The sequence below is a fragment of the Pimephales promelas genome, chromosome 14 (assembly GCF_988280905.1).
Source record: "Pimephales promelas chromosome 14, fPimPro1.hap1.1, whole genome shotgun sequence".
NCBI classification, from domain to species: domain Eukaryota; kingdom Metazoa; phylum Chordata; class Actinopteri; order Cypriniformes; family Leuciscidae; genus Pimephales; species Pimephales promelas.
The window spans coordinates 16,959,310-17,197,383 of record NC_142782.1 but is presented as its reverse complement, the minus strand read 5'-3'; the positions used below and the strand labels follow the sequence as shown (position 1 = coordinate 17,197,383).

The 238,074-nt window shown below is 37.9% G+C and overlaps 12 protein-coding genes, 3 long non-coding RNA genes and 1 pseudogene across 25 annotated transcripts; 8 read left to right on the top strand and 8 right to left on the bottom strand.

Annotated features, from left to right (window-relative positions):
• Nucleotides 1-66,962: 66,962 nt before the first annotated feature.
• On the bottom strand, nucleotides 66,963-110,352 carry gapvd1 (GTPase activating protein and VPS9 domains 1). 6 transcript variants are annotated; one of them, XM_039681225.2, is made up of 29 exons: nucleotides 110,161-110,351; nucleotides 95,295-95,499; nucleotides 93,239-93,506; nucleotides 91,397-91,972; nucleotides 90,424-90,510; nucleotides 89,928-90,062; nucleotides 88,474-88,666; nucleotides 87,525-87,605; nucleotides 86,333-86,487; nucleotides 86,083-86,212; nucleotides 85,656-85,781; nucleotides 85,356-85,529; nucleotides 82,805-82,930; nucleotides 81,193-81,327; nucleotides 79,089-79,208; nucleotides 78,577-78,654; nucleotides 77,506-77,852; nucleotides 76,952-77,039; nucleotides 75,847-75,879; nucleotides 75,059-75,130; nucleotides 74,844-74,975; nucleotides 73,894-74,023; nucleotides 73,668-73,780; nucleotides 72,848-73,007; nucleotides 72,481-72,668; nucleotides 71,498-71,711; nucleotides 71,079-71,151; nucleotides 70,800-70,997; nucleotides 66,963-69,062 (listed from the first exon to the last, which is right to left on the bottom strand). In XM_039681225.2, the coding sequence occupies exons 2-29, from the start codon at nucleotides 95,480-95,482 to the stop codon at nucleotides 68,922-68,924; spliced, it is 4,461 nt and encodes a 1,486-aa protein (XP_039537159.2). In that variant the 5' UTR covers nucleotides 95,483-95,499; nucleotides 110,161-110,351; the 3' UTR covers nucleotides 66,963-68,921. The 6 variants fall into 6 exon arrangements, with proteins under 6 accessions (XP_039537159.2, XP_088975658.1, XP_088975657.1 ...); XM_089119532.1 differs by lacking the exon at nucleotides 78,577-78,654 and having other exon boundaries at nucleotides 110,161-110,352; XM_089119531.1 differs by lacking the exon at nucleotides 75,847-75,879.
• A 3,161-nt stretch (nucleotides 110,353-113,513) lies between these two features.
• Nucleotides 113,514-114,464, bottom strand: LOC148973707 (uncharacterized). Its single transcript, XM_089119186.1, has one exon. The coding sequence runs from the start codon at nucleotides 114,462-114,464 to the stop codon at nucleotides 113,514-113,516; it is 951 nt and encodes a 316-aa protein (XP_088975312.1).
• Nucleotides 114,465-115,909: 1,445 nt separating this feature from the next.
• On the top strand, nucleotides 115,910-122,850 carry hpdb (4-hydroxyphenylpyruvate dioxygenase b). The gene is made up of 14 exons (XM_039681272.2): nucleotides 115,910-115,990; nucleotides 116,092-116,118; nucleotides 117,684-117,746; nucleotides 118,192-118,296; nucleotides 118,416-118,458; nucleotides 118,550-118,632; nucleotides 118,907-118,996; nucleotides 119,464-119,567; nucleotides 119,690-119,767; nucleotides 121,280-121,442; nucleotides 121,523-121,594; nucleotides 121,743-121,865; nucleotides 122,057-122,173; nucleotides 122,355-122,850. Exons 1-14 carry the CDS (start codon nucleotides 115,988-115,990, stop codon nucleotides 122,463-122,465), a joined length of 1,182 nt encoding a protein of 393 aa, XP_039537206.2. The 5' UTR covers nucleotides 115,910-115,987; the 3' UTR covers nucleotides 122,466-122,850.
• A 636-nt stretch (nucleotides 122,851-123,486) lies between these two features.
• Nucleotides 123,487-138,182, bottom strand: setd1bb (SET domain containing 1B, histone lysine methyltransferase b). Its single transcript, XM_039681285.2, has 19 exons — nucleotides 137,987-138,182; nucleotides 137,725-137,867; nucleotides 137,462-137,560; nucleotides 136,706-136,970; nucleotides 136,432-136,553; nucleotides 133,518-134,861; nucleotides 132,818-133,384; nucleotides 132,576-132,707; nucleotides 131,882-131,969; nucleotides 131,495-131,676; nucleotides 131,281-131,368; nucleotides 130,264-130,677; nucleotides 129,648-129,866; nucleotides 127,315-128,499; nucleotides 127,023-127,171; nucleotides 126,269-126,394; nucleotides 125,049-125,168; nucleotides 124,762-124,899; nucleotides 123,487-124,599 (listed from the first exon to the last, which is right to left on the bottom strand). The coding sequence occupies exons 1-19, from the start codon at nucleotides 138,027-138,029 to the stop codon at nucleotides 124,426-124,428; spliced, it is 5,598 nt and encodes a 1,865-aa protein (XP_039537219.2). The 5' UTR covers nucleotides 138,030-138,182; the 3' UTR covers nucleotides 123,487-124,425.
• A 3,213-nt stretch (nucleotides 138,183-141,395) lies between these two features.
• On the top strand, nucleotides 141,396-144,834 carry LOC120489458 (major histocompatibility complex class I-related protein 1). 2 transcript variants are annotated; one of them, XM_089119529.1, is made up of 7 exons: nucleotides 141,396-141,635; nucleotides 142,242-142,379; nucleotides 142,658-142,936; nucleotides 143,127-143,417; nucleotides 143,571-143,690; nucleotides 143,830-143,874; nucleotides 143,974-144,834. In XM_089119529.1, the coding sequence occupies exons 1-7, from the start codon at nucleotides 141,587-141,589 to the stop codon at nucleotides 144,000-144,002; spliced, it is 951 nt and encodes a 316-aa protein (XP_088975655.1). In that variant the 5' UTR covers nucleotides 141,396-141,586; the 3' UTR covers nucleotides 144,003-144,834. The 2 variants fall into 2 exon arrangements, with proteins under 2 accessions (XP_088975655.1, XP_088975654.1); XM_089119528.1 differs by having other exon boundaries at nucleotides 142,242-142,496.
• Nucleotides 144,835-145,007: 173 nt separating this feature from the next.
• On the top strand, nucleotides 145,008-149,317 carry LOC120485494 (uncharacterized). Its single transcript, XM_039681309.2, has 3 exons — nucleotides 145,008-145,068; nucleotides 145,562-145,688; nucleotides 147,185-149,317. Exons 2-3 carry the CDS (start codon nucleotides 145,604-145,606, stop codon nucleotides 148,261-148,263), a joined length of 1,164 nt encoding a protein of 387 aa, XP_039537243.2. The 5' UTR covers nucleotides 145,008-145,068; nucleotides 145,562-145,603; the 3' UTR covers nucleotides 148,264-149,317.
• A 118-nt stretch (nucleotides 149,318-149,435) lies between these two features.
• On the top strand, nucleotides 149,436-153,663 carry LOC120485599 (uncharacterized). The gene is made up of 3 exons (XM_089119527.1): nucleotides 149,436-149,988; nucleotides 150,382-150,515; nucleotides 152,780-153,663. Exons 2-3 carry the CDS (start codon nucleotides 150,434-150,436, stop codon nucleotides 153,484-153,486), a joined length of 789 nt encoding a protein of 262 aa, XP_088975653.1. The 5' UTR covers nucleotides 149,436-149,988; nucleotides 150,382-150,433; the 3' UTR covers nucleotides 153,487-153,663.
• A 903-nt stretch (nucleotides 153,664-154,566) lies between these two features.
• Nucleotides 154,567-162,717, top strand: LOC120485510 (uncharacterized). Of its 3 annotated transcripts, none has more exons than XM_089119526.1 (5): nucleotides 154,567-154,641; nucleotides 155,066-155,171; nucleotides 156,325-156,344; nucleotides 156,428-156,502; nucleotides 156,685-157,397. In XM_089119526.1, the coding sequence occupies exons 2-5, from the start codon at nucleotides 155,087-155,089 to the stop codon at nucleotides 156,748-156,750; spliced, it is 246 nt and encodes an 81-aa protein (XP_088975652.1). In that variant the 5' UTR covers nucleotides 154,567-154,641; nucleotides 155,066-155,086; the 3' UTR covers nucleotides 156,751-157,397. The 3 variants fall into 3 exon arrangements, 2 of the variants coding, with proteins under 2 accessions (XP_088975652.1, XP_039537256.2); XR_016146494.1 differs by having other exon boundaries at nucleotides 154,612-154,641; nucleotides 156,285-156,344; XM_039681322.2 differs by lacking the exons at nucleotides 156,325-156,344; nucleotides 156,428-156,502; nucleotides 156,685-157,397 and adding an exon at nucleotides 158,783-162,717.
• A 4,856-nt stretch (nucleotides 162,718-167,573) lies between these two features.
• On the bottom strand, nucleotides 167,574-169,226 carry LOC148973706 (uncharacterized; annotated as a pseudogene).
• A 2,422-nt stretch (nucleotides 169,227-171,648) lies between these two features.
• Nucleotides 171,649-173,220, top strand: LOC120485559 (H-2 class II histocompatibility antigen, A-U alpha chain). The gene is given in 5 exon segments (XM_039681383.2): nucleotides 171,649-171,752; nucleotides 172,283-172,531; nucleotides 172,643-172,880; nucleotides 172,882-172,922; nucleotides 173,000-173,220. Coding segments are annotated over 5 exon segments (711 nt in total). The 5' UTR covers nucleotides 171,649-171,691; the 3' UTR covers nucleotides 173,122-173,220.
• Nucleotides 173,221-177,471: 4,251 nt separating this feature from the next.
• On the top strand, nucleotides 177,472-179,597 carry LOC120485533 (HLA class II histocompatibility antigen, DQ beta 1 chain). 2 transcript variants are annotated; one of them, XM_039681360.2, is made up of 5 exons: nucleotides 177,472-177,573; nucleotides 177,774-178,040; nucleotides 178,121-178,402; nucleotides 179,229-179,342; nucleotides 179,475-179,597. In XM_039681360.2, exons 1-5 carry the CDS (start codon nucleotides 177,516-177,518, stop codon nucleotides 179,525-179,527), a joined length of 774 nt encoding a protein of 257 aa, XP_039537294.2. In that variant the 5' UTR covers nucleotides 177,472-177,515; the 3' UTR covers nucleotides 179,528-179,597. The 2 variants fall into 2 exon arrangements, with proteins under 2 accessions (XP_039537294.2, XP_039537303.2); XM_039681369.2 differs by lacking the exon at nucleotides 177,774-178,040.
• A 3,642-nt stretch (nucleotides 179,598-183,239) lies between these two features.
• On the bottom strand, nucleotides 183,240-189,677 carry LOC120485813 (uncharacterized). The gene is made up of 4 exons (XR_016146493.1): nucleotides 189,606-189,677; nucleotides 188,970-189,041; nucleotides 183,902-183,943; nucleotides 183,240-183,804 (listed from the first exon to the last, which is right to left on the bottom strand). It is a non-coding gene; the product is annotated as an uncharacterized LOC120485813 (long non-coding RNA).
• A 5,935-nt stretch (nucleotides 189,678-195,612) lies between these two features.
• On the bottom strand, nucleotides 195,613-199,717 carry LOC120473591 (uncharacterized). Of its 2 annotated transcripts, XR_016146492.1 has the most exons (5): nucleotides 199,196-199,717; nucleotides 198,271-198,381; nucleotides 197,657-197,798; nucleotides 196,197-196,387; nucleotides 195,613-195,685 (listed from the first exon to the last, which is right to left on the bottom strand). It is a non-coding gene; the product is annotated as an uncharacterized LOC120473591 (long non-coding RNA). The 2 variants fall into 2 exon arrangements; XR_016146491.1 differs by having other exon boundaries at nucleotides 198,271-199,717.
• Nucleotides 199,718-202,544: 2,827 nt separating this feature from the next.
• Nucleotides 202,545-204,791, bottom strand: LOC120485545 (H-2 class II histocompatibility antigen, A-Q alpha chain). Its single transcript, XM_039681378.2, has 4 exons — nucleotides 204,426-204,791; nucleotides 203,572-203,832; nucleotides 203,198-203,479; nucleotides 202,545-203,120 (listed from the first exon to the last, which is right to left on the bottom strand). Exons 1-4 carry the CDS (start codon nucleotides 204,484-204,486, stop codon nucleotides 202,999-203,001), a joined length of 726 nt encoding a protein of 241 aa, XP_039537312.2. The 5' UTR covers nucleotides 204,487-204,791; the 3' UTR covers nucleotides 202,545-202,998.
• Nucleotides 204,792-205,367: 576 nt separating this feature from the next.
• Nucleotides 205,368-207,966, top strand: LOC120485522 (rano class II histocompatibility antigen, A beta chain). The gene is made up of 5 exons (XM_039681339.2): nucleotides 205,368-205,475; nucleotides 205,864-206,127; nucleotides 206,234-206,515; nucleotides 206,606-206,719; nucleotides 206,832-207,966. Exons 1-5 carry the CDS (start codon nucleotides 205,406-205,408, stop codon nucleotides 206,897-206,899), a joined length of 798 nt encoding a protein of 265 aa, XP_039537273.2. The 5' UTR covers nucleotides 205,368-205,405; the 3' UTR covers nucleotides 206,900-207,966.
• Nucleotides 207,967-217,570: 9,604 nt separating this feature from the next.
• On the bottom strand, nucleotides 217,571-236,947 carry LOC120485577 (uncharacterized). Its single transcript, XR_005623934.2, has 3 exons — nucleotides 236,881-236,947; nucleotides 223,281-223,438; nucleotides 217,571-217,785 (listed from the first exon to the last, which is right to left on the bottom strand). It is a non-coding gene; the product is annotated as an uncharacterized LOC120485577 (long non-coding RNA).
• Between the last annotated feature and the right edge of the window lie 1,127 nt (nucleotides 236,948-238,074).

Here is a 238,074-nt window from a genome sequence, read left to right as displayed (position 1 = left end):
GAATCTGGTCATTGTCTTCTGTTAATCACAATAACGCAAAGGAAAACACACAAATCTTTGTCTGAACAAATCTCATTAGTAAGTCACCTTGGATAAAAGTATTTGCTAAATTAATAAACATACATATTCCCTGTCTATGAAATAATAATAAAAGTTGTCTGCATGATTTCGACAGGATTATGACAGATTTAGCTATTGTTTGAAAATTGACTCGGATGACTTTCTATAAATGCATGTTCCTGTGGCCTGTTGCACAAACTGCTTAGACTAGTCTTAAAAGTCATTTTGTTTTTGTTTTTTCAAGACTGGTCCTAATTTTTTTAAAGTCAGTTACAAAAGGTAGATTGGAGAGTAAGATCGATTACCTCTTGTCACTGCTAATTGGTCAAACTAGTTAGTCTTAACATAAAGGCTAAGATCATGTAACTGGCCCGTGGTCTTGCTCTGAACAATTATTAATACAATTATTAGTATTAAGATGGAGTATATTATTGTAGTGTGATCTCAGTGTCTTGTTCTGTTTGTATGGTGTTACCATCTATATGTTTGATAAATTGGCTAAACTTTGTTCTCTGGAACTTAAAGGGTTAGTTCACCCAAAAATGAAAATTCTGTCAGTATTTACTCACCCTCATGTTGTTCCAAACCTCTATGTATTTATTTGTTCTGCTGAACACAAAGGAAGATATTTGTAAGAAGGTTTTAATCAAACAGATCTCAATCCCCATTGACTACCATGTATTTTTTCCTACTATGGAAGTCAATGGGGATTGAGATCTGTTTGATTAAAACATTCTTCCAAATATCTTCCTTTGTGTTCAGCAGAACAAATAAACACTTAGAGGTTTGGAACAACATGAGGGTGAGTAAATACTGACAGAATTTTCATTTTTGGGTGAACTAACCCTTTAATTTGCGTACGGGTACAAATAAAGCAACCAACCAACCAACAATTCATCTGTGCACATTTTCTTTGGATATCCTGTTTCAATCAAAAATACATTATAGAAGTAAAATAGGTTGACTTTAGGTTCACTTTGAAGCCCTAACTATATGACTTTTGGATCCAAACATCTATTTCCTAACATGTGCACTTACTTTTGGTAAACAAAACACTGGATCCCCAACAAACCGGTTTTAAAACTTGAACAAAAAATGAACAAAATTGAAATCAGTTACTAGATCATCAATCAAACCAAAAAAAAAAAAAAAGGATGATGTTTTGTTTTTTAACCACTAGTTATATAGTGTACCTTTAAGTTAACAAAAGTATTTAGTTTACTATATGTGACCCTACCATTTTTGTCCACTAAGTGCACTAAAGTTCCACTAAGTTTGCTGATGCCACACACTCAGTCCCCGCCTAAAACGAAGCTCGCGGTCAACAAAATGTTCTACCTCCCAGTGCCTAGGCCTTGACTGACAGCTGTCATGTCTTCGCCACACTCGAAATATTTGTCAGAAGCCATCTCCATGATGGACTTTATCTGAGAGACTTTCCCTGTGATGAGACACACACACACACACACACACACACACAAAATGAGACCTGAAGGGAAGATCAATGCAGCCATGTGCAACCCCTAAGGAACAACTATGAGTGAATGTGATATGATTTATTAATTACTGGAGATGAAATGAGATGCTTAGTTTTTAATTAATTTAATTTGTCTATGCTATGAATTTTAAGATAAAATTCAGAATGTTTAAAAAATAAAAATATGACTGATCTTTTTTTTTTAATGGGGGGGGGGGGACTCAAATATCAAAGCTATTTCTCTAGGAAAAAATAAAATCGCGCCTGCGTGTTCGTACCTCCTGTTCCTAACCTGTTTTCTCATGGTTGGGCCAAATTCACTGGGCGGGCAAGGCAGAGAAAGGGGAGTAACCTTTCCCCCGTGTGACGTTATATAGGGGAGATTCAAGATCAGCGCGTCTGACATGCAGACGGATGCAGAGAAGAGAAAAATAGCCAAAGCTCGGTTTACACCGATTGAAAATTCTAGACACGAGGGGACCAAATACAGTCTAGGGGAACTCATATTAATGTTAAAAAACCTCAGAAAATGAAAATTTCATTTCAGGGGACCAACTTAGTCCTCATGCACAGGTTTTGATGCCAAGATTAGCCACTAGTGTCCTCTGTTGCATGCTGGGAGTGGGGTAAGAGTGTCAGCGTTTCCCGCCTCTACTCCCTTTACAGCCCAATCTGCTGTCTGCGGCCTCTCCACCTCATCAATGCACCTGGTGTTATATTTGACATAGCACTGATTCATGGCCCTCTGCCCACAATCAGCCAGCATAAATTATTCTTATTTACTCTCACAGTGATTAAGATGCTGTCACATAATGTCACTCAAGCATATTTTTATAGATCAAATGAAAATTGGCATCAAGGAAAAGCAGGTCAAGTTCATCAATTAAATGAGGTGCTGTTTTTTTTTTTTTTTTTTACATTTGCTCACTTCTCTTCTCTCCCTCCCACTCTCTTTTTTTGCTTTCCCCACCCCCTCACTAAATGGACTTGTACACATAAAGTGCTCTGTGGGTGATTGATTTTAGTATTAATCTTACATAAAGCATAGCACACTTTTGCAGGAGTAATCACAATAGCTAATATTGACTCAGCACAATTGCTCAAACCAAATTTATCTTCAGATATTCAGACTCTGGAGTAGACAGTAGCAAAGATGCTGTAGAAAAAAAATAACATGTTCATGCTGTTCATATTTTATGCTTAAAGGGGTGGTTCACTAGCTGTTCTAAACCAGTATCATTTTTTTTTTTTGTAATAAATGTTCTGTATTTTCAGATGAATAAGAACTGGGCCTGACAAGCTGTAAAATTACACAAAACACATTTGGAGTATACACTCTCCAAAAGGATTATTAGGAACACCATACTAATACTGTGTTTGAGCCCCTTTCACATTCAGAACTGCCTTAATTCAATGTGGCATCGATTCAACAAGGTGCTGAAAGCATTCTTTAGAAATGTTGGCCCATATTGATAGGATAGCATCTTACAGTTGATGGAGATTTGTGGGATGCACATCCAGGGCACTAAGCACCCATCCCACCACATGCTCTAGTCTATTGGATTTAGATCTTGTAAATGTGGGGGGCATTTTAGTACAGTGAACTCATTATTGTGTTCAAGAAACCAATTTGAAATGATTTGAGCTTTGTGACATGATGCACCTGCTGGATGTGGCCATCAGAGGATGGGTACATGGTGGCCAGAAAGGGGTGGATATGGTCAGAAACAATGCTCAGGTAGGCTGTGGCATTTAAACGATGCCCAATTGGAACTAAGGGGCCTAAATTGTGCCAAGAAAACATCCCCCACACCATTACTCCACCACCAGCAGCCTGCACAGTGCTAACAAAGCATGATGGATCCATGTTCTCATTCTGTTTACGACAAATTCTGACTCTACTATCTGAATATCTCAACATAAATCGAGACTCATCAGACCAGGCAACATTTTTCCAGTCTTCAACTGTCCAATTTTGGTGAGCTCTTGCAAATTGTTTGGAGTTCAAAAGATTATTGACCTAGACCACATCCCTAAATGCATTGAAGCAACTGCCATGTGATTGGTTTATTAGATAATTGCATTAATGAGAAATTGAACATGTGTTCCTAATAATTCTTTAGGTGAGTCTATATAGCATAATGATAAAATAAGTAGTCATAATGAATCGTGTGTTATGTTTGGTAATGGGTCGTGGGGGTCGGTAAGATGTGGAAAGAAGTCTCTTATTCTCACAAAGGCTGCATTAAACGCAGCAAAAACAATAAAATAGTGAAATATTATTACAATTTAAAAGAACTGTGTTCTTTTTTAAGTAAGAAATGTAATTTATTCCTGTGATACAAAACTGAATGATCAGCATCATTACTCCAGCCTGCAGTGTCACATGATCCTTCAAAAATCATTCTGATATGCTGATTTGGTCCTCAAGAATTTTTTTTTTTATTATTCACCCTTTTCTTAAATCTTACATTCAAACTTCGCCCTCAGACAATACACACAAACTATCAAAAGCACAGACTACATAACTGTTTGTTACACACTGAAGGGATTCATTCAAAACATGTTACCAAATAACACAGTCTCATCCCAAAAAGTCATATAACTGACGTCTTGGGATGTCTTTTGACCATACGTCAATATCCACCTTTTTAGGGCCCCCTTAAACGTCGGTAGATGGCGATCCCGGGCCGTCATACAACTGACGCTTTACCTTTAACGTCAGTTAGGTGACGGGTTAGGTTTAGGGTTAGGTTTAGGTCTGGGGTAGAGTTAGGATCCCATAACCTCATCTACCGACGTTTAAGGGGGCCCTAAAAAGGCGAATATTGACGTATGGTCAAAAGACGTCCCAAAACGTCAGTTATATGACGTCTTGGGATGAGACCGGGTTGTACCAAACGCTTTACACTTGTTTTTCAGATCAACAATTTGGAACTTTTGTGAAATCACAGCACTGACTGAAAACACTTTGAGGAACGATCATGACAAAAGAAATACAAAACAGTATTGTAAAAAAATACCTCTTACGTAAGTGGATAAAGCAATAGTACATGCTGTTTTGGACAAAAACCTGGCCTTTGAAACGTCACACTGACAAAACATGTAAGTCTATGCACAGAAAAATATACTTACATTTTCAAAATGGAGCATCGGCATCAATGTTCTCATCATCTCGTTTCAGGTCTGGGTCAGGCCATGCAGTCATGTCTATTTCAGATACAGCATAAATAGAGGGGTGAAGATACAGTGAAATTCAACAATGAGAATTAAGAAAAGTTTATTTTCATTACACTTCTGTAAAGAGATCTTGCAATAGATGAAAAGCATTAGTGAACTAGCACAATATGAACTTATACAGTATACTGTCAATTACAGTACAGTAAAAAAAAAAAAAAAATCTGCATCCTCTGCCAAATCGCATTACGGTATACTGGTAATGACCGATTTGCCATACTAGAGCAGTTTCTAGTCTTGTTGTTTCTTGTGTTTCTCTCCCTCCCATAGGCAGTCATCTCTCAGTTCTGCAAAAATATGAAATGTAAGAAGTACTTGACTTCAAATGAGTTTGACAATTATGAGTTTGAGGGTGTACAACATGTGCTACAGTACTTACTGTACATAGAATAGTGAAAGTTCTCTCATCGAAAGTGCTGCTACTGTGTTCTGTATGTGTGAGTATAGAAACCTTGTGGATGAGCCGGTAGATCAACGTCCCTCATGGTCCTTCCTGCAAACAATGGAATAAATGTCCTTTGACATTTGACGTCCCCTTCATTTTTCTTTTCCTCTCCTCTTGCTCTTTGTCTTCCACCACTATAGGATTCACCCCCCAAAGCACACGATCACCTGTGGGCCTTTATAATATCATCCTGACATTCTAAGTGGTGTGTCATCAGTTTTGCTACTTAATGTATACACATGGATAAATGTGTGTTATTAGAGTGACACTTGAGGTAATTACACTTGTGTTTTCTGGATGAGAATGGTGAAATCTGTGAAATGAGGGCATTTTTGAGTTTTGTAGAAAATATTGAGAAAATTGGAACGTGTGTGAAAACAGCTAAAATGTGTTAAACGTTTTGAGAAACGTGTCGTGAAATGAACGAATGGTTTGGGAAATTGAGCCAACTGAACCAGTTATAGTGTGTTAGCAATCGAGAAAAACTGTAATGCATCATTGCAGAATAAAGTGCGTCTTCTTTAAAAAAAAATATGCACACATGAAACCCAGTATAAAATAATAATAGTATAACAGTACATACACGTTATATACAACAATATAAACACATTTCATTTTTTTAAAGGAAAACCCTATCATAGATATTTCAGGAGGTCAAGGCTTTTTGTAGAAGGATTGTTATTTGTTATAAAGACCCCCTGACAGGGCCAGAAATGAAAGCGTTAAAAATCTATGATCCTCAGAGCATGTGTCTGCAAGAAAAAGAATGAGGTTCACCCAATGTTTTAAAGATAAAAAAAAATGCAATGGAAGAGAATGAGGGAAAGAGAAGAAGTTGAATATATATTTCACATGATAAGAGAAAAGATGAAGCAGAAGGAAAAAAAGATTCTATTACTGTGGCGATGTTACGAAGCTGGAGACGAGATGAGATCCAAGTGCAGCTTTATTTAGAGTCATCAAACAGGCAGGGGTCAGGAAACAGCAAAACAGGGACATCAGAGAGTGAGCGCAGAGAGTCGTCAGGTAACAGGCAGAAGATCAGGGCAGGCAGCAAACAGGCAGAAGTCAGGAAACAAACCAGGATCAAAACCAGAGAAACCAGAAACAGGATATACGCTCAGAAATTACAGGCCGTGGCAATGTAATACTTCGCACTGGGTGAGTGTAAGAGTGTGGCTTAAATAGAGAGTCTGATGAGGTGCAGGTGTGTGTGTAATCAGTCACCGGGATGAGGCATTATGGGAAATGGAGTTCTGGAGAAGTGATCAGTTCTGATGTGGAGTGCCCTCTGGTGATTCTCTGGGGCACTCCAACTGGTGATCGTGACATAGCCCCACCCCAAAGAGCGGCTTCCAGACGCTCAAAACAAACAAAACTGTCCAGGTGGGCGGTGGAGCGAAGGCGGATCTGGGGGTGGGATGGAGGGCCAGGTCCGTGGAGCAGAAGAGGAGCAGGTGACCAGAGCGGAGCAGGCTGTGCAGGCGAAGGCCAGGGCGGAGCTGTCGGACCCTCGGGTGTCCAAGGCGAAGCAAACTGTGGGCATGGCCAGAGCAGAGCAGGCTGTGGACGTGGCCAGGGCGGAACTGTGGGACCCTCGGGTGTCCACGGCGGTGAAGACCCCTCGGGCGTCCACGGCGGTGAGGACCCCTCGGGCGGCCACGGCGGTGAGGACCCCTCGGGCGGCCACGGCGGTGAGGACCCCTCGGGCGGCCACGGCGGTGATGCCCTCTCAGGACCAGACACCGGCTCGGGACCAGACACCAGCTCAGGAACAGACACCGGCTCAGGAACAGACACTTGAACAGAAATGGTCACAAACACAGAAACAAAGACAGAAACAAACACTGGCTCAGGAACAGACACTGGGTCGGCCATCTTGTCCGGAGACACTGGGTCGGCCATCTTGTCCGGAGACACTGGGTCGGCCATCTTGTCCGGAGACACTGGGTCGGCCATCTTGTCCGGAGACACTGGGTCGGCCATCTTGTCCGGAGACACTGGCTTGGAGGCGGCCATCTTGTCCGGAGACACTGGCTTGGAGGCGGCCATCTTGTCCGGAGACACTGGCTTGGAGGCGGCCATCTTGTCCGGAGACACTGGCTTGGAGGCGGCCATCTTGTCCGGAGACACTGGCTTGGAGGCGGCCATCTTGTCCGGAGACACTGGCTTGGAGGTGGCCATCTTGTCCGGAGACACTGGCTTGGAGGTGGCCATCTTGTCCGGAGACACTGGCATGGAGGCAGCCATCTTGTCCGTAGACACTGGCTTGGAGGTGGCCATCTTGTCCGTAGACACTGGCTCGGAGGCGGCCATCTTGTGCGTAGACACTGGCTCGGAGGCGGCCATCTTGTCCGTAGACACTGGTTTGGAGACGTGAAGCGTCTCTGGCTCGGCAGAAGTGACGTGAACAGGCTCAGACTCGGCAGGGCTGACATGGAACTCAGGCTGGGCTGTCTCGGCAGGACGAGACTCTGGCTGGGCTATCTCGGCGGGACGAGACTCTGGCTGGGCTGTCTCAGCGGGACGAGACTCTGGCTGGGCTGTCTCGGCGGGACGAGACTCTGGCTGGGCTGTCTCGGCGGGACGAGACTCTGGCTGGGCTGTCTCAGCGGGACGAGACTCTGGCTGGGCTGTCTCGGCGGGACGAGACTCTGGCTGGGCTGTCTCGGCGGGACGAGACTCTGGCTGGGCTGTCTCGGCGGGACGAGACTCTGGCTGGGCGGAAGTGACGTGAAGCGTCTCTGGCTCGGCAGAAGTGACTTGAAGCGTCTCTGGCTCGGCAGAAGTGACGTGAAGCGTCTCTGGCTCGGCAGAAGTGACGTGAAGCGTCTCTGGCTCGGCAGAAGTGACTTGAAGTGTCTCTGGCTCGGCAGAAGTGACTTGAAGCGTCTCTGGCTCGGCAGAAGTGAAGTGACGCGTCTCTGGCTCGGCAGAAGTGACGTGAAGCGTCTCTGGCTCGGCAGAAGTGACGTGAAGCGTCTCTGGCTCGGCAGAAGTGACGTGAAGCGTCTCTGGCTCGGCAGAAGTGAAGTGACGCGTCTCTGGCTCGGCAGAAGTGAAGTGACGCGTCTCTGGCTCGGCAGAAGTGAAGTGAAGCGTCTCTGGCTCGGCAGAAGTGACGTGAAGCGTCTCTGGCTCGGCAGAAGTGACGTGAAGCGTCTCTGGCTCGGCAGAAGTGACGTGAAGCGTCTCTGGCTCGGCAGAAGTGACGTGAAGCTTCTCTAGCTCGGCAGAAGTGACGTGAAGCGTCTCTGGCTGCATGGTCTCAGGCTGGACGGTCTCTGGGAACGCCCCTTCGGCCTTATCCTCAAAGCCCACAGTAAATGATGAGCCGCTAATTCTCAGGGCGAATCCAATATACTGACATAAAGTCCATTGAGGGGTATTATCAGGCATGAGATAATTTATTATGTCCTTAAGTCCATATCGGAAAGCATCTTTTAAGACTGAATCATCCAAGTCCACCCCATGGCATAACTCACAAAATTCCTCAACATATTCCTCTATAGAACGATTACCTTGGCTGAGGCGGAAGAGACTAATAAGTGGGTCCATGGTGGATCTCGGTTCTCTCTCGGCTGCTGGATCTGAAGAGGCGAAGTATTCTGTTACGAAGCTGGAGACGAGATGAGATCCAAGTGCAGCTTTATTTAGAGTCATCAAACAGGCAGGGGTCAGGAAACAGCAAAACAGGGACATCAGAGAGTGAGCGCAGAGAGTCGTCAGGTAACAGGCAGAAGATCAGGGCAGGCAGCAAACAGGCAGAAGTCAGGAAACAAACCAGGATCAAAACCAGAGAAACCAGAAACAGGATATACGCTCAGAAATTACAGGCCGTGGCAATGTAATACTTCGCACTGGGTGAGTGTAAGAGTGTGGCTTAAATAGAGAGTCTGATGAGGTGCAGGTGTGTGTGTAATCAGTCACCGGGATGAGGCATTATGGGAAATGGAGTTCTGGAGAAGTGATCAGTTCTGATGTGGAGTGCCCTCTGGTGATTCTCTGGGGCACTCCAACTGGTGATCGTGACAGGCGACAGTTACAAACCTGCCCTTGTGTGGAGTAGCCTCTGCTGAAAAGATTGATGCAATGAGTTCTGACCTTGGCTTGGAGCTGAAACTGGTGATGTATGTATGAGCATCTCCTTGCTAAATGGACCCAGATTTGTTGCGCTAATATACATGGAAGCCCAGTACCAAACTCACTACAGTGATAAATCAGCAGCCATTTTAGGTGTCATCTCTGGTTTATATTCCTCTTCTGTTTCTATTGCTCGTCTAATCCATGTCACTAGCGTCATTTGAAACGAAACGCCATTATATTATTCTGTTGTCGCTGAATTAATCCCAAGCAATGTGAAGTTGTTGACAAAATCACGACTGTCTTGTGTTTATCTTTTCGTCAACTCATCATGAATTTTTGTACAAGAATATAGTTTCAAAAATTGTTTTATTAAATAATTCGGTCAATATAATTTTGGTCACAATATTGACAAAGTAAATAAATCCATGTGTTGCTCATTTCCATTCAGAGTAATCCAACTTTCTATCATTGAATTTATTTTATGTCGTAAAATACTGGCTAGTCCTGTACAGTAAAAAAGCAAGCAAACTGCAATGTAAAAGTAGTCAAATAGCTGGAACATTAAAGGGATACTTCAGGATTTACCATTAAGCTTTGTATTAGTAGAAAACCTGTAGTATTTTCAAATTACCATCCTTTCCACCCTCATATCCCCCTGAGATGAGAGATTTATGTTTTTTGGGGGTTTTTTTGTCTTGAAAAAAAAAATTGTCCAGAGGCTAAAGACTACAGCCAGTAGAAGGAGCTGTCCTGCATGTTTTCAACCCGCCCACAGAGGGTGGATCTCACTGAATGAACACATAGCGTCAGCCATCTTTTTTTGGAAGCTAAGCTAGCAGGCTCTTGTTCTGTTGAGAAAGCTGTGGAAATTAGTAGCTGAGTAGTACGGGTTACCATCCTCTTTTTCCCGGACATGTCCGGCCGTCGATATCCGGGATTCATTTCTTGATTTCTGCAGTTGCCATTCATTGTTTACATGCACACCTTTTGTTTCAATCTAACTGAATTCATTCCGATTAGTGAATCTGAATGTGAACGCTAAACAAGTAATCGGTTGATGTGCGTTTTAACATTGCTAAGAAAATTCCCGCTCCTCCATGAGAAAGGAGACCGGTGCGTCTCACAGGTGTCTCTCATCGGTAATCACGCCACTGGCCTCGCGTCGTCCTCCCGCGGCCCTCACTAGTCCTGCTCGCCACATTAAACACAATGAATGGCGACTGTAAAACGCAAAAGCCAAATACCCGTCATTTTGGGCGATCTCGAAATACATTTTCGGGCAGACTCATCACGGAGACTCGCTAGTAGCCTAGACTTGTTGTTTAACTACACTGCGCTCTTTATCGGTAGGCGTGGCCTCCTAGGGCAGCGAAGTAAGTGCATTCTGGGAGTTGTTGTCTTTCATCCACATAAGCAAAAAATACATTTTCTGGCTTTTCTCAGTCTAGAAAGCCCCAAATTCAAAAATAATTTCATGTTTCTTCTACATAAATGACCTATTTTAAATACACATTCATCTTTCTAGAGGTGAAGTATCCCTTTAAGCATTTATATTATAAATAATTTGCCACAATTAAACGTTATAATGCCATAGTATTATTATTATTACCACCAGTAATTTATTTCATCGTTTTATTTATATCTACAAGTAAAAATGTTACAATTCCAGCCTTCTTTTTTTTTTTATTTACAATTCCAGCCTTCCTAAGCAATGTTGCAAACCGTTCCTTTGCGCCACCTGGTGGTGATTTCAAAATAAGCGTCACATGTGACTGAGTTGTATTTAACGCTGTGGATTTGCGGCTGCAGTACACATGGTACTGTATGTTAACTTCACCAACAGTAGGCAAAATATAGTGTAAAATTTCAGTATATTTCATACTGACTTAACGGTGAACAACCGAAATTGAGGGCAAAAGTTTAAAAGCTTTTGAGTGTTGCAAACAGTGGCATAGACGTGAGAGACAGAGGTAAACAAGGTTAGTCCTACACGTTGATATATATGCTTGCTATTCTAATTCACCCAATTGAGTTGCAGGAGACTTATGGAGGTGGGTATGGAAGAAAGCGTGTGCTCTCTGCTTCTCTTCTACTTAGCCTTCCCGTCCTGTTCTATGCTTTTAAAAGGGCCAGCCACTTTTCCTCACAACCTTTCTTTTTTAAATTCCTCCACCGCTAGAGATGGGCGCAGCGGCACAGGGCTCTGTTTGATGACCTTTCAGTCTGTTTACATGTTTCTGTAGAGAAGGTAACCTTTTGCTCCCGGTGTTTTTCTGTAATGGAATGGTAGACTGGTGAAAAGATGAAAATGGAAAATGTATTGCCATACTTGAATTAGAATTTCAAAACATGTGGAAAACAGTATGATATATATATTCCTCACTATAATAAAGTGTCTTTCAGCTAGTGCAAAATATTGATCGGTTGTTGTAACTAATCAAACAGCGTGTCAAGTAAAATGTCTGATTTTAAAGGGGCTGTGTGTAGGTTTTTACTTTAAAGAATCAAGTCTTCATTTGTACATTTATGAGCCAATCATAATGTAATAGAAAGAATGACACCTTGACTGTCCACCACGGTTGCCTCTATCAGCCTGTAGGCGCAATTGTGTGTGGAGGAGCCGAGTCCGAATTGGCGTGAAATTCACAAAATGTGACGTCATGCGCGTTCTCGTCTACTTGGGCTTACATCCGTACGGCAGCCATTAGTAAGCAGCAGCAATCGCTAGTAGCGTTTCAGACGGAAAGAAGCGACCAGCCTCCAGTCAATCCAGACACTCACGGAAACTCCTCATACGTTTTTAAAAAAAGCCATCTAGCGCGGCCAACGAGCGTGCGACAGAGATGTATAGTAACGAAGTTGAAGTACTGTACTTAAGTAGAAGTACTTAAGTACTAAAATGCTGTATCTGTACTCTACTAGAGTATTGGGTTTTTTTCATACTTCAACTTTTACTTAAGTAGATATTTTCGATGAATTTAATACTTTTACTTCGATTTTTTTTAATGTTCTGCTAGTTACTCGTTACAATTATAAAAATTTTACAAAACATTCGTTGCAAGTTGGCTTTCATGCTGCCTAAATCACACACCAGTTTTATAGGGTAATGGTATTGATTGACACACACATTGACAACTAATGCAGGGGTTGTTCTGCAATGACATTTTTTTGGCGGCCGCCAAAGCAAATTTGTATTTGTAAATTTGTATATAGAAAGCCTCCCTCCGGAATGTTATTGGTTGCTATGGTTGCTGGGAGTTGCGATAGGAAAACTTTCTTTAATGTGCTATTTGTAAAAAGCAAGAGTTGAAGAAGAAGACACGCTACTACCTTCATCTATCGAGTCCACCCAGCCCAGTTCTTCAGACTCATTACCCCAGGAGAAGGTTAGGTGCTGGCGGCGGCCGCTTCATGCTCCCTCTCTTTCGGTCAGCCTGACGCGGGTTTATCCGTCGTTCTAACTGCGATATTATTATTTTAGCTTACTTTACTTTCGGGTGAACTGAATTGTGAATTGTACTATTAAATATATCAAACATTTTCAAATGAATCAGATTGTGTCCATAATGATAGCTGAGTTCAGAGTGCCTCATTATAACACTCGTTCAGAACAGAGCTCTTGATATTTGCAGTGATCCCTATACTTGCTCTGGCATTTGTAAGTGAATGACACTTCACACCCATTTTAAACTGTAGCTAATCATGAGTGATCCTCATAAAGGCCATAACTGGCTCATAGATGTACTCTATCTTTCTATTTCTCGCTCTTATTTATTACATTTTTTTCCTCATGAATCATTAGTATTATGTCCTTTAAAGTCAATATGTATTTAAGCCATTACTAATTTAGGATCAGCTGTACTTTAATAGTGTACACTCACAGTATACGGCTGGATGCATTGTACCTAATATCTGACAGTCATTTAACTTTAGAAGGACTTTCGCCTATAGTTGACATTTTATGTCTAAAAATAGTAACACGCAAACCAATAAATATTAAAAAGAAATTCTGCATTATACTTTTTCATACATTTTTATTTATTGCTTTTGTATTGGCAAATTTGTAAAAATTATGTTTATTTGTGTCTTTAGTCTTTAAGTCTGTCCATCTGAGAGTATGCAAAAAACAAGACACACACACACACACACACACACACACACATGCACACACAGATGCTGTGTTTTCATATTTTATGGGAACATTCCATAGACATAAATATTTTTATACTGTACAAACTGTATATTCTATTCCCTTACACAAACCCCATAGGGTTTACCAGGCCACACACACTCACACACACACACACACACACACAATTTCTTTATTTGTTTTCGACTTTTCGAATCGTTGGCTGTACCTGTACGGTGAGATTTTAAAATGTTTTATGCTTAACAAGATTGCATTCATAAAAAAAAAAAAACTGTAATGGCAGTGATATACCGAAATATTATTACCATTTAAAACAACTGTTTTCTATTTGAAAATATTTTAAAATGTAATTTATTCCTGTGATGGCAAAGTTGTATTTTCAGCATCTTTACTCCAGTCTTCAGTGTCACATGATCATTCAGAAATCATTCTAATATGTCTATTGAAACACTGTCATTAGCAATTTTTTTTTTTTTTTTGGGGGGGGGGGGGGATTGTCACATTTTGTTTGTGGAAAGAGTGATACATGTTTTTTTTTTTTCAATATTTATTTAAATAATAAATATTTTCACAAGAACAGCATTTATTTAAAATAGATTTTTTTGTGGTAACATGTTTTTTACGCTCACTTTTGATCAATTTAATGTATCCTTGCTGAATAAAACAATTAATTTCTTTAAACAAATAAAAATCTCACTGATTTTAAACTTTTGAACGATAGTGTATAAGAAAAATGAAGTCATACTGTATGTACAAGAAGCAACTGAACACATAGTGCCCTTCAAGTTGGCAAAGACAGCATTTGGAATTCATCCTATATTAAGAAAACACAATGATGATCCTTATCACTGAAATACTCATTCAATTCAGCTTGTTTTAATCAAATGTTTGCTTCATATATATCTTCTCTGACATGCGTGGCCCAAAATGTAACCGTCAAAGCCGTCACCTGAAAAAGATCAATCATTATGCTATTCAAGTCCGTAATGATGCATTTGGCTATTGTGAGTGTCCCTGTTATCTATGACACAGAGGTCAGGGAGGGCATCCCGACTCTAACAGCTCTCTACTGCAGCTGCCACATGTCGTATGAAATTGTGCATATCACCAAAATCATCCTCTCTCTCTCTCTCTCTCTCTCTCTCTCTCTCTCTCTCTCTCTCTCTCTTTGCCACTACTTGTATCCAGGCAGAGAGTCAGAATCATTTAATCAGCTCAAACAGTGTCCCATTCACTCTGTATTACCAATTCTGCCGCCAGATCTCTTATCAGTGCGATGTATGTACGGATGGAAGCGGCATCCTCACACGCTACAAATGAATGAATTATTGGACGTGGGGTATTGGGAAGCAATAGATACAGAAATTCGAGCCCTGTAATATGTTTGCTTTCTTAGCCTTATCATTTCAGACAAAAAAAAAAAAAAAAACGTTGCTTATCTGCCAACCCCGCTCACAACCGATTGAATGTAAAGCTGTTTCCTCGCACGGTCAAAAGCTTATTATTGCCTGATCTTTGTCTGGAGAGACTAAATAAAAATGTGTATATTTTTAAAGAATGTTAAAATGGATGTATACACACAATACCGTTCAAAAGTTTGGGGTCAGATTTAACTATTATTTTTTCAGAGAAAGGGGGTGTACAAATTTCCCTTTACGAGTACAACAGCTTGTCACTGGGCTAGTCCCCTTAAAAGAACATTTTTGTCCCTTTTTTTTTTACCACAAAAGGGTTCTTGGTAGTACCTTAAGCTTAAGGCATGTATTAATAAGCACATTTTAGGAGTAAAAAATGAACAAAGATGTCCGTGACAAGCTGTTGTACCTCTAAAGGTAAAATTTTAACACCTTTTTTTTCTCTGTGTGAATGGTAGAAATGAACACTGTTATTCATCAAGGATGCATAAATTTATCAAAAGTGACAGTAAAGACGTATTATGTTATTTCAAATTTTATTCTCATCTAAGAATCATGAAAAGAAGTAGCACAGTTTCCAAAAAAATATTACACAGCCCAACCGTTTTCAACTGTAATTATAATAAACGTTTCTTGAACATCAAATTAGCATATTAGAATGATTTCTAAAGGATCATGTGACACTGAAGACTGGAGTAATTGAATGAAAATTCAGCTTTCTATTATAGTGAATAAGTGAAATTTGTTTGCATATGTAGCACAAGAGCAGCACCTACTGAGCCGCTGAAGCCAGCATTGAAGGATGGGGGGATTTTGACGTGACGTCAGCAGGTAGAGATGTCCTGTTGGCCATTGTCATGCTCCTCAACCGAGAGAAAGAGAGAGAGAGAGAGAGAGAGAGAGAGAGAGAGAGAGAGAGAGAGAGAGAGAGAGAGAGAGAGAGAGATAACACAGGTGCATTACACATGCTACCTTGAACTGGAGACAATAAGGACTGAATCAACACTTTGTTATTTCACGTTTGTCTCTCTCCCAAAGCATCTGCACAGTGATGGTGTGACATTTCTGTTATAGGGCGTTTAATATAGAGCTTGTCCCTAAACAAAACCCCCGGGCCCTCGGGTCTGGCCAGTCTGATGAGCCAGGCCTATTTTAATCACCTGGAATTAAAGAACTGTGCTTTACATCAGCTTTACATTCTGACAGCACTCACTACAAGAGGATCACTCTGCAAAATCCCTCAAGTGAAATGATGAGAAGAGAGGAGATAAAAAATAATTTGTCACACTGTAAGACCATTTAAAGTTACAGGACTTAAAACATGTCTTTTTATCTTATACACTTATCAGCCTGAAATCTTGTGTCATTTTTTTTAAAATGATGTGTCATTTGAATGATAGAAAATCAAGGGATACATATTCACGTTTACTATTACAGTTCAAAAGTTTGGGGTCATTGATATTTTTTTTTAAATGAATTAATACTTTTAATCAGCAAGGACACATTAAATGAATCAAAGGTGACATTTAAATTATTACAAAATGTATATTTCAAATCAAACTATTCTTTTGATCTTTCTATTTATCAAAAAAAAAAAAAACTGAAAAAATGGTTACCACAAAATAATATTCAATGTTGATTTTTTTTTTTGCACCAAAACAGCGTATAAAAATGATTTCTGAAAGATCATGTGACACTAAAATTTTGCTTTGCCATCACAGGATTAAATCACATTTTAAAATTTGTGCAATTTTTAAAATGTAACATAAAAAAACAGTTGTTTTAAATGTTAATAATATTTCACAATATTATTATTGTACTATATGTTTGATCAAATAAATGCAGACTTGCTGAGCATAAGAGACTTAAGAAAAAAAATCTTACGGCCCCATTGAAATTAAAAATGCAACGCTTGCGGAAGCAGTAAAAGACTGTTGGTCTACCATTGTTTGAACAAACAGTAAGTATTGCCCCAAACTCGTTCAATTGGTCCAGCATGTGTTGGGATGCTCAAATAAACAAAGCAATATTTTATGTTACATATATGTATATAATTTATGCAAGTTTGAGTATTCTAGCACTGGAAAAATACACATCTCCTTTAACAGAAAACCAAAAGGAGAAAATCCTGAGTTTCAGTATGTTTAGTTCTCACAAAAACAGGTAACGTCCTATTTTCTGTCAACCTCTCCTTCTTCTTTTTTGTCTTTCATAATGCTATGCATTGCTCCCCTGCACCCCAGATATCCTCCAAGATCTCATTCCTTTGTTGCAGTGGGGCTGAACACTATGTTAACCTAGTAATTGGCATCGGGCCTTCCCCATTATACGGCCCTCTATCGAGCCGTTCTACATGACTAGGTAAAGAAGATGGCATGAAGATTAATGAGGGCAGGCGAATACAGGAGGGGCTACCTACCTCCCTCTCTCCCTCTCTCTCTCTCTCCTCAGTACTTTTTATAACGTGGAGATATCGGAAGTCAGGCACAAGCTGCCCGATTTCCCTACGTCCACCCCCTCCCCTCGTTTCCTCCCTCCTCCCTCCATCGCCTGCTTTAACCTGTGAACTCTGGACCCCGTCCTCTTCTGTTCCTGGCCGCCAGCGCGTCCCGGGCTTTGATTGATGTCAGTCCGGCAGTCACTCTTTTCTTCCTTTTGATTTGAAGGGAAGGAGAAGGGGACCAGGGTGGAAAGGGAAGGGGGGGGGGGGGGCGCTCACTCCAAAATAGATTTTCCAATGCAATTGGTGGCGGCTGCCAGCGCAGCAGAGTGGCAGGGGAGCCCTTTATGCCGTTTCATTTAAAAAAGCCAAAAGGTAGCTGACGTGTTCATTCAGTGTGTGTGCCACTCTTGCTTTTGATGGGGTCTGCCCCGCTGCTAGCAGCGGCGTATCGTTTGCTGCCTTTTATTTCATGTCTGGAGTCCGTGCAAAGAAACCATCAACCAGCGCTCATGATGGATATCTACCATTGTTTTTTTTGTTTTTTTTCTGTGTTCCCTATGGACGCGTTATTATTATTCGCAAATGTAAAGATGGCTTCCATATTCACAACAGGCTATGATGAGCACCGGTGTTATTGACAGACTCCGTAAATCACTTTAAGCGCTTCTTGCTCCAGTTTAGTAGACTTTTGCATCACAGACGTGAGAGGTGGAGAGTGCGAGGTGTTCTGGCAATCAGATAAATTAGCTGCAGCTATCATAAGATTGCAATAACACTGAGCACTGCCATAAAACTGAGTGCTGTCTGTGTGTGTGGATGCAGGTGTTTGACAGACAGCAGTTGAACATCGTGATTTATTTCGGCACCCCTGTCTTATTGATCCGCCGCGAGGGGTCCCAGAGTTCATATCTCAGGAGGGTCGCCCCGCATCTCTTAGTGGCTTATGCTACCCCAACATAGACGTATCAGAAAGGGTGATGGAGTTTATGGATTAAAATAGCAAGACCTGCATGATAACTGTGGAGGGCGATGCACCCTGAAACATGAGTGATGTTTTATGAAACAAAACTGACCTGTTTTCTTCTTCTAATGATCTGTATAGCACATCATCTCAGCGTCTGTTCCAACCGCTTTCACTGGGTTTTCAGTCATCTTAAGTGAAATTTCAAATCGCTGCAAATGGCAGAGGGAGCAAATGTACATTAATAAAACTGACTATTTGTTCACTGACGTTTTGCTCATTTACCTGCGGTGAGGTTTGTAAGCAGGTTCAAAGCACATGAGATGCCAAATAAATAATTAACTATAAAATGTATTTGTTGTTATTATTTAATTTATTTTCATATTAAACACCACAACATTATTGTGCAATTTAGGGGTTTCAAGTATAAGAATTTTATATGTTTTAATACTCACCAAGGCTGCATCTTTTTGATAAAAAAAAATATGATTACAATTTATAATAACTGTTTTCTATTTGAATACATTATGATATGTAATGTATTCCTGTGATGCAAAGCTGAATTTTCAGGATCATTACTTCACATGATCCTTCAGAAATCATTCTAATATGATGATTTGCAAGAGACATTTCTTATAATAAACAGTTTTTGTGGAAACTGTGATATTGTTTTCAGGATCCTTTGATTAATAGCAAGTTAAAAAGGACAGCATTTATTTGTAACAAAGTTTTTACTATCACTTCAATCAATTAAATACATCCTTGCTGGATAAAATAATTTATTTATTTAAAAAAAGAAAAGCTTACTTGAAGCCTTTATGTATAATGCATTATAACTGTATTGTTAATTATTATGTTATAATGCATTATGTATTTTCAGAAATAATTCGTAAATAATTATATGCGTTATAACATTTGCAGATTCCTCGTTACATCTGAAATTGATTGTTGAAAAAGGTGTGAGCAATTATTCATGAGACCATAAAGGCATAATTAATGTAAACTAATATCTTACTGATAGTAAACTTTTAAATGGTATTAAAACATGATATTTATTATGGAATTAATTATTTTTATTTGCATGGCTATATTATGTCACATACCTGAAACTCCTAATCAACTGAAGTGCTGTCTGTCTGTCGGTCTTGACAAATTTTGTCAAGTGAAGTGAACATCTTTCCTGCACAGTAGGGTGCAGTGAACACTGCATAGGCTCCCTGTGAATCAGAACACAGCTTTAGTTTTCATACTTTAATCAACAATACAAATGACATGTCTTAATTGTCTTGGCACACGAAGAAAAAAAAAATCCACAAATGTAGCTAAACCGACTCAATGTGTGAAGATAATCAATGAGAACAAGCAGCAATCTACAACACAACATCTTTTTGATTACCATCATGGAATAAAAACAATTATGCTTCATTCTTCCACTGGCATCTCATTCAAGTGTTTTTTGTGTAATTGAATACAAGGACCCAATTTCACTGGGTTTTAATCATAAATGAAAAACTCTGACACATAAGGGCAACCTATCATATGCCCACATATTGCCTCATCCCTTTTAACAAATATATTTCATAGCCCTATTAAAAGGGGTCTTCATCTGTCCTGTCAAAAGGCAGTCCAGCCGGGTTTTTTAGTTTAATTACACTACTCAATTAAAAAAAAAAGCACGAAAAAGAGAGCGAGAGCGAGAGCGAGAGCGAGAGAGAGAGAGAGAGAGAGAGAGAAAGAGAGAGACCCTCTTCAGTGGGTGCATTCTGATTCGCCTCTCCTTGGGTTTGAGTGGAGATGACATTTACAAGGCTCGCCTTTCAGGCAGACAATGGCGTGATTGATGAGGTGCAGACGCTATGAAGGAGGCCGATTGCCATGTGGAAGCAGTGCTTAGTGCACTTTGATTTATTTATCATCTGTTTCTAAAACAAGGCTGCCTGCCCCCTAAAACGCTAGGTGGGGACTAGAGAGGTGTAAGGCAGCCTTGGTGCTGGAATGTTTGTGTGTGTGTGTGTGTGTGAGAGAGAGAGGGAGAGAGAGAGAAATGTGGTGATTCACTGTATGAGGTGGGCATAGTTTGGTTTAGATATACATTTTTTTTTTCTGTCAGTCAGTGATGGATTAACATCAACCAAGGTGTCCAGCTCAATGGAATGATATCCTAATGAACAGAGTACAATTTTATTTACTGCTGTAAAAAACACAATTTGAAGTTTGCATGCATCCTATTTTAAACAATATTTGAAGAGTTCAGATGCAAAAGCCTCTAAGTGCCATTTTATCAAGCTCGTATATTTAAGTTATTAATTGACACTTAAATGACAATTAATAGGTAATCTTTATTGCCATTTAAGTGAAATAACTGAACTTAAATATACAAGCTTGATAAAAATGATCATTCTAGAAGAAAATTTCAAACGGCACTTAGAGGCTTTTGCATCTAAACTCTTCATTTTTTCTACATGCGCTTTTTCTTCTTATTGTTGTTGTTATGGTTATTTTAAATGCAGCTTTTTATGACATAATATTATATGAGGGACTATGGATTTTATATTTTCAAAAATTCAATTTTCAAACATGTTTAAAATAAAATGGCAAAATGAGCAAACAGCAATCAGAATCTAAAATATTCACATTCCTTCACACAATCATTCACAATTTAAAATGTATTTTTAAAAAGCATGTCAAAAAGTCCATGACCATTTTATGCATCAACTAACATAAGTAACACTTTCTTATTTTTAGTATTTAAGCATAGACAACGTTAAAGCAGAATAAGGGAAGAACAGCACTTTAATGAAGGCCTATTATTGCTGAGAAGGCCATCCCTCCTTTACACTGCTCTTGAGATGAATAATGATAATCCAGTAAAAAACGCAGGTCTTTGTCAGGACAATCATCGTGCTTTCTCAGGGCAGACAGAGACTCGTAAAAACAGGGTATTTTGAAAATGAATGGAAGCGTGTTAGCAGGAGTGCATCGTAGGAAAATAATGCGCAGTTTCCTTGATGGACAGCGCGTTTCAACCAGGGTTTATGTACACACTGCAGCCAATGAGGCTGAAAAAAGCAGCAAGAGGATGTGATGGATCTGTTATTGTCTTTTAGACCCCACATCTATCTGTAGTGGTCAGGGAATGTTTTAACTTATTACCCAGTGTGCACTGATAGAAGTCAGAAAACACCCATTCTCTTGATTACATGTAGATAGTCACTTTAAACCATGGCCGAGGAATATATCTGTCTGCCCGTCATCCATGTCTATTTAATTCACCACAAAAAATATCTATATTGTGTATAATGATAATTTCATGCCTTTTCACATAATTTTGCAACACTTTGAACAAAATCGAACGCTCAATTCATGATCAATTTACCCCGAAATGATTGATCAGAACACTTTTGCAATGCAGAGCCCTGCTAAATAATATCATTTTGAGTGTCCTTTCTCTCTAATAAATTTGAAAGTGTATTACTAAACATTTAAATGGCATTTTAAACATTTTAGCTGCTCCATCCCAAGCAGCATTTCCACAACAATGCAGTGTATTTATTTTCTTTGAGCCTTGTAAACGCTCTAAACGCTACCACTCATGATAACAATTTTCATTATATACTGAAATACTCCGGCTCTTTCATGTTACACTATTTTCAATTAAACTGTACTTGTAGCAATTTACCCAGCATCTTTTTTTTAGGACAGTGACCACATTTTGTGTGTGTGTGTGTGTGTGTGTGAAGGTGTTCAGAGGCAACGAGGAGATTTAAATAATTCATAATCTGTCTTGAGAAATTAGCTTGCCTTTTCAAATTTCCAAGGATGACATGCTACAGTTCATTACTTGTTTACAGCGACTACAGTATTGCCTCATCTCAATTAAAAATGACTTACTGATGTTCCTCATAAACCACACAGCCATGAAGTCCTGATCATTAAATAGAAACTAATTCTCACTGTACAGTGAACAACCTGAGAGACTAGCATGACAGCTAATTAAAATGTGTAAGACTTTAATAAACAGCAAAACAAATAATGCATTGTCTGCATTAGAAAGAAAAAAAAACAACTTTTAATTGCACAGAGGAATATCAGTCGACAGAATCAAACCATACGTCAACTGTCAAGTCTCGACAATGGCAAATCTGCAGGAATAATTCGATCTTGATGGGTAAAGTGTGCATACGGCGCTTTACAAACACCATAATGGCATCTACACAAAGCACTGGACCAGGATTTAAACCTGAAACGCACCAGGAAAATTAAACGATCCGAGTTACAGTACAGCTTTTAATGAAACGGGGGGTGGGGGTGGGGGTGGATTCGTTTTTTTCATTCACTTGCAACAAGACACGGGAGCCACGTCTCCGTAGCTTAGACGTTAAGAACAATGGGTGGTCGACTTTCATCAAAAAGACAAGCCTGGTAATGAATCCATACTCCCTTTAATGAGGATACACATAAAAAGGCTTGTCAGAGTTAATGAAAAACTACTCTCTACACGCTCCTGTATGACGGCAATGGAAGATAGTGGCCTTTGAATGGTCATCATCATCCATTTCAACAAGCCTATTTTTACCACTGCTCAGGACACTTGATCTTTTGTTGCTCATCACTGCATTAGTTAAATTGAAGCGTTCACGCGGGGAACACACACGGCTTTCGGTCTTATCTGTCCGCTTTTCAGAAAGGCAGAATAGAAAAGCGACTTGATTGGAACATATTGAGAAGGGAAGGTGCATTGAGACCCAGTGGAGCATGAGTGCCCCTTGCAGATACCTGCAAATGTCTAATCACAGCGCTCTGATGAACCTTGCCTCTGACAGGCCTCTTGCCTGCCCTCCGACGTGTAACGCGCCGCACTTCATGGGGGAATTGTACTGCGGAGGTCTAACTTCATGAGCGATGGAGCTTGACTGAGACAGTGTGACTGTAATGGAGTAGGACAACTGATGGGGATTTTCCTGGCTAAAAGTGTCCGTCAGTCCGAAATTCTGATGGCGGGATAGAGTGGCAACCCATGCATGCTCGCTTCCTGGTCAGTGAGCTGTAAGGGAGCTGGGGAACGAATGTTTGATTAACCCAGTAGGAAGGTGATGGCCACGGTAGAGAGGGAGACACGCTGCAATTTGTTGGCTAAGCGTTGTCTGCGTGGTTGCTCCTCCCCAGCTGATGTCTGAAAAGAAGAGGGGATGAAGAAGGGGTGTGGTGCGAGACAGATGCCTAACGACTCCCATGGGGGCCCCCGTTTCTGGCCCCTTATCTCATCCACGGTTTGTGCGGGTTGCCATAGAAATTGACATCTGAAGATAAAACTATGGGCCTCTTTGTGTTGGATCAACAGATATTAGTTGGATTTACTGGACTTGCCGATTGCGTGTTCAATCTTCAAAAGGAGATTTTACAGAAATCTGTTCCTGGAAAGTTGTCATCATACCTCGGTTTGTACTGCAAGTTATACATAGGGTATGTTAACATGACAATGATGTACTAAAAACGGAAACGTTTTTTCCTTGTTTCGTGAACAGACGAAAACGTTGTAAAAGCGATCCCCATTCACAAGGATCCACAAAAATGACTAAAAACACTGTATTTTGCATGCCAAGCGTGTAGTTGGCAATGTAACTTTGTAAATAAACACTAGACGCATATAGACTGAACGCGTAATACACGTGTGCATTATCAAACTTGTATTATTTAAGTTCAGTAATTTCACTTAAATAATAAATAACATAAATAACAATTAATAGGTAATTATCATTGCCATTTAAGTGAAATCACTGAACTTAAATATACAAGCTTGATAAATATGATCATTCTAGAAGAAAATTTCAAATGGCACTTCATTTGTTATTTTGTCCTATTCTTTGTAATTTACATATTTGACCTTATTTTTAATAACAATGATAAAATAATAAAATAAAGTGAAATAAGATTGACACACATGGTCTGTCATTCTTATTTCTATGTCTATTTTTTACCATATTGCCCACCCTTATACTGAACACGATTCAAAGATCCAAGTCAGAAATAATAAGATCTTCCCATCACTAGTAAATGGCAATATTGTGTCTAAAATGTAAGTAATTCAATACTAACAACTTGTTTATTGATCTTGTTGCATAAAATCAATAGCACAAATAATTGTGAAATATCAATGATATACAAAACTGTTGTCAGTTGCAAGGCTTCGTAACGATCTCAAACTTATCAGCTTTGCCCATGAATATGAACTGCCTAACATGACCTTCACTCCAAATGGATTTCCTAAAAGGCTACAAGCCATAGCTGAATTACTGCTGCTTTCACTCAGTCTAATATAATGATCATGATGTTGTAATGGTTACTACTCCACTGGCCCGCTATACAATGTGCATATAATCAAACAACATGCAATCCAACAGGTTGTGTTACCATAGCAGTGATCTATATAATGTTTGATTTTCTGCAGGATGAGGTACGCTTTGCATCGGAGAAATTATAGAACGTAAAAGCACAGGTTTTCTTGTCTTTCCCCCCCAAACCCCCCCCCCCCCTTATCTGTACAGACAGCTGTTTCTTCATCCTCCCTTCTCATCAAAACAGGAACATCTGGCAAAGCCACCTCCGCACAACAGTTAAACGTAAGGTTACCTTGGAGGCTGACAGCAGCTGAGCACAGATGAGAGAGAGAGAACAAAACAAAACACATTATTCTTTGTGTTAGAAAATAATTTGTGTGTTTACTTAACATACAGCATAGCTTCATTTAAATTCTCTTGCATTTCAGCAAACGAAATCTGATATAGGCTATAGTAGAAGTCTGTTAATGGCAGACACCTGAAAATACATCAACGACTGGCCAGGAACCTTAAAACTCATTATAGAGTGAGTTCACTAACAAGACACTAAGGTTAACTCATGCTAACAAAGGGTATCAGTATATTTAGGGCATGATACAGTTCACTGTTTAAGTCTTAAAATAGGTATGTGTAATGTTAATAGCCTGTAAACAAACTAATAACGGGACTGTGGCATGCATCCGATTGAACAGAAAGTTTATGGGTTAATTCTGCAGCCCCACAATAACAGTTGATTATGCTTTTCCTAATCAACAGAGTTGATGATGTGATATAAAGAGAGTGGATTATATTAAAACAAGCGGAATGATTTATTCTGCAGCAGGCGGAGAGATGCCCGGCCACTAAAGAGTTAACGAGAGTTCTCTCACAGCCCTTATGACAGAAAAAGATGTTTACTTGAAATGACGTCAAATGGGCAAATTCATGTAGCATTTGCAATGAACAATTACTTAAATAATTGGTCCCCGCACCAAAAGATTGATTGCATAAAAGCTGTTTTCGTTTGAAAATCCATTAGCGGGCACCATTTTTCCAGCACACTTTGACATCCTATGATTTTATTAATTTTTATCCCTAAAGATGCATGATTCTCTCGCTCTGGTCCTTTGCCCTTTGCAAAGAGCACAGTAAGAGCAGGGAAAGAAAGGGAGGGAGAGATGAACAGAGAGAGAAAGAGTACCACTTAGATGCCGTCATTGATTACGCCAACTATCAGGACCCTTGAATACATAAAGGTCTCCATTTGGGGATTGAGAAATCTCCATATGCTAGATTCCACTAGCTTGCAGGCCCTGCTGCTTGATTTACATTAGGATTCATTAATCTATTAACTGCTGAAGAAGCCGAGATTGTGATTGGATCTGAAAGCAAAGGTGTTTCAAGTGGCCCTTGTGGTTGAGGGAGAAAACCACAGACTGACAGAGACAGAAAGAAAGAGAGATGGAGGAAACGCGTGTTGCGATGCCACCTCGTACCTCTCCTCCCTCCTCATCATTCTTTGCTCTCTTCTCGTTCCTACTCATTGCAGACGCCGTGCATACATTAACATACTAATTAAACCTCAATTAGTAGTTGCGCTGACTGTTCTTTTTTTATCAGTGAGATGTAAAATATGGATTGGACATTAGCGACACCAGAGGCTAATTTATCAAATGCTTTTCAAAGGGTTTTTTTTTTAATTATTCAACAATTTCTGTACAGGGAATTTATGTTAACGATTGGTGTATCATAATGATGTTTAATTAACATGATGATGAAATGCCAAGGTTTTGGAACTTTGACCAGTCATTCTTCAAAGTACGTGAGTTTAAAGACAGTTTGAAGCTGAACCTGATCACGTGCACATACAGTACATGCATAAAGGCACTTAATGTGATTTAGTAAAGAAGGACTTACCTGAATTAGTATCATTGTTGGTCTTTGAACAGTATTCTTATCAACCACTAGGCTAATGGTCTGTTTACATTGAGATATCCCTGTTTGTCATCTTTGACCTCTGACTATAAAGGTGTTCCTATGTCGCTCTAAAGATGACAATATATGTCATCTTTAGAGCTGTATATATATATATATATATATATAGCATGGCTAATGTTGGTTTTACAGTTGACTGTTGTCAATAAAATGTTCTCTGTGTCCTTGCCAAAAAATATAGTGTTCTGGTAAACCCCTGTGTCAAACTGTCACAAATTACCTGAAAGTTAGCAACAGATAAATCATTTTTGCGGAGGAACTAGGAAGATAAAGTGGAAGATAAACGATTCTTTGCAATGCTAGCATTTGTTTTGCAGCATCATTTAGCATGTTTTACACACCTGTCTCTGCAGGCATTTGCTAAAAAAAGTTGTATCATGTAAACTTTGATTCACTGATGCATTTTATTTGCTTAATTTGCAGAGTTCATGGAGCATCTCGGCTTCGAATGACAATATAAGCATTATCAATAAATTAATTTCAGGGGAATTTGTAGTGGCATCCTTTCAACACCTAAAGCTCTTTAGGATTGTTGTCATTGTTTATAGGCCTACACAATTTGGCCCAAACTTTTGTGATTATTATTATTATTATTAAAGTCAAATTATTAAGCAAAATAAGACATTTTTAATATTGCAATATTTCACTGTAACATAAAAATAATTATTTTATTTTACAGTGCAACTGTAATGTTACAATACTAATATTTATGCCAGTCTTAATTTATTTTTCAAACGTAAAATAATCAAGCTTTTAATGCACGTCATATAAGCTTGCATAAAATTAATAAAATGATGTACAATATGCGCAATCCCACACCGAAATTCAAGTGCACGTCATATAAGCACAGATGAGAGAGGCATTTACATTCACCTAAAGGATTAAACACCTGTTTAATTTCTCATTTATGCAATTATCTAATCAACCAATCACATGTCAGTTGCTTCAGTGCATTTAGAGGTGTGGTCAAGACAATCTCCTGAACTCCAAACTGAATGTCAGAATGGGAAAGAAAGGTGATTTGAGCAATTTTGAATGTGGCACGGTTGTTGGTGCCAGACGGGCCGGTCTGAGTATTTCACAATCTGCTCAGTTACTGGGATTTTCACGCACAATGATTTCTAGGGTTTACAAAGAATGGTGTGAAAAGGGAAAAACATCCAGTATGCGGCAGTCCTGTGGGCAAAAATGCCTTGTTGATGCTAGAGGTCAGAGGGGAATGGGCCGACTGATTCAAGCTGATAGAAGAGCAACTTTGACTCAAATAACCACTCGTTACAACCGAGGTATGCAGCAAAGCATTTGTGAAGCCAAAACAAGCACAACATTGAGGCGGATGGGCTACAACAGCAGAAGACCCCACAGGGTACCACTCATCTCCACTACAAATAGGAACAAGAGGCTACAAGAGCTCACCAAAATTGGACAGTTGAAGACTGAAAAAAGCTTGCCTGGTCTGATGAGTCTCGATTTCTGTTGAGACATTCAGATGGCCGAGTCAGAATTTGGCGTACACAGAATGAGAACATGGATCCATCATGCCTTATTACCACTGTGCAGGCTGGTGGTGGTGGTGTAATGGTGTGGGGGATGTTTTCTTGGCACACTTTAGGCCCCTTAGTGCCAATTGGGCATTGTTTAAATGCCACGGTCTACGTGAGCATTGTTTCTGACCATGTCCATCCTTTATGGCCACCATTTACCCATCCACTGATGGCTACTTCCAGCAGGATAATGTACCATGTCACAAAGCTCGAATCATTTCAGATTGGTTTCTTGAACATGACAATGAGTTCACTTTAATAAAATGGCCCCCACAGTCACCAGATCTCAACCCAATAGAGCATCTTTGGGATGTGGTGGAACGGGAGCTTCATGCCCTGGATGTGCATCCCACAAATCTCCATCAACTGCAAGATGCTATCCAAACAATATGTACCAACATTTCTAAAGAATTCTAGTTCCTAATAATCCTTTACGTGAGTGTATACTGGATCATGAGCTGCTTGTGTGTAAAAGAACATAGTTCACTCTGAAACACACAAAAATGCAAATTTACTTGATACCACAGATAAACTGCTTTCCATTTAAAACAGAAAATCATCAACAAACATCAAACACCCATAGATTCTTGTATATGCCAAGTGAGATAATTTGTTGTAATTCACCTGACGCAACTGAAATCGAAACAATTTGGTGTTAACTGAAGCCAGCACTGTACATAAATTAATTTTGTTACTCTTAAAGGGATAGTTCACCCAAAAAATTACTTCTGCACAAAACACAAAAGAAGATATTTTGAAGAATATCAGTAACCAAACAGTTGACTTCCATAGTATTGTTTTCATACTATGGAAGTGAATGGGACCCATCAACTATTTGGTTACCCATTTTCTTCAAATAGCTTTTTTTTTTTGTTTTCAGCCAGCCCATTCTCACCCCCAAGGCGTCACTTAACTGACGCCTTGGGAAGCATTTGGACATGCTTCAATATCTGACGCTTTAGGCGCCCTTTAGCGTCAGTTAGATGACGCCCTAGGATCGCGTGTACCCTACCCCCACCCCACACCTAAACCTAACCGCGTCCTCTAACTGACGCTTTCCTTTACCGTCGTGTAAGTGACGCTAAAGGGCGCCTAAAACGTCAAATATTGAAGCATGGTCAAAGGTGACGCCTTGGGGTGAGAATGCGTTGTTTCAGCAGAAGAAAGACATTCATACACCGTTTCGTTTGAAACTTGAGGGTGAGTAAATGATGACTTCATTTTCATTGTTGGGTAAACTAGATAACAGATTGGGTAACAGATTTACTGAAGGCTGACCTCATTGCTTATGAAATTGTTGGAGTTTCCCTTTCAGACACAAAATTTATGAGAGGACAGTATTTAAATGAATCACACAAGGAGATTTACTAAGGTTTGCGCTAGTCAATTTACTGGTGTTTGCGCCATTATTTAACACCCCCCAAAAAACCATGTCAGATGTTAATTTGCACTGCTTTTGGTAGATTGCGATGATCAATTTAAAGTACATTATAAACAGAAGGTTTTATCGCAATATATGTCGGAAATGGTTTAATTTTGTGAGTTGTATTCATTGTATTTTGTTAATATTACCCAGTAGGTATTCTGATTACCATTGTTGGTATTTTCTTAGATGTATCCATGTGTTTATACTCTGTTTTATTTTACCTTGTAGGTAATTGATTACCATTGTTGGTATTATTATAATTGTTACCTGAGTTCATGATCATGGTGCGTATTTAGGATATGTTTTGTTTTGTTTTGGTATTGTTTTGCCTTTGATGAGGGAGAAAGGGTTTCCCTTCCTTCCCTTCTCATGTTTTCATATATGCACTTATATTCAGAATTGCTATCGAGTATTATGATATTGTGTAAGGAAGCAATTATTATTGTTTTGTTTTTCCTGTTTTTGGTAACCGGGGTGGGTTCAAATAAGTTTGACTTCTATCCACTCCGTTTCGAGCAATAGATTTAGGTTTTGTTTTTGTTAAAGTTTTGTAAATATTATGAATTTAAAGGCTTGTACAGATTAACCAAAATGCTGCGCATTGCCTTGTCATGTGTAACTGTATATTGCTCGAAATAAACAAATAAATAAATAAAATAAAATAAATAAATAAATCATTATGGAAATAATCCGGCTGTGTGCAGAAGTTTCCACTCCCATCTGGTCCTGAGAGTTTGGCTGTAAGACTCACATCAGTTAGTAAGTGGTGTCAGCGAGGAGCTTCTACGGTTTGACTTTCACAGGAAACTTTTGAGTTTCTCAGTGCCGCATCATCATTTGTCTTCACCTCGTGAAGATGTCACTTCAGAAGCATGAGTGAGAACATGTGTACTCGTACATAAACTATCCTGAGGATTACTTCTGCATGTCCCTCACTCCGATTAACTCAACCCCTTTTTTTAGACAGTTATTAAAACCAAAGCTGCCTGCTAGACGTCGCCTATTCCCTCAGAAGGCAGCTGACTCTTGCGAGTGCTCTCGCCATCTTGCGGCCCCCGTCTGTTGTGCTGAAGAGACGGGGGCCACAGCCATCTGTTCCCTATCCTCCTCCTTGTTTTCCTTCTCCTCAGCCCCCACACCAAAGCTCCTCTCATTCTCCTCCATCCATCCACCCCTCCTTCCCTTTCTTGCTCAAATTGTCTTTGCCTTCTCCTTGTAGGTCATGCAATATTCAAGCTCTCATATCTCAACCCTCATGACTAAATGCCTTTTCTCTCTCGGTCCAGTGTCTGAATGTCTGCGTCCGCCGACCAGAACAAATTGTAACATTGTTAATTGAAGAAGGGCTTTTATTTTGTTTCCAAGTTAAATTGTCCATTGACACTACATTCTGCACAACTATCATCCGGTCCCCAGCACTAAAACTCATACTGGCACCGAGGCATGTCACTGTTAATTATGCATTTAAAAAAACTACCGCTTCCGTTCAGTACACAATATGCAGACTCAATGTAGCCTACTGTTTAAAAGTTGTTGTTTTTTAAAGAAATTAATGTTTTTATTCAGCAAGGACGCATTAACTAGATCAAAAGTAGCAGTAAATACATTTATAATGTTACAACAGATTTTTATTTTAAATAAATGTGGTTGTTTTTAAAACTTGACATTCTTCAAAAAATCTTGTATCATGGTATAAGGATGTGACATTGAAGACTGGAGTAATTGCGGATGCTAAACTTCAGCTTTACCATAACAGGAATTAATTATTCCAGGATTTTAAAGCGGTGATGAACGGAGAAATCAAATTTTCCTTGAGCTAAGAGATCATCATCATGTTATAAGTATATCCTGTAAGTTTCAGAACTGAAAACGTCCTTGTTAGTCCAATAAAAGCTTTTATTGACACCAGCCTCAGCAAACGACTCGTTTTTCAAAGTGGGGAACTATGACGACAAAGAGGATAAAACACCACCCCCGCAGAAGAAGAAGATCAACGCGGCCAGTTTAGCCCCGCCCACCGATTTGCGCATTCACGCATATATAAATAACATAGCACATAAAATCCGAGTGTTTTTCAGCTAGGCTCAAAACTAGGTTACAAAATAGCCTATTACTCATTCATTTTCATGTTTTTGAATACAAAAACCAAGCGAACGTCATAAGTTGACCTCAGACAACAATATAATAAAATTTAAAAAGCCAGTTCATGACCCCTTTAAAATATATCCAAATATAAAAGAGTTATATTAAATTAACAACATTTTACAATTTCACAAGTTTTGTTGGTCAAATGAATGTAGACTTGGTAAGCATAAGAGACTTGTTTTATGCTTAGAATGCTTAAAAATCTTACCGACCCCAAACTTTTGAATCAATAATTTGATGTTTATCATCACTAGTAAATAACCAAATTCAGTGTGAACAGTTGGATTTAGCACTCTGAAAAGAAGAGGCTATCATATTTACTATATAGCTGCAGTGTGCCACACTGATATACTCACACTCTCTCTTTTTGTGAAATGCAGAAAGCAGCAGTGCGGCGTGAGCGCTGGTCTAGACATGTGAGTGAGCCCCTGTGCCTGTAGCCCCCCACAGCCGGGCTCCTCTCTCTGCCCGGGGGTCTGGGGAAGAATGACTGTGAAAGTAGGCCAGAGAACATAGTATCACTATGTGTCTGTGAATGAGGTGGAATCTGTGCTTTGTTTTACTACAGATCCTGACATCAATAGGTCTTTTTATTCAAATGCGGGTGGATTTCAGCAGTGGCGCGTTACACAGTCACTCATAATAAATATTTTTCAACTGTAGTCTTTTAAAAAGTGCAATGTAGTGTTGTCAAAAATATTATTATTTTCCGATAGCCTACATATTGACACTGAAATATCTGAAACACTTCCAATACTAATTTTCTTCAGAATAGATGCATGATACCAGCTTTGTTTTATCGCTCTCTGATCTCTTCGACAGCGTGTGACACACAAACCCGCCTCCCCTCACTTGTTTAATTTGCTTTGTTGGTGATATTTCCCAGAATATTGTTGACGTTACAACGCTTGAATTTCGGTGTGGGATTGCGCATATTGTACATCATTTTATTAATTTTATTCATCCATTCGTCAAGTCTTAAAGTGACAGCAGCATAATATACCAGCTCCCACATTATTTAATACTATATATAAAAAAAAAATATATATCTATATGGCAGTTTTTCCCCCATGGTATCAATGTTAAAAATGTTGGCCAGTGAAAATGCACAGTGGCTAGTGAGCAAAAAACATAATGTCAAGGCCTATTGTATAGTTTTATTAATGTGGCAATGTAAAGATTTTACCATGCCAATAAAGCTACTTGAATATTTAAATCTTGAGAGAGAGGGAGGTGGAGGGTAATAATTTCCAAGTAATATATATATATATATATATATATATATATATATAATGTATATATATATATATATAAAATGTATATATTTTTCATACACAATATGATATTCTAGTTTAATAAAAAAATATACAGCTGGCTTTAAATCTTAACAGGGTCCTTTTCAGGGGAAACATCTTTATTCATAGTTTATTTTGCCATTATATGTTAAAAACCCCCTGAGCTTTACGATCATTAATTTTTAGTCAGAGTACATATTTATTTCTTAATGCAAATTGCTATTCAAACACAGCACGCGTATTGTGTTTGAATTGGATAGATCACTGTACACTGATTAATTGCACCTCTGTGCTAGGTTGATTTTACGAATAACCAGGTGGATTAGAGAGGTCAGAAATGCCCTGGTATAAACATTACAATTTTATCTTGCTACACATATCTGACATTAGAAAAGACAGTGAGAATGCATACACTGGAGGCCAAAGTCTCGCACGTGCACGTGAATATAAATTACTCATGTAGCTTTGCACAAACCGAATCCGAAAAGTACGCTGGGACGCTATTAATAATGAAGACGACAGGGCTCCATTTATTAAAATAGTGAAAAGTCATGTTTTCTCTGATGTGGCCTATTTAGGAAGGAGCAGCACTGGGAATAACGTAGCCCGCCAAACACCAACTGTTCAGTCCCGGGCCCTGAGAGAGAACCGGTGAGGACGAGGCGCTACAAAGAGCCTCAGCACAATCCAGCACTCCAGAGGGATCTTAAATCTTGGGTGATGGGGAACAGTTTGAGCACAAGTTCCTTATATGCATCAGTTTATCTGGAATACTCGCTGAGCTTCTCTCTTTCTCTTTTAGTCTCTCTCTCTGTCATGCTTGGATCTTACATTTTATTATCCATGAAAATATTCAGTATATTTTTATGCCTTAAGCTATAAAGCGTAATGAAAGGGGAACACCCCACGGTGCATAAAATACGTGTACGTTTTTCTTTTTTTTTTTGCAGCCATACAGTAGACAGCTCTCTTACAAAAGGCCAAAGGCTTTGGATTTTATCTTTTGATTCCCACATTAACCTTCCATTAAAAATTATCTATGTTATCGTCACCTCAAATTTGAGCTCGTAAATTGCTGTTTTATGAGCCATCTTAAAAGGGAGAATTATCCTGATGTTATAGTTTAAGCAACATATGTTCCAATTTACTGACATCTACCAGATTTGACGCGACACCAGCCATCCATACACATCAGTGTCATTTGGTGGCACTAAATTGCCCTGCAATAAGTCGCCCCGTGGAATTTTTTGGTGATCAGGCAGCACATGGAGCTAGAAATTAATAGCCCGCAGCCTTTACAGGGGAGATGGGGCCAAATCAACTCCTCTCCAAAAAACTGCTCTCATTCTCACAGACTGGCCCGTATGGTGCACAGTTTCCTCGTGGCACTCTTTCTACAACAGTTAAAAGATTAAATGCTGAGACATTTTATCTGTTTTGAATAGCCACATTGAACATTTTTTTTTTTTGGGCTATCAAGCGTTTAATCAAATTAATTATGGTATGCCAGTTAATATAGAATTAATTGCAATTAATTGCATTGAGTCTATAAAATAGAACATTGAGGCAGATGGAAGCATTACAAAAAGTGGCTTTAGAATCTGTCTGAGACTCACTTAGGGAACATATACACACAGGAAGCATTTTTGCATTTCGTCTGTGATATTTGTTGATTGTTGGGATTGTACACTAAAAAATGCTGGGGGGGGGGGGGGGTTTAACCCAATTTCGGGTCAAATATGGACAAACCCAGCCATTGGGTTACATTTTTAAATGACATTTTTAACCCAATGTTTGAGTCTGTCCATATTTGACCCAAAATTGGGTTAAAACAACCCAGCATTTTTTAGAGTGTACCAGTATTATTAGTTGTTGCATCGTGTCTCATTGATGTTTTGGTTTTATTAGTGTCTCGCCACATTTTTAAGATTTAGCAAAAGAAATGTAAAACTGCTCTGTTTTGTTCTCTTGTTAAGTGTGATCTGGTTTAAATGGAGTTCATTTTATTGCATTGTGTTTTATATATTTAAATAATAATAATTACACTAAATGAGCAAATTAAATTAATAGCCCGAGATATTGTCTTCATTTGGTGCATTTCTTAACATTTTTTTTGCAGTGTAAAAACCAAACACACTACATTTCCATTTACTGATTCATTGGTAAAACTTAAAATAGCAAAGTGTTTTAATAGACTTCAGGGTCTCATCATTTCGGATGAGACAAGACCCATAAAGCAGCCATTTTGTACCCTTTCTTAATTGCGCATAAAATCAGTGTACTATAGTGATATTATAATGCATTGAATTAAAAATCTATTCCGGTTGGGCGACCTCACACTAAAAAGGTGATCGGGTCAAAGGTTAGGGTCATTCATATCCATTTCTCTGCTCTTATGCACAGCCCGGGACGGGTTCATGAGTATAGGAAAGAAATAGGCGCCAAGCGGAAATGAACCCTCACTGGACAGCTGAGGCAATAACCTGAATAGATGTCGTCTCCCAGTGCAATTAAACCCTCCCTGATTACACCTCTCTGGCTATCGATTGGAAACTTTCACTTAATAACCACTAGCATGGTCTCTTATGGTAACCCAAGGTCCAGCCTTCAAGAGCGGGTCTGCTCGAGATTTATGTCCAATGGCTTTAGTGACTCCTAAGGGAGTCTGTGTCATTTCTTTATTCCAATGTGTAGAGTGGGACTAACTCAGCTTTTAACACCATGTTATTAAGAGTCAGAGATCTGTAGACAACAGGATATTGTTTTGAGTACAAAGATATATTGGATTGGAGTTGAGAGTGTGGTGGTACATTATTAAGGATGGTACATTACTGTGTATCCCTTTTAATAATGCAACCCCACACCACAAACAGCAATATTGTTGACATGCATAACTGATAATGACATTTAAATGGCAGGATTGGGAATTCCCAGTCAGTTCTTTACTATATTAGCTATCCTATCAAGGCAAAAATTTGAAATAAAAAGTATTAAAGATCTTAAATTATCATGAGAAGACTTATGCACACTTATTACTTATTCAGTAATGCAGTAAATGAAACTTAAAAAGTGAGCATAGACAATGTCTCAAGTGGCCACAGACCACAAGGGTTAAGAAAAAAGAAAAAAGGATGGCATAATCAAAAATTCATGCCATTCATACCCGTGAGGCAATTTTATTCAAAATATTCACTTTACATTGAGTGTAAAAGCTTCTTGAGTCAGGTCCAAACAGCAAGACTGGCTTCAAAAGCAACATTACCTCCACGTAAGAAAATTCACCCTTCACAGCCCGCGTCTTCCCATCATACACCTGTTTGGCTGAGCGTGCCAGCTCGTATCCCTGGACCGCTCGCCGCTCACTCATGTGAGGAGAGCACAGGTTGTCCACACTACTGCCCTCGGGCACTGCAATGTGTTCACAGGCCCGGCTGGGGAAAAGCAGCGAGGGATGAGAGGGCTAGGAAGAAAGGATTAGAGAAACAATGCTATATGGCCTCTTTCTGGATGAGGACATTAAAGAGGTGAATCTAAATATTCCCTGCATGTAGGGGTCAAGGTATTTTAAAATGGCGTCTCTAAAGCATTACCCAGGCGTAATTAAATTTCTAAATGATGTTTGAATTACAATTGACGGAGGATGTGATTTCAAGTACTGATTCGGTCATGTGCTCTGGATGCGGATAGTTGCACTTAAACGGAAGTGTGGCGACAATTTTTTCTCTTTTGCATTGTACTGTGCAGCCAAGTGTTAGCGATTATCGAAAAAAGGACTTGGATATGAATCAGTTGTTGATTTGAGATGTGGGTTTTGCACTCAAATGTGGAAGCAGATGAACACATGGTTTAAGTCGAAGTAAATTTTGCTCATATTGTTGCCCCAATTTACGAGTTTGAAAGTCCGAGCCATGTCTGGAGATTTAAGTTAACAGATTTCCCAGAAAATCCAACCCGATCTTACGGCAATTTGTTTGCATTTTACGAGGTGGCTAATTTTTGCTGCAGCTAGGGTGCGTCTAGATTTCTAGGCTAACAACCTCACTCAATTTTTGCTAAATCGCACATATTTTTCGAGTTGCCCAATTCGTATGAATTCGTACGAATGACCTACCCCTGACCCCACAGCGCAGTCTCATCCCAATCCGTCATATAATTGACGTCTTGGGACGTCTTTTGACCATACGTCAACATCCGCCTTTTTAGGGTACCCTTAAACGTCGATTAGATGACTTTATCGGATCCTAATCCTACTCCAGACCTAAACCTACCCCGTCACCTAACTGACGTTAAAGGTAAAGTGTCAGTTGTATGATGGCCCGGGATCGTCAACTAACCGACGTTTAAGGGTACCCTAAAAAGGCGGATGTTGACGTATGGTCAAAAGACGTCCCAAGACGTCAGTTATATGATGACTTGGGATGAGACTGTGTTAGACCCCGCCCCTAAACCTGTCCATCACATGGGTTTAGACAAATTTTAGTGGTTTAGCGAGGTCGTACGAATTCATACGAATTAGCCACCTTTTAATCACATGTACAAATTTGTATGAATTGGTTAAGAGATAGCGTTGTAAATATCAGTGTATGATGCACTGACACACTGACTAATTTTTTAGTTTCAAATTATTCCATTCAATTGAAATATATCAAACATTTTATCTCTCAGCAACCATTTACAAAGTCGTTAACCGTATGTATGATGCCTAGTGTTTTAAAAGCTGTTCAAATTTTGAAGGGACAGTTCACCCAGAAGATAAGATCCTGTCATCATTTACTCACACTGACGTTGTTCCAAACCTGTATGAGTTTCTTTCTTCTGTTGAACACAAATGAAGATATTTTTTAAAGAATGCTAGTAGACAGTTGACAGCAGCCATTGACTTCCATAGTAAAATAATACTATGAAAGTAAATAGCTACCGTCAACTGTCTGATTTTCATGAAACATTTTTTGCTTTGCTTCAGCTATGATAAAGAGACACATCCGATGTTGCATTGTGTGTTTGTCTATTTTAGGGACAGTGACATTAAGAGAGGAGTGTGTTTGTTTGGGTTGATTTCAAATATAAGAGATTCAACAGAAATCGCTTACTGCACTTTTAATAGCGTAAGGAGACTGACACTATTACATCATTTGCAGTGCTTCATGGGATTGGGCAGGGATAAAGGTTTATTTTGCCACAATTTCCGTGTTTTGCTTCTCTAATTGGTGGAGACTTCTTTGCAGAATCATGTTTTTTTCACGGGAATCCCACTGTTAAACAGGATTTTTACGTCTTGAACCTGACTGTTGCACTTTGGGCTGAATTCAGGTTTAGGGCCTAGAGAATCATGGGATTCTTTCTCTTCATTGTGAAGTACACATATATATTGTGTAAACTGCTCTGGCATTCCTATCTGATACCACGCTCTATGCTTTATATAATGGTTAATCTTCATAAAACATCAATGACTTCCTGTATTCCACACACCCCAATGATTTCACCATTAAGATCTGCTTTTATGACAAATACAGTGAGGCAGATAGTAGCTCATATATATGGCACTGACAGACAGGAGTGAGTTTGAATGTTTTAAACTACTAACCCATAGACACATTAACATGATAAAATATGTAGACTCATGGAGAAAATGAATATGTTGAATTAAACCAGACTTGTTGAGGATGCTCATCCTTTTCTTTTTTTTGAACCATCCGAGGTGTTTTTTTGGGCAAGGCGGTCTAGCAGCGACTGCTGCATTTATCACAAGGATCTACAGTGAGTGGAAGACAATAGCTAATGAGAGCTTGCTCCCCGTTGGGCTGGAGCTCCAGACAATGCAACAACATCTGTGCTGGCGTGCTGAAGTGCCTCTTCCCCAGAGTCGCAGGACGAGGGGGGGAAGGCAGCAGCTTCACCTGTCCTGTGCTTGTAGACACCCCCAACCCCCACCATTGTCCATCCTTTTCCTTCTTCCCTTCATTCCTTCCCTCCGTCACCCTACCGATCCAGGAGCCAAGCTTCTTAAGGGGACTCCCAGGTCAAATCCATAAAGTATCTCCCACCAAGGTCACTGCTCATGCTCGAAACCCGAATCCCAGAAAAGAAACATTTAAAACGTCAGGAGTTTTGAGTTAGCACTGCGAGGAGAGAAGGATGGCCTACCCCAAGAGAGAGAGGGAGAGAATGTGAGAAAAATCGAGAGAAGAAAACCAGGTGTGGACTTCAGTTTTAAGTGATGTTTAATGAATGGGCCCCCAGGGTGGTTTAACACATGAGCGAGGCTCTACATTTCCGCCTTTCCCCTATGGAAATGCACTGGACATATATGATTCAGGGACTGAAGAGTGCTGGTTGTAAATATGTCAAGTTCTTTCACAGTTTGAAGATAACTCAGGAATCGCACTCAGACTGCAGCTTTGGTATGTGGATTCGATAGAATCCAAAAGACAAACTTTTTCAAAGCCCAAACTTTTACCTCAGTGGAAACATGAACGTGAGAGGTTTATTTAGGATGCCTAAAAGTTTTCCCTCATTTTTCCCCAAAGAAGAGGAAATATAAACGCTGACAATGGGATCAGGACTCTTGAATCACTTTATATCACGATTACTGTTCAAACATTTGGGGTCGGTTCATTTTTTAAGAAGGCTTTTGAACGTTTTAAGTCTCTTGTGCACACCAAGTCTGCATTATTTGATAAAAATACAGGGTAACACTTTATTTTGATAGTCAACTTTAGACATTCAACTAACTATAAGTAACTTTGCCGCTACATGTCAACTAACTATCATTAGAGTATTAGTAGACTGTCAGCTTAATATCTGCTAACACTTCATTTTGTTGGTCCCCCAACAGACATTCAACTGACTGTAAGTAACTTAGCAAATACAAATCAACTTGTTCTCCTAACCTGAACCCTAACACCTAACCCTAACCTAACAGTCTACTGACAGTCTACTACAGCCTACTAATACTCTAATGACACTTAGTTGACATGTAGTTGAAAAGTTACTTATAGTTAGTAGAATGTCTAAAGTGACTATCGAAATAAAGTGTAACCAAACACAGTAACAAAGTAATATTGTGAAATGTTGTTACTATTTAAAATAACTTTGTTTTAACTTAATAAATATTCAGAAATCATTCTAATGCTGATTTAGTGCTCAAGAAACATTTTTTTATCAGTTGTGCTGCTTTTTTTTATGAAAGTGTGATAATTCTTTCAGAATACTTGGCAATCTCCCAAATATTATTGTCTATTAATACTCAAAGAAAACAAGTGTTTTACCTGCATTGTGTTCTAGGGTTAAAGGAAATGTCCTTAAACTAAACAGAAAACGTAGACTAACACGTATTTCTCCCAAGACATTTGACCGATTTTTTTTTTCTTATGACGTACATTAATGCCTGTAAACATTCACAAACTTTACCTGCGCCACATCTCCCACCTTCAACTTCAAGAGGCGCAGGCAGGCTGTGACCCCTGTAAAGGACATAGAGGAAGTGGTTGGTAATTAAAATGCAATCTCCACCACTTCAACCCCCCAGAGCGGGGCACGCAGCAACAGCGGTGTCGCCCAGGAGCCCGGGGGCGTGAGGTGCCACCTGCCCAGCCGTGCCACCTGCGCCCATGTCCTCCCTTCATTAAAGTGTGTATTTATACCACTTCTCCTGGCCCCCCGCTCAGCAACCCCACCCCCCACGCGGGACTCTCGTCCGCTAAAGTGAGGCTTTATTAGAATTAATGTGCTGCCGCAGAGACGCATGGGCAGGCCTGGAGCCGGGGTGCCAGAGGAGAGGGTCCCCAGCCCTTGTACTGTCACTTTGAATAAAGGCGGTCGGGCAAGCTGAGCGTGGATGGGCACATGACAGCCATGTTTTCCACTGGGCAGAGGGGAAAGCAAAGTATTTTTTCTGTACAATCTGCTCGCATGCACATGACAAGCTGCCGCGTGCACGGAATAGATGAGCGGATCGAGGAAAGAATCGAGCAAGTTTCCAATTTGATTGGTCAGTAACAAGCCGATAAGTTGATATTTGGCTTCCAGGGTTTTTTTTATAAGCACTAATATTAACTTGGCATGCTCATTATGACTGTTGCTCGGTCTGCTTTCTAAATGCGGTGAAGTGTTGCAACTAGTTGCATTAAGTCCAACTACAAAATTCAGCATTCGTCAGTACTGTATACAGTATGTACTTAGGACTAATTGGAGATAGATGTGATAAATAATGCAATTACTGAAGAAGTTTCCACATTATAGTCCTGAAACGTATCCGACCGTGTGGTCAATAAGTTGAGTGCACCAGGGAAATGGAGAAGCTACGTAGGAGCTTGTTGTGTACACAAAACTGATTTACAGAAGTTTTAAATTTGATTGGTCAGTAACAAGCCGATATGTTGATATCTGGCTTCCTGGGAATCTCTTTAAGCACATTATAAACTTGACATGCTCATTATGACTGTTACTTGGTCTGCTTTCAAAATGAAAATCCGGTAACACTTTATTTTAAGGTGCTTGTAATAAGCATTAATTAACAGTTAATAAGACACTTATAAGACCTTATAAGATACATATAAGCATCAATTACTTCATATAAGTGTTAATTAAAGCACAATTAACACATTTATTATTGCTTATAAGACAATTATAAGCCCTTATAAGAAACTTGTTAACAAGCTATTTATACCTCATGAACCTTAATAAGATGTTTATTAACATTAATTAGACTTAATGAGTGTTAGTAATTTCATAAAAACACATTTATTATTGCTTATAAGATATTTATGAACACTTATTAGAAACTTGTTAAAAGTTTATGGACCACTTATCAATGTTAATAGGATGTTTAATAACAGTAATTAAATTTGATTTTCTTGTCAGTATATAATTGCACTAATCGTTAAATGGTTTTAAAAGCTTGTTCACTAAAACAAATACCTTTCCAAAAGATATTTGTTACCAATATCCTGTCATCGATTTCTCACTCCTGTTCCAAACCCATTAGACTCAATTAAGACTTTTATTCGCATATAAACATTGATCAGTGACCATACCATACATATTTGCTTAACATGCGACTTGCTTGGAAACCTCATTGGTTCTCACGCGTCAAGTAAGTGTGCTTGAACTTCCATTTACCAAATTTGAGAGCTTTGCGGATCAAAGTTTATATGTGAATATAAGCCTAAATTGAATATTTGCATCATAAGTGTTTGTCTCTCTTCACAAGACATTCATATGGATTTAACATGAAATAACATGAAGTTGACAGAATTTTAAAAAATCTTTTGGAGATTCAACCCTTTCAGTGTGACGTAAATTCAGTATTCAGTATGTACAGCATGTACTTGGGCCTAATTGGAGATGGTTTTGATACATAATGTAATTATTGAAGAAGTTTCCACATTATAGTCCTGAAACACATCTGTGTGGTCAATAAATTGAGCGTGCCGGGGCAATGGAGAAGCTACGTGTGAGCTTGTGATGCTTAAAAGGGCATTTCAGTCAAGTCATTATCATTCCACCACACCAATTAGACACAAATAACCTCCATACAACTCTATTCTGAGAAAGGGCAATCTGCGGAATGCTGTAGGCCTGCATCGCAGCCTAATCCACTTTTCATGTGCACACTCACTGCTTCACAACCGAGGCACTATTGACTTCATTAGTGTTAAAAATAGCTAGTATTTTATAGGCAGATGTAGATTTTAGCATTATTAGCCCGCTGTAATGTTCTCCTAAAGGGCACGTGAAGCAACCAATTAAACCAGAAACTATGAGAGAGAACAGACAGGGGAACTCTGAAAGATAATATTTACCCCTCACACCCTGCGCAGTCAGAATGCAACTGTATTTTATTTTCTGAGGAATGAATAGCTCGTGTTGGCCTTATCAAATGGAAAAATCAAAGAGGGTATATGGATTCCACGCTCACAAATAACACAATGCCCACTTCGCTGGGATTGCCTCAGATTGAATTGTGAGATTACGCGGTAAGTACCTGAGCGAGGACGCACATAATCTTTCCATTACCACACAGATGTCTCGCTATCATGGTCAATGTGTTTGATATATCTTTTATATTTAACTGTACGTACACATGTATTTGTGCACAAACCCAATGTGGGAGCAGTTTAACGAAGTAATCATGTTTCGTCAATTCATTTAAACATGAGAATTTCTTCAACTTCAGGCACTTTTATGCCCCAGAGGTTGATTCTTATTATAATCACGGGCCAGTTGCATAAATACAGCCATTATGCTAATATTTAAGTAGCCTACTAATTTGTGTTTTCAAAACAAGTCAGATGAACAAGCAGTAAGCAAAGGGATAACCATTCTTACTTTTTATTCTTAATTTTTTTTTTTCATCATTGAATTAATTTAAAAGATTTTATGCAACTTAACCAGTCCTGGGGAAAAGCTAGATGAATAACTAATACTTCTTAAGAAATTTATGAAATAGGCCTTGAGCTTTAGAAAGGCACAACACAAATTAAACATATTACTATTTTTTTATTGTATTATTATGTCGTCAACTTTTTTGTTATATCATATCCTTTATATGCAAAACATTCTCACCCCAAGGCGTCACCTTTGGCCATGCTTCAATATTTGACGTTTTAGGCGCCCTTTAGCGTCACTTACATGACGCGATCCTACGGCGTCATCTAACTGACGCTAAAGGAAAGCAGCAGTTAGAGGACGCGGTTAGGTTTAGGTATGGGGTGGGGTGGGGGTAGGGTACACGCGATCCTAGGGCGTCATCTAACTGACGCTAAAGGGCGCCTAAAGCGTCAGATATTGAAGCATGGTCAAATGCTTCCCAAGGCGTGAGTTAGGTGACGCCTTGGGAGTGAGAATGGGCTGTTACATGATACAACAAAAAAGTTGACGACATAATAACTCACTTAACTCACAATAAATCACTTAAATGGTTTCCTTTTTTTTACCAGGCCTAACTCACTTTTTATTGCCACTTTTAAACTCTTTTAAATGTATCTTAAATTTTTAAAATCCATCATAAAAATATGAAACATTGTAATAATCTAAACAAAAACAGAAATAGCCTAAATCATTTCATGATTTATTGTGAGAAAAGGATTCTAGTTTTTGTTTTAAAACTATGGCTGTCCCACAGTCCTTTGGAAAAATGGACTTGATGTGTGTTTACACCAGTTTGTTTGAGTACATTTTATGCACACATTAGTTAAGTACACTTCTTAGTAGTAAAAAAAAAATAGCAAAAATATTTAATCGAAATCATCTCAGAGGCTCTATTAATCATTATGATATACGTATATACAGTATATATATATATATATGTGTGCATCGTAATATGATGTTAAAGTGAAAATATTTAATAAACACGGACCACCATGTCAGTGGTTGGTGTGAGCTAAATGAAAAACGCAGCACCAGCGTGATGTACAGAGGGATCCAGACGCCCGCTTTCCTCCCCTGCTCTGCGGTCTCAGTGCTGTTACAGTGCTGTCACTTCTCATTGGCTGTGCCGGCTTCCATTGGGTGCCACCACCTCAACAGGGGCATCACTGCTGATAGAAAACACAGCGTGTGATTTGTGAACTCTCACCGTCTTTGTAATTTCATCAGGGTAATGGGATTATATTTCAAATCACCGCTCCTTTCTTCATTACACCTCTAAGCTCCTCTGACAGACCAAAAAACTTAAATAAAATGTGCGCGTCAGCCCCGCTTGACTTCGCCCGCCGCTCGCACTTGATTAGACAAACAGCGCGGAACACGAAGGGGGGAATAATGTGCTCATTTATTCATTTTCCCGACGAGTCACAATAGATTTTTAACGACCGATGTCTGACCTCCCTCAGGTCCCCCGTGCTTAGGAGGGTTAATAAAGCCCAACAGTCTGGAGCTGAGAGGAAGAGAGCGAGAGAGCGCAGAAGAACAGGAAAAGACCGAGCTCCCGCAACAATATAAAGACAGCCACGTCGCAGGGCCCAAAACAAACTGCCACTCCTTCCTCCATCTTGAGCACCACCCACCCTAGAGAGACGGAGTGAAGAAAGAGAGACAGAGCGATGGAGAGTTAGGCTGCTTTCCCACTTAGATTCCAATTCTACTGGTCTCTGAGGGACAATTAAGGCAGTGTGGTAGAAGTGGATTCTTTTCTGCGAGCTCTCTGGCGTGCATGTTAAAAGTTTTTCCCCTGGTATCACTGACACGGAGACTCTGAAGCGACAGGGTGGACGGGAGAGATGGGGGTGGAGGGGTGGGGAGAAAAACAAACTTGCATCTTAAAACTTCAGACGGTTACCAGCGAATGGCAATGAATGTTTCGCAAGACCGTAACTTGTTTGGTTTTTAGACTTCTGGAGGGAACTTGTGTGATGATGATGATGATGGCATTGTGACGGAGTGTGTATTTGAGAGCGACATTGCTTTTAAACAACACACTGTAAAAAAACAAAAATAAAAGCTTTTTCGCAGTTGTAAAAAAAGATTACTGGATCGTGTTTTACAAGAAACTACTGTTTAAAGGTAAAATATGTAGGAATTTTGTAACAAAATATCCAAAAATCACTTGCACAGTGTGATTTCCTGCAGTTGTGTACTTACAATATCCAAAAACTCTCCAAAGATTTTTAATTTCAGAGAAATTCCAATTTTAAATACGTGGCCGTCCTGGAAAAAAATGTCGCCTGTCAATGACGCAATATCTGCGCTCTCCTGGCTTTCCGTTCATACTGCCATAGCCTGGACGTAACCATGGCGACAGACGTGGACAACTGTGTAGTGTGTAACGTAGCGGCACGCAGTTCTTGTTTCTTTCAAACATAGACCGTGGCAAGCAGACTTTGGGACAAATAAGGAGAACTAAAAGGAGGATCAATATCAGCGTAGCATTTTTGAGATGCCGAGAGCTCCACGTCCGCAACTAACTTGGACTTGAGCTTCACGAGTCACGACTTGACAGCTTTATTAGACAGGTGAGCAAATGTACATAAAAATAAATCAATGTTATATAAAGTATGTTGATCTAGCTTACCGATAGTTTCGTATAGCAAATGAATTAACACGTAGTATAACATTATTACTTTCAACACACATCCGTTACCTCACAAGTTTAATTTGTCTAATAAACTGACCTGTGTGAGTAATCCAGCACTTGCGGGTAGTTCGGTAGAATTAAATGTCCTTTATATCCTTTATATCCGTGGGACTCGCGTGTTATACAGTATCTGTCTCTTTAGCAATCGCAACTACTGCTTCATACCGCTGCAATGTTAAATGCAGTGTTGTAGTCGAGACCACCTCACTCGAGTCAGAGTCGAAACCGAGACCAGAGAGAGTCGAGTCCGAGTCAAGACCGAGTCCATAGAGAGTCGAGTCCGAGACCAGAGACGGTCGAGTCCAAGTCGAGACCGAGACCAGTGAGGGTTGATTACCTAATTTACTTTTATTTACTTAGAGAAATCCTTTATTTTTACTGAATTTACTTGGAGTTTTAAAAATATGATCAGTTTAGGGTAAAAAGGCCACATAGTAGGTGGTGTTAAAAGTAATTTTATTACAATTTGTCATGCGCAGTTGTGCACTAGAAAATCACCAATCACTGGGCGTGTCAATCAATTTAAAGAAATATTTTATTAACATACATTAATAATCATGAAAAATATTTTGAATTGAACTCGAGTGGACTCGGGAATAAGTCCGAGTCCTAAAAAAAAATGTTCGAGTACGAGTCAATTCCGAGTCCAAATGCACACGAGTCCATGATAAGACCAAGACCATTAAAATATGGTCTCGAGACCGAGTCCGAGTCTCGAGTACTACAACACTGGTTAAATGTTAAAAAATGCTTGTCTGAAGTATAAAATCATTGGTTACCCATAAGCCAATCACATAACGCAATCTCCTCTCTCTCCAACTTAAACATCACCTCCATTCCAAATGTTTAACAAACACTCTTCTTGTTCGGGCTTCAGTTTGCAAATGCCGGGATTATTCTCCACAACAGAGCGAATTGCATCCCATATCTCCATATCCGCAGTCGTTTTCGATTTCCCTAACTTAAAATACAATCTTAAACTTGGCGCTTAGCATCTACAGTACGTCACGACTCTCAGTCCGCCCTGTTCGTTGATTGGCCAGCTGTTTTCAGGACGGAGGAAAACTGAGATCGCTATCTCAGACTGAGTACAGAAGCGAACTGAAATTGTCTGGAAGTACGAAGACTAGGACAGTACACAATGTTAGACACAACTGGAAATTCTCCAACCAAAATGAATATCAAAAACTTGCTCCACACAAAATTGTACAATTTGGCTTCCAGTTGGCACTGCTCACATACTTTATTGAACGGCACAAACACAGACCATCAGAATGATACAAACAGAGAAAGGTCTCAGTGTGGTTGGACTGTATAAGCTGTTGGAACAACACTCAGCCAATTTAGGTTTGGAAACCTGAAGTAACTGATGTATAATTACATTATTGTTTGTGTTTCACTTACTGTAGGTCTACTTTGACTCTCGCGCATGCTTCCTTCATCTGATAGGGTGCCCTACGATTATCAGGATCCCCTTGGGTGTTTAACGATCACATCATTTTCCATGATAATGTTAAAGACTTTAAAAATGGCTTGTGATGTTGACACACTGAACTTTAAAGGCCACTCAAGAAGCAAAGACCATTACTAAACTGGCATGAAGTGACACCGGGTGTCTATATAAAAGACAGACCAGAAATTTTATCCTGGCACTCTTGGCATTTGAATATATTAATGGGTTAATGCAGATGGCAATGTCCTCATAAATGTCCTGGCAAATGTCTGAATCCTGATCTTATCATGTCCCAGCCCTTCCATAATGGATCATAAAAATGAACATGCACAAAACGATTCACAAACATTTACTTGTGCATACTCTACAGCTTTTACATTTCTCAGACAGTTTTCCTTCTAAAGTGACTAACAGTAAAGTTAAATTGCTAGCACCATGATGAGCTAATGTTACTGCTATAATATGCTACACTTGAAATGACCTTTTGTTACACTTGTAGTGTAAAAGTACAAAAGAAACTGTCCTTGCAGAAAATATATATAAAAGGCAACTTAAGTGTACTTACTCTGAAGTAAGAGTAGGCTTTTGTAACACACTTAAGCATACTTTTATTCCAATTTATTTGTATACATAAATATAGTGGGATTTTCTGCATCTATGGTTTAAAATGAAACTATGTCCTAGGTTCCCTCAAGTTCCCAACTAGCTTCCCTCCAGTGAATCTTGGCCATTTCCATCACTGGTAATTACAAATAAATTTAAATACAGGCTTACAGTTTCAATAAAAATTACATAAGTATATTTTTGTTTACCATAAACGTTTGTCTGTACAAACTTTAACCATATTTCAAAGACAATAGAATTATGAAATTACATATTAAGATGTACTTAAAGGTGCTATATGTAACTTTTCTTTTAAAATGAATCTTTTTTTTATTTCCTGTGTGTGAAGGGGTTGTAATCACGCATTATAATGATCCACTTGTCGGGTTTTGCTATTACCCCTGATGGCCAGTATTCCTATTTCTATGTGAAGTCTCGGAATTTCTTTGCGAAATCCATAAATACAGTCTATGTGATGACACTGCAGCGAACGACGTGGAGTCGTTAACACCAAAAAAAAACGACCTGTCTCCAGCAAAACACACACAGAAATATAAAAAAACAAAACAAAAATGTATCTGCTGAAGCTCGTCAGGCCAAATGTGAATCGGATCGACTTAGGACGAAAACACGGATCAACATCGGCAGAGCGTTTTATGGAGAGACCTCTGCTATTTTTATTGTGATAAATTACAAGTTTTCAGATATGCTGAAATAATTGTAAACTAATGAGATAGCAAGGTAAACTACAACATAAGACATGAAATTAATACAAAAGACTGTTCCAGGATAAAAAAAAGTAGGTGCTTTAGGATGCAACTTTAATTTTATGTACTAGATCTACTGTCTAACGTCACTCATTTTCATATTGTTTATAATACACCAAACACGTCCAGTACAGTAATGTTAATGTTTTCATGCTAAAGTCTACTTTTTCACAAGGGTATGCAGGCTTACTTTACTTTACTTTTACAAAAAAAAAAAAAAAAAAAAAAAAAATGAATGATACCATAATCAGATCATCTTCTCAAATGGTAAATGCTAAAATAAGTTTCATTATCGCCATTCAGCCATCACATGTACATTTGAGTCGAAAATTCAATGTATTACAATGTCTTCTTTCAGATACAATTCATGACTTTAAAACAATGAGCGCTCGCCAGGCAGCCGAGCACGTTTAGAGTGGAAAATGAAAAATGTCCATTTGCTTTTCACCCCCCTCTCAACATCTATGCATCATTTTCATCTAATTGTTCCCTCTATTCTTGCAGCTCTTTGTCAGAGGCCACATGGGAGAGGGGAAAATTACAGACTACCTGATAATTAGCAAAGTTCACAGTAGAACTTGGATCTGTACAGAACTAGCGGCTCCACGCTAGAGCCGGCTTTCTCTTAGCAACTAATTAAGTCCGCCTCTGAGGGCTCCTACTGTGGTGGAGGTAGATGCTGCAACAGCAGAATCCAAAAAAAGAGGAGAGAGAGAGAGAGAGAGAGAGAGAGAGAGAGAGAGAGAGAGAGAGAGAGAGAGAGAGAGAGAGAGAGAGAGAGAGAGAGAGAGAGAGAGAGAGGGAGGGAGGGAGGGAGGAAGTAAGAAAAAATAGAGAAATAGTTAGACTTGCTTTTGTCTTGCTTTAAACAGTGGAATAAAACTGACTCTAATGCTCCTGGTGTTTTATTATTTGTTTCAGATGTAAATGGATTTCTTTCCCAAATGGAAGTATCAGTGGTGGTCACCATTACACACCACTCCAAACAGCAAGGCTTGTTCAGCTCATGACACACTTTAATTATTATAATGGCATTATCCATATCCGTCGATGTAACACAGAGAGAAGGAACAGCTGAGCGCAGTGGGCGTTAAGCGCAGGTTTTTAATCTCCTGCAGTTGAATTAAGCTTCTATCTAAAGAAGACTTTATTGGTGATGCTATCATCATCACTGCAACAGATTATTAAGCAGAATGCATCATCAAATGTCAACGCTCGTACACGTCGGGTGGCGAGATTATCTCCTCAGGGGCCTTATTGGATATAATTATGATTTTTGTGTTTGTTTGTTTTCATTTAGTTTGAAATTTTCTTGCCCTGCTGGGCAGAGCAGTGTTTGCGCTTAAGTGTCGCATGCAGCGTGTCACTTTCATCAGAGCATGCTTATACATACTTTGATGGCTCAGAAAAAAAAATATATATATATTCTAAAATGGTGTGAAGGTTTCACAGATTAAACAGAAATATTAGGGCTGTGCAAAAATTAATTGCGATTAATCGCATCCAAAATAAAAGTCTGTGTTTATATAATATATTTGTGTGTGCTGTATATAATTATTTTGTATATATATAAATACCTAATATAAATATAAATATTTTATATATGAATAACACATTTTCTGAAATATATACATGCATGTGTGTGTATTTATATATACAAAATAATTATATACAGCACACACAAATATATTATGTAAACACAGACTTTTATTTTGGATGCGATTAATCGCAATTATTTTTTGCACAGCCCTAATAAATATGCATTGTATAACGGAAGCCTTGAACCGCAATGGAAAAAAAAAAAAAATCAGTAAAAAAAAAAATCTAGCATTTCTAGATTAAAGTCAAAACATTTCGAGAGTACAAGAATACAGTCTTATTACAGTATACAGAATACAGTACGAGTATAAGATATGCTTGCCATTGTTTCAGATTGCCACGTGTGTGTGTGTTGTGTTTTGTTTCAACAAAAGAATAATCAACAGGTGCCAATCTACCAGCATTAGGCTACCATTATAGGACGTTATAAAATATACTGTGCCGGAAAAGACTTTAGCCTATAGGAAAACCAACCTGGAAAATACTTTTCAGACTGGATGGAGATATCCAGCTTTATGAATGAATAAATGAATGAATGAGGCATTTATATAACGATTTCATACAGTATGTCTACTAGGCCTACACTCAAAGCGCTTTACAATCATGTCAGAGAATCTCTCTGAGAATTAAATCTGAGGAAATCATGGGATCCGGCCAAATGATTGGATACAGAATGATGCACTTAAAAAGTATCTAGAACATATTTACGGTGAAGGAGACAGAACGGTTACTGTTCTTTTGTACTCAAAAAACACTGCAACATAAAGTTTGGACCAGAATGTGATAGCTACTCCGGTGGAGCCTATGTGCTCGTCAATGGTAATTTTTGTTGGTAGATTAGCATCGGTGTAGAGTTTTGTTGAAAGCCCAGATAAAAGTAAAAAGTTACTATTTTGTGTTGATCCATGGCAGTTCGACTTTATACACACACGCGCGCTCTGAGCCAGTGGACATACACCGTTATGAATGCACAAACTTCTATGGAAGACTGTATTATCTCGAAACGTTTCGACTTTAATCTCGAAACGTTTCGACTTTAATCTCGAAACGTTTCGATCGACTTTAATCTCGAAACGTTCCGACTTTAATCTTGAAACGTTTCGATCGACTTTAATCTCGAAACGTTCCGACTTTAATCTTGAAACGTTTCGATCGACTTTAATCTCGAAACGTTCCGACTTTAATCTTGAAACGTTTCGACTTTAATCTCGAAATGTTTCGATCGACTTTAATCCTGAAACAATTCGACTTTAATCTCGAAACGTTTCGACTTTAATCCTGAAACGTTTCAACTTTAATCCTGAAACGCTTCGACTTTAATCTCGAAACGCTAGATTTTTGTTTGTTTTTTTACGTTGCGGTTCAGGTCTTCCTTAGTATATTACTACTCTGTAATTGTATTCAAATTTTTACTTGGACAAACAGACAGACATAGAGACAGATAAACAGATATTATTCAATATACCAAAGTGCGCATAACATTTTTTGTATGGAAACATAGCTGACAGACAGACATAAAGGGGCTGTTTACACTACACCGTTTTCAACTATAAACATAAAACTTTTTATGAGTTTTGGCCTATCATTTACATGACAACAGTGTTTTGGGTGCCTGAAAATGCAAACTTTTGAAAATCTGTTTCAAAGTGCAAGTTTTTGAAAATGGTCTCCGTGCAAACAACAAAAACGCAAATCTCTGAAGACGATGACATCATCCACATGCGTATTACGTGTTCAACCCATAGTGCATCATCGCCATCTAATGGCCTGACAGCAAAATACAGAGTTTTTAGTCGTTTTCGCGGATCCTTGTGAATGGGGATCGTTCTGCCAATGGTGTCGTCTGTATCCGGAAAACTCAAAGGAAACACTTTTCTGTTTTAAGCATTTCATTTTCGTTTACACGTACCCATAGATAGATAGATAGCCTAGATAGATAGCCCAGACAGAAGAAATGAGATCTGTTGGCTTGATTTCTCCTTTTCGCATGTTATGAGAAGATTTACAAACAATAAATCTAAATTACAAATTTCTGGAAAGTCACTGCCATGAACCCATGAGGGCCAAAGAGGACAGCTGAAGCCAACCAGGAGTGATGTTTGGGCATTTGTGGCCATCCTGACAAGACTCTAGCGACACGGAGAAACTGTTTGTGATGCAATCCAAGAGAGACACGTCTAGCGAGCAGCAGACGAGGCTAAGGCAGAGGCAGTCATTATTTTCTGTGCAATTAGAGGAAACCTGAAGTCCTTGATAACGAGCGCAAAAAAAATGCCACATAATTAGAAATACACCACAAACACCATTATTGTCAGGAGAACACGGCCGTATAATGAAGCAATTATAAATGAGCGGCTGAGCTCCTGTCATTAATTTCAGCTTTTAAGGATGCGAGAAGATGAGCAGAGGCTAAATGTTTCAGAGAGAGTGAGCGCTGAGAGGGTGCTTAAGGTAGTCAATGCCGTCAAAACCACTTGAGGTTCCCCTCAACGGCCAGATAAAGCCTTAAGTGCCCTGTGGAAAGACTCCTCTGAGCCGGAGTGTGAGGCGAAGAGCTTTGAGCGTTAACTCCTGAGCCATTATGGCCGTCACAAGCAGAATGTTTATACATGCTCGTGCACACGTTCAAAAGCACAAAACGAGGAACTGACTTAGATGTAGAATTTCAGTCTTGAGCTAATCAACAATCAACCAAACCAACATCAACAGAGAGCCAGGAAGGGATTTCAATGCTCTAATGTGATGGTGAAAGGTATGTTTGCTTGGTATGTGGACTGTACATTGCTTATCGCATTAGCTTGTAAGCTAAAAGGCTACGAGAAAGCTTCATTACGAGGAAAGAGAAAAACTGCTCATCCACGAAAATAACTCAAACGTATTGATCTCGCTTTGAAATGCACACGCCGCTCTCCTTAAACCCCACCAATTAAAAAAGTGGGGGTGAATTTCATTAAAATGCCACACGCTAGTCTTGATCCACCACCGCAAGCCAACCAGTGCAAACAAGCGAACGTAGTGCTTTATTAATGAGAATTTTTCTTCTTTGATTGCCCTCCTGCATCAAGCCGATCGGCGATGAAATCTTAGACCATATGTATACAGTATATATAAACACGGAGCAGAATATGTGCAGTAAACATTAAAACGGCAGTCACTTCTTGTTCGCACACATGCACACACACGCACTGCGCATTGAACTCCGAAGATGTTGGCGTCATCCAGCACACTTAGAAATACAATCTTATTAATAGAAAGGCTGGTGCTACAGGCACACTACATCATTATTGTCTTGAGAATGCAGTGCTAGAGAAGGAGGCAATTAGGCTGAGGAAGCTGCGAGGTTGCCATTATTTTAGCATTTAATGACCAGGCGCTACGGCAGGGGCTTGATGCAGAAATGAGGGTCTCAGCTCTGAAATTATGCATTATCTGGCAGATCTTAGTGCACCCCCCTAAGACTCCCTCTCCTTCACCATGAATAAATTTACATGGGAATGCTTATTTCTCTAATTTAGGCAGTAAAATTAGACTATACAATACAAATCTACCCGTGGAAGACAAGCATCTACTCACTGTTTTGGTTTTTAATGACCCTGTTTCATGTCTTCCTGGGCTTTTTTCTAGTTATTGGGCGGGGGCTGGAACAGACTTGTGGAAATGAGAATTGTGTCTTTCTTCCATTAGTTTAGCTACGATTTTTGCAAAATGGAGGAATATTTTGAGCCTATGTGGGAGTTCACACATAGGCTTATTTGGGAACACCTTTGACAAGAACAGCAAATGCTGAAGGAACGGTTGTGTAATGAACTGGTCTCTTCAAAAAGCCATAGCCTAGAATAAAGTGTCAAGCTATTTAAGCATTGGATGAACACCCAATATACACACAACTAGCATGAAAAACTGGTTTCGAATAGGATTCCTGAACACTTACCCATTTGTCATTGGTCAGTCAAACAGATAGCCCCGCCCGAAACAAACACCATTGGTTGAGCCACTGTTGTCGTGCTGCTGGTCCAAAAGCTGAAACAAACAGAACAATTTTTAGGAGACACAATGATCAAATATCTACAAACAATGTTTGGTTTATACTATGACTGCATATAACTCTGGGGAAGGAGAAAGTATTTTAACATCGAAAAATTATACACTTCACCTTTGAAAAACAAACATTCTAAATGATAAATGGCGCAAATTCCTTTGCTGAACTTCATTCTAACTCCAAACAATGAACATGTGATTTATTGTTGATGAGCAATTGTAAAAATGACATTTTCCAGGTGAAAATGAACACAGAAAATAGATGCCCTGGTTTGTTTGTCATCATCAAGGATGATTGTGTTTATTAGAATTAAAATTAGGGACTGAGGTTAACTTAATGTGAAAAGACGAATATAATATAACAATATATAAAATATAAGTGTGCATGTGTTTCAGTGTTATTGTTGTTAACAAAACTATTACAAATCATTGTCGTTAATTGAAATAAATTAAAATCAAAATGTTAGTTTATCTTTAAGTTGAAGAACTATAGTTTAGCCTAAAACTAAAACAAAAATGAATTCAAATGAAATATAATTAAAAAACATAAAAATGACAATAGCGCATATCAAAATGAATAATACAAAAATATAAAACTAAAAGCTGAAAACATTAGTATATATAATTATTGTTTGGGCCCTTGGCATTAAAATGTTCATTAACTCTTTTCCTAAATTAACACAGTCTCATCCCAAGAAGTCATATAACTTTTGACCATACATCAATATCTGCCTTTTTAGGGCCCCCTTAAACGTCGGTAGATGACGATCCCGGGCCGTCATACAACTGACGCTTTACCTTTAACGTCAGTTAGGTGACGGGGTAGGTTTAGGGTTAGGTTTAGGTCTGGGGTAGGGTAAGGATCCGATAACGTCATCTACCGAAGTTTAAGGGGGCCCTAAAAAGGCGTATATTGACGTATGGTCAAAAGACGTCCCAAGACGTCAGTTATATGACGTCTTGGAATGAGACTGCGCTGCCTAAATAATGCCTTCTGCTTCATAAAAATAATACATTATGTGATGATACATTATTTGCCACCACCATATCACGAAAAACGATTTGTCGGACGTTCTCTACCATTATTTGTAACCCAGAAGCTTCGACATGGGCATAATCTGCACTGTCAGCTGGCGCTCTTCTCCAGGACAATCACGGCAGATTCCTGCATAAGAAGTTTCAGCCATCCGGTGAAGTCAAGACTGAGGAGATGCGTCTCTCACTGCTAAGAGATGTTCATCATTCTTGATCTGAGACTGTCAGGCCCCGGTGTTTTAGTGCCTCTTGCTATTAGGCAGAATTGACAGGCCAAGAAGGTAGCGAATAGGAGAAACGTGTGAAATTAAGGAGGGCATCGTGTGTGTGTACGTGTGATGGGAGGGAGCAAGTGAAGTGTGGCCGTCATTTAATCTGCAATTTATCAGTTTAGGCTGCACCTTGTTACAATGGAGCGAAATTGTTGCTGCCTTCAGGAGAGATGAGATGGCGTCTCGTCTCTTCGAATGCCCCCCCCACCCCACCCCCCTCTCTCTCATTCGTTCTTTCTCTGCATGCACCTCTTAATGTAATCTGACAGCAGGGGGCCGGATGGAGTGGGAGAGATATGGTGGAGAGGTATTTTTTATTGTTATTATTATTATTTCTGAAAACCCTCAATTAATATATAGCGTTGTCATCCCCTCCATGGGCGAACGGCCATAGCTGTGAGAGAGAGAGAGAGAGAGAGAGAGAGAGAGAGAGAGAGAGAGAGAGAGAGAGAGAGAGAGAGAGAGAGAGAGAGAGAGAGAGAGAGAGAGAGAGAGAGAGAGACGCCTGTGGAGGCTTCTGTGTCATATAGGGCTGAGGTCACACACTGAGGTTGGTTGCTTTGGGAACATACACGCACAAACATCTCTTCTATAACACTGAGCACATTCATTTCAGGGCAATCAATGCTTAATTGGCATTTTTCCCATTAGGCCTCTCTATTAATGTCTTTTTAAATCAGATTTGTATGAGTTGTGAGCTAGTTCATGTTAGATTTCCCATTTTAGAAGCCTAATCAAATTACCTCATTGGGCTTCTGTGGAATGGTATTTTTCTATATCCATGACAATATTCGATTTAAATGGCCTCCCTGCTAAACAGGTTGACAAGCATAGTGTATTAATCTTAGTGCAGTGTCTCCTGAAATGACATGTAATCTGCAATGCGCTTAGCCACGTTTACGCGTATGGACATTTGCGATTGAAGTGTCCATCATGACGTGGAAAAGAATCCTCTGTGTGATCCCACCCAGGATTTTGGTATAAAACGCTGCAAATGAGTGGACCCTGCCATTGAAGAACCATTTTTGGTTCACCAAAGAATCTTTCAGTCAAGTAGTTCACTTTTAAAAGAACTTTTGCTGATAATTTACATCCAAGATGTCCATGTTATTCTTTCTTCAGTCGAAAATAAATTAAGGTTTTTGATGAAAACATTCCAGGATTTTTCTCCATATACTGTAATGGACTTCTCAGTGAACCAAACAGTTCAAGGTCCAAAAGACAGTTTCAGTGCAAACTGCAAACTGTTTAAAGGGCTTTAAACGATTCCAGACAATGATAAGGGTCTTATCTAGCGTAACGATCGCTCATTAAAAAAAAAATAACAAAGTTTAAGTTTTATAAGCTCAAATGGTCGCCTTGTTCTCTTCTGTGATGCGCGTTCGTGACTCTCCTGTTCGAACTCGTTTATCAAAATGAATAAATCTTTTTTCGTGTCATTTGGTTCATTCAACGAGCGAAATGAACGTATTGACTCGGAAAAAGATTAGTTCGTTTTGATAAACGAGTTTGAACAGGAGAGTCACAAACGCGCATCACAGAAGAGAACAAGGCGACCATTTGAGCTTATAAAACTTAAACTTTGTTGTTTTTTTTTAAGTATCCCATGCAAGTAAGTACACACACATTAGGAGTAATGAGTAGTGAACACACCGACTGCCCCATTAACATATAAACATTGATCAGCGAACATGACAAGCAGAAACTAAACCGAACCAGCCATGATGCATGAGAACGTTGGTTCTTTCAGAAGCTCAAACGTGTTGTGTAAAACACAAGAACGAACCTCAGTGGTTCTTTTGGATGCTCAAAAGTGCAGCGTAACACATGAGAATGAACCTCATTGGTTCTTGCACGTAAAGCAAACACGATTGTGCTTCCGTTTACCACAACTGATGTTTGTGTTGTTGCATTTTTATCTGTGAATGAAAGCCTAAATTCAATCTGAGCGATCGTGTCTCTTCAGAAAATTTCAACTACCGTTGGATTCGTTTTTCTATCTCTTTCTGGACTTTTTAAAGTGTCAAAGTGGTAGTTGTGTTTCAATAGAGGGAGAGTATCTTCATTTGTTTGGCGAAGATGAACAAAAGTCTTACGGGTTTGGAACGACATGAGGATGGATAAATTATGACTTTCATTTTTGGGTGAACTAACCTTTAAGCACAGCTCATGCAGTTGTCATTTTCAAACAAGCTGCTATCTGTTGGTAAAAGCGGCAAATTCATGTGACCAACTGTGAGGCAATTGACTTTTTTGGGGAGAGAAACACCCAAAAACATGAATTCCTATTGGAGTGGCTCGCAAAATTTCGCTGAAAGGTAAATGTGACCACACCTTTATTGTTAAGAACATTATAAATCTAAAGAAACCTTTTCCACTATAAAAGAACCTTTTGTTGATATGGTTCCATGGTTGCTAAAGGTCATTCATGGATGCAGATGCCAAATGAAGATACATTTTCAAGAGTGTATATGTTAGCGTGGTTTAGTAGCAGCCATAAGACGAAGTGTCGAGAGTATCAATGGTCAGCGGGAAACTGGACAAAGTGTTGCGGTGCCGCTATCACACAGCACTTTTTCTACAAGAGCCTCTTTAATCCAGAGCAAGTTCACCTTTGTTAGCCTGCTGGGCTGACAAGCAGGGCAGGGAAGCCAGGACCAGCCCTGTTTAATGCCTGTGCCCTGTAAAACAGCATTGCGCAGCAGAAAAGTCAGGGCTGTGTTAAATACCTGCAGGGCATACTCCAGGCAACCAGGGGAGAAGAAGAGAGAAATGGATGGAGGAAAAAGAACTAGGCCATCTAAAAAAAGGAGAGATGGGGAAAAGGAACTCTCACCTGGCAGGATTTGATGACACACATAAGTTGCAGGATGGGATTCCAACTAAGTTTCAGAATAGCAGCTGTCTGGAACACATCAAGAAAACATTACATTGCTCATAGGTTTGTTACATAAAATATAACTGTTAGGAATAAGGCGACGTTATTTTGTGATGTTAGCATAGCTTTAATGACACCCAGAGATAAATAAATGGTAACTATAAATAACGGCAACATAATATAAATGTAAGGATGATAATCTCTTTTTTTATGACAGTATGTGCTGCTCATAACAGATATGCTGGTAAAACAGCTGTCCCATTATCATAAGAACAATGTTCAAACGTTTGGCGTCAGTACGATTTTTTTATATAAATTATTATTCGTATTAGTCAGAGGTTCAGGGTTCTAATCCACACTCGTATAAGTTTGTTAAATGGGTGTTGTTAGTAAAAGTTATTATGTTATACTAACTTATGCGTTAGTTCGTTTGCTATACGAAACTAGCAGTGAGCTAGATCAACATTAGAATAGATACTGACCATATTCTAACATTTCATCATGTTGAGCTAACGTTATATAGCATTGATTTGTTTAATTTGCTTACCTGTCTAATAAAGCTGTCAAGTCGTGACTCGTGAAGCTCAAGTCCAAGTTAGTCGCAAACGTGGAGCTCTCGGCATCTCCAAAACGCCACGCTGATATTGATCCTCATTTTAGTACTCCTTGTTTGTCCCAAGAACTGTGTGCCGCTAAACGTTACGCGCTACGCAGTTGTCCACGCCTGTCGCCATGGTTACGTCCGGTCTATGGTAGTATGAACAGAAACCGAGGGTAACGCGGATATTGCGTCATTGACAGGCAACATTTTTTTCCGTGACGGCCACTTTGGCCGTTTCTCAATAGGCTACGTGCACAAGCGTAGTCACGAACTTCCGCTATTGTCCAGAAGTCGGCATATAAGTTTACGGTCTACGACTGTTCATCCGCATCCGCTAATAAACAAACACGATAAGTGCTGCTGTTGTACGAAAAAAAAAAAGTTCTTAGTAGCATTCTTAACTGTGGCGTTCTTGATCACGTCACTCTGTAAAAGCTCTGGCTACTTCGGTTATCACTTTATGTACATTTTTGCCAACAATACAACGAAATGTGCTACAACTCTCTGTTCGTCAACAATGAAACGAAATTTGTTATAAAACACCACTGCCTCTTTTCATTTAAAAACAAAAATCTTAAACCATCAATAAACCACAGATTTAAGCTTTAAACAACTACATTCTCGCCTGAAATACTCTTAAAATTACATTTCATGACACGCGGTTTTCTCCTCTGCTATTGACGCTTGCTGGTTGGTGCGAGATGCATTCTGGGATACTTGGCTGTCTCAAGTCCGCACAAGTCACCTCTCGATGCATCCTCGGTAAACGGGGCCTCGGTAAAAAGGCCTTTTTTAAAATTGAAATTTCTCTGAAATACAAAATCTTTGGAGACTTTTGGGATATAAGTACAGAACTGCAGGAAATATTTTATTACAAAATTCCTACATATTGTACCTTTAACTAAAACCACACCATTAAACTAAAACAATCATGGGATTAACAACCATATTAACGATTTTGAGAAGATACATTTTTTCATTCAGTTTTAGAAGGCTACTTAAATGTTAAACAATGCTTTCACGTTAAACAATACAGTTGCTTCCCTTGAGAATATGACTCCGCTCTGAAGGTCTGTTCTGAGATCAGATCGCTTCAACCATGACAACAACTGTTTTACTTCCTCGAATGTGGATTAAACTCTTCTTTGATGAAGACGTGACTTGACATCCTCTGCTCACTGCATGTCGGGAGCCGAGACAGCTCACTTTTCCATCGGGCACGTCGCCAGACAGCCTGCCCTGGGTCAGGTCCTCAAAGGAGGGCCGCTGTGGCCGGAGACACATTTGCTTGTAACTTCTGTCACCTGTTGCTTGAGGGACGAGGCAGCATGACTGAAACCAGTCACATCAGTGCCTTGTCTCAGAAGAAACGACGAAGACTCTATCTGGTACCGGTGTAGTGACGAAAACTGCGTGACCGTCGATTCAGTTTCCGCGGGCACATCAGTGGCACAGCTCAGAGCTCATTTCTCATATTAACGCTGACAGAAAACAGCAAAGCAGGCGTCAAGCATACATACTTAGGCCAGATCGCTCTCACTCGGAGGGAGCCATTGGCTACAGATGATGCATGTCTGATTGATCGTGCTGGTGGTGGACTTTACCGACGTCTGAGATCAAATATATCAACATCTCGGCTATAGGCTAAGGTGAACACTCACATAAATTGATCTTAAAGGGAAAGTTTACCAAAAAAAGACAATTATGTTATCATTTACTTACCCTCATGTCATTCCAAACCTGTGGGTCCGAAACAACACTTTGACTTTCCAAAAAAAAAAAAAAAACATGATTATATTTCTTAAAATATGTCATTATTTGTATTCCAAAGAAGAAAGTCCTACATGTTTGGAATGACATATCATACATATTAGGCAACATAATATTTCTTGGCTTAAAAATTGACCGAATTAACTTGCACAGTCCTCGTGTTATTGTGAAATACTACTTAAAGTAAATAGTTTACCTTTATTTAAAAATTTACATACTTTTTTTTTTTTTGCAAACATCTAAACATTCTTAAATCAAGATACATCCAAGTAAAATTTCTTGAGATATGTAGTCTTGTTTTCTGAAACAATGATCAAAATTAAACAACAACATAATCTGCCAATGGTGGTCAAAAGAATAAACTTAATTTAAAGGGGGAAATTGCTGTTTTTCTTGTTTTAAGTGTAAAGTTAGTTAATTTTGATGCATTCTGATGCAATTCAGAATGTTTAGATATTTTTCCTAAAAAGAGACAAAAATACTTATTTACTAAATTACTTTCTTTTTCCCAATGACATCACTTAAGACATGCAGGCTTTTGGATAATAGGCTAATAAAAAACACTATTTAGGCCTTATTTCAACAAATTTGTATTCAGGTCTGGCTCGCCTGTTCAAATAAATTACTGATGTATAAAACAGTGGTTCTCAACCGTAGCAAACTTCCAGAGATGCCCCAGCAAATCTTTGAATGCTTTACATTTAGTTATAAAATTGGTACAGGGATATATTGGTTTAGCAATATTGGTACAAACCCTGAAACTACCCCTATATCTAACCTTAACCCATGTTACCTTTATTATGCATACTTTTACATGTAATTGCCAATGTACAACATTAAACTTACTTTGTATACTTTGTTTATTTATTTTCATTACAACACAGGTTCATATCACCTTATGCAGTACTTAAAATATTACATTGAGAACCACTGGGATAAAATCAAGTCCCACCCTACATCTTTTTCTCTGAGATCCTATTTCACTCTTAAATGGGCTACGTCGCATTACGTATAAATTGTGAACGGTAAGTTAACTTTAAATAGAATATTCTCTGCTACAACAACCAAACAGAACATAAAACACAATTCATACTTGGTTAAGTCAGTCCTTATGAGCTGAAACACCTAATATTCTTACAAGATCTTTAAAATGCCACATATTTTATGTTGATGTTATTAATCTTCCATAAGCCCTATCGTATAATAAGCTTATCTACTGCAGAAAGCTGCATAAACGACTCACATCCTCAGGTTTTTTAAAGCACAGTACAGTCCTGGTGTGCCGGTCATGCTTTTCACTAACTCAATTTAGTCAGCCAGCTTAACTCATTTCTAGTTGAACAACATGTTTGGAACTGAAGACCCTGTTTTTGGGGGGTTTGGATGCAGAACGTCCCGTGTTCATGCTGCAATCCCAGTGTGTTCAGGTTGAGCTGGGTTTCATTATTTACATCTCTGCAGATCCTCCCGAGCTCTAATCTTCACGTCTCGCAGGCTCCTCGGGGCTATTTCATTTAGCTTTAATATGTGCGTTTGACGTTTTGTTCATTTAGCTTCGCCCTTTAATTTAATTGACATGCTGCTGCCTTGTTTTGTTTGCTCTCGCCTGTGTGGGGATTTTTTCCCTCATCTTCTAATGCTTCTATAATGCTGAGGTTGTGTGAGAACTTAATGTCTGTGGACTGTGGACAGACAGTGAAAATTAATTTATGCATGCATGCTAATGGTAAAAATCAGTGAGTTGTTACATTGATACAATTGCATGTGGTACAGTGGGAATGCCTTACTTGTGCAATAAATGTACAAACAGTGCATTCAGCCTGAAATGTGTTGTGTAAATTGATTGACTGAATTATAACATGATGAGATTATGAGAATGCCATGCTGGTTAGTTAATAGGCTGATGATGGTAAACTCATTTCCAAAAGGCTTCAAGACAAAACAAGAGCATAGAAAGAGTTGTGAATTTCAGTTTAACAGTTCAGGAGAATACTTATAGAGTTAATTGTTATACTTGGCTATTTGAGCAACAGGGTCTTTTAAATAATCTTTTAGATCATGTGAAGCATTCAGTGGCCTAGTGCATAACGTTAAGTTTGATATTTCCCAAAAGTACAATTCGCCAACACAGTTCCTCCCATTGGTGTTTATAGCTTAACATGTACAATCTTGCAGACGTTATATTTGAATTTTTTTTAAGCTTTACTTTGTATAAATGAAAGGTTTTACAAAATGGTGCGTGTTTTAGCAACAGTATCCGATGAATGTTCTTTGTTTCGACGATATCCGAGGCGTTAGTCACAAATGGCGCGGCTGCCATCTGGCGGTCACTGAGGGATTAACACCCATCAACCCCATTCATGTCTGCGTTTACTTTCAATTGCAATTCACTTTGATAATTCAGAGCAACCCAGCGCATATTGGTGGGCTACACTGGTTAATTAAACTTTCATATTATTAGGTAGAAATATAATACATCTAAAACAAAACAATTCAAATGTATGATAGCCTAATTCTCAATTTCAATATTCACAAGCATAAATGACTTGAATACACTTCCTCAATTTCTTAAGCAGGCTAGGCAAAAATGTAGACCTTCATGAACGTCTACAAGGGTCATTACATTTGGTAATACTTCACAATAAGCTCTCATTTTTTAACAATAGATAATTAATTCACTAACATCTAACAATGAACAATATATTTACAGCGTTGATTAATCTCTGTTGATGTTAGTGAATAAAATGTTGATGTTTGTCAGTTCATAAAGCATTAATGTTAACAGATAGCTACAACTATTGAATGAACAACTTTTTAGTAAACGTTGAGATTAACATTTAGATTAATAAGTGCTGTCGAATATTCTTAGTTCATGTTATATGAACTAGTGTGTGTGTCTAATATATATATATATATATATATATATATATATATATATATATATATATATATATATATATATATATATATATATATATTCACACATACCAACGTTTCATTTGTTAATGTTAGTTATGAACTAAGAATAATAGTTCTTATATAGTACATACATACATACAGTATGTATATGTAGCATATCAGAAACTTATTTGTCACTACACAATATATAAATTAATGACATAAAGTGTATAATATACATAAGGTATTATATGCATATTATGTAATATGCATATTACATAATATACATTAACGTTGACTAAGGCACAATCCATTCTGCTGTTCTCGCTGCATGCGAATCACAACCCATGTGAATAAAGCAAGCCTAATATTTAAAAAAGAAAAGAAACTGAAGTGTGTGTGTGTGCGTGTGTGTGCGTGTGTAGTCAAGTGAGAGCCTCACTGGACTGATGATCTGTGATTTCAGTGCCATCTGGGCTTGGCCCTCAGGCTGTTTAGATCTTCATGCAACAATCTGACATCAATATGTAACACAGTTGCATCAGACAAAACCCATTCCCAAATCCAGCATGCACAATCAAATCAGCAAACCCCCTAGAACCTTTGTTTACAAACGGATAAATGACAATAACACGGCCACGGGATTGCCAAATGTGTTTGTGGGAGGGGGGAGGGATGACCTCGTGTTGTTTAATCAAAGTTTATTCATATCACTAGCCTGTTTCACCAATAAGGCCTCCAATCTCACACAGCGGGCTGCCCATATCCACCCGATCACACCTAAACAAAAGCTATCTCTTCTCCCGACCAAGCGAGTCATTTCGGGTTATTAATACAACTAATTACCCTTATTCTGGCCAAATTTGAATTTAAATGAACAATCGGAGATATCATCAAGAGAAGCAAAGCCACCCCGCTGCGTTCTTTTCCTCTGATGGAAAGATTACAATTAGAGCACTGGAGTGGTAAGGGCGGGAGAGAGAGAGAGAGAGAGAGAGAGCAATTGCGAAAGCCTATTACGGTGAAAAAAATCTCCAATTACAAATCCACTATACAGTTGTCAGTGGTAATTAAATGTGTGGCAAGTGCGGGGGCTTTGCTATTCGTGGCGGCCTTTGTTTCGTCATACTCTAGCCCAGTGACGTGCTCGATGTGAAGGTGACAGACATGAGGAGAGAATGCCACTTTTTAAAAGCAGTCCTTGATGGTTGAACTTTTCATAGACAAAGTTTTATTTGCGATTATCGATTGTGAAGAAAGTCTTTCTGTCGTTAGACCAGATCCTATTTTTAAATGGAAAATTGCAGTATTTATTATTAATGATTTACCTGTGTACGTCGTTTAAAAAACAAAAATCTCGCAAACTTTAATAAAATAAAAGTGCGTTCACGCCATATCATAAGTGGAATTATGAAATTCCGACCTGTAAAAAGTGTTCACGTCTTCATAAAACAATTACAACTTGTACTACCTGAGCACTGCAATTAATTTTGCTCTAAAAAGTTAATGTTGCCATAAAAAAAAAGCATTATTTCAATTATGCCACAACCATCCAATCAACTTCCAATCGAAAAAAAAAAATGAAGTCAAAACCTACACTCTAAAAAATGCTGGGTTTGGGTCAAATGTGGTCAAACCCAAAGGTTGGGTTAAAAATGTAATTTAAAATCAACCCAACTTCAACTTTCACATTCAACTGTAATTTTTTAAATGACATTTTAATCCCAACATTTAGGTTTGTCCATATTTGACCCAAATTTGGGTTAAAACAACTCAGCGTTGTTTAGAGTGTACATACTTTATAGTTCGAGAGGCTGTTTCACTCAGACATACGTCACAACAGGGAAGAAAATATTGCAATTTTAGTTTCATTCTGACTTTAAAACTAAAAAAAGCCAGAAGATACAGTAGTCATGCATCTCTATCAAGACATTTTGATGCAAAAACAGGCGTAGCATTTTCACGGAAAAAGTCTTTAATCGGTTTTTTTGTTTGTTTGTTTTTTAAGAATTATGTACAGGTTCATATTAAATCACATAACACACAGAATGCCTTCCCAACAGGAGCCCAAGTGAGTAAGCTCAAATGCAAGCCATTACCCATAATTCTCTTAGCATGCTCTTCAAAATAGTGGACCAACATGATACGGTAGGGATTATAAAGCTCTTAAATACAGATCGAGTACAAAGCCTTGCTCTCAGTCAACATACTGTGCTGATATTAAGCCAGTTCAGTTAAGTACAGTACACCAAAACCCTGTTTAAGTCGCTTCTGCTAAAAAGTGTGTTCAAAAGGAATGGTAGTGTATTTCAACTGTTCAATTAAAAACTGCCCTATTGGAAACCTCAAAGTCTCGTGGGTTAGTTCACTTTTTAGTTCTTCCGGTTACACCAAAAAAAAACAAAAAACCTTTCAACCTCAAGAAAAATAAACAAATAAATCAAGATTAAGTCCTCTTCAGATGTTTGCCACAGGTTACACAAACCCTAAGGTGCATATTTTTGTTAGGGCAGACTTTATACACAAAAAAAGGTCTTGGTAAAAGTACATGCCATGAAAATATAAAGTCTTTGACTCCTTTGGCAACTAATTTCACCAAGATCCATCAAATGCAACATTGCTGCTGTGAAGAAGAAAAAAAAAAAACAATAATACCCGATTCCACATTTCAGAAAATATTGAAAAGGCAAAAATGTATATCACGTTATAATTTAAAAACGAACAAGTAAAAACAAAGATAGTCTGTAATACCATTTATATAGAATTTGAATGATCTATTATATAGAATATAAATGTTATACAGATTATCATTGTTCCAAAGTGCACTGCAAATTAAGTCTTGTAGCTGATGCTCTTCGTATTACAGTTTGTGCAAGAGAGAGAGATAACGACGATATCGCGTTCATGCGCCATTCAAATCAGAAGGAAAACAAGTATATACAGGGCTCTAAACGCAACAAAAGCTAGAGGAAAAGAATGCATATTACAACAATTTTATTTATCCCTTTATATACACAGTTGGAGGTAGAACTAATTGTTCTAAGTGCATCTACTATATTTAGGACCAAACTCAACACCCAGAGTATGTTTTCAGATATTCACACATCTTTAGGAGCAACAATAAGAGACAGATTTGAAAATGGGGAAACTCAAGACAACCACAAAGAAAATGTTAGGGGTACAGATATTTCGCCCTAGTTCTATGCAAGTGCAAATGTTATTGGGAAGTTCTGATATGATAAAGAGAAATTTAGCTATAACTACATTCCTGTTTAAATAATATATTGTGCCGACATCAACAGCAAAAACTGTTATGAAGAACGTATGGGATTATGAAACGAGGTAGCCTGAATCGCATCGATGTGTTCTCCTCAGCAACATCAATATACTAGTCCGCAAACTTTGATGATGCCACAGTGTTAAAATGTTCTTTGTTCTATCAACACTCAATATACTGGCAGAAAAAAAAGTGTAAAAATGTTACTTTTAGGTGTAAAACAGCTTGTCACTGGGACAGTTCCCATAAGAGAGCTGGTTTGTACCTTATACACCCCTAGAAGGTGCATATTAGTAGTCATAAGTACCCCTAAGGAACTAGTATGAAGCTTTTAGGGGTAAATAAGGTCCCCTTTGAGGATACTCCCCAATAAAAAGCTCTTTTTGCCTTAAAGGTACATTTTCTTCTCTAAAAGTGTACCTCAAAATAGAGAAAAATAGTCCTGCTAACTCAAAGTTTTACTTGGGAACTGCATTATAAAAAGAACAATGACTTTAACCCTAGAAAAGTGAGAACTTCGAAAACAATACATGGACTTTAAACACAAGTAAAGGTCAATATGAAACTGAATAAAAGTATTTTCCGGGGACAACAGCAGTAACTATTGTCTGAGACCATTTGGTAAGACCTCACAGTCAGTTTTCCAACTATTCAACACAAATAACAATCCACAAAACCGATCATCCAATTGTGGGGTGTTTCTACTGTATATTATGGCATGTTGTACTTTCGACTGTAGGTTGGTTATTATTAGCATACTGATGTTTGGCCAGACTTGACTTTGACAGATCCAGCTTCCTCACTTCCAGGAAGATGCAAGAAACGAAAAGAACAAGTTACTGCAAATATTTGCAAGGCACTAATTTACAACTCTATCCGCTAATGTGAAAACACCCTATTTTAGCTGCTCTCAGTGAGTCTTAATTTCTCTTAAACTTGTTTCCTCAACCGAACCGTGTGCACCTGTCCCAACAGCTAATTCATGGAATATAATAAAACATTAAATACAGGAGTGAAGTAATAAATACATTTTATTTTATATAAATATGTGGGCCCTTTTGTCCAAATTGTCTGGGAAACGTAGTAAAGAATGAATGTACAATAATGACAACAACTGCTTACATTCATAGAACAAGCTGCCCTAGTAAAATAATGGCATGATTCATTTGATAAACTGTAACATCCATACACTGGCAGCATCTATAGTGATGCGTTATGATATGACTGTTAGCTATGAATGGGGTGAGATTGCACGGTTTATACGAGAAGGACAGAATCATGGATTGCCCTCTGAAGCGTCCCTATAAATAATCGTTGCCGGTGGTTCCTGGTCCCTTTTTCACTTGATAGGCATGTTTTAATAGCTAATTACTTGCTAAATCTTTTTAATATGAAATTTGATTCTAAGCCCCAACACCTCCCCGATACTACAGAAAAAAGACGTGGGTTATAAGCGAGATCAGTAGAGCGCGGCAACGTCGCCACAGGCCGCATTATTTGTTTTCATTCGCTTTTAAACTTGTTTTTGTCTCTATGTACAGCTACACAGACTGAGGCGATGCCTCGCTGCGATGAAGGGGAGAGTAGTCGTCCGCGCTGTCCTCTCTTTCGCTCTCTTTCTCCTTCCTACAGTCTGCCCATACAGGTGGCTGTTCTGCTTCACTTGCGATCGTCGATGGTTTTAATGAATTCCACGGCGGCAGTGAACTGCATCCACCAATAGCACTCCTCCCCGCTCAGCCTGCTGGCGTAGAAATTATTGATGTACTGAATGGTGGACAGAAGGCAGGGTGGGTTTGCCTGGAGGGGGGGAGAGAACGAGCGAGAGGGGGGAATTAACGCACGAGATAACATCTGACCACCCACATTGTGCATCCTTACACATTCAAGCACACTAACAAGTTTAGAAAATCTGGTGTGGGCGTGTGCGTCGCAAACACAAACAGGTATGGGGAGGGGAGAAGAAAAAAAAAAACTCACACACAATTAACAAAACTTAGACATCAGCAAGCAAACAAAATAACTCTAGCATAAGGATCAGTATGTTAGTTTTGCTTCTGAAGACTTTAGAGGTTTTAACTAGGGCTGGGAAACGATTAATCGCGATTAATCGCATCCAAAATTAAAAGTTTGTGTTTACATTATATATGTGTGTGTAGTGTGTATAATTATTTTGTATATATAAATACACACAAATGCATGTAAACATTTAAGAAATATTTGCATGTATATACTTTATATAGATTTATACAAAATTAATATTATACATAAATATAAATATTTGATATATTAACACATTTTTCTTAAATATATACATGCATATGTGTGTATTTATATACACAAAATAATTATACACACTACACACACATATATTATGTAAACACAAACTTTTATTTTGGATGCGATTAATCGCGATTAATCGTTTCCCAGCCCTAGTTTTAACCTTGAAGCAGACTAGTGTTCAAAAGTTTACGGTCAGAAAAGATGTGCCAAGAACAGAGGTAAATGCTGTTCTTTTAAACTTTCTATTCGTCAAAAAATCGTGAAAAATACAAGCACAATACAGCACAACTGTTTTCAACATTGATAATAATAAGGAATGTTGCTTGAGCAGAATATATTAAGAATGATTTCTGAGGGATCATGTGACTCCAAAGTCACTTGATCCCTGAAAATACAGCTTTGCCATTACAGGAATAAAATGGAATTTTAAAATGTATTTAAATAGAAAACAGTTATTTTCATTATATTTCATGTTAGGGTTATTTCATGTTCAATATTTCATATTACAGTTGTTAAACTATTTTTGATCAAATAAATGCATCTTTATTGAGTGTAACAGACTTTTAAAAAAAATTCAAAACCTAACCAACTTTTGAATCGTCTATCTAAAATGAACCTCACAAAGAATTAAAAAAATAAAAATGCTATAAAATTTTATTTGTAGCAGGGATGCAACATTTATTAATACAATATCGGTTAATGCTTAATATTGAGATTATTTTTTTATTATTATATTTTTTTCTCTATCATTTGTATCATATCATAATGGATATTTATTTGTGCACGCTCATTTCCCAGATTTTTACTTTTGCCATAATGTACGTAATGCTCTTAAAATGTTTGTCTTTAAAACCATAAATAATAATAATAATATATTAACACAATTAAACCATTTTAGCAAATCTAAAAATAACTAGTGTCCATTAAAATCTTTTGACGCTTAATTCACTTTAAGCATTTGAAACGTGCATTCGAGAGGACGAAGGAATGAACCCTGCTGTTTGTTGCTTGTATTTGGAAGGATGTGCCACTTTTCCATTACATCTTAAAAGCAGTTTAATGAAGTGAAGTCATATGTTGTGGATGTACTGTAATTGCTTTTAAATAGACATTTTTATCTAGCAAAGGATATTTTATTACGTAGAAGACAAAAAAGCCTTAGTGCCAACTATTAGAAATGTTACAAAATACACACAGCACACTTAATGCAATTAGCAGAATTATATCACTCTATAGTTTTGCCTCTTAACTCACCTTAATTAGGACAAAGACGAGCACGGGGACAAAGTCGTCCGCCCCGGGTACAGCGTCCTCATTGGCCAGGCTGAGCAGGTTCATAATGGTGGAGCACATGCGCAGGATACACTGCACCTTATCACGAGGGGTCTTGTAGGCATTGATGGTCCTGATCTCAGCCTGTGCTGAGGGCCATGGTGCCTCCTTCAGATACACCTGCACAGATTCAAACACATCCGATTGCAGTAATCTGTCTTCATTTCTAACTATATTCTGAGACAAAGAGCAAACGGTTACCTCTGGGATCTGCAGGGCTTTGTGATTGGCCGTCACCACTTTAGACAGACGCTGAATGTGCTCGTGGAAAAGCCTTGAATAAAAGGAGACATCCCATTAAAATACATTTAAAATGCTAAAATTGTGTCCTAAACTATGTTGAGCATAAGTCTTGTGCAAAGTAAATATGCTTCAACTGACAGTGATTTTGTTATAGTTTAATATGCAGCCATGAACAAGATTTTGGATTGATGATATTTCATTGTGCAAGGCTCTCCAGAGATAATATAAATTATGTGATTGACAAAATGTCGAACATGAGGATTAGTATAGAGGAGATCGTTTGATGCGTCACATCTAACTCGGACACAATGTATGAATCAACATGGAAAGGAATAAGGAACATTTTGATCGCATAGTGAATATTTCAGTTTCCTCACTCGTCTCTGTGGATGTCCCCATCTTGATTGGGGTAGAATGCCAGTTTGAAGATGCGGTTCATGACGCTGCGTTCGATGGCCATCTGGGCGTCCTGGAGCTGCTCCTCACTGGCATACTGCCAGATGGCGTCATGGGCCATGGCTCCATACAGGTAACGCAGGAAATCCTCCACGGCTGCTGTCTTATCGTCAGATGCTGTGCAGCCCTGAAATGCTGTGAAACAACAGAGAGTCAGAATTAAAAAAAAAAACAGAAGTCTCATCTATCATTTCACACAACCACTGAAATGCTAATAGTTTAATTAAATATATTTGAAAAATTTGTGTTGAATTACGACAATATTGTTGATTTTCGACCATCTGCAGCTATGCAGCTAATTTACTTTGCCTGTCTATATGAAATTATACCATTTTAATTACAAATACTTTTTAACAGAAATGAATACATCATAAAACATTACAAATAATACTATACGTAACAAAGAATCCTGAAAGAATTTAGCATGATTTACACAAAATCGGCATATTAGAATGATTCCTGAAGGATCATGTGACATTGAAGACTAGTGTAATGATGATGATGATGAGAATTCAGCTTTGCATCACAGGAATAAATTACATTTTAAAATGTTTTTAAATAGATGTCACAATATAACAGTTTAAAAATCTTAGACACCATTAATCCGCTAAACAGCAGAGATAGTAGTGTAATATGAGTCACTATACTCTGAAAAGGGCCAACCATGTATAAATTAATTTATAAAATTAGTAGCGGTAAAACAATGTATTGTAGTAGCTGTAAAAATGTATTTTTGTAACCAATGAACTGGCCCCGATGGATAGGTAATTAAAGTTTGAGATCTCAGCTGGGTCGAATATCCACCTTTTTTATGTGAATGATTTAAAATAAAGCACTAGATTTATCAGGATTTGGCAATCAACACAAAAAGTGAGTTCTCATATGCACAGAGATTCATATAAACCTTTGATGAAGTCAAGCATCTTAGACTCCATGTGTTCCAGGAGCAGACGGACACAGACAGTGGTAAAGTAGCGGTTGGCCACTTCTTTATCTCTCAACACTCTCTGCAGGAGTCGCTCCAGATGAGCCTGAGACGTCTGCAGGCCCTGCCGGCACCGCGTCAGATAGGCGATGTACGGAGCCCGCTTCCTGCAGCACAAAACCATCACAGCGTTCATTATGTTGTCATGCCCAAAAATCTGTGAGCACAATCTTTTATTAAATTGTGATTCATTGCTGCGTTTGAGAGAAGTGAGGAAAAGAGAGAGACAATGAGACAGAAAGTTAGTGAGACATTAAGAGATGGAGAGATAGAGAATAATGTGTACCTGTAGTCCTCTGCCATGGCAGTGAGCAGTTTTCTGCAGGTGCGGGGGTCGAGGTGGCTGACGCAGCGCGTAGTCTCCTGGATCTGAGCCATCTGGTTCTTATCCTGCAGGTTAATGGCCTCCGCCAGCTGCACCTTCAGAAAGCACACGATCTCGTTGTCTGAGGAGAGAGGGGAGACAGGGGCCAGACATAAATGCACAGCGTTTTGAACCTCAGAACCTGCGGAACAGTTACTTTCACCCCACGAGCAGACTTTATTTCAAAAGGTTTGTTTTAAATAGGACTGAAGACTACCATTATGATGATGACAATAATAATAATTAGTAGTAGTAGTAAGAGATAATTTAATATAGGGGGTGGTGATGGTGCAGTGGATAAGTCACATGCCTTTGTTGTGAGAGACCTGGGTTTGAATCCACTGTGAGCAAGACACTTAAGTTGCTCCAGAGGCGTGCAACTTCTGACATATAAAGCAATTGTAAGTCGCTTTGGATAAAAGCGTCAGCTAAATGAATAAAAGTAAATATATTTGCTATAGACCATTTTGCAAGATGTAAACACTGGTCCAGAAACACTTCCTGTTTCAGTTTGTAACTGTTTTCTTTATTTCACATGTAAAGAAAAAATCTTAAAGTTGTTTGTTTAACTTTTTGATTCACTTTTATATGTTCTGTTGGTTGTATTTTATCCCAGCTTTTATGTAGTATTAAAAAAATGAAACAGGAATTGCTTGTTTTGTTTACATTTTGCAAAATGGTCTATAAAAAGTATTATTATTAATAAGGATAAATAACAGAAGATAATATGGGTAATAGGAACCTTCAGGATCTGCATGGTCCGGGAGGCCGTTACGTGTTGTTGCAGGTGGAATGATGGGAAACACAACCGAATCTGCAGAGCATAGCGCCATGCGAAGCTTTTTCTTAATATCACTGCAGAGAAGAAACAGACATGGCAGGTTATCAGTCTGATTGTGTTAAATGTTCATTGCCATTTTGGTTTCTAACTGAGATTTAGACTGAGATAGAGAGTTTTTCTGAGTGACCTAAAGGAGAACGTCTTGTCCTGAGGTGGTGCTGTCTGACTGGCAGAGTCTGGAAGGTCATCGGCAGAGATGTTCTGCAGTACTTCATCTTTAGGAGAGTCATGCTCACTGTCTCCTTCTCTACAAGACTCTGTAACACACAGAGCAAAAGAGTTACAAAACAGCAGAAAACAAATTGTACCAGTGATAATTTATGTCTAACAGATGTGGGTAGAAAGCATAATAAATAGTGCTAGGTCTTTAACTACTTTAATTTGAGGATAATATAAATAGTTTCCCCAGTGGTAACACTTAATTTACAGTTTCCTTGTTACACGTGCTTACCCCGGTAATAACAGTAAATTATGCTTGATTACATGCAACTAACCCTAAACCCAACCCTATAGTAAGTATATGTTGTCAAATAATATTATTCAGTAATTAAATGTAGGACACCTTAAAAGAAAGTAAGCGGAATAGTTACCGGGGGAAAAATCTGCAAGTATTTCCTTTTCAAGACTACGATATAAGCTACTAACAAAAGGTAGCGAACTACATGAAGCTGTTAGGGACAAAAGTGTGACAGCAATAAACTAAAACAAAACTGATACAACAAGAAAAGATCTAATTTTCCCATTTTATATAAAATATGACAGATTAACTAGTCACTGATGAATTATTCTTGTAGTCGTATCTAAGTTTGTTGACATGCCAGCTTTATGGGCTATTTTATGGCAGGTTTAAATTAATTGGATAATGCTACAAATGAGAGGACAATGTGTTTGTGTGTTTGCTGTAAAAAGTAGTTTGTTATTGGACAGCATATGGTCTCTTTAAAACAACTGAACTGCAATCACACTGCTAAAAAATGTTAACTTAGAAGCATCACTAATTTTACTCAAGTTATTTACTCCTCAACCCTGAAGAAAGAGAGTGTATATTATGAATATGAATATTGTTATTTGGCAAACCTTGTCCAATATAGTTTCCAGAACCTGCTCCATCACTGTGGGCGGGACGTTTCTCCATGTACCTGATGTACTTGTCCATTATTGCCTCTGCTGACTGGGTCTTAGAGTTCTGTCTGAGCATTGAATGCTCATCTGAGATACACAAAAATGCACACACGTGATCAATGTGGACAATGGTTGAAGAGAATGTATGATGAAGTTAAGTGTGTGCAGACCTTGAGGGACCCTCTCTGCTCCTTGCTCGTCTTTTTCTGGCTTGTCCCGCTTTCGGAGCCCCGCAATCGGCACTGCAGAGATGAGCAGAAGCCGTTATTCTCACAAAACACAGGAGCGCTGCAGTTGTGTTACTATGAGAACGCGAAGCTCAAGACACGGACTCTCTCCAGTCCATTGTGGCAAAAGAATAAACATGCTTAGAATGCTTTTGCTCCACACATAAGCCACAATCAAAGGTTTAGTAATGGGGAACTAAAACAGGAAGCATGTCACTACAAAGTGCAAACACACAGATGTGGAGCTTTGTGCTGCAGAATGTCATGTGTATGCTTCATGTGAATTTAGGCTTTGTGCAAAATAGAGAAAAAAAGAGGTTACAATAGCAAAAAAAAACCTGTAGTTACCAATATTGGTATCTCGATACCAAGAACAAACAGCAATATGCTATTATGGTATTGCAATATGCTTTTTCGGTTAAAAAGTAGAATACTTTATATAATACATTTTTATTTTAGTTTTGACTTGTAACCAAGGTACTGATAGTTTTGGTTCCTACAGTAAATTACGCATATTTTTCAACTGCATATTTCAGCAAATGTCCTTTTATAGAGTTCAACCACTGCAAAATAAACCATGTTAAACCAAAATAGCTGCATGAATGAAAAGATGAAGCTCGATTGCGTCATGTCACAAACTGGAAAGGAGGAGTCTACGGGCTCTAGTGCAAATTGGGGCCGCTGTTGTACAGCACTAGATTGAGTGGGAGAGAGCTTGAAGAGTGGGTTACCTGGGAGTTCACCCTCTGCAGTCCAATAGAGCACTGTGTGAGGAACACAGACAGCAACAGACAGGGTTGGGGGTCACAAACACAAACTCTTCACCCAAGCCATGCTAAATGTTAATTGTTAATGAGCGTCAGAAAGTTAGATCGCTTCGTGCTGTGTCGATTTGGGAGTTTGACTGTTCAAAAGTTTGGGGTCAGTATTTTTTTTTTAGTAAACATGCATTAAATTGATCAAAGGTGACAGTAAAGAAATTCATAAAGATTTCTATTTTAAATAAATGCTGTTATTTTTAACTTTGCAATTTATCAAAGAATTGTTATATATATATATATATATATATGCACACAGAAATATACATACTATTAGTACATATACAGTACATACTAATAATAAGAAATGTTTTTTTGAGTTGCAAATCAGCATAATAAAATGATTTATGAAGGATTATGTGACACTTAAGACAGGAGTAATAATGCTAAAAATGTTACCATCACAAGAATAAATAAATTACATTGTAAAATATATGAACATAAAAAAAATATTTTAAATTGTAATGCTATTTCACAATATCAATGTTTTACTGTATTTTTAATCAAATAAATCCAGCCTTTGTGAGCATAAGATGAAGAAGCATAAGATATTTCTATAAAAAAAAAGAAAAAACTGAATGGTAGTGTACAGATAATTTGTCCAAACAAAAACCTATTTAGTGTTTAACTGTTAAATATCTGTAAGAAAAGGTCAGCCAATAATCACAAAGAGAAATTATTCTCCAAATAGAAATAGTGATCACATACAGAACTGGAATAACATGGATAGTGTTTTCCATGTTTAAAGAAGTCTTGTAGTTGTAGGGATGCACATTACAGCAGTGACAATGGCAGTATACTATCATCAGAAAATATTAGCGTTTTCAAAATTATTGCCATAAATCCAATTAAGCCAATAATAAAAGTAGATGTTATCATCACTTTTCCCCCACTCAAACGGAATACTTTTTTTTCCCTATGCAAGCAATTTATAATTTCAATTAAATTTTCAAGCCATTAATCCACAGGATAAAAGCAAGCATGTACAAAAAAAAAAAAAAAGATTTGCGATCCTCACCTTTAGGAATGGCAGGAACAAAGCGCTTCTTCCACCAGGGTCTGTTCCTATCAGACTTCTCATCATCACTGTCCTTTCTATCCTCAGACTGAATGCATACAAAAACAGTTATTTAAAGTAGTTGTTCACTCAAACATTTAAATTGTGTCAATTACTTGATCTCAAGTAACTCAAACCCTGAAAAAAAAGAAAATGAGTTTGACTGACAAAGTAAAGATAATTTTGAGTAGATAATGGTATATTTTTTTTAGGTCCAGAAATGAAAATTGTTACATAGAGGAAGATGGTGGAATATATATATATATATATATATATATATATATATATATATTTTTTTTTTTTTTTAACAAATACATAAAACAATTTATAAAATAATGCAGATGGTTGTCAGATAATTCACTCAAATTCATTTAATTAGTAAAAATCCAGAATTTTTATATACTGTAAACTACCATTTACAAGTTTGGGGTCAGAAATAAATACAAAGAAATTACTCAGCAAGTATGCATTAATTCATAGATTGCATTAATAAGGCATTAATTCATCTTGCTCACCTCTCCTTTGAGGGAATCCTTGCTGGGAGAAGAGGTGGGGCCTGTGGAGAAAGCCCCAGCCGTGTCTTTCTCCTCCATCATGGTCCTGCGGTTCAGTCCAGGATCGCTGTTGGGTCTCCGGCCAGCAGACACCACATCTGTGCTGCGGCTTCTCACCAGCCTTTCTGGGTAAGAGTGCCTCTGCTTGGGATGCTCCAGGTCACCCTGTGCCAGGTGGGGAGCAAAGAGCGGCGGGCGAGGCTCCTGGTGGCTCATAATACTGGCCTCTGGAATGGGCGGGTCAGGGGGAGGATGAGGGGGCCGGGGATAGTGCACCTTGGGCCGGACGATGGTGCCGGTGGTTGAACCTGCAAAGCCATTTGATCCAAAATCAGAGGGTCCTTGCATTTGGATTTAAATAATGTCAATGGCTAAATTCGATACCAGTGAGAAAAACTTTTTGAGCTGTGGTATTTGTGACTTAACTGCCAGCTCTTGACAAACAAAACTCGACGCCAGGGTCGTGACATGACTTCTGTTCAACTGGCATTTATAAAAAAGGTTAAATGCATACCGTCAGCAGTAGTGTGTGTGTGTGTATGCTAGAAAGCTTGAAAAAGCTGTCAGAGTCAGACAGACCTCAGGTGAAAGTAGGCCACCTGTTCCAAGGGTACAGCATCTCTGCTGTGTGCCTTCCAATGCCAGCCCTGTGCCACTATCTCAGTGGGGACGGGCTGCTGAGCCAAAACGCCTGCAGTGAGGTCTAGCAACCTGTCATCCCCTCACCTTGCCCCACACACACAGATTCTCACAATGTCTCTCCAACACATTTACACAACTTTCCATTGTGGATTTGTGGGCTTGGGCAGAAACAAATCAAGTTTAGCCCTTAAAAACCAATATAATATAACCCCTTATTCTACCAGAAAGGGACGTAATAGAGTGCAAATCTGGCAAGTGCTTCCTCTATTTCACAGTGCACATGCTGTTTAGTGGGCTCTTGTCATTAGGCACATTAATGGCACTCCTTTCTAGATCTTACATGTGTAAGTACTGCATTCAACAGCAGTGCATGCTGGGAAGTGACATTACCTTCTCCAGAGGAGAGGGGATCGAACATGGCCAGCAGTGAATCTGCATGAGAGGGTGCACAGGATAGACTGTGAGCTCCTAGAGAGGTGGAAGAATGGAGGAGTGGATAGAGGAAGAAGTAAATGAGTGACAAAGGATAGTCCCACACCAGACATCCCAAGAAACAAATTCAACAGCTGTGCAGGATGAAATTTAATAGTGATGAAAAACATATTTTATGTCTGAAGATAAAAAAAGTCTTGATATCTCACAAATCATACAATTATGAATTTTCAACTTAAAGACACAACCAAGTTATTGTGTATGTATGTTCCTCTGACTTTTATTTTCATTAAACATCTGATATGTCAGCATAACGCTTTTTGCCATCTGTTTTCCAGGGCACTTATGTGCACAGATAAACTGGTGTGCAACATAAGTTGACTGGGAAAATACAGATGCACTGATCTTAAAATTCTGTACAAAGCACAGTGTGTATGTGCCAAATCAGTAACTTGAGTGTGTGTTTGTACCATGAGCAGAGTCTTCTCCATCTGGACTGGTCACGGAGTCTTTGCCTCCAAAATCTGAGCTGCACTCCGAGCGTAGGTCTTCAATCTTATTGGGGATGTCCTCTGACGTGGCACTGATGCCTGCACAAACAATATGTAACAAATCAGCAAAACCTCAAACTATAAATCACAGAGGCAAACATATTACCTTCAGAGCTATAAAGTAGTTTGGTTTGTCAAAGAGGAAACTTTGGCATGACATTCCTCTTATACAAAGAACAAAATAATGATGAAAAAAGTATATATATTTTCTGCTGCCTTTGCAAAACAAGCCTAGAGTTTGACTATGTATATTTCTCTCAGGTATACAAAATAGTTCAGATAGTAAGCAAAAGTCTAGTACATAGGTGATTGAGTGGTGGCCAAGTTGAACAGCCAATCTCATTTCAAACTCCTCATGGAAGCAGGGAAACCACACCAATGCTCCCTTGAGCACACAAAGAGGGCAGGAGAATCCCCAGGGAGGTCAGAGTAGGTAGACGAGAGATGCAAACGGCAAGAATGAACGAAAGAGGAAGGGAAAGGCAATCCATCTGCAAAAGTCCTCAGGGAAAACTCCCCACAAGGAGTCGGTCGGGAGCTTGCCGTTGTGTTACCTGGCTCTTCGTCTTCATCACAATGTCACGGCAGAAGAGCCACTGAATAAAGTACTCTGCGAGCCAGGGACTCAAATTTAAATGTGACAAGTAAGCGGGATATTTAAACCTTTGGGTTTGTTGAATGCTGCAAGCTCATGCTTACTCAAATCTCTGATTCCAGACTGACTGTGAACGTTCATTTGAACACATTTAGACAATTGAGGCTCTGATATAACCTCACTTTGAACAAAATCAGGCTAAAACAAAGTTTGTTTTGGTTGTTTGAAACAGATTGCCAAAGAGAACTTTCCGGAAAAAGTTTGCTACAGCTGGTAAACACCTTCAAAGTCCCATTTGTCTGTGGCATTTATGCAATAGGTAGGTGTGACTCTGAAGCTCCGCCTTCTTTGACATGAAAATCTTCTCTGATTAAGTTCTGTTCAGACCGTCAAAGTCCCCGTCCACACTACTGCGTTTTCATTTAAAAACGGAGACCTTTCGCTACGTTTGCACCTCTTGTCCAGACTAAAACGGAAAAAACGAAGAACTAAAACGGAGAAGCTTAAAAACGATGCAGCTCCGTTTTGCATTTTGAATCTCCGAAGGGCGTTTTAGTGAAGACGGGACAAACCGGAGGACTTTAGAACCAACGACGCAGAGGCTCACGCTCGGCTCTATGATTGGGTGTCATCAGTCGTGAAGTGTCCTTCCCTGATTCGTCAGCCACCCATCACATGACCCGTCCCCGTAAGAAAACATACAAAAACAACCTCGTCGTCAGTCCATGAAAAGAAATCTCCGGTATTTGACATTTCTAATCTTTGCAGAGGTAGCTAACGTTACTTTCTTCTTCATCAAATCTGAGGAATAGTCAATCCGTTTCCTGTTTACACCGGCACGCGCATGCCCAGTATTGGTGAATGGTCACATGGTCGTTTTAATGTGGACGGAGATCAATTCTAACACGCAGATAAAATGCTGGTGTGGACGGAGAACGTATTTGTTTTAATTCTCCGTTTTTAAACGAAAACGCAGGAGTGTGGAGAGGGCCAAAGTGAGACGCAAGTAAAAACAAACACACTGTAAAGTTGCTTTATAGAAGAAATTTCAGTTCCAAGTAAATTTTCATGCTTATTATTGTTAAGGTGCTTGCTTTAAAGTAATCTATTGTATAAAGTGCTAAGTAAATAAATGCAATGTGACTACCGGAGAGCCGAATTAAATATCCGTATGCAAACAGATTCACGCCGCAATGATCAGATGCTTTCTTAACTGTTTATTTTGTTATTGAGAGGAAAGGATGCAGCACATATAAACATTTCCATCTAAGTGTCGCTCTCAGCAGCATGGACAGCTTTGGGATATTCACTTAAATGTATGTCACTGCAAAGGTTTTTCAAACTTCTTTTTACCCCTAAGCCAAGAACAAAACAAAAAAAACTTCACCGTGAGTATATCGGGGCCTTTAAGCTTCTGTCTATGTGTACCTGAAACAACGCTGAGTCCCGGGGTGCTGGGTCGGGAGCTGACCTCCCTGACCTCGGTGTCATCTGAAGTACTTCCCACACCGGAGCAGCTCTCCAGCTCCTGCAAGCGTTCCTCCTGCTTCAGATCTGCAGCTTCTGCAACACAGATTCATTAACTGTAGAAAACCGTGTATCCACACACACACACAAAGACACTCAGGGCATCCCCGTGGAGGGCTCTCATTTACGTTCTCATTTGTAATAATGCAGGTTTCAATTGGTCTTCGGAGTCTACTTTTCCACCGCCTCGAACTGAAGCAAACCCCAGAAAAGCAAAAAAACAATCACTCATTCTCTCTTTCCTACGTTTGTGATGCAAAACGGGCAGGGAGACAAGGCCACACACAGACTGCCGTATGCCTGATACTGGCACAGTGTTGTTTTACTTTCTTATTCACAACTGTATGATTCATAAGATAATTAGCCTTGTTTACAAGACCATTATTAGTGATGAAATGAAAAAAAAAAAAACACATTTCAGTAGTGGATACTAATACCATGTGAAAATTGTCAAAACCACAACGAAAACTAATATGCTACTGAACAAATTTGTTCAATTAAAAAGCTAAATATTAATTCAAATATTAAAAACAAACAAAAAATGTAACATAGCCTGTAGAATGTAATAAAAGTTTTAAACTAGGGATTTTTAACATCAGCAAGTCTATCAGGCTGCACTGACACTAAAAGGCCCAAAGCACACTTCCAATGCTTTGACACAAAACATCACCTTTAAGTATTTAGCATTTAGGTATTCAAAATGTAGTTTGAATTCCACAATAATATTTAAAATATTAGTAAGCTTTATTAATATATATAAAATCATAATTTACTGGGTACTTTTCAATTGGCTGTCCTGAACCCCAACCACTAAATTTCAACTTGTGATATTTTTTAATTAAATGTTTAATAAAAAAAATAAAAAAAAGGATATTTTTTAAGAAACGCAAAATGAAAAATATATATATTTTCTTTGTAAATAATGAAACTTTACGGGAGCATGTTCATGTCACTACCGAAATGGTTTTTTGGCTGTGACTGATTTTGACCACACCCCTACATTTTTGATTAGTAAACATTCCTGTGTACCATCGGTTTGAGGTAAATGTGTCCTGAAGTCTGAAAATCTGTGTTTAACTTTAAGGAACGTCACTAGCAAACACATTTTTTTCTACAATTAAGCAAACTTTTTTGGGTGTTAATCCATAAAATGTTTTTATGTGTGGTCAAATGTTCAGAATTGTGCTAGGTAACCATGTACTGACTAGCATCTTTGAGCTAGTCTCAAAAATATCTAAAATTGTCACTACTGAAAAAGTCATGACCGAAACATGTACACATTGTTTTGGTAGTGACAAAAGGGAACACACAATCCTTTATTTGGGGAAAATAAACCAAATTTTAGTACAGTAATGCAAATCATTAGTACTTTATTAATTAATTGCAGCTGTGGTACTAATAATAAAGACTCTCTTGAGTAAATGCGAAACTGATTAGTAACGCTCTGAGAGAGATCACCAGTACATGAGCAGCCTTACTCACTAAACTATTCTTGTATGCATTTAGTTCTCACCTGAGTCACTTGGCAGAACCTCCACGCTCCACGCCTCGCTCGTTGTCTCAGAGATGGTAGAACCATACGGGTCCAGAAGCACCGGCAAACACAGCAAGCTGCCCAAAGCGTTCTCCGCCGCTGCCCCTGAGAGGAGAACACATACACAGGGGCTTGGTTGAAAATACTGATTTCTTGACTTTAATCGATTCTCATTATGATGAACCGATATTGATTCTTAAATCACAGTATTTTCGTCAAACCTTAAATAAAAATTATTTTAAGCGTGCTTACCATCCAATAAATCACAATAAGATTTGTGCTTTGTTACTTTTGATATGAAAAAAGTCTCCGCTTTCAAATTCTGTCCATTTTATCATGAAATTCAAACAATTCTGTTTTGGCACTCTTTATTGTTGCGTGACAGATTGTTGTAGCACATCAGTTGAAGCGAAGCAGCAGCACCGAGCACACGCAACCTGATAATCTCTTCTGCTTTACTACTAGTTACAGCATAAAATAAACATAAACAAACATCAGAAGGTATGCTGAATGATACAATACAACTTACAGATAAGTAATATGTTGTATTATGTTATCACTTAATCAGTTTCTCAAGACTTCAATAAAACAGCTTTTAAACAATATTAACATTAGAGAGGAGCATTTTGCTAAACATGCACTAAATTACACATTAATTATATTTTTTATTAAACTGTTCTTCAATATTTAATGCATGTCTGAATAAATTTGTCATGAAAACAAGTTATGAGACAGCCAACGTTTGAATGTTTAGGCTAGATTTAAAAACTAATTCGAGTAGAAACATTATTATAGTTTTTACCAACTGACAGGGCTCCCTGTATAGTTTACAGCATTAGTAAAAATTGAAATGTACTGTACCTAAATTCTATCAAAATGAATCATTATCAAACTGAAATTAAATTGAATTACACGCATGCGAACTGGAATTGAATTGTGCCAGCCCTACACACACATTAGAAATACATGGGCATGAGGCATCTCTGATCTAAAGCAGCAAGTAGGCGGACTACGACAGGGATGACCAAAGGTTAATTGCAGCCTCCCTCGCACACAGACGCAGACGACACACACATGCGGCATCATCAGGGTTGTGACTTTGAGGTGTGGATCGAGCAGAGCATCACTCATAACCTCATTATTCTCTCAACCGGCATCCCACACAGCACCTCCTCTCTCCGAAACACTCCCAACAGGAGCTAACGCCTAACAAGGCAGAAGAATGGAGATGGAGAGCGGGAAAGGGGGGGAGTGAACAGCTAGCATGGCAGGGGGGGGGGGGGGGGGGTTTGATGGTCGGCCGGAAGCAGAGATCATGAGCGCTCCATATGAAGCTCTCTGCAGGTCACTTCTCCCCACATACATGCGCACACGAGGGCAGGTTTGGTGGGCCTGCTGGAGAGCTTTCCCCCGCTGGCCCTGTTTACAGTGAGTGAGGCAGGGGCTCTGGGCCGCCCGTCTTTCAGGTGCATGATTAAATGAGTGGCACCCGCAGTAGTGAAACAATTAGAATTTCTGCCTCATTATCATGGTAATCTTATCAGTGGGATAATGAGGTATTAATGGATATTTAATGTGTATCTCATAACCCAATCCCTCGGAGAAAACACATAAGGAAATCGCTGTAAATTCACTTAATGATGGAAAAGTCCCCCAACGCCATATTCCGAGGAATGAAAAATGGAGGATGCAAATGAGAAGGAACCAAGGTCAATAAGACTGCAGGGACTGTGTGAATGTCAGAGAGAGGGAGGCGAGAAAGAGAGAGAACATGGAAGACAAGGGAACAGAGAGAAAAGAAGGGGTGGAGGGAGTGAGTTGACTGAAAGACGAGAGAGATGGAATGTGATCGAATGAAATGAGAAGCGGTTGGTCTGCAAATCACGCTGTACATAACATGTTTGAGTCAAAACCCTTAACCCTAACCCTATAGCTGTATCTCAATGCAGAAAAGCATGAACTAAATAAACCTAGAAAATTAATTTTAGTCAACACTGAGAGGTGGAACAAATACATTACCCTTATTTATTTATATATATATATATATATATATATACACACATACATATATATATATACATACATATATACACACATAATATATATATATATATATTTATATACATACATATATACACACGCACATATATAGTACATATGTAATCATGCACATGATTTGTTACAAGAGCTACAATAGTAAAACCTCAAAAATAATTACAGTAACACAATCCATTGTAATTACTATGGCACTACTAAAGGAGACTAACAGACACTTTAAAGTTCACTCTATAGCTCCTTAATTGAGAAGTGCAAACATACAGCTAACCACAAGGTGGCAGTAATGGGTATGGTGGCTAATATGTTAAAAAGAAACTTATCTCACTGTAAGATGATAATTTGCACATGAATCCTAAACAAAATGTTAGGAAATCATTACTATTTATTGTTATATAAACTTAATAAGATCTATAAAGTGCATAACCTTATAACTGTAGCCATGAGTGTGAGATCTCCTGAAATAAACTCATACCTGCAATCTCCTGCAGACGGTCCTCATCCATGTTGGGATCGAAGTCACTGCCCAGGACGTCAGTACTCCAAGTCTCACTGACCGTCTCAGAAATGTCTCGATCATCTGTCAGGCCCATCATGTCCCGTATCTCAAACTTGCGCAGTTTATCGTCTAAATTATCCTGCGTAGTGGCTACATGACGGAAAACCCAGAGTAAAAATCAAGCTTTGCGACTTTAACCTAAAAGCTCTTGTGAATGCAATTTAGTTTGTTGCTACAGATTTTTGGGGGATAAAATACTTTAAAACACAAATTCACCCTGTTCATGTTCCAGTAGTTGTAAGGCCTCTGCACCATTACTACCAGATGGCCCGGGCCCTCCTTCTGACACAGACTCCACCTCCAAGTCCAAAGAAGAAACTGAATTGGAGCGGTTAGATGGGCCTACCGACAGAACACAATTATTAATTTTCACTAACATAGTTTTAATAGTTAATAGTTTTATCAAATTATTGCAACAAAATTTCTAAAAAAACAAAAAACTGTAGTAAATTAACAGGTCTATTAACTACAAAGGAATGTTTGGAAATCATAAAATGTCTATAAAACAAAATAAAAAATACTATATTTGTTTTTCACAAATTTCTCTTACAAAGACCATAGGAAAGAAAAGAAAATGCCAGGTGGATTATGGAACAGTTTATGTACAAGAGAACCATCTGCTGGTTGTCTGGTGAAAACACACCCTCAGAAATGCCCTCCAGGTTGTCACTGCAAAGTGAGAAGCGCAGCGTTTTGTCAGGCTTGCCGTGCAGTTTGTTGTCATCGACAGGGGCATCTCCTTGTCCACCATCTCCAAGATTCAGAGTCAGAACCTGCGTACATAGACACAGCAGTCACATACCAACATCACTATCTATATAATCACCAGTGCTTGTTAACTACAATACCATTTGACCATCATAGCATATGGAATAATGACTATAGCGTCAGACCTCGTTTTCTGACATCATCCCAGGTACAGTCTGCTGTGAGGATCCGAACGAGATGACCAGCACTTCCTCAGGCGTGACCTCCTGCAGAGACTCCTGGGAGCTAGCTTCAATCTCACCCTCCTGGGCCATGTTGGATCGGCTTCGGCTGCGAGAGCCTGCTGGGTGAAGAAGAAGGGGAATGGAGACAAACTGTTAGGGTTAGAGGAATGCAAGACAGCGAATGCTGTTAGCAGAAGCCTAAAAAACACAATGAAAGCCTGCATGTGCATTATCACTCACAAATGCTCAAAAACATCTTTAAATGGCAACAAGTACATATGCGAGTGAACAAACTGTGTGCCAATATAGTGATGCTACATACTGCTCGAAAAGTGGAATGTCACTCTTTTATGGATTATGAAACCTTTTTGGAGGGACCTTTTGTACAGAATCGGTCTTAAAATTTGAATTGAAACTGGATAAGGCAAAGCAAACAAATCAAATGAAGAAAACAGCTGGAATACAGTGGAAAAAGTTGCAGGTAGGCTACATTTTACAAAATGTATGACACTCATAAACAGTTTTGCTTGTCTGAGCAACTACATTTATATCGCTAGGGGCAAGTATTGCAGTCCAGATGTGTTACAGCAGAAGTGAATTGTATAGCAGGGACACACACAGGCTCTGTATAAACAGTTTGGCTTGTCTGAGCAACTACAACTACATTTATATCACTAGTGGGCAACTATTGCAGTCCAGATGTGTTACAGCAGAAGTGACTTGTATAGCAGGGACACACACTGCATACACGGGCTCTGTTTACACCTGGTATTTAGATGTGTTTTGGTTGATCGGATCACTTGTTTACACTTATTTTAATCTAACCACTTACCTCCTGATTTCTTCAATGGGAGGGTCTTTGGTCAGGTAAATGTATTTTTTTGTTTTTCAGATCTTTCGATCTAATGGACAAAATAAGCTTGCGCAATTTACATACAGAATGGGCATGCCCGGAGACGACGAAAAAACATACGGAGACCATCAGCTTTCCTTTCTGCTCTGATAGCCACAGACCGATCAACTAAAATCTTAATACCAGGTGTAAACAGGGCCATAGTGACCACTGTCAAAGCATGGGTGAAGCGATAAGAAGCTATGAGTGGACGGAGGTAATTGTACATGTCGTTCATGGCGGAGCGACAGTGTTACCCACCAAATGGGGTTACTAAGGGTATATGAGCGGACAGGGCAGTGGCAGAGGGCTCCCAACACGTTATGGCTGCCAACTGTTGTCCTGATGATCATTGGCAGCAAGGCAAGAAAAAAAGGTTGAAAAGACAGAAGGGGGAAATCAGAGAGTTGGTGGATAAGATAAACGGTGTAAAAGATCAGTTAATGAGTGTAAGAACAAACACTAGTTAACATAAGACCATCAACTATTGCCCATGTCTTGTGGGTTGTACAGAAGAGATATTAGCTCTGCTCCAGCATGTGCAATGTTCGTAAGTAACTGATTTGAATACGAGTTAGAATATTGCTACGGTAACAGTGCCGAAACAAAACAAAAAAAAATTCCAGATTTAATGAAATACATTTAAATTATTTAAAATCCAACTTTTCTCAGACCTCAATCAATATTTTTTTTTTCTCTGAGCTTATTTTGAGATTGCCTTCTCTGTGAAGAACGCATGGGATTATGACCCAAAAAATATTATTATTATTATAAAAAAACAAATAATTATTAATAATATTATTTGTTACAGAAACCCATTATATCATGTATCATTATATAAACTGCATTATTGATAATAACAATGTTTTTATTATACCATTTAATTTATAACCAAAACCAAGTGTGTATCTTCCAACAAACTGTCATATGAACAACCAGTTTCCGATTTTAGTTTCACATCTTTAAATACACAAAACTTGCTTTCAATATGAACATCACTGAAAGTAAATCATATTTACAGTATAGTTCAATTATCGACTCAAATGTTGATTCAGTGAAATAATTCAATTCTTTCTAAACAATTAATTAAAAGAACCAGCTAAGAAGAGTGAATCAGATTATAGTGGACTGCCTTTTCTGTAACCAGAGGGTTAGTCTCCAAAACATTTGCAGCAACCAATGTACAGTAAAGTTAATGTAGAAGGAATACCAATGGGAAGTCTGTTCTTCTTGTTGGCGGGTGTGGTAGCTGGAGAGAGCTGGGGCGTGTTAGAGGGCGTGAGCTCCAGGCTGTTGCTCTTTGTCGTGCGGGACTGAGGTACATTGGCTAGTAGGGTTTCCAGAGCCAGGTGCTCTTCTTCTCTGAGCTGATCACCAGCAGTGACACTACGCACAAAGTCCACCTGAAGACAGAAATCAAGTTTAAGACACTTTTTTGCTTTGCTACCAAACAATCACTGTAAATCATATCCTATCATTTATTTATGTCAAAATCCTGTGAAATAAGGCCTACAAATATGTACAGTGAGCTTTCTTTATGTCTTCAAGTAATTTTTTAACTCACTCTTAATCAGTGCTGGTAATTAATGCAGGTGGGCCTCATTATTCAGCGATCATCATTAGTGAATTTCAAACAGTGAGTCTAATGCAATAACAACATAGGAGCCGGGCTAATTGGCTCTGTAAATGACAGTGTGATGATGAACATCTTGCTGCTCATGCTGAGAAGAAAACCAGGGAAATGGAGGGTGATTGGCTCTTGGCAGGGTTGGGCAGGAAGAGTTTAGGCATTGTGACTGTAAAGGTATGAAGCATGACTGTTACAGCTGTATTGAAGTGGCGAGTTTGGGCCTGTCTACTTCACCTTCTTTTAAAACAACAGAACAATTCATATTTCATTGATTGAGTCTCTTGTAAAAGTAGAGTAAAAGTACTGAGATGTGTTTTGATTAGGGCTGTCAAATAAATTAAAACAAGTGATTTTGCATGTTAAATGATTTACATGACACCGATTACTTAAATTAACTGTACATTATTGCACATCAAAATTACATAAAAGAAAATTCAATGCTTTACTAATCTGCTACAATAATCTAATATCTTTGTAATTGACACTAAAAAAAGTGACTTTAGGAGGTCAATAAATTATTTGATTTATTTCCATATCATTATCATAAACTAGTCACAGTCCTACTGTCCACAGCAATCCTTAGTGTTAATGTTTGTGTGTGCTTATTAACATGCAGATCAGGAGAAATGCATTCATTTTAGTATCAAATTTAGTATCATTATAATTGTATCAAATTAAAATCCCCTGTCGTAATTTACTGAAGGTGGACTAGTTTGTGAATATGACAATGTTTAGGATTACATTACCTATGTCTGCTAACCTAAAAAGATTTATCTGAACACAGCTGTTGAAAAAATATTCTAAAACTTTTTTGAAGCAAAGAATTTTAGCCAAGAAAAGGATGTGAAACTGCATAAGTCTCATATAAGTCATAGTGCAACTTGTTACAAAACTGCAGACCATATTTCAGAGGGATATCATTTCATTGCAACCATGTGAACAGCCCATTTAGCTCATTTGTACTTTTGAAGATGAAATCATAACAGTCAGCTGACGTTAACTTCCTTCCACACGTCTCTTTCTTTATTACATACCAGAGCTAAAAGCTGATTTTGAGTCATGAAAACCACAGTCCGTGAGAGGCCCTCCAGTAAATTCATTGACGACATGGGTGGAGTCTCGACAGCTCTTCCACCAATGACGACATCCAAAAAGGCAGCAACACACGTCTGAAAAGACCAAAAAGCAAACTTCAATGAGTCAATCACAAAAAAAGACTTTGTTAATGAACCATTTATTGTTTTCTGATTATGTAGCACTACTCTGTGTAACATGCACAATGTATACTGTGTGTGTAGTACGTTAATCTTCTGTATGTGGAATACCCAGATGACTTTTGTTAAACAGTGACTTAACTTTAAAATAAAGGAATATAAAGGAATGGATTCATAGAATTTCCCTGGTGTTGGTTTCGACAACTGAAATTTATTTTGTCCCTATTATAATGTAAACTGGCTAATATGCAATACGCTAAATAGATGTAGTTTCAGAATCAGAGACAAGGAAGCTTTATAATGTTGGGATTCTTACCTTATCAAACTTTAATAAACTGCTTTTACGTCGAGGATCTCCATCATCTGCATCAGACATGGCTAATTGTTGTAATAACTGCCCCACCTAAATCATCAAATTAGATGTTATTGTTCCAAATACATTCATAACACTGACAGACATAAATAACACTAAATATCTGTGCTAGAACAAGCATTTTATTCTAGAAAAAAAGGTAATACAGTGTTTCTTGCACTGTCACTGAATCTACAGTCTCTACGAAAAAAAAAAAGTCAGTAAGATTTATTATGTTTTTGAAAGAAGTCTCTAATGCTCACCACAGCTGCATTTATTTAATCAAAAGTACAGTAATAACAGTAACATTGTAAAATATGATTATAATCTAAAATAACTGTTTTCAATTTAAAATTTTTAAAACATAATTAATTCCTGTGATGACAGCTGAATTTTCAGCATCATTACTCCAGTCTCTAGTGTCTAATATGCTGATTTGGTGCTCAAGAAACATTTCTTATTATTGTTGGAAACAGTTACACTCATTAAAGAGATTACAGTTGTTTTGTAATACCATGATGAAAGCAGTGTAAATCAAAATCAAATGATTCTTATAATTTGGTTATTTTAATTATTTTGTCAAAAAGACTCCCAACATCATCACTGATGCGAATCTGCCCGGGCAGATAATAGAATTAGCATCTGCCTCACTGAACTGCAAGTAATAACTTTCAGAAAATCTGAATTATCCATTATCCATTCACAAACAAATCATTTTTTTTCACAGTGGTGTCTAAATAAATAAAAACATGGTAGTGTGCTTTTATACCATAATATTATCTAAATACCACTCAAAATCAGTTGTTGTGAAAGTGGATATGCTTATCTGTATTACTGTTACACGGTCAGAATTTTAACTAACTAATGGCAGTCAAAGTAAATACATTAAAGTTGTTCTGTAATATACTTATAATGATGCGACACTCTTATCCTCTACCTGCATTAGGTTGAAACGAGCCACCTCATTGATGGGTGCATCTGAGATGATGCCGTACTGTTCAGGGTTGACAATGGCTGGACAGATGAAGCAGGTGAGCAGCAAGTCGGTGCACATCGTCCTCACCTCCCCGACCTCTAACCTCTCCACCCGTGCCAGTGTCTTATACATCTGAGACACAATCCAACGCAGACTCTGTGGGAAGCAGTAGGTGTTCTGCTTCAGGTAGCCGATAAAGGTATTGACCAGGGTCACAAGCTTGGCCTCATTGGCCTCCACCTCTGCCTGAACTTTTCTGCGGTACTCATCTGTGCCTTTCTCCCCAAATAGGCGCTCCTGCTGGATCGGGGTAAAGCGCTCTATCAGTTTGGATGGATCTGTCTCTAGATGGTCCTCGTCCTCCACCAGCAGTTGCATGATAGGCTCATGAAGGGTTGCAGTGAGAAAAAGCTTAGCAGAATACAGGCCCTCGGAGAAGAGTTTGAAGAGGATGCTGAAGGCACACGTGCCTCGTCGTAACAGGCGGCGAGGGTTGTCACTCTCCTTTAGTTCAAATTCCACCAAATAACGCAGCACCTGTAACAAACAAACAACATATAAATACAAATATATATATGTACATAAATACTGTACACACTAGTGTTGTCACGGTACCAAAATTTCAGTATTCGGTACCGATACCAGTTAAAATTCACGGTTCTCGGTACCAATTTCGGTACCAAAGCTTAGTTTAAATTTACATATATTTAAGTGTTTATCACGGTTACAAGTATGGAAACTGTACATTTGTATTATAAACACTTTAGAAAAAGATTAGATAAAATGACCTAAAATAAACAATAGTATACACTAACACATTTTTAAAGTTGTTTGTAAAGTTTTAATCCATTATTTATTTAATGCACAATGAATTAAGTGAACAAACATGAACAATCAGGTGTTTGTAATAAATAACATTTTCAAACATTAATTAATGTTGTAAAAATATATTGTTCACTCAATGTGTTGATAACTAAGTAATGTTTATGAATGGTATCTTTGTAGCATTACCATAAAACATGTTTTATTTGACTTGACTGTCCTTTTATTAATCTAAAACTGCATTCATATTTAATTTTAAAAAGGCTTTTTAAACCTGCTGAGTTATAAAGGCAAGAATACGCCTAGAACTGGCATTGACATTAAATGACAATACTAATACCATAGTACTCTGGTGTCGGGTAGATACTACTGTGCTCATGTACTCGTAAAACTACCCTGAAAGCACTTTAGAGGCCGTTCACATGTCGCGCGTGTTTTTTAATTATATTTTTGCGCGTGCTTATTCTTTCCAAAGCGCTTGCTCTCACGCGGCGTCTGTCGTTGCTATGCAACGCCAACGAGTTTTTATTAGGAGCGCGCTTGCCTCGCGCCTATATTTGAAATTGCGAATTTGCATGTAATCGGCCTCTTATGGCAACGTGACATTAGCCTAATCCAAAATATTTCCATATGTGGCTCTTTCCTCCTTTCGTTTCAACAAGTGGATTCAGAGAGAGAGAGCCATATCAGCGTTATGAAGAGGACGCAACTGTGCACGTTTCAGACATCGCGTCTAGAACAGAACTGGATTAACCTGGTACTCGGTACCTAGAAAAGCTGGTACCGTAACATTTTTTTTTTTAGTACCGACTTGGTACCGAAGTACCGAGTTTTTTGACAACACTAGTACACACACATACATACTATAATAAAAAGTAATGGCTAATGACTAGTAAAAATAAACAAATTGTATTAACTTGAACTAAAAAAACATGCTTTGGTACACCTGCAGATTTATATTACTAAATACATCCAATGTACCTGCAGTAGGTAGCTTTCATCCTCTTGCATGATGCAGTTGCCATAGAGTGAGGTGAAGACAGTGTGTATGACCCCCTGCGTGTGCTCATGATTGAGTCTCTCTCCTGCCACCAGACAGGATGCCACCAATCGTGGGTTCTCCCTCAACCGGCCCAAGAACTCCCCATAGATGCTCTCCTGAAAGCCGAGTGTCTTATAACCATCCACAAACTGTGTGTCCTCCAGAAACTTGGCATGTTGACAGCATTCCGCAGGAGAAGCCTCCACACTGGAAAGGAGAGAGACACACATTCAGACAAGTGGATTGCAGAAAACCACGTAATTAAATCTGATCACCCTGGAGATGCATTGGAATGAATGTGCAAATGCATTTCAGAAATATCTAGATACTATCTGCTGGTTGATTTACAAAATCCCCACTGAAAAGGGGCCAATCTGAACTACCTTGAATGTTGGACTTACTAGCCTTCAAGACTAGAGATTTAATAATTTGATAGTGTGCTGCAACTTACTATAGATGGTAGCACTGGGCAGTTATTTCTACTGGCCAGTGGTTACAATTTTTACTTCCCGTGTCAAAACTTTAACTGGCCCCACCACCAAAATAAATAAATAATTAAATTATAGTAGTTATTGTTTTCATTAAGTTTGAACCATGCAACATTAATAAATAAGGTTATAACACCAAATTGCATATGCCAGTGAAATTTTACATTCCAATTTGATACCACAGCAAAAACAACTAGCATAACAAATATAAATGTATAATATTTTTGAAGAAAAGCAAACGGTCGGTAATAAAATGAGAACAAATCAGATTATGAGCAATATCACAAATAAATACAATTAGGGCTGTCAAGCGATTAATCGCATCCAAAATAAAGGTTTGTGTTTACATAATACAGTATATGTGGGTGCACTGTGTATAATTTTGTGTCTATATAAATACACACTATGCTCCCTTGGTGTTTTTGATATGCTATAAGACAAACCATGTGCAAATTCACAAGCAGCAAGCAACATTGGTTAATAAATTAGCATACTCCTGGATCTGTGTACACTAAATGATAAAAGGGTGAACAGTTACATACGAGCTATTTAAAGACCTGAAGAAATGTATTGACTTCAGGGGGACTTAAAGACATAACTGACTGTTTATGAGGATACTCTCCAAGATGAACAGGTTTACTGATACTCTCCAAGATGAACATTTTGAATCTTGAATTTGTCTGTTCAAGTGCAAGACGACATGAAAGAGAACTCAATTCAGTATTCCCGCACTGACTGAGATGCGGCTTTCTAGGTGTGCGCACGCGCAACACTCCTCTCACAACTCTGCATAGAGTGCCTTCTTGCACTGACATATTTAAAATGGAAAGGCATAAAAATGTGCAAATGATAAACTTTCACGGCAATAGCAATTGACATGTCCATCAAGTGTCCCGAGCGACTTTCACACTAGCCCTGGGCCATTGAGCAGTCCTTATTGCCAGTCAGCATAAAAATAAACTAAACAACTAAAAATCAATAATTTCTTTTTTTAAATTCATCTGCTCAGCACCTTTTTTTTTTTTTTTTGAAGAGTCATCATTTACTCACCCTCATGATTTTCCAAACCAAAACTGTATCATCCATGTAACACAAAAGTAAAACTACTAGAGAATGTACAGGCCCCTCTCTTACATATAATGAAAGTGAATGGAAAACCAAGCTGTTTTATGTTTTATGAACATTCTTCATTTCATTTTTTCTGTTCCTCATAGGAATAAACTCATACAGGTTCATACAGGAACAACATTAGGGTGAGTACAAGATGACAAAACTTTTCCTAACTAAGTCTAAAATGAAGAAAGACATAAAAGAAAGTATGAGATGTCAGAACTTAACCAAGCCAGAACACTAATTTGGCTCTTTCCCCAGCCACCTACCACAGAGATAATCTGCAATGTGATCATAATGATTCTTCCAGTTCTGTTAAGCAGGTAATGAGTCATGAAAGAAAATCACAAGGAAAGTCGCCTGGTTTTACTGGTCTGGAGTGCACAGTGCAAGTCACCTGGTTAGGATGAGGCGGTCGAGGTTGATCCTTTGTTGTTTGGCAATCCAGGCTGCGCGGTAAAGCCTCTCTGCTGTCTTGAGCACTTCATTGTTGAGGCGCTGGATGAGCTGCTTCTCTGATGCCACGTACAGCCGTTCCTGCTTCAGGTGGTGGGCCAGAGTATGAATGTCTGGCTTCACCATCATTCAGCTCAGCCACGGCGCTGCAGATAGACAGAAATGTAAATTCAATACAAGAGATGGGCAAACTATGAGTAACAAATCTGAGCAGTATAAACCATGCTAGCAGACATATTTATATTACTCTTGAGTATTTTGTTAACTCAAGAATTACGTAATGCGAGGCTGCATTTGATCTGATGACAGATTTCTAATTCATGTACAGTAATAAATATAAAACAAAGAAAATAAAATGAGATACAGAACTTTATTTATGAACATTACTTCACAAAAAATAAGTTATGCATCAATGTACTTTTGGGACACATTTTTCTTCACACACAGATTTACCATGATAAAAAGAAATTACTCATACCATGAGTTTTTTGGTTTTACCACCCACCCCGATGGGAAACTGACATAAACTTGAGGAACTGTTTTCAAAGGAGTTCCGAGACAATACTGATCAAAACACAATAGACTTCAGTTGGAGCAGATGCCATAATTAATTAGACATGAATAATAATAAAAAAAGAGGCTGTGAGTGACAGAAGAACAGTCAGTCTAGTGCAGTTATTCTAGTCAGCTGAATTAAATTTGTCTGTTGTTCAAGACAAAATAAATCACGTTGATTAGAATAAATCTACTAGACATTTTGCATTGACCTGGATAAAAGTTTCCACAGACAGTTCTCTCAATATGTCATTATGTATTCAATTAAAATGTAACCTGACATGTCTAGTTTTCAGTAAACTGTGTTTAACAGTTTGCAGGTTTTTTTTGTAAACGAAAGTCAACCTTTAGTTTAGGGTCCAATTCTCACTATTACCTAGGTGCTTATTAGGACGCATATTACAAGGATTTAGGCTGTTTATTAGTACTTAGTATCACATAACCATTGTCTACATCCATTAATCCTACCCAAATACCTAAAACTTAACAACTACCTTACTAACTACTAATAAGCAGTTATTAGGAGTTTATTGAGGCAAAAAGTAATAGTTAATAGTGACTATTGGACTCTAATTTAAAGTGTGATGAAACATTTGGATAAGAGGTAGACTAGTATGTTAAAATGCATGTCTAATGCAAAAGTATGATGGATGGACAGGAAATTTTCATTCACATTACACAAAGGTATTTTGGCCAAGGATCTCGGGCCGAACAATGCCAAATATTGTGTGGATCTGTCACACACTAGGACTGGGTGATATGGACCAAAAAAAAAAAATCATATCTCATTCATATTTTGGCTGAATGGAGATGCACGGTCCATTTCCCTATATATATTTTTTTTACTTTTTCTATTTGGAGGATAAAATACAAGGCATGACTCATGACTGGATTACCGGTGTGCACTTTCCCCACAGCAACTCACTCCATGTCCTCCCCAATATTTCAAATACACTCGTATTTTCAAACTATTGTATAACGATATAAATAGTATTGCCTCGTCCTATATCATTTATAAAAAAAAAATTGATATATCGTACAGACTCGATATACTGTAGTGCCCAGCCCTACGTCATACCGGTCATTACAGTAAATCAGAATGGAATGAGAGGTTTAATTACTTTTGGGAAGTAAGCAGAAGTATTTATCCTTCAGCAAGCTTGGTTCCTTTGGAGTGTAGCGTCACTACAACATCTAACTCTAACTTGTTCCAACAAGGATTCAGTAATACACCCCCATTATAACAGCTGGACCTCACAGTCACGTCTAAATATTACACATACCTTATAGGACAAAAAGCACGTGAGACCTATTAAGAAAGTAAAATCAGATCACTAGAGAGAAAGTCAATAAACAGAGCTGCTGAATAGCACAAATCCAACTGTGCAAAACAAACAATCAGGCTTAAACAGGAAGACTGCTCTATTTCCTCTGCGACAGGAGAGAATAGAGCAATTTTCGTACAGGGAACTTGAGACTATAAACACGGGCTTACAGCATAAGAAAATTGCACAAATTTTATAAGGTCCAAAGGGCATGCTGAAGTAAAGCATTTTTTAATTACTTCACCTTTTTAACCCAGAGTCAGCACACAGCAATGGCAACTACGCACTTAGCTTTGATGCGTTTCATTTAACCCCATGAAACTGCCGTAAAAAGAAGCAAGGCATGTAATGCATCATTTCTGCTTATTAGTTTTGTGTGCAAAACTGATGCCATGCACAATCTCTGCCATAATCTTTGACCAAAATCATTCTATTGGTACACTAATGCAGCTAAGAGTATTAAGGACTTTACAATTAAATCCACTAATAATCCACTGTTAAATCATGCACTAACATAATGACTAACAACGCAAAGACCACATAAAATGCTGACCATATCCTTCACCATTTGTACCAGCCTGTTCAAACTGTTCAGAAAAAAACAAAGACGTGCCTTTTGCATGCAATTTGCTTTTGGTCACCAATGTATTTTAGGGCCCAGTTCAAACTACATTTCTAATGTTACTGAAATACAAAATCCATCACATATAAGTGAAAAATAATATCCAGTCAGTTACCCAGCAAATAAGCTCAAGATAATACAGCAGGACCAACCAATCATTTTTTATGGTTCAGTGTTCCAGAACCATAAAAAATAAATATGTAAATCAATCAGTGTTGTTAACTAAAACTATTAAAAATTGTTTCTGATAAATGGAAAATGACATAGAACTAGATAAGCAGAAATGTAGCCTTGGCAACTAACTGAAATAAGTACTAAAATATGACTACTACTTTTAATTCAATTTCAGTAAAGCTGAACAAAAAAGACTAAAGCACATAACAAAATTACTCAAATTTAAATGGTAAGACTTTACAATAAGGTCTCATTTGTTGACATAATGCATTAAATGACATTAACAAAGTCTAATAAATGCTGTAAAAAATATTTTGCGCATAGTAGCGTAGTAGTAGATTTTGAGATTACCAGACAAACCTGCAGGCAGTTTGTTTTATGAATGGCCAAAAATCATTATGTAAATCACATTAGTCGCCTTCGCTTTCTCACATGGAGGGACGTAGACAATAGGAAAGCACATGCAAATATTCAAACAAGAGAAAATGCAGAAAATTCGAATAATTTCATGGACCGTTCCTGAGGCACAAAGAGGTCTTTGTAAAGCAGTTAAACAGGAGAACGTGGGATGAAGAGCAGCCCCGAGATGCCCTCGATTGAGCCGGGCCCCTGCGCATCCGTATAGCAGCCCAAAAATACACAGAGCGGAATATCAGTACATCCGCAGAGGCCTCTTACCACTCACTCCTGATTCAGCTCAACCTCTTGTCATCCAGCCAAATAAAACACATCACTGCACTCACTGTGTTTTGTGGTTGAATGCAGAGGTATGTGAAGATTTAGCCTTGGGGGCAAAGGAAAAGGACTCCCATTCACTTACTTTCTATTTCTATTCTGAGAAAGTTTAAGGTAGCTGTAATGGATTTTGTGCTTTACTGTAAGTGTCAATAGGCTTATAAATAGCAAAGGTATGTGCTATGTTACACTGAGTAAGCATTAAATAAGCTTACCAAAGAAAAACTTTGAAACAAAGCAAACAACTAGGTCTACTTTTTCTAAAAATCTAAACTTAGCTTAGTTGGCCATATGGTAGCAAAATACTTTTATGTACATTACCAAATCAAAAGTTTTGGGTCGGTAAGATGTTTTTGTTTTTTTTAATAAATGAGACATTAAAGATATTTATAATACAATTTCAAATGAATGCTGCTCTTTTGAAAAAAAAAAATGTTTTGCAATATTACTTTTTTTGTTTTATTTTTCTGTTTTTGAAATTCTTTCAAAAACATTCTTACCGACAAACTTTTATATGAAAAGATATTTCTAAAAATGCTTTATAACAAAGATATTTTAGAATTTAGGCTAATCTCCAGTATACTACAGAAACATTGAGAGGGATGGACATTTTTCCATAAATAAATAAATAAATAAATAAATAAATAAGTAAATTAACCACAAATTGCTGCTGCTTATGCTTGGTTCAGATTACATAATTTTTTTTGTGTGTGTGTGTGTTACGATAGTCACTGTGTCAGATTACGTGATTTTGTCTCCTAAAATCTTGTCGTGTCGTGGACCAGACACATGTCAGACTACATGTTGCTTCCTGACCAGTCATCGCATGCCGTCTTTAACAGCGCGAGTGATGTCATCAAGAAGGCGAAACTAGTAGCGAGTGACTTCCCGGAAACGAACGTAAACAATCTATGGATGAAGCGTGAGTGTTGTATTGGCTGTCCTGTGTTCAGGAAAAATCCCACAATGGACACGTTCCTGTATTGCTCGAAGAGGACAGTACGGGCTGTCAATCCTCCAAAGAGAACTTGAGGTAAAATATTGTTTTCTTATATATTTTTACTTTTAGTTTTAAAGTTAGCATCATCGTCTCTCTATTGTTTCACCATTTTTGAAAGTTGTGTACAGAAAAGCTTCTGTGGTCATATTGGTCAACCTCATACGTACATGTGACGGAACCATCATGGACAACCATTAAAAAAAATAAATAAACATGCGAGGTTTTTTTCGTGATGTCGTGAAGCATCGCAGACGCGACGTAGGTTGTCGCCTACTTTGACACACTATACGAGATGATACGATCGAATCTTGCTTCCCGATGCCCGTAGTCGTTTACGAATCCCCACGACACACTACGTCAAATGGATTGTGCCAAAATCAGGCTAAAATTGTGTAATCTGAAGCAGGCATTAGATAGCAAGATGAAATAAATAATCTATTTTGAACTATGTTTTAAAGAGAGTAATGGTATCTCTTATTTATATTTCAACAGTTTGGAACAGTTTAGGGATAGATTAAAATGAAGTAAATAACCAAGCCTGGTGTTCTAATCCCATACGCACTTCTTTCTTTTATGGACCTCAGAGAAGAAGGTATGGATTGTATTTCTTTGTGTTATGTTTTTTTTTTTTTTTTTTTAATCTTGAATTCTCACAATTTGTGTGCTTTTTCTGGGCGAGACGGAGTGAATGCGCTAATTGAGTCTCATGGACACACGTCAAGAACCGTGAACTGAAGACCACCAACCAAGGTCAGGATTTTTGTTAAATAATATGTTGATGCATATCGTAAACCATTTTAAACCAGTAAAAAAAAAATGTAAGAATTATTTATTTAATTGTGCAAAAAGAAAAGAAAGTAAAGGTTTCCAAATATCTATCATCAAAATTGCCCCATTTTTCTGACACTAAACTTATTAGACAAAATATCTGCAGCCATGCAGAGGGAAAGTATACACTGACTGGACCACAGAGAAATAAAGAGAGGCATTTTAACAAGCATGCTGCTTTTCTTGCACTGTCAAATTTCTGGTACATGTAGTTGAAGCAGCCAAGAATATTTTCTAGACGCAGTCGCCCTATTTCGATGATCAAAAATATTAACAAAGCATCAATGGATCTATGAAAAATGTAAACGTTTCACATCATGTGAAACGTTTACACAAAAGGACACAGGCTGAGATGAATAAGCTTGTATGCAGCAGTGTTTCTACATCCCAGGGATGTTTGTCTGGTGGTAAGCATTAGGATAAAACACACTGCAATCCTCTGACTCAACGTCAGCAGCAATAAATTCACAAGCATCTCAAACCCAAAGATTAGTCTACTTACACTTTTTTCAGGTTTTGGACTGCAGCCGATGCTGTTTTTAGCAACACAGAGAAAGGCACACTTTCTAAAAGCATTGGGAACAGGAGGAAGGTCCTTTTTTCAGTTCCTCTGTTCTCAAGAGCAGCATTTGGATTAGATCTGACAGAATTTGATCAGGTAAAGCAGACTCAGTCACTCTGAGGAGGAATGGAGAGAGAGAGATGGATGTGCGCTTAGTGTATTCTTATGCAAGAGAACAAAATGTCAAAACGTATTCAAGAAAATAGCCCAGGGGGCTAAAGTAGGGATGTACAGATAACTTTTTTTAAAAGCCAAGTACATATACCAATAAATTATTTGGGGGTACTAACTGATATTTCAGTACAATCATATCAATCACACTCAAATGCAGTTACAGATCACTAGTACTCTTGTCATTGACCGTAAAACAGTATGTTACAGGATTCAACCCGTCGATCTTGGAAGAATTTTAAGTCGATTACAAAGAGTTTACAAAATTAGAGAAGAAAAGCCTGTTGTGTGTTTAGTAAATGGTGTCTAGGGGATGTGGAGGCGCGCACTGTTACAATCATGTCATTTTTGCCGCACGCACCTTTGGACTCATGCAGATGCGTCGAGTTTAAACAAGGCTTTACGCTTTAACCAGCTCAGCCACAGTAACAGCTCATATTTAGCCAGCTAAACTTTTACTTTTTACCCTCGCTGTATTATGGGTTTGCCATGTGGGGAGAAATGTGTTGGTTATGTTAGAGAAACAATGACAATGTTACACACTCTTGGCTAGGGATGAGCCTATTTCCAAAAAAGTGGAGTATCTCTTTAATGCGCAGCTTGTTAGTGCAGTGCTGCTGATCGGTAGTAAATGCTGCTCTTCTGAACGCCAGAGGCGTCTCACGCAGACACGCCAAATATGCCTGGCGGCAGAAGTAGATAACACACATCATTCCAGGAAATCCCTATCGGGGATAAAAACCCCCATCATCATTCATTATATAAACAGAAGACTGTTGTCATTTGTTGGACAAGAGGTTCATAAATGCTTATGTTTGCTTTCTCAAATACACGTAATAAGTGACTCAAACTCACAGTGCTTTTAGATGGAGCAGCATTTAGAGCCGTAAATCAAAGACAAGCTGTGCATAAATAAATAAAATAATAATCGCAGCCTTTGTGATTTTATAATCGCAATAAGCCAAATCAGTTTAAGTATGATTTCATGTAAATTGTGATTAATCGTGCAACCCTAAATTATTTAATATAATGTGGGAAGATACTCTGAGAATGTTCAAAAGAACAGCATTTATTTGTAATAGAAATATTTTTTTTTTTTTAAATTTAGATCACTTTTTATTATTAAAGGGGTCATGAACTGGCTTTTTAAAAAATTCTATATTGTTTTCTGAGGTCAACTTATGACATTCGCTTGGTTTTTACCAGCGCAGTCTCATCCCAAGACGTCATATAACATCTTTTGACCATACGTCAATATCCGCCTTTTTAGGGCCCCCTTAAACGTCGGTAGATGAAGTTATCAGATCCTAACTCTATTCCAGACCTAAACCTAACCCTAAACTTACCCCGTCACCTAACTGACGTTAAAGGTAAAGCGTCAGTTGTATGACGGCCCGGGATCGTCATCTACCGACATTTAAGGGGGCCCTAAAAAGGCGGATATTGACGTATGGTCAAAAGACGTCCCAAGACGTCAGTTATACGACTTCTTGGGATGAGACTGTGTTATTTTTACATTCAAAAACATCAAAATGAATAAGTAATAGGCTAATTTCTACCCTAGTTTTGAGCCTAGCTGAAAAACGCTCGCATTGAAGACCCGGAAGTAAACGCCCACTGCAATGAGCGGATAACAGTTTGTAAATTATAATGAGTTTCAACTTACTGGTCAGTGGACGTGGGGAAAATTGTTTTGAAAACTTCCAATGTTGTAAAATGGCAACCGGAATAATTCGCGCCCATACATGTTCGACCCAGAGTCCGTGTGTTGCACCATTCCTTTCGGATCCAAAATAGACGGCACAGCACCGTTCTTTACTCTTAATCGGTCTGCAAATCCAGTCTTGTTTACAAAACAATCCTCAGTAAAATGTAGGGAACAAACGGACAATGTTTTACCCTCATCAGCTGGAACATCATTAAAAATAAAGTTTATCCATGCAGTCCTATTGGAATCCAGAGGAAGCTTGTGTAGCAACTGTCTTCTTCCACAACCAGGCACTGCACAATATTTTGTAAACGGCATGTTTATTGCTCGGTAAATAGATCCGGTTTGTCATCACGAGGTAGGCATCTATGTTATTTGGCTATGCATTTAATGCGTGAATCGGTGGGCGGGGCTTAACCGGCTGTGTTGATGTCGACGTTGATCTTCTGCGCGGGTGGTGTTTAATCCTCTTTAACGTCATAGTTCCCCACTTTGAAAAACGATTCGTTTGCAGAGGTTGGTGTCAATAAAACCTTTTATTGGACTAACAAGGACGTTATCAGTTCTGAAACTTAAAGGATATTCTATGAATATGATGACGACCTCTTAGGAAAATTTTATTTCTCAGTTTATCACCCCTTTAATGTGTCCTTGCTGATTAAAATAATTAGTCAACAATTACTTTTTTGTATATAACATAATAAAATTATTACTTTTGAGTACCTGAGCACCAGAAACGAGTACACTGTAACAATCCAAAGTTGTAAATCAATGACACACACACACAAAAAAAAAAACTGTTAGGTTACATTACAAATAACATTACAGTATTGACATGATTAACACTGGTATTCAAAATGTAACTCTCAGGTTAGGTTGGTGCCTTAACAAGGATCCGTTTTTCATTTCTTCTTCCTCTTTGCATCTGGTTGAATCAGTGCTCTCAGTGCCCTTAAAGCACAGCATTAAGGAGCTCTGTGGGATATGAATCACAGGCTGGATGCAACATTACGCACTTTCAAATCTGTTTACTACAATGCACCAGACCAAACCACTCATGAGAAAAATTACCCACACATTCAGGATTCAGCAACGAATGCAGTCTGACTCTGCAATGGACAGTGTTGTGGATGGATGTAGTGACTGAGCAGATGAGAAATCCAGAGTGGAAGCATACAATTTTCAATTTCATGTCAATTATGAGCACCAAGAGACATCTAAGAAGTGGATGCAGCTAACGTGTCTAGCAGGGGATGTGATGTGGAGTGGGATACTCTTTCGGTGGCCAAGCACCCAAACCACATTTCCATTTACAACTACATAAATGTGCACGCAAAGAGATAACACTTGGTCAGTGGAGCTCTACTGAAAGCCTTTTTAAGGTGTTCAGATCTGCATTTTTCCCGCTTCTACTGGTATCTAACTGACCACTGAAAATCCCATTACCAAGCACAAAGTCTTTCTGAGAAATCTATTTCATTGCACCAGACTAGTGTACATGAGTGTGGGAGTACTGTGCGGAAATGTCTCCAATCCAGGATGCTTTTGCTCTGCTCAGAATGAGAAACTATATCTCTGTGGTTCAAAGAAATAGTGTACCAAGCAAGTTGAGTACCTTGGCAAGAATTCGGAGATAAAATAACAACCACATGCAGTTTAGCAGTCATCTTTGAGATTTCACAATTAAAAAAAAAAAAATCACCAAACATCAAGGATCTATGAAACACCTGTGCATTCCATTACATGGAAACAAAATTACACCTCAGAAAAATTGACTGTTGATGGAATAGCGAGCCAAACATAGCATGCCTGCCAATAACCAAGTGACCAATCAAAACAAACAGAAGTTCACACACAGATAACATAAGCCTCCTGAGAATTACAAATTCAAGTGGCTCTCAGAAACAGTCATCAAACTTCTTGCATTGAAGATAGAGAAGTTGTTGACAGATCTGAAAAATGTGGTCGTGTACAGAAAGAGGAGGCCAACAAATGATTCCTCAAAATTAAATAAATAGCCTAAAGCAAATATCCCACTCCCCTAAGACTGTTTAAATGTTTTTTGTTTCGTTTTTTCTGAAGTGGGCATTCATTAAATACATTTTACTATTTTTAATGTTTATTTTAGCATACAAGTGCCATATTAAATCCAGTAAAAGTAAATTACCATCAAGAAAACGTTAATAAATTACCATCAAGAAAAAAACAAAGTTGCACCAATTACTTGACAATCTGTTTTTTTTTTTTTTTTTTTTCTGAAAGGCTATATCAGTCATTTATTGGTTATCAGCCATTTAAAATAATTATTACATATCTGTATCGGACAGAATTTTCAATAGGTGCATCCTTATTTAAAGTCATCATAAAGATTAGTCGTCAAATGATCACATCCTCAATTCAAACACCCACACAATCTTACTCCAGTTATGTTGCTTCACTGCCATTCACAAATCCTCTCCCTTGGGATAGTGAAGTGTCTATATTGTATGCACACTTCAGAATTTACATACTTTGTTTTTCAGACATACTTCTTTAGTCACATCCTGTTTCATACAATATAATATGTTTTTTGCCTACAAATACTATGGAAGTATGCAATTTCAAATTCCCCATTCCAAATGCTTAAAAAAAATCCTATTTTTTAAAAAGACTATAATTTTGTCAGAACCTCTAATAAATTACATATGATTTTGTTTAGTTGTCTATTCAACCCTCTACACTGCAAGTAAATCACTCCCGTGACCAGATTTCACGCTAGATGACTAACAAATAATTAGCAAATGGCTCGTAAATTGTATGATTTCACTCACCAGTGGTTAGTTGAAGTTACAGGTAAAAAAAAAAATTCATAGCATGGTCTCTCAAGCACCCAACATAAATGAAATGAAGGGGCTTACAAACGGCAAGTAAAGAGATTTGACTCAAGATCAAAATGCAGGGCTCAACAATAAGGACTGCTGATGGACAAGAGTTGACGAAATTGTCACTTACTTACTGCATGACATACAGGTGCCGGTGCCATCAAACTGTAAGGGAAACTGTTTATTTCTGTAACCTAAAAATAGCCGCGTTTACATTACCCTTAAAATTGTGCAAACTGAAATTGTGAATTGAAAATACGCACAACGGAAACACGTCGATTTCACAAAAACTCTTGTTTATCGCATTGTAACATTCTTATCATTATCGTTAATATTTATTAGGCTACATATTTAGAAAGCAATTCGTCAATTGTCCTTCATAATACATGTTAGACCATAATAATACAGGGCTAAGATTATTACAAATAAACATAAGATTTTGACACATATCCAAGTGTTTGTGCGAATTGTACACTGTATGGCACGGAAGCGGGGGCATTTTCTTATCAACAGTGGAAACAACTTAAAATACTCTTATCATTTCTGGTCATACAAAAATATAACACATTATTTGCAACTGATTTTATTTGCGCAAACTCACAAAAGAAAACATTGTGCTTTTGTAAAATAAAACAAAACAATCAGGCGCGGTTTCATTATCTCTTTGAACTAAGCCCTATAAGCGCAAGACACATTTATAACCATTAACCTATAACTCAACTTTCTGTAGGCTGTGGTTCCAGATACAGATGTGGTTCATATAGCTCATGGCTCTTCTAATTCAGCACGGTGGGAAAAACAGTTCTAATTTGGCCTTAGAAAACCAGCGTAATCTAGGCTATATTTTTTTTTTTTTCATATTAATTTGTGAATCCTTTAAATGTTTAATACATGGGCCAAAAGTCAAACAAAAATCTGAAAATCGACACCATACAGTTTAAATTATAATTTTGATGTTCAACTTTGCTTTTTAAACCATTCATTTTTCATTTTGCAAAATTAAAAAAAGAAAAACAAATGGACACAAAAGTACGCTGAGCATTTGGACAGTATAAGTTCATAAAAAATAAACAATAATTACAGGAATACTGAATTCTAAACCTCAAAGAAATGCCACAATCACAATCACAAACACCTACGTGTCGTTCGCAGTATTTAGGGTATTTCCCTATCCCTGCCAATGACATTAATGCTAGGATAACACACACCACGTCTCCTTCCAGTAATAATAATAATGTCTAAGGCAGTGGCTGTGATATAGGCTATAATTATCTACCAACGTCCGTTGCAATGATTTTTGGAATGACTTATCGCGAGAGGAAAAAAAATAAGTTTTAGTCGCATAACATCGGTAAATGGAAACGGTGTCATTTCGCAATAGATTTTAATCAACATTTCGGAAAAAAAATTTTTTTTTTTTTTAAATGCAAAAGTTTTGCGCAAATCTGTAATGGAAACGCACCTAATAACAACAAAATGTGCATTTGTAAAATAATAAATACAATCAGGATGCACTTTTAGCCATCTTGGTCTCAGTCACATCAATAAACGAACTAAAACTCAATACTTGTCTCACAGATATGATAATAATATCTGTAGAAAGCTTGAAATATCTAGGATACTTTTAAATAAACCATTTCAAATGGAAAATATTCTCAGAATATGTAATAGGTGAAACGGGCATAGGCAGTTAGACGTGTCCACTACTACGGAGATGAGGAGTCAGCATTCATTGAATTAGCCAAGGCCTAATTTCTGCAGCCAAAAAGACAGAAAACACGATCAATAAATTATTAAAATGTTTAGACAGTCTCTTTCTGTATTTTCAAGACAAATTCATAATTATTAAGTTTGCCGATGCTAAAGTCGACGGTCGACTATTTGATTAAATGAACGACTACAAGTCGTATAGAAAAATCTTTAGACGAGGGTAGCCCTAGATTCTCAATTTATCCAAATCAAGCAGCTCTAAGTCATCATAAATAAAAAAATTATACGTTCTGGAAGCATTGCACCAAACTGAAATAAACAACTGAAAGAACTGAAATAAATCTCAGAAGCTGAATCACATCCTCCTAAATGTTTACAAGAACATGATTTTCATGAATTGTCAGTTTTCACATTTTTGCCAAATACCAATAGCAAGGCGCCAAGAAAAATATGCTCAGGGCCCCTCTAAAATTACTATAGGTGTCAGTGCTCTCTCTCTCTCTCTCTCTCTCTCTCTCTCTCTCTCTCTCTCTCTCTCTCTCACACACACACACACACACACACACACACACTATCTGGACTGGAGATTCACACTTCCTAACTCCTGACCCTGCTGAAAACACATCCTGCTTGACCTCAGCGTCACCTCAACAGTTTGTACATTCAGTCACATGACAGAAAACTGCAGTCAGTTAAAACCTCCCATTAACGCGGAGATGGTTCGTCAGGACATAGAACTTCAACATAAGGACATTTGGCAGAGGTAGGAGTAAATTGGCATCATGAAACATCCTTATTTTTTAAGCTTTCAAGAAAATAGTGAAAGAAGGTGTTGAGATAAGCCCCACTAAAATAGATAATGCATCAAATAAGCTCCAGTGTGCTACTCAAAGAGCACTGCTAACTAAATATCACAGCTTTGGCATGTGTTGAGGAGATACAATGTGAGAAGCTTCATACCCTCAATACGAGGCTACATAAGGACAGCCGAACAGTTGGGGGATGAACCAGATCAGAAAAGCAGTCCGTAATGTGCCAGCCACACAGCTGACTGATTAGAAAACGAGAGCATTTTAGGATTTGGCAGTTGTCTAAAAAATACAAGACCGGCAGCGCGTGTTTGAGCAAGAAAGCCGTATGGATCACGGTTTCCCTCGCCTGAAATTACCCAAAAACCAATTTAAATCTTTTTGGGACGATTTCCATAGCCAGTTAAAGTTGCAATGAAATGGACGTAGCAACAGATATTTTCTTCTGTACTGTGACTTATCACATCCAAGTGATAAGGATTATCAAAAAAGAAAGAAATATAGGGGGTGACTTGGTTCAATGCATCAAATGTTGAAGGGATTTTGACATTGGTATTGCACTCAAAATGAATGTGATCTTCCAGTCAATTGTGGAGGGACAAAATGAAAAGTGAAAAGGACTAAAGTGCTGCATAACACTAGAGAAAAGTCTGTAATTTTCACTAGAAGATCAAGTTATGGCAATTACATATTACAAAATTAAACATGCACGGATGAATTGTTCATAATAAGATATATAACATGAATTTAAAAAAAATGTGGGATGAAATCCATGACGGCATTTAGAAATATACAAACTGGGCAATGTCTGTATATAACAAACTTAATATAAACTTCTTGCTGAATGAACTGTTGTAAAAAGCAACATCAAACTCACATAGTGCTGCTGGTCTGAATAACAGTTAAATCACATCAGTTTCCACTCCTGTTCCAGCCAATTTCATTATTTTTTTTTTCTTTTTATTTTATCATTTGTTTTAAATTAAGGGTTATTTTTCTTACATTTTATCATTTTAATATGCTAACGCCAAATTTATGTGCTAACTAAACCTACCTTTAGGGGTTGTAGGTCACTTATAATATCTCCAGACAAATGACTGTTTGGAAATAAGTGGCCCAGTATGAAAACCCTTGAATTCAGAGGGTCCTAGATGTGCATGGCTGAGCATTTGTCATCCATCATCACAGAAAATAATTTTTCACAATAATATTTTGATCGCAATGGGAAATGTCTATAACGTCAGTCACATAAGAGCCATCTGTAAACACAGAGATATAACGTTAGCAGCGCGAGACCTAATAAAGTGAGTGACAACAGAACAAAAGCTGCAAATGCATGTGCGATTCACATTGAAAGGGAATTATTCAAACCACTTAGGGCATTACACTGTCAAATAAAACACTGCAGCTGGCATTAACACACCAGCATGACTGCCAATGAGAAGTGCATGACAAAAACAAAAGCTGCAAGAGTCTGTGAGTCAGCGACCAAAAGCAAAAGAATCATTATAGCGCTTCAATAACGTTAACGTTAAATGAAACACCTCGCTTAGAAATCTACATTCGGGTATTAATATGCCAAGATATCGAAATATGTTCCTGAAAGCTTAATTTGGCAAAAAACGGGGTTAAAAAACAAAAAGTGACAACATGACCGAGACAAGCAGGCCAACAAGCAGCTAACGCTCAGTTCGCTAAAGTGTCACATTAACCAGCTCGAGACAGCGTAACGTTACAACAGACTTACCGACTAATTTGACGGCTGGGTATGACGTTTTAAATTCAGAAGCGACTGGTACGGGTCGGTTTTACAGTTGAGTTCTCGTTACAGTCCCCCAAAGGTCCTAACTGCGAATGAAAGAGATAAAAAAAAGTCCTCCGTCGTAAGATTTTCTCCTCCCTTTAGCAACAGCCACAGCGCACAGCTGTCATCAAACGGGGACGCGCACCGTGCGCATGCGCAATTCAAACTTTCGCAGACCTGCAGCGTATGGAACTTTTTTATTGTGTGTTTTTTGTTTTGTATTTACAGTGGGTTTTCCATCTCTGTTATATTTTAAAATTAAAATATTTATACATTTAACTAATTTAGAGGGTTAAGGATTGGCTGAGACCTCGAGATTCAATGAGAACATTAAATTGACAAATGTATTTTGGATAATAAATTGTTTGATCAGCAGGTGTCGCTACCAGCATGTGATTATGGAACAATCGAAGATATGCACTCTTTTATGGTGTGTTGCGGAAAATGTGTATGTGGTTATATTTTTCTTTGTTGATGTTGCAATAATAACAATAATTGCTCTCACATTGCAGAGGGTATGTAGCAATTGCAATTGCACAGATATAAATCTGTGTATGTATAATAAGAAGAATTTGAATAGAAACTTTGTAATTGAAATGCATAATTTAAAATAAATTAATGCAACGAACACAGGAACTGCAAATATATATATGCAAATGCAAATACAAATACAATACAGATGAATAGCGTTAATTTCTTTATTTCTGACAATATGACAAAATACATCCAATCATGTGCATAGATAATGTAATTTAGGCTATATATGACACGTTCAAAGTGAATGTAAACAAATTAATAAAATCAAAATTATTATAAGCTTATGTGTTTGATACAACTTTGAAAATCATAAACAGCAAAATAACATTTTACCAATTTAAATCTTATTGTAATTTCTTTTCAGAACATTATGCCTTACTGTTCATTTGATTAATACAGTTTGACATAACTAAAATACATAGATTAGGATCCTGCAAGAGATATATTTATTTTGTTAGTTCAGTAACAAAAATCATTCTGTGCACTGTAAAAAGGACATATGATCAATAAGTTTTGACAAAATATATTTTTTTTTACTTTGCTTTAACTCGTCAAAATAACTACATATAAATACTAAATAACTTTTTTTATAAGTTATACAAGATTCAACTCGTGTTTTAAGTTTAACTGACTTAAAGGAGCTGTATGTAAAAAATGTATTTCAAATAATCATAAAATGACCCTGATATGTCACTCTAGACATTAAGAAATTATGTTCAGCCTACTTATCACTGACAACAGTAGTCCAGCCAGGATATTGTCATTTAAAAGGTGAAGTTGCAGCCCTCAACTGATGTTGATGTTGGTGATGTTGTGTTTTGGTCTGATGCTCCACCCTCCACCTATCTACCAATCACGAAGTCCGTAGTGTTGCCGCATCTTGGTTGCCAGCTCTGCTCTAGTCATAGACATACACTAGACGTCACCTTGGGGTTGCATGCATCAAAAACCGCTCTCATCTTGGAACAGGGGTCTTGTCATAGGAAGTAGCTAGGTAACGCTCCTATCTCTGCCTTTACTTCGAATTAATTGATGGTGGCGGACTTTTGTGCTGTGTATGATGTTCAAATTAATGAAAACTAGGAAGAATTTTTTTTTTTTTTAAATTACATTTTTTCATCTATGATAAATACATGCCTGACCGTTGGAACCAACCAAAAAAAAAATGATGATTTCATTATGATTTATGGTGATTTTATTTCCATTAGACCTTTGTCTACATTGACACTGATGCATTAAAGTGGAGGGGTTCATCTGTTCCAAGATGGCGGCTCTATTGACGCATTCGTTCTAATGAACTGCCGTAGCCAAGCGACATCTAGTGTATATATCTATGTGCTCTAGTTACCACAGCTGCAGCTACAAACATGTCGGATAAAAAAATGTTGGATCCTGCAGCCCACCTGACAACCTCGAATGGCCCCCCTATTCGAGGTTGTCAGGTAGGTTGCAGGATCCAACATTTTTTTATCCGTTCCAAGATGGACCATTCCAACCGTTCCAAGAAGGTTGCTGCCTTCAAACATCCAAGGTGATTGTACTTAAAAATGTAATGTAGAAACTTTTTTACAGTGATGAAATGTGATACATTACAGCCCACAGGTGATAAAATAAAAAGATTGAGAGAGTTTAATTTAATCCATTCCGCATCCTGAATATTTTGTCTTAATAATCAGCATTATACATATTCACTTCCTTTTTTCTTTGAGATTCATTTAGTAGGATTTTTATTGGTTGTCTTCAATAATTCCATGGACAAACAACACGGAATAGCACCAAAGAGAACATTGTGGTCCTCAGCTCTCTACCGCAGCTGTCAGAGGCAGACAGAGTTTACAGCTTTATTACTTGAGTAAAAGTACATATACGCCCCTTGCTAAATTTTACTCAAGTACAAGTACAAGTACTACAGTCAGATGTCTACTTAAGTAAAAGTACTGAAGTACTTGTTTTTAAAAGTACTTGAGTATTAAGAGTACAAGAGTAGATTTTCTAAACATTGCATTATTGCCACAGTACTTACATTTATGTACAGATACATGCTACATGGAGTTATGAAAAAAATGTTAAAGTTATACCTTGGAGAATGTAAAAGAAATTGAAAGCAAAATCGAGTCATTTTCATCTTTTTACTATGTTGCTTCATTTAACATTTAAGAAAATTTCATAAAATTCATAAAATTTAAACAGTCTGGCGAGGTGGAGCCACGGGTCGGCAAATTCACGGGATGGACCGGCTGCATCTCCATCCATTAGTTCGTCCATAGTTTGGTCTCTTATCTAAATCTGACCATGGAGTCGACTTTGGCGGAAAGCTGAAGGTGATTGCTGATAGGGTGTCCCAATCAGTGGCGCCTGCACAATCCAATCACGTTTGAGAGGGAAATAACAAATTTAGGGTTTCCAAGATTTTTCTTTTTTTTAAATGTATTTTATTTTTATTTTGTTGGCAAGCAGCATATGCCTTTTTTAAGTAGTAACGTGTACTCACAGTAATGGATAGAAATGTAGTGGAGTACAATATTTCCCTCTCAAATGTACTTTAGTAAAGTCATGTGTACTCCCCAAAAATGATACTCGAGTAAAGTACAGATCCCTCAAAATTGTACTTTACTCAACTACTCCGTTACTGTCCGGCTCCATTAAATGATCTTGTGATCTCTATCATTCATTCTGAAAGTACAGAATCATGCTGGTGTCTCCCCAGATGGCATTTTAATGACCTTCCAACAAACAATCACGATTGAGTCGCAGACCTCTCATGTTGGCTTACCAATGCGAGTCCTGCTCCGCAAAGCCTTCTTGCCTTTCTGTGCAGGAGGTAGAGCAGGAGGCAACGGCCCAGGAGGAGGATGAATTACCACCTCGTCTCTTCTCAGCAATGTTGGAGCGCTGTTGTTGGAGGCGGTCTCAGCACCCCAGCCCCCTGGTGGCTCTGAATTGGAGCGGGGGCCCAGGGAAAGAGGTAGGCAAGTTTTAGGTGTGATAGTGGTCATTGTGCGGTTGAGCACTCGTCTCCTAGATGTTCCCAGGGCAGGCATGCTGGGAGGTCTCTGTTTCTTGGTCTCCATGGGATCGACTGTGTGGTTTCTGCAAAGCGCATTGGGAGTTGTGCGAGCCAGCGCTTGTGTTCTCAGTAAGTTAGTAAGGCGGGTCTCCAGGCCGAACAGCGCCTGCTCCGTGTAGCTTTGCATGTCGCAGCGAAGCTGAGCGAGCTCCTCTCTCAGATCCCTCTTTAATGTCTCGACGTTCAACAATATCTCCTCCAACAAGACTACAGATAATTCTTCACCTCTCTCCTTCTTATTCTCCACAGTCATTTGCTCTTCTACGGTCTCTTTCTGGACCTCCTCAGATGAGCTGATCTCATCTGTTTGTGTAGGTTCATCATGTTCCTTCTTGCTCTTCTCCAGTTCCTTGATTTGGTTTACAACATCCATTATGCCCATGCGCTGACCATCCAAACCGGCCTGCGTCCTGATCTGACTCCTCACCAAAGAGAAGACTGTATGGATTCTAGCCTGCTTTTCTTTGTCTGTAACCCCCTCCGCTGCTTCACTCTTCTCCTCCATTTCTTTATGAACAGCAGGTTCATGCTCCTCAGCTTCAACCTGCATGTTTGTTTCCTCCTTCTCTCTGTCATCTCGGTTTCTCCTCTTTTGCAACCACTTCTGCACAATGGCTGGGTTTTCCGCTGTCTCCTCATTCATGATGCTCGGCTTTCTTTGATCTTTTCTTTACTTTTCTTCGTTCTTCATGCTTGTTTTACAATCTTTTTATAGCATGTCTCGTGATGTATTGTCTTTGTTGTTTCTTCGTTGTGCTCTGATCACTCTAATGACTTGTGCTGAGATCACATTGAGCTAAGAGAGACCAACGGTGCTGTATTTCCCCTGAGAAGAACTGTAAGTGTCCAATCCGCATCGGCTACAGACTGTCACTGTTCTCTCGAGAAACATACCTCATGTGCATCAACATCTTTCCCCTAAGCGCTCACATGTGCTAATTTGCGTTTCAGCCACTGCCAGTCTACAGTGCAAATACCTGCTCTCAGTAGGTTTGTACTTCTGAGAACACTTAAGAGGTTCACTTACATCAGAAGGATTCATAACAGCGTGATCACAAATCAGTAAAGAGTTTTTTTTTTTTCCCCGGGCCACACAAATGTTACTATTTCCAGACAGAAAACTGTTGTAAATACTTTACGAGAGCTCCTAATAAGATGCTGAATTTATAATTAATATTATTTTAATTATTTGTGTTTATGCTTTTATATAAAGCTAGGCTACTTATGAAAGTGTAAACGCAAATTTATGAGTTACATCACACCTGATCTGTCCTCAGCATCAACAGTGGCAGCTTAAACACTGTTAATGAAGTCCCCAGTCGGTTATAAGCATTTTGCTAAAGGGGGGAGTGGGGGCTGTTACACAAAACGTTTACCATCATGATGCATTAGAAGGGGAATGACAGAGAGGAGTTTGAATTTTTGGTGTCAGTATGACAATGCAGTTCTTTAAAATCATATGTTAATTGTTTCCATACTGAAATTTAACGAACCAAACTATAAATTAATTGTTTGAAACACTTTATAATAACTTAATAGTGATTTTTTTTTTTTTTGGGGGGGGGGGGGGGATGGAAATTAAAAGAAAGTTTAACCTAACTTTTACAATTCTACCTCAGAGAGAAAAACATGCATCAATCTTCTCCTGAACTAAATCGTTTCACAGCCATACTGAAAACTACATGGGCAACTCAATAGCCAATAGGGTTGAAGGACCGTGTTCCTCCTCTTTTGTAAGGAGACAAACAACAAAAAAACAAAAAACAAAAGCTCACTCAAACCCCGCAGCATTTCTTTTAAAACGGACAGAAATCCAAAGATCGATTATTCTACACTTGACTGGTTTTGTTTTAGAGTTAGATGTTTGTTTACATTTGGCTTGTTTCATAGACTGCACACCGCAGTTAGTTTTAAAGCCATGCTAATTATATGTGAAGCTAGTTTTATTATAAAGTATGTTATATTATATATAGTATAATAGTATATCAATATGTCTAATATAAAAGCTTATTTCAACAGCAGAGCATCATGCAGTGCCGCTCTCGTCCTCTGTGGGCGGAGTCTCACTCACACACAGTACAAAATAAATTCACATCTGCAGCATCTGCACTCACCAACTCATTTCTGCCACTGACCAAAGAAGGTGTCTGCAAGAACCACTAAAAGATGGTAAAACACTTGATTTTTAAGACATTCTAAGATTTTGATGCATTTGATTTGCTAACCAAACAATTCAAACAAGTCTAAATTCCTCATTTCTTTTTCTACAGACAACTTACACTGACAAAGGTGAAAAGGTATGATATCATTATAATATATGCATGCCTCTAAAAACATTATAGGCCTACTTTAAGAAATGTGTCCCCTTTCTCCTAATGTAGGCTACTGATATTTTGGTAACACTTTACAATAAGGTTCATTAGTTAACTTTAGTTAACTACATTAGTTAACATGTGAACAATACTTCTTCAGCATTTATTAATCTTAGTTAATATTAATTCCAACATTTACTAATACGTTATTAAAATCAAAGGTTGTATTAGTTAAGTAAGGGTTAATGCCCGACGAGGTGTCCATTGTCAGGTTTTAATGGACGACGGCGAGGCGTAAACCGGCCGACGCGCAGCGGAGGACGGTTGCCTCCGCCGAAGTCCATTAAAACCTGACAATGGACACCTCGGAGGGCATTAACCCGCTTATACCATGGTCACTTGCCAAATAAAACATTAGTTTATATTTTAATTAGGCTAAATCTAGTTTTTACAAATAATAACTTGCCTTGCCTGCCTGACTGTTTATTTAGCAACTGGAGATATAGTCCGCTTAGCTCGTATCCCTTCAGGTTCACAAATGCATTTTTTTTCATGAAACACAAAGGTAGGCATAGTTTTTTTTTTTTATTACACATAAAACAATTAATCAAACAACAATAAAAAACAATTAGCTCTGATCTCCAGCGATTTGCGCTTAACGTTATAGAGGGCAATAAATGAATCAGATCAAAGAGAGGGTCATTTGCCTCAGGCTCCTTAGGCTTGAAACGCTGTAACGTTCAGCCTTCTCCTGCCTTGGTTGTCTGGACAGCTGCGTAAAACTCCCGCAGGGTCTCATTCAGGGGTGCGTTTCCCGAAAGCATCGTTATCCAACTATGGTCGCAAGTTACGTCGTTACCAATAGAGTTCAATGGAGCAGAGCAGCAGCGGTGTAATTTTCTCCGTTTTATTTACATTTTTTCATTCTTCAGCAGCATACCAGTCGTCAAAGTTGCCATATTCTCCATAAATGTTAAAAGAAATAGCACGAAGTCGCTCATTGTTGTATTAGGCTATAATATCTAACGTTAGATGATAGAGCATGTGACTGCCTGTTGCTATGGTTACTCACAGCCGTTGTAGGCAGCGCATTTATTTATTCATTTCGAATGGTAAACAGGCAGTTTCACCAGAACTACTTTACTAGGTGTCCTCTATCACTTTTTAACGGACACCCTGCAGCCAATCAGAATCGAGTATTCACCCAGACCATGGTATCATTAGTTAATGGACTGTGAACTAACATGAACGCACAATGAACAGCTGGATTTGTATTAACTAACATTAACAAAGATTAATAAACACTGTAACTAATGCATTGCTCATCGTTAGTTCATGTTAGTTAATGCATTTACTAATGTTAACTAATGAACCTTATTGTAAAGTTTTACCGATATTTTAATGCCAACTGCATGCTGAACTTTGTTCTGAATCTGATTTTACTTGTAGGCTACTATCATTATCCCTTCATTTTCAGACTCTAGATTAATTCTGCTTATAGAATAGAAGGTTAGTACATAACAGTCGTTTCTGTTTTTATATGTCAACAGCACGAGCAGGGCAGGTTTGTCTGCTTCGACCACATCACTTTCTGGGTTGGAAATGCCAAACAGGTGATTCTTTAACACTTTAAGTGTGTGGATGTAGTTTGTTTGTGAATATTAGAGGAGGTGTCCAGTAGGGAGATGCTATTGGCTCTTTTCAGGGGTGGAGGCAACAAGCTTGCAGAGGCAGAAACCACCATCCTTCACTCACTAATTTCTTCCATATTGAGACTTTTTGGGCACGTTTTTGATTCCCCAGTAGATGGAGCCATTATCATACTACACATATTAACAAACACAAAAGATGGTTTCACTGGGAAAATTCAGCGAATAGTTTGTTTCGTGTGAATTTTCAAAATGTATGTAGCCTAAACAGATATAGACATAGATGAACAGTTTATTTTAAATTCAGATAGCTGATATCCCTTTATTACCCATATTATTTTAACTTTAGTTGCTGTGATGAATTTGTTCAGATCTCCCTATCTTGTCATTTTGTCTGTTTTCCTCTCAGGCAGCATCTTATTACTGCAATAAACTGGGGTTTGAGCCCTTGGCGTACCGTGGGCTGGAGACAGGCAGTCGTGATGTTGTGTCTCATGTGGTGAAACAAGGGAAGGTGAGAGTCAGCTTGTTCATTCCTTATGCATTGTGAAGCTTGGCCAGTTTGATCTGCTTTGGTCAGAATTTAAAAAGGCCACATAGAAGTGTTCTCTGATCATTGTTTTCTATACCCAGATTATTTATGTCTTCACCTCTGCCTTGAATCCTGGTAATAAAGGTAAGACTGATAAATGAGTGTTGTCATTTTTGGTAGCCTATTAGATTATCTTTAAACTCACATTCCGTAATCTGTCCTTTTCTTTGAACAGAGATAGGTGATCACCTGGTGAAACATGGAGATGGTGTTAAAGATGTAGCTTTCACTGTAGAGAACTGTGACTTCCTGGTAGAGGTAAATGCTCACTGTAAAAAATTGCTTTAACTCATCAAAATAAGTTAAGCAATTTTTTTTAAGTTTTTCAACAAATTTTTTAATTTGTGGTGAAATTATTTAAATATCCAATATTTAAATATTAAAACTTTAAGGCAGCAATTTCTTTTTCTTTTTTCTTTTTCTTTTTTTTTTTACAGTGCAGATGGTTTTCTCTCATGTTCTATCTGTTAAAAAAACACCTGGGCGTAATTTGCAGTAATCACCTATTGATTTATTATTTTTTTTCTTTCAGAAAGCAAGAGAACGAGGTGCCATTATCATTAAAGAGTCTCATGTTGTGGAGGATAAGTTTGGCACTGTGAAGCTGGCAGTACTTCAGACAGTATGTATAATCTCATGTGTTTATATATATGTTTAAAAAAATAATAATTGAGCAAGGATAAATTAAATTGGCCAAAAGTTATAGTACAGAAATTTATCATTTTACAAATGATTTTATATTTCAAAATAAATCCTATTCCTTTGAACTTTCTATTCATCCCCTAACTTTCTAATTATCAAAGAATCCTGAAAAAACGTCATGATTTCCACAGCAGCACTGCTGTTTTCAACATTGATAATAATAAAAAAAGAAAAATATTGAGCACTAAATCAGCATATTATATTAATGATTGCAAGAAACATTCTTTTTTTTACCGTATAATTGATTTAATAAATTCAGCCTTGTTGAACACACAAGACTTCTTTCAGAAACATTTTTTTTAAATCCTACCAACTGTAGTGTGTGTATGCATATATATTTAAATCTTTTTTCCCCCTCTTCCGCTCTGATTCCTCTTATTATTTTAGTATGGTGACACCACTCATACTCTTTTAGAGCGGACAGGATATAATGGGCTCTTCCTCCCAGGATTCCATGCTCCTCTGTTCTGTGACCCTTTCTTGGCAAAACTGTGAGTGTGTTTATGTGTCCTTGTCTTCTTTTTTTAAGAGGTCCATATCTCTGATCATTCATGGATGGATTGTTATATGAATGTCATTTTCTTTGTCTCTTAACGTGATTGTTCTTTCACAGGCCAAGCGGGAAGCTGGACTTCATTGACCATGTGGTTGGAAATCAGGCAGACAATGAGATGGTGCCAATAGTAGAGTGGTATGAAACTTTTCTAAACACATTGTTGAACTTATTTCAGCTGCGTAATTGTGAACAGACAAAACAGCATCAGACCTCTGTGGCAGAGTTGTCAATACTGAAAAGCACATGAGTCACGTGAGATACTCGCTTAGAACATTGCAAGTCTTTGGGGGGGAAACTCCCTATCCGTCCCATCCAGTCAGAATACAACGAGAGCCCTTCCCCAGTGATCAGCAGTGTGTCTCCATGGTGAGGATGGAGTAAAGACAGAAAGGAAAGATCAGAAGAGACTCAGAGAGAGCAGACAGAGACAGCAGATGGGGTGGTTGAATTTTAGTCTGTGGTAGTGGACGACTGAATATTATGCAAGAAAACACTTTAGTAAGTATGACTCAGCGAAATTTCTTTTTAAAGGACACCATCTGGAGACAGTTAGACACAGCGGGGAGGAGGGGAAAATTGTGTTGAGGGGTGGGGATAGAAGAATTATCCAACCAGACCCCATCATGTCCAGCACTTGTTAAAACACTGCACAACAATATATATATATATATATATATATATATATATATATATATATATATATATATATATATATATTATTGATTTCCAGTGAAAACTTTCTTAAATGAAGATAGATTTACTTGAGAAGCAAACTGACTTAAGATACTAAAAATAATTTATGCTTAAAAAAATTATAAAAAAATATCTATCAATGGGGAAAGAAAAAGACTACATTCAGAATGGAAAATTGCATCTTTTTTTTGCTTTTTTAACCACAAACTGTTTTTTTTTTTTTTTCAAAAAAACAAGACTTTATATTTTAAGTCATTTTCCATCTCAATTAAATATATTTTGATTTAAGATGTTTTTGTTGCTATTGATATTTGTAATGGAAAAACAAGACAAAAACACTAAGAAAATCTGGGAAGATGCAGTAGATTAATTATAAAACAAAATATTTGACAAATAAATATATATATATATATATATATATATATATATATATATATATATATATGAAGAGTTCAGATGCAAAAGCCTCTAAATGCCATTTGAAATTTTCTTCTTTAATGATGATTTTTATCAAACTTGCATATTTAAGTTCACTAATTTCACTTAAATAACAATTAATAGGTAATTATCATTGCCATTTAAGTGAAATCACTGAACTTAAATATACAAGCTTGATAAAAATGGTCATTCTAGAAGAAAATTTCAAATGGCACTTAGAGGCTTTTGCATCTGAACTCTTCATATATATATATATATATGTATTTTTTTTTTATTTTTTTTAATTTAAATGAAAATGCATTTGTTTCTAAAGAAAGAAAATGCATCCCAAAAATATCTGAAAGAGAAAAAGCAAAATAGAGGCTGAGGTTTATAAATAAATTAAAAAAAAATGACTACTCCAAAAGTATTTATAATCATTTGGCAGATCATAAGAGCTACATATTATTATTTTTTGCCCATGCTTTTCACATCAGGATCACTTTGTTAAACTGAACTGTATGCATTTGTATGAAGGTATCAGAGGAACCTGCTGTTCCACAGATTCTGGTCTGTAGACGACAAGCAGTTACAGACTGAATACAGTGCGCTGCGCTCCATAGTGGTGGCCAACTATGAAGAAACTGTGAAAATGCCTATCAATGAACCAGCCCTGGGAAAGCGCAAGTCCCAGATCCAGGCACGTATTACAGACATGACATCTACTGTAGTTCCATCTATCCATCCATCCATTCATTTGACTATATTTTCTCCTTTTAGGAGTATGTGGAGTACTATGGTGGCCCAGGGGTTCAACACATTGCCATGAACACCTCTGACATCATTACAGCAGTGAGTAAAAGCTTTCCATCCAAGGGTTTACAACATCGGCACAGATAAAATACATTTGTAGAGTGAAAAGGGTTGGAATTGTTCTTTGTGGAAGCTGAAAAAGTGTACTTTAGGTATGTATATTGCATTGACCAGGATATGTTTTCAGATCCGTAACCTAAAGGAACGTGGTATGGAGTTCATGTCAGTGCCGGACACTTACTACCAGCAGCTCAAGGAGAATCTGAAGCTTTCTAAAGTCAAAATTGTTGAGGACATGAGCATACTGGAGGTACAATACAATAATCAAATTGTTCATGAGCTTACTATCAGAAAAGCGAAACAATGCAGAGTTTAAATTTTAAATATGTTCTTTTGGTTTAAGGAAATGCAGCAAAGAGTTATTGGCCACCTGATTAAATTTAAATTGCTGGTCTAAAGCAGAATGTGAAAAAGCAAAATAATGTGGCATTGTTTATACAGGAACTTAAAATCTTGGTGGATTATGATGACAATGGCTACTTGCTCCAGATCTTCACTAAACCAGTACAGGACAGACCCACCGTGTTTCTAGAGGTCATCCAGAGACACAACCATCAAGTAAGACTGCTATTATAAATGTCACAATAGAGCAAATATTACAGAAATCGTTTTAGAACATACAGTATACATTCATATTTATATTTGCTATGAATTGATCAAATCTATTGTTAGGAAATGTCTCCTAAATGTGTTGATATATGGTAGTGCATTAATAACAGAAAATCCTCTACCTTTTCAGGGTTTTGGTGCTGGAAATTTCAAATCTTTGTTTGAGGCTATTGAAGCTGACCAGAAAGCCAGAGGAAACCTCACCATCCTTACACCCAATGGCACATCCGAGAAACTCTGAATAGGCTATTCATAATAAAAGCATGGTGGACGCACAGCACATGATATGCTTTGTCATATTTTTGATGGTTTTTAAGTATCGGCCATTATAATAAAGAGTTGTGTAAAGTCCATTTTCAGAGAGTAAAAGTCCTCCTCAGTATTTTTGTTCCAATCACCTGAATCTGCTAATAGATAATTATAATAATTATTCCACCCATGTACTCAGCCAGCTGATTTCACTAATTCAAACACATAGCAGGACTTTTACTTTCTGACCCCTGAACTTTCCACCTGACCTATGTACAATGCCACGTGTTTATTTACAATTGCAAACAGTCACTATGCATCACTTGACAAAATTACAGCTTGATTATAAAGGAAGCACAATAAAAAAATTTCTCTTGATTTTTCTTCTACTGTTTCATGTCTTATTTTTCGTCTCGAATTCTTAACTGACACTGCCTCTTTGGAAAACAAATACACTAGGCTAATAAAGTTTTGCCCAACATACTGTTGTTGAAATAATGCCGCTGCAAGGATGCAGTAATTTACGTAAAAAACAAACAAAAAAAAAAAACACAAAAAAAACTTGTAACATAAATAAAGTCAGTATATGACCAAAAATATATTTATTTGATAATAATGTCAAGTTTTCCTCTTCATTTTGATTGAAATCATCTGCTTTAAATGGACGTGTTAGCTCCGATGGAAAAGCGCTCGCTTAGCATAAGATGCGAGAGGTAGTGGGATCAATGCCCGCATTCTCCAATAACATTTTTCCTTGCGTCAAAAAACAGTCAAAGAATAAAAAAATATGATGTAAAGGTTTTACAAAGCTAAGCACTGATCAGCGGATAGCCTACTAACTCAGACACCCATTTGTGTAGCACAAAACAAAAACTAAAAATAGTGAAATTAGTTAAAAAAACATATAGGCCTAATTTTTAGGCATTTGTGTTTGCGTAGCACATAACAAAAAATAAAAATAGTGAAATTAGTTAAAAAAAACATATAGGCCTAATTTTTAAGCCTAAGTCTTTACACTTAGTCTATAAAGTGTGATAGTAGGCAGAAAATAAAAACATTTATTTGGAAAAATACACATTTTTAATTTATATTTCACAATAAAACTCATGAAAGCATAATTAACTTGAATCCAATTCAAACCTTCCAACAATAACCATGATGAAAACTAAATGTAACCAGTGATGGCCTGTTGCTCTGCACATTTTACAAATCTACACATGCAGAATATAAAATCTGAGTGTCTGGAGATAACATTAACTGCTTGTGTATTTTCATGTTAAACTGTCATTTGCTCCTGTAAGAAAATGTCTGACAGTCAGAAATATGTTGTCCTTGTGAATATTTAAAAATCTCTTTTCCTAAAAGACCAAGTTTAAAACAAATATAATAAAATGTATTTGAAATACATTTATTTTTATACTAAGTATACTACAAATACATTTACATATTTATGTACTTAATATAAATACCCTGCAATTGTAGTTTTAGTGTACTAAATTGGTATACTTTAAGTCTGCTAAATTGGAACAACTAATTTTGTACTTAATGCACTTAATATATCCAGAAAGAGTGCTGAGGTCCAACTAAAGATATACTTAAGTATATTTGATTGTATATTTGATACTTTAGGTACACTTTAAATATCTTGCATTTAAACTGATATCATACAGAGATCATACTATCACTAATAGTGATGTCAAAACACATTTTAGGCTTAATATTAAGAAATGTGCATTGTGCAAAAAAGAAGTAATCCAAATAAAGTTGAATTATAATATTTATATCATTAAGTCTAAAGCAATATGTAAGTTAATATATTAATGGATTTGTAGTATACTTAGTATGCAATAAATGTGTTTTAAATACAGAGGTTTGTTCTTAAAGTATAAATTCATGTACAGTCTGAAACTTGTTTACTGCTAATACTTTGAAATTGTGAGAATAGTCCTTGTCTAGTTGAGGGTTCCTCTACAGTTCTCTGCAGCACACAGGCAGGGGATCTTCTCATCTTCAATAGGGAATTTGTAATCATAAGTGATCTCCTCATTTACACCAATAGGATGCCGCGAGTAGATGACTATCTTCTTCTGAGCTTCTACAGAGATGACTTTGGCATAGCAGTTCGGCTATGGAATGAAAAATACATAAATGAAACCAGTAAGCACAAAACGTTAAAAATGGAAATGAATTAAATTCATGGCAATTACTAAACAACAAAAAGAAACAATTCTTAGGCATATTGACAATGTATTATGAATTAATGACTTTAAAAGTGTTTCTGGTCATACATTGCAACTGTGATTGATGAATCTTGCCATGTTGCCGCACTTGGTTGCATCAATTATTGTGTCCTGGTCTACCCGGAAAAGATAGCTGCTTCCAATACCCTCGTTTTCATAGCGCCGTTCACGCATGTCTGCTATCACCTACAGACAGGATTTGGGATATGATATAATATACAAATACATTTGTGGTCATCAATTAACAGCTTGAATAAAATGCCGTTACTGATGTTTATACTCAGAAATGACTGCTGAAATCTTCAACCATTTATTGTGTGTATTGTGTATCTCACCTGCCGAATGCTCTGGCCTACATATTCAATTATCATTTCATCTGCAGCAATAGGTTCCTCTGCAAACAGCCCCCAGTCATGAATACGACTCTTGCCAAAACGCAGCTTCTTCTTACGGAACTGTAAAGAGGGAAATACATTTGTGCTCCATGTGGACCATACTAAAAAAAATCCAAAACTGGTCTGTTGTGGACTCTTAAAGGAGAACTCCAGTCAATTTTAACACTGAGCTCATTTTTTTGATGAGCATACAGATTTTCAACACAGAGTTTTGTCGTTTTTGTCTGTACTGACAGCACTCCAAAGGTACAAAAAAATTAGCTCAATGTTAAAATTGACCGGAGTTCTCCTTCAAGGCCCATTCACACCAAGAATGAGTATAACCATTATTAATGTCCACAACAATTCACAATATCGTTCTGCACAGCAAAAAAAAAAAAAAAAAAAAAAAAAAATATATATATATATATATATATATATATATATATCTGTCTTTCTCTGTATTTTGCATTGTTTTCCACTACAAATATAAAAATTTACATGAGAAGCAAAAATTACATGAAAGTATCATTTTTGGTATAATTGTGGTGTGGACTACCATATCCACATTGAATTAGAACGATTATTAAAACTTTACACTTATTGTATATGGAAACTTATTTCTGCCACAGAATAAAAAATTTAAAAAAGGTATTTGTGAATTGTGATCTCTGAATTTTTCACTTTAGACAAAAAGTCACTTTTCCCCCTCAGAATTGGACTTTATAACTTTCAATTGCTAGAAAAGAAGTCGGAATTGCTAGTTATAAAGTCAGAATTGCGAGATATAGACATGTTTTGGTAGTTTATATCAAAATTCGGACTTTAAAATTTGCCGTTGTGAGTTTTTAATCACGCAATTCTGACATAACTCACAATTGCAAGTTCATATCTCACAATTCTGACTTTATTTCTTGCAATTCTGACTTTATAACTCGCAATTGTGAATTTATATCACCTAATTCAGAGTAAACATTCAGAATTGCAAGATGTAAACTTGCAATTTTGAGAAAAAGGTTGCATTTATCTTTAATTGTTTCATTTAGTGGTGGAAACAGGCTTCAATAATTGTTATAGTTATCACACCCTTGGTGTGAACAGATCTTTAATGTTTGTGTGTTTCTGGTGGCTCTAGCATCTTATATGCTGTGTTATGCTGTTGTTGGGACAGCTGGACTCACCTTGAGCTGATTGAATTTGAGAAGGTCACTATCACAGCTGAACGAGGACAACAGACGACGCTGTTCCGCTCGGAGTTCTGAACCTGATCTGGATGAAGGTGGAATCTGAGCTGGCACACTCTTTCCCTGTATAGATCAGAACATAACTCCAAATTACTCTCAATTACTTTAATTTTACACTGCACCCACTGGTGTGGATGCATGAAGGTTTTGACTAACTTTGCAAATTGCACAACAGACATGGTTATGTCTCTACAAGCTGGCCATGGTACAATAAAACAGCTTTTTCTAGGTGATTGGTTTATATATGGTTATATGGATATAACAGAGTTTTACTTTGAGGTTTTAAATGAAGACTCAATAATATCAAAGTTATATATCCCTCAAAGTAAAACCTTTTGTACTGAAACAAATTAATTAGTGCACCTTTAAATTACTACATGCAAAAGCACACAGAGAAACACATGAAGAAGAGAAATAACAGACAGGGATGAAATCTTTAAACACGTTTACAATTGAATAGCAACTGTCATAAATGTTAGCAGTCAAATAGATGTTATTTTGGTATTGTTTATTTGCTATTATAGTCTTTATTAATTTCAATTTTTTTTTCAGTTTAATTTTGTCATTTACTGTTAGTTTTTGTTTTCATAAAGCTTTAATTTATAGTTTTCCTCAAATATTTAATATTTTAAAAACTTTTAATTTAGAGTTTTAATTATTTTAGTTTTACTTAAAACGGTTTCCTCCTCACCTGAGTATCTACAACAAACTCATCACAGAGATATCGCAGCTTTTCCCTCTTGCTGATGAAGTAATATCCCTCACTACGTGCACAACCTGTCACATGATTCCTGATCCCATCCAGCCATCTTATTGGCCCGTCGTCAGGAGTGCTGGTTGGTGCAGCAGAGTCAAGGAACAAACAACAGAGAATTGGGAAAATAAATTTGACACAAAGTTGCATGCAATCCACTGGATACAAATCACATTATCCAGTATTTTAACCATGACTTGTTACATGTGTATTGTGCGTTTAAGGATATGAGGATGTGGGATCCATCGTGTTCTTCTCAACCAATCAGATTCTTTATCCTGCTCCACAAGCCTCTCATAGGTGGCCTTCAGGTGCCTTATCTCCTCCTCATTCACCCCTTTAGTCCACACAGCATGGATGATCAACTTCTCTCTTCTCTCAGAGCGTGGAGAGAAGATGAGGTGATGTCTGGATGTGGATTCTCTCCATTTTCTCCATAAACATGACGACTCCTGAACCCTTTGATTCTCATTTAGTTTACGTTTGTCTTCTAGCAAACGCTTCTGTCTGTGAGCTTCTGGTAGTGTTTGTTCTGTCCTGGTATCTGAGACACAATCCAAACACCCCAAAACCTGATTTGAAGAAGATTTTGTTGTCACATTATTCACTTGTAAGGACGAATGAGTATTTATATTTGGGAATTGTCTTCTCCTTTGTAATTCAATCATTCGTTTCCTCATTTTAAGCCGCGCTCGTCGCCTTTTCAAGCGTGCCGAGTCCAAAGACTCTGTTTGACGTGAGGGGATATGGCGGTTATGAGGTTCATGCCCATTATCTATACTAAAATTGTTAGTTTGCGCATCTGACTGTGCAAAACCAAAGTTATGATGATGGAGTCCACTAGCACGCAGCTCTCTCTGCTGAACGTTTCTCTCTCCGTGGTTTAGAACAGGTGGAGATGGAGACATGTCTCTCCCTGGAGTCCTCGGGATCATGCTGTCAGCACATGGAGACAGAATGGAGTTAGAGGGGCTTCCCATTCTTTGTAAAGCCTCTTGCAGTAATCCCGCTGGTGTTATTCCCTCAACATGTGAAGGACCATTGAAGCAGCTTGGTGTTTTTGGAGTTTCCTCATATGCTGGGTATAAGAAAGTGAGAGGAGGACAGTGGAAAAGGGGCGAGGAGGGACGTCGGATGCCTGTGGGAGAGGGAGGAGGTGGTAATGGTGTAGGAGGTCCTTGATGTAGAATATGACCCTCAGCCTCCTCCATTTCAAGACATCCACCAGGTGTGTGTGGCAACTCCAACTCCTCAATTGCAGGAGGAGAAAATCTACGCCCAAGCTCCATTTCAGGGTCAGTGTCGGACAAAGATCCAGTAGGTGTGATGGGTCTAAGGTTCTCAGAATCCTCCAGTGTTTCTGTAATGACTCTCTGGTCCTCTGAATCTGTAGAATATTGTGTCTCCAAATCATCTGAAAGCAAAAAAGATCCATAAATTCTGGAACTAACAACTACTTGATCTGGTGATTATTAATTTGATGAGTATGATATTCCAAATATACAAATCGTCGCTTTTGGGTGGAAATCTCAAATCTCCATATGAAGAGTTCAGATGCAAAAGCCTCTAAGTGCCATTTGAAATTTTGTTCTAGAATGACCATTTTTATCAAGCTTGTGTATTTAAGTTCAGTAATTTCACTTAAATGACAATTAATAGGTAATCTTCATTGCCATTTAAGTGAAATTACTGAACTTAAATATACAAGCTTGATAAAAATGATCATTTTAGAAGAAAATTTCAAATGGCACTTAAAGGCTTTTGCATCTGAACTCTTCATATTTTGTCCAACCCATACATCATTACTATTGGTCAACTTTTACATCTGTCTGTGTGTTATGCAAATATTTAACCAAAGAAAAGTATTAAAAAGATTTTTTGACTAATCCTCCTAACTCCATTAGATCCTCAAACAGTCAACCCTCATAACTCTACCCAGCCTCTAGTGCTGTCTCTGCTTTTTTGCAATGCAAGGGTAAAAAATGAACTGGTTCTTTGAATAAGTACAGCATTTTTACTCAGGAAACACTATATATTCTGTCTATAAAGGCTAATGTTTTATGCCTTTGAGGAGAGGAGAAGAGTGTCTTAGTCTAGCATTTGTCTTCGAGACATTGCCAATACTATCCTAAATAGCCTTAAAAAAGCACTTTGTCTTTAATAACATGAGGTTTAGCAAACATTAAACTTTATAAACTGTAAAACGTAATGCGATGCACTTACTTCCTCAGATGCAGATGTTCTAATGACAGACAAATTACGCATGTCTGAAATTTACTGATCAAACCCATCTTAACTTCATTTGAGCTTGATTTTGGTCAAATGTTTATAATACGTAGTATGACACATGCAAGTGTCAGACCATACATAAAGCCACAATATCAACTTTGACAATACAATACTGTGATTAATTATTTTTTAAAAACACAGTTTTTTAATTTCCTGAAAAATGCTTTCAGGTTTTGAAAAATGCTATTGAAAAATGTGTATTGTAAATAATTGAAATTGAAAAAGTGTTGGAAATGTGTGATGGATTGGTGATTTTTGGTCAGTGCACCTTACCTGACAGTCCTCTGTATGTAGGAGACGGTGGGCTTGGCAGCTCTGATTCCTGCTCTGAGAAGAATATCACTGGGTCTGGGAGCTTAAATTTGTTTGTTAAACAGTGTTTAACTGGGTCCTGTAAGGTGTATCTGAGAGGCTCAGATAGTTTCAGACCGTGCATGTACACTCTTACGCTCAGTTCCTCTTCTGGATCTTCTGCTCTCCTTGGATTCAAATCTGCAAGAGTAGAAATTACATTTCAAATGACATGAATTGCAAATTGCATCAACACTTATGATATAGACATTTCTTAAATTTTCTGCTACACCAACTGAGGTCAGAAAACTTCAGAAAACATACAGTAACTACAAGAAATTAAGAATTCTCAGAAACATTTAACATATGTAATGTAAACTTCAAATAATAAACCACTATTCTTAGAGTGGATATTTTTATTTCTAAATGTCCAGTTCAAACTATAATTAAGCTATGATCTAACCTATAATCTCTAAAAAAATAACAATATACAGATTAAAAAGGTATGTCTTTATTATGAATGATGGTTTTGTTTTCATTTTGGAAACATGGAGGTTGATGTGTGCTTTATGTGAAAACAGAAAATCAATAAACTAACCAAACAAGTCATGGTCCACAGCACTTTCAACTGAGTCTGGAGCAGAAGGGGTCACAGGGGGGCCGAGATCTTCCCAGTCTGTGAAAGGCGAGTAAAATGGATTGTGAATCATCTCTTGGTTTTCCTTATTATCCTCATCTAAAGAAATCTCTTCTGCTATTCTCCTGTCCTGATGTGGAGTTTCAAGAAAAGATCTTTCACCATCCAACTGATCTTCCTCCCCTGAGGAAAGACTGTCTGAGGAGTCAACGCTTCTGTCGTCTGAGGAGTCAAAGACAGATCTAGAGGAAGCTGAGGAGACAATAACAGATGGAGAAAAAGCTGACGAGTCGGAGACAGTTCTGGGAGAGACAAAGGAGTCGTATCCTTGGCTTTTAGAAGCAGACAAGTTTGAACTTGTATGGCTGATGGTATCTGGAGGATAAAAAGAAGACAATAAAAAAAAGTTGTCAAACAAGATTATTTTAAAATATTTGTTAAATTGTAAAATGTTTTATATTTTACTACTTTATTATATATTTTAATATGTAATTTATTTTAATATTTAATGCATAAATTATGTAAAATATGTCGTTTATTTATCCTGTGATGGCTAAGCTGAGTTTTCAGCATCATTACTCTACTCTTTAGTGTCACATGATCTTTCAGAAATCATTCTAATGTGCCGATTCGCGGCTCAAGAAACGTTTCTTATTATATTATACTGTTGAAAACAGTTGTGATGCTTAATATTTTTGTGGAATTAAGTTTTTTTATTATTATTCTTTGATGAAAGTTCAACAGATCAGCATTTATTTGAAATATAATTAAACATTGTAAAGATCTCTACTGTAAATGTTAATAATTTTTGCATCCTTGCTGAATAAAGAAATATTCATTTTTTATTTTATTTTTTAAGAATTTTTGTACCGTCTCAAACTTTTCAGCGGTAGTGTTTTATATTTGTATGTAAATTAAATATTAGTATTAATAATAAGTAATTATTTCATTAAATAATTAACAGATATAAATGAAAACCTGAATCTGAGCAATCTTCATCCTCTAATACACAGGCATCACTCTTCATATCTTTATGTAGTTCATCAGCTTTCATCTCATCACCGTCCTGAAAAACACAATAGACACCGAAACATGTCAATTAATGACAGGGGTCAAGCGAACACAATTTCTGCTCAAAAATCAAAATGTATTTTTATACGTGCAGCTGTATTTCAAATAAGTAAAACAATACCAGAGACACATCAACTTCCTCAGATTCTGGATTCTCCATCTTCTCAGAATTCTCGTCATCTTCTTCCTCCTCACTTTCTAACACCAGTGGCCTGGAATGCCTGCGTTTCACCATGGTCTCTTCACTGGCATTTTTGGTCATGTCCTCTCCAACATTATCTAGTGCTGTTTGCTGCTCTGGCTCTTTATGAAATAAATGTTGACCATATTATTATCAGTGTACAAGATCAACTTAAACTTTATACTGTGAGATATAAATGAACAATTGAAAGATATGTCACACTGAAGTAAAGTCAGTGAATTCATTTCCATAGTTAGATCTTTTTTCCACACTCAAAAAATCAAGTTTTTCTCTAACTCCATGTGAAAAAGCAAATGCCAAACTGACCTTCTTCCTCAGTTTGTTCAAGACCAGGAGAAGGACAGATCCTTTTAACATCAGAGGAGTCCTGATTTAATGGGTCCTTCCTTTTTAACTGAGCATAATAAAAAATAAATAAATAAATAAATAAATCAATGATTCTCAACCAGGCAGCCTAAACAACTTTCGAGTGGGCCCCAAAAAGACTTACAATTATATAATATAAGTCAAAGCAATCCCTAAAGACAACTAAAAATCTAATTTTAAATACTTATTTTAGTTCATTTATTTTCATAAACTCCCCCCAAAAAGTTTATTTTTAAACTTATGGCTTCTAGATTTGGAAAGGTTAGGTTAATTAATAAAATTGTATAACATGGTAATTGTAATGTATACATTTTTGTAGCCAATATTTTATTGGGTAGAAAGTAAAAATAATTTTACAAATTCCACATATCACTGAAAAATTCATGGGGCTATTGAATGTTTTTGTGGACAATGGGGCCATTGGTGTGAAAAATTGAGGACCACCTCTTCATTATTCATTAGTTACATTACCTCTTTTCCATTATAAACCATTTCATTATAGGTGTTGTTTTTTATCCGAAAATAATAGTGAAGTCAATACCAAAGTGTTTAGCATGCAATGCTCTACAGAAAACATACTAAATCAGTTCTTCTGTTTTCTTCTATGTATGCATATAAAGTACCATATTTGTACCTTAAATGATGGTAGTTTAATGGCACCATGCCGACTCGTTGTTTTCCCTGTGCCCAATACAGAGCCGCATTGCTCCATCACTTTAAGCTTGATGTCTTTATTTCCTCCAGATTTAACAGATGGGGCAGATACCTGGGGGCACACAACATGACATATATGAAAGTAATGTTGAAATGGTAATGGAAGAATAGATCGACTCTACACAGTTCATTACTACAGTTGAAAAAAGAAAGAAAATCCACCTTAGCCGCATGTTCTTTGTCATCCCACCACTGATCAAACGCTTTGAAGGACACAATCTCAATCATCCTGCGATGTATGTCTTTCTTTACGATAGCCCGCAGCTCTGCAGCAACAACAGCTAGAACTCCATCCACTGTGGCCTTTTGGGGCAATTCTTTCATAGGAACGTACCCCGGTGGGGGAACTGATGGGTCGAACCTGGGCATAGGGGGAGGAGGCCAAGGTGGTCTGAACCTTAACATGGTAGATGAACACCCAGCGGAAGGGTAAGGTGGGCGATGAGTCATGAAATTGAAAGGTGGAGGTAGGAGGGGGGGTGAGAATGAGGTTTGCACTTGTGTTATTCTAGTAGGGATAGGAAGAGGTATTGCACTACTCTGCCAGTTAGGTGATTTACAGACTTGCTTGATCTTTGGAGGAGGGTACAAAGAACAAGAAGATGGTGGTAAAAGGATTGGGTGTGGGGGCATTTGAGGAATTGGAGGGGGTAAAGAGCTCCTGTAAGTGCAGATCACAGGTATTCTAGATGGCTGATCTGAAGCATCTTCATCTTCTTTTAGGTTGACCTAGGGAAGAGATTTATATTGATGTAAATGCTAAGGGTTGTCTGCCATTCGTTTATATTTTAAATCAATTCCACAATTTGAACTAAGGCAGCAAACAAAAGTAGATGGCAGTCTAGTTCTATCAATCACTTACAGTAGTGCTAGTGGATATCTTGGACAAAGGCTTCTTGATTGATTGAAGTTCATGTTCATCTTTTGCCATATCACAGAGTGGAGTGAAACTCGCATCCTCCAGGCTTTCTTTTGGATCTGAGTATTTATTGAGATGGGAGCCAGTATTATTTGCACTAGATGATGTTTGGTCACAATTTAGGACAACATCTATGGAGCAAGAAGGAGAGTGGCTGGGATCGTGCTCTTCAGTAGCAGTTTCTGAGTCTGAATTATCTTGGTTGAAAAGGGGCAGAACTGGACTTCCAGCACTAAGAAGCATCTGGATGCGAGAGTCTAGGCTTTCAGGCTTTGATTCCGGAGCAGGAGATTCAGGAGAAGGACACTGCACTATTGGGTCTGAAAGACCCTCTGTGGTTTCAGAGGAAGGACACAGTTTTGGGGTATATGAGCGAGAAGATTGGGCTTGTGGTGGACAATAAGTTTGGTTCACCTCTTGAGTTTTGCAAGATACTTGGGAAGCAATTACATTGAAAATATTTTCAGAAGCATTCACATTTATCTGCATATCAGAATGAATGTGATGAACATTCACTCCAATAGCCTTTTGCGGCAATTTTTCTAAATTTGGAAGTGATGGTGGATCTTCAGCAACAGATCTGTGATTAACACTGAGGCCCTTGACTGAGCCAGTAAAGGTTTGGACTGTGAGCTTATCTGAATGTGATGGTGTGGTTGAACTTTCCTGAAATTTATTAAAAGACGCTTGATTGGCTAAAGGTACAGAGCGGTGGTGACCTCCTCTGTATACAGGTCTATGTATATAGTTATGTTGTGGCCTACGGTTGTATGCATTTTGGTACTTGCTCTCGAGAGGTCTGACCCTGTGTCCTCCACGAACGTGGTTACTAAGGTGATAGTTGCGTCCAGGAGTTCTTTGCCTGTTCGAGGAGCTACTGTTTTGCGACGGAGCTCCACCTAGCATCCAAAAGTTTTGCACAGCACCTTGAATAATGCTAGGTTTATTTGAGACTGGTTGAGTCAAATGAACAGGCTGTTGCTGTGAAATGTTTGGGATGGATTGTTGAATAAAAGGGACATTGAAAGCACTGGATGTCAGCGCAGACTCATTTGGGGTCCTTTCAAACTGAGATGGTGTGCCTGGTCTACTGTGGGTCATAGAAGGCGTGCAAGGGGTATCTTGGTATTGAGGGGTCTGCCAGAAGCTATTAGGTGTGTCCTGATGCATGCTGGAGTAGGCAGTATCCATGGATAAAGGTGTAGAACAATCCAGTGATGGAGAACCATTACATATTGAGGATAATGATGATAGTGTGAACGGCAGCTTCTTCAGAGGTTCACACTCCTGAAAAATTTAAAGAGATTTACAAGTGAACTAAAACAATTTCAGAAAAGTTTCAATATAAAAACCTGAATTTGCAGTGGTAAATGCACTTTCTGTATACTTTGTGAGAATGTCTTCTCTAACCATTGTATGTCTCTTCTGATGCAACAGAAAAGTTTTAAACCATAAATGTTATATAATAACAAAAAGTCATACCTCCACACAGCTATAGTAAATGTACTTAAGCCAGAGGGATTCAGTTCCAAGATATCAGGTCTCTAGATATATATATATATATATATATATATATGATGTATATATGTTGTGTATATATATATATATATATATATATATATATATATATATACACACCCAGGCCAGTGGCAATTCATTTTACAGTATTTGCACATGTGTGTAATTGCAGTGTAAGTACTAAGAAATGTACTAATATAAAGTGCTACCAAATTTCCACCTGGGCAAGCAGTAGTACTTTGTAAAAGAAATATATATATATATATATATATATATATATATATGGCTTCAGTTTGGCTCAACTGGAAAAAAAAAAAAAAAATATATATATATATATATATATATATATATATACTGTATATATATATATATATATATATATATATATATATTGTATATATATATATACGTGTATATATATATATATATATATATATATATATTTTTTTTTTTTTTCAGTTGAGACAAATTGGATATGAATTATCAAAGACAAGATCAGGTGTTGTATTAGTATTAGGCTATTATTATTTTACATTTAGATACCTATGTATGGCAGACCATATGACCGGAAAGGTACTTTGTGTGGTTTTTCTCTTGAAGTCTGGACCATTTTTATATTAAGCTTAAAATAAGTATATACTAAAAAAACAATGTACATAATAATGCTCAAAATGCTCTCATTATGAGCAGAAAAGAGAATGTTATCTAGTAATTCCAAAGTTTTATTTGTCTTTCCTTGCCATCTACAAATAATTTTCCCAATTCAAACATAGTTTATTATAAAATGGTCTTAGCATGCTAATTAATAGGCCTAATGCTAAATGTGGATTAAAAAAACATCTTGTCACAAACCTGGTTTAAACGGTCGGAGCCATATACTGTATGACAGATAAAAATAACTATATTTACTGCATTCTCAATTTCTAAAGCATTTTAGCGAAAGTATCAAAGAAAACTTATTGATAAAATAACCCAGAGAGAGAAGTAATGCACATGGAACGGAAAAGGCTTGAATGAAACACGTTTGGCTTTAGATACAAATATCAGACAAGTGTTTGTCTCCGTTGTTTTGGTGCGCTGCCTAGAGTTTTTTTCTCATGGTCTGATTAGAACCAAGCCGGGGTTCGGAACCGGACAGAGGTCTGCTATTTGAGGAATCCTGATTTAAGCAAACTATTCTACATCCCTTAAAGATATATATTTTTCCCCCTATTTCAGCAAATGTGAAAAGAGATTAAAACATTTTAAGGGTGCTGAAAGATGAGATATTCTATCACAGATTAATAGGGCCTGAGAAAGGGGGTGAAAAGTAAAGAAATGCCTATGGTCTTGTACTCACAGTGAAAGAGTCAGTGATGAAAGATGGTGACTGGAGTCCCCAGGCCTCTTCTCCAACAGGGAGAGTAAAAGGTGTGTATAAACCACTAACAAGCATCTGGACATATCGGTTCCTCTTCACACCTAAAACCAGTCAGTCAAGAAAGATCATGAATTATATAAAGCATGCAAATACAGTAAATGTGTCTGCATAGACATGTTTATGAAAACCTTTATTTGCAACTGATAAGATAGTAATAAAAAATTGAGAAGAGATAGAAAAAAAATGTATTTACCTTTTGGGTCAAACTCCAAATGAATGTTGTTTCCCATCACAGAAGTGTTGTGGAGGTTTTTTACTGCATTATTTGCTGCCTTTACAGATTCAAAAATGACCTTTGCTATTCCTAAATGCTTCTTATTTTTCGGATTATATAAAACTTTCAAGTCTTGAACCTCTCCAAACTGTTTACACATTTCAGAAAGGAATTCATCTCTAATGTTGTCATTAAGCCTTGCAAATGTCAACTCCTTCGGCGCTCCAACATAATGCTCATCGACCTAAAAAAAAGGTTTATTGACTTATATGGCATTATTTTGTAAATCCTTGGCAATGTAAAACAAACATAAGATACACTTCTGATCATTGTTTATTTACATGAATTTTATTATAACTTTATATAAAGTGTTTTGCTCAGGTCAAATTCATCCCAAATATAATGTTAAAAAAAACTTTATTACAATTTCACTTTGTGATTTATAGTTCAATAATAATATCTGCCAATAGGGATATGTATTATTAGGTCAGAACAACTAGATAGATTTAAATAGATTAAATAGATTAAGTAGGAAAATAACAGGTTAGTTTAGCAATTATAAATAAAACAGTAGCCTAATAGATAGAACATTTTATATATAAAAAATATGAAGAACGTCAGTAGGCTATCAATAGGAAATAAGGGTTAAATGTTCATCATTTTAAAAACGTTGTTTTTACAGAATAGACAAAACATTACACAATGCATTAATTTGATGTTGTATCTAATACTGACCTTAAATTTGGGGACCAGGAGATTTGTTTCTTTAAATTTTGTCCAAAAACGAGTAGTTCTGGGATCTCGAACAACATCCACAGGGAAACATCCAGGATGCTGACAGACAACAATTTAGTAATTACCTCAATTGTACAATGAAAAATACAACTGTGTAAATATGATTTAAAAAAATTGCATAGGTCACTAAGTTTGATAACTAATATGCCATTATGTTAACGTTATTAGTAGGCTATTGTTGTTCGCCTTAAAATCATACCTACCGGTGCGCTGAAGTGTTGTCCATCATATCGGTACACTTTCTGACTTCCGCTGCTCAAATCCGGATCAATAATCAGTTTGTAACAACTCCAGTTTGGAGTTGCATCTTCCAGAGGATCAAAACTACCGGTTTTTAATAATGTATCTAAATTGGAGAATCACAGCACGCGATGAAAAGGACTGTTTCTACACAACGGAAGCTGAGTCATGAATATAACGTTAGGCCTATATTAACACATAATTTGATAAACCTTCGTTTCTTACCGTTATCTTTCCGTTGACCCTCCTTTTCGACGCTTTCGAACATGATTCGCAGTCATTGTACAATGTTAGTAAATTTCTCTTTATAGCACGTTGATTAAAAACGATAGTTCCTTTAAATGTCAGATGGCTGTTGTCAGGAGTGCACTGTAGGTCTTACATGTCTCCCAAGAGAAGCAGCACATCACTGCTGCACAACAGGTGGGAGGAACCTGCCGCCACACCCGCACTGTCATCAGGACATGATACAAAAAAAAAAAAAAAAAAAATTAAATAAAATATGAACAACACAAAATAAACACACACATTCTAACGATCTAAATAATATTGCAATAATTATTTAGCTTTATTAAGCCTAAAATGATTACAATATAACCATTCATTATTTTTAAATACAGATTGGTCTTCTCTTTAGTTTGCACTAAGTAAAAATATAGTTTATTGGCATGTTTGTTGGACAGTGGACACACTGGACTGTTCATATAATCTATCAGTGGTTCTCAAACTGGTGGATAACCCATGTGAAACTGGGCTGATGAGTTGAATCAGGTGCGTTTGATTAGGGAGACAAAGAAAACATGCAATGTTGGGGGTCCTCCAGGGCAGGTTTGAGACCCACTGATCAATATAATAATAAGAAGAATATTAATAAACCTTTATATTTTTACATGGACAGTTAGAACAACTTCTACTATCTCAGGAGGATGGTGATCATGTGTGAAATTGATTTTGTTAATGTGATTTGCACGCTGGGATTGCTGGGACCATATGTTACCACATTTGATCTACCAGTAAGGATAAAATCTCCTGGGATGGGGAAATGTGGGTACTTTCCAAAGTCACAGCATAGAATGCTACACTCTCCAAAAAGGTGTTGTTGGAGGATGTAATGAATGGCCATGAAAATATTTGACTGAGTGATTATAAAACAATGCACTCATTTAGAATAACATAATTGTTACAGAATTTGTTGGCTTTTTTATGACTATGACTATGACTATACTATACGAAAAATAGAATTGTAACTTGATTCTTATATAATCAGATATAGGGGCAATTCGGCATAGTCCAAAATTGACCATGCCTGGACCATGTTCATTTCTTTGCAACAAACTCAATGTCTGTGCACAATTTTAATTTCATGGCTGGTGTGTGCAGGTTTGTATGGAAGCTTGTTTCCGCCACTGAATAAAAAAATAAAGTAAATAATTGCGACTTTATATCACGCAATTGTGAGAAATAAAGTCAGAATTGTGAGATATAAACTCGCAATTCTGAGAAAAAAAGTCAGAATTGTGAGATAAAAAGTCACAATTATTTATTATATTTTTTTATTCAGTGGCGGAAACAAGCTTCCATAGGGTTTGGCTACTACTGAAAGCAAACTGGCCCCGTCCACACTACGTTTTCGTTTAAAAACAGAGAATTAAAACAATCTCCGTCCACACTAGCGTTTTACCTGCGTATTAGAATTTATCTCCGTCCACACTAAAACGACTGAAAACGTGGATCACGTGACCATTCACCAACACTGGGCATGCGCGCGCCGGTGTAAACAGTGGTTGGCGAATCAGGGAAAGATAGGCTACGTCATGACTGATGACACCCAATCATAGAGCCGAGCGTGAGCCTCTGCGTCATCGTTTGTGAACTCCTCCGTTTTGTCTCGTCCACACTAAAACGCCCTCCGGAGATTCAAAACGCAAAACGCTGCAGCGTTTCTAAACTTCTCCGTTTTAGGTCTTCGTTCGTTTTTCCCGTGTGGACGGGAGGTGCAAACGTAGCAAAAGGTCTCCGTTTTTAAACGAAAACGCAGTAGTGTGGACGGGGCCTAACACACACACACACACACAAACCAAGGGGCTGTTTCCTACACAACACTGTTTTCAACTAAAACTGGAAAACTTTGTATGCGTTTTGGCATTTCGGGGCCCTGCATTTGCAAACTTTTCAAAATGGGTTTCAAAGTGCAGGTTTTTGAAAACGAAGCAGCAACGAACTATATCCTATATTAGATATTAACATCCAATAGTGTAAATCGCGGCAGCAATTTTATCTGTACTTTTGGGGCCAGAAAGTTGGCTGATTTGGCTGACAGGCCAGATTTAATGATGGAAATCCTGCAAAATCTCTTTGAATTGAAGTTTAAAATAGAAGTACAGTTTATGTGGGTACCAGCCCATGTGTAAAATGGGAATTAAAGGAAATGAAGAAGAGGGAGACAAAAAGCTTTGGGTGGACAGTTATTCAAAAAGCAACAAAGTTTAAATTAATTGAATTAAAAATCAGTCCAACAGTACCACACTAATAGTACCACCTTTCCCACGAAGTAAAAGTAGATCTAGTATTATAGGAAAGAAGAATCAAGGTTAATTTTTGACTAGTATTCTGTACTGTACAGGAATATATTGATATCATAGTTATGTTCAGATTTACACAGATGCATCAAAGAGTTTAGATAATAGGGTAGGAGAAGTCTTTTTTTTTTGTTCCAGAGTTTCATATTTCATCAGCGAAGTGGATAAGTGATAATGTATCAGTATACACTGCAATTCTGTTAGCAGTGGATAGAGGAAGACCATTGAGAACTGTTCAGATTCATCATCATTAGTCAGTTAGAGCAGTCAAGTAGAACCGATATTGATAAAAATTTATTCATCAAGCATTATAATTCAAATTATGGGTATTACAGTTATATTTGTGTGGGAATCAGTGTAACAGGTACATAAAGTGTACTGTTAAATGTATTTATAGTTTATTAGAATTCCCACAAAATTGTTTGTTGACATATACCTGATATTACTGCCTAAGTGAAGTTGAGTGTCTTTCCCTTTAATTGATGTGATGTCATGAGTCAATATAATTTCCTGTTCTGTCTCCTCCTCTTCCTCTTTACACTGGTGATGCAGTGAGAGAGCTAGAGAGGGTGATTCTCACTAAGAGGCTGATTACATTTTGTTTGTGCATCAGAATAAAAGATCGCTGAAACTGCTGAGTCCTGTCCTGTTTTTCTCGCGTGAATGACAAATTTATAACGTTATTATAACGAAATCACGTGACTCTGGCAGTTCCATACCATCTTCGATACCCATTTTTTCAGTCAGTTCGATACACTCCCCAAACCATTGATTCGAAACAAAATATGCGTAAAGGCTTCGTTCGAGTTTTGAAATTGCTGCCTGTTTCAGTAGCACCTCAATGCAGAACATGAGATCCACGGGGAGGAGTCGGATCACGATCCAAGGGGTGGAGATGGTTAGGATTAGGGTTGGGTTTAGGGATTAGGGGTGGGTTTAGGGATCAGGGGGCGGAGTTGGTTAGGTTTAGGTGTATGGAAGGTGGGAGGAGTTGGATCTGGATCCGACTCCTCCCCATGGATTTCATGTTCCGCAGTGAGGACCATCTCGCCTGTTTGGCTGAAGACTAGCCTAGAAATCTAGACGCACCCTAGCGGCAGCAAAAATTATTTTGCAGCATAGTGTGCTAACATCTTGACGTAGGTCTGGCATGCCAGGCTAGCTGAAGACTGATTTTGCATCGACTTGGGATGATCATCCCTTTTTACAGGGATGATCCATAACACGTGGATTCGGTCATTAAAGAATGTTTAAGGTTGCGTATCTGCTGTTATGCCTGACAGTGGTCAATGCAGGTAAGTTAATTTAATGCTTTCCTATCTATCTAGTTGCAACGCGGATAACTTAAACTATTTTGTACTCATGTGTGTGAGAATAATTACAACAATATTAGGCTATAAGAAATAGAGATTCACATATGGGCACAACCTAACGGGGGTTTAGTTGTAACACTTCTAAAGTGTAAGTACTTCGCTAGCATGACGCAAATATAGTGCGAACATTTCAAAGTAACGTTAGCCAATATCAACATCATTTTGCAAGATGTAAACAACACTGGTCCAGAAGCACTTCCTGTTTCAGTTTTTTAACACTACATAAAAGCTGGGACCAACAGAACATATAAAACTGAATCAAAAAGTTAAACAAACACCTTTAAGATGTTTTCTTTACATGTGAAATAAAGAAAACAGTTACAAACTGAAACAGGAAGTGTTTCTGGACCAGTGTTGTTTACATCTTGCAAAATGGTCTATAGACCAAACTTAGGCCATCACTAATGGTCCATTAGTGATGGCCTAAGTTTGGTCTAAAGTTTTTTTTTTCTTTCTAATTGAATTAAATTAAATTATGGTCTAATTGACTACTCTGTACTAATAATTCTCACCCTTGTGTATCCACAGGTTCTCACTCACTGATGGCTTTGGCAACATATATAGTTGGACAGACACCATTTCCTGAGTTCAGTGTTGTGTTGATGTTGGATGATCTGCAAATATTATATTATGACTCAACCACATGGAAAGTCTATCGCACTAACGGTGATTCAAAATACTATGATGAGGAGCAAAGTGATGTCAGTGTTGTATTTAAACACATGTATTATTCCATAAAAAATCGTGATTTTTATGTTAATGAACACCTCAATCACACAGATGGTGAGAACTATTAACAAATCATTTAATCATTTAACAGATGTAGCTTCTATATATGTTTTATATATTTTATTAAATAATTTGGTGTAAGACTTTAAAATGGTCATAAAGTCCAAAATATTCATTTATGTTCATTACATTTTTTTCTTTCTTTTAATTTGAAGGTGTACATGTGTATCAGAGACTTGCTGGATGCGAATTGTTGAATAATGGTAAACCAGGGCCAATTCATTCCTGGGATGCTTTTGATGGACAATGTATGGAGGAGTTAATCTATGACCTGGAAAAAAACGATATCCATTTGGAAAAGCCATGGATAGTATCATGGGACTACATAAAAAAGCTTCATGTACAGTATCTATATGAAAATGTTTATCATCCTGTTTGCATTAAAACTTTGCAGAGGTACCTGCATTTGGAAAAGAATAGTGTGATGAGAAAAGGTGAGAGAATCAACCTGGTTAACTTTAGTATAATTAAGATAGGGAAAAAATATAATTAACAAATATGACCCCGACAGAAGTACAGACAGAAAATGCATTCCTCTGAATGCGTAAATGAAACATGAGAACCATAAATAAGTAACTGATGCAACTATTTAACCACAGTAACACTTTTCCTTATTCTCTGTAGTGAAACCCAGAGTCCGACTCATGAGGAAAAAACTCCCAGACTCTCAAGGGCTTCAGATCAGCTGTCTGGCCACTGGTTTTTACCCCCGTCACATTAACCTGACCCTGTTCAGAGATGATCAGCCTGTGGATGATGATCACATCACAGGAGGAGAGATTCTTCCCAACGGAGATGGAACTTACCAGATGAGGAAGAATTTAGTGATCAGTGATGGAGAACTACGTGAAGGACATAATTACAACTGTACAATGAGGCACCTCAATCTGGACAACAAACTGGACATTATTTTTGGTAAATAAAAATGCCCAAACCAGCAAGCAAACAAACAAAAATGCCCCTTTTGACAACAACTACTATATTTACAGTAGTAATAACAAAAACTGTTACAGTATCTTTAGCTTTTGTATTTATTTTCCTGTTTTTTTTTCCCCAACACAATTTCAGATACAGATAAATACCCAGGACTAGGAAGATCCTTCCATCTGTCTTTAGTTATCAGTGTGTTGGTGTTAATGTGTGTGGCTGTTCTCATAACACTAATATGGAGGAAGAGACATGCTGATGGTAAATGCTCCACGGTCCAGTTCATTACATTTGATGCTCAATTAGAAAATGAAAGCATTTAGAAGAGGCTCTTTCGATGTTTACCGTATACAGTTTTGTGATTGTGACACTTTATTCTGGTTTATTTCATATTATTCAGGACGAGGCTCTGAGACGTCACAGAATAAATACTCCCCTACCCCATGTGAGTATACTATGTTTTAAATGAAGTCAGCAATATGTTCATTTTAAGTTTCATTTTGGAAAATTAAATGGAACCAAAGAAATGTTTTACTGATTTCAGCCTCCACGCATGATGACTTTGAAAGTTAGATGACTCTAAAAACACAGTAATTCGTCAGAGACAGCAATCGGTGGATCTGAAAAAAGGAGACATGCTGGAAAGAAGGCTGGACAGTCCAACCAAAGTGTTAATGCTATCAAAACACAGGCAAAGACATTTATGAAGACGCGACGCGAAGCAGAGTCATAGCCGTGTTTTATCGTTTAATAAAGCACAGCTATTGACCAATCAGTATCAAGGATTGGAACCAACCATTTAATAATACACATTAATGTTATGCTTTGTAAAACATGAGTGGTGACGAGCATTATAAAGAAGAACGTTTTGTCAATTGCATGACATGGCATCCACGACTCACGAACAGGCGCTGCATGCATGGCATATAGAATACTTCCTTTTTTTTTTTGTTTTAGAAGTGATGAAATGCTGATCATTTCTTTTCTTTGTGTACCATTACCTAAAATCTGCCCCCCTGCTGTCCTGGTCATGGTATGAATTAAAGGATTGGTTAACTTTTGAAAAAAACATTTGCTGATAATTTTACTCACATAATCGTTTACTCACAAAATGTAATTTAATTTACTCACAAAAGAAATTAAGGTTTTTGATGAAAACATTCCAGCATTTTTCTCCATATATGCAGTTCAGTGGGAACCAAACGGTTCAAGGTCCAAAAGACACTGTCCAAACTGCAAACTGTTCAAAGGGCTTTAAACGATTCCAGATTCCAGATGAATAAGGGTCTAATCTATTTGTTGTGAGTTGTATATTGTCATGTAGCCTACATTTCTTTGTATATCCTCTGTTGCAATAAAAAAGTCGTTTTTGTAGGCATTAAACTTCTTGATTTTTAAAAGACGATATCTCTGTTTACACTGAACTTGCAACTTCAACTTTGAATATAACGTTACTATTCATGCACCAACAGCAACATTAAACACCATTTAAAATGAAAAAAGTGAAATGCAATATGCACTTTTATTTTGGATCCAAAAGAAGAAGAACTTTTATTTTGGTTTTGGTGTGACGACGTCATAAAGGCTGCGCCTTTCTCATCTGTCTCTCAACATTTTTTTTTTTACGGTCTCAGCACAGGTTTGTGTTTCTGAACGATTATGTATTTAAGATGTTAAAATCGATGTATTTTAACTACTATAAAATGAATCAAATACGTATTATTTTTAGATTGAGAGTGTGGGTTGGGGAAACGATAGCCAGGCCACGGGCTAAATTTACTATATGGATATTTAGAAATAGTTCTTAATACAGAAGTGCCATATTTTTTCTAGTTAATAATTGCAATGATTAAATTTAGACGCATGAAAATACTGTCATCACTCACCCCATGTCGTCTTTTTCTGTGCAACATAAAATATATTTTACATTAGTATTAGTATGGTCTGAAAATTGTTTAATTGACCCTGTTAGTTTGTCCCGTAAATGGCTCATAAAAAATTATGAGTGTTATACTGTATGTCTGTAAGTAAAGTTCATTCATACTGAGTAACGCTGGGTTTTGATATAGGATTCATTCATTTCTACTAATTGTTTTTCTCATACTTAATATGGCTATTTGTCCAAAATACAGGAGAAACTCCTGCTGAAACAAATAAGATCACGTGACATCAAGATGGCGTTTATTAAAGAGGAGACTGAAGACATGAGAATTTCAGAACCATTCAGAATGAAACATAAAGATGTTGAGAAACAAACAGGTGGGTTCTCAAGTGTGAACTCTGTTATTTGTTTATTATTAAATTGTTGACATCTAAACAAATGTGATAACTTTGAAAAAAAAAAAAAAGCAGAATAAAACCCACTGTCATACTGGGTTAAATCCAGATGTATACTCCTGTATGAGCTATAAATCAATTTAAAAGATCACATTGTTCTTATAATACCAAAATTTATAGTCTTTTAATACCAAAAGTACTCTGAAATACTAGTAAAATTTTTACAGTTCTCAGTACCAGTTTCAGTATATAGCAAAAATAACTATTAAACTGTTTAATTATTATATTTAAGACTACTATTTATTATTAAAAACACTTTAGACGACGACAGCCTAGTGGTTTAACATAAAAAAAAGAATTTCATTATTTTAGTAAGGCAATAGCTATCATGCACACAATTTATATGAACTTATTTTTTTATTAATTTTGTTATCTGCTGGCCTCCTTGGAAGTTCAGTAAACTTCAATGAGTCTCTTTGTGTGCTGTGGCTCCCAGGCTGAGAAGACCATGGAACAAATTTTGGATGTGTCCCTTATCTGATACATGCATTTCTGGTTTTAAAGTTTGGAGTGTTTGATAAGGGAATCAAACAAAATTTGTGTTGTCGGAGGTACTCGAGGGCTAATTATGCTAATTATATAATTTTATGTACAAGAACATAATAATCTGGTAGTTTTATCAGGTCTTAAAATTAGGTAAATACAACCTCAGCAAAAAACAAAAACAAATTACATCCAAGTAATTATTCATTTTAAGTCCCCCTGTGGTGAAAATCCAGCTTTTAATGTTGTTAATATGTCTATGTGATGTTTTTAATATGCTTTAAGACAAACCATGTACAAATGCATAAGTCAACACCATATCGCTAGTGTTTCTCACCAATCACATCTATACTAATACTAATGAGATACTAATGAGACAAGTGTGGGTATAGTTATATTCAAGATATTTTAAGGGATAGTTCACCCAACAATTTAAATTACCTCATGATTTACTCATCCTCAAGCCATCCTAAGTGTATATGACATTCTTCTTTTAGACGAATACAATCGGAGTTATATTGCCCTGGCTCTTCCAAGCTTTATAATAGTTTTGAACTTTTAATTTATGTTTTGAAGTCCATTATAAATCCAATGGAATGACTCGTGAATGTAAGTACACGTTGATGGCCCCACCTTAAACTAAATTCCCAGTGATGCCCCTGAGCTGTAATGTACTTAGTCAACCACAGCTTTTCCATTTTGGCCTAGTTTATGTTAAATAAATAATAACACATTATTTTTGTTCATCTGAGGTATCTTTAGGCCTTTACTCATTTTTAAGATCTGCCAAAGACCAGATCATTTTTTTATTATTGTCCTGAGACATAATTAACAGAATTCATTTGGGTGCCCTTTCTTTTTCACATGACTGTAGCTGCTTGATGTCTTTTGCTTTGTGACATTAAACTGGGGTTAACTCTTTTTTCACCTTTCAGACCTGATGCAGCTTAAAGACGAGAGTCCAGAACTGAATGAAATGGTGGACAAAGTACAGTATGAGAAACATGATTTCATAACTGAAGATGAAAATTGCTCGCAGACTGACCATTCTTCCTCACAAAAAAGACGTGAGGAGACTGGATCTAAAAGATCTTTTGCCTGCGAACAGTGTGGAAACTTTTTCTCTACAGCAGGAAACCTTAAAATCCATATGAGAAGTCATACTGGAGAGAAGCCTTACACATGTGATCAGTGTGGAAAGAGTTACACACGAAGCAACACCTTAAAGGATCACATGATGGTTCACACTGGAGAAAGACCTTTTGAATGTGATCAGTGTGGAAAGAGTTACACGCGAAACAAGACCTTAATGGTTCACATGAGGATTCACACTGGAGAAAGGCCTTACACATGTAATCAGTGTGGAAAGTGTTTCATACGAAAAGACAACCTTAATTTACACATGAAAATTCACACCAGAGAGAACCATTTTATATGCCATCAGTGTGGAAAGAGTTTCAAAGACATTGAACACCTTAACAGGCATGTTATAATTCACTCCGAAGAGAAGCCCTTCAAATGTCCCCAATGTGGAAAGAAGTTTAAAATTAGTAAAAACATTAAGGCACACATGAGAAGTCACAGTGAAGAGAAGCCTTTTAAGTGTCATCAATGTGAAAAGGGTTTCCTAATAAATAAGGACCTCATAAGACACATGAGAAGTCACACTGAGGAGAGACCTTTCAAGTGCCATCAATGTGGAAAGGGATTAAAACATGAAGAATCACTTGCTTACCACATGAAAATTCACACCGGAGAGAAGCCTTTCAGCTGCTCTCAGTGTGGAAAGAGTTTCATACATAAAGGACAGCTTAATGCTCACATGAGAGTTCATACAAGAGACAACAATTTTAAATGCAAGCAATGTGGGCAGTGTTTTAAAGACAAGGATCTCTTTAAAATGCATAGAAAAGCTCACTTCCAAGAGAAGCCTTTCCCCTGTCTTCAGTGTGGAAGGAGATACAATCTCATAGGACGCCTTAAGAGTCACATGAAATCTCACGAGGGGGAATAGCCTTTCACCTTTTTTCGCCATGTGGAAAGTGGTTGATGCACAACGGACACCTTAGTTGTCACATGAGAATTTATTAAAAGAGAGAACGATTTAATATGTCAACTGTAAAGAGTTAAAAGGCACATGCATATTCACAGAGGAGAGAAGCTTTTATATTTTTCTAAACATTTGTGTTTAACAGAAGAAAGAATGAAACTCATACAGTTTCGGAACAATATGAGGATGAGTAAAGGATGACAGAATTAAAATTTTGGGAAATTATTAATTACTCACACTCATGTCTTTCCAAATCGTGACTTTCATTCATATTTGAAACACATATGATAATTTTTTTAATGAAATCTGAATACTTTCAATATAGGGACAGAAATCTCTCAAATGTCATTAAAAATGAAAAATGCAATGGGCTATATGCACGCATATATTCCGCATTTGATGCAAGGATGCTCGTCCATTTCCGGTTGTGGAGATTAAAACGGAGGAAAACCGAGGAAAACGGGATTATGGCAGAGTCTTCAAAATGTACTGTCCTCCAGTCTTTGAAATGAAACGTACATACGTTTAGATGTAATTTTATATATAGTTATATTTATTTAATATAATTTTAAAAAGAAGCATAAACACAACGAGGGGTGTCTGTTTTATCTGTTTTTGTGACTAACGTTTCTTTAGTATAACCATGGAGTATAAAATTCAATATAAATTCTCGGTATTGCATTGGACTCTACGATCGGCGGAAGTTATCGAGCATCCCTAATGCTTCACCGGAAATACCGCCGAGCATAGAGCCCATAAAGGAAAATCTATTTTTAACAAATGCAACAAAATCTATTAACTAATTTCTGAATTTTCTTTCTTTTACATTTAACATTTTTTAATGGTTATTTGTATGCATTTTTTTTATGTACCGGGGCAATGTGAAGCATTTGAATAATGATTTTGGTAAAGCTTGGGTAAAAAACATTGAACCCATTATATTTTAAAAATAAAACGGAAGATCACCATGTTAAGGACAAATGCACAACAATTTTGCCACGTTGTCCCTCTCAGAGCATACCAGTTAATAAAGTATCAGTGTATGTATACAAATACATATTTAAATGAAATTTCTGTGAACGGGACTTTTATTTTGGTCTGGTGTCATGACATCATAAGGCTGCACTACACCGATCTCCCTGGGTTCGGTTCGGAATGTAAAAAGGGTTCAACAGAGGTTTGAGGTTTTTGAACGCTCGAGAATTTAAAGTGTTTAAATCTTAACAAATCGTTCAGTCTTATATCATGTTATGAGGTGCCGTGTGACGCTTTACAGTTAAGTTTTCAGTTATGGATAGCCTAGTTGCCGTTGTCTCATTCAGTTTCCAAGTTGTGACTTTAGAAATGATTAATTAATTATATTTTTGTGTCGGAAAACTGAACTATAAAGAGTATACATGAACTGATAGTTTTTCTCTTAAATGTCAGATTGTTCGCCATTTCATTTAATTTTAATTTATCAACACAATCAACTGACAACATTTTGTTTTTAAATGCATAATTCTAGAATTCACTTTACATTTTCATAATACTTTACATTTTCTTAATTACATAATATTGTTATTTGTACAAGTCTTTTATGTACATTTATATGCACGTTCTGTGATTTTAGGCTGTATGTGGAGAGGACTTTTATGTTGTCTGGTGCTATGACATCATAAGGCTGCGCCGCTCTCTGATTTCACAAAGGTTTGAGTTTTTTGAACGCATAAATATTTGAGGTGTTTAAATTTATAAACATCGTTCAATATACTCAAAGTTTTTACGAGTAATGTGAAATGAATGGATATTGTGCGAGGTGTCGTGCGATGCTTTACAGTTCAGTTTTCAGTTAACGTTGTCATTTTCCGTCACTTCAGAAATTATTATTTAATCTCATTACACCCATTTTATGTTTATATTTTGTCTGAAAACTGTACTAAAGCATTAACGTTACATGAACTTGTAGGTTGTTTTGTAAATTGCTATTTTAAGAGTTATCTGCAAGTGCATTAAATACATTTTAAAGAATTTTACCTTTTTTTTCCCCCTTCTATTGATTGTTTTCCTCGTTTTTAACTTGGGAAATGTCCAAACATACAGGACCAAGAAACAATTGGTGATACCTGAGAGATCCATGTGAAAGTTTTCCAAGATGGCATTTGTTAAAGAGGAGTCTGAAGACATAAGAATTTCAGAACCATTCAGTGTGAAACATGAAGATACTGAACAAAAAGGTTAGTTTTCAATTGTGAACTCAGATACTTGTTTTTCATTTTCAAAATGTTGACATGTAAGCAAATAATTTTCAAAAGTCATGTAAATTGACAATCCGAACATATGAAGATTTATTAAAGACAATGAAGAATCAAGTCGAGTGCCACAATTAAAGCTGATTAGCTAATATATATATATATATATATATATATATATATATATATATATATATTCATAATTGTCTTAATGGACTGAAGCACACAAGTTGTGAGCAAAATCAAAACACAAATCAAGGTTACAGAAACGTGACATGAAATAAAGTCCCAAAAAAGTATCCATGTATGCTACTTTCTTTTCTGAGTTAAATATCTCCAAACTGGAACTAAATTTGACTGATGACAGTCAGAATTATAGTTGATGGATGTGAATATGATAACTTCTTGTTACGATGAACACAGCAGATATATTCACCTCAGAGAAGAAGGAACATGGATTGTATTTCAAGTCTCGTGTTTGGTAATCTTGAATTCTCACAACTTTTTCTGGGTGAGACGAAGTAAACTGTGGTGCTAATAGAGCCTCAAGATTGTGGCATGTCTGAGAAGTGGTGTAATTGGCTGAGAAACCAACCCTGGTCCTGGTGTAACAACAGTAATACAGATGGAATGAATCCCTTGCTTACCACAGTTTTGAGTGAATTTGGACACTGCCGGAAGGCCTGACGATTTTGCATAGTTTTTGCTTGCTGTTTAATAAATGATGTTTTATAAACAAATGCTGCGTCCCAATTCACATACAAATCTTTTCCCGAGTCATTTGGTTCATTCAACGAACGAAACAAACGAATTGACTCTGGAAAAGATTAGTTCATTTTGATGAACGAGTTCGAATAGGAGAGTCACGAACGCGCATCAGAGAACAGAGCAAGGCGAGCCTTTCCCGCTGGAGTCCAAATCAAAGTGTTGCTGACCCATGCGGACTTGTGATACCGAGAACGTTAGCCTGCTAAGTTTTTGTATGCTTTTAATGAAGCTCCGGTGTTGCGTGATGGGAAGTGAATAAGGTAGCTGTAAATGTCACCAAACTCAATGTCAGGAAGTTTTTCTACACATTTAATGGCAAAAAAATTAACCCTATAGGCTATTTCTTTTTGTGATGCGAAAAAAACAAAACGATTCTGTTCAGTATCGATATATTTTGTGTATGCGATTATATCAATACCATAGAGCAATGTATTGCAATATTTAGGCTAATTATAAAAATAATTATAATATAAGTATAAATGAAGAGTTCCATTTGAAATTTTGATTGGAAAATAAATGGACGATATGATTCAAGCTGTAGGCGCCATCTCCTGGTGAGATGGGGGAATTCAGTCTGTGACTGTCACAGTGCATTATGGGTGTTATCTAGCCGTTGAGCCAACATCGGTTGTACATTCGTTATTGCTGTGCATTGTGGGAGTGAATGAGATTGAATGGTTTCGGACACCTACAAATGGCTGTCCTCTCAAATAGTGCCCTATTTAAGGGTATAGGCGGGCAATTTCGGACACAGCCCAAGACCTGAAATGGGTGGCAGACAAAGGAGACATATTATATGAGTCTCATTCATTCAGCTCCCTAGCTCTTAAGCTTGTGAATCAGTATATCGTGTACTTGAATTCAGGCACTGGTAAGGATGGTAAAGGACCCTGGCTCACTATACATTGGCACATTGATAATGCTGTTTCTGGCAACCTGACAACATCCTCATTCATTGAATCACTACATGGTATTTTGGAACAACAGCAGAACTGATATCTTTCTGACATTATTTTTTAATATCATTTAAAGTACACTATGATTAATACTTGTTGTTACATATACCTGCAACATTTCAGGTGTAAATAAATTATAAATGTTAGCAAGATTATGTTCTTCAACTGTTTAGTCAACATGACATCATGACTTTTGCGTAAACATACACGCCACTTTCAAGTCAAGTCGGCATGTTATCTAAATGTCTGAGCGAAACGAAGCAGAATGTACAATTCATACATACACCTTTCATACATTTCAAGAGATCAGTCTGGTTTAGTTATGATTGTTTATGCTAAAACGGGAAAATGGCTGGGAACCCCTGATTATAAATTGTCATAAAATTATCACTGCTGCGGGTATTTACACTTGCTAATTTCCATTAATAGGATGACAGAATTAACCTTTAGCACTTTGAATACAAATAGTTGTTTGATGCCTGTTGCTTTGGGGTTAACTTGCATTTTTCTTATTTCTCCATTCAGACCTGATGCCACTTAAAGAAGAGAGTCAAGAACTGAATGAAATAGAGGAGACACAATTGTTTGAGAAACATGATTTCATAACTGATGATAAACTTAGCTCACAGCCTGAACAGTCTTTCTCACAAAAAAGAAGGAAGGGGCCAGGATCTAAAAGATCTTTCCCCTGTCAAGAGTGTGGAAAATCGTACACTACAGCACAAACCTTTAAATACCACATGCAAATTCACACTGGAGATAAAATTTTTACATGTGATGAATGTGGAATGAGTTTCATACGTAAAATCACCCTTGATTTCCACATGAGACTTCACTCAGGAGAGAAGCATTTTATATGCCATCAGTGTGGAGAGAGTTTCACGTCTGTGAAACACCTGAACATTCACATGATAATGCACTCCAGAATGAAGCCCTATGATTGTTACCTATGTGAAAAGGTGTTCAGATTTAAAAAGGGCCTAAGGGAACACTTGAGAAGTCACACTGCGGAGAAGCCTTTCCGAAAAGAGAACGCTTTGAAATGTACTCGGTGTGAGAAGATTTTTACACAGAAGAAACTCTTTAACATACATAAAAACAGTCACCCTGAAGAGCAACATTTCTCCTGTCCTGAATGTGATATGAGTTTCACATCTAAAGGAAACCTTAAGACTCACATGAGGATTCACACTGGAGAGAGACCTTACACCTGGGAAGATTTTCATACATGAAGGACACCTTAAGTATCACATGAAAATTCACAAAAGAGTGAATGATTTAAAGCCTGGGACACTTGCGGGTCGGTCGCCTGTGGTTGAGAGATCAAGCATTAACGTTTTTATTTTTATTTTATTTTAATAAAGCCACTGAACTTGGTAAAACGCAACAAATGTGTGCCACTCTTTTACTTTTTTCCAACAAAGCATATCTCTTCAACATCAATGCTAAAACATACACGTATTGAATATACAAGGTTAACAGAAATTATTCTATTATTAAATTAAATTAAATTAAGTGTTTTCCAACATTATGATGAAAATATTGATGTTTGTAAGCTTAATTATCATCAGGCTCTAATTTGCATACTCTCAAGCAGCAATGGAGGAAAAACATATCAGAGACAAATTTCAGGTGGATGATTTAATTAACATTAATTTTGGGTGACTTTAGAGCTGACGTGTCTCTGATCCACAATTCTATTTCAATTATTTAAGAGGTACAAGTATCTAATGAATAGAGCTAAGTACTAGTAAAGGCACTACCTAAAGAAGAGCATATTACATAACGTATATTTGTCAGTACACTCGTCAAGCTTTTCTCTGGGTTATACTAGTCGGTTATAAGATTTCAGTTTAAACGATAATGAAATTAGTTAGTTGCCAACTTCATGACTTTAGGGGCTCTGTAAAACTTCCGTCATGGCACAGGGAAGGAAACTTTTTATTGTAATTATTTCATTTCCACTTAGTATTCAATATTATAATATAGTGATTTATATTAATATTATATTATAATATAATGAATATAATCATTGAGTGCCCTCGGTTGTTTTCGGGGTATAAATGGTTTCTTCACCAAATCGTAGAAATGTTACTTTAAGACAAAATCTAGAATTTCAGATATTGGGCTCACTCGATCATTAGCCTTTTTTTCAGCACATCATCTGACAACATTTTGTTTTTAAATACGTTGGCTATTTCAAGAATTTACTTTACATTTCCACTCTGAAGGTCGTTGACATAATATGTATGTAGTCTTTTATGCATGTACATTTTTGAGCACTTTCTGTGATTTTAGGCAGTATTTGTGAACGGGACTTTTATTTTGGTCTAGTGGAATGACATCATAAGACTGTCACTGGACCGTTCTCCTCTAGCTCAACAAAGGTTCGAGTTTTTGAACGTCTATGCATTTGCTGCGTTTAAACTGATACAAATCGTTAAATGCATTAATAATATGTAAACGAATCATTATGTGTGGTGCCGTGTTAAGTTAAGCCGTTAGTTATTGGATAATTGCCGTTTTTTTCTTGTCTTTCAATTTTCCTTTTTCTAAATCGTTTCTTCAGTAATGATTATTTAATTATATTACACCCGTTTCATTGTTATATTTTGGTGTTTGAAAACTGAACTGTAAGACGTTGCATGAACCCTGTTAGCTTGTCTATTAAATTGCTCGTTTATGAGTGTTATGTCTGTGAGTAAAGTGCATTCATACGCGAGTAACATATAAGCTTTGGGTTTATATTTTATATTTCATTCTGTTAATTGTTTCCTCATATTAAACATGACAAAATGTCCAAACATGCAGGAACAAGAAACAGTTTTCAAGATGGCATTTGTTAAAGAGGAGACTGAAGACATAAGTATTGCAGAACAATTCAGAGTGAAAAATGAAGATGCTGAGGATCATACAGGTTGGTTCATAAGTAATTTATTTGACCTCTAAACAAACTAATTTTTTAAAAATGTTGCAGGTTAATTTGTGTTGTGCTCATGTTGTCTATGTATTTCATTCACTCTTGAGTGAATGATGTGAAGTCCTCTGAAGTGTGTGACGTGTTTAGATATTACAAGCTGTTGACCACTGGTCCTTCCTTGTAGCTCTCATCTGCTACTAATGTCACCCATCATCTCCACAGTTTGATCGAAAATTTCAGATCCAATGAATTCACTTAAATTGCTCTTTACAATAGTTCCTTTTCAAAAGAGAATCTTTTTATACATTTTAGGTTCTAACCATGTAGGCTAATACAGTATAGCTATTAGTTAAAGCTGCAGTCCATAGCTTTTTTGGGGGATAAAAATTATCCAAAAAAATTTATATTTGAGAAAATGCATAACCAGCCAGTGTTCAAAACTATCTGCTTGCCTTTGCTCGATTCTACAAAAGCGTATTGCATTTACTTGAGGAAAAATAATCTACTCCGTTTTTCTGAATTAACGAGTTAATTATCTTAGAATTACGATTACGAAGAATTACATGATTCATGGAAAAAAGTTTTTGCTCTGTTTTTCTGAATGAATGACTTCTCATTAATGAGTAACTCATTAATTCATAAAAACAGAGTGAAAAAAAATGTTTTTCAAGAAAATATACAGTATAATTCTGAGATAATTAACTCATTAATTCAGAAAAACAGAGTAGATTTTGTTTCCTCAAGTGAATGTGAATGCAATATAGTTTATCCAACTCACGTAAAGTTGATAAATCCGCGAATGACAGTAATTGCAGATTTTGAACAAAGATGGCGACAAAGATGAAAAACGCCGGACTGCGAACTTTAACATACTAGTATGTACTTTTAAGGCAATATGCACTGTTTAGGTACTGAGGTGTATCTTTTGAATAGGTGCTTCCACCGTGACAGCTTTTGTAACTGTTTTCTGTGAGTGTCAGGAAACCTGACACTGAAATTAATTGAAATTAAGAGTTTGGGGGTTCTTCATTCCCACCTGTTTTTTTTTTGTTTTGTTTTTTTTGTTTTGTTTTGTTTTTAACCTGTAACTTTCAAAAACTTATTTCAAAGCCATCGCATTATTGACTTTATGGAGCTCAACCATACACAGATGGTCGACACTCTCAACAGGTAATATTCTTAAAATGACTATACATTTTAAATGTCAAATTTTAACTGGTTTCCTTGAAAACATACTGTCATTTGTTTCTTAGTTTTTAAACAGAGCACGTAAGTGTGACAAGATTGGTTCAGTTGATGATACTTCTCTCCTCTTCTCCACTAAGCAAGTAAGTGACAGAGATATTGGATTTATAATTCATTCTGTTTGAGGATTTTCAATCATTACATGGGTCCCTTGCAAATGCCTAGTCCACATAAAACATTAAATCTATCCCATGATGTTGTATCTCTTTATTTTAACATTACTAAAAGTAATAACATTGTGACTAAACTCATTTGTGTTTTTCAGACAGATGCTGTCACACCCCATCATCTGGAAAGAGAAGCTGCCACTCAGTTACACCAAAATACATAATGATGAATATAGAGACATCACAGATGACTAAATATATATTTCATTTGTCATTGTTGTATTTAACCATGTTAAGATGTGAGACCATTTATTCAGCTAATTACATGGTTCATTCAAGGTGGTTAAAGTGCTTGAAGTATTTGAGTTTGACTTAGACTATGTATAATTAGTGTTTAATTTTTGTATCACAATTACAATCTTTTCACATAAAATTAATGCTGCAGGCCATTTGATATAGATACTGAGCCATTTTGCATGGCTATGAGCATAGTATTGCTCATATGTTTCCAAGCTTTCATTTTTCATATCAATAAAAAAAAAATCACTTTGAATGAAGAAAGCGATATCTTTGTCATAGTATTCTAACGCAGGTCAATGGATTGATCTCTGTGAACCCTGGAGCCGCTTTGCTTGTCCTTGTTAAAGTTTCCAGATTGAATCTACTAACTTTTCGGTCTTAAAGTCAGTCCCTTGTCACCTCCTAATGGCGTAATATGTAACCTCTACTGAAGTTGTTGATAAACCGCCATCAGTTTCTCATATAAACACAAACGCTGTACAAACCCTGTAATCACTGTTAGAGCATTGTCATTTTTTTCTACAATTTCCTTTGTCAAAAAAATAAAAAATAAAGCACTTAATTGAAACAACTTGTCAGTTTTTTTAAGTCCCCAATAAAGTATAAGATCAGACATATTATATAATAATAATTAATTATTTCACTTTCAAAAGTGTGGTTCGTAAAAAGGGTTCTGCTATATAATCCAATTTTGGCCCAGTGATCTAAAGGACCATAAAATAACTGTTGCCGGTATCTAGGCTTGGGGTGGCGATGGCGCAGTGGATAAGACACATTCCCTGGGTGTGAGAGGCGGGGTTCGAATCCACTTTGTGACACCAATGTGTCCCTGAGCAAAACACTTAACCCCTAGTTGCTCCAGAGGCGTGCGACCTCTGACATATATAACAATTGTAAGTCGCTTTGGATAAAAGCATCAGCTAAATGAATAAATGTAAATGTTGACTTGCTTATTTGCCATAAATTATATAATTTGACTGTATTTAATTACTCAATGGGAAATATGAATAATTACTTAACTAATTATAATTAATTAAAAATATTTAGATCAGCTGTGAGAATGGTGGCACTTGAGTTTGGGTCCAGTTCTTACTATTAAGTTGATAATTAGCAAGCATATTGGCTGTTTTATTAGCATGAATAATGCACAAAATTGAGGCCCAGAAGGAAGAAAAGGAATAGTCGAATAAAGTTGTTATTTTTGTTTTGGGTTTTTTTTCCGCACAAAAAGTATTCTCGTTGTTTGATAAACTTATAGTTGAGCCACTGTAGTCACATGGAATATTTAAACATTTTCTTCAATGACTTTCTGGGCCGTCAAGTTTCAATCCCTTAGGGTGCCTATGTGGTAGTGATCCAGCTCTCAAATTTTATCAAAAATATCTTCATGTCTGTTCCAAAGGCGAACAATTTTTGGGTGAACTAACCCTTTAATGCCTTAAAAAAAGTGAGAAAAAAAATCCAATCTTTAAGGACATCAATTTTCTTCCCTGTCAAATCAATGTTCTTCCTTAAAATACAGGGTGCATAATTCAGGACACCCCTATGTTAAATTCCCTTAGAGGCAGGCAGATTTTTATTTTTTAAGGCCAGTTATTTCATGGATCCAGGATAATATGCATCCTGATAAAGTTCCCTTGTCCTTTGGAATTAAAATATACCCACATCGTTACATACCCTTCACCATACCTAGAGATTGGCATGGGGTACTTTCCATAAGATCATCTCTCGATGCAAATCAAACCAGCTATTAGGCTAACTAAAAGTAAAACCATGCCAATCTCTTGGTAAAGTAGATGGTTTTTATGAGAGTCTCTGCGTACAGTCCATGTGATGCACATTTTGTCACCAGAATATGAGCATTCTGTATGCACGCTGCCTGATTTGTGTATGTTATGATGTTACTCAGTGCGGTTAAACTGGGTTAACATGAATTGTTGTTTTATTTCACCATAGACCTGGTGGTGATGAAAGTGGAGAGTCAAGAACTGAATGAAATGGAGGAGGAAGATCATCTTGAAGAAACCCTTTGCTCAAAGACTGAACGGGCGTCCTCACAAAAAAGAGCTCGGAAGGCAGGCTCTAAAAAGTGTTACATCTGTCCTCAGTGTGGCAGGAATTTCACTTATGAAAAAAGCCTTAAAAAACACGAGGCAAATCACACTGGACAATGCCCTTTTACATGCCAACAGTGTGGGAACATTTTCACTACAAATGGAAGCCTTAAAAACCACATGAGAGTTCACACTGGAGAGAAGCCTTACACGTGCGATCAGTGTGGAAAGAGTTACACACGAAGCAAGACCTTGAGGGACCACATGAGGATTCACACTGGAGAAAGGCCTTACACATGTAATCAGTGTGGGAAAAGTTACATACGAAGCAAGACCTTGAGGGATCACATGAGGATTCACACTGGAGAAAGGCCTTACGCATGTGATCAGTGTGGAAAGAGTTTCATACATAAAGTGACCCTTAATTTACACATGAAAATTCACTCCAGAGAGAACCATTTTATATGCCATCAGTGTGGAAAGAGTTTCAAAGACATTGCACGCCTTAACAGGCATGTGATAATTCACTCCGGAGAGAAGCCCTTCAAATGTCACCAATGTGGAAAGGGGTTTCAAATAAGTAACAACCTCAAGGCACACATGAAATGTCACACTGAGGAGAAGCCTTTCAAGTGCCATCAATGTGGAAAGTGTTTAAAACATGAAACATCCCTTAACTACCACATGCGACTTCACACTGGAGAGAGGCCTTTCACCTGCCCTCAGTGTGGAAAGAGTTTCATTCTTGAAGGACAGCTTAGTCGTCACATGCGATATATTCACACGGATGAGAAGCCTTTCGTGTGCCATTACTGTGGAAGGATTTGTGAAAGCAAATCAAACCTTAAGATTCACATACAAATTCACACTGGAGAAAAGCCTTTCTCCTGCCCTCAGTGTGGAAAGAGTTTCATTCATAAAGGACTCCTTAATTATCACATGAAACTTCACACTGGAGAAAAGCCTTTCAGTTGCCATCTGTGTGGTATGAGTTTCAGATATAAAGGACTTCTTAATGGTCACATGAGAAGTGTGCACACCAATGAGAAGCCTTTTACCTGTCATCACTGTGGAAGGATTTGTGAAAGCAAATCAAAACTTCAGATTCACATGCGAATTCACACTGGTGAAAGGCCTTTCTCCTGCCCTTGTGGGAAAAGCTTCGCACTTAAAGGAAACCTTACGGCTCACATGAGACTTCACACTGGAGACAGGCCTTACATGTGTGTTCAGTGTGAGAAGAGTTTTGCTTATCTAAGGCAGCTTAAAAGTCACTTGCAAACTCATTTTGGAGAGAAGTCGCAGTGTTCTGAGTGTGGCAAGAGGTTTGCAAAGATGAGCAATTTCCAAAATCATCTGCGCATTCACTCTGGACCAAGGCCATTTAATTGTAATCGGTGTAATAAAACGTTTATTTTGCCATCACACTTAGAGATACACCTGAAAAGTCATGCAGACAAAAGACCCTATTTGTGTTCTCGGTGTGGAAAGAGTTTTAAATGGCTCTGCAATTTAAGATCGCATCGGAGATGTCATGTCTGTGTGAAACCTAATTCCAGAGCAAGCTACTTGAAACGGAAGAAACAAATCCATACTGGAGAAAAACCTGACATCGTAACAAGTGACTTTCATGGGGACCATGTGATGGCGCCTTAATTGTGTTAAACAAAGCTGATGTGTTGTTGTGCTACAATGTGTCACGGGTGAACATTTCCAATATTGTTGTAGTGGAGGTACTGTGTCACTTTTATTCATTTTGTATCACCAAGTAAATAGTTTTACTTTAGTCATGGCTCATCTCTAGAGGCAGGTTGTGATGTGGCCCATTAAAACATTCATCCACTTAAATACATAGACTTTTATATAAACTTCTATATAATCAAATCCTAAATGTAACTCATAAATGTGTTCAGCGTTCTGCAACATTTTTTTTGTTTCTAGACTATTTTAAATCATAAAGTAAGATGTATGTATTAAAATGTCTTGTATGGCTTCAGTTTAGTCTACATCATTTCAGCAACTAGTAAGTCTGATTGTGGACCTGTTCAGTGTTCTTTACCAGGAGGCAGGAGGATGTGTGGAGCAGTGTACTAAATTAGTGAATGTGTAAACCCTTTGATTTAAACGTGCTCATGTTAAGAAAGGCTGCTCACTGTGGAGCCGACAGTTGGAGCTTCACGTCCAGCTCTCTCTCTCTCTCTCTCTCTCTCTCTCTCTCTCTCTGGATGTAATGGGTGGAGCTAGAAGTTCCAACCACACCCTAACCTTACCCATTACCCTATCCCCGAACATTAATCATTACCCAATCCCCTAACCCTATCCCCCAACATTACACATTACCCTATCCTCTTACCCATAACCCTATCCCCTATATAACCCTATTCTCTAACCTCACCCATAACCCTATCCCCTAATCTTACCTATAACCCATCCCCTAATCGTACCCATAAACCTATCATCTAACCTTGCCCATAACCCTATCTTCTAACCTTACCTATAACCCTTACCCATAACCCTATCCTCTAACCTCGCCCATAACCCTATCCCCTAACCTTACCCATAACCCTATCACCTAACCTCACCCATAACCCTATCCTCTAACTTCGCCCATAACCCTATCCTCTAACCTCACCCATAACCCTATCCCCTAACCTCACCCATAACCCTATCCCCTAACCTTGCCCATAACCCTATCCTCTAACCTTGCCCATAACCCTATCCTCTAACCTTGCCCATAACCCTATCCTCTAACCTTGCCCATAACCCTTACCCATAACCCTATCCTCTAACCTTGCCCATAATCCTATCTCCTAACCTTACCCATAACCCTATCCTCTAACCTCACCCATAATCCTATCTCCTAACCTTCCCTATAACCCTATCCCCTAACCTTACCCAACCCTCTCCTCTAACCTTACCCTTAACCCTATCTTCTAACCTTACCCATAACCCTATCCTCTAACCTCACCCATAATCCTATCTCCTAACCTTACCTATAACCCTATCCCCTAAACTTACCCATAACCATATCCTCTAACCTCGGCCATAACCCTATCTTCTAACCTCACCCACAACCCTATCTCCTAACCTTACCTATAACCCTATCCCATTCCCATAACCTTACCCATAACCTTACTTATAACACATCCCCTAACCTTACCCATAACCCTATCCCTAGTCTCAGCCTCAGACGTCACACCCACAGATCATTGGCTGAACGTCTGATGCATATAGAACACAAAATGGGAAACACTTCAGACGTTTTTAATTCTTCATCATCTGAATTCTACAGGATTTCCTGGAGACTAGATCTTTAATAGTCCACATGGCATCAAAACTATCGTGATGCCAAACCCCCTCAAGGAAGAGGAAAGCTGTCTTGTTTACAACTGTGACAATGAGCTATTACCAGGACCAACTAAGGATTTTAAAATATATGTGAGGTTCGCAGTTCCATTGTTGCTGTAAACTTGCACAACATTCTTGAATGAATACTTTATTAGATGCTGGCCTGTTATTGCAGTTCTTGGCCAATGAAAGCTGCGATGAACTCCAGACCTTCTGCTGTCAGTCTGAATGTCTGGATATGTGAGACTACCCTATCCTTAAAAATAAATACTGTAGGTCAAACTCCACCCATTATGTCAAAAAGAGGGGGATCTAGATGTCACTTGACTCTGTGAGCAATCACTTGCATGTGAATAGCTTGTAAACTATACGGTTATGTTTGTTTTATATTTGTTGCATCTATATCATCTCTTCTCAATTCCTAACATTCTATATCAACATTTGAACGCAATAAATATTAGGCTACATTAAGGTCATTTTAAGACAACATTTTATGTGTGTGTGTGTGTTTATAGCCCGTCAATCAACATTACAGTGCAAGGTCAACAAGACATCTGGCTAAAGTGAGTTTGCATGTTTTCAGCAATTAGAATGTAAAACGTACATCACATGATAATCACAACTATATATTAATTATGTAATATTAGTTAGCGCTATGAGCCAGTGACTGCCTCACTTAAATTCATGGCCAGGAGCAGCTACTTACTCATGAGTGTTTACATCATCTCCTTAAACAGTCAAATGTCTGGTTCTACCTATTGAAAATTGTCAATTACAAATCACACCAGAATCTTCAGGTCATGAGAGAACCATCTGACTTATTTAATGCTGCTTAACTACACAGTGTGAGCCAAATGAATTAAAAAAGCATTGAAAAGAAACCAAAAGAAAACACCAAAAATTATACATTGACAATCCCAAGCAGCTTGTTTCACTCTCAGATGGACACAATAGTAACATTCCAATATATTACCCATTCCCATTACCCAATATTATTACCCAAGTACTCCTCAATTCCATAGACAACTTAGGCAACCACATAAAGCATGACTTATCTGTTTGACTCCAAAGATGCATGAAAGTCCAAGTCCAAGTCTCTGCTGAATTTTGTTTGAAAAGTCTGATGTCCAAGCAATAGTAGTAGAATAAATACAATCCAAAAATGGTGTATGGAAGAAATCAGAAATCAGAATCCAATGTGTCCCATGCAGTAGTGGAGGCCCTCTCACAATCAAATCTCCCCATGGCACCTGTCCTCACTACTTCTTCTCTGCCTCTTTTAAGAAAACACTTCCTAGACAACATTCTCCCCGATGACCCCTAGTGGCCTGGGAGAAAATTACCCCCTGTAATAGTGGAACTGTTACAATTATATATTGTGAGTGTGTGTGTGTGTGTGTATGTGTGTGTGTGTGTGTGTGTGTGTGTGTGTGTGTGTGTGTGTGTGTGTGTGTGTTTAAATTGACAAAGCCACTAAACAGATCTGATTTGGATATGCTCTTTAGCTATTCTAAGCAAGGCTTGAAAATTGCTTTCTACCACAAAAATCCTTCGTCATTTCTAGATTTGTACTATTTTTGCAGGCTAAATTGTACTCATTCTGTAGCCTATCAATAAAACAAAAACTGTATGTATATGAAATATATTTTTTATTTTATATAATATGTATATATATTTTCCTCATCTGGCAAATCAGGAAAATATATCAGGTTTAAAACAAACAAGGTTTGGATTTTCAGTCAGTTTTCATTGCCTAAGGCACATTGGTTTCATTGTTCTTACAACAATGAAAACTGCAGTAAAAGTTTAAATGAATTGTGGCAATTCCTATTTGCACTGAGCATTAAACCAGGTAGCCCATAACGGTTCAGAGGGTTTTGAGGCACTGGTTTTTACCTCCATCACATTAACCTGACCCTGTTCAGATCACAGGAGGATAGATTCTGCCCAACGGAGACAGAATATACCAGATGAGGAAGAGTTTAGTGATCAGCGATGAAGAACTACATGAAGGACATAATTACAACAACAATGAAGCACCGCCATCTGGACATTATGTTTGGTAAAGAAAAAATGTAAAAACATAACAAAGATTAATTTATAAGTACCAATAATCTGGTAGTAATCTGTCAGAGGCACAGAAAACTATCATCATAAAAGTTTACAGATTAAAACGTTTTGTTTTTATTTCTCCCACAATTTCAAATGTGGCTGAATGTGACCCAGGATCCTTCAGTCTGTCTGTAGATATCAGTGTGTTGGTGTCAATGTGTAGCAATTAGTAATTGTATTTCTTTACCAAAGAAATTAATACTTGTATTCAGCAAGGATGTGTTAAATTGATTTTTTAAAAAGGTGATTGTAAAGACTTATTAATAAAAAATATTTTAATTAAATGCTTTTCTTTTTTTAAACTTTTTTATTCATTAATGAATCCTGATGAATATATATATATATATATATATATATATCAAATGTATTAAAAATATAATTGATATTCAAATAGTATGTTTATAATACATCAGTATTTCAAACACGCTTCTTTAAACTGAATTTAAAATAATTGAATTGCATTTTAGTATATTCCTCAAAAACTATACTTGAAATACACTGGTAATAAATATGCTTGATTACACTTTTAATAAATATGCTAATTACAAGCATACTTTAAATATATTTAAAAAATGTACTAGAAGTACACTGGTAATAAATATATGCTTTTTATGATAATAATCCTTTCACGTCACCCTTTCGCGTGTTGTTGTCAGCCCACACTTCACACAATAGGCCTGTAGGTGACGCCTGAGCCTCATTTTACCATTGTGATAGTTCACAAAATGGTAAACGTTGTATCCAACATGGCTGGATTAGGAAAACTTACTTTGAGAGAGGCATACACATGAAAACATAACCCCACTAACTGAGATCAAGTCAGTTTTTATTTAAAACAAGCCTATTTGTAATACAGGGTTTCCAAAAACCTTTTGAACAATTGATGTTGATAAGACATACACGAGAAAACACCAGACAAGCTAAATGTGTAGCCTGAATAAGGAACACAATACCAGTACATTAAAAATCTTGGAATTAGTTTTGCTTCCTAAATGAAAACAAAAATAAGAATACACTAGTACAGAGAACAAAAGCATAAAGTAGCAGTCAATTTGATTTCAAATGTTGAAACAATTATATGTGCATTCATAAATATAGGAGCTGACCAAAAAAATTAATTATTATTATAAACAAGCTTTCTTTACTGAGGCCTTAAGATGTGTCTGCTGATTCAGATTATTTCAAACCTTGCTTGATTTAATAAAGGATATTTTAAATTATAACCATTACATTTGATTTTTTATGAATATTCAGAAATCTTAAATCATAATAAATGATAAATCTTCTAAATGTCATTACAATTTATGAACAACGTTACATTTCCAACAAAATAGCTTAACTCTTTAATAATTTCCCCCTCAAACTCAAAAACAATGTACAATCCTTCACTTTATGTATTATCACTTTAACATTTATTAACAATATAACAAAAACTGTTACATTATATGCTTCACATAAGTAATGTGCATTAACTTAGCAATCTGATTATGTGAAGAACCCGGCTGTTTGTGACATCACGAGAAATTCATCTCACCAATGACCATATTTAGACTTCCTCCTTCACCTGCGGTCACTGGGCAAAATTCCAATATTTCTAGCCAACAGTTTAAGTGAAACTGAAAGAAAAAATGTCTTGTTTCGAATAGGTCTGAGGTTATAATTATAAATAATCAACTGATTTTTCTTATTAATCTTTACACCACAAAAGGACAGCAAGATTGACAATATCCCATCATGGTTATTAAGACACTTACCGGCTGCCCTGTAGGGATCGAAATGTATTTGAGACTTTTGTCAGTGTCTTCTCTTCGGATAATACCTTCAGGAGCAACGCCATAGTCCTCATGTCTATAAAAGCTTTCCCGTGGAAAATGCTTGTTACACACCAACATTGTGTCGGTAGTTGATGGGCAGCCCACTGCCTGCAGCCACAATCTAACTCTGTCAGGATCACGGGGGAGCCAGTGCAAACCTGACAAATTCTTAAACCGAGCCAAAAAACACTTGCAACCCATACTGAATTCAGAGGCAGACTGGCATCAGCTCAGTTTAAAGGAAAATGTCATGTGACAAAAAACAAATAGAAACTCTGTTCATGCAGAGTCCGATTACCTATGCTTTATCTTTATATCTTAAAGATCACTAGCAAAGTTAATTGATCGATCAGATTATTTATTTATTTTTACTTTTTAGAGAGGAATCACACTATTTAGGAGAAATCACATTATGTCAGAAAGTACATTAAATCAGAAAGTCTGAAATGATGATTTCACTTAAAGGGACAGTTCACTTTGAAATTAGTATTTCCATACAAGATGTAGATGTCTTTGTTTCAATTTTGATATTTTTAGGACAAACCGTGCACAGAGAAGTCCAGATTAAACATGATTTAATGACTCGTAAATGTAAGTACACATTGAGAGCCTAAGACACGAAACGAGCGGTTTGTGTGAGAAAATGAAAAGTATTTATATTGTTTTTACCTCTTGTATCCACAGCCACGTCCAAATGATCTGGGCGTGGGCGCTTTTCTGGCTGTGTTTACAAGAGGTAAAAACGATTGTACGATGTACTTCCATTTACAAGTCATTAAATCATATTTAATTTTGACTTCTCTGTGCATGCTCTTTGAGGTGGTGACCATAGACCTCCATTATATGACTGATAGACACGAACGGTTTGACCTATATCAAAATTGAAAATACTGTAGAAACAAAGACACCTACATCTTGGATGCCCTTGAGGTAAGATAAAACACACCAAAAATTAATTTCAAAGTGAACTATCCCTTCAGTAATAGTTCAGTAGTTCATCATTGTTGTGTAAACCTAACCTCAGATAACGCCCTAATCAAACACCTGATTCAACTCATCAACTCACTAGTAAAGACTCCAAGACCTCAGATGGGACTCCAGGACCAGGTCTAAATAACCTCCACTGGTCTAAATGATCCTTCCACTGCAGAAAACACAGCTTCATCCTATCCAGAAGTCTTGTTTGTTGTACCACCTGACATACTTTATTTACTCTCACGAAGCCAGGCTAAATGAATGCAGTGTAAACAGTGTAAATGCCTCTGTAAATATAAAATTGTTTTATTTTCAAAGAAGACACATGGTCTATTTTTAAACATACACATATATGTAACCCCTCCACCCGGGTACAACTCGACCTGCCCTCGAACCCGGGTCTCTGCAGGAGAGTCAGGCGCTCTAACAAGGAGGCTAAAGACGTTAGAGGCTCCTATTGAGATCAGAGGAGTGAGGTTTACTTGCACAGCAACTACTAGCTGGCATCCGTTACATATACATACATGTAAAATGTTTAATGGGAGTAGGAGCAGGCTTCACTCAATAATTTCACTTAGATTTTAAGAGTACCGGCCTGAATGATTAGAATGTATAAAGACAGGAAAGAGGCCGCACTGTGCATAAATTGTTATATTTGCACAGATGCGTTTCCGTGCATACCTTAGGTTGTCTTAAGTCTTTATACATGTAAAATATTTACAGTCTTTATATACATGTAAAATGTTAAAGAAAACATTATGTGGTGGGTTTTTGAGAGAAAAAAAAGTGTAGTCTTTCTACAGTTTATTTGGGCACTGTAGTCGCACTTCACCATTTGCCAACTGAAGAGCACTTGTGAGATCTCCTAACGGGCATGGGCTTGTCGTCATTTTGGAGAGCGTCCTCCCCACCATCTTCCCAAAACACATATCTTCATCATCAAACCTCTCTCTTCGTCATAGCGTGCCGCAATTGATTCTTGCACCTGTGTGAACTGGTCGCACTTCTGATTCTGCTCCATGGTATTGTCAGACCACACACTCCAGCTTCAGGGTGTCGAACGAGTCAGAACCATAACTAAACTCGTTCTGTAATGATAACAAAAAAGAAGATCAGAAATGCACAATACCGTCAGCATAACATAACTAAAACATAATTTTCTTACCAGTTTTTCAACGTTGGAGTCTGTCTTCTCTGTGTTTGATGAATTCTGAGAGCCAGCCGAGCATAACCACAATCCGCGGCGTTGTTTTTTTTTAATCCTCACCATCACTACACTATCCCGTTAACCTTTTTGTAGCTTTGACATATTTGTCGCGAAGATATTTCCACCTCTGCCGACAGAGTGTTTTGTTCTTGCCAAGAACCTGGGCAATCTCTCGCCAGGAGTTACAAGCCATATGCACATCTTTATAGTCTTTTAGGCTAGAGTTGTACAAATGCGGTACTTTCTGACCCCCTGACAATATCACGTCCTCATAATTGGGTGAATTGGGATAACTTCAGGGAACACTTCAACTTAAAAAAAAGCTACAAACTGTAATTGCATAAAGCCACCACATTCGGTAAGACAAACGCAATGATCATCGTGATTAAATGTATGATACTATAAAAAATAATAGAATAACACAGATCTGTATGTTATCTTTAATTAAAGCAGTATTTCTCGACTAGCAATCAATCAGTCAGCACATTTGTGTTTGATCTGTGTGAATTACAGAACAGTTATTATAGCACAATTCTTTACATCTCACCCCGGACCTCACTAGTTTTCAAACCCTGGTTACGGCCTTGGAGAGGGGCTGTCGCGAAAAGCACCTGTTACGGAAACCAGGTCTGGTTGTGCCAATACAGAGCAACAAGCCAGACCTGCTCCTCGTCCTCCGTGACTTTGCACAGGTCTATGCAAGAAGGCTTACTGGGGCATACGCATACTTGCGCATGGGGCCATGCTGTGTGCCAGTGCGTCCTTGCCGAGTTTACCCTCAGTCAGGGAGAAGAACAACTGGCAGTGGGACCTGTCCAGGGCAGCAAACAGATCTACCTGTGCTGAAGCGCCTCCATATCAGCTGGACCACCTGGGGATGGAGTCACCATTCTCCCCGTTGCACCTGTTGCCGTAAGAGCTCGTCAGCTACATGGTTGAGCAGGCCCGGAAAATAAATGGCATGAACCAGTCCCGTCAGCAGTGAAAGCATATGGATGTGCCCACGTAGCATTCAACGTTCTGTTTTCTTCCGACACTTTTCTTTTCTTAGAATTCTCTATAGTTGGCTCATAGTCACATGATGGGGAGGAGGCAGAGTGAGCCAATCAGCAGTAGGGGGTGTGTCCACTCATGATGGGGAGGATATTCTACACGTTAGAAAAGTTCAAGAAATCGCACGTTGGTGAGTGTCGCACATTGGCATACTCAATTGCCTGCCATGAATCTAAAGAAAACGGTGATATTGAACAAATAGCGCTGTTCTGCCGTAATGTAAACGTATGTGCCACAGGAAGAAATGATTGAGTTTATACCACTAAAAAGGCCAAACACGGGGGGGAGGACATCTTTAAGGCTCTTTTGAATTGTTTAAGTGCCAAAGGAATAAACCTGATGTCAGTGGCTACTGATGGGGCATAAAAGTACGATAGGATCGCATAAGGGCTTTGTGGCTTTACTGCAGAAGTCGCTGGACAGATCACTGCATCCAAGAGGCACTGTGTGCTCAAACATTTCCTCAGGAATGCATAGAAGTAATGTTGTAATTCATTCTTAATAAATTAATGGCCAAAGGTCAATTTCTTCTGTTGAAAATAAAAACTTATTGTGATGAATGTGGATAACCAAGTAGTTGCTACTGGTCCCCAATGAATTCCATAGTATATATTTTCATACTATGGAAGTCAACGGGGGAACAGTAACTGTTTGGTTAGCCACATTCTCCAAAATATGTTATTTTGTGTTCCAAACAAGAAATAAATTAATACAGGTTTGGAACAACATTAGAGAGTAAATAAGAACAGAATTTTCGATTGTGGGTGAACTATCCCTTTAAAAGACAAGTTCGGTATTTTACATTAAAGCCCTGTTTTAAGATAGTTTCTGATTAAATAGAATGGTTAGGGTTGTTTTTTAGACAGATGCTGCTGTCACGAGAATTTTCGGTTTCTGTGTTAGCACCCCCCCCCCCCCCCCACACCTTTATAATGGGAGCATAGGTGCACTGGAACAATCATTCATAAGAACGGATAAAACTTTAGTTTACAAAGACTTGGTCTGGGGTGTTCACTGATATACTCACAGAAAAATCGCCTCAAAAGATGCTTTCCAACAGGTGTTTTACCATTCGTTATAAAACTGTAGACCTATTTTTCCGAACACCTCACAGCCGGACATTCTTCCGTTGAGAGCTTGAATAATAGACAATCCAGCCCAGTTGGTGGCGATAATGCACCTTTGCCAAATGGAAGCAAACCACTTACACACGACCTATGCACGTGACTGCATAAACTACAGAAAGAATACAAACAGGCCCATTTCCATTTCCAGGCGGCCATTTCCATTTTTCATTTTTGTGAATGAAAAACTGAATGATTGTTCCTGTGCACCTATGCTACCATTGTAAAGGTGTGTGTGTGTGTGTGTGTGGGGGGGGGGGGGGGGTGCTGACACAGAAACCCGAAAATTCTCATGACAGCAGCATCTGTCTAAAAATCAAGCCTAACCATTCTATTTAATCAGAAACTATCTTAAAACAGGGCTTTAATTGTAAAATAACGAACTTGTCCTTTAAGGACAAGTTGCAGCATTTTTATAGGCTACTATCACTTTAAGACCGCCATGTATCTGACACGCACCAGTTTTTCTCTCAATATTTGCTTTCACTTTAGACATAACCAAAAGTGACTAGCCTATATTATTTAAACCACATTTCAAAAATATTGTTGGCCTATAGCAATGAACCACTAAAGATAACACAAAGAAAGGCAAACTGGACTAACTACTTTTAAAACTAAGAAAACAATTTTGTGATACAGGTAACCTACCTTTTTAAACGTTTGATGTCATTGTATTATTCCAATATATTTGTTGACAACAACTGGCACATGCTTTGGATTGTTTGTGAATTTCTAGTAATTTGTTTAGGAGCTTCTTTTAGCACAAAATGCTTTGTGAATGACTCTAAGATGAAAAGCATATCAGCCTTTGTTATTCTCTAAAAATATCACCTAATGCATTGATGTAAGGAAAAAAAGAGAGAACTCCTTTCAATATGTTTAGGGTTATGGTTTTTGCTTATGCTATCCAGCAGTAGCCTACCATCTAGTGGTCAACAAACAATCAGTAAGTACAGTTAAAACTTCCTTATAGGCTTTGTTCTTTCTTGCAGAATTACCCAGTACTTACTTCCCATGGAGAACACTCAACTATTGGTTGTGTGTCGCTGACACACAACCAATAGGGTAATGTAAAAAAAAAAATGCTTAAAAGAGAAGGTGGGGCTGTTTCTCATGCATGAAAAGCTGCTGACATTCTATTTGAGCAGCACATTCTGCTACATTACTGGCGTACTGAAATGGAAGAATTCTTAAGAATTATAGTCATCGGTGTCTGTGTCGTTTACATTAACGCGCAAAGTAAGTAAACCGTTAAATTGCTGCTTTATTCTTCATTAAATTCTGTCAAAAGGAGTAAAACCAAAAGGTTTGTACCACCTTTAGTATCTTAATCAGGTGCTAAATAAAAAAAGTAGTTGTTGTTACTTTATTGTTATATGCAGCAAGTAGCCTATGAGTTATTAAGGCTTGATTTTTTCATAGTACACAGAATATTCCGCAGCCTAGGCTAACTGTATATTTTTTATACATGTTTGTTTTATAAACTAATAGTTGATAAATACTTTTAGTGTCGATAAATAGTATTTAGTATTGTAACTGATCTCAATATAATTATACCTCTGTCTATAGGCTACTGTAAAAAAATAAAAACAGAAAATACTGGTAATTTTCTGCCAAGACATTATCCAGTAATTTTACGGACATTTTCGTTAACCTTTAAACCATAACCTAATCCAATGTGTAATTCAAAATCCAGGTAAAATAAATATATAATCCAGGTAAAATATAATTATATTCCCAATAATAATAATCTGATTTTTATATTTTAGGTTATCATGAATTTGGGCTTATTGAAGCATGTGGTGATTTAGATCAAGAAGATTTTATTGTCAAATTTGATGATGAACAGATGGAACATGTAGACTTCAAAGAGCAAAAAGAAATCCTCACATTACCTGACTTTGTTGGGCAAATTGAGCTTCCGTCACTGTATGAGGACGCAAAAAAAGGTGTATCAATTTGCAAAAATGTTGCGGGTGTGCTTAAAGAGGTGTATGCCAATTCATCTGTACCACTTGGTAAGATATAAAACAGGCATAAACAACAACAAAAATGTTTAGTTAAAATGTTATTTCATATTAAATTTCATATACATTTCATATTAGAATTGGTGGTGTTTGTCTCATCAGAATCCCCCTGGAGCTCAATTTATCCCAAAAGTGAGGCACAGTTGAATGTCAAAAATGCCCTGATCTGTCATGTGACTGGATTCTTCCCTCCACCTGTCAAAGTTTCATGGACCAAGAACAATGTGAATGTGACAGATGGATCAACTGTCAGCAGATACTATCCCAACAAAGATGGGACACTGAATGTATTTTCTCGACTGAGCTTCATTCCAGAGGAAGGAGATATTTACAGCTGTTCTGGAGCACAAAGCCCTTCAACAACCTCAAACCAGAACATGGGGTAGATATTTATCTATTATTCAGAAATATCATTTTAGAATTACATGACGAATGTCACAAATGTTTGTGTCTGTGCAGATGTAGAGATAACAGAGCCCAGCATCGGTCCAACAGTGTTCTGTGGAGTTGGTCTGGCTCTTGGGCTGCTGGGTTTGGTCATTGGAGTATTTTTCATTGCCAAAGGAAACAACTGCAATTAATGCTGATACAATAACACTGACACCAGTAGCTATTCTTTTGTTTTGGTTCTCATGTGAAGTTACATGTGTATTGAAGGAAAATTACAAATGTATTCTAATTAACTGTAAATGCCCTTTGCACTGATTTTGCAAGGGAGATATGCTATGATTTTATGTTTTCAGGGTTGTATATTCACAGCAGACTGAGCAGAGGAGGTGTTATACAATAGCTAAAACAGTCTTCATAAGACGTGATAATAATATTTAATTGTTGCATTTAGTGTGGTGGCTTTTAAATAGTAGCTTCATCATGGGTTGTGAGAAATCCTCATTCATTCTTTCAAAATGAATAACACTACCTACATAGATCATATGTTTTTTTTAAAATACAAATATTGATTTGTTTATCTCAAATAAAAGTGTAAATCAATGAAAAATATATATTTTTTAAAATCCCCATTGCTGATGTTATGTGTTCTGATGTTATGTGTTGGGTGCCTTAAAAAGTGACATCTTATACGTTACTTATAATATATACTTAAAATAATAATAATACAGTGTATATATATATATATATATATATATATATATATATATATATACATACATACACACAGCCTTATACAGTAGGCTTACTGTATATATTCATATACTCGTAAATTTTGAGAAAAGTTGAGTTTAAGTTTTCTGAAGGTACCAAAACAAAATCACAACTTTAAAATCCCTGGGAACAACATCAAATTTGGCAAACACTAAGCCAAAACCAAGGATCTAAAGGAAAAAATATGTATTATTTTTTTTTCATGATAGCTACCACAGTTGTTTTATTAACATAACGAGCCATACAGCCTAGACCCTTTATTAACTATATACCATCTAACGCTAGGGGAAAGACCTCTTTTCCTCGAGATATTGAAGCCAAAAAATTATCCTTAATTTTGGATTAATGTAAAATGCGTAGCTGCAGCATGCAGGCATAGGCAAGTTGGCTTAGCGTGCCTATTGGCTGTCCTGCGGCAACTGCAGCAGCCTATCGAGAGAGGCCCTTTGGTGACAGTCCAATGGGGGCTTTTCGCACCCACTACGTCACACTCCTGCCAAAGGGGGCGTGGCCTAGCCCTATAAATATAGCTCAATGGGCTGGTATCACTGGTTTTTCATCTCTTCAGCGAAGCGCACGCGTCAATGGACAAGCCATTTCAACTGAAGCCGGTGGCCTGCATTTTGCTACCTTCAGCTGCCGTTCCTGCTATGCTATCCAACGTTCATATTCTTTCATATTATATTGCATTACTCTGCCTAGTGTGTGTTCGACACCGCGACTCGCACTTTCTAAAAGAGCTGTGTCTTTTTAAAGATGCCATCTTACTGTGGCTTGTGCTGAGCCCCACTCAAGGCCAATTTATACTTCTGCGTCGAGGGTACGCCGTAGTGTACGCCGTTGTGAGCATTTATACTTCTGCGTTCAGGTTTTGGTTGCTCTGCAGTACTGCTCCGAAACGCTAGTTGGCAGCAGAGGGTTTTAATGTTCCAATGTGTTTAGATTCCTCGCGGCTAGGTTACTACAAGCAATAGCGACTGAAAGAGAGCTGATCATGTTGGAGTTGGAGCTTATTGAGGTGGAAAAACAGTTCATTTTAGTGAAATTACAAAAACTGAAAGGCAGAAATGAGAGAAGACGTCGGAGGAGATGGTACGTGCAGAAATGCGTAGGAGGAAATGCGATGCTACCAAGCCGACCAATCACCGATCTTGCGGTCCGCGTCATCGCGAAGTGTAGTTACATTTTTGAAGAGGTGCGCGTCAGGCGACGGCGAAGGGTACGCGGTATGGGACGCGTCTGTGCGTATGCTACGCCGTACCTACTGCGCGCACCCTACGCAGAAGTATAAATTGGCCTTCAGCGACGGGGACCGCCTCATCTGCGTTTCCTGCCTGGGAGAGGATCATGCAGCACTCGCGCTCGCTGACGGCGGCTGTCCTCACTGCGAGCTATTGCCTATATGGTGGCTCGGAGGGCTCGTCTGGCATATTTCTCAGAGTCTGCACTGCACTGCCATTTCTCATGGCTCTTGCGTCAGTGAAGCGCATAGGGCATCTACAAACACTCTCAGTGAGCGCAACGTGTCTGGAATTTGGACCTAATGACACGAAGGTCACACTCAAACCAAGACAAGGATATGTGCCTAAATCCCTCAACACACCGCTCAGGACCCAGGTTATCTCCCTGTCTGCCCTACCGGCTCATTATAGCCCCTTATCCCTTTTCAAAGCTGGTTCGGAGCCGGTGCCTGCGCGCGAACCAGTTCTTTGTGTTTCGACAGCCAAAGAACCGGTTCTCGGTCGGGAAAACTGGTTCCAAAGCGGCACCAACTCTTTGCTGGACTAGAACCGTTCTTTTACCACGTCATGGTTACGTCGGGGGCTGGGGCGGGTTTAGATGTCCTCTAAACATCTTTTCTGACCATAATAAAGGATCGCAAAGCCAGGAGAAACATTTGCAGAAACACGATGGAGTCCGCCTTTGTAATGGTTATGCTTGAGGTTAACGCAAGCGTTTCTATTTTTGTAATTTTTTTATTGAAGACATTATAAGCAAAGAAGAAAACAGTCACAATATAGAACAAATAAATGGAAAGAAAGAAAAGACACAAGACAGGGGTACATAACTTATCAGAAAAAATTACATATCAAACGAAAAGATTAAAAGACTTACATATTTCAATTGTTTTTAAAGCCTTCTTGGTACACGAGTTAGAGATAAGTAATGTCCCAAAGTAATGTTGTACTTGCAGTAGCTAAGACGTATGACGACGCACACAGTGACGTAACGACATCATTCCCTGGGCGCTAGTCAGTGTTTTTTTGGTGGAAAAGGGGTATATGAGGAAGAACACATAGGCCTTCTTTGCCCAGTCGGGGCGTTAAGAGCCTACGTATCTCTCATTTGTTTTCAGACAGACTCTGTTTTCATTCAGCGGTCGCTCAGGGCCTAGCCGCTTCGAAACAGTCGATCAGTTGAAATTCTCGAATTCGACCAAAATTTATATTTTTCAGTAAGTTTTGCCTGTAGCTCGGAATTAGCCCATGCAAAATTCTGACACATTTTGCCAGGACGGGTCACACACACACACAAACACACACATATATCTATATATCTATAGATACATAGATAGATACATAGATGATTGGTGGTTTTTCAGGTGCTATTGAGAGTGCATTTTTAATCACAAAAAGTGATTAATGGGGGCAAGAACAGAAACATTCCACATTCCACCCAATATATTTCTCCAACTTTTTTTTGGTGATCTAAAATCTCATGTGAGTCCCCAGTCAGGAGAAACAAACAATGCCCATTTGTCAGCAAGAACTTTCACTTCAGTTTTTATAACTCAGTGTAGCTTTGCTTGTGAAAAAGATGCCCATGTAATTTACTTGATCACATGTTGCTTTGTGGTTAGGTTGATTTTCCAGTTTGTTGAGTCGCAATGCAAAACTGGATTGGCATCATTTAATACATTTACTGTAACTGCTTTAGCCCTTTCACGCGTACGATCACACCGGTGTGATCAGTCTTGGCTGGTCCCTGGAGCGTACGATCACACCGGTGTGATTAGAACGTTCAGTGCACACGTCAGCAACTGCTAAATTCAAACTTGCTCTCGCGCGTTGGCTGGCGCTCAGCCAGAGACAGACACACTCAGTGCTGTCATATATCACAACTATTGAGTGTTTTCAACCACATAATGTTTATTTTAGGTTTCAGACATTTAAATACACATATGTACTAGCAAAACAATGATTTTGAGTTTGTAAAATACTATGGAAGCGGCAATAATAATCCTTTCAATTATAATAAGACGACACATTTTATTCATATCAGATACACATTGTGTAAGTAGCTTAACATTTGATCCTATTCTTCTCCCAGTTCACCAGCCACTTGCTATCATGTATTTCGTGAGAAGTGGATGAATTGACGTTATAAATCCAACAGATCCGATTCTCTGAACTGAAAACGAAACTAAAATGGCGCCGCCCGTTGTGCATACAGCTCAACTAACGCGATCGTTATAAAGATGTCTAAACAACAAAACCCATCCACTTGCACATATTTGACAATCGGAATATCAGTGTTTCATGATATAGCTAATACATTTTTGAATATTTTTAATAAAAAAGGAAAAATGACATAAAAGCAGATCATCATTCATTCCGCGCTCTGTTCTGGTTATGCTGTGTCACGTGACAAGCAATGACGCGTCGCCATGGAAACATTAAAGTGGCAAGTTCTAAATAACGGTCGCCTTGAAAAACTCACGCTGGGGGGTCAGTTAGAATATTTTAAACTTACGTGTGAAAGGGTTAGGACTCATTCCATCTCTCGATGCCAGTAAAACAACACTGAATGCGAAATGCGGTATAATCTTGTGATACACCTGGCCTTGTTGTTGCATACTTTGTTTGAAACAGGTAAGCTATAATCTGACTTTAATAAATTCATGAAATAGTTCTATCATTTTTTTTTTTTAGAAAAAGTCTTTAGGAATAAATGTTTTTGCAAATTTAAACAGTCTGTAATTATTATCATTATTGTTTTTATTAGTATTATTACTGTTTTGGTATTATTATTATCAAACTTTCAAAATGTTTGTTGCCTGCCTGTTTTTTAGTTCATGGACATTATGGATTCATCCTATATCTCTGCCGTGTACTTGGTTCTCTACAAAATGTTGAGCTCATCTACTCAATATATTTTGACAAAACTGAATTGCTGAGATTTAACAGTACTGAAAATAAAGTTGTTGGTTACACTGAATATGCGATGAAATGGGCCGATGATTTTAATAAAAAACCTGAGTGGCTACATAAGGAGTCAGAGAAATCCATTGCCGATTGCAAGCTCTATGGGCAAATCCTCACTATGTTCGAAAAAACAGGTGAGATGCATTGAACGCAAAAAAACTTTTTGAAACCACACATGAATCACAACAGAAAATTAACCGCATCATGTCTACAGTAAAACCACAAGTCATCGTCAGGTCAGTAAGGCAGGCCAGTGGTAAAAGTCCAGCCATGTTGATCTGCAGTGCCTATGACTTCTACCCCAAACCCATTAAACTGACGTGGATGAGGGATGATAAAGCGATGACAGCTGATGTGACCTCCACTGAGGAGCTGGCTGATGGAGACTGGTACTACCAGATTCACTCCCACCTGGAATACTTTCCCATACCCGGAGAGAAGATCTCCTGTGTGGTGGAGCACGCCAGCTCTCATAGACCCATGGTCTATCACTGGGGTAAGATGCAATGAAACTGATGACCACAAAAACAAAACTGTTGTTTCTACTATCTCTACTTGTTCCCTTGTTTTCATCTGAGACAAAACTGTTTTGTTTGATTCGTAGCCTAAACAATTTAACCAACCACATAGGACTTTTGTTCAGATCAGCATCACTATTATTATAGTTCAGTGGTTCTCAGGTTGTTGTGGTTGTTGTTGTTGTAGTTTTTTAATGCCTCTCTTTGAAAGTCTTTTGTACTTATTCTTAGTATAGGATTCCTAAATGATTATGATAAAACAGACAATGATAAAACAACTAGGGCTGTCAAACGATTAATCGCGATTAATCGCATCCAAAATAAAAGTTTGTATTTACATAATATATGTGGGTGCACTGTGTATAATTATATATATATATATATATATATATATATAAATACACACACATGTTTGTATATATTTAAGAAATATTTTCATGTATATACTGTATATAGATTTATATATAATTTATATTACAGTATGTATAAATATAAATATTTTATATATATACAAACACACATATGCATGTATATTTAAGAAAAAATATTATATATATATATATACTGTATATATATATATATATATATATATATATATATATACAAAATAATGATACACAGTGCACTCATATTATGTAAACACAAACTTTTTATTTTGGATGCGATTAATCGCAATTAATCGTTTGACAGCTCTAAAAACAATATAAAATATAATAAAACATTTAAATAATTCCTATTTTATTTTTAAAAAAGTAACAGAATATTGTTCGTTGCACAACAAACACAATTTTATTTATTTTGCAGATTCATCTCTGTCAGAGTCTGACAGGAATAAGATGATAACTGGAGCTGCAGGTGTGGTTTTGGGGGTGATCATGACAGCAGGAGGGCTGATCTACTACAAAAGAAAACACACAGGTTGGTGTGCAGACACACTCATAATCACATTTTTCAAAACAAAATGCAATAAGGCATTATATCATGGTTTCTCCATTTTAATTACGTTGTAAAATACTAACGATTTCATGTTCATGTTCCTTCATTTACTAGCACATGTCATATCAGCTGGAAGTGAATACAGTAGATGCTCTGAACTGCTGTAGGACTCAGTGGCACATCAGAGTGAACATTGAGTAACAGTGTATCAGCTTATTAAAGACATTGAAACATTCCTCTTCAGAGGCACCAAACACAACCAGTTCAACTGCAATGCCTGTTTACACAACACCTGAGAGTTGCTAATAGAACCTTTTAAGGTTTCATATACTGTAGAACCTTTTCTTCTAAGAGTGTATATTGTATATCTCAGTGAAGATACATTGACAAATATTTTATGGATACTATATTTAATTATTTTGTGGTTCTATTCTAAATATTCAAAATACACACAAGACAGCTGAAGAAGAGAACTGATAACTCCTATTGATTTTCATATAAATAAATTATAAATACATATTATGAATTTTGTATTATTTGCAACAATGTTTTACCAGCAAGATGACGACAATGGTAATGAGTTTTGGTTTCATTTAATTTTACAAACATTACAATAAATATAAATTCATGTTTTTTTTTCCACACAAAATGCAGTCAATTAACATGTTTCTAGAATGCCTACATTTTCTTTACATAGCCTATAAGCATTCCCAATACCAAAATCATGGATATTTATAGTCTTTTTTTTAACAAATTGCATGCAGAAATGAAGACCTATTGAAGCCTCTACTGCTGCAACAAAATCAGCTCAAAAGTACTGAAACAAATATTTAAAATATATTTTCAAACAGCTGATATAAACATGTTTAACTTACTGATCATTAGAGTAAGAAATAGCTGATTCCAATCTCAATATAGCCAGGTGTTGAAGACTTTCGATTTGTACATACACAATAAAAAGGTGTTTGGATTGGTTTTGTTCAAAGCAACACATGCAGAGGAGCAAAAAAAAAAAAAGAGAAAAAATGCCTGGACGAGGGAGAGGACTAGTTGGACCAAGACAAGGGAGAAGGAGAGGTAGGGGGAGAGGAGTAAGAATGCGTGGAGCTGTTCAAAGGTAAGAGCTGTTGTCACGGATGAAATACGAGCCACCATCATGTGATGAACCATATTTGTAACATGGTCTATCATTGAGAGAGGCTGGTGAAAGAGTCAGCTTAATCTCAGAAGGTCAAACGTTGCTTCCATTATTACAGTAATAGTGATAGACAATAGAATGGCCGAGTTTATACTGGAAGCATGAGGAAGTTTGGCAGAATAAATTCCTGATCTCTGTAATGCATACAGAAGTATTGTTTTCACACAAACAAAAACGAGGAAGTAAAAAATAACACACACACACACACACACACACACACACACACACACACACACACACACACACACACACACACACACACACACACACACGCACACGCACACATACTGGTACGGGTGGTTTATAAGGACTTTTTCCCCAAAAAAGTCCCATCATGGTTTATGGGGACCCACCTTTCCCTTTGTCATAGAGATTAATAAGAAATATTAAACTGCTCCTTATGGCATGGGGTAAAATTCTGACTACTCAGAATTTCATTCTAATGAACCAGTCTGGAAATATGAAGACCTGACAAACTACAGCACTATGAGGACAGGGCAGGAGTGGGCGTTTCTTGGTTTAATTATGATTTATGAGGACCACCCTGGTTTATCTGGACATCACTCACATACACACACACACACCCATCTGACCCTTAATTATGAGGACAACCCCGGTTTATCTGGACATCACTCACATACACAAACACACACAGCTAACCCTTAATTATGGGGACTAACCTGGTTTATCTGGACATTATCTACTAGTACACACATTATTATACATGAGCATCATAGTTTAACTTTATCCATGGCAGTGCCACATCACTTAAGTCTGTATCAATACCAGCATATAAAATAAATAAATAAATAAATAAAATAATAATTATTAGCAATTGTTCAACCTGGCTTAAAGTTTAAGAGAGATTTCAGAAAACTAACCTGAGTTTGTAATGTGAGATTAAGCAGGTATGAAGTGAGTGAAGAGCAAAGAGAGAAGAGGGAAAGTGAAATAAATATGGATATATTTTAACATTAAAAATTAAGAAATAAAAAAACAAAAACAAATGGAAAGTTTACTACTTAACCATCACTGACAAATGACAAAGTTTTGTCTAAAGATAGTTTTGAATAAAGCTAAATATTTCCAGTTGATTGGGTTTGGGTTTTGTTAATGTGAAAAGAGAAGATTGTTTAAGACTTAGTTTTATATCTAAATGAACATTGCTGACCATTTGGTTTTAACTGGACATTAGTAACCATATGAATCATGCATACACACACACACAACCCTGACTAACCCTTGATTATGAGGACATTTTGGGTTTAACAGGACCTCACTCTCACACACTCAAACACACACAACCACCTGACTAACCCTTGATTATGAGGACATTTTGGGTTTAACAGGACCTCACTCTCACACACTCAAACACACACAACCACCTGACTAACCCTTGATTATGAGGACATTTTGGGTTTAACAGGACCTCACTCTCACACACTCAAACACACACAACCACCTGACTAACCCTTGATTATGAGGACATTTTGGGTTTAACAGGACCTCACTCTCACACACTCAAACACACACAACCACCTGACTAACCCTTGATTATGAGGACATTTTGGGTTTAACTGGACCTCGATCACACACACACACACACACAACCACCTGACTAACCCTTGATTATGAGGACATTTTGGGTTTAACTGGACCTCACTCACACACACACAACCACCTGACTAACCCTTGATTATGAGGACATTTTGGGTTTAACTGGACCTCGATCACACACACACACAACCACCTGACTAACCCTTGATTATGAGGACATTTTGGGTTTAACTGGACCTCGATCACACACACACACAACCACCTGACTAACCCTTGATTATGAGGACATTTTGGGTTTAACTGGACCTCGATCACACACACACACACACAACCACCTGACTAACCCTTGATTATGAGGACATTTTGGGTTTAACAGGACCTCACTCACACACACACAACCACCTGACTAACCCTTGATTATGAGGACATTTTGGGTTTAACTGGACCTCGATCACACACACACACAACCACCTGACTAACCCTTGATTATGAGGACATTTTGGGTTTAACTGGACCTCGATCACACACACACACAACCACCTGACTAACCCTTGATTATGAGGACATTTTGGGTTTAACTGGACCTCGATCACACACACACACACACAACCACCTGACTAACCCTTGATTATGAGGACATTTTGGGTTTAACAGGACCTCACTCTCACACACACACACACACACACACAACCACCTGACTAACCCTTGATTATGAGGACATTTTGGGTTTAACTGGACCTCGATCACACACACACACACAACCACCTGACTAACCCTTGATTATGAGGACATTTTGGGTTTAACAGGACCTCACTCTCTCACACACACACACACACAACCACCTGACTAACCCTTGATTATGAGGACAAACTGGGTTTAAATGGACATCACTATTAAGTCCACACATAGCAGGAGTACCTGTATTAGAGTAAAACCAAATCAACTATTCTACATTAAAGAATGAATTCACGAATGATTGTGCATCGTTTTGCTGCCACTAAACCTGTAAAAGTAATACGCACACGAAATGAAGTGCTACCATGTGCTGTAGCTATATCAGCCAACATATACAAATGTGGTGCAAAATGAGCCTGGTTGGAGAAAAGTCAGTGATTAAAGATCAGCAGGTTTTACACTTCACTGAAGACTAGTTGAAGGGCTATTAGATGAAGAAATGCAACTAGAAAGCCAATAAAACTAACAAAATTAAACTGAAAGGGCATTTTTTTTTATTTGCAAATGGTAAAAAAGAAGGCTCAACAACTGAGATCTAATAAGCACATAATGCCTTCCAGTAAATGCATGTATTTGTACATTTCTTTCAAAACAGTGTTTAATAAAAGTATATAAAAGGATGTCTTGAACACTCTTCTGGCCCAACAACACTTTAGAGAACTTTACAGAACAAAACGCACAGACATTAAAGGTGGTATCAGCGATACCACCTTTAATGGAAGGCAATACTGATCTCTCGAAGAACTCTAAGAAGATTTCTTTTTCAACATCAAACCTCGGTTCCTCACGAAATGCCTTATATTTTGGGCCATTCTTTCTCTCAGGACAGGGTCCTCTGCAGTCTTGCACAGCTCTTTGTTGCTAGGTGTCCCTTTGAAATATGGAAATGTTTCACGAAAGCATTAACTTCATTTGGGCTCCATGGCCTTTTCGCTATTCTCCTTGATTTGGTCTCTGTAAAACAAACAAACAAACAAACATATACATACACATATGTATACCTATATGTATGTACATGGAATAACTTTAATATTCCCAAATGTTTAAATACCTCTGGAGTTCTCAGTTTCATCCTGATTCATTTGTCTTTTTCCTGAGGGGTAAAAAGCAACAATTAAAATGTATTCCAGCCCAACAATCCAAACAGTTTCGGACCATGTGAAACATCAGCAGATAAGCACACAGGGAAACTAGTCTCTGGTCCTGTGCAACACAAAAAGGACCACATTTACACTGTTAGCGGTGTACGAAGATCAGACCCCAGTTCCCTTTCCCTACTACTGTTACAGAGTAGGCTTCCACTACACCTCCTCTTCACCACTGTAGGACACTTTCACCAGAATATTACCCATCATGAACTCAACATCCCATCATGCCGCTTACCTGAGACCGATTACAAACACCTGCAGCTCATGCACCCATATAAACCCCGTTCACTCAAGTTCATTGAGAGGTATTGCATTGCCCGGCATACAATTTCTGAGCGTTTTTTCTGTGTTTGCTGAACTGTTACTGACCTTGGATTGTTTCTACCGACTTCTGATTGTTCTGCTGCATGCCTCGACTCGGACTGTTATATCGACCTCTGATTCTTCTGCTGCCTGCCTCGACTCTGACTGTTATATCGACCTCTGATTGTTCTGCTGCCTGCCTCGACTCGGACTGTTATATCGACCTCTGATTGTTCTGCTGCCTGCCTCGACCCGGACTGTTGTATCGACCTCTGATTCTTCTGCTGCCTGCCTCGACTCTGACTGTTATATCGACCTCTGATTGTTCTGCTGCCTGCCTCGACCCGGACTGTTATATCGACCTCTGATTCTTCTGCTGCCCGCCTCGACTCGGACTGTTATTTCGACCTCTGATTCTTCTGCTGCCTGCCTCGACTCGGACTGTTATATCGACCTCTGATTGTTCTGCTGCCTGCCTCGACTCGGACTGTTATTTCGACCTCTGATTCTTCTGCTGCCTGCCTCGACTCGGACTGTTGTATCGGCCTCTGATTCTTCTGCTGCCTGCCTCGACTCTGACTGTTATTTCGACCTCTGATTCTTCTGCTGCCTGCCTCGACTCGGACTGTTATATCGACCTCTGATTCTTCTGCTGCCTGCCTCGACTCGGACTGTTATATCGACCTCTGATTCTTCTGCTGCCCGCCTCGACTCGGACTGTTATTTCGACCTCTGATTCTTCTGCTGCCTGCCTCGACTCGGACTGTTATATCGACCTCTGATTGTTCTGCTGCCTGCCTCGACTCGGACTGTTATTTCGACCTCTGATTCTTCTGCTGCCTGCCTCGACTCGGACTGTTATATCGACCTCTGATTGTTCTGCTGCCTGCCTCGACTCGGACTGTTATTTCGACCTCTGATTCTTCTGCTGCCTGCCTCGACTCGGACTGTTATATCGACCTCTGATTGTTCTGCTGCCTGCCTCGACTCGGACTGTTATATCGACCTCTGATTCTTCTGCTGCCTGCCTCGACTCGGACTGTTATATCGACCTCTGATTCTTCTGCTGCCTGCCTCGACTCGGACTGTTATATCGACCTCTGATTGTTCTGCTGCCTGCCTCGACTCGGACTGTTATATCGACCTCTGATTCTTCTGCTGCCTGCCTCGACCCGGACTGTTGTATCGACCTCTGATTCTTCTGCTGCCTGCCTCGACCCGGACTGTTGTATCGACCTCTGATTCTTCTGCTGCCTGCCTCGTCTCTGACTGTTATTTCGACCTCTGATTGTTCTGCTGCCTGCCTCGACTCGGACTGTTATATCGACCTCTGATTGTTCTGCTGCCTGCCTCGACTCGGACTGTTGTATCGACCTCTGATTCTTCTGCTGCCTGCCTCGACTCTGACTGTTATTTCGACCTCTGATTGTTCTGCTGCCTGCCTCGACTCGGACTGTTATATCGACCTCTGATTGTTCTGCTGCCTGCCTCGACTCGGACTGTTATATCGACCTCTGATTCTTCTGCTGCCTGCCTCGACTCTGACTGTTATTTCGACCTCTGATTGTTCTGCTGCCTGCCTCGACTCGGACTGTTATATCGACCTCTGATTGTTCTGCTGCCTGCCTCGACTCGGACTGTTATATCGACCTCTGATTGTTCTGCTGCCTGCCTCGACTCGGACTGTTGTATCGACCTCTGATTCTTCTGCTGCCTGCCTCGACTCTGACTGTTATTTCGACCTCTGATTGTTCTGCTGCCTGCCTCGACTCGGACTGTTATATCGACCTCTGATTGTTCTGCTGCCTGCCTCGACTCGGACTGTTGTATCGACCTCTGATTGTTCTGCTGCCTGCCTCGACTCGGACTGTTATATCGACCTCTGATTGTTCTGCTGCCTGCCTCGACTCGGACTGTTATATCGACCTCTGATTCTTCTGCTGCCTGCCTCGACTCTGACTGTTATTTCGACCTCTGATTGTTCTGCTGCCTGCCTCGACTCTGACTGTTATATCGACCTCTGATTGTTCTGCTGCCTGCCTCGACCCGGACTGTTATTTCGACCTCTGATTGTTCTGCTGCCTGCCTCGACTCGGACTGTTATATCGACCTCTGATTCTTCTGCTGCCTGCCTCGACTCTGACTGTTATTTCGACCTCTGATTGTTCTGCTGCCTGCCTCGACTCTGACTGTTATATCGACCTCTGATTGTTCTGCTGCCTGCCTCGACCCGGACTGTTATTTCGACCTCTGATTGTTCTGCTGCCTGCCTCGACTCGGACTGTTATATCGACCTCTGATTCTTCTGCTGCCTGCCTCGACTCTGACTGTTATTTCGACCTCTGATTGTTCTGCTGCCTGCCTCGACTCGGACTGTTATATCGACCTCTGATTCTTCTGCTGCCTGCCTCGACTCTGACTGTTATTTCGACCTCTGATTGTTCTGCTGCCTGCCTCGACTCGGACTGTTGTATCGACCTCTGATTCTTCTGCTGCCTGCCTCGACTCTGACTGTTATTTCGACCTCTGATTGTTCTGCTGCCTGCCTCGACTCTGACTGTTGTATCGACCTCTGATTCTTCTGCTGCCTGCCTCGACTCGGACTGTTATATCGACCTCTGATTCTTCTGCTGCCTGCCTCGACTCGGACTGTTATATCGACCTCTGATTGTTCTGCTGCCTGCCTCGACTCTGACTGTTATATCGACCTCTGATTCTTCTGCTGCCTGCCTCGACTCGGACTGTTATATCGACCTCTGATTGTTCTGCTGCCTGCCTCGACTCTGACTGTTATATCGACCTCTGATTCTTCTGCTGCCTGCCTCGACTCTGACTGTTATTTCGACCTCTGATTGTTCTGCTGCCTGCCTCGACTCGGACTGTTATATCGACCTCTGATTGTTCTGCTGCCTGCCTCGACTCTGACTGTTATATCGACCTCTGATTCTTCTGCTGCCTGCCTCGACTCGGACTGTTATATCGACCTCTGATTCTTCTGCTGCCTGCCTCGACTCTGACTGTTATTTCGACCTCTGATTGTTCTGCTGCCTGCCTCGACTCGGACTGTTATATCGACCTCTGATTCTTCTGCTGCCTGCCTCGACTCGGACTGTTATATCGACCTCTGATTGTTCTGCTGCCTGCCTCGACTCGGACTGTTATATCGACCTCTGATTGTTCTGCTGCCTGCCTCGACTCGGACTGTTATATCGACCTCTGATTCTTCTGCTGCCTGCCTCGACTCGGACTGTTATATCGACCTCTGATTCTTCTGCTGCCTGCCTCGACTCGGACTGTTGTATCGACCTCTGATTCTTCTGCTGCCTGCCTCGACTAGGACTGTTATATCGACCTCTGATTGTTCTGCTGCCTGCCTCGACTCGGACTGTTATATCGACCTCTGATTCTTCTGCTGCCTGCCTCGACTCGGACTGTTATATCGACCTCTGATTGTTCTGCTGCCTGCCTCGACTCTGACTGTTATATCGACCTCTGATTCTTCTGCTGCCTGCCTCGACTCTGACTGTTATATCGACCTCTGATTGTTCTGCTGCCTGCCTCGACTCTGACTGTTATATCGACCTCTGATTCTTCTGCTGCCTGCCTCAACTCGGACTGTTATATCGACCTCTGATTCTTCTGCCTGCCTCGACTCGGACTGTTATTTCGACCTCTGATTGTTCTGCTGCCTGCCTCGACTCGGACTGTTATATCGACCTCTGATTGTTCTGCTGCCTGCCTCGACTCGGACTGTTATATCGACCTCTGATTCTTCTGCTGCCTGCCTCGACTCTGACTGTTATATCGACCTCTGATTGTTCTGCCTGCCTCGACTCGGACTGTTATATCGACCTCTGATTGTTCTGCCTGCCTCGACTCGGACTGTTATATCGACCTCTGATTCTTCTGCTGCCTGCCTCGACTCGGACTGTTATATCGACCTCTGATTCTTCTGCCTGCCTCGACTCGGACTGTTATATCGACCTCTGATTGTTCTGCTGCCTGCCTCGACTCGGACTGTTATATCGACCTCTGATTGTTCTGCCTGCCTCGAATCGGACTGTTATATCGACCTCTGATTCTTCTGCCTGCCTCGACTCGGACTGTTATATCGACCTCTGATTTTTCTGCTGCCTGCCTGCAAGGATGTTTGCTAATTGGTCACTGCAACTAATTCTAGAATCAATCAAAGTCTTAATATCTAGTGGCCCTTTCATGGCTCCGTCGTGCACAAAGCAGACATATAAAACGTGAGGAGGAGAAGGCTGACACACAGATCTTGTCTATAAAGTCAGATAACATTATAAACATCAACATACCATTTCCTTTCCAGTGCATATTGGTTCTACAGCTTATCCACAATAAAGCAGCAGCTGACACATACCCAAAGCAACATCTTTTCCTCAAACCCTAACCCTGACATGACGGTCCTCGTAGTGGAGAACTGTCCTTACATTTCAGGTCAGTGTCATGCCCATCCCCCAACACACGAGTTATGAAAATGTATGAACTGAGCAAGGTACATTCTACTCGAACTTGAGACGTCACAACAGCGTCTTTAAGACGACAGTCCACGTCAACCAGTATAGTATGATGCCCAACCATCCTACACTTAACATTGCCTGTGTCAAAGAGAAGAAAACAATGAAGGAACATCCATTCACTTACTTTCTGTTTCACTGTTGAGGAAGGATTCACACTGCATTCAGTCACAGCCACTGATGTCTCGTCACACAATTCCTGTAATTATGAGAAAGACAGGTACAACACTGAGGCAAGGATGTTTGCTAATTGGTCACCGCAACTAATTCTAGAATCAACCAAAGTCTTAATATCTAGTTGCCCTTTCATGGCTCCGTCGTGCACAAAGCAGACATATAAAACATGTGAGGAGGAGAAGGCTGACATGCAGATCTTGTCTATAAAGTGAAATAACATTATAAACATCAACATACCATTTCCTTTCCAGTGCATATTGGGTCTACAGCTTATCCACAATAAAGCAGCAGCTGACACATACCCAAAGCAACATCTTTTCCTCAAACCCTAACCCTGACATGACGGTCCTCATAGTGGAGAACTGTCCTTACATTTCAGGTCAGTGTCATGCCCATCCCCCAACACACGAGTTATGAAAATGTATGAACCGAGCAAGGTACATTTTACTCGAATTTGAGACGTCACAACAGCGTCTTTAAGACGACAGTCCACGTCAACCAGTATAGTATGATGCCCAACCATCCTACACTTAACATTGCCTGTGTCAAAGAGAAGAAAACAATGAAGGAACATCCGTTCACTTACTTTCTGTTTCACTGTTGAGGAAGGATTCACACTGCATTCAGTCACAGCCACTGATGTCTCGTCACACAATTCCTGTAATTATGAGAAAGACAGGTACAACACTGAGGCAAGGATGTCTGCCAATTGGTCACTGCAACTAATTCTAGAATCAACCAAAGTCTTAGGCTGAATCCCAATTATCCGTCTTACCCTTTCCCCTTCCCCCTACCCCTCAGCCCTTCCCCTCACCCCTTCCACCTTCCCCTCACCCCTACCCCTACCCCTCACTCCTACACCCCACCCCTACCCCTCACTCCTACACCCCACCCCTACCCCCCACCCCTTACCCCTTCCCCTCACCCCTACCCCTACCCCTCACTCCTACACCCCACCCCTACCCCCCACCCCTTACCCCTTCCCCTCACCCCTACCCCCCTCAGTTTTGCACGTTCACGTGAGAGGAAGCGCCATCGCAATTTTCATTTTGATCTAGGGGTAAGGGGAAGGGGTATATACCACTTAAGACCAAGAATTTTCATGAGCTTACTTGAAACCAAGGGGTAAGAAATGCACTGCGCAACTGGCAACGATGGCATTGCCTCTCCTTCACTCTGGATGGCATACCATCCAGAGTGTCCCATAAATTAAAGTTTTTTCACTTACATGATTGATAAAAAAAAATATGACAGTCTTGTTTTGTGCTCTACACAGTTATGTACATATAGGCTATATTTGCAACTATGTTGTTTATTGAAACTTTTTTAAAAATCGCTACTTTGCTACGCTGGGCTATGCTAACGTTACATTGCTGATTTGCACAATCAGTCCCACATTTCAAGATCACCCAAAATTTACGGTATTCAGCTTTGGCTTTCTACAGTCGCCATTCATTATGTGTACATTATTTGACACTGACACGTACGTGATCAGCTTCTCAGATGATGCATTCAGCTTCAAACGGATCCCGACTGAGACGAAAACACGGGAATATTAGATAAACAATACATTCAGATTCACAGATTTAAATGAATGAATTCAGTCCGATTGAAACAACACCTTGTGCATGTAAACATAATGAATAGTGAAGGCAGAAAGCAAAAGCCGAATCCCAGAAATTTTCAGCGATCCCGAAATCCGGGTGACATGTCTGGGAAAAGGAGGACGTTATATGGTCACCCTGGAGACATCAATACGTGCTTTAAATATACTGTCCTGTATTTGTTGCTGACAATCGCAAATAAATCTCCAGTACCAACGCAATCGACATAAGCATACTTGCAGACGGCATCTTAAAAGTTTAGAGAAGTTTGTGATCAACACTTTTCGCCCCTGGTGATAGACGCCAAGGACGTAACCGAGTGGTGTCTCATTTCATAGGGGTATGTTTGCACTAGCGCTTACCACTCGATTTCGAGGGACAAGGCCTAGGGGTAAGACGAAGGGGAAGGGGTAAGCTAGAGAATTGGGATTCAGCCTTAATATCTAGTGGCCCTTTCATGGCTCCGTCGTGCACAAAGCAGACATATAAAACATGTGAGGAGAAGGCTGATACATGCAGATCTTGTCTATAAAGTCAAATAAATCCAATACACATTACATTATAAACATCAACATACCATTTCCTTTCCAGTGCATATTGGTTCTACAGCTTATCCACAATAAAGCAGCAGCTGACACATACCCAAAGCAACAGCTTTTCCTCAAACCCTAACCCTGACATGACGGTCCTCATAGTGGAGAACTGTCCTTACATTTCAGGTCAGTGTCATGCCCATCCCCCAACACACGAGTTATGAAAATGTATGAACTGAGCAAGGTACATTTTACTCGAATTTGAGACGTCACAACAGCGTCTTTAAGACGACAGTCCACGTCAACCAGTATAGTATGATGCCCAACCATCCTACACTTAAAGGGTTAGTTCACCCAAAAATGAAATTTCAGGCAGTATTTACTCACCCTCATGTTGTTCCAAACCTCTATGTGTTTATTTGTTCTGCTGAACACAAAGGAAGATATTTGGAAGAATGTTTTAATCAAACAGATCTCATTCCCCATTGACTACCATAGTAGGAAAAAATACAAATATCTTCCTTTGTGTTCAGCAGAACAAATAAACACATATAGGTTTGGAACAGCATGAGGGTGAGTAAATACTGACAGAATTTTCATTTTTGGGTGAACTAACCCTCTAACATTGCCTGTGTCAAAGAGAAGAAAACAATGAAGGAACATCCGTTCACTTACTTTCTGTTTCACTGTTGAGGAAGGATTCACACTGCATTCAGTCACAGCCACTGATGTCTCGTCACACAATTCCTGTAATTATGAGAAAGACAGGTACAACACTGAGGCAAGGATGTTTGCTAATTGGTCACCGCAACTAATTCTAGAATCAACCAAAGTCTTAATATCTAGTGGCCCTTTCATGGCTCCGTCGTGCACAAAGCAGACATATAAAACGTGAGGAGGAGAAGGCTGACACACAGATCTTGTCTATAAAGTCAGATAACATTATAAACATCAACATACCATTTCCTTTCCAGTGCATATTGGGTCTACAGCTTATCCACAATAAAGCAGCAGCTGACACATACCCAAAGCAACATCTTTTCCTCAAACCCTAACCCTGACATGACGGTCCTCATAGTGGAGAACTGTCCTTACATTTCAGGTCAGTGTCATGCCCATCCCCCAACACACGAGTTATGAAAATGTATGAACCGAGCAAGGTACATTTTACTCGAATTTGAGACGTCACAACAGCGTCTTTAAGACGACAGTCCACTTCAACCAGTCGAGTATGATGCCCAACCATCCTACACTTAAAGGGTTAGTTCACCCAAAAATGAAATTTCAGTCTGTATTTACTCACCCTCATGTTGTTCCAAACCTCTATGTGTTTATTTGTTCTGCTGAACAAAAAGGAAGATATTTGGAAGAATGTTTTAATCAAACAGATCTCATTCCCCATTGACTACCATAGTAGGAAAAAATACATATACAAATATCTTCCTTTGTGTTCAGCAGAACAAATAAACACATATAGGTTTGGAACAGCATGAGGGTGAGTAAATACTGACAGAATTTTCATTTTTGGGTGAACTAACCCTCTAACATTGCCTGTGTCAAAGAGAAGAAAACAATGAAGGAACATCCGTTCACTTACTTTCTGTTTCACTGATGAGGAAGGATTCACACTGCATTCAGTCACAGCCACTGATGTCTCGTCACACAATTCCTGTAATATGAGAAAGACAGGTACAACACTGAGGCAAGGATGTTTGCTAATTGGTCACCGTAACTAATTCTAGAATCAACCAAAGTCTTAATATCTAGTGGCCCTTTCATGGCTCCGTCGTGCACAAAGCAGACATATAAAACGTGAGGAGGAGAAGGCTGACACACAGATCTTGTCTATAAAGTCAGATAACATTATAAACATCAACATACCATTTCCTTTCCAGTGCATATTGGTTCTACAGCTTATCCACAATAAAGCAGCAGCTGACACATACCCAAAGCAACAGCTTTTCCTCAAACCCTAACCCTGACATGACGGTCCTCGTAGTGGAGAACTGTCCTTACATTTCAGGTCAGTGTCATGCCCATCCCCCAACACACGAGTTATGAAAATGTATGAACTGAGCAAGGTACATTTTACTCGAATTTGAGACGTCACAACAGCGTCTTTAAGACGACAGTCCACGTCAACCAGTCGAGTATGATGCCCAACCATCCTACACTTAGGGCCAATCCCAATTCTACCCCTTACCCCTTCGCCTTCCCCTTGACCCTTGAAACAGAGTGGCAATGCGTAGGGGTGAAAATATTCCCCTAAGAAATGGGACACCACTACGCCTCCGTTAAACGTCATTATAAGTCGTCGCTAGCGCCTACGTCACAGGAGATGCGCCGATGTTTATCACAACTTCCAAGATCCCGTCGACAGCTGCAGTTATCTCAGTCGTGTGGGTTACAGCTATTTTCTTGCATCTTGTGAAGTTCGCAGGAAACAACGGAGACGACGAAAATATGTTGCGGGACTATCGTTAGCAAACTACAGTCATTTTAGCGATTTTTTTTTTTACAAACGTTTCTGTGAAGAAACTGACCGTAAATATGAACACAATATTGAGTGTAACATAAAGCAAATCATTATTTGTCGTTACAATACTTATTAAAGCCACAAATACTTAAATTTATGGGTCTCCTTTGTCGCTTGGGCAACCAGCCCTGGGTTAGCAGTGACACTTCTCATACCCCTTCGTTTGAAGTGTGCTCCCGAAAAATCTTCGTTTGAAGGGCTATCTGGCCCTTCACCCTAGCCCTCCCCCTCCAACCAAAAGAGAATTGGGACAACCCTACCCCTTCACGTGGACGCGCAAAACGGAGGGGAAGGGGAAAGTGAAGGGGTAAGGGGTAGAATTGGGATTGGCCCTTAAAGGGTTAGTTCACCCAAAAATGAAATTTCAGTCAGTATTTACTCACCCTCATGTTGTTCCAAACCTCTATGTGTTTATTTGTTCTGCTGAACAAAAAGGAAGATATTTGGAAGAATGTTTTAATCAAACAGATCTCATTCCCCATTGACTACCATAGTAGGAAAAAAATACAAATATCTTCCTTTGTGTTCAGCAGAACAAATAAACACATATAGGTTTGGAACAGCATGAGGGTGAGTAAATACTGACAGAATTTTCATTTTTGGGTGAACTAACCCTCTAACATTGCCTGTGTCAAAGAGAAGAAAACAATGAAGGAACATCCGTTCACTTACTTTCTGTTTCACTGTTGAGGAAGGATTCACACTGCATTCAGTCACAGCCACTGATGTCTCGTCACACAATTCCTGTAATTATGAGAAAGACAGGTACAACACTGAGGCAAGGATGTCTGCCAATTGGTCACTGCAACTAATTCTAGAATCAACCAAAGTCTTAGGCTGAATCCCAATTATCCGTCTTACCCTTTCCCCTTCCCCCTACCCCTCAGCCCTTCCCCTCACCCCTTCCACCTTCCCCTCACCCCTACCCCTACCCCTCACTCCTACACCCCACCCCTACCCCCCACCCCTTACCCCTTCCCCTCACCCCTACCCCTATCCCCTATCCCCCACCCCTTCCCCCTACCCCTCACTCCTACACAGTCACAGCCACTGATGTCTCGTCACACAATTCCTGTAATATGAGAAAGACAGGTACAACACTGAGGCAAGGATGTTTGCTAATTGGTCACCGCAACTAATTCTAGAATCAACCAAAGTCTTAATATCTAGTTGCCCTTTCATGGCTCCGTCGTGCACAAAGCAGACATATAAAACGTGAGGAGGAGAAGGCTGACACACAGATCTTGTCTATAAAGTCAGATAACATTATAAACATCAACATACCATTTCCTTTCCAGTGCATATTGGTTCTACAGCTTATCCACAATAAAGCAGCAGCTGACACATACCCAAAGCAACATCTTTTCCTCAAACCCTAACCCTGACATGACGGTCCTCGTAGTGGAGAACTGTCCTTACATTTCAGGTCAGTGTCATGCCCATCCCCCAACACACGAGTTATGAAAATGTATGAACCGAGCAAGGTACATTTTACTCGAATTTGAGACGTCACAACAGCGTCTTTAAGACGACAGTCCACGTCAACCAGTCGAGTATGATGCCCAACCATCCTACACTTAAAGGGTTAGTTCACCCAAAAATGAAATTTCAGTCAGTATTTACTCACCCTCATGTTGTTCCAAACCTCTATGTGTTTATTTGTTCTGCTGAACACAAAGGAAGATATTTGGAAGAATGTTTTAATCAAACAGTTCTCATTCCCCATTGACTACCATAGTAGGAAAAAATACATATACAAATATCTTCCTTTGTGTTCAGCAGAACAAATAAACACATATAGGTTTGGAACAGCATGAGGGTGAGTAAATACTGACAGAATTTTCATTTTTGGGTGAACTAACCCTCTAACATTGCCTGTGTCAAAGAGAAGAAAACAATGAAGGAACATCCGTTCACTTACTTTCTGTTTCACTGTTGAGGAAGGATTCACACTGCATTCAGTCACAGCCACTGATGTCTCGTCACACAATTCCTGTAATTATGAGAAAGACAGGTACAACACTGAGGCAAGGATGTTTGCTAATTGGTCACCGCAACTAATTCTAGAATCAACCAAAGTCTTAATATCTAGTTGCCCTTTCATGGCTCCGTCGTGCACAAAGCAGACATATAAAACGTGAGGAGGAGAAGGCTGACACACAGATCTTGTCTATAAAGTCAGATAACATTATAAACATCAACATATCATTTCCTTTCCAGTGCATATTGGGTCTACAGCTTATCCACAATAAAGCAGCAGCTGACACATACCCAAAGCAACATCTTTTCCTCAAACCCTAACCCTGACATGACGGTCCTCGTAGTGGAGAACTGTCCTTACATTTCAGGTCAGTGTCATGCCCATCCCCCAACACACGAGTTATGAAAATAAAGCAGAAATGCAGACTTTTTTTTTTTTAATAATCTGCATCATATAAAAAACTAAAATTCATGAAATACAGAACATGGTTGACTTTCAGTGATAAAGTCTTTGAGAGACTCACCCTTAAACGCCAAGGCCAAGAGGAATCCCCATAGTTGTATGTGACCTCTTCATCTGGAAAGATATGTCTTATAGTACACAGACACAGGTGTGGCCTTCCATCAACAATGATTGTCTTGACTTTGCAATTTGGATTTTTGTCATCATTCACCAACCGAAGTGGACCAAGCGAAGTGTCCTCTTTTGTTGCATCTATGTGGTGATAAAAAATAGTGCAGTAAGAATATAAGGTTCTAGTTGAACATTTGGGTTAGGCTATCCTTGGCTGGCCTATTTAACCTATACTCAAATACACATTGTGAAAGTTAACTTGACTTCCTAAGAATTTAATAGGTCAGATGATCCACATAAGGTAAAAAATAATAATACCCCAGATGAACAATAACCATGTTATTAGAGATGAACCGATTACAATTTTCTAGGCCAATCCCAATTTCCGATTTTTCCTTGAGTTTGACCTGCCGATTTTAGCCGATTCTGATTTCATTTTTTCAAATCACTTCACATTACACACAAATATTTATTTTCTATCTTCTCTTTAATTGAACATTTTGCATAGAACATTTTTGAAAAGATAATTGCTATAAAACAGAACTATATCAAGTTCTCCTGGTGTGGGAAATTCACACACATCTGAAGTGCAGTGTTATGGAAGAACCATTTCCTTTTCACATCCAATAAACAACTAGAAAAAAATGATATATTTAATATAAATAAAATCGGCATATGTCAGACTGACTGGCCGGTCGCCGATCACGTGGAAATTGGTCGATTCCGATCACCAGCCGACCAATCGGTGCATCTCCACATGTTATTGATTATCTCTAACTAATATGTTCCTAATGTTATGAGAACCCTAGCAAATCTGCTATTGTAATAGTGCGGCATGATTAACCATATCAAAATTGTAATCACTATGTCAAGCTTATGCGATCAAAGTGCTGCAATTTTATGTAAAATAAACAATGGGCTGTTAACGCAATTAACCCAGCATCTGTTATTTTTTGTCATCCTTTGGCTAGTGTTACATGATAATGCTCTCATGCGATTGCTTAAAACCATTCACGCGAGACAAGTCAAAAGAAAGCGCGCATCCGACTGTGACTCACAGAAAGACGTGTGCCAGTATCATGTGCATGCACAGACCGCGCGCCAGAATACAGTACAATTCATTTTTTTCCAGAAATCAATGGCTTATTGATCATTATAGATGTTATCAATCATTTAGTTGTTGTTGCTAGTTTGAGTTGAGAAATACACATTTCAGAATTATCACTAATCTGTGTGTGCATTTTGCTTTAGAACCAAGCAAGTCGACTCATGAAACTATTTGTTTATTATATCGCATTTGCAATATTGACCTCAAAAATTCCAATATAACATTTTCCCCAAATCATGCAGCCCTATATTGTAATAATAATAATCATCATAATCATAACTAAAAAGAAACAGCCAGCTTACCAATAACGTGTTTCATTCCATGTGAAGTTGAACAAGTAGTTGCCTTAAACATCTTTAACATGTTTACTTTGAGAGAGAATCCCACGGTATTCAACAACAAAGGTGGATGGTTCAATGTGCTCAAGTGCAAACACACCTCTCCCTAAAAGGGCAAAATAATATAAACAATAAAATTAAATGAATAATAAAAATAAAACATGAACCCAAGAGCACCTATATGTTACACAGTTAAACAACCTATCATTTTAAAGAGTTAAAACCTGTAAAAATGTGTACTGTAATATGAGGTGCAGGAAATAAATTTAAAAAAAAAAAATAAAGCATTGGTTTTCACTGTGATATTAATTGTAAAATTGTGAAAATTGACATCCCTACTGTATACATAGTTTTAAGTATTTATTTAAAAGTAACAATAATAATTATAAAAATTGATTAATCTCTTAACCTTTACGAAAATGAGCAGCTTAAATGTGTGAATGTGAAAGATCATGTCCAGACTGCCAGCAATAGGGGTACTTTTCATTCTTTCAAATGCATGTCTTGTCTACTTTATGATTTAATTTGCCTGCAGTCTGAACATGGTCAAATTGCCTTGTGGTGCACAATCAATTTACCTTTGAATGTGTTGATTTGTCGTCCCTCAATGAAGGCTTTGTCTTTATCCGACAATATGTGTTCTTTTGCATCCTGCTCAGGTTTTATTCGCTTCTTTCTTAACATGTTGACTGAAAACATTCCAGAAAACATAATTAGTATGTAGCCTATAAGCTTCATAATATACAGTTCATTATCGTCAGACTGTAGTCTATATCAATATATACAACATTTCAAGTCAAGTCAAGTCACTTCACACATAAATAGGTTTTTAAGACTTGTTACTTTTGATAAGAAACAGTCACTGATTTCAAATTCAGTCCATTTTAATAACATTTTATCACTCCTTAATGTGGTGCCTCAGATCAAATAAAGCCAAACTCGTTACGTTAGAAAAATTAACTATAGAGAGAAAGTTTTAGAAAATGTTACAGGTATTACACCTATTTAAACATTAAAATAATCAATAAAAATAGAATCGAAAGAATGTGAATTAAAATTGAATGGAATCATAAAATGTCTGCTAATATCCAGCCCTAAAATAAATCAACTAAAGTTAAATAGTTTTGTCACATAATTCTATTGACAGTAACGTTACATTAACGAGCCTACTTTTACATTATTTTTCGTTTCTGCTTATTAATATATTTCTGTATCTTACTGTATTAAACTGTAAATTCATCCACTCAACTTTACCAGTCATCGTGATGACAACATAGATTTGATTTATTTCAAAATAAGTCTATGAACAACAAGAGAATTTCGTTTGTAATAAACAAAACAAAAAAAAAGTGAATAGCATGTGCAAGATGTTTGGGGACGCCCTTTTTAAATGCCTATGGACTGATATTAGCGGCCATGTTTAAAATAATGTAACTAACGTTATTTAAAACTGACTCATAACACTTAACTCCATAAAGGTAGAATATAAATAAACACACTTACCTTCCTCGTGATAATCTCCCGCAATAGCTCGTCAACTTCGCTCGAATTCTGCTAATTAATAATCTTCTCTTCTGATTAATCACACCGTCACAACACACAGGCGATAGAGATCAAATGCGCAGGCGCGGCGCGCTGACTTTGACGGACGTGAAAAGCAGCCAATCACTGACGAGGATTCCAGCGTTCCACCAATGAATCGCGCTTGGGCGTGGTCTGGGTGTATGAAATGTGTATGAAACTGCAGTACCATCGAATTTCACATAGAGGGAGATTATACACTCTGAGCATACACTGATACACACTGAAAAACGGGTACAACGGATTTATAAGGACATATTGAGAAAAAGCGGGAGGTGGTTAATCGCTACCTTATAAGCCTTTCTACATTGCTCGACTTATGAGGACATTAGTGCTGTCCTCATAGTTACGGTATGTCCTCATAGAGTCGGTATGTATCCATGTGTTTTGTCCTCATAATCCGGTCGCACCAACGCACACACACACACACACACACACACACACACACACACATATATAAACCTGCCAAACCTTCTTCACTGTGGTGATCAGTTGTTATTTCTATTATTGTTCTGCAAATGGCAGCGGTATAAAAGACACAGATGACTAGAGGTTGAACAATAGGGGAGTACTTAGGGAATAAAGGCTACATGCCAGTTGTTTTATTTCAACGCATTCTCACCCCAAGGCGTCACCTTTGACCATGCTTCAATATTTGACGTTTTAGGCGCCCTTTAGCGTCACTTACATGACGCGATCCTACGGCGTCATCTAACTGACGCTAAAGGAAAGCGTCAGTTAGAGGACGCGGTTAGGTTAAAGGCCAATTTATACTTCTGCGTCGAGGGTACGCCGTAGTGTACGGCGTTGGCTTCGCACGTAGGCGACGCCGTCGTGAGCATTTATACTTCTGCGTTCAGGTATTGGTTGCTCTGCAGTACTGCTCCGAAACGCTAGTTGGCGGCGGAGGGTTTTAATGTTCCACTGTGTTTAGATTCCTCGCGGCTAGGTTACTACAAGCAATAGCGACTGAAAGAGAGTGGATCATGTTGGAGTTGGAGCTTATTGGGGTGGGAAAACAGTTCATTTTAGTGAAATTACTAAAACTGAAAGGCAGAAATGAGAGAAGATGTCAGAGGAGATGGTAGGCCTACGTGTGGAAATGCGTGAGAAGGTACGTGCGGAAATGCGTAGGAGGAAATGCGATGCTACCAAGCCGACCAATCACCGATCTTGCGGTCCGCGTCGTCGCGACGTGTAGTTACATTTTTGAAGAGGTGCGCGTCAGGCAACGCGGAAGGGTACGCGGTATGGGACGCGTCTGTGCGTATGCTACGCCGTACCTACTGCGCGCACCCTACGCAGAAGTATAAATTGGCCTTTAGGTGTGGGGTGGGGGTAGGGTACACGCGATCCTAGGGCGTCATCTAACTGACGCTAAAGGGCGCCTAAAGCGTCAGATATTGAAGCATGTCCAAATGCTTCCCAAGGCGTCAGTTAGGTGACGCCGTGGGAGTGAGAATGGGCTGTTTATTTTCAGTGTGTTTATTAAATGAACACAACACACACCATCTGAGAAGAGTCACATTATGTTGGCAACAAACTTGAAGATTTTAAGCCTGATTTTGTAGCAACCAACTTTTTGTCTATATCATTTTAGACGATATAGGCCTATCTTATCTAATAGGCTAAATATTATGTAAAGTCAGTAAATACATTACGTAAATAAATATATAGTTATTTGATAAATATTGTGCAATTACTAGAATGTAACAATCATTTTTGGCCTGTGATAGAAGAGCTGACAGATTAAATCTACCGTCAAAAACTACAATAACTTTCTTTCAATTACAGTATTAGCCTGTTAAACTATTCTGATGAAAATGATGAACTTAGTAGCAATACCAATAGGCTACTAGATGTTTAAAAATACAAACAAAATATTGAATTGTATAAATCTTAGAATTTTATTTGAATTTTGCCACCAGAGTCTGTCAAATGACCATTATTAGTTTTTTTTTTTAAAAAAAACAAAAATCTACCATTAAGTTGACAAGTAGAGGGCGCTAAAAACAGAATTTTGTGAGGGCACTCAACATGCTGCAAGTAATGTGTATCTTCAACACATTGAGAAATTAGAGAAATTTTATTAAAACCATATTTGACTCAGCAATTACAGCTATACATGCTATACTATGACTTTGATTTATACACAGTAAAAAAAAAAGGGTTAATTGGAGTTCTAAGCATAGAGTTCTTTACACAACTCCAAAGAACCTTTTATGGTAAAAAGGTTCTATAATGACAAGTAAGAACCCTTTTGGCACAAAAGCTATTATTCATTCATATATTACATTATTCTGCAACATTTTGTAGTTGTAATTAAATTATTGTTTATTAAACTGTTGTAGTAACTTAATAGCCTAGCCTATCACTCTTCGTGTGATATTGATTACTACATAAAATAATATATATATATATATATATATATATATATATGAAGAGTTCAGATGCAAAAGCCTCTAAATGCCATTTGAAATTTTCTTCTTTAATGATGATTTTTATCAAACTTGTATATTTAAGTTCAGTAATTTCACTTAAATATTGATAAAAATCATCATTAAAGAAGAAAATTTCAAATGGCATTTAGAGGCTTTTGCATCTGAAGTCTTCATATATATATATATATATATATATATATTCATTTTCTAACCCCCATATCTTGAATTTTGTGATCAGTCACATGTATTCACAAATACATTTTAGGGTCTTGATGTTTGTCAATAAAATTTAATCCGGAAAGGACAAAACAAATGATAATGAATGAACCCAAAAGGTTCCATATAGAACCTGTTTCCTGGTTACAAAGGTTCTGTATAGAACCTTTTAGGGCTCCAAATAAGTAGCACTGATCAGCCCGTTCTCATCCTAGGTCGTCATCCAACTGACGCTTTTTCTGCCCCCTTTAGCGTCAATATAAGACGCGCCTCCTAGTGGTCTAACCCTAACCCTACCCCAGACCTAAACCTACCCGCGTCATCTAACTGATGCTAAAGGTTGCCATGTGCGTCGGCTTTAGATGCATGGTTAAAAGTGTCAGTTAGATGAAGCCCTAGGATGAGCGTTATCTAAACTGATGCTAAAGGTTGCCATAAGCGTCGGATTTAGACGCATGGTCAAAAGTGTCAGTTAGATGATGCCCCAGGATGAGAATGTGTTGCGCTGATAGAACCTTTTAAGGTTTTATATAGAACCTGTTCTTCTCAGAGTGTATGAATAGCATCAACCACATAGCATATAACCATAATATGGATACTGTTCATATTATGAACAGTAGATAACCATATAGCATTGCATCAACCATGACAAACAATTCTACTAATCTGACATCGACATCTCATCAATATGACCATGAAAGGACAACTGTATGAAATATGTTCATTGTTTTAAATTAAGCAAAATATGTGAGTCGAGCAGAGGGCTGTGATGAGTAAATTTATGGATGTTTTTTTCAGTTACATTTTTGGCCCTGTGGAATTTTAGAAACTAAATTCTTCTAAAATATCCTTTTCATATTTTCACTAGTTTATTTATCCTTTTTTCAAACAACAGAAGGATATCAGACATTTATTAAAATTATTTCTCATGCATGATGCAGGTAGATTATAGAAACAGGAAATATAGTGTGTATTTGAGCTAAAGCAGATTTTGCAATGCAAATTTGCATGTCATCTGTACATGACAAAATAACTAACAAAAGTGTCTCTGTTGCTGTATCAGTATAACTATATCCATTTTTTCTCTTTGGCAATGAAAAATACTCCAGTGACCAAACCCAGCAGCCCAAGAGCCAGCCCAACTCCACAGAACACTGATGGACCGATGCTGGGCTCCGTTATCTCTACATCTGCACAGACACAAACATTTGTGACATTCGTCATGTAATTCTAAAATGATATTTCTGAATAATAAATAAATATCTACCCCATGTTCTGGTTTGAGGTTGTTGAAGGGCTTTGTGCTCCACAGAACAGCTGTAAATATCTCCTTCCTCTGGAATGAAGCTCAGTCGAGAAATTACATTCAGTGTCCCATCTTTGTTGGGATAGTATCTGCTGACAGTTGATCCATCTGTCACATTCACATTGTTCTTGGTCCATGAAACTTTGACAGGTGGAGGGAAGAATCCAGTCACATGACAGATCAGGGCATTTTTGACATTTAATTTCACTTCGTTCCTGGGGTAAATTGAGGTATATGGGGATTCTGAAAGATATTTAGATTGTATCACTGTTTTGTTCAATAACCATATTTAATCCTAATTCTCAAACTGTATGGAGTAAAAAAAGACATCTTACCAAGAGGTTCGGATATATTAAGAGAGAGTATCCTGAGATAAGCATCTTTGCACAACAATCTAATATCAGTGGGGTTATAATTGATGCCTGAGGGTAATGTATCAATTCCAGCAATACCATATAAAATATCAGGTACCAAGAGAACTATTTTTGCATCTTCTAAATCCACATATGCAGCCACTTCAGTCTCATAAGTGTAGAGAATTTCATTACTTCCAGCTGATCCACTGCATGATTCAATCATGCCATATTCATAATAACCTAAAGATTTCAGAATTTAAAAGATATGTTACATATTACCTAAAATATATTTAGTTCTATATATGAAGAGTTCAGATGCAAAAGCCTCTAAATGCCATTTGAAATTTTCTTCTTTAATGATGATTTTTATCAAACTTGTATATCCAAGTTCAGTAATTTCACTTAAATAACAATTAATAGGTAATTATCATTGCAATTTAAGTGAAATCACTGAACTTAAATATACAAGCTTGATAAAAATGATCATTCTAGAAGAACATTTCAAATGGCATTTAGAGGCTTTTGCATTTGAACTCTTCATATATATATATATATATATATATATATATATATATATATATATATATGCACTGCAAGTAAAGTGAAACTAAAATTTGTGCATTTATTTCTGTTATAAACATAATAAAACAACAACTCAAGCAGCAGTATTACAATGGCATACAATATTGTGAATGGAGTTTGATTGTATCATTATATATATCATTATCATTATATTGATTGTAAAAATCAGCAAAAAATATCATTAATGAATCACATTTTAAATCACATTATTAATTCAAAGTTTAAGAATTTGTCCTAAAGCTTTTACTTACTTTGACCTTCAGTATATGGCAAATAGGCAATGAATAATGCTCCGTAAAATGATACAAGCATGTTTGTTCACAGAAGTGAGTTGGTTTTTTGGATCCTTACAGCTATGGTGCTGTGGTTAGTCATGAACTTGATATTCTGGTATTGATATGATCTTGGCTCAATTTAACCTCTCAACCACCAGAGGTCACCGTCACCAGAATTTTGACTATCTAACTCATTATGACATTCAGTCAGTCTTGGGTCTGTTTACCACAGTGGAACTGGATTTAGGGCTGTAAGTTACTTAAATAGTTATTTACCTGGATAAAGCTATTTATTTGCGTTTCCATTTATCTCATTGATGGTTGCTCGATTGGAACAAAGCTTCCCGTTCGTACTTCTGCTTTGACTTCTGCTTGTTATAGCCTATGGATTTGGATAGTTTTGCTTCATTTGAGATCTCTACACATGCATGTTAACCACTTGTCTTAACCTGCTTACAGTTACAGTATGATGTCCTTCAATAAAAAAAATAATTTGTGAACTTGTGAAACTAGACTTACTTTTTGCATACTGTGAAGAATAGTCATGACATGTGGTAGTGCGTGTCCATAGCAAAATAAAAGAAAGGATAAAATCTGATAAAACAGCATTAATCAATACTTCAACAACATTAGTCAAAGCACAATAAATGAACAACTACTACTTTTTTTTTATAACTTATCTAAATATTTAGATCATGCAATGGAAGACAATTCTGTAGATGGTAACTTTGTGGAGTAAAAACACAAAGATATCTTACCAAGAGTTTCATATTCATTAAAGTGGAGAATTATGAAATAAGAATCTTTGCAAAAAGGTGTTTTAATTCAAATCAGTGGGTTAACATTTTGCAAGAGAAATCTAAACTAAATATAGTATATGTGTAATATGAGAACTGGTTTCCCCTCTTCTAGATCCATGCAACACACTGTATTCAAAGACAAGTACACACAGCGGCATGACTTCAAAAACGCAGTACGACCTAGTGGTACATTTGACCGTGTTTTTGTCTGCTTTAATTGAAACAGGTAAGAATAAATGTTATTATTATTATTATTTACAAAATGTTTTTGTGTTGATTTATTATACATTTACCAAATTTCTCCTAAGTTCTCAAAATTAAATATTGCAGCCTTTTTTGTCTAAAATCACCATCAATAATCATCTTTCGTTAACACAACTGTCAAATTTAATATTTATATCATTCCTGATTAATTTTCCCCAACTACTGCAATATTCAAAGGTTCTGACTTAACAAAAATCCCACTTCTGATTCATTAATACTTATTCTTGATATCTTTTTTTTTTTTTTATGAAAATTGAAACATTGCACCCAATTTTCATACAGTTTGGTTATATTCATTAGCTAATCTTTGTATTTTATGTCTGTTATTTTCTCTTTCTTTTCTGTTTCAGTTCATGGACATTACGGATATGTCCAAATTCTCTGTCGAACTGACTCTCAACAAAACACTGAATTTATCTACTCGGTCACCTACAACATGATAGAATATCTGAGATACAACAGCACTGAGGATATAGTTATTGGTTACACTGAATTTGGAAAGAAATGGGCAGAGGACTACAATAAAAACAAGATTTTACTCGCACAAGCAGAATTTGCTCTGAAAGATTGCAAAGAAATTGGAAAATTTATTTTCCCTTATGCAGGGACGACAGGTGAAAGACATTTTCTTTTTATTCAGAAGTCAATATGTAAGATATTATTTTGTTATTGTATTTTGGTATTTGACATAATCATGTCCAACTTGGTCCAATTTGACAGTAAAACCAGAAGTGATTATCCGGTCAGACAGGGAAGCTATTGGGAATCAGAAAGCTGTTCTGGTGTGCAGTGCCTATGACTTCTACCCCAAACCCATCAAACTGACGTGGATAAGGGATGATATTGTGTTGACAGCTGATGTGACCTCCACTGAGGAGCTGGCTGATGGAGATTGGTACTACCAGATTCACTCCCACCTAGAATACTTTCCCAAACCCGGAGAGAAGATCTCCTGTGTCGTGGAGCACGCCAGCTCTCATAGACCCATGGTCTATCACTGGGGTAAGAGCAGAGTTATGACTCATTTAGTGTTAAAAATAAGATTGTTGCCTCACTGGACAATATGAACTGAATTTTTCTTTCACTTTACAGATCCTTCTCTATCCGAGTCTGAGAGGTCTAAGATAATTCTTGGGTCTGTGGGGCTGGTGATGGGGGTCGTGATGGCAGCCGGAGGACTGATCTACCATAAAAGAAAACACACAGGTTGGTATTCATAATGGTATTCACAATTTGGTGGTGGGCTGGTGGTGTGATTAAAAAATCATCTTCCGCGTCATTATCAATTGAAATGTTGTCATTTTGTGGACGTCTACAGGCTTTTACCGACTTCCAGTTTGTTTACTTCCACTGCAAACAATGGACGGCACTGAACAACAGCCGTAACATCTGGGACTGCATCATCATTCCATACGACTCGAGAGAAACATCAACTGAGTATGAAGACTGTATGACAACAATCAGGCATCAGTCATCTAAGCCTCAACTTCTGATTGTCCATTTCATCTAATTTAATACGCAGTCAATTAAAAAGGCAATTAACTCTTTATAGTCACTGTCACTTCTCTTATGGCTATTGATTTTCTGCTTGCATCTTCAGAGCCCCTATAATGACATTTGCTCCTGAGACTTTTGTATTCGCACAAACTTTAGTAAAAACTAGCGAGAGTGAGCCAGAAATGGGCATTTTTAGAAAATTACATGCAGGTGCAAATAGTATGTTTTGCATTTCATCTGATTAAATCAGTAAACTGTTGTTATAGTAAAGACCATCAGATTTTTGAGACCACCTTGCCATTGATCTATGATGTCAAAGGCAGCATACAGGTAAAAATATTCAACGCAATCTCACGAACAATTCGTACGAATTCATATGAGTGAGTAATGTGTGACTGATTCGTATAAATTCGTACGACCTCACTCGAACCATTTGTCTAAACCCCATTGATGTTTAGGTTTAGGGGCGGGGTCAGGGGGAGGTCATTTGCACAAATTCATACGAATTGCGCAAATCGCAAAATATGTATGATTTAGCAAAAAACATTTTGGCTAATTTCGGTGGAAACGCAGCTTATTTTTAGGTTTTAAGCTGCGTTTTCATCTAAATTACCCGTTGCTTTCTTCGTCAACTTATTCAACCAATCAAAATTCAGCATGAACTCAACCAATAAGCATGTTCAGTGCCCATGTACCCACAGCTATGGGGCGGCAGTGGCTCAGTGGTTCATGTACTGTAGGTTGTCTACAATCTGAAAGGTTGGTGGTTCAATCCCCGGTTCCACCTGGCCAAGTGTCGAGGTGTCCATGAGCAAGACACCTAACCCCAGCTGCTGCCGACGAGCTGGATGGCGCCTTGCATGGCTGACACCGCCGTCGGTGTATGAATGAGTAAGTGAATGGGTGAATGTGAGGCAAATGTAAAGCGCTTTGGTGACCATTGGGTCTTTGAAAGCGCAATATAAATGCAGTCCATTTACCATGTCCATGGACTTTCCGAGGGGAAAATTTTTACCCGGAACCTGGTTCCTGTGGTCAACACACACAGAACCATCCCAAAGTTCCTAGTTCCTGGGGAAAGTTCCTCCGGTGGAAACAATGCTTAGTCTGATGAGGATGAAGACAAAGATGAAGCTAACGCAAACAGATTATTGCTCTATTACACTATTAGTTTGTAGATGTATTGTGATAATGAACATAGTTGAGTCTGTTACCTTGAAACCAGACTTTTTGATACTTTTTGTATCTTGTAGTAGAGTGACTACTGAAACTAGAGTAATAATAAAATATATTTTTACTTTATCTAAATGTCAACTCGAGGATAATACAGTGTTTCTGACATAGATTTTGCAATGCAAATTTGCCTCGGATCTGGGCAAATCAACACAACTACAAATATGGCATTGTTAGTGTAACACTGATGGACCGATGCTGGACACTTTTATCTATACATCTGCACGGACACAGACATTTATGTTTCATCATGTTTTTAGAAGGAATTAGATGTGAATAATACATATTAATTTAATAAATAGAATATTAGATATTATTTTTATTTAGTATGACTTAAAGGTAATTTGTTCATTCAAATTGGCTTTAAATAATGCCACTCAATAACTATAGACAACAAATAGCCTAATACTTAATGTGCATAAGTGATTTTTTTTAATGCTCACATCTTTTGTATCATAATGTAATTAAAAACACTAATAGTATACATCTTGAGACAAAACAATTGTACTGACATATTTTAAATCACTTTCAGTTAAAACATCTCAAACATGCATTTTAGTCTGCCTTGTCTGTGCCTTGTCTTGTCTTCCAGACAGTGATTGTCACACATTTTAAGATTCATTTTAAGCCTGAGTTTCCAGGGGTCTCCACAAGGAGGACATCGAGCTTGAGACTGTGAGATATCAGCATTAAGAGAATGATGCCTAAAACTGTTAAAGATCTTCAGACAAAATGACTCTTATTTATACAGTCAAATGAACAATGTCAATCAAACATTAAGTGACAAATTAAATATTATAGCTCATTATGTTTTGTTGTAAAAAGTTGGTCACATTCGCAAAGCTTTGGAGTCTGTAAGATTTTGTAAGAAGTCTCTTATGCTCACCAAGGCTGCATTTATTTGACAAATATAATAAAAACAGGAACATCGGGGAAATATGGAAATATTATTACAAATTAAAATAACTGTTTTCATATTTTAAAATGTAATTTATTCCTGTGATGTCAAAGCTGAATTTTCAGCATCGTTACTCCAGTATTCAGAGTCACATGATCCTTCAAAACTCAGTCTAATACTGATTTGGTGTTCACGAAACATTTCTTATTAATGTTGAGAGTACACAGTAACAGTTGCAGTAACATAATCATTTTTGATATGTTTTAGCTTACCTCAAGGGCATCCAAGATGTAGGTGTCTTTGTTTCCACAGTATTTTCAATTTTGATATTTTTCGGTCAAACCGTTGTTGTCTATCAGTCATATAATGGAGGTTTAGGGGGTCCACCCTGGGTTCACCTCAAAGAACATGCACAGAGAAGTAAAAATTAAACATGATTGAATGACTCGTAAATGTAAGTACACATTGATGACCTAAGACACGAAACGAGCGGTTTGTGTGAGAAAACGAACAGTATTTATATTGTTTTTACCTCGTGTAACCACAGCCATGTCCAACTGATCTGACGGCACGGGCTCTTTGGTCTGCGCATGCGGTGGAAGTGATCTTCCATTTCTACGTCACTCCTTGTTTACTCCTTTCACTAAACATATTTAGATATATCGAAATTGTCTTCCATTGCGATTTCCTATATCTAGATATGTTTAGATCTTCACAGTGAAAGGTTAAACTTCCGAAACACAAATTAAATCATTTTCATCCGCCTACTACTCCATATGCAGTAACGATTAACATTTCAGTGGCGGAACGATATTTTTATCCCATTCAACTGAGAATTATGTTAATTACATCTATTTTTTTTCTTAGACCAGATCATTTAGTGAATCAATAATACTGCACTGTATTGTAGTACAAATCTAGGGTGCTTAGAATCTTTTGAAAGGCAGAAAAAATGTATGACATATGCTTTTCATAAGTTTGTGTCTTTCTCTCCTTCTGTCCATCAAAAGTTTTCTCCCACAGCCCTGGGACTGGTGGCGTTGGCCTTTGATTTTAATACTGAGAGCATAATTTATGTAAGATGTTTGAATAGCTTTTTCAGTGCGGCTAGATTAAAGAGAGTTCCATGTAATGGAACAAAAAAAGCATCTGCAGATTTTATTTAAATATATTTCAAACCTCCAATGAGTTTGATAGAGTTGACAAAAGCAGAGAGAGGAAGAGTTTTGAGAACACTATTAATACATTGTATGTGTTTGTTTTCAGCGAATGCTTGCTTTGTTTTTAATACTTTCAATTCACACATTTATTTCTATAGCGCTTTGCAAGCACACACATATCGTTTCAAAGCAGCGTTACAGAAAATGCATGTGTCTACATTACAATTTACAGTGATTAATTATCCGAGGTGACTGCGTCCAAGTTATGTATTTCAGAAATGTATATACAAATCCAATATTGCACAATAATACACCCATCCATCCGTTCAATCCTACTCCTTTGAGTTAACTGGTCACATCTATCTTTATTCTGTGCAGAAGATCAGTTTAGTTTTTGTTGATTCACAACCACAGGCCAGATTGTTAGCAGTCAATATTTGTCAGTGAGTCTTCAAGTTGCGCAACTTCTTTATTATCCCCATGCTGATGAAACAAGATCTGTTTGCTCTCTATATACGAGGGTTTAGAACATAGTTTGAAACAAATCTTTACTCATATTTCTAAGTTTAAGACTTTAAAGATAAATATTGGCAATCTGTCCTTTACAATTCAGCCTTGTGTTTGCTCAGTTGTCTCTTAGAAAAGTAAAACGATGGTAAACATGGCAACGTAGACAGCCGGTAAATCCTCTTGGACACCATGTGGTGTAAAAATGCAACCCCTGCCCTCTGTGCGTGAATGTGGGGGTCTGTATGTTGTAGTATCAGTTAGTATCCATGTGAAAAAGAAGTACGGTTTAACATACTTTTAAAAAGAATAATTATTACTGAAATGATATACTTTAAAAGAATAAACGTAAGTTATCACTGAACCTACTTACGTAGGATTTAAGTACATCTTAATATGTAAGTTTTATGTTAATATATCTATACTGTATGTAATAATATTGTATAACACACTACAGTTCAAATATAAATATAAGAAAGTACTTTACATGTGTTTTAGTACGTTAGTCAACAAATCACAATAAGCTTTTTTTAAGGATGACAAAAGATTACAAAACATAATGTGATTTAAAGACATTATTACAGTGTACTTTACAAAAGTGTTTTAAGAAACAGTCATAAAAGTGTACTCTCACTTTAGGTGACCTTTTATTTCAGTAATATTATATTATCTGCAAGTACAGTTTTTTATAATATACTTTTAAGAATTGAAGAACACCACAAATGGACATCAAATTAAGGACACTTCTTTTTCACACTTCAACGATATGGTCATGATGAGGCTTTTCTTCACTTTTGTAAGTATGTGTCTGTTCATGTAACAATGTCTGATTCATTAAAGGGTTAGTTCATCTAAAAATGAAAATTCTTAATTAATTAATAATAATAATTAGTTACTCGCTCTCATACCGTTTCAAACTTGTAAGACTTTCTTTTATCTTCGAAACACAAATGAAGATATTTTTGATGAAATCTGAGAGCTTTCTGTCCCTCCATTGACAGCTACGCAACTACCACTTTGAGGCTTCAAAAAGTTCATTAAAAGAACGTAAAACGAATCTGTATGAATTGAATTGTTTAGTCCAAAGAATTTTAAGTGACTTGATCGCTTTATACAGTATGATGATCAGATTTAATTTAGTCTTTTATTCACATATAAACATTGATCAGCGAACCGAAGCTCAGCCAGTTTGTTCTCGCTGCTTGGTGCGCGAGAACAAACCTGTTGTGGAAGCTCAAACTTGCAGTGTAACACGAGAATGAACTTCATTGGTTCTTGCAGAAGCTCAAACTTGCTGCGTAACACGAGAATCAACTTCAATGGTTCTTGCAGAACCTCAAACTTGCTGCGTAACACGAGAATCAACTTCAATGGTTCTCGCACATCAAGCTAACATGCTTGAGCTTCTATTTACCACAAGTGATGTGTGCGTTGATCAATGTTTATACACTGTAAAACCTGATGAGTTAGTTCAACTCAAACCGTTTAAGGAAACCGATTGCCTTAAATCATTTAAGTTTATTAACTCAAACAATTTAAGCATAAAAAAATATTTGATTTGTTTCCAAGTAACTCAATAACTTATTGTTAAGATAACTTGGGTAAATAAAGTTAATAGTACTAATGAGTTACTATAACTTAAATCTATGAAGTACACTGTAAACCCGAATAAGTTGGCAGAACTCAAATCACTTTTAATACTATAAACTTAGTTAGCTTTAAAAGCTAATCTGCTGACATAGTAAATGCTAACTTAAAATATATCAGTTCTGTGAATTTGAAAGAAAAAGAAAGTGCTAAATACTCATAAAAATTAATTTGACTGAACTAATTGATTGAATTTAAGTTTGTCCTACTCAAACCAATTAATTATTTTGACCGTTAGGGTTTACAGTGAATAAAAGACTATAATCTTTTCATCATATAAAGTGATCGAATCTCTTCAGAAAATTTGGACTAAACCGTTTTTATTTCATATTTATGGATTAGTTTTATGATCTCTTAAGTTTTTGAAGCTTCAAAGTGGTAGTTGAGTTGTGTATAGCTGTCAATGGAGGGACAGAAAGCTCTCAGATTTCATCAAAAAGATCTTCATTTGTGTTCCAAAAAATGAACGAAAGTTTGGAACTGCATGAGGGTGATTAATTAATGATAGAGTTTTCATTTTTGGGTGAACTAGCCCTTTAATTCATCATTCTTTTGAATCAGATGTTTTCAATGAATAGTGGATTCAGCTCACAAAACCCGTCGGATTATTGGTGCATAAATAAAACTGATCACTGACTCAATTATTTAGTCGCAATGTTTAATATCTAACAGGAGGGGGAGATTATCAGTGAGTAATGACTTAAATTTCAGGCTATCCCTCAAATAAAACCCCAATAAAGGCTTAAGAAGATAAGAAATATTGCAGAAGAGTCACTTTAATGGTGCTTTTGTGTTCCTTTGGAAGTTGAAAGCTTCAGTGCCTGTTCATTTTAATGACTATTAAAAAAAGTACCTGCATAAATTCAGAATTTTTAATTTCCACAGAAGAAAGAAAGTCATACAGGTCTAAAAACCTTTTCATTTTTAGGTCAAAGTATTTCTCAAACTTGAATGTTCTCTTGTTCCTCAGTGATAATAATATGCATAAAGAAACATGCACACAGAATGGAGCAGGTGGAGAGCTAATCTAATATATCAGGTTTTTTTTTTCATTAGGTTGAGCTCTTTTGAATCAGCTCATTTGTAGCCTGTTCATTGAGCAGCTATACCTCCAAGTGTGAAGTGTCCAACTGTGGGACCAAATGAAAGAGACACTATGAAGAGGGAGGGGGAGGGGGAGGGGGGTGACAGAGAGAAATGTTGAGAAAGTTGGAACGAGGTGGCGTTCAAGAGTGATCTGAAGGGAAAGCAAAAGACTGAATGACTGATAAAGGGAGAAAGAGTTACACCAAGCATTCGCATGTGCCCGTATGTACGCGTATGGCAGAGAGAAAGAGCGAGCGCTGAGAGCGGTACGCTATGATGGTATTGTTTTTGTGACAGAGATCAGTGGCTGGCTCAATGTGTTTTATTTGCAGTGGGGCTGCTCTCCCAGGCTAATAAAATGTGAAGCTCCCGCTGCCTGCAGTGGCATGCTGTGCACAGCGGGAGGCAGGGCTTTTTTGTGTTCCCCTGCCCAAATTATGGAACCGTCAATACCCTCCCTGGATCCCGTCAATAGAACCACGCTTTGTGACTGATGGGAGACCAACTTCAAGGCTATCCTGAAAAAAAAAAAAAAAAAACGAAAAAGAGAAAACAAGAGAGAGAGAGAGAGAGAGAGAGAAGAAAAACTTGACCTGCTTTTTCCCAAATATGGTCTTTAGTACAATCTGACATGGAGGGTTGTTTTTTGGGATCGTCTGGGCCTTTGTGAAGACTGAGGCGCTCAATAGAGCAACAAACCATTGCTATCGTTTCACTTTCTAAACCATGTGGGAGGGTACGCACTGCCATCATCACTGTTGTTGACTTGCCTTGATCTGAATGGTGACATACCCTCAGGGTGAAGTCTGAGACATTAAACGCACTGTTGCTGTGTTAGCGTTAGCATGCATTACTCATGAAACCTGAAAGGGATTTTCCAGAGTATTCGTAGACTCTCTGTTTTATCGTTTTGATGGAAGGGGGCTATGGGGGATATTTGTTGTGGGTTTGTAAAGCTAATTAGCAATAAGCAGACATTTGATTGGGATAATTATCCACAGTTACAAGCACCATGTAAACTTAAGAACAGGCCAGTCTGCGTTATGATTCACAGGGTCCATTGAGCAAGGATGTGTTCATTCGGTCAAAAGTGACAGTAAAGGTGTACAAAAGATTTCGGTAACACTTTATTTTAGTGTCCTTGTTAAACATGTTACGGTACAGTTAAATCTAGTTAATAACTATAAATGATGCATAATTACATGCAACTAACCTTAAAGCAAACCCTAATCCTAACCCTATAACCATTTAGTAACATGTAGTTAATTATTATTACTCAGTGCAGTGTAACCAAGATTTCAAATTAAAATAAATGCTGTTCTCTTTAACCTTTTGGGCCCTATTATAATGATCTGAAACACAAGTATCAAAGGCGTAACGCAAGTAACTTTGCGGCAGATCTCGACGCAAATCTAAAATGGGTGGCTTGAAGTAGCTACATTACTCATAGGTGTGGTTTGGGCTTAATGTGAAATAAAGCAATCAGAGCGTCATCTCACATTCCCTTTAAAAGCAGGCACGCTTGTTTCATGGCGGATTGCTATTATAATGGCGGATTTGCCAGGATCACGCCATGAGTGGTTCACGTCCAACATTCTCGTCAGGGCCAAAAAAGACAGAGAAGTGACATTAAATGGGGATGGGAGAAACCTACCCAAGTTAGCTTTAGTTAAACAGGCGTGTACACTCTCAGAAAAAAAGGTACGAAAGCTGTCACTGGGGCGGTACCTTTTCATAAGGTACACTTTTGTACCTAAAGGGTGCATATTGGTACCTTCATGGTACATTTTGTACAATTATGGTACCAATATGCACCCTTTAGGTACAAAAGTGTACCTTTTTGAAAAGGTACCGCCCCAGTGACAGGTTTTGTATCTTTTTTTCTGACAGTGTAATAATTTGGGTAAATGTGACTATTTTTTTTTACATCCTCATGGACACCACAATGATTTCCCTCGTGTGGTAATATTTTTTCCTTGGAATTGTGTATAGTTTGCAAAAATGGAAACTGCTGAGTCTGTGTAGATGAGAGAAGAAAACATGCGCATTGCGCACACGCTGCATTATGGCCAAGCATGCGCGCTTAAAAGAGCATTTCACACATTTCAACATTAATTTTATTTAAAGTGGATCATATATGTAGTCGAAATGTAAAATAATTTTTGAATTTGGTGCCCTCTTGACTGAGAAAAGACAACTCCCACAATTCATTGCACAGCTCCGCAAGCCACACCCACTAATCCGGAACTGCACGCACATCAGAGAAATCACTCTTCCGTCTACAAGGCTAACGTTAGCTGCCAGCAGAGCATAAAATGAGGAGCGACGACGGCAAAAAAACAGAGAGAGAGAGAGAGAAACAGGCCTGATTTTATGATGTGTTTTGTTTCTGTTGTGAGTAACGCTACAGCAGTCGTAAATGAGTTTTGTGTTTGTTAATTTTACTATTAAAATCTTTAAATGTTCGCTGTTCCTGCCTCTTTCTTCCCACAACAACAAACCCTGTTAACGTTACATTGGCAAACTCATTAGTGAATTACTCCTCGTTTGTATTTATTTCTATATGGTGAATTACTGCATGATACCTGGATGTTCAGTCAGGCGAAACTAGGATGGTTCACATCACAACACAAACATCCGTGTGCTCGTCTGATTCAGAGCTTTCGTTCAGGAGGAATTGGCATCGTTGAAATTCTCTGCAGCAGACGGACTCTATCTGTGTTTGTAGTTCACAGCGAGAGCACCGGTACCAGCAGTCCGCCTCAGATCGAGCCAGACCGGACTCCTCGACCGCGACAGGCAGCCGCCTCCTGTTCCTCCATCAGCCTCAGCTGCTCTTCACTTTATTGCGACTATATAAAGACAGCCAGAAACATCGGATTCGAGCAGCAGAATTTCTAAATCCTCTTCTTCCATATCATGTTTAGTTTCTTACATCTTTATCATACTTTCTATCTCCACAGCGCTTGTCAGCTTAGCTTCCAAACAAGATGGCTGATATTGATTCAGTATCTGCAAGTGAAGTCCCACCCAATGATCTGTAATAAGCCTGTAGAGTGAGTGGGTCCCACACCCTTGAATAATAATGAGCTAATGTTTGTAGTCTCTACACATTTTAATGAAATATGACTTCCTGCTTATTATTATACAAAATGGCGATTTTTATGTCATGATAAGCAGGAAGTGAAACACTTAAATCCTTATTTCTCCCATCTCAGGGGAAAATAAGGGAATAAACCATGACCATTCAGAAATATGACTGGGTTTCTAAAGATACAAAGCTTAATGCAAATGGGTGAAGTGTCCCTTTAAAATAGCATCTGAATAAAGCGCCACTGACTTTAGGTTTTTCCTGGTCTGTCGTAGAATTGTTTTCTGAAACTGCAAAAGGAACACTATAAGAACGTTGAACGTTTGCCAGGCAACACACCTCCTCTTTTTGCTGAACCGCCCCCGGGAGCGCAAGTTCATTTCCTAATTTACCCACTTGCGTCTGTAGAGGGAAAAGTCTGTTGTGTGTTGGGTGCAAAATAGGAATGATATATGCATCGGTGTACAAAGTCAATTGCGCTGGGTGCAAGATAGGCCCCTTCATCTCTTTTCATCTATTCATCAAAGAATCCTAAAAAAAAATCTATAGTTTCCAAAAAAAAAAAATATTAAGAAACCCTACAGTTGATTATAATAAGAGCACCAAATCAGAATATTATGATTTCTGAAGGATCATGTGACCCTGTCTGGAGTAATGATGCTGAATATGTACAGTATTAAAATAAAAACACTTATTTTAATTGAGGAATGCAATAATAAATGCATCCTTGGTGAGCATAATAACAAACAAATAAATCTAATGAGTCCAGACTTTTGGACAGTAGTGTATGGTTTCTTCTTGACTGTGTGAAATGTGGTTCTGATGTACTCTATAATATATACTGGTGATACAAAATGCTAAAATATGGAACTTTGTGTACTATCTTTACTATTTAGCTATATAACCATATATAATGCAAATTTGACATGATTTGTCATGTTTTGATCCAATCTAAAATGGTACAGAGGTCAGAGTTCACCAGACATGAACTTTGGTACATTCCCACTCTCTCACATGAGCTATAATTAGGACTCGTGAGCTTATGGCCACCAACTGGCACAATAGAAGTCAATCAAATAGCAAATTTAACCCTTTGGTGACAGTTCAGAGGAAAAATCCATCTTTTCTTCTGGATCCTTCACCCCAAAGAATTCTGTAGAGTGGGAGAAACATCACAGTGAATTATTAAACATCAAGTACAGAAAAAAACAAGTAAACTCGTCTGTCCTCCCTCTCTAAACCCCCCCCCAAAAAAGAAGAAAAAGTGAAACTTTTTCTCTTCAGTTTGAAGTTGGAACTTCAAGTCATTTTTGTGGCTGTTCAAACGATCGGGAACACGGAGCGTTTGCTGGATTCCTGTGTGCGCATTCAAAAGCCACCTCCCTCAGAAGTGCCACCTAGCAGCGTGCTAGAGCGGGAACCTCGTGCAGCGCGAGGATTCAGATATGCTAATTGATCAGCGGGGTAGCTCTGAGCATCGCTGCAACCTGCTTTAAATAGACAGCTGCTTCCCTCTGTATTCCCCCAAACTCCTTTCCTTCTTCTCTCCGTTTCTCCCTCATCCTCCCCACTTCAGAAATCTCCTCCTCCTCTCACACACTTGCCCGTCTCCTCACTTTCACTCGCTTTTAGTTTTGCATTGGAGCAAACAGCAGTAAATTAACAAGAAGAAGTGATGAATTGACTTTTGGGCAAAGAGAAATGGAAGGGAATTAAGGGAGAAGGACAACAAAAATGCAGAGGCTGTTTGTCTGAGAGTGAGAAAGGGCCTCCGCCGGCTCTTTATGCCAGCTACGGCAGCATTAGCGTTAAGTCCCGCGCTTCTTTTTTTCCTCCTTGTCCGGGGCTCATGCTGAGCAGGAACCTGAGCTGATTGGGTTTCATTCACAGGTCTCTGAGTCGGCAGTAAATTTGGCCGGGGGTTCCCTGAGGGCCCCCCTCGACACCTCGTCTCCAGCTGGCTGAGCGCGATTGTTGAGGAGCTGAGGAGTCACGTTGAGGTCATTCACTATGGTACTACTAAGCTAACTCGCCTCGCTCCTTTCTCTGTCTCTTTCTTCCTCTTCTCTTTCCTCACTTCCCTCCTGCAGGTTGCTAAGGCCTGGTATTTGCTCTCCGTGGCCAGGCTGTAATGACAGCCACGGTGCCCCTGCTGCTTCTCGGCTAGCGTTTCTCTTTGTGCTGCTAGTGGTTATTGGGAGTGAGAGGGCAAGAAAAGGTGATGGCTTACAAACACACACACAATTGCACATTCGCACACACATTGGCATTCACAGCTTTTGGACCAATTGTGCAGGCCCAACATACTCATTGGTATCATTTTAGTTAGGCTCATTAAAAAAATATATGTTAGTTTGCTATAACCAATTATTTATCTTTTTATTATTTTAATTTAAATTTATGAATATTAATTAGTGCTGTCAAATCGATTAATCATGGTAAGAAAGTTTGTGTTTATATACTATATGTGTGTATTATGTTATATAAACAAACATATATAATAAAAACAAACTTTTAGAAACAATTAATCGCGATTAATATAGATTTCACAGCACTAATTTTAAAATAACAATGAAAAACATAAAATAGCTGTATTTAATATTTTAATGAAATAAAGTTCAACAAGGAGAGGAGGTGCAGTGCATAATCATTTTGTATGAAAAAAAAAAACTATGTTTCGTCATCACTTTCAATGATGTTTTAATGAAATAATCAAACAAATTAATGTAGTTTTGAATGTGGAAAACTTCTTGTTGGTAAGCAATTCTGTTGATATTTTTGTACAATGAATAATAAATGACCGGCAACTGATCAGGGTAATTACAGTAAACTCAAACAAAAACCATTAAAAAAAACAAAAACAAACATTTTGAACCAAAAAATGTCAAAACTTTATAAAACACACAACAGCACAATAAAAATGTTTAAATATATATATATATATAAAAATGAAAATAGGTCTGTCAAATGATTAATCGTGATTAATCGCATCCAAAATAAAAGTTTGTGTTTACATGATGTGTATAATTACATGCATGCTTGTATATATTTGAGAAATATTTCCATGTTGTATATAGATTTATATATAATTTATATATAAATATAAATATTTTATATATAAATTTTTTTTTCTTAAATATACATGCATTTGTGTATATTATATATATAAAATAAAATAAATAAATAAAATATTTTTATTTATGCCCTAAATAAAAATTGAAATTAAAATATTCATAAAAACTATAATAGTATCTCATTGATACTAAAATTACACAGCACAACTATTTTCCTTCATAGTTCACATCTATACTTTGTCATCTCTTTCATAAGTTCAAAACAATATGTCCATTTAAGCTTGAGTCACTCTCAAAGGGGTCTTGTATCATCCTTAAAGGTTTTATTTTTGCAAGCTGTCTGCATCCCTTTTTATAATTTTTTTAACCTCTTTGACAAGTTTCAAATGTAATTTGTATGGACAGACTGGACTGCTGTGTCCTCTTCAGGGGATCTCCACCCTAAGGCACATACAGTGTATATAAATGTTCCCCTTGAGAGAGGGGCTTGACTGTTTATGATCCTCAGAGGGACAGATGCTCATTCAAAAAAGCCCAATCAACACAGCCATCATATCACACCTCCTCTAAATACAGCAGCACTTAAAAAAAGGGGGCAAACACCAGCCATAAAACCCCTAATGAAAACACTAATAAAACTACAAAGACATGAAAGAGCCGGCCAAAGCCTGCAGTGCAGTTCCTTCCTGCTTCTGTGTCTACTGAGGACAGAGAGAGCAAAAGAGACCGGACAAGTGTGTGCATGAATGTTTTCGTGCTTTCTGACCATCTGAATAGTTGTTGCAGGATAATTGTTAGAACATTAATGTGTACACAGCTTAAATCAAATGGGGGTTACACAATGAGTGAACGACATCAAAGCAATCCTATATAATTCCGCTTTATCTGTTTTACTCTGTTTAGTTCAAACAGAAGAGAGTCTTTTGCTCCATCTCTAATTGTCCACATAGCATCATTTCCTCCTTTAAAAAAAAAAAAAAAAGAATACAAAGAACATAACAGATGCCTTGTTGGTCTCCGCAGTGACTTTCCCCTGGTGAGTCTTTAACAAGGCTCCAGATATTAAAAAAGAGTGCAGTTTTCTTGACTTGGGCCAAGTCTTTTTCTGTGCATGGCAAAGAGCCACAGAAGCTGTGCTTTGTTCCGTGAGAGCGGGGCACAATTATGTGTGTCATTGTGTGTGTGTGTGTCTGGACCATGCTTTTTCAGAAAAATTTTTTGCATGCCTGATAAACAGCAGCATTTAACAACTTTCTAGCCTTTGTAGTAGAAAAAAGGGAGAAATAAATATCATATCTTTAAACTAAACAGAATTTCATTCACTTTGAGTTTCAATCCTCTGATGTGAGTCATTGGGGACAGACAGACAAAAACCTCAAAACACCCCATAATTACAATATGCAAAATACAGATTTTCCCATTAGAAGCTAAACTTGACACCAATTAGAAATGAGATTCAAGAAAATCTCTTATCATTATAATACGCTTTGATAAGGACCCACTAAACAATGAAACTAATCCCATGGTGGTTCAAAAAGGATTGATTACTGGCAAATATTTCAATTTTACATTCAAGCCAGGAAAACATTTTCGTACTGACTCAAGAGGTATGAAAATGATCTGCTTATTTAAGAGACACGTGAACAGACACATTTGGGCTTCTTATCGCGTTTCTAAAGGATTTTTCTTTCGTGCAAAGTGTCAAATGTGTAAAAAAAAAAAAAAAAAAAAAAACCTCACACACAGCAAATGACTCTAAACAGTGCAATTAGCTTGAAGAGCCTCAATGGCCTGCAGCATTGAAGCTCCTGAGTGTATTGTGCATGTGTATGTGTGTGACATTGTTAATGACGGCACTTAGGAGATCAGAGAAAGAATAGATGTATGAGATACACAAAACTAAAGGTGATAATGGAAACCGCTCTACCGTTTAAAGATGCATCACTGCTTCAAAGACAGGGGTGTGTGTGGACAGGACAGACATTTGACCTTCCAACTTAGTTATGTAAGAGACTAATCTGAGGAGTTTAATGTGAGCCATTTCACATGTAGCCTATAGCTTATATTGGCAGCAAAATATATGATAATAAATAAATAAAATATTAAATGCACCATTTAAAACAAGAAAAAAATGTTTTTATTATTTTTTTTAGCTGTCAGTCACAAACATACATTTTTAAATGATAAATGTTTAAATAAGTTTAAAGAAATTATAAATTACTGTTTGTGAAACCTTGCTCATAGTCAATTTGATGAATATTACTTTGCAGGAGCATCTGTGTGTGTTTTTGCTGGTTAGTTATACATCCCTGCACAAACCACTGTTAATTTTAACAGAAAGCAAGCTGTTTGTGAATTGGCATGGCAGCCATTATAACTAATTGCCTGACCTAATATAGCAAAATTCTGTGTTTGGACAAACCATATCTTGGACAGATTAAAATGGATCTAACTTAAACACCTCTGATTGGACTTTGGGTTTACAAAATCAACAGAAATGTTTGTGATTGGCTACACTGCTCAACGCTGCAAAACACGTTGTAAATAGAAACCTTTTGATCAGAGTGCAAAGACAGAGCATTTGTCAACTGTAGACTCATCATTACTTCAAAAGTCTTTAAGCTGATACTACTAGCTAAAATATTTTGTTTTATAGCTTTCCATTTGGTTATGAAAATTCACTGAAATTGATAAGCAGGCCTGGTCAATAATGATATGATAACTTAAGGAACAACAACAACAAAAAAAAATGTTTGCATCATTCTTCTCATATTTTATTCAATAAAGATTGATTTTACTTTTTTAGAATCAAAAGTTTGGGATCCCCCACAATGAAAGACTAGACAAGCTAAGTGAAGGTAATTAAAAAAAATCATCTAAAATTATTTTTTTCTACACAGATAAAAATGCAGTAAAATTAGTTAGTTCTGAGGAATTAAAAAAAAATGATGCTAATTTCTTTCTTTTTTTCAAAACTAACTTGCATATTTTATAGTCTTAGTGTAAGGGATCTTCAACTTTGTTATGCTAGGACCCACATAAAAAGTCTCATCAATCTCACAATTGTTACATAAACTAGCAATTGCAAGTGATAAATTCCAAATTGTGAGATATAAACGGGGAGATATAAAAATAAAAAATGGGGAGATATAAAATCTCAATTGCGAGAAAAAAATTCTAAATTGTGAGATTAAAAAAGTCACAATTACCTTATTATTATTTTTTATTATTATTATTATTATTATGTGGTAGAAACAAGCTTCCATATGTTGCAGTTGTTTGACTTGATAAGAAAGGCTTCAGTTTTATGGCCTCACTTTGTCTGGGCTACTGTCTGCTGTCTTGCTGTTTGATCAGTGTTGGAGAAGCTGTAAAAAGTATCATTCCACTCACTCGTGTGAGCAAATGCGGCTTCATTAAAGAGCCTGGACCCTCAGCAAACTGAGACGGTGTGAGAGAAAGCGACACCAAGGTCGTTGTCCCTCACCTTGGCACAAACATGTGTCATCTAGCTCTCTGCTGTGAAGGATCACTAGACTTCTCTCCATTCAGCCGTATTTGATGTGGCACTCACCTGTCATGGTCTCCGGACAGATGAGAAGAGAATCTCTCCTCACGAAGGCCCGCCAATCAAAGTACCTGACACTGGCCTCAAAGAGGATTTGACGGAGGGCCTGTTGACACCCCTCAGCCGGCGCCCCTGTTCTTTTAAGACCCACTTCTGCCTAACATCTGCAGCAAGATGAAACAGAATCATAATTGGGTACAATCACGCAAGAGGCGAAGTAAGATCACTTCTTTTTACAGAGATGCTAACATTACTTGCCGAGCGCCCTTAATCCTCAAGAAAACGTGCTTTAAAGAGCTATTTTCCTTAAAGAAAACATTTAGAATTATTTGTTGACATGTAATCAGGATGTATTGCAAAGTTGCATATGAACAAACCACAAGACTTCTGGAACAATGTCCTTTGGACCAATGAGACCAAATGGAGATGATTGGCCATAATGCTAAAAATTAGGCCACATCCACACGAAGCCAGAGCTTTCCTTATCCGATGTTTTTTTTCCGCGTTTTAAAAAAAAAGTCAGTAAACGCGGCGGCGTACACTCGATGTCTGCGTACACTCGAAACCACTGAAACTGACTGAAAACAATGTAGTATACATCCCAGACCAGTATGTGGTGCTGTAATTGTGCCATAGAGATACACTAAAAATGCGAGAAGAAGACTTAAAGCATGCCCATAAAACCTTGCGCTGTAGGCTATACTATATACAGAGTAAAATAAATACTAGGCTTTACAATAATATTAGGCACAGTTGCTTTTTTCTTTTTTTCTTTTTTAACAAGAACTTTATTGAACAACCATAAATTGCCTGGTACAAAATAAGGAGTCACGATATTCGATTATTTAGCGGACTCAGAAAGCTTGCCACAAAGTAAAAGTAACGAATGTGTCAAATATAGACATTTTAATAGTTTATTAATAAATGTTTTCTGTCATTCTTGACTGAAAAGATGAAGTTGACGATGCTGACTCGGCACTTCGCAGTATTGTGAACGCGCCTAGAGTAGGCTAATGCTCTTCATATGGATTAGGCTATAAGGCCCGTCCACACTACTGCGTTTTCGTTTAAAAATGAAATATTAAAACGAATACGATCTCCGGCCACACCAGCGTTTTATCTGCGTATTAGAATTGATCTCCTTCCACATTAAAACAACTGAAAACACGGATCACGTGACCATTCACACTGGGCATGTGCGTGCCGGTGTAAACGGTGGCTGGCGATTCAGGGAAGGACACGTCATGACTGGTGACACCCAATCATAGAGCCGAGCGCGAGCCTCTGCGTCATCGTTTCTAAAGTCCTCCAGTCCCGTCTTCACTAAAATGCCCTCTGGAGATTCAAAACGCAAAACAGAGCTGAAGCGCTTCTAAACTTCTCCGTTTTAGGTCTTCGTTTTTTCCGTTTAGTCTGGACGGGAGGTGTAAACGGTCTCCGTTTTTAAACGAAAACGCAGTAGTGTGGACGGGGCCTAAGAGAGAGTTATCTGTTTCTTTTCTTCTTGAATTGTTGTTCGATATTGTTTTTCGACATTTCTTTAATGTCTACAACACGTAGGCCTACAATAACCTACAGAGAAATGTAAAGTCGGAGTGGAACATTACAGGGGTGCGTTTTTTGAATAGCCGTAATTATCAAATAATTCCCATCAATCGTCGAATAATATTTTTGCTTTAAATCCCCATCCCTACAAAATACGACATGTCTTAATCGGACAACAGATCAGCACCATAGCATATGAAAGAAATTATAGGCCTAAAAAAATAAATGAAAAATACATAAAAATACATTTAAGTAAATAATTAATAAAGGAATACAAGAGGCTCAGTGGTTTCGCCACATTATATTATATTATTATACAAGCAGTTCGGCAGTTATTGTTGCTGTTATGTGACTGTCAGAGTAGTCAACCCGATCTCACGACCAAATTGTACGAATTCGACAAATGATTAAATAGTGGCTAATTCGTAACAAATCATACGACCTCACTCATATGAATTAGTACGATTTTGCTAAATCGTACATATTTTACAAATTGGCCAATTCGTATGAATTCGTACGAATGACCTACCCCTTACCCCGCCCTTAAACCTACCCATCACGTGGGTTTAGACAAATCGTACGAATTCGTATGAGTGAGGTCGTACGAATTAGTACGAATCAGACACTTTTTAATCATTCGTCGAATTCATACGAATTGGTCGTGAGACAGCGTAGGAGTAGTCGACACGTGGGGTGATGACATCATCACTTCGCAAAATATATGGATTGGCCGTACACTCGAAAATGCAACGGTGTCGTTTTCAGATGTATCCACCCGGGGACACGGTTCCAAAAAATAGCGATTTCAGTGTACGCCGGATCCATCTGGATAAAACGCCAATACGACAAAAAATTTGTACGTATATAGCTAAACGTGTCTCTGTGTGGACAGGGCCTTAGGTGAAAACCAAACATAGCACAAACACCTCCAACTGTCAAGCACTCTAGTGGAGGGTTGATGATTTGGGCTTGTTTTGCAGCCACAGGACCTCGGGACCTCGCAGTCATTGAGTCGACCATGAATTCCTCTGCATACAAAAGTAGTCAAATGTGAGGCATCTGTCCCACACCTAAAGCTTGGCCGATAATGGAACAGGACAATGATCCAAAGCACACCAGCAAGTCCTCCAACCCAAAGGAACATATACTGTAGGTCATTTGTCACTGCCTTCAAATACGACCCATACGAGTGTTCCCTAAATTGACTCCCCTACCGGCAGCTGGAGATATCCCACAGAAACTTTTGCCTCAATTCATTGTGTTTTTCATCTATTTCCGATAAAGAAATTCGACTTGCACTGAGAGTCTCTCTACAGCTGGAGGAGAGTATACATACTTATACAGATGTATAAAAGACACTCAAAGGACAGCATATATAAACACACACAAAATCAAAGTTACAAAGTCTCTATTTTCTCTCTCTCTCTCATTGCATTTGTATATCGATTGCACCAACCTCTCCTTTCATTCATCCAGTCAGTGGCTTCACTAGAAAGCGCACACACTTCAATGACACTCAAAGGGCCCCTACAAAAGGTGTGTGTGTGTCAGGCACAAGAATGTTCCCTCTAATCACTTTCTCAGCAAGAGGAGGGGATGCGAGAGAGAAAGAGGGTAAAAGAAAGAGGATTAAAACAGCGGAGTGTGTGTTTTCTCCGCTCTATGTTTAATCAAATACTTTTGAGAGCAGCATTTCCCAAAAGATCAGTGTGTCTCAAAGAGACTGTGTTTGAAAGATGTACCTGACCCTGTTTTCTGACGTGTGTCAGCGTGTGATGCGCTGACGTTTGAGCACAAACAGAGAGGAAGAGGGGTGTTGTCTGACTCTGTTCTCACTTCAAACTTGATCATATTTTTTGATTTCTTATCAAGTCTGTAGCATATTTTGGGACTGCCTGCTTTTGACTGCTTCAGAGCAGGATTCACTCATAGCCCTGTCTGCTGACTTTAGAATGTATTTTGAAGGATATATACATTGGGGTAAATGAAGTCTAAGTCTGTAATCTGACATTTAAATGTACCCACAGGAAATTTGTATTGCCCGGAGTGGCTTAGAAGACTTCTCAGTTATGTTTAATTTAGGATAATCTCTAAAAAGTAAATGATAAATGGGCCATCAGGGTGTGCAGAGAAGACATGTATCTGCGTCTGTTGCAATGACAAAATATGTTTCAATGACAATATTCGGTTGTGGACATTACTTTTGTGGTTTATCCCATTTTTAGATTAAATAATAATTTCCAAATTTCAGATATTCATTGTCTGATTCATACAATATTTATTCATTTTATTAGTACTTTTATGTAAGAGCTGTATCAGACAATGACAAAAAGCGCTATATAATGCAATGACAGGCAGTATTTGTGTATCAAGGTACCTCATGAAACTGATGTCGGACAGACTTCTTCTCATGCAGCATAACGATTTATCTATCAGTGATCATCAATTTTTCATACATTTTCATTATTTAGGTTGTATTCACACCTGCCTTGTTTGGTCCAATTGAATCGAACTCTAGTTCGTTTCCCCCCTTGGTGCGGACCTTTTGGGCAGGTGTGAATACAGCGATCGAACTCGGGTGCGGACCAAACAACCGGACCGAGACCCAGCTGAACCGACCTATTTGCAAGAAAGCACTTCGCTTTTGAGTTAACAGGCTTCCGTAGTTGGAGTTGCATTATGGGAAAGTGATCTGTTGTAAAATACTACATTCTCTATGAATGAAAACTTTATACCTTATCCGTCTTCTGCGCAGGGCCACTGTCAGCATATCATGGTTAGGTGCACATGAGAGCATGTTCTCTTCAGCAGAACCGTCTTGCTGCACATCGTCATCTTCTCAAAATCCGAATTACAACATCGTATAGATGACATTGTATCATATGATAGTCATTTCTTCATATTGTGTTTTTATATAATTACACAAAATGAGTAAAAGAACAAATATCACAGTACGGAATATCTTTGGACTATCGGAAAATCCTTGTCCAATGAATGGACGACCTTAGCACACGTGTGGTTTTGTTTACAAATTTTGGTTCACTTGCAAAAAGAGCAGTGTGTGAAAGCGAACCGTACCAAAAAAAAAAAAAAAAAAAGTAGCCTATTTGGTCCGGACCAAAGCAAGTGAACTATCGGACTTTCCTGGTGTGAATACACCCTTAAAATTTTTCAGTATTCAGTGTGTGACAAAGTTGAGATATTACTGAAACTTCAGATAAAGTGATGATATTCTTAGGGTAATTTCTAAGGAGACGTTAAAAAAAGTCTCCAATCATTCTCCATTTAATGATGTCCAGGAGTGGCAATTGAAATCTCATTCTTTTACTTATCATGCATGCAAACTCACAGATATGATTAGCCTTAGCATCACTACTCAGTCTTCGGAAATAGTTTAATTATCTTGGCCCCTCTGGTGTCATGATTTCAAGGCCCCTTTCTTTCTCGAGGAATGGGAAAAGGGCCACAGGCCTTTCCTAGGTGTGTGTGTGTGAGAGTGGCAGGTGATTTGAGGCTGTTTTGATATAAGAGCTGGAGGAATGTGCATGGGTATACAGTAATCTTTGCGTGCAGGAGAGTGTCAGAAGGGGGTCGGATAGGCAAAGATGAGGTAAGTGCTCACAGCTATGAAACCATATCTTGGACAGATTAAAAGGCATTTTCCTCTGTTCCTTTCAGCTTGTCCAGGTGTTAAGTCCTTGACATGTTCCTCCATGTGTAAGGTTTCTTAGTGTGTGTGCTTGTGCTCTCTTGAGGCACACAATTTTACTGTAAATGAAAACTTTGAAGTGTAATTTAGTTACAGTGCAGATGTTGTTTTCTGGATAAATGATGAAAAAGTTTAGTTACACAGAAATGTTTGTTACTCAATTAAAGAAAAGTATATTGAAAAAAATGTAGGTGGACTCAAAATTATTTTATACATTAGGATCAATACGTTTGCACCACACTCTTCAATGTTCTTCTACATTCGTTTTAAAAGTGCACTGTAATAAAAAAAAATGTTGCCTTAACATCAACTTGGATGTTTAAGTCATTTCAACTTAAATTACATCAAACGGACTTAAAAAAAGTGTTGAATCTTCTATAACTTAAAAAGTTAAATTAATTAACTTATTTTGATGAGTTAAAGAAATGTAAAAACGTGTGTTGTCATAACTTATTGATCATATTATTTTTTGCACTGTAAATTATAGACAGAAAAGTGTAAGTGTTTTTGAAGCCATTCTTTCTGCATGCTTGACAACTGGAGTTGCAGAAATGATGTTTAACATCAAGTTTCCCTAAGCACAACCACTGATTAGCTTAAAGGCGTGACTGTTCCGGCTTGTCCTCATAGCTGTGCAGATAATGCTTTCAAACATGCCAACAGCTCTCAAACATCTACAAAAACATCTGAAATCTCTCTCTGAAAAGTTATTTGCGTGATACACACCTAATTGCACATAATTACCCATTTTATTTCATGAAAGACCTTTATGAGTCTGTTTTGTATTTTCCAAGAAGATGAGATGTCTTCCAGGTAGTATTTATTCTTAATTTTAAATCACACTCAAAGAGATACGTAGTTCACCAAATAATAGAAGAAAATCTGCCATTATTTATCCACTCTCATGTCCAAACCTGAATGATTTTCTTTCTTCAGTGGCCCTTTATATTTTGAGTGTGCAATTAAAATGTATGTACACTCAAACCTTCAAGCTTAAAAAAGAAAACAAATATCAAAAAACGGTCCATATGTAACCCACCCAATTAATTGAGGCTGTGTATGTATTTTCATGGATTTTGTTTGTTTTGATTATATTTTTTACCTTCCCTAATCCATGAAATGTTCAGACATATGTTTTATTATTATTTTTTATTTATTTATTATTTTGTTTTCGCTGAGGGAAGAAAATAGAGTGCCGAAGTTACGACGTCACTGTGTAGGCCAAAACACGGAAGTGAGTTAGCATTTTAGCACTCCCGGTTCTCTCGCTCTAAAGTCTATATGGGATTTTTGAATGGGTTTTTGCTAAATCGCCTGAAATAAGGTTTGTGGTGAACAAATCCTCTAAATATTTTCACGTTTTGATCTATGACATAGAACACAGTCATAACCTGCTTGTGGTTTTTTTAAACTTTATTGTGTCTGCTTGTGTTTTTAAAAAGCTTTATATAGGCTTCAAAATGTATACATTTTGGATTAACTTGTAAAGATTATCTTGATAGACAAAACGTGTAAGGGTCACAACTCTTTATTAAACACAGATCTTATTTTTTGTGATTTTCCAAAAGTCTATGGGGAAAAGGCATTGCTTTTCGATCGAGGGAACCCATGCGCCGCTAGCTCCCTTGTTGTCCAACAAAATGACGTCATCGCTTCGACGGGTGCTAATGTCACATGCGCGCCAACTCACTGAAAAGAGAGATGTGAGCCACATGAGTCATTAATCTAATCCATCGTCGTCAATATTTTTCTTTTAATTTAAATTATTCAATACCTTCGTCCTTATTTTTAAAAGTTTCTGATTCCAAAAATCAAACTGATCTGTAATAGGTCTGTTAGCGCATTAGGTCTAACCCCCTATGGGCGGCTTTGAAAGGGTGGGGACATGTGCTTGTAGTCTTTACAGAAATCCCCCCCGCCTCTTACACTTCCTCCTACAATGACGTAAAATGACACTTTTTAAGGTAAATAGTGGATTTCTCTCATCTCAGGGGAAAATTAGAGAATGTTGCATGACCATTTAATAGTATGACTGGGTTTCTAACAATGGAAAGCTTATTGCAATTGGGTGAAGTGTCCCTTTTAAAAAACAGCAATCGACAGCAATAAAGAATCCCGCTCCATCCCGCATCCACTCCCACGACTGACGTCTGGCTGAGTTCATAAGCGAGGACAGTTAGTCACAGTACTTCTGACTTCTGAAGTTAAACTTACGGGGGAGGATGTGGAAAATTGAAATATTGTTTTTAACTTAATCTGGATTCGATGATCACACGTGAGTGATCGCAATCGCATGGGTTATCTTAAAATACTCTGTCATTCATGGTCACTCAGATAAAAAATCAAATCAGACATTTCAACAACAAACAGTTAACAAACAGATTTTTGTCATCATTTACTGATAATTTTCCCTCCAGTAAGATGATCTTTAGAATACAAGTTTAAAAAACAAGTTAATTTCAACTTGAATTACAATAAACTTGACTTATTTTTGTAAAACAGTTGAAAATTGCTTAATTTATTTTTATTAAAAGTGATAGAGAGTTATAGAGTTAAAGCATTTGTCATTACTTATTGATCATATTATTTTTTGCAATGTGACTGGATAATTAAGTCTTAAAATTGAAAAAAACAAAACAAAACAAAAAACGAAGCAGTGCAATTTGTGAACAAATCATTCAAACCATATTTGTGAACCAAATCAACTGCTTAATTAAAAAGATTTGACTAAAAGAAGGATTTGTTCAAGCATTTGAATTTGACAGAATTTGACGTCACTATACTCTTATGAACTCTTGTGAACTCTAATGAACGTCATGGAGAGAAGGATGTCAAGATGTCCAGCTATTAACCTCTTAAATTTCAGACTGTTCCTCACACAACGCTATTGGTGATTTCAGAGGACTTAAAAAAGTAAATGAGCATGAGTCAAATGGAACACTTTTATTATACTTCATTGTGTTCTTTTGAGTCCTTTTTTTAAGCTTGAAAGCTCCAATCCCATTCATTGTAATTGCACACAAAAAAAGCAAACAGTACATTATTCAAAATTTCCTTTCATGTTGCATTGAATGAACACAATTTCTCTTAAAGATCATGAGGGGGTCAAATACCTTTCATAATAAATGATTTGATTCCCCCCCTCTCTTTTATCTCCTTTAGCAAAAATACTTATTTATCCCTGTGTCACGACCCTCTTTTCTGGTTTCCCATACTGTTCTTGTTTTGCACTACCTATTATGACTCCCATGCTCATATCATTTTTTTTTTTCCATTCTCTTCCTCTCATGGTGTGTGTGGAATTGTTTAATTTCTGTGAGAGGTTCAGGCAAACACAGAGTTCCGGGGAAAATGTGCGAGAGTTCCCTTCCTCCTGTCCTAATCCAAACACAACTTCAGAGAAAGAGACGCTCCACATGTGGCTGCATGAAAGGAAACGCCGAAACCTCGGGTGAAAAGACAACACACGAATGAAAACTGCACGTCCCTCTATCTTATCCCACACAGTCCCTCTGAAAACAAATCTCTTTCAGTTAAAAGCCAGTCATATATGCAAACGCCTCAGGACCGTGCATCCCTTCTATATTTATTCTAATCTTCCACAAATGAAAGCAGCTTTCACAGAATTACAGAAATCAATAGTTCAGCCAATCATAACATATTTCCCTGTGCAGAATAAATATATTTATATGGTGTTTTAGCTAAGGCCTGATTTTTGTTTTGCTCGTTTATACTGCCGATCCTTATTCATAGAGTTAAATTATTTATTGTGATGGATGGGTAAAGCTCTTTATTCTGTCCAAAAGCCTCATTATACTGCCTTCAGAATGTCTGTACATTATACAGTAAACTGCATGTGAAGCACACGGGAGTCTTGGTTCACAATTAATGTAAACGTAGGCAATGTGATTGGAAAGTCCTTCCTCTAACGTTGCCTCAAGTGTCTCAGATCTCAGATCTCTTTTTGTCCACATCGCTATTTGTATGAGAAGTTGCCCCCTTTGTAGTCTTAGCCTCAGAAGTCACACCCACGGACGCCTACACTCCATTAAACATCTGGGGCATATGGCACACTAAACTGGAAACACTTTCACAAAGTCACCAGTCAAAATTTGATTGGCTGACTTAGTGGATATCCAGTAGCCTATTGTTGTGGGCTTGTTGTGGTTTACGGTCCACCATGAAACAAAGACTGTTCATGAAGATTGTGGCAATGAGAGCATTACATGAGCAACTAAACACTGGAAATAAAGTTAAAGTTTGTTAAGTTTATGGGTGAGAAAGAATATTTGGAGCATATGTTTAACGATTAGGCAGGAATGAAGTGGACAAACTAATTTAATAAACAAACAGGTAATCCAGGGCAAAACAACAGAACATAAAATCAGAACAACAAAAAAGCTACAAGCAACAACGACCAACAAACTGAAGCAAAAAGGTTTAAATACACATGCAAAGCTCAACAAGATAACAAGGGGGCGGGGCTAATTAGAAACACCTGGAGAGACTAATAAACATAACAGGGAACGTATTAGTTACCTAATGTAACCTCGGTTCTCTCTAGAAGAGGGAACGAGTATTGCGTAATTTAGCTTACGCCAGTGTTGTAGTCGAGACCACCTCACTCGAGTCCGAGTCGAGACCGAGACCAGAGAGAGTCGAGTCCGAGTCAAGACCGAGTCCATAGAGAGTCGAGTCCGAGTCGAGTCCGAGACCAGAGACGGTCGAGTCCGAGTCGAGACCGAGACCAGTGAGGGTTGATTACCTAATTTACTTTTATTTACTTAGAGAAATCCTTTTTTTTTTTTTTTTACTGAATTTACTTAGAGTTTAAAAAATATGATCAGTTTAGGGTAAAAATGGCACATAGTAGGTGGTGTTAAAAGTAATTTTATTACAATTTGTCATGCGCAGTTGCGCACTAGAGTGGACCGAGTGGACTCGGGAATAAGTCCGAGTCCTAAAAAAAAAAATGTTCGAGTACGAGTCAATTCCGAGTCCAAATGCACACGAGTCCATGAAAGACCAAGACCATTAAAATATGGTCTCGAGACCGAGTCCGAGACGAGTCCGAGTCTCGAGTACTACAACACTGGCTTACGGTACGGGAAAGATTAATCTTTTTGAGATATTGAAGCCCAAAAATTATCCTTCATTTTTGTATTCATTGTCAACGCAGTGCATCAGCTAGCAGACCAAGAGCAGGCTATCTAGCATGCTCATAGGCTATCCTACGGGAACTGCAGCAGCCTACCACTGAGCCCGACGTGATCTCATCGTGTCTTAGCCTGCCAGAATGGGCGTGGCTTAGCATATATAAGCGGGCTTAGCATATATAAGGCTGTCTCCCTGGATTTCATCGATTGTAGCAAAAGTCACTCATGGCGCGAGCACGGCAGGTTACGCAATACTCATTCCATCTTCAAGAGTGAACCGAGGTTACGTTAGGTAACCGATATGTTCTCTCGTATTGCATAAGTTAGCTTCCAGTCAAGCATCCAGTTCATGAATTCCATGGATTAAAGATAAGCGGGGAATAAAGCGGCCAGCTACGCGGGCCGGCACAAGTATATAAGCACTAATAGGGAAAACAGAGCGGCGTCGCTGGTCCTTAGCATATCGCATAAACTCAATATAGTGCAGCTCAACCAGGAGAGCTACTGTAAGTCACGTGAGAGTAGCCTGCGCACGATTAGATCTGGACAGAACATACATCTCTCTTATACAGACAGAAGTTTAGCCTGCAGAGCGGGAACTTCCAGGTTATAGAACCTAACAAAGGTGGACGAGGAGGCCCAGCCTGGCGCCACACATATGTCATAAATTGAAATTCCGCTGGACCATGCCCACGACGAGGCCATGCCTCTAGTGGAATGGGCCCTGACACCAAAAGGCCATTGCAGACATTTTGACGCATAAGCAGCTGCGATAGCGTCCACTATCTCTCTGGACAGGCTTTGTTTCGAGGCGGCGAGACCTTTGGTCCGCTAACGAAACGAAAAGCTGCTCCGAGTGCCTGAGCACGTAATGTAAGCCCTCAGCGCCCTGACCAGGCAGAGGAGATTGAAGGGGTGTTTCGGAATTTTGGACATCGGGCCTCATTTCCATGTGACCCTTAGTGTTATTTATCGGTGGAGACAGTTTAAAAAAAATTAATCCAGTCGTTCCAGTTGCATAGTTCGCTGGTGCTAGGCTAGCGCGAGTCAACAGTATCTTTTAGAATACCATTAAAAACAGTTTCTGCAACTAGGTAGGCTCCGCCCACAAAGTGCGTCGTCGCATCGCAAAGTGCGTCATGTTGAATAAAACTAACTGTAATTTGTCACTTTACATGTCAGTGGGCAATAGGGGCTTTCAAAATGGAAATTTAGTTCTCAGGGGACCACCCTGGCTAGTTCTTATAACCAACCCAGATCGAAAGCCCCTAATTGCTGCCGCTACAAAGCCGGACCTTTTTTTCCCATCAAATTCCCTTTGTAGAGAATGTTAAATAAATACTGATCAATGATCAGAGTTGAGGTGTCAATCAACAGGGGGTAGGGAATGTTGCCAAACGGTAAAGAATCTAGTTTATATATATATATATATATATATATAAAAGTCTCTGTTTTTGGTGAAAATGAGAAAATAGGAAAAAAAAACAGAAATTTAAACACAGAAACCAAGCAACACGAGTATAAGAGTACTCTTAATGAATGAAGCTGCATGTACACAGTTTCATGCTACCGTGTGAGTTCTGCAGCTCACAAAATACTTAGATATTCATAAACATAAATTTGGTATAAAATAGTATTAATTATTAAAAATGTTTAAAAGTCAAGCTGAATTCACATTTTTCACCATCTTGAAACTTCAGAACTTGTTGCAATGCACAATGAGCTTTCCTTCTATTATTTGGAGGATATGATGCAGCTTTTACATTTGGCTAAGCTTACTTTGGAACTTCACTTTGGTAGCACCGATAATGCCATAAAATGCTGCCTACTGGGCAGGACAAGGCTTTAGAACAGAGCCTGTAAGTCAAACACAATACATATAAGTCCATAATAGTTTGCTCTCTCAAGTTTATTGTGCCGTTAATTTTTATGAGTTGTATTATTGTAGTACTTTGTCTTGGTTGAATTGTTGGGGTTTGGTTCTGTTTTTTTTTTTTTTTTTTCAGTCATGCCAGCACTCAGCTGCAGGACTTTTTAAAAGCCTCTTCCTCTTAGAAAGAAGTCCCAAGGATCACGGGAGAAGGAGAAAGCAAGAACGAAGGAGAAAGTGAAGGAGGAAGAAATCAATGATGAAAATTTTGCTGCAGGCTCGCTTAGTTTTATCTGCCTTTGAACGAGTCAGCTTTAATTTGACTTTGATCTCAATTTGCTGCCGCATGAAATGGCTTCCATGCACTATAATGAATGGAGAGGAAAGTTTTCTGGAGGATTTTCCTTTTCGAAAGCTCTCTCTCTCTCTCTCTTTCATCATCTCTCTATTTCCTCCCTCTGTCTCTCATACTCAGGCCCAAAAATAAACCCTCTAAAAGTGCCCTTTCTATTTGTAATTTCCTCAGATGGATCGAGACGGCTCTAAATCATCAAATTAAGTCGACTGAAGAGTCCTATTAGATATTTTAACCAAGCTAACACTCTCCTTGAAGCCAGTGATTAATTTTGTTTATGCGTAAGTGCTACAAACCCCAGTGAAGTTTCAGTCCTCCGCTGAAAGTTTCCCAGAATGCCTTTAGTAATAGTACAGAACGTCTTACTTAGCACATAAGAGAATAAATGAAAGCTACTTAGCGCTGGAAGCTTAGGGGAAAGGACTTCTTTTTAATCTATCTTTTAACTCTCTCGCTCTCTCTCTTTCATCAGACTTTAAAGGCAGTCAGTTGGTTCACAGGTCTACGGGATGAAACAGTCACAGACTTTGTTGAGATAGTCATAATTCACTGGTCCTTTCACAGCTCCCTGCATTCCAAATATACTGACCTGAGCAATTAAACGTACTGCTAGTTTGGGAATCGCTCCCTTACAGGCGCTGAATTCTCTGGGTGCTTTATTCTAAAGGCTGTGACATGATGTTTAGGATCAGCCTTCGTCTTTTGTTAGTCAAAACACGCATAGACCCTCTCGCTCTCTCTCAAGAGCATGTACATTAATCTTTGTTGAGGCCCACTGCAAACACCCAGTTGTAAATGCATTAGTGAGATGTTTCATGGCTGAATAGGGTGAAGAAGAGACAAAGTGTGGTGATGGCAGTAATAAAGAGATTGCTCTCAGATTCTCTCATACACACACACACACACACACACACACACGCACACACACACACACACACACACACAGAGAGAGAGAGAGAGGCCTTACTTACTTTCTCAAGGGAAGCAACAGGTTGACACAATGAACAGCTGGACGGATTCTCACTGACACCCCTTCCCTTAAACACACACACACACACACACACACACACACACACACACACACACACACACACACACACACACACACACACACACACATTGCGTTCCCATGTTTTATGGGGACATTCTATAGACAGAAAGGTTTCTTCATTGTACAAACTGTATATTCTGTGCCCCTATCGTACAATAACCCTACCCATAAATCAACAGTACCCATCACATAAAACTTTCTGCTATTTTAGATCTTTTTTTAAGATTTTCAATGGTCACCAAAACTGTTTGGTTACCAACGTTCTTCAAAATATCATCTTTTGTGTTCCGCAGAGAACAGAACATCATAGTGGTTTGGAACAACATGAGGTAAATTACAGAATTTTAACTTTAACCCTTTAAGTTAGATTTGAATATCCTATTTCAGACAAATAGGTTTTGAGCTGTCTGGAGCTGCTTTCAGCACTCTTACATTTGCATATTGTTACCTTTTCTTAAAATACCCTTTTGTTTAATAAAAACTCGGGCTGTCAAAATATTATATAGATAATATATTTACATTATATCAATATTTTCCTTAAAGGGGTCGTATAATGGTACATGCACTTTTACAAGTTAATTGTACTGAAATGTGTGTTGGCAGTGCCTGTAAAGAAACCATCATATAATCATAAAAATCCATCCAGTGTTTTTTTTAATCTCCTTATATGTTTACTCCTGTCTTAAATCGAGCCATCTAACCGTGTGATGCCCCTCCCACGTTAGTTAATTGATAGCAGTGTTTCAACCAACGCATTCTCACCCAAAGGCGTCACCTTTGACCATGCTTCAATATTTGACGTTTTAGGCGCCCTTTAGCGTCACTTACATGACGCGATCCTACGCCGTCCTCTAACTGACGCTAAAGGAAAGCATCAGTTAGAGGACGCGGTTAGGTTTAGGTGTGGGGTGGGGGTAGGGTACACGCGATCCTAGGGCGTCATCTAACTGATGCTAAAGGGCGCCTAAAGCGTCAGATATTGAAGCATGTCCAAATGCTTCCCAAGGCGTCAGTTAAGTGACGCCTTGGGGGTGAGAATGGGCTGTTTCAACACAGACCCGCCTTGAGCGAGCTGTCATCATAGTCCGCTATGAGAATCGGTACACTGTAAAAA

Coding starts and splice junctions, on each gene's coding strand:
- setd1bb (XM_039681285.2), bottom strand. CDS start 138,029: ATGTTCGAAAGCGTCGAAAAGGAGGGTCAACGGAAAGATAACG. Junction 136,554..136,705: donor TTTGGAGTTTGACCCAAAAG/GTAAATACATTT, acceptor GACTGGTTTTAG/GTGTGAAGAGGAACCGATAT. Junction 131,970..132,575: donor TTAAACTACCATCATTTAAG/GTACAAATATGG, acceptor TATTATGCTCAG/TTAAAAAGGAAGGACCCATT.
- LOC120485599 (XM_089119527.1), top strand. CDS start 150,434: ATGGCATTTGTTAAAGAGGAGTCTGAAGACATAAGAATTTCAGAACCA. Junction 150,516..152,779: donor TGAAGATACTGAACAAAAAG/GTTAGTTTTCAA, acceptor TTCTCCATTCAG/ACCTGATGCCACTTAAAGAA.
- LOC148973707 (XM_089119186.1), bottom strand. CDS start 114,464: ATGAATGAGGAGACAGCGGAAAACCCAGCCATTGTGCAGAAGTGGTTG.
- LOC120485545 (XM_039681378.2), bottom strand. CDS start 204,486: ATGCTTGTATCATTTTACGGAGCATTATTCATTGCCTATTTGCCATAT. Junction 203,833..204,425: donor GCCATATACTGAAGGTCAAA/GTAAGTAAAAGC, acceptor TGAAATCTTTAG/GTTATTATGAATATGGCATG. Junction 203,480..203,571: donor TAATATATCCGAACCTCTTG/GTAAGATGTCTT, acceptor AATATCTTTCAG/AATCCCCATATACCTCAATT.
- LOC120485510 (XM_039681322.2), top strand. CDS start 155,087: ATGGCATTTGTTAAAGAGGAGACTGAAGACATAAGTATTGCAGAACAA. Junction 155,172..158,782: donor AGATGCTGAGGATCATACAG/GTTGGTTCATAA, acceptor ATTTCACCATAG/ACCTGGTGGTGATGAAAGTG.
- LOC120489458 (XM_089119528.1), top strand. CDS start 141,587: ATGTTTAAGGTTGCGTATCTGCTGTTATGCCTGACAGTGGTCAATGCA. Junction 143,418..143,570: donor CAAACTGGACATTATTTTTG/GTAAATAAAAAT, acceptor ACACAATTTCAG/ATACAGATAAATACCCAGGA. Junction 143,875..143,973: donor TAAATACTCCCCTACCCCAT/GTGAGTATACTA, acceptor TACTGATTTCAG/CCTCCACGCATGATGACTTT.
- hpdb (XM_039681272.2), top strand. Junction 118,297..118,415: donor ATGTGGTGAAACAAGGGAAG/GTGAGAGTCAGC, acceptor TTCTATACCCAG/ATTATTTATGTCTTCACCTC. Junction 118,633..118,906: donor ACTGTGACTTCCTGGTAGAG/GTAAATGCTCAC, acceptor TTTTTCTTTCAG/AAAGCAAGAGAACGAGGTGC.
- gapvd1 (XM_039681225.2), bottom strand. CDS start 95,482: ATGATGGTGAAGCCAGACATTCATACTCTGGCCCACCACCTGAAGCAG. Junction 86,488..87,524: donor ACCCTTAGTAACCCCATTTG/GTGGGTAACACT, acceptor TTCACCCAGCAG/GCTCTCGCAGCCGAAGCCGA. Junction 79,209..81,192: donor GGGACTCAGCGTTGTTTCAG/GTACACATAGAC, acceptor TTGTTTGTGCAG/GCATCAGTGCCACGTCAGAG.
- LOC120485494 (XM_039681309.2), top strand. CDS start 145,604: ATGGCGTTTATTAAAGAGGAGACTGAAGACATGAGAATTTCAGAACCA. Junction 145,689..147,184: donor AGATGTTGAGAAACAAACAG/GTGGGTTCTCAA, acceptor TTCACCTTTCAG/ACCTGATGCAGCTTAAAGAC.
- LOC120485533 (XM_039681360.2), top strand. CDS start 177,516: ATGCGGTATAATCTTGTGATACACCTGGCCTTGTTGTTGCATACTTTG. Junction 178,041..178,120: donor CACTATGTTCGAAAAAACAG/GTGAGATGCATT, acceptor TCATGTCTACAG/TAAAACCACAAGTCATCGTC. Junction 179,343..179,474: donor CTACAAAAGAAAACACACAG/GTTGGTGTGCAG, acceptor TTCATTTACTAG/CACATGTCATATCAGCTGGA.
- LOC120485522 (XM_039681339.2), top strand. CDS start 205,406: ATGACTTCAAAAACGCAGTACGACCTAGTGGTACATTTGACCGTGTTT. Junction 205,476..205,863: donor GTCTGCTTTAATTGAAACAG/GTAAGAATAAAT, acceptor TTTCTGTTTCAG/TTCATGGACATTACGGATAT. Junction 206,720..206,831: donor CCATAAAAGAAAACACACAG/GTTGGTATTCAT, acceptor GGACGTCTACAG/GCTTTTACCGACTTCCAGTT.